The following is a 288,358-nucleotide window of genomic DNA, read 5'->3' on the forward strand; positions in this document are numbered from 1 at the left end:
GACAGAATGGCAGCTAAAATGAACGAAATGAATTGTGAATATTTTGCGACAGGGGTTCCGAACGTATTGCAACATATTTTACTCTGGAAGCAGATTGGTTTTATTCAACAGTTCAATACATCCTGTTATTATATATGAAGCTAGTATCTGTTCCCGAAAGAACAGATACCATTGATGACCGTGAAGCTCCTCTAGAATGAAATGATAACTAAATCGACACCACAGCTGCAAACAGGCGTTGTTATACACCATTGGGGACATGTTAAAAATGTGTGCCGCGACCAGGACTGGAACCTGGGACATCCTGCTTACACGGCAGACGCTCTATCCTTATATTTTTTAAGTTCGTTGTTGATCGATTAACTCGTTTTTTTTTTATTATTACGTTAGCCAGCTAAGACATCCTGGCGAGCCATCGAGGGCACAGACGGTAGTGTGCCTGCAGGGACTTATCCCTTGCACGCTCCCAGTGAGATCCACATTCCCAACATGCCCACACCACTACATTCGTAGTGCGCCTAATAGATGTTTGCCCATCACACTCATTATTCGTGGCTATCCGGCCATTGACCTTCTTGTGCGAACGCACACGTTATGCCCCAAGTCGTAAGGGACTTGGTAGATTAATCTGCAGGCACACTACCCTCTGTGCCCTCGGTGGCTCAGATGGACAGAGCGTCTGCATGTAAGCAGGAGATCCCAGGTCCGAGTCCCAGTCGGGGCACGCATTTCAACATGGCCCCAATGATGTATAACAATGCCTGTTGGCAGCTGGGGTGTCGATTTAATTGTCATTTTACTCTATTATTCCCCAATCTTTTCGCTACAAAACCCTATTTTTCAATATACTCCCTCTTCAATGCAGCGGCCTTACACCACCTTACTGTGAGGGCCTGTATGCCCACATGGCATTACTCTGTTGGTCGATGTCGGAGCCCACGGCTTGCTGCGTGAGTAACCTCTCCATCATCCAGGTATTGCTTCCCTTGGAGTGCTTCTTTCACTCGGCCAAACAGAAGTAGCTCAGAAGGTACGAGATCCCTTCTGTAGGGTGGATGGGGAAGAACAGTCCAATGAAGTTTTATGAGCTCCAGCCGGGTGGGCAGACTTGTGTGAGGCCTTGCGTTGTCATGGAGGAGGAGAAGTTGGTTTGCATTTGTGTGGTGACGAACATACTGAAGTCAAGTCTTCGATATCCTGAGGGTAACACAATATACTTCAGTGTTGTTTGTTGCACTGTGAGGGAGAACATAGACAGTTTAGAGTCCCAGAAGTCGGTCGCCATGACTTTACCAGCTGAGGGGGCAGCATTCAACTTTTTCTTCAGAGGAGAGGTTGTGTGGCACCACAGCATGGATTGCCGTTTCGTTTCCGGTTCGAAGTGATGAATGCATGTTTCATCACATGTGATGATGCTGGACAATAGGTTGTCGCGAACAGCCTCGTAATGCTTAAACAATTGCGCACAGTGGTCTGTTGTTGCTGTTAACGGACTTCTGTTAGTCGGTGTGAACCTAGCGTGCACACACTATTGCGTTCCCCCACTGGTGAAAGAATGTTTCAGCAGTACCAACTGAGATGTCCATTTGGGCAGCGAGGAATTTGGTTGCGGTCCCTCAATCACCTCGACTGAAGTGTACGCATATTCTAATATTGCAGGAATCACAGCTGAGTGAGGCCAGCAGCACGCAGGGGACTGGACAGATTTGAACGACGTTGTTGCGATGATGACAGACGCCTCGCCAAAAGAGTCAGCGAGCTTTTCATTACTTCCAGCTCTTTGTATACATTCTACAGGCGCCTTAATATTTCCGATGCTCTAGTTTTCAGGCAAGAAGGTCACTGTCATTTCTCTACGTGGAAAGCGCCTCAGTTGCAGATGCCATTTTGAAGGCTACATGAAGCACCGCCACCTATGGGGACGTCACGTAACTATAGGAACTGAAACAGGAATATTCCACGATGTCCCAAAACAAATTCCACATTCTTTCAACAAATATCGGTGTAGAAAGATATTTTACTTGTGAGCACTCCTCGCGTATTTTCAACAGACTCTACAAACCTCATACATGAAAACCAAGAAAACCAGAAAAATCGTGACTATGAGACGAGCTTATTAGAGTTTCAAGCATCATTTCAGGGTAATATTATGAACGTTACTGTTTGTCAGCTGTGCCTTCACCATTGTGTCCCCCCTACCATCCAACTCTACACCCTTCATCTCCTTTCCCAAGGTGGCTTCTATTGACACCCCCTCCTGGATGGTGCCCTATCAATCCTATCAACTCTGATCTTCTTCTCCCCCTCCCTTCCTCTGTCCTTTTCCCAGACTGCCTCTTCCCCCCCCCCCCCCCAACCCATCCTATTTTTCCCCTTTTCCCCACCTACACTCTCTTTGATTCCCTCCTCTCCCCAGAGTCCTTTTGCATTCCCCTCCTCTGCCTTTCCCCACCCCCTCTCGCCTCTGCCCTGCCCCCCTTTATGAATCCTCTCCCTTCCTAAGCTCCTCCCCCCACTTCACTTTTCCTCTCCTCCCCACGTTTTTTTTTTCCCTTCACCTGTCCAGGTCGCACCCATCTGCCCTTGGCTGTGGTGTGTCATCTTCGTGCCAACTTTTTTGTGCAGTGTCTTAAGTGAGTGTTACGTGTTGTGCGTCTTTTCCGAAGTGTTGCTTACAGAAATCCGACTGTCGCGTGTTTTTTTCATTGTCTGTCTACTATTTTACCTGTCTGCTTCCTGTGTATTTTATTAGCATCGTCAACATTTTGTTTTATGTTTTAACTTCCAGAATTTTCAGCCATTTTACAACTTAAGTCACCGTTTTTATCGCCTGCTTTTATTGTTTACTATCTTCTTCTTATGTTTTAAAACTTCGGTAGGCTGAAGAGTGGTGTACTAAGCTGCTGCCAGAAACTCAATAAAGGAAAAAAAACTGTTGTCTTAATTGTGACAGATTATAAAACTACAAACTAAACTACTGGGGCAACGTAATCATACGATGCGTCTGACAAAGAGTTGCAGAAGTCAGTAAAAACCACAACAAGCTACCGATCAGGTTATGCATGTATCTATAGAATTACAGACAATGTGATATGCTGACGTGCAAGCACCATAAATCAACGATAGTTACACTTATTATGAAGGCTTCATGAAATTCCAGATCCTTTCCTAAGATTCTGAATGAAAACTAAGCACAATTTATTGTTTCGTATGTATTTATAAATTTTTGTAGGTATTGTCAGACTGTTGTTTTGTGTAACTGTGGAATACTTAACTTTAATCCATAAATGGTGAACATCACTCTTGACGGTACATGTTTTACAGCATCAATAGTAACTGGTAATGACGCCTTGCTAGGTCGTAGCAAATGACGTAGCTGAAGGCTATGCTAACTATCGTCTCGGCAAATGAGAGCGTATTTTGTCCGTGAACCATCGCTAGCAAAGTCGGCTGTACAACTGGGGCGAGTGCTAGGAAGTCTCTCTAGACCTGCCGTGTGGCGGCGCTCGGTCTGCAATCACTGATAGTGGCGACACGCTGGTCCGACGTAGACTGACGGACCGCGGCCGATTTAAAGGCTACCACCTAGCAAGTGTGGTGTCTGGCGGTGACACCACACTTAGAACTACTTAAACGTAACTAACCTAAGGACAACACACACATCCTTGCCCGAGGCATGATTCGAACCTGCGACCGTAGCGGTAGCGCGGTTCCAGACTCTAGCGCCCAGAACCGCTCGGCCACTCCGGCCGGCCGAGAATGTATGACACGATAATCTATATTCTTGCTTTGCAAAATACGAGTACTAGGTGATACATTTTTCATTTATAGTTTATGAATGGGCGTGTTAGTCTGATAGTGAAGTGTATTTGTTTGTAAAATCCCAATATTGCAATTTCGATCGTGTGGCTTTTATCAAGTAAAATTATGCACCTGATCACGACCTTCTTGTATGTGTTGCACTCTTTGGATTACATTGTAAATACGTTGTTCGTATTCTGCTTAAATCACAATGTTAGGTGAGGTAAATGATCAAATGGTTCAAATGGCTCTGAGCACTATGGGACTTAACATCTGTGGTCATCAGTCCCCTTGAACTTAGAACTACTTAAATCTAACTAACCTAAGGACATCACACATATCCATGCCCGAGGCAGGATTCGAACCTGCGACCGTAGCAGTCGCGCGGTTCCGGACTGCACGCCTAGAACCGCTAGACCACCGCGGCCGGTTGGTAAATGATCCAACATTTGTTCCTGTTTCATATGAAAGTGAAGTTGGTTTAGTAGGATGGCAGTCTGTCGATTTACGTCCGTGTGTTATTGCTTATGAATTCATTTACGAATTCCTCGATGTAAGTGCATTGTAAATATACTGCTCGTATTCCACGTTAGTTTTCTTCCTATCTGTTTTTCATACTCTCGCATCTAGTGGAGACCACCGAAATTTCATTGGACTTCTGGTGAATTGTACTGTTTACAGTATCTATTAATAATGTGTCAAAACAATTGCAATACTACTGCCGCATTTTTAGCAACTGCAAGAAGAGTGCTCCCGTCACTACGACTACAAAGCATACTCATCTGCATCAACATCCAAATTCCGTAAGCCACTGTGAAATACATGCGGCTCAGTGGTAAGAAGGAACACCATCCAATTCATAATTACATATGGTAGTCATTCCATGACAGAATGTAATAAAACTGAATAACGATACTGTCAAAACCTGCTAACACGGTGTTCTCCGTTAAACCCGAGAAACTACGGAAAACAGATGCAAACAGAAATAAAGTAGAATAAAAACAATACACTTCAAAAAATGGTTCAAATGGCTCTGAGCACTATGGGACTTAACATCTATGGTTATCAGTCCCCTAGAACTTACAACTACTTAAACCTAACTAACCTCAGGACAGCACACAACACCCAGCCATCACGAGGCAGAGAAAATCCCTGACCCCGCCGGGAATCGAACCCGGGGACTCGGGCGTGGGAAGCGAGAACGCTACCGCACGACCACGAGATGCGGGCACAATACACTTAATATGCATTTAAAACGAGTAGTGGACAGACAGATTCGTAACCAGTAGTAAATTCACAGAAGTCCACAGAACATCTTGTGACGAAAGCAGATGTTTTACTCCACTTAATGTAAGACAGATGCAAGTAGAACTCAATCAGAATAAGAGGAACACATTTACAATGCAACTAAAAGACTGTAGGACACACGAGAAGCCGCAATCAGAAGCACATTGTGGTGAAACCATCTTCTATTAATTACGAAAAGAAAGTAATCTATGAACATTCAAAAACAAGACAATAAGAAAGCGAGATGATGGACTAATAAGCTTGCAGTGCTCCAAGCGTCCTGACAGCTAAACAACGTCATGTTATCGGTAGTCCCTATATGACTTTCACCCTCGTGGAGCCATATACCGCAGACAGTCACAGAAGAAACGCAAGTGAACACGTCGTGAATATAAAAGTGAGATAGAGAGATATCGAAGATAGATGATGCATAATGATGCCGGGTATCCCGGAAATTCATATCTTGCCATGAACAGAAAGCTAAAGCAATGCTGTAATTTAAGTCGATAAATAATTACACAGGCTAAATATGGTCAGCAAAGTTTGTGAAGAACTTATTTGTGTCACCAGTAAGCTGTTCATTCAACGTATTATGCTTTCCCACGCTACACAGAGTAATCTCCCAGCGGTCCAGTATGTCCAGTTTCGTGCTTTCATCTCGTATACGAAAAGTTGCAAGATCCTCATCAGTTCATAACAGGGGCTGGCCAGTTTCATGGATATGGCTACAGCTGATTCCTCGAAATCGTTCAGCCTAGAAGCGTCCTGTGTTCTTTATACCGGTTTTAATATCTTCAGTTGTTTAGTAATTGCAATTACTGTATACCTTTAGTTTTCTGTTCATGACAGAATTTGAATTCCCTGGCTACCCAGCATTTTTATGCATCAGCTTTTTTTCTTCAGCATCTCTTTGATTTACCGGTTACACTCACGAAATACCCATTCGTATTAATGCTGTTTTTGTGGTATGTGGCTTGCAGGAAAATACACCTGCCATGCACGCGCGTGGTTGTTAATGTCTCAATACCAAAGACAACATGCGCCATTCCATATTAGTTTACTTAATCAGCTGCGGTGATGTGGACGGAAAAGTTCCGTATGCAGTGGAAGTAGCAAAGGTATTTGATTTTTAATGTCCTTGTTTACTTTTTATATTGGTCGATTACAGACGTTATTGAACAGTAATTCTGAAGGGAAGTAGCAACGTTATTCCATTTTTATTGCCCTTGCTTACTTTTTATAATCTTCGATTATAGAGGCTCCTATATACTAATTCTGAAGGGAAGTAGCGACGTTGTTTCATTTTTATTGTCCTTGTTTAATTATTATTAAAATAGTTCTCATCCCCCCCCCCCCCCCCCGATTATCAGAAAGGTTTGCGGGAGGTATTCCTCTTTTGTAAAGCATATGCCTGAACTGGAAATTCCCTGCCAAATGTTTCTAATTCGGATTTCCTCCGTCCCACAACCGGCTCGCCTGATATTTAACTAAATAGTCCCTCGCTCTTCAATGGGTCATTACTGGCACGGTTTGCTGTGCCTTAGAGATACGGAATTAATCATAATAATAAAAATGGTTCAAATGGCTCATAGCACTGTGGGACTTAACATCTTACGTCATCAGTCCCCTAGAACTTAGCACTACGTATACATAACTAACCTAAGGACATCACACACATCCATGCCCGAGGCAAGATTAGAGCCTGCGACCGTAGCGTTCGCGTGGTTCCAGACTGAAGCGCCTAGAACCGCTCGGCCACACCGGCCGGCTAATAATAAAGAGAGAGAGTTTATTATACAAAGTTACAATCCATGGGCGACAAAAACTGACTGCTTGTTTGTTGTTAGCTGTTGGTCAGCAATAAACTCATTTTCGACATGTGTGTCACATACATTCCACTTGCAGAAAATTATCAAAACTATGAAAATTCTACAAGTGCAATTGTTGTCTATTTGAATGCTGTTTTCAACACATTTCACTGACTGTATCCACATATGCCACTGAATGTACTTGTACAAATACATCACTGCAATACACATCCTTCACGGGATATGACGTCATAAATACTGAGATACTTGAAAAAATTCCGTATGATGTATGAAGTTTTAATAGTTTTTCTGAACCATTAAGACAGTCGTGTAGTCACGTCAGATTAAGGATGTACCTCAAATCTGACAGCGATTTGCACACATTTCAACTACGAAGCGCAAATGGTTGTAGGCGAAAACGCTAGCCGTCTATAGCGCTATGAAGAGGCGTTGCCATAGACGTTTACAAAATAGCGTCGTAGACCCGAGAAGTATGTGTGTCCATCTTAAGGAAACTGTCTCGGATAATGCTTCTTAATCCATATTTTGCAGTTGCACTTTTGCACATTATGCATTTATTTCATTATGACTGTTTCATAATTTCAAAGGAGGTTCCACGAATACGTAAAAACAGAATTTTCTCGACCCTTCACTAGACACACAATTCCTTTTCTTTCGTTCCAGTAGAAACGACTGCCCGGGCTAAGCTGGATTTGTCGGTTAGTACTCTAAAATAATATATGTATTATCACTCGTGCTTGATAATTCATTTAAACAGAGCTCGACAGTATACAGATATCAACCAGCTGCAACCCGTTATTTTCGTAGCATTAATTCACGAAACGGTCTGCCAAAGCGCTAGATACCATGTACTGATTAACAGAGCAATAAACGAACTATGTGAAGTGTAAAACAGCCATTACTCTCACGAAAAAGCTTTATACGGAACGTTGATGACGAACAACGCATTTCCAGTGGGCGTTGAACAATATCGAACTTTTGTTTGCTACGTTATTCCCATCAACTGCGTTTAATGACAGGCCAAATGGCCACAATTCGAATACAATTACATTTTACTACCAACAATTTTTCTGAGTTCACATTGATGTTCAGAGGTATATTTAGGTATTTTTCCTGTTCAGAATGCCTCCGAGTTTTCGTGTTGTCTTCAGAGCATAAAGGCTGCACTTTAGACGGTTCTTAAACAAGCGCCGGCCGATGTGGCCGAGCGGTTCTAGGCGCTTCAATCTTGAACGGCGCGACCGCTACGGTCGCAGGTTCGAATCCTGCCTCAAGCATGGATGTGTGTGATGTCCTTATGGATGTGTGTGATGTCCTTAGGTTAGTCAGGTTTAAGTAGTTCTAATTTCTACTGATGACCTCAGATGTTAAGTCCAATTGTGCTCAGTGCCATTTGAACCATTTTTATCTTAAACAAGCCTTGGTTTGTTATGACAGTGTCTATCCGCAAAAGAAATAACAGTCTTTACTCTAATATGTGTGTGGAAAAGTGTATCGGATGATACACTGGAATTTGAGATACAATACACACCTCCGTAATCGGGCTCTTAACACTGCATGCATGCCGCGCGGGATTAGCCGAGCGGTCTGAGGCGCTGCAGACGTGCACTGTGCGGCTGGTCCCGGCGGAGGTTCGAGTCCTCCCTCGGGCATGGGTGTGTGTGTTTGTCCTTAGGGTAATTTAGGTTAAGTAGTGTGTAAGCCTAGGGACTGAAGACCTTAGCAGTTAAGTCCCATAAGATTTCACACACATTTGAACATTTTTGAACACTGTTTGGTAAGGTCCCCCCTAGCCCAATGCAGTAATCATTACACTGACATATATCAACGACTCTACTGTAACGGCGTTGACATCTACATATTTACCTCGCAATCCACTGTAGAGAACATGAGAATTAATAATAAGATCTTGCGATTTTCTGACCTAATCAGTTCACGTATTGAGCGAGGAAACATTATTGTGCTTCTCTGTAAGCACCTTACTTTTTTCTCATGGTTGGTTCAAATGGCTCTGAGCACTATGCGACTTAACTTCTGAGGTCATCAGTCGCCTAGAACTAATTAAACCTAACTAACCTAAGGACATCACACACATCCATACTGGAGGCAGGATTCGAACCTGCGACCGTAGCAGTCCCGCGGTTCCGGACTGCGCGCCTAGAACCACTAGACCACCGCGGCCGGCTTTTCTCATGGTCTCTACATGAGATACACAATGGTGGCAGCATTACTTTTAATAACCGATAGGTATTCGGATTCCCTGGGAAATTAAAATGGGGTAAAGGTCAGAGATACTCGGGCTTCATACCATAGACGCTGCTCACTCCCACGGAGGGCTCCGCTGCGGTTCTCTCATGTCTCTTGAGACCGTCCTCTGGCACTTCAGTGTCTGTAAACACAATGGCTCCGAGCTCATCAGGCGGTTCTTACTATTCTCTGATGTCTTTGGCAAACGCCATTGGTAATAAGCTAACTGAAATTGCCTGTGTTTCCATTTTTCAATGTGAATCGAGCCCTGAACTGTTTGCGCATGTTTATGAAGACTTTTGCTGTGCTGTACACTTACCTTCCAGCTTACCATTCAGTTTTGTGAATTCGTTAAACGCCACCGTCACCGAACACACAGATACCTACTTGTTACACCGGTCTCTGACAGTGTAAGTGATCAAAAACTGTGTTCTACCTACGCTGGGTTGGAGAGAAAAAAAATTTGGCCAGCAGTATTTCGTGAGAACTGCATCATTCTTCTTCCGAGTGCAGAGATAGTTCTGGGAAACTGATATAAATCTGTTTCTTCTTTATCCTCTTTTCATTAATTTTAGTAACATATTTGAAAACTTCCTTGGAGATGAAATCTGAAATCACTGGTTTAAAACTGATTTATTACCGGTTTTCATTGCATCAATGTCTGTCATCGGTAGCTGAGTGGTCAGCGCGACAGACTGTCAATCCAAAGGGCACGGGTTCGATTCCCTGCTTGGTCGGAGATTTTCTCCGCTCAGGGACTGGGTTTTGTATTGTCCTAATCATCATAATTTCATCCCCATCGACGCGCAAGTCGCCGAAGTGGCGTCAAATCAAAAGACTTGCACCAGGCGAACAGTCTACCCGACGGGAGGCCCTCGTCACACGACATTTCATTTTATTTCATTGCATCAATGTTGCTTTACTGAGCAGTTTTATTTCAACATGAACCTTCCTTATATCTGACTGTATCGGTTACTAGAGTAACTAAAACTATCAGCATAACTTCTACGTCACTTAACAAAATCTGCTGATAGCTGAATGGGTTACCATTGCATCAGATACTGTCAGATATGAAATGGTTCTTGTCGAACTAAAACGTACATTTAAAAAAAAAGTATTCAGTGTAGACACATAACAAAATCTTTTTTAAATTTGAATTTATTCAAATACTACAAATATATTGTTCTGACATAAATGTTTCACTGTATGTTTATGATATTTGTTACAAAAGTGCCTGTTTTGAGTATCGAAACTTAACAATCGAGAACTAGGGTCAGCTGTGAGGGAGATGAAGGGCTGATTCAGAGTGTGACTGGTAGCTTGACTTTGGTAGATGAGGACATGGACAGTTATGTTTGAATTAAGATGTGCACTGTATCAGCGTGAACTGCCGAAAGACAGTGTTTACTTTTGGGTAAACTATATGCTGTACTTTTATTCCCGGATGAACTAAAACGTTTCCCGTGAGTGCTATGGGTGGAAGTATATGGATCCCTGGTGAGTCAACAATTGTGCGTAATATAAGTTGAACATTATGAAGATATGCTTTGTTGTGAATAATACCTGAACTGTATTACGGCACTCAATGAACTTCAACGGCTGAGCGAGTGAAACGGAGTAGAACTTCGTATAGACAAGTATGCTATGTAAACATGGAAAGTGGTGGTGGTGGAGGGGTGGATGTTTAATAAAATTATATAAGCTTGCTATTACAAAAGGAGCGTTGCCCAAGAATGCAGTATGACGTAAACGTTGAACGACAGGTAATGCGTATTCACACCAAGCTCTCTGCGTATCAGGGAGCTTGGTTCAAGTGGGTAAGCAAAGCATTTGAACCTACATCAGTTTCATTCGGCCACTGATGTTATGAACATTATCACACGAACTCAAAAATACGAGATTGTGTACGGGGTAATTTTCTATCCATCTCAACAATCAGTTACAAGAATACGAGGTCGTGTATGGAGGAATTTTATCTGCATCTCACTAATTAATTTCAGCTGCCTTTTTAGTATTCGTTACGTTATGGAAGTCTGCGGGAAGCAGTCATAAAAGTGCCCTGTTCTGACTGATCTAGTACTGCAGCAAGCGCTGCGTTCAATTCCGACAGCTGGTGTTTGAGGCCTGAGACAGTGCACTTCTGGATACAAACATACTTATCTTTGAACAACGTTGATACTATATTCTTGATGTTGTGGGTTGGCAGGAGAGCCAACACCGGTATACTAGAGGAAGCCGAAAGGCACGCGTTTTAGCTCACGCAGGCTGGCGTGAGGTCTGGAACAGGCCAAGGAATTTGTACTTTAGAAAAACGAACGCAGCTGGTGGAATACTTAACTTTAATCCATAACTGGTGAACGTCGCTCTTGACTGTACATGACTCAGTATCAATAGTAACTGGTAATGGCGCCTTGCTAGGTCGTAGCAAATGTATCTGAAGGCTATGCTAACTATCGTCTCGGCAAATGAGAGCGTATTTTGTCAGTGAACCATCGCTAGCAAAATCGGTTGTACAACTGGGGCGAGTGCTAGGAAGTCTCTCTAGACCTGCCGTGTGGCGGCGCTCGGTCTGCAATCACTGATAGTGGCGACACGCGGGTCCGACGTATACTAACGGATCGCGGCCGATTTAAAGGCTACCACCTAGCAAGTGTGGTGTCTGGCGGTGACACCACACTTGAGGCAATTTTGATACCAGAGGACAATGTTTATTCAGTTTTATTTCATTTCTCTCTTGTCATGCTGGAGTAAAGGTACAGCCGGCCGCTGTGGCGTAGCAGTTCTACGGGTTTCAGTGCGGGACCGCGCTGCTGTTACGGTCGCAGGTTCGAATCCTGCCTCGGGTATGGGTGTGTGTAATGTCCTTATGTTAGTTAGGTTTAAGTAGTTCTAAGTCCAGAGGACTGATGACCTCAGATGTTAAGTCCCATAGTGCTTAGAGCCATTAGAACCATTTTTTAGTAAAGGTACAAGATGATTATTCAGTACATCTCTCCGGGGCCATGTGTAGGAAACGGTATCAATGGTCGCCATGCTGACAATCGTGCTACAGTTGTCCTCATCCAGTCGATATGGATACTGGTCTTGGTGAAGGCAAGCTCTTTTCCCGACGCATGCGACGCGATGTAACGAGGGTATTCCATACGTGGCGTTCTATTGCAAGACGGGCGCGTCTTAAGTACCAATCATTCTTTTATTACTGTCATTACTATTTGAATTTAATTCCAGTCACATCATAAAATACTTCGCGACTGTAATGAATGCTGTCAATGTCTGCCAGAAGAACCCATCTACCATTATATTAATCCCTTTTTTAGCAGTAGTTTTGCTAGTAAATTTTCCTGTAGTTCAGTAGAGTGTGTGATGAACCAACACGGACGGGTCTACCTTCCTCAGAGCTGTGAGTCTAGCTTTTCAGTGGATAACGGAAATCAGCAGCGACCACTAGAGGCAGGCTACGGAACGCCAACACCGCGACTGTCAGGGCTGGCGACATCCAGGTGTCTTCCTGCCGGTTTTAGATAATGTTTCGCATGACGTCGGTCAAGAACTGCTTTCACAGAAAAGTGCGGGGCACTCAGTAAGTAATGCAACACTTTTTTTCGGCGAGTTCTTTTGAAAAAATGCTGTGTCTGTAACTGAGGTGTGTTCCAGGCAGTGAACTAACATTGAGCTTTTTGTGGCGGAAAACAAGATCATTGCATATATTCGAAGGCGCTTGCAGAATGCCTATGGAGATCTGGCAGTGAACAAAATCACGTTGAGTCGTTGGGCGAGACGTCTGTCGCCATCGCCACAACGTCGGCAAACTCGTCTTACTTCCAGCGTGCCGGCCGGCCGCACACAACTGTGGCTCCTGCAGTGTTGGAACACGCAGACACTCTCATTCGAGGTGACCGACGGATTACAATCAAAAACCTCGGTTCACAACTGGACGTCCCTGTTGGTAGTGCTGACACAATCGTCCACTATCTGGAGGACTCAAAGGTGTGTGCCTCCTGTGTTTCTCGCCGCCTAACACAATACCGTAAGGAGAAACGAAGGACTATCCTTCGACTTCGATCTGTTTGCCCAGTGAACGATCGACACAGCAGGGAGCAGTACGTGGATGATAGGGAAGTTATTGACGCAGCAAGATGTTGGATCCGAGGTCGACCAGAAGAGTGGTACCATGCGAGTATAGAGTCCCTCCAAGTAAGTTAGCGCAAGGCCGTCGCACTGAACGAGGGTTATGTTGAATAATGATGTTTTGTAGCCAGAAGTGTGGGAAATAGTATGGCGTACTGGGATCCTGAATGAAACCAAACTGTTTTCAGAAAAAGTGCGTATTGAACGTCCCTTGTAGCTAACATGTCGTGACAAACGACTGCACTCGCACGGAACGCGATTTTTACAAACTGGGAGATCCAGGCAAAACAAACTTTAAAGGAACTTCGTTTTGCACCGTGTCTTAGCCTTACAGAAAAGCAATGTGAGGGGCAGACAATGATAGACATTTTGACGCGCCTTGAGACGCGGCTCGCCTGTTCTGTGAACGGAAATTCCTTTCTCTATGAAGAGGACAAGCCGAACTCCCTTTCAGTATTTTACATAAGGTAGGTAAGATCTAGCCGAAAAAGTTTTAAAAGGCCTCCTCATTTGCTAACCTAAACAAATAGCAGAGTGGGAGGGATAGGAGTCCAGTACATAAAAAAATGGTTCAAATGCTCTAAGCACTATTGGACTTCTGAGGTCATCAGTCCCCTAGACTTAGAACTATTGGAGCCTAACTAACCTAAGGACATGACACACATTCATGCCCGAGGCAGGATTCAAACCTGCGACCGTAGCAGCAGTGCGGTTTCGGACTGAAGCGCCTAGAACCGCTCGACCACAACGGCCGGCTCCAGTACATAGAACTGGCTGAAGTACTGGAGAGTAATTCAGTACTGTTTAAGAACTGCAAGCCTGAGCATGTAATAATTGCTTGATGTTACAAAACTTTAACATAGACTGGAGATTGTTGGCTTGCTAACAAATATAGCAGAGCATTTTGCAGAGACATTTTCTATGGGGCCTGGAAATGCTCCAGATTTGCATAGTGGAGAGCGAACTTTCCTCTTGGCATAGGATACATGTGTTCGAGGTACAGTGGAGATCACTTAGGTTACAGGAGTGGTAGAGCAGACCTCGGCTTGGGACGGTTAGGGAGACTTACGGCTAGATCTTACCTACCTTATGTAAAATACTGAAAGGGAGTCCGGCCAGTCCTCTTCATAGAAAAAGGAATTTCCGTTCACAGAACAGGGAAGAATGCTCTTGACTTATAGACTGCATCTGGGAAGCTGCGACAGAGTTGATATTCTGCAGTTTACAAAGAGATCCCGGTGCCCACTACGACTGACGTATCTGAGGGCTGAACATCACTGGAGCTTGGGTAGCAGGGCGCGACAATTAATGTGCGTCTGTAAGTGCGACAATGCAACTGTCCTGACTCCAGAATCAATGCGTTTGTGAGGCTCATTAAGACTCATTCGAAAATACAAGTCGTATGTGTAGTTCTTTCATTCTTCTTGCGATTTCTCGCATTCTCTGCGATCACCACAGAATTACGTTCCCGTAAGTCATATACAGGTTACGCTCGTGTCCCATTCAGCCAAATTATGCAATCTTTGCGAAAGTACTCATGTACTGAATTCCTATTGACCAATGTTAACACCTAACAGTTCTCTTATTCTCAGAATAGCTTGAACTGATCAAAAATTTATTATTCATGTATATCATTAGGGAACTTTATAATGAACAAGGGCTAATGGGATCACTGTTTCATTTCATAGATTGGTGAATAACCTGTTTGTTATCTTGTTTGCTACAGCACAGAGGTTTCGTGTTTGCTGGGGCCATTCCTCTTCTGATAGTTACTCGCTGGACGACACTTACTTCATTAACATGGGGAGTGATCCGAATATCAGTCAGTCCAAACGATGAAAATCATTCTGAAGTACACATGGTTATGTATAAAGCTCAGCAGTAACCTCACGTGAAGAACTGACGACGCTTGCGCACGATTTTTGGTTAACTTGATCGGCAGTTAAAATGTATAGCATGAAATTTAAAATCCAGTGTAGATTCACTGATTGAAAATACAGCCTTGAAATCTGCGTTACAGTTTTGGAGGGGCAAGTGTTTCAGTAATTACTGATATTTTTGACGTCATTTTTGTTCGTGGAGGTAACGAAATTATAGAGGCATAGATTTTTCATATTTTTTTATTTGAATGTAGTCTTCCCAATGTTAAAATTTTGTGAAATTAACAGGGATGCCCAGGTTGGCATGAGCATGAGTAAGTAATTAGTTAGAATGAGGGCAAATGAACGAGATTCTGATAAAATGGAGAGTATAAATGGTAGGTTCAGAATGGAAAGCTGACAGTTTTAACTACCTGCAGGAAGATAACTTGTGGAACGTTGGTAGCGTACAGGCTCGTATGACAGGAACACAGGGGACAGTTTAGGACCCAACTCAGTAATTAATGAGGACCGTGGGACAGTGCTACAAGAGACGGCAGAATACGCTACTATAGTACATGGGAGAACGGCATCCAGCGTGACACGTCATAACGCGGTTTCACTTGTGCCCATTCAATCTTATTTGTAAGCAACTTTAGTGGATACAACCAAACAGAAGGCAGAATGTCTCCTAAAACTTACTAAATAGAGTGATGCACTGACTACAGAAAGTAAGGAGCAATTCAAAAAGAATAATGAGTGAGACAAAAAGAATGGTGAGTGAGCCAAAGTGGTTGATGAAGGGGACCTGGGCGTTGATTAAGAGACTGATATGAAAAGTAAACCAATTCAAGGTAATGTAACTAAGAAAACTGATGAGGAGGCACGAGAAGTTAATAATAAACTCGAATTATTTGCGCTAGAAACCCATGGAACTGCAGAAGAGTAAAAAAAACTCAGTGATGTGTGGGTGAACCTTACATTAGCTGGTATGTGTCAGGACGGAGTAGCTGGACGGATTAAAACCATCAACAGGAGAACAACTTGGACAGGGAGTGTCCTCATTGGAAGAAGAAGCCACAATACGACGTGATGAGGCTATGAAGGAGGCAGAGGAGGTCAGAATATTAACAACCGTGGTGGAACAACTACTGCTGCTTTGTGATTCATAATCTTATTCAACTCTTCCAAGCAGTGTAAGAGATGTTAGGAGATAAACGCATTACTACAATTAAATTCAGATAAGTATTAATCAACAGAATGGAGCAGACTGCTTCAGCTGCAGTGCGATAAGGATTGTAGCAGTGTTTCAAGTGACAATGTGAATGACGCAGAGCCAAGCATAGGTAAAGTAGAGAATAGATAGGAGGAATTGTGCCATTTGACTGACAGATTGTCATATCAGAGGCACACCAGTTCAGTCATCTGTGCACCCTGTGATGAACTACCAGTACTGCAAGGAAGGTGAGATCTGCAGAACTTTATCTCCGTCCAGAAATACTCATTCTTCCGAGACTATCTAAAACCCTTCATCCAAAAAACTGGACTGATCAGTTCCAGGAGATACAACCATTAACTTGGTCTCATACACTGAAGAGTAATTTTGTTTCTACACACCTCAGCAAAGAAGCAACAGTGCGCAAAACTCACGATGTTCTTGGCCTTGCGTTTTTTAAATAAATAGTGGGCTATGGTGAACAAGGATCAAGTAAAATTGGGAATACAAATATGTGTGACAGAGTTACCATATCAACTCCAGTGTAAAATCACTGTAACAGGAAGAAGAAAGCAGAACATAAAAATGTTTCAAAATGTACTACAGGAATTACAAGAACTAGGTTATAACTCCAGTGCAGAGGCAGGAGAACCTGTGCACTTTTCAGAGAATAATTTTTCACCAGATGAGCAAGAACGGCAGTCACAGTTGGAGGGCCCGGCATCAACTGGGGCTAAATACAACAAGATGGAATAGGCAGATGCTACGGGGCCATTAGTCACTACATTACAGGCCAGATGAGTGGCGATACCAAACATAACCAGCATAACGACGACATGATTATGCATTGCGGGGAAACATTTCTGCTGGGAAAGTTTGTGAACGAGGAAGTGAGTTTGAGGTTCGATGATTATGCAGTGAGAGATAGTGGGCTTGAATTGTTTGCCCTGAGACTCATCTGGGTGCGCGGTAAAGAGGCTAGTGTTGTCAGTAGTGAGAACGAGATGAAACTCCAGGACACTGAATCAGAAGATGCTAGAGAGGGATTAGGTAATGTTTTAAAGTCAAATTTGTATGTATTTTCGGACGCACCCGAGACGACAGGGTTACGAAAGATAAGAATTTTATTCGTTTGACCCTATTCCATACTCCACATTTACTAAGAGAGGGTCCAGCACGGAGTAAAGTCAATGTTGAGGGAATGCATAATTTAAGAAGTAGTCAGCTCTTTCCAAAATCCCTTGCTATGTGTTACGAAAAAGGACGTATCTATCAGGCTGGTACTTGATTCTCGACATGTCAACACCGTCATTGTACTGGTAACTAATAGACTGAAGACGCTGGAAGAATCACAGCAACGATTTCATGCAGTGCATATTTTCACTCCTGAGGACTTCTGATCCAGCTATTGTGAGGTCAAGCTACATGGTCCAAGTCAATAGCACGTGACATTATTGTGCTACTATTGGTGCTATCAATTTAAAAATCTGCCATTCAGGCTACATTTGTCATCAACTGTCTTCATGGGGTCCTTGACTCCAGAAGTACTGAGAGATAGCGTGACATTTGTCGATGACATGCACTCCACCAAAATGGTGTTCGTAATGGCCAAATAACGGATATTTTTTGCACAAGCGTTTTTGCCTAGCTCTGTATAATTTTTGATGGTGCTGAATCAGATTTACCAAAGTCCCGGCAAAATTTCGGTCAGGAAATGGGCCAAAAAAGGAAAAAAACTACGAAAAATGGGACTTTTTGGGTTTTTCTCTTGTAAATTTAAAACGACGCAATTTTCACCGTAGTTCACTATCTAAGAAAATAAAGAGGATAAAATTTCTCGAAGAAAAATGTGCAAAATTTGTTTCAACAGACCAATCATATAACTCGATTTCCAAGATGAGGAGATTCGCTAGCTCAGGACCTTACCCCACGGCCTTATCGTACATTGTCGCCCATCTACTAGCAAATTTTATTCACCAATAGTGTCACGATGTTATTGGTGTGGTTGGTAGTCGACACTTGGCACTGTGGAAGGATAACATGTTTGTTAGATGGCTCTGAGCTTGCGATCCTGACATGGTGAAGACCGATTCGTTGTGTTGGTCCTCAATGCCGGCAGTAATTTGGGTTAGTTAAATTCTGCTTAAATGTATCATGTAGTAATATATAATGAGTTCAAGTGAAAGGTGTGTTGATTGACATGGTCAAAAAGAAAATAATAAGAGGTGGGATGGGACTGCTACCTCTTGCAGCGCAAAACTGTGGTTAATGTGTTAGAGTACACTTACGAAAAATTAAATGCTGTGGAACTTACAAAGATTGCCGATGGCTTCTTCAAGGGAACCAAACAAACTTTTCGTCGTCTCCCGGAATCGGAGACAAAGAAGTCCCTGCTTAACAGTAACTTGGACTTGGACATGAATTTTTCAGAGGATGACGGTGATGCAGAAGACAGTTCTGTTATAAGACCAGGAGAAGTCACAGTTTCAATACTCCACGGAAAAGTTAGAAGTTCGATTCACCTTTACCTATTTAATGTGGCTCATTGTTTGAGCCATGGATACGATGGAGTTTTGTTTACAAGTGTCTCCCTTAAACTTTGAGATTTCAGGAAGACGACGAAGATTGCTTCGAAAATAAAGGCATCTACAAAGGCCTATCAAAGCCAGTTTATAAATGCTCTGGAAGGTTTGCCAGTACTATTAGCTAGGCAGAAGATCTATCCACCTTACCAGTTTGCTAAAAGTGCCGTTAAGATGTAATTTTGAGCAACTAACTTCTATTCTTTCTACTTTCCCCATTTATATTTGTGATAAAGTTTCTTAATTTCAGAATGGCTCTTTTCTGTTGATTTCTGTTGTTGCGTTATGGTAGTTTGCGTTTTGTTTCCTTGTCTTCACCAGTTAAATCAGTATACAGAGTTAGAGCCAGTGACTCGCCAGTCAACTAGTTTTAGTCTGTAACACTGCAATACATAAAAGTCAGTTATTAATTATAAAATATTTACGTTTATGTAATTTTTTAAATGTGGAGGCCCTCATTTGTTTTCCCATGTATTTGTAATTTTCTTTATCTCTACAGCTGGCGGTAATTGAACGCTAGGTGTACTGTTGCCGCAGAACCGCAGAGACTTGCACCACAGCATAAGCAAGAGCACGCAAAAATTTTTAGGGAAACTTTAACTACTCCTCTAATAATAACTGCTTGAAAATGAAACTGCAGGCGTAGGCCAGTATTTTACATTTCAGTTGTCACACTGTTCGAGGTAGTATGAGAACGCACATGAAGAAACACGACTGAAAACTGTCCTATTGGTGTGACACTGCTCAGGACCAGCTGTCGATCTGGAAGGGTCCGTTCATTTTCACTGCACTGCAGAATCCAAGCAGCCCTCTGATGTTCCACCAGGGCGACTAAAGACACTCAGCAAACCATTCCACGTCATGTGGCATGCACTCCAACCGGGACTGCCCAATGGAGACGTCTATACCTGTGGCCATACTACAAAACTGGAAATTTGTGGTAAGGTCTTACGGGACCAAACTGGTGAGGTCATCGACCCCTAAGCTTACAAACACTACTTAATTTAACTTAAACTAACTTACTCTAAGGACAACACACACCTCAATGACCGAGGGAGGAATCGAACCACCGACGGGAGGAATAAGCGGGAAGCGTGACAAGACGCCACTGACCACACGGCTACCCCGCGCGGCACCATGGTAGCAGCCTGGGACTCACCAGCCAAGGCCAAACCCCACGTGAACACAGAGAAAGGAGCTTTCTGGAGTGCGATAACCTGCCCGTTCACCTGTTCTGCTAAGGTGAAACCAACAAACAGATGCGAAACAAGTTCAGACAGAACTTGCTGTTGTTACGATGTGTACGTGGCTTTTTATTAGGACAACTGACATTTTTGAGGCCATATGACACAATAAATGGAATGTACATTCCTTCTGTATACATAATCCAGGACAGACTTAATACACTTCATGCACAAGGATAGGGTGCTTACCACAATATATTTAACCAATGAGCAGGCAGCTTATACACAGCTGACGTTTTGAAACTAAGCAACTCAGGTCTATCACGTGAGATGAGATTTCCTATAAACTACGTCAGACACCTCATAATGAATTAATAATGGAGGTGTCCTTCTCAAGCAAGGGAAAAGACACACTGTCCTGCTGGACCTGTTGGCATGTTTACACATTCAGAGGACACGTTAGAGACGAGCGATACTAGAAACAAGTGAAGATTGTGGACAAATAGTTACTGGTCTGGTCTCCTTCACATTGTTATAGTGTTGTGGAGCCTAAACAGTGAGGATTAGGTACTCACTGACTAAATAGTGGTCTCTGGTATGGTGAAGTAGAGAATTTATGAGCTGAGCTGAGTCTCATAGAGATCGTCTCAAAGTTCGCATTATTCATTAGGCACTAAAAGTGAATTTAAACCTCCTCCAGTGGACACGAAGTGTGCATCATTGTCTTGTAAAGACGAAGTGAGGCCGGCCGGTGTGGCCGAGCGGTTCTAGGCGCTTCAGTTTCGAACTGCGCGACCGCTACGGTCGCAGGTTCGAATCCTGCCTAGCGCATGGATGTGTGTGATGTCCTTAGGTTAGTTAGGTTTACGCAGTTCTAAGTTCTAGGGGACTGATGACTTCAGATGTTAAGTCCCGGTGCTTAAGAGAAACCTATGTAACTGAGGGGTATGTAAGCATGTTAGTGCTCAGAGCCATTTGAACCATTTGAAAAGACGAAGTGAAACGTGATAAACCAAGTGCGTGCGACAAAGAGCTGAGTTTTAGTGCATGTTGTTATCTTATATTTCAGCGGCTGACGCCCAGTTTATGGTAATTAATAGTGACACTTGTATATGTATATTATTTGCTTTGTGGTTGTAATACATGGTACAACTGCCGCTGTGGCGGCACATTCTCGCCAGAACCATAACGGGTATGATTTTAGTCCTGATATCATTCTTGTATGAGACATGTAATAATTTAAAGTTTGTTACTTTACTGCGTACTGGATGAAATGCTGGGTTTCACTGTGGAGAGTACAGAATTCATGTTGCATAGTTTTTAAATATCTGACGTCACCAGAGGTAAGGGGATGCTGGAATGGAGCACATATTTTACGAATGCGCCTCTACAAACCACTCACTAAAACTCACTAGGCTAGCGCCAGTGACCTGGTTTCGACCATGGTATGCGGTAAGAGCTACTCTCACTCCTTCTGAGCACGCCATTTCGGCGCTCCTTGCGCCCATTTCAGACCGACATACTTTGCTACGTCACTCTGCACAAATCTATTACCAACAAGCCCGCGCCTGACTTACGTGTACAGCTGCAATCCACACTAAAACTAGTTTTTGCGGTGACGTCGCTACATTATTTTCCGCCGTGGGAAGACCCGGTCATCAGGTGGACCTCAAACTGCCGTTACATACTCCTCAGTTACATGGGTTTCTCTAAAGCACAATTTAATGTCTTTTTCTCAAGTGTTCATAATAACATATATTATTTTGCGGTACTCCAGGCGTTTTGCTTCATCCGCTTCATCCGCATGCGCATGAATCCTAATCGTACTCTGTTACGTAAGCAATTGGCATCAAGAATATTATTCTGGAATTCCCTTCTACTCTCATGCTCTTGGTATCCAGTCCACTGGCATTTGTACCAGTGATGGTTCCTTTAGCCTGCCTGCGTTCCACCTTACAAGAGTGAAAGCAACACATAAAAGGGCCACTATGGCGCTCTGTACGGTGGTGCTCACAAGGACTGGTAACCGCTGCTGCCCTTCTCTGTAGCGCGTGACACACTGCATCAGCTGCTCGGATTAGATACATCCCTATTTCTCGGTGATGAATTGACTACTCACAGATTGCATAAGGTCCGCCTCCAAAGTCTGATTCAGAAAGTTTATATTTCGCTCAGGCGAAAATTTAAACGTTGTTCCAGCGGGTACAACTGTGACTGGGTGACGGTCAGTTGTGTGACCCCTTAAATTGACAATGGTAGATGAAAAGTTGGTCCTATTATCTTGCATGCAGTCCCTTTTAATCAGTACTCAACTTCCTCCAGGTTCTATGCATTTATCTTCGTTGAATCCGACCCCTCATAGAAGCTTGGTACTACCACCAGACTTTCGTAGGTGGAGTAAACCCAGTGCAACAAAACTCACTGTAGATTCAGCTTGGGTTTCACTATAACCCTTAGGCAATCAATCTCCTTCTGCCTGACTGGAAACAATTGCACCGCACTTGCATTCTCATTGACGTGTATCACCCTGAATGAGCACACGATTATACCTCCACTGTAACAATTCTTCCCTTGAAATTTCGGCGTACCTGCCTCTGTCCGTCGAGATTAGCAACATATTTCAATCCTCACTTTCAAGAACTTCCTAAGAGGCCCCCACTTTACTGGGTATGGGTGGACGGTGTAGCAGTGGAATCTCGCATGCTTCTCCATTACTGGAAAACGAATAAATGTATACTTGTCTTCGGTCGGTCTTTACCTCCACTAATGCAACATGAGAGTTAAATAGTAGGCATTGCCTGCTAGGTCGCATTACCAAACTTAACCTGGTGGCAGTTATTACTGCACTTTACGTAATCCCAGCACGCACCGGGCTGACGGTAGTACTCAGCCGCTCGTGTAAGATGTGATCCAAAGCTTCCTACAGGCCCGTCGCTACTCCCTGCACATCCCACACACCGTCCGCTCCCGGTAGCTGAGTGGTCAGCGCGAGAGAATTTCAATCCTAAGGGCTCGGGTTCGATTCCCAGCTGCGTCGGAGATTTTTCTCCGCTCAGGCACTGAGTGTTGTGTTGTCCTAATCATCATCATATCATCCCCATTGCCGCGCAAGTCGCCGAAGTGGCGTCATATCGAAAGAATTGCACCCGGCGAACGGTCTACCCGACGGGAGGCCCTAGTCACACGACATTTATTTTTCCCACACACTGTCAGCTGCTCTTTGCAAAAGCTTCGTCTACACAATCCTGGTATGCTGCACTTCCAAGCGTCGCTGTAGGGCTTCTATATCTTTGTTCACGACATCTTCCGATGTGCTAGCATACTCCAACGCCTTTTGCGTCAAGTAACTGGGCGTTTTCCAAATCTTTCCCTTCCAAACTCTCTATGTTATGTGCCACGCCTCCGTTACTTTATTCTTCTCAGCTAATTTCTATACGGTTTCCACCGTGCTGTTCAGTTGTTTAACCTTGCTTTCGTCTACCATTTCAAACACTCTCTTCAAAATTTTCCCACCTGCGTTCAGCCAACCCCTCTTTCGCCTTTCATGCCATATAGTCTCCACCATTAGTCCCATACGTTCTTGTAGCATGCCATGTATGTGATGCAATTTCTCATATTCCCTGCTACTTGTCCAAGCACTCCTCTGTTTTCTGCATCACGTTTAAGCTTATCAAAAATCTCCTCCAATCTCCTCATTGTATTCCGCACCTCCCATGTATTCGATCCTAACCTTAAGGCTCACTGGTGACTCGTCGCCAACACATCGTCCTGCTTCAAGCACAGTACTCCTTCGTCCAAGTGCCGGAGCTGCAAGGCTTCCACCCTGACGAGAATGACGAGATGCACCACCGTCAGTAATATCATTTTATTTAACCTGAGGACAGGGGATCACCATTACCCTTCTTCTCTTTTCAAAAGACTGTTGCCCGTAGCAGGTTCTGTAATACATACAAAATCAAACAACACACCTAAATTACAACAAAATGAAACAGTTATTCGCTGACAACTAACAGAAATAATTACACATACTTCCTACTACTTCCTAGATCGAAACATACACTTCTGGAAATGGAAAAAAGAACACATTGACACCGGTGTGTCAGACCCACCATACTTGCTCCGGACACTGCGAGAGGGCTGTACAAGCAATGATCACACGCACGGCACAGCGGACACACCAGGAACCGCGGTGTTGGCCGTCGAATGGCGCTAGCTGCGCAGCATTTGTGCACCGCCGCCGTCAGTGTCAGCCAGTTTGCCGTGGCATACGGAGCTCCATCGCAGTCTTTAACACTGGTAGCATGCCGCGACAGCGTGGACGTGAACCGTATGTGCAGCTGACGGACTTTGAGCGAGGGCGTATAGTGGGCATGCGGGAGGCCGGGTGGACGTACCGCCGAATTGCTCAACACGTGGGGCGTGAGGTCTCCACAGTACATCGATGTTGTCGCCAGTGGTCGGCGGAAGGTGCACGTGCCCGTCGACCTGGGACCGAACCGCAGCGACGCACGGATGCACGCCAAGACCGTAGGATCCTACGCAGTGCCGTAGGGGACCGCACCGCCACTTCCCAGCAAATTAGGGACACTGTTGCTCCTGGGGTATCGGCGAGGACCATTCGCAACCGTCTCCATGACGCTGGGCTACGGTCCCGCACACCGTTAGGCCGTCTTCCGCTCACGCCCCAACATCGTGCAGCCCGCCTCCAGTGGTGTCGCGACAGGCGTGAATGGAGGGACGAATGGAGACGTGTCGTCTTCAGCGATGAGAGTCGCTTCTGCCTTGGTGCCAATGATGGTCGTATGCGTGTTTGGCGCCGTGCAGGTGAGCGCCACAATCAGGACTGCATACGACCGAGGCACAAAGGGCCAAGACCCGGCATCATGGTGTGGGGAGCGATCTCCTACACTGGCCGTACACCACTGGTGATCGTCGAGGAGACACTGAATAGTGCACGGTACATCCAAACCGTCATCGAACCCATCGTTCTACCATTCCTAGACCGGCAAGGGAACTTGCTGTTCCAACAGGACAATGCAAGTCCGCATGTATCCCGTGCCACCCAACGTGCTGTAGAAGGTGTAAGTCAACTACCCTGGCCAGCAAGATCTCCGGATCTGTCCCCCATTGAGCATGTTTGGGACTGGATGAAGCGTCGTCTCACGCGGTCTGCACGTCCAGCACGAACGCTGGTCCAACTGAGGCGCCAGGTGGAAATGGCATGGCAAGCCGTTCCACAGGACTACATCCAGCATCTCTACGATCGTCTCCATGGGAGAATAGCAGCCTGCATTGCTGCGAAAGGTGGATATACACTGTACTAGTGCCGACATTTTGCATGCTCTGTTGCCTGTGTCTATGTGCCTGTGGTTCTGTCAGTGTGATCATGTGATGTACCCCACTCCATATCGCGACAAGCTCGCCGTTCGTCTCACTTCCTCTTCCAGTTTTTTCAAAGCTCTTACATTTGCGATTTTCACTCGTTTCCATATGTCCCGAGCCATTCTCGCGAACTCTAGAACTGATGTGTCAATAAAGTTTCCCCTTCCTGGGACAATGAATTCACGGTGTTCGTATTTCAATTTCCAGGAGTGTATATGGCATCTAATGCTCTGGCCAAAACACATCTTTCTGTTTCTCCCTTCGCTCGATCTCTTCCTCCTTCCCTTGTAGTATAGCTGAAATTAAATCTGGACCAACTTTAAACCGCGGCAGACGAACAACGTGCACAATTATGGTTGCCGTGGGCAACTAAAGTTCAGTGTTGACAGGTTTAGTGATTTCTACTATTTTACATGGCCCTTGATACTTAGTGATGAATTTCTTGATCTTCCCTTTCGGCATATGTGGACTGGACAGCATCAGCCAGTACCCCACTCTATATCGCGACAAGCTCGCCGTTCGTCTCACTTCCTCTTCCAGTTTTTTCAAAGCTCTTACATTTGCGATTTTCACTCGTTTCCATATGTCCCGAGCCATTCTCGCGAACTCTAGAACTGATTGCCCATTTCTTTCCTTTCCTACCTTTATTACGACAAATGGAAATAGCATTTTCTGTCCGTATACTACCTCATATGGAGACAACCCAGTATGTGTGTGGCCTTTTGAGCTATATGCACAGATGACATATTCCAGATATTCGTCCCAGTGCTGTTGATGTAAGTTTACAAAGTAACCCAGCATCTTACCAATAGTTCTGTGCCTCTCATTTGCCTGCGGGGGCAGCACGCTCGCGTCTTCAACATCCTTACGTTCTGCAACCGACAAAGTTCTTTCAGTACGTGTGACATAAAATTTGTGCCCTGGTCCGTAATTATCATTTCAGGTACACCAAACTTCAAAACCCAGTTGCTCAGCAATACCTGGGTCATTGTCGCCTGCTGATTCGGCTAGGCTGACATTTCTGCGTACCACAAAATATAGTCTTCCATCATCAGAACGAATCTGTTAACTACTGGTGTTCCAATGAACAGTTCCATGACGCCAGTCTCCTACAAAGAAAATGGGTCTACGATTCTGGATATCTCTTTAATTGTATCTGCTTCCGACTCAAATCGGTCCTTCGTCAAATGGTTCAAATAGCTCTGAGCACTATGCGACTTAACTTCTGAGGTCATCAGTCGCCTAGAACTTAGAACTAATTAAACCTAACTAACCTAAGGACATCACACACATCCATGCCCGAGGCAGGATTTGAACCTGCGACCGTAGCGGTCGCTCGGCTCCAGACTGTAGCGCCTAGAACCGCACGGCCACTCCGGCCGGCGGCCCTCCGTCCACACCGTGTAAAACTGCTCTCGTACTTGTGTATGTGCTCGTCCTTCCCTTCCACCAGTACCTCTCCGTCGCTGTCGTATTCGTGGACCTACATCCACCATGACCGAATAATATATGACCATGTACTTCCCTTAATATTTCCTCCTTCAACTTTGCTGGCACCCCCTCGTGGACATCATAGTCGAACTCACTAAGCATTAAAGCCCACCTTGTAAGTCTATTAGATGGATCTTTTAGTCTCAGTAACCATTTTAAAGCAGCGTCGCCTGTTACCACAAGAAATTTTTCCCGTGCCAATAACGATTAAAATATGTAACCCCATAAACTACATTGAGCGTATCTTTGTCTGTCATCGAGTAATCCCTCTCTGCTACATTCAGTTGTCTTGATGCATAAGCTACAGGATGTTTCTTCCCACAAACTTCCTGGCTAAGAACATACCCCAGTACTCTATTAGATACATTGCCTGCCAGAATAAACTCCTTACCAAAATCTGGACAAACAAGAACCAGACTCGATGTCAATCCTTCCTTTAATTTGTTCCATGGTTCCTCACTCTCCTGCAAACACTTAATCTTCATGCCTTTTCGTAACAACCATATCAACGGCCGTGCTATGTTCGCAAATCCTTTCACAAATTTTCTGTACAAATTTGAGATCCTGAGGAAGGACTGAATTTCACTAATTATTTTTGGTTCTGAAAAATCCCACACTACCTGTACGACCCTCGGATCTCTCTGCACTCCATCCTTACTAATAATAAGGCCCAAATATATCAACTCCTCCAATACAAAATGACACGTTCCCAGGCACAGCATCAAACGTGCCACTCTGAACCTCTTAAATACTTCCCCTAGACTCTGCCTATGCTGCTGCATGCTACTCCAAAACTATAATGTTGTCCAGGTACAAGAGACACTGCTGTGGTTTCAAACGACTCAACACAATGCTCAGCAATCCCTAAAACTTTGCGGGAGCATTTCTGAGACCAAGTGGCTTACTGGTAGTGGCCTCTGGGAACGGACAATGCAGTTTTCGAAGGATCCCCCAGGGCCACTTCTAGCTGATGATAACCCCTCGTCAGATCCATGTTCGAAAATTACTGGCACTGCCTCAAGTGATCCAACGTCTCAGATGTATTTGGAATGGGGTACATATCTATTATTATCTTGGATAACGATAATGACAGCAGAACTTGTATTTTGGCAAATACCATGGTATATGGTAAGGTTTGAGGTAAACTGGTGGTTTGTTCCCCGTTGGTATTCTGTGCTGAACTATCAGATTTGCTGGCGAAGGCCCTTACAGAGAAAACAAATCAATTTCTCATCTTCTCCACTCAATTCAAATGCTGTATTTTATTACATAATGCAGTTCTATCTGGGGCTCACAGTTGTTTGCTGTGGGCGTCACTCGTGCACCAATCATCCTCATCTAAATTTGTCATGAAAACCCCTTTCCTCATACTGAACCTTCCATATTGAAAAATTCATGTACACTGACCCCAACGATGTGACCTCCCCATTCCTTACTTCATACGACGTATAACGTGATGGGTTCAATTTCCTTTGATTCATTAGGCTCTTACTAGCAACAGACACATGCCAACAAAATTGAAATTTCATGGTTCCTAGAAATCCTACCACTGAACAGTCCACCTCTGCATGGGTAATATTAACACTGAAATTAGATGGGATCTGCTTTATGGGGGGCTTGGACTCTCTTTGCCGTTTAACGACTGCTTAACATTATCACGTCCACTCCTCCAGCCTGTAAGTTACTGTTTACCACTTCTACACCTATTCCCTGCTGGCTGGTAACACTGATTCTCCACATTTCCTGTACTACCACACTTATAACAACTTATGCTATACGAAAAAGCCGGCCGCTGTGACCGAGCGGTTCCAGGCACTTCAGTCCGGAACCGTGCTGCTGCTACGATCGCAGGTTCGAATCCTGCCTCGGGCATGGATGTGTGTGATGTCCTGAGGTTAGTTAGGTTTACGTAGTTCTACGTCTAGGAGACTGATGACCTCAGATGTTAAGTCCCATAGTGCTTAGAGCCATATGAACCATTTTTTTTAGACAAAAACAGTGTCCGCTTATCATGTATCTCTGTTGCTATATCCTCATACTGAATCGCCAACTGTATAGCAGAATACAAATCACTCGGCGTCCCTTCACTCACCTTTCTAGACATATTCGCCAGCAACATCCTCAAAGAGACTTCTAGTGCTCTCTGCTCTGCACTTGTACCAGAACCTTATTTGCTTCATCGCTCTGTCCCATTTCATAAGTGTGCTCGGTCACCTCTGTTAGCCTTTCTGCGAATTTCTACATCGTACTCAACATCTCCCAAAAATACCATGCGCTATTCTGTTTCTTATATCTCGGCAACAACTCTTCCTTCCACTGTCCAATCTCCGACGCCTTTGTCAACTCCTCAGAAAACATTAACTACGTCTTAGCTTCTCCTGCGAACCGCAACTTAATCACGAGCTATAACTGATTATCTGGCCAGTCGTTCGTCACAGCCGACATCTTTGGATCCTCTAAAAAATAACGCACACCTTCAGATGCTCTACCCAAAACTGGAGTCAATAAAGTAGGCGGCAGCGGGATAAATCTCCTGTTGTAGCGCTTGAGGCAACGACCAATTATCAGACCGATTGTGTAATTGGATTGAAGAGTTCCTAGATAACAGAACGCAGCATGTCGTTCTCAACGGAGAGAAGTCTTCCGAAGTAAGAGTGATTTCACGTGTGCCGCAGGGAAGTGTCATAGGACCGTTGCTATTCACAATTACGTAAATGACCTTTTGGATGACATCGGAAGTTCACTGAGGCTTTTTGCAGATGATGCTGTGGTGTATCGAGAGGTTGTAACAATGGAAAATTGTACTGAAATGCAGGAGGGTCTGCAGCGAATTGACGCATGGTGCAGGGAATGGCAATTGAATCTCAATCTAGACAAGTGTAACGTGCTGCGAATACATAGGAAGATAGATCCCCTATCATTTAGCTATAAAATAGCAGGTTAGCAACTGGAACCACTTAATTCCATTAATTATCTGGGAGTACGCATTAGGAGTGATTTAAAATGGAATGATCTTATAAAGTTGATCGTCGGTAAAGCAGATGCCAGACTGAGATTCATTGGAAGAATCCTAAGAAAATGCAATCCGAAAACAAAGGAAGTAGGTTACAGTACGCTTGTTCACCCACTGCTTGAATACTGCTCAGCAGTGTGGGATCCGTACCAGATAGGGTTGATAGAAGAGATAGAGAAGATCCAACGGAGAGCAGCGCACTTCGTTACAGGATCATTTAGTAATCGCGAAAGCGTTACGGAGATGATAGATAAACTCCAGTGGAAGACTCTGCAGTAGAGACGCTCAGTAGCTCGGTACGGGCTTTTGTTAAAGTTTCAAGAACATACCTTCACTGAAAAGTCAAGCAGTATATTGCTCCCTCCTACGTATATCTCGCGAAGAGACCATGAAGATAAAATCAGAGAGATTAGAGCCCACACAGAAGCATACCGACAATCCTTCTTTCCACGAACAATACGAGACTGGAATAGAAGGGAGAACCGATAGAGGTACTCAAGGTACCCTCCGCCACACACCGTCAGATGGCTTGCGGAGTATGGATGTAGACGTAGATGTAGAACGACTTCTGCTCGCCCCTGGCTGGTAACAGATTACTTAAATGCGTATTACCGGCTGTTAATTGAGCTACCTATTCCAGTAAACTCCGCACCGCCTCGGGTTCTGACACGCCATGCGTTCCTGACTGTGCCTCTCTGCTACTTTCATCCTTCAATATCCCACTTCTGACACCAGATGAAATCGCCAGCGGTACATGGACGTTGTAGTGGAGACTGTGCAGTGGGGCGCCGGGAATCTCACTGTTACGGACAGAGGCTGCACCAAATCTGCTAACATTTAGTTTTCCTGTGCCTCAGACGGTCCAGGTGTCCGTCGTCCCGCTCACTTGGAATTGCGACAGCCACGACGAGACACGCTACCTCACCAGCGAATTCTTAGATGACGGCAACGCGCCGGTCTCCGGTGACAAGTGGCAGTCGTGCCACACCGACCCACTCCCCACAACGATAGAAGGTGGGTGCATGTTGGTGGGTGGATGTCCTCTGCAACAGCCGGGATGCGAACCCCTTGCCTCCAGGCAGGAGACAGCCCTGCTGCTGGAAGACCTGGTGTGGCCTCTGCCCTACTGCTGGCTGCCTCCGCGTCCCTTGTGAACTCAAAGGGACGAACTATGGCCCCATCACAGACTGGAACTGTGGTCTTCCTTCAGGAGCTTCATATGGCCGCCCGTGCTGCACACGCACGGGCAACGGGCTGCGTCGTCAGCAAAGCAGAGTGACCAAACCGCAAAATGAGCGGAATTCCAAATGAGCGGGACGAAGGACATCTGTACCGCCTGAGGCATAGGAAAATAAAACGTTTGCAGATTGCCGCAGCTTCTGTCTGGCGCCTCACTCCGCAGCCTCCAGTACAGCATCCACGTACGGCTGGCGACTCCATCTGGTGTCAGAAGTGGGATATTGATGGGTGAAAGCAGCGGAATGAAAGAGTCGAGGACGCATGGCGTGCCAGAACCTGAGGCAATGCGGAGTTTATTGCAATAGGTAGGTCTAAGAGAGCTGTGACACTAAAGACACTACTATTATTTGACTGCCCCCTTTTTATACTCAGAAGCGGGCTTACGTTCTACAGAAACTCTTCTTCAAGCCACATACTGACACATACACCACTGGCCATTAAAATTTCTACACCACGAAGATGACGTGCTAAAGATGCGAAATTTAACCGACAGGAAGAAGATGCTCGGATATGCAAATGCTTAGCTTTTCAGATCATTCAAACAAGATTGGCGCCGGTGGCGAAACCTGCAATATGCTGACGTAAGGAAAGTTTCCAGCCGATTTCTCATATACAAACAGCAGTTGACCGGCGTTGCCTGGTGAAACTTTATTGTGATGCCTCGTGTAAGGAGGAGAAATGCGTAACATCACGTTTCCGACTTTGATAAAAGTCGAATTGTAGCCTATTGCGATTGCGGTTTATTGTATCGCGACATTGCTGCTCGTGTTTGTCGAGATCCAATGACTCTTAGCAGAATATGGAATCGGTGGGTGCAGGAGGGTAATGCGGAACGCCGTGCTGGATCCCAATGACTAGCAATCGAGATGACAGGCATCTAATCCGCATTGCTGTAACGGATCATGCAGCCACGTCTCGATCCCTGAGTCAACAGTTGGGGACGTTTGCAAGACAACAACCATCTGCACGAACAGTTCGATGACGTCTGCAGCAGCATGGACTATCAGCTCGGAGACCATGGCTGCGGTTACCCTTCACGCTGCATCACAGACAGGAGCACGTGCGATGGTTTACTCAACGACGAAACTGGGTGCACGAATGGCAAAACGTCATTTTTTCGGATTAATCCAGGTTCTGTTTACAGCATCATGATGGTCGTATCCGTGTTTGGCGATATCGCGGTGAACGCACATTGGAGGCGTGTATTCTTCAACGCCATACTGGCGTATCACGTGGCGTGATGGTATGGGGTGGCATTGGTTAGACGTGTCGGTCACCTCTTGTTCGCATTGACGGCACTTTGAACAGTGGACATTACATTTCAGATGTGTTACGACCCGTGGGTCTACCCTTCATTCGATCCCTGTGAAACTCTACATTTCAGCAGGATAATACACGATCGCGTGTTGCAGATCCTGTACGGGCCTTTCTGGATACAGAAAATGTTCGACTGCTGCCCTGGCCAGCACATTCTCCAGATCTCTCACCAATTGAAAACGTCTGGTCAATGGTGGCCGAGCAACTGGCTCATCACAGTACGCCACTCACTACTCTTGATGAACCGTGGTATCGTGTTGAAGCTGCATGGGCAGCTGTACCTGTACACGCCGTCCAAGCTCTGTTTGACTCAATGCCCAGGCGTATCGAGGCCTTTATTACGGCCAGAAGTGGTTGTTCTGGGTACTGATTTGTCAGGATCTATGCACCCAAACTGCGTGAAAATGTAATCACATGTCAGTTCTGGGATAATATATTTGTCCAATGAATACCTGTTTACCATCTGCATTTCCTCTTGTTGTAGCAATTTTAATGGCCAGTAGTGTATGTATTAGGTTAGCGCCAGTGCTTTGGTTTCGATGGTGGTTTTCGGCAAGAGTTATTCGCAATCCCAGTGAGCACGTCGTTTCGGCAAGTCCTGCACCCATGTCAACCAAACATACTTCGCTACTTCACGGTGCACAAAGGTATTTTCAACAAGCACGCGTCTGTCTTACTGATATGGTTGCTATCCACAGCCGGAAATGCACACTAAAACTAGCTTATGCTGTGACGCTGTTACATGTTTTGGGTTAATTCTTACGTGTTTAATTTACCACTCGTAATTAATTTACCAATATGTACCATTATTTTTTGTGCACGGTAACCACGTAACTAAGTACCTTGGTTTCACTAAATATTTTAGTAGCCTACTTAATTAAGTTCGTGTTTATTATTTCTGTCTTTTTGATGATATCATTTGATGTTTATTGATGAAGTTGTTAAAATGGTTCTAATGGATCTGAGCATTATGGTACTTAACTTCTGAGGTCATCAGTCCCCTAGAACTTAGAACTACTTAAATCTAACTAACCTAAGGACATCAACACATCCATGCCCGAGGCAGGAATCGAACCTGCGTTCGTGGCAGTCGCGAGGTTCCAGACTGAAGCGCCTAGAACCTCTTGGGCACCCCTGCGGCTGAAGTTGTTATTTTCTATCATTTTGTACTTAAGTTTTATGGAGTGAACGGTATTTCTAGAGTGATGCAAAGAAATAATGCGTTGATAATTATTCGTTTTAATTGAATTTCAGAATTCTGTACCTAAAGAACTTGGTATGTCCTTTTTATTTTCATGTGCGGCAAGGAATATTGATATAGGTAGTTAGATAGTTCAAATGAGGAGCAATGTGACTTGTCAGTAATCGTTTTAATACCAAATGAATGTGAGTAGTTAGGTAAGCCATCGTTAGATTGGGACGGAGAATGGGAGAGTCAGAAATATATGCAAATTTGTAAGATTATACGGGGATATATGTGGAGTATGACTACAGAACAACTATTGTAAGGTTTTATAAAGAGGATGAATGAAGCTTCTAAGCTGGTGCATTCCATATTGTGCTGTATTTCCGAAAATAGTTTTCAAGCCGTTTACACTAGCATGTGGAGTGAATAGAAATGATGGCGTTCAGAATGAGTAATTGTTGTCAGTATTAAAAGGTTTCCTCGGAAAAGAACTCTTTTTCCAGTCATTCCGACTAACCACTTTCATTAAGGGTAGGAGATCCCATTCATATAAGTTTCCTTAACGCTCTTACACTACGGCAAATCTCAATGCAGCTACACCTACTCAAATTCTTCCCTAGAGACATGAGTGATGTGGTGTCACCGCCAGACACCACACTTGCTAGGTGGTAGCCTTTAAATCGGCCGCGGTCCGCTAGTATACGTCGGACCCGCGTGTCACCACTGTCAGTAATTGCAGACCGAGCGCCGCCACACGGCAGGTCTAGTGAGACGTCCTAGCACTCGTCCCAGTTGTACAGCAGACTTTGCTAGCGATGCTACACTGACAACTACGCTCTCATTTGCCGAGACGATAGTTAGCATAGCCTTCAGCTACGTCATTTGCTACGACCTAGCAAGGCGCCATGACCAGTTTATATTGAGATTATATAATGTATCAACATGAGCGATGTTCTTCAATTATGGATTAAAGTTAAGTATTGCAGCAGCAACGTACCTTATTGGCTATATTAATTACATTGTCATTTTCCAGACCTCACGCCAGCCTGCGTGAGCTTAAAGGTGTGCATTTCGGCCTCCTCTAGCAACACGGTGTTGGCTCTTCTGCCAACACAATAAGTGATAACGTGCAGTAGTCTACTGCAAGATTGGTATGTCTCATCTAACATGCACTATTTGATTCATAATCGTTATTATCTTAAATTAATTTCCGCCGCTTAGCAAAACACTTAGTGATTGTAAAGGATAACGCCGTCGGTAGAAGAAGGCGTGGAACAGTATAGTAATTCCTTCTTGTACCGCAGGAGGTTTTGCTTGTAATTTTCTCTGTAGCTCAGTTAACTGTATGAAGTAACGTTTCGCGTATGTAGGCGAGCCTTTGGCCGGCTGGAGTTGGTTCGACGTGAAGTGAATTTGCTTGTGCGGCTGTGGACAAAGCGAGCGGCCCCAGGGACGATGGCACGTGGTGGCCAGAACCGGGCAAGCTACGTGCAGCTGTGGCCAGGTGTGGGCAAATCCTAAAGCTGGAAATTTCGACGACGCTCACCTCGCTTAGCGGAATGTGGAACGACCAGCAATGGCGGGCTTTAAGGCAAAAGGTCAAATATTACAGAAATCTGAAAAAAAACTGGCAATCTCAGAAAAATGAAGTTCGTCCAATCACAAACTAATAATTTCCATATCATTAAAACTAAACTACAGAAGTTAAGATTTGACAGAGAGTGAAAATATTCCCAATAATCCTCTGAATTAACAACTTTTAAAGGCTTCATGCTATTTCAACAAACTAAATCTTAGATGATAACATTGCACTATAGCTATCTTCTCTCAAACCTGTCTACCAGTATCTACTTTATTTCTTGATTTATAGCGTTTTTATATCTTTTTCGTTACGCAAATGTTTACCAGAACATCGTATGGTCGATCGTTAAACAGCAGATGAATACAGAATAAATACATTTTGTCTTACTTCGTCAGTAACTTTATTTAAATGTTAATTACATCTGATAATAAAAATCATGGTACTTTAAGAAATGGTCAGTCACATGTGTTAGCTGATGAATATGAAAAGGCTTTTCTGACAAGCAGGTGTAAATAACTGTTAAGCAATATTTAACGACAGTCTTTTACGTATATCATGAACGCCAATGCTCAAGAATACTGAACTAAGTATTTATGGACAAACCATTATTTACATTTATTGTGAATGGTTTCAGTGAGACCGAATGCTTATACCACTTTTTTATTTGATATTGTAATATATTAATTTAGTCTGGGAAGTGGTCAAGTTGAGTCAGGTGATGTCTGTAGAACGTATGATCGAAATATTTTTGTGAGGACAGCCTTCAGCCAATGGCAAAGCAGCCAGTAACGGAATATTAGGGGAGTCAAGTGGAGACTGAGACTTTTCGAAAGTATAGCTCAAGCGAGCGATTCTGGACACTTTTACGCGAGTTCTGGAAGGAGGCAGACTGCCTGTGGTAGCGAGTGGTATCCACTCGTGGAGATATTTGATTCAGGTCGGTGAACAGCGACTGCTATACTTTAACATCTGAAGGGATTTTATGTTTTGAGAGGTCTGAATGTGCTCCAGGCTCTGAGCACTATGGGACTCAACTTCTCATGTCATCAGTCCCCTAGAGCTTAGAACTACTTAAACCTAACTAACCTAAGGACATCACACACCTCCATGCCCGTGGTAGGATTCGAACCTGCGACCGTAGCGGTCTCGCAGTTCCAGACTGCAGCGCCTAGAACCGCACGGCCACTTCGGCCTATGTGCTCCAGAGTAGCACTCATTTTCCGCTTGTATTACTGAACTGAGGACAGACAGACTATGAGTTCCTACTCTTCGTATTACGTTTTTAAAGTCTGAAGCTAGCAGTGATAAGACGTAGAGAGTGTAATGTTATCCACTACTTCTACAAAAATAAAACAGCAGTTATAATAGTCAATGAGCCATAAAAGGAAAGCAGTAGTTGAGAAGAAAGCGCGAAGGACTGTATCGTATCTCCGAAATTACTCCGCCTATACACTGGGAAAACCGTTCATAAAACCATGGAGATATTTGGAACCGCAGCTCAAGGAGATAAAAATTCTGATGACCTTGTTGTAATTGTGTCAGAGATGGTAAATTATCAGCAATATCAGTTAAATGGATGGATAGGGTCTTGAAAAGAGGTTAGAAGATGAACGTGCACAGAAGTAAACGCTGGTAATAAAATATAGTCGAGCTAAGACAGAGCAGTCTGGGGGAATTTCATTCGGAAATGAGACTCTTGAAGTAGCAGGAGAGCTTTGCTATTTGTGCAGCAAAATAAATGACGACGGCCGAAGTAACAGTATAAAATGCAGGAAGGCTATTATCATCTTTCCACGTGTATCCGGGATGTTATTAACTCTGTTCCCGATATTTTGTCTGACATTCTTACCACCGTCTTGCAAGTATTTAAAATCACTTTACACAATATGTGGTGTAAACGGGCATGAATCAGTGTTATCTGTGACGCATGCTCGTTCACCCGTAGTATCGTGATTTTAAAATCTTGCAAGCGACTAACCTTGAGAACGGGTATACAGTTGTCATCCAGAAAGATGACGGAATATTCGATAAGCCGGGAAAAGTCCAGGAAACAAAATCAGATGAAGCTTTCTGTAAAAGATAAATTTCTTAACGTCAAATATAAATATAATTGTCTGGAAGTTTTTTGAAGATCTGAATGTAGCCTTCTAAGGCACTGAAACGTAGACAATGAACAGTTCAGACAAAAAGGAATCGAAGCCATTAAAATGTGACGTTAGTGAAGATTATTGAATATCATTTTGGTAGTTCAGGTAGGTATTGAGGAGCTACTGAGCCGAACTGGGAGGTAAGAATATTACGGTACAACGTGAGTAATAGAACGGATAGATTAGGATACATTCTGAGGAGTCAAGGAATCGTCAGTTTGGTAAAAATAGGAAGTGGGCGGGGTTAAAATTGTAGAGAGGGACGGAGGTTTGTCTGCAGTTAGCAGGCTGAAACGGGTGTAGGTTTCTCAGAGATGGAAAGACTTAAACAGGACAGACTGACGTGCAGAGCTGCATTAAACTCGCCTTCAGATTGAAGGCCACGACAGTGCTATAATTTTCTGTAATTCCATCTTCTGCAAACAGAAGATTGAGGTTGCGGCTACTCGATGATTTGTAGAAAAACACATATCCTACAGCCGTAAATCTATGGAATAATTTTATTACTACACCAGGTTCAGTGTCTCCACCATCTGCAGACCCCTATTCAGGGAACGAGATAAGCCATCCATTCGTTTGTGCATACTAAAGAAACCACTGTATCAAACTGGTTTCCCTAGATATCTTCACAATAGACATGGATACTTCGTTAGGCTACAACCACTGTGAAGATATCTACGGAACCCTATTTGATACAGTGGTTCCTTGAGTATGCACAAAGAAATGGATGGCTTATCTTGTGTCCTTTAAAGGGTTCGAAGGCTGTTGGAAATCTCTTTCCTGAAAAACATTTCAATTTATCTCTAACTATATTGAGCATTGCATTATTAGACCTAAGAATTTAAATAGAAGCACCATTATGCGGACAATATTCGCCGTATTTAATTTGTTGTAAGACCTTTTTTATGCACATGAGACACTGGGCTTCAGCTAGTAGTTAAAAATAGGTTAGTAGTCGTACACTTGCTACGTGAATCCAAATTCCTCTAATATTGGAAACGATGGCATTATGTGAAGTACGTAATGTAGAAAGTAGTAAATTTCTTAACTGATTTTCGAACTGATATAAGAACTTAGGCTTCCGCGGCCGGTGTCATAGTGATTAAAATTCGACTGGGTATTATGCCGGGTCATTGCTAAAAACTAACAACAATAATAAACTAAAACCGACGTTTCGGCCGAATTGCAACGGCCTTTCCCAGGGCACGACTGGCTTTGCATGGCGATAGGTGCTTCTATTTATTACAGACTATCAATGTCTGACGTTACTGTTGTAAAACTTTTAATTGGCCCTCTAATATGATTGGGTAGTCATGACGTAAGGGATTATGGAAGGAAAGAGGCTATTCATGGATGTTCATGTCGTCAACGATTGGTAGCTGTCCGCCAATCAGCGTTCGGCTTCTGGTCGGCAAGTTTTCCTCCTGGTGTGCGCGGAAGTGGTCTGACAGTTGCTCTACAGCTGTTTGTGCAGATACGTCCGTGTCCTGTGTAGCTTCTGTCCCGCGACGCCGGGAGTTTGTAGCCATCTTCTCTGTTGATGTTGTCAGGCTGCTTCGTAAATTCGATCGCCTCCCGTATTTTGCGTTCTCGCATCCACGATTCTTTCGCCAGTACTTTGGCTTCCTGGAACTTACGGACATCTTCGTGGAAGCCTTTGAGCAAACGGCCTTAGCTTCTGCTCCGTTACGTCCCAGCTTCCTGGAACCTGCGGACATCTTCATGGAAGCCTCTGAGCAAACGGCCATAGCTTCTGCTCCGTTACGTCCCAGTTGTTGGCTATGATATGTGGACGACACATTCGTTATATGGCCTCAGGGTGAAGCGGAATTGGGAAACTTCCTCCAGCACTTAAATAGCCTGCTCAAAAAAATAAAGTTCACACTTGAGACTGAAAACAATGGTACCTTTCCATTTCTGGATGTGGAAGTATACAGAGCTGCCGAAGGTAAACTGGGACACAAAGTGTACCGAAAACCAATGCACACTAATCGATACCTGCACGCGGAGAGCCACCACCACCCAGCTCAAAAGTATTCGGTTCTGCATACATTAACTGCACGAGCCTACCGGATAAGAGGTGAAAATAACATCAAAGGAGGATTAAAGGAGCTACAACACATGTTTCGTGCCAACGGCTATGATGACATCATCATAAGAAAGGTAGCTAAAACCAAAGGGAGCAGACCACGAGATGAAGGCAAAGAAGAGAAGCTTCCACTGGTACACTTACCATATGTAAAATGCGTTGGTGAACAGCTAGGCAACGTCCTCCGCCGACGAGATTTCTAACCGATTTTTTGAAGCAGTCACAGGATCCACGAAATGATAGGTTGCAGTTGTTTACGAACTACTGTGTGAGTGGGGAGCTACCTACATAGGAGAAACAGGGAGTCCTGTCAGCTTACGAGTAGCAGAAAACGTACGCTATGTACGATTACAACAACATAATAAATCGGCGGTAGCGGAACACCACCGTGACTGTGGACAACCTATCAGGTTCCAGGAAGCCCGAGTACTGGCGAAAGAATCGTGGATGCGAGAACGCAAAATACAGGAGGCGATCGAAATTATTAAGCAGCCTGACACCATCAACAGAGAAGATAGCTACAAACTCCCGGCGTCGCGGGGCAGAAGCTACACGGGACACGGACGTATCTGCACAAACAGCTGTAGAGCAACTGTCACACCACTTCCGCGCACACCAGGAGGAAAATTTGCCGACCAGAAGCCGAACGCTGATTGGCGGACAGCTACCAATCGTTGACGACATGGACATCCACGAATAGCCTCTTTCCTTCCATATTCCCTTACGTCATGACTAACCAATCATATTAGAGGGCCAATTAAAAGTTTTACAACAGTGACGTCAGACATCGATAGTCTGTAATAAATAGAAGCACCTATCGCCGTGCAAAACCAGTCGTGCGCTGAGGAAGGCCGTTGCAATTCGGCCGAAACGTCGGTTTTAGTTTATTATTGTTGTTAGGTTTTAGCAATGACGCGGCATAATACCCAGAAGAATTTTAATCACTGTGATTTTCGAACCTGAGCTCCTGGTAGTCTATAATGCTCTCCGCAGTGCCCGAAGTCTTTCTTGTACTCCCACGTCAGTTCACTGAGTGCCCACAGTACTCTCTCATGTTGCCTAAGCAAATCCGAGACGGAATGTTCACGTCGGTCTCGAATTAATCAAACAAGCTGTGTCTCTGAGACCGACGGACTACACATGAAGTTCATGGAAGAAGTATTCTCCTAGAATCAGTTGCAATATTAATATAACCAAATGTGTAACACCGACGTTGACATCGGAAGAGGAAGAAATATTTGCTACAATGGAACGACAATATTATAGTCATGCTCTTAGCACTTTGCCTTCATTTACATTACGTAGCAATGACACGTTTTTAATATCACACGCGATAATTTTTAATTATCATCAACCAAACACACAGGAGATACGTAGAGGTCTGCAACGTACAGCTCACTTTAATAATACAACGGATTAAGTTAATTGTTGGTAGGATAGCAGTCAATAACACCAAGTGACGCACCAAACCGTAATTTGTAACAATGATCTGCATAAAATCAACCCATCAGCTTTCTTGCTTTTAGTGATGTATGACAAAGGATTCGTTAGTAGCAAGTAAAATATCCCTTCATAAAACAGACTTTTTTCTGATTGACAGGATGCTTTTAACCTGGTGATGTTAAGGGCATTGTTTTTCTCTAATATAACGTTGAAATTATTTCAGTGTGATATAAACTGCAATAAGATGTGCTACACAATGAAACAGAGAGATCATTAACGATATCACATTACAAAACGATGATGTTCATTTATGGAGGATGTGAAGGTCGTTAAACCTACCAGAATTTTATAGGACTATAGATTTGTAAAATGCGGAATACAAACGGATAAATGGCTCAAAACAAACAAAAAATCATCCAGGAAAACATACTATATGTCTTTCTCTAAGACGCTGAAGATCTACTGAATTAAATTAAGTAATGCTTTAACCATCTTAGAAAACTAAGATTACGCACACATTAACAATAGTAGCTGTTATTTAAGAGAAGTACCTAGAGAAACAGCATGTATAATGTAGTAAATGACAAGGAAAGTCTCGTACTATCTAAATAATCAAAACAGTCATGCAGGAAATCATATTATAAGGCTTTATCTGAAGGTGTTCTAAATTAAATTAAGCAACACGTTAAACATAACAGAAAACGAAGTTTGCACACAGAATAACGATAGGCTTTATCTGAAGGTGTACTAAATTAAATTAAGCAACACGTTAAACATTCTAGAAAACGAAGATTGCGTATACAATAACGATAGTAGCTGATATTTAAGGAAAGTACTTAGGCAAACAGTATATATAATGTAGCAAGCGAGAAAACAGGTTTAAATGGATCGAAACAAATTTAAAGAAATACTGATTATCTATATACACTGTAAATGTAGATTACACATTTTTGGCATCTTTAGAAATTCCATTTTCGACTTTGTTATGTTATTTTGAAATGGGTCTCGGCCTGAAACTAGTCATAGCACGAAAAGTAAAATATTTTCAACTTGGACTCGTTTTTCGTTCTATTGATTAACAGAAGTTACTGACCCAAGTTACTACAGCATGCTGGAAGTTCGTAATGATTTTCATTCTATTGTTATATGATCGATATTGCGGCCTTAGGCCAGTTTCAAGCACAAATTTATTTACATATCAAAAGACATGAGACTGCTATCGGATAAGAATCTTCTGGTCATATAGACCACATCTGCCATTAGTAAAAGCGACATCATCTCTAAAATGACAAAATATAATGGGGATTTTTATTTGTGGACCCTATAGAACAGCTAACCAATAAACAAGTATGCGCAATACTATTGTTCAGGCTATTGTGGGGCTACCCGTTTACTGGTTAGCAGTTTCATATAAGAGCTGTGCTATAGGCTCGAGAAATGGTTGCCTGCAATATATTTAGGCTTTTTAGAGATTTTCTCACTTTTACAAATAGCAGATATAGCCTAAATGACCAGCTATGCCTTTTCGACAGGTACTTGAATTTCATAGCAATCACATGTCTTTTGATATACACTCCTGGAAATGGAAAAAAGAACACATTGACACCGGTGTGTCAGACCCACCATACTTGCTCCGGACACTGCGAGAGGGCTGTACAAGCAATGATCACACGCACGGCACAGCGGACACACCAGGAACCGCGGTGTTGGCCGTCGAATGGCGCTAGCTGCGCAGCATTTGTGCACCGCCGCCGTCAGTGTCAGCCAGTTTGCCGTGGCATACGGAGCTCCATCGCAGTCTTTAACACTGGTAGCATGCCGCGACAGCGTGGACGTGAACCGTATGTGCAGCTGACGGACTTTGAGCGAGGGCGTATAGTGGGCATGCGGGAGGCCGGGTGGACGTACCGCCGAATTGCTCAACACGTGGGGCGTGAGGTCTCCACAGTACATCGATGTTGTCGCCAGTGGTCGGCGGAAGGTGCACGTGCCCGTCGACCTGGGACCGGACCGCAGCGACGCACGGATGCACGCCAAGATCGTAGGATCCTACGCAGTGCCGTAGGGGACCGCACCGCCACTTCCCAGCAAATTAGGGACACTGTTGCTCCTGGGGTATCGGCGAGGACCATTCGCAACCGTCTCCATGAAGCTGGGCTACGGTCCCGCACACCGTTAGGCCGTCTTCCGCTCACGCCCCAACATCGTGCAGCCCGCCTCCAGTGGTGTCGCGACAGGCGTGAATGGAGGGACGAATGGAGACGTGTCGTCTTCAGCGATGAGAGTCGCTTCTGCCTTGGTGCCAATGATGGTCGTATGCGTGTTTGGCGCCGTGAAGGTGAGCGCCACAATCAGGACTGCATACGACCGAGGCACACAGGGCCAACACCCGGCATCATGGTGTGGGGAGCGATCTCCTATACTGGCCGTACACCACTGGTGATCGTCGAGGGGACACTGAATAGTGCACGGTACATCCAAACCGTCATCGAACCCATCGTTCTACCATTCCTAGACCGGCAAGGGAACTTGCTGTTCCAACAGGACAATGCAAGTCCGCATGTACCCCATGCCACCCAACGTGCTCTAGAAGGTGTAAGTCAACTACCCTGGCCAGAAGATCTCCGGATCTGTCCCCCATTGAGCATGTTTGGGACTGGATGAAGCGTCGTCTCACGCGGTCTGCACGTCCAGCACGAACGCTGGTCCAACTGAGGCGCCAGGTGTAAATGGCATGACAAGCCGTTCCACAGGACTACATCCAGCATCTCTACGATCGTCTCCATGGGAGAATAGCAGCCAGCGTTGCTGCGAAATGTGGATATACACTGTACTAGTGCCGACATTGTGCATGCTCTGTTGCCTGTGTCTATGTGCCTGTGGTTCTGTCAGTGTGATCATGTGATGTATCTGACCCCAGGAATGTGTCAATAAAGTTTCCCCTTCCTGGGACAATGAATTCACGGTGTTCTTATTTCAATTTCCAGGAGTGTATAAATAGGTTTTTGTATTTTAAAATGGTCTAAGGCCGAAATCTGAATCGTATAACAACAAAATAAATATTGTTGTATTCAAATGGCGGAGGCATCACTTTAAAAATAACAATGACGGCTGCTCCAGCCAAAGTTCTGGTACCACGCGCCGCGGAATTTGAATCCGCGCCAGACGTCATGGACGCCGAAGACCCATAGAGGTCTCTGCACTGTAAGCTGTGGCGGCGCGCGCCTCCTGGCCCGCTTTTAGTGTGGGGGCACCACAGTGGAACACGTGGTCCCAGCGGGCAATAGCGGCGCCCTCGAGAGCGTACTTAAGCGCCGGCCACTCGCTCATCCAGTCCACACTACGACGCCACCGGCAACTCCAGAGACACATCCGTAACTTGCTCGCGGCTGAGAAACGCCGGGACTGGCGACAGACATGCACCCGTTCAAACGCTACACTTCCTATAAACTCGACCAATTTCTGGTCAGCCTTCCGCCGCCTTACCGGATCTAAACCGCAGCCCCCCCCCCCCGCCCCGTCCCTACTATCCTCGCCTTCATGATAACCAACCCTTCCCTGACACCCTTAGTAAGGCCAATCACTTTGCCACCTACCTCTCCGATGTCTTTACCATCCCCGACGATCCCCAGTTCGATTACTCCCTCTTCCCGGTTATCCGCGATCGAACTGACACCTCTGTCCCTCCCCTCGCACCTGGTTTCCAGTACTTAGACAACATTGCACACACCGAACTCAATGTCCCTATCACTGCATCGGATCTCATTGCTACACTCCTTGAGCCGGCCGTTGTGGCCGTGCGGTTCTAGGCGCTTCAGTCTGGAACCACGTGACCGCTACGGTCGCAGGTTCGAATCCTGCCTCGGGCATGGATGTGTGTGATGTCCTTAGGTTAGTTAGGTTTAAGTAGTTCTAAGTTCTAGGGGACTGATGACCTTCGAAGTTAAGTCCCATAGTGTTCAGAGCCATTTGAACCATTTGCTACACTCCGCACGAAACGCAACACCGCTCCTGGTCACGATCGTGTCACCTATCGCCACTTTCGTGAAGCTCGTGCCACTTTCCTCTCCATCGTGGCCCGGCTCTACATTGTAGTCCTGTCCACCGGCTACTACCCCGACCTGTGGAAAAACTCCCGTATCCTGATGTTCCCTAAACCCGGTAAACCGCCGTCCGCTGTCTCCTCCTACCGTCCCATCAGCCTTACCTCGGTCTTCAACAAGGTCCTGGAATCCATCCTAACCCGACGCATCCACCAGCATCTCTGCCAGCACCACCTCCTTCCCGTTACCCAGTGTGGCTTTCGTGCATCTTTCTCTTTCGATTACCTTCTCCTTCACCTCACTCATCTCCTCTCCGAACAGCTTAATGCCCGTCGCTCCGCTATCTTCCTCTCCACTGATCTTGAACGAGCCTATGACCGCATGTGGCATTCCGGTCTCCTCTTCAAGCTCCAAACCTTCGCCCTTCCTCTTAGCCACGTCCGTCTGAACGGCTCCTTTCTTTCCCAACGTCCTTCCTACATCACCATCCACAACACGGATTCCTACACCTTTTTCCCCTCCACCGGTGTGCCCCAAGTTTCCATCCTCTCCCCTCTTCTGTATCTTTTGTATACGGCGGACCTGCCGCCGCCTTCAACCCCCATCCACCTTCTCCAGTATGCCGATGACACCGCCTTCCTCGCCCTTGCCCCCACCCTGCAGCGCTAGCAACACCTTCTCCAATCCCATCTTGACCGGTTCGCCACTTGGTGTCACCAGTGGTTGCTAAAGGTCAATCCTTCCAAAACCCAGGCGATCATTGTAGGCAAAACCACCCCTTCCTTCCGCCTTCTCGATTTCTACATTACAATCTATGGCGTCCTATCGCCCTCACCCCCACCCTTGTGTATTTTGGTGTCACCCTCGACCGTCACCTCTCCTGTACCCCCCCCCCCCCCTCCGTACGATCCAAGCCAAGACACGCTCCCAACTCTGTCTCCTCAAGCTCCTTTCCAGCCGTACCTAGGGTCTGGACCCCACCACCATCCTCCATAACTATAACTCCCTCATTCATCCTATCCTTTGCTACGTTCACCCTGCCTGAATCTCCGCTCCCCCTACCTTCTACAAATCCCTTCACATCCCATAACACAATGCTCTTCGCCTTGCCTATCGCATCCATCTCACCTCCCCCACGCGGATCCTGTGTGACCTTATTCCATTCCCTCCTCCTTTTCCTCAAATGGATACAGATTCTCTACTCCTCCTGTGAACTCGATCCTCCTCACCCGCTGGTCTCTCCCATCCTTACCCGCCCCCGTCTGCTGCCACGCCTGTATTTCCACGTCCCACCTGCTCTCCATCTTTCCACTCTCCATACCCTCTCCCAAGGTGGCTTTCGCCAGCTCCCCCTCTCTGATGATGCCCTCCTCTCCTCCAACTACCCCTCCTACCAACTTTGATCCTCCCCCCCCTCTTCCTGTGTTTGTTCCTATGGGCACTCTCTCTCACTTCTCGCCCCCTTCCCTCCGTCCTCCCTTTCTCCCTGCTCCTCCCCCGGGCTTCCCCTATCCCCATACCTCCATTCCTCCTACCGTCTCCTCTGCCACTGGCATCTTTGCTCTCCCCTCTCCCTCCCCCTCCCCCTTTCATCCCCTCTTGGCAGGTCCCCAGACTCGCACAAGCTACGTGGACATTCTCTCGCCGGAGATCATCGCTATCAGTTTCTCGGGTGTGTGCCATCGTGTTTGTGTTTAGTGTTCGCCGTCACGCTCCTATGTTCACCTGTGCCGTTGAAGTCGTCATTTTTTGTGCGCTGTGCCAACAGTTTCTAGTGTGTTTCTCGTCGAGTGTGAACGACTTCGTGGTTTTTTCCCGCCACTTTCTTCAGTCTTTTATGTGCCTTCTTCATATTTTCTCATTGTCAAACCTGAGGCTGAAGAGCAGCGTAGGATGCTGCTGCCAGCCCACCTTGTACAGGTGTTAAAATAACAATAAAAGAAAAAAAAAACAAAGGTCATCCAGTCAGTCTAATTTCGCTTACGTTGGTTTACACCTCGCTTGCGCTAGACTGCTTTCTTCCTGGTCCGTGTACGAGTTTGTTTCCTTGTGACTCTGTTGTTCGGTCTTGTCGTATTCGTTCTATCCTACGTTGGTCGTGTCCCTCCTTTTCCGTTGTGTTGTTGTTCGCGGGCCTCTCCGCGGGTCCCACCGCGCCTTCCGTCAGTGCTACCCCGCGACCGTACTGGTCGCAGTTACAACAATAATAAAAATTATGTACTTCTACAACTTCGTCGAGGAAAAATAAATATTATTAACACACACCATTCCCTATTCTGTTTCCATGCACATATATTTACATGATACTCGATTTTAGATCAAAATGGTTAGCCTTCAGGCATCTTTCAAGTATGCGGAAATCAATCTAAATGAATCTATTCCTTGTCATAGAGAGCGTAACAGAGTGTCTGCTCAACAGCTTTTGAACTTCGATTTTTGTGTGGTTGTGTCAACAATTCTTACATATGTAGTGAATTTATATTGATAACGGCATTGAGCTGTGGTAAAAAATTTGCTGTTTTGTAGAGCGCGCAGCGGCGCGTAGTGTGAAGCAGTCGCCCTCCCTTTCTGGCGATGGCGCTACTGTGGCAATCGCAGCTTTGGTGTCTCCCTCTGTTGGGAAAGCGGAAAGGTTGCCTGTTCACGTGCATTTAATGGGCGCTGTCAGCTCGGCAGGTAGTCAGTCGGAGGCAGTTGGTCAGCCAGGGCAGTCTGTCTGTCTGAACGAGTTTGTTCAGTTGGTCAGCAAAGTTAGTCTGTGTCTGTCTCTCGTCCGCATCGGTGAGGCGGTTAGTGTCGGTCGGTCGTCCGGAGTGCTAGTATGTGTTAAGCCGCCAGTCTGCTCGAGTTTGCTCAGGCAATGGGCATTGGCGGTTGGATCGATCGGTTGGTCGGTCGCGCCCTGGGACACAAGGTGACTTGTCCGCCTGGAGCGTCGGCGCATATGAGGTCGCCACGCGAGTCCAGTGGCCGCGACGTATAGCCAGGCGTAGTGGCTCCGTGGCCAACACGAGAGCAACGGGGGTCAACCCACGACATCGGTCTGGCCGGGGCGAGCTGCGGCGCCGTGAAACGGGAGATCGGCGCGCCTTCCTGAGTCCGTTAAAGCGGCTGGCAGCGGACGGTTCGGGAGAGCGTTTTGGGGGTGCTGCGCCAGGTCATTGCCAGAAATCGCAGTTATTAGAAGTGATTAGTGATATGTTGTTTCAGTTACTTGTTAAATTCTACTTGTGTCCTTGGTCAGTCTCTCGTCCCCAGCTTGCTGTCTGTCGTCCGCATTTGTTAGGCAGTTAGCGTCTGTCTGTCTGTCTGTCTGTCTGTCGGTCTGCCGTATGTTAATAGCTGCCTCTGTCATGTTTGTCGGATTCGGTGTCGACGAATTTATTGCTTAAAGCCAGAATTCTTGAAATATGTTTCTGTCTTGCTTGTCATCTTGCGAGGTAATCTATGTGTAATGTAGAGCATGTTGTAAATTTTGTGTAGGTCTGCGTGTTATGGGTTTTATTTAAATAGTTGTTTTAGGTTATAAGCTTGCCACCCTTTCACCGTAAGAGTCCTTTGAAAAAGAAAAAAGAAAAAACAAATTGCACTTTCGGTGGCAAATTTGAGGGTTGTACGATTTCCATCCCTCTTACGGGGTGCATAGTTTACATGTTTGTGTGAGTTGTTAAAAAATTTTTGTTGAAAGTAATCTGGTGTGTTGTAGATTTGCACCAGTATACTCTTTCAGAGGTTGTTTTGAGCGGTCATGACTACGGCCGTGTTGAAAGGGAGCAGGCATGTTTCTCAGCCCGAAGGCTCCTATTGTTAATATTGTTCTTTGCCTCTAAATAAAACTGTAACATGATATATCGAGGGTGCTTTTCTGCTTATAATTTTAAATCTTTTTTGAAAAGGCTTTTAGGAATAAAATTCACATTTCTTAATTGTGACTTGATATTTCGAGGGTGCTTTTCTGCTTATAATTTTAAATCTGTTTTGAAAAAGCTTTTAGGAATAAATTCACATTCGTTAAAAGTAATTTCCATCAGGCACTTCCTGGCAACTACTTCCACACTCACCTAGTGAGATTAAATGTATCAATGTTATTGATGAATCGCCAGTAAATAAAATAAAGTCTAAAAAAATTTTTTTAAGTAAATTCACGGTTCAGGCATAATAGTGAGGCGCTCTGATATCGATAGCTTGTGAATCTGACTTTAGTTAATGTAGCTTAGATGAAAGAGTACTAGACATAGAGGAGAATAAAAATACACACAGATCGAAAAAATCGTAACACCAAGAAGGATTTGTGCGGCATAAACGAATGTCGGCGGGTGCTTTTCTGCATCTAAAAGATGATGTCTATTCAGATTTCGTGCTCGTGGCATAAGAGTAGCACTAGTAGCGTCACTATCAGGATGCAAATCAGGCTTGCTTTAAGTACACGCTGTAACAGTCGTGAACATTCGTTACCTTTGAGACTGAACGCGGTGAGTTGATGTTAGTCAAGAATGCCTGTAAGGAGACAGACACGCCTTTGTCAACAACACCACTGACTGTGAGTTCGAACGAGATCTTGTAGCAGGGCTACGAGGAGCTGGATGTTCCTTCTGCGATATTGCAGAAAAGCTTGGCAGAAATGCAGCCACTGTACATGACTGCTAGCAGCAGTTATCACAATAATGTACGATTGCAAGAAGAACTGGCTCCAGACGGCCATGTGGAACTACCGAGAGGAAAGACCGTCGTGATCGGCGTATGGATCTGGCACATCGTACTGCATCTGCATAGCAACAGTTGCATCACAGTGACACAACGAACTGTTACAAATTGGTTATTTCAAGGGCAGTTCCGAGTCAGTCACTCTGCAGGGTGCGTGTCAAGCGTGATCTCATTGGAGGGCAGGGTGGAGGACTGTTGTGTTTTCCGAGGAAATCTGGTACTGCTTCGGTACCAGTGATAGCCGTGTCTTGGTTAGAACGTGGCCAATCGAGGACATGTAACCAACCCGTCTTTATGTTTTACGCACTGCGCCTGCACCTGACGGGGCGATTTCGTATGACAGGAGGAGTACTCACGTGGTTATTTCACGCACCCTAGCTACCAAAACTGTACGTCATTCTGGTGGTTCGACATGGTGTGCTGCAATTCAGAATTCAAGGGGATGTTTTCCAACAGGATAACGCTCGCCCCCATACAGCTATTGTAACCCAAAATGCACAATAGAGTGACGACATGCTGTCATGGTCTGCTCGATCTACAGATCTGTCTGCAACCGAGCACATATGGGATATCATCGGACGACAACTCCAGCGTTATCTAGAATCGGCATTAACGGTCCCTGAATTGACCGACAGGCGCAACAGGCATGGAACTCCATCCCACAAACTGAGTTTCGGCCCCTGTACATCCCAATGCATGCATGTCTGTATGCACGAATTCTACGTTCTGCATCAGTATTTCACATTTGCAACGGCGTATCTAGCACTTACAGTAACCTATGATCTTGCAGTGTTAATCACTTGCATATGTTAAATAGACAAATGGAGCCCTGAAATTTCATAACTCTACATTAATTATTTTTTAGGCGTTGTGACTTTTTCCACCAGATTAACTATTTCTCCTGCTTGATATTTTTACCAGTTGACATCTCCATTATCTCAGCAATCATGGAAAACCAAATTTTCGAAGGATTTCTGATGATTAATAGTGCTAGATAGTGGACCATTGCATGCGTGTGGTACTATAGATTTTATGTTCATGTATTCTTTGTAAATGCATTAACTGATTGTTTCTTTTTTTGAATGAATGTTGAAATGATCCTACTCGGAGGAATGGGGAGGGGGGGGGGGTTGTGAGCTCTCTTGCCATGGGTAAATAAACTTCGGTCTCACTGAGGCGAGTGATGTTCCGTAATTTTGTTTGCCAGTCAGCAGCCTTTAAGGAATGCAAACTCCATAAATGTTCTAACTGAATCAGTTAATAAAATGGATATAAGTCCGTAGCGGAACGTATAACGACATTATGTCTCAGTCTAACACACGATCGGCGTACATGTATATGGGAAGGTAGACGTCATGAGCAGTGCAACTGCAACTCCGTAGGCTACATTTTCTTTGGTGCTTTTAGAGCTCACATTGGTATTGTTCTCTTTGCTTAATTCCAAAAGTGACTAGCGGATGAAGGTTGTAGTGAAATGGTGGGGACGATTGTTAATTTCAATGTAAAGTAGTTATAAGGTTCATTTATTACATAACGTTACTGACAGAAAACTTCCTGATATTGCTTAGTTACATGGTACAAAGTACAATATAGATCTAACATTCATTAGGGAACTCATCCACTAATTTAAAGGACCCATGATAAAACAATGACATTTGAGACTGAAATAGATTCTGCCTATTTACGATGCTCTGGCACTAGAGTCAGTCACACGTGCGACAGATTGAGCTATGAAACTTGCGTCTATCCATCTACTGGAATCCAGCAAACTAAGCGTTTGGCAGGACCTAGAGAGCACTCGGCGGTACCAAGGAAGTGTGCTTCAGTGGCACGCACAAATTATTCATCCCCCCCCCCCCCCTCCATACACACAGAAGAAGTAAAACTCATTGACTGGCTGGAACTTCCCACAAAAGTAGGTGACCTTATTTATCTCAATGTGTTCAAAGTACCATTCGAACACGATTCTGGTAGCAAAAGGCACTCAGAACATTAAACGTGCTAATGGCCACGAAATCAGTCAGTTACATAAAATTCAACTCAAAAAGAAAATAACTCAGAAGACGGACAAACGTGCAAGTATTCATTTGAATCGGAGTATTGTTCGCTGAACACAGGAACAGGGCAACTGGAGAACACGTGCTGGGTGATGGCTACAGCATCAGACGGTTAATGCAAAGGAAGCACCTCTAGTATCTGGTGAAAACATACAGATAAAACACACTTCAGGAAGAGAAACTATATCGTAACTCTATATAAGTAATGTGGCCTAGTTTTACACTGCAGATACTATTACAACAACACGAATTTAAATGTCGTTTCCTAGAGCACTGAAAGCCCCATGAAGGCCCACAAAACAGGTGAATATATCGGACCACTAACGTAGACTATTCGAAAGTAACGAAGGTAGTGTCTCATTGAAATGATTATCTGTTCCAGATTAGTTACAAAACCAAACCGACACGATTTAACAAAGTTCTTTGTCCATGGCATATGAACAGATCGAGGTTAATGTATGCGACACTCACCAGACCGCAGTGGACAGTGCCTCAAACATCGTTCTCTGGGGTGCAGCATGGACTCCGCGAGCAACGAGTTTGAAACTGAGTGGCTAACATCCCCATTTGATGGGGATGTTTGTTTCCTTAAACAAATAACTAGGAGAAGAACAGTGTGAGGGCAGGTCTTTTCTCGTGATGTCAGCTCGGTGCTAGCGGGAAAACAATAGTGTGTGTAAAGTACTTTGCTCGTAGCAACAGCACATGGCGAACAGACATATACCGTCTCCTGATATTTCCAAAAGCCGTTCGACACTGTACTGGATCGTCGAGTACTAGCGAAAATACCATCATACGAAACATCTAAGCAGATCTGTTATTATCTCGGTCGATTTTCGACTGACGGAACTCAGTATGTTACATGAGACAGAAAATATTGGACAGAAACGAAAGCCAAATCTGAAGTCTATCAAGTATCTCATTAGACAGAAACGATTTATCATAGAGCATTCCCTATACTGTCAGAGTATTCGCAGTCGACCCTGCTGTGTACACTCACAAAAGTGCCGTACGAGAATGCAGGGAGGGACTGGACAAATATTCCAACTGGTGCAACGAACGGTAGTTGTTTTTTAATGCGCATAAATGTCACGTAAGTCCTAAAACAAGATGAAAGCACACCTTGAGAGCGCCGCATCGTACAAGTATTTAGTGTGTTAAAGGAAAGCGATCTGTAATGCAGCGCGCACGTAAAATCAGTATTACGGAAGATGAATGAAGACTTACATTGGGTGGAAGTGTTCTCTGAACGTCTATTGTACTCGTACAGGCAACTGCATACAAGACGCTAGTGCCAACAGTTATAGCGTGTTGTTCCAGTAGTTTGAGTCCTTCTGATGTAAGCACGATAACAAACATCGAACGTATTCTGACACGCGCTACTAGAGTCGTAACAGCTCGGAATAGCCCTTATGAAAATTCAGCAGAGAGCTTGAGAAACGTAAATAGATATCGTTGTAAGAAAGGTAATGCAGTTCTCGCGACACCATGTTCGGTAAATTTAGATAACTTCTATTCGAAGATGCCAGTGATAACAGTCTTTTACTCGCACTGTAGAGATCATGAGAATAAGATAGACGACGGCGCTTACAAACACATGCACAGTCATTCTCCCCTCGCCCAGTGAGATAATGGATTAGCATGGGAGACCATATTTAACACTACGATGTACCCTTCGCAGCGCACTATACAGTGGTGTGATGAATACGCATGTAGACGTAGATATTTCAGCAAAGAGGTTCCGTATCCTAGTGGAGGGTCCATTCAAACTTTAAATTACTTAGAGACACGAAAATCATTTATTGTAGGGAAATTTGCAAAAAATAATTTGTTCTCACTTCCAGCATGATGGGTGTTACGGGACAACAACTGTAATGCAAAAATACAGCAGAGATGCGAATAAAATAGATGTGTACGTTGTAGGTAATCGGTTTCGAGTTAATATCTGTTTTCGTACCAAACTATATACGAAAAGTCAATAATACAATATATCAAAATATATGTTTACATTAAGTAGGATGTAAATCATAAAAAATGGTTCAAATGGCTCTGAGCACTATGGGACTCAACTGCTGAGGTCATTAGTCCCCTAGAACGTAGAACTAGTTAAACCTAACTAACCTAAGGACATCACAAACATCCATGCCCGAGGCTGGATTCGAACCTGCGACCGTAGTGGTCTTGCGGTTCCAGACTGTAAATCATAAATGGATTGCATATCGCAGACGGTACATACCAAAGCTTGCAGGGTCAAACGTACGTCCAAAATTTCTGTTAACAGTAAATAAAGCCGATACATAATGTCCGGTCACAAGTGAACTTTACTGAAGTTCGTAAACGAATGATACAGGTAAAGCTAGGGGCTACTAAGAACTCTAGGGCAGATAGCGCCTTCATCGGGCCGTGATTCTTTTTCTTTCGGGAACGATTGTTGCCATAGTAATCCACAATCTTAAACGTAAGATTATGGATTCCTATGGAAACAATCTCACTCGAAAACAAAAGCATCACGGCGTACTGAGGGTGTCACATTCCCTAGCGTTTCTAATAGCTCCTAACTTGACCTGTAGCTTTCGTTAACAATTTTTGTGACATATACATTAGGTATCCTTACCGAAATGTCCTGGAGAACAGACAGCACATACGTAAATAATTAAGGCAAGACGGCCAATGATCTCTTCAATGCAAATGCACACCAGGGTAGAACTCCTACAGGAATCGGCGAACTGCTGCGAGTAATGAGGATCATGGGCAAGGGGCACTACATTAGTGGCGTTTGGGTAAGCTGAAAACTTGGGTCTGATGGGAGGCGTCCTAGAGTATATTGTGAAGTTGCAGTGACCACTGTGTCCACATAGATTAGTGGTGGGCAGCTCATTAAGGTACAGTACAACACGCTTACCCTCCTAGCGCGAGAAGGGTGCGTTAGTTTAGTCAATCTGCACGAGAAGGCGCGTGCCATATACTAATATCATGCTAAAACGGTGACGCAACAGAAATCACTTCCTTACGGGGTCGATCATCGAAGACATAGTGCCATCATCGCATCTTCCTCCGTCAGTGTCGGCCATATATCGCCCCTGTTAACTTACTTGGGCACGTTCATCGTCGAACACAGTTACGTTCGGGCGCATTTACCGACTTCCCGACAGACGACATCGAAGGACGTGTTTCATATGCTTCTTCGACAGATCGCCCGGAACAAGGTGGAACGTAAACATCCAGCCGTTAATTGGCAAGTGGTGTGGCACACGGTACACCACCCCGGCCTACCGAAAACAGTTCAGGTCAACATGGTGCATTGTAAGAACCGGAAATACCCAACGAATGATAAAAATTACGCAATACATTTGGTGGATTCGCCCATGTGTCAGCAATGCGTCATGCTCGGTAAGGACGACCACCGGCTGGTCTGTGGCGAGACGTTGGCTGGCTAGACTCTGGTAACGAAGATCATAGCGTCCGTGCACCGCACGATAGGATGGTCCATTGATCGTGACCGCGCCAAATATCTCACGGTATAAGCGTCAAACGAAAAAACTACAAAGAACGAAACTTGTCTAGCTTGAAGGGGGAACCAGATGGCACTATGGTTGGCCCGCTAGATGGCGCTGCCATAGGTCAATCGAATATCAACTATGTTTTTTTTTTTAATAGGAACCCCATTTTTTATTACATATTCGTGCAGTACGTAAAGAAATATGAAAGTGTTAGTTGGACCACTTTTTTCGCTTTGTGATGGATGGCGCTGTAATAGTGACAAACATATGGCTCACAATTTTAGACGAACAGATGGTAACAGGTAGGCTTTTTAAATTAAAATACAGAACGGACGTTTGAACATTTTATTTCGGTTGTTCCAATGAGATACATGTACCTTTAGGAACTTATCATTTCTGAGAACGCATTCTGTTACAGCGTGAATACCTGTAAATACCACATTGATGCAATAAATATTCAAAATGATGTCCCTCAACCTCGATGCATTTGGCAATACGTTTAACGACATTCCTCTCAACAGCGAGTAGTTCGCCTTCTGTAATGTTCGCATATGCATTGGCAGTGCACTGACGCATGTTGTCAGGCGTTGTTGGTGGATCACGATAGCAACCATCCTTCAACTTTCCCCACAGAAACGAATCCGGGGACGTCAGATCCGGTGAACGTGCGGGCCATGGTATGGTGCTTCGACGACCAATCCACCTGTCATGAAATATGCTATTCAATACCGCTTCAACCGCACGCGAGCTATGTGCCGGACATCCAACATGTTGGAAGTACATCGCCATTCTGTCATGCAGTGAAACGTCTTGTAGGAACATCGGTAGAACAGTACGTAGGAAATCAGCATACATAGCACCATTTAGATTGCCATCGATAAAATGGGGGCCAATTCTCTTTCCTCCCACAATGCCGTACCATACATTAACCCGCCAAGGTCACTGATGTTCCACTTATCGCAGCTTTTCCGTTGCCGAATAGTACACATTATGCTGGTTTACGTTACCGCTGTTGGTGAGTGACGCTACGTGGCTAAATAGAACGCGTGCACAAAATCTGTCATCGTCCCGTAGTTTCTCTTGTGCCCAGTGGAAGAATTGCACACGACGTTCAGAGTCGTCGCCATGCAATTCCTGGGGCATAGAAATATGATACGGGTGCAATCGATGTTGATGTAGCATTCTCAACAGCGACGTTTTTGAGTTTCACGATTCTCGGGCAGTTTGTCTGTTACAGATGTGCGGATTAGCCGCGACAGCAGTTAAAACACCTACTTGGGCATCATCATTTGTTGCAGGTCGTGGATGACGTTTCGCATGTGGCTGAACACTTTCTGTTTCCTTAAATAACGTAATTTTCTGGCGAACGGTCCGGACATTTGTATGATGTCGTCCAGGATACCGACCAGCATACATAGCACACGCCCGTTGGGCATTTTGATCACAATAGCCATACATCAACACGGTATCGACCTTTGCCGTAATTGGTAAACGGTCTATTTTAAAACGGGTATTGTATCACGAAGAAAATATCGTCCGCACTGGCGGAATGTTAAGTGATACCACGTACTTATACGTTTGTGACTATTACAGTGCCATCAATCACAAAGCGAAAAAAAGTGGTCCAACTAAAACATTCATATTCGTGTACGTACTACACGAATATGTAATAAAATATGGGGGTTCCTATTTTAAAAAAAACGCTGTTGATATCCGTTTGTCCTATGGCAGCGCCATCTAGCGGACCAACCATAGCGCCATCTGGTTTCCCCCTTCAAGCTAGACGAGTTTCTTTCATTGTAGTATTTTTCGTTTGACGCTTATTTCGTGAGATATTTGGTCTGGTCACGCTCAATGGACCACCCTATTTTAATAATAGGGCAACAATGTTGTCAGAAAAGTTTTCCCCCTCCCCCCCCCCTCTCTCTCTCTCTCTCTCTCTCTCTCTCTCTCTCTATATATATATATATATATATATATATATATATATATATATACACTCCTGGAAATTGAAATAAGAACACCGTGAATTCATTGTCCCAGGAAGGGGAAACTTTATTGACACATTCCTGGGGTCAGATACATCACATGATCACACTGACAGAGCCACAGGCACATAGACACAGGCAACAGAGCATGCACAATGTCGGCACTAGTACAGTGTATATCCACCTTTCGCAGCAATGCAGGCTGCTATTCTCCCATGGAGACGATCGTAGAGATGCTGGATGTAGTCCTGTGGAACGGCATGCCATGCCATTTCCACCTGGCGCCTCAGTTGGACCAGCGTTCGTGCTGGACGTGCAGACCGCGTGAGACGACGCTTCATCCAGTCCCAAACATGCTCAATGGGGGACAGATCCGGAGATCTTGCTGGCCAGGGTAGTTGACTTACACCTTCTAGAGCACGTTGGGTGGCACGGGAAACATGCGGACGTGCATTGTCCTGTTGGAACAGCAAGTTCCCTTGCCGGTCTAGGAATGGTAGAACGATGGGTTCGATGACGGTTTGGATGTACCGTGCACTATTCAGTGTCCCCTCGACGATCACCAGTGGTGTACGGCCAGTGTAGGAGATCGCTCCCCACACCATGATGCCGGGTGTTGGCCCTGTGTGCCTCGGTCGTATGCAGTCCTGATTGTGGCGCTCACCTGCACGGCGCCAAACACGCATACGACCATCATTGGCACCAAGGCAGAAGCGACTCTCATCGCTGAAGACGACACGTCTCCATTCGTCCCTCCATTCACGCCTGTCGCGACACCACTGGAGGCGGGCTGCACGATGTTGGGGCGTGAGCGGAAGACGGCCTAACGGTGTGCGGGACCGTAGCCCAGCTTCATGGAGACGGTTGCGAATGGTCCTCGCCGATACCCCAGGAGCAACAGTGTCCCTAATTTGCTGGGAAGTGGCGGTGCGGTCCCCTACGGCACTGCGTAGGATCCTACGGTCTTGGCGTGCATCCGTGCGTCGCTGCGGTCCGGTCCCAGGTCGACGGGCACGTGCACCTTCCGCCGACCACTGGCGACAACATCGATGTACTGTGGAGACCTCACGCCCCACGTGTTGAGCAATTCGGCGGTACGTCCACCCGGCCTCCCGCATGCCCACTATACGCCCTCGCTCAAAGTCCGTCAACTGCACATACGGTTCACGTCCACGCTGTCGCGGCATGCTACCAGTGTTAAAGACTGCGATGGAGCTCCGTATGCCACGGCAAACTGGCTGACACTGACGGCGGCGGTGCACAAATGCTGCGCAGCTAGCGCCATTCGACGGCCAACACCGCGGTTCCTGGTGTGTCCGCTGTGCCGTGCGTGTGATCATTGCTTGTACAGCCCTCTCGCAGTGTCCGGAGCAAGTATGGTGGGTCTGACACACCGGTGTCAATGTGTTCTTTTTTCCATTTCCAGGAGTGTATATATATATATATATATATATATATATATATATATATATATATATATATATATATATATATATATATATATATACTACTGACTATAAAAATTCCTACACCAAGAAGAAATGCAGATGATAAACGGGTTTTCATTGGACAAATATGTTATACTAGAACTGACATATGATCGCATTTTTACACAATTTCGGTGCATAGATCCTGAGAAATCATTACCCAGAACAACCACCTCTGGCCGTAATAACGGCCTTGATACGCCTGGGCATTGATTGAAACAGAGCTTGGATGGGGTCAATGCGAACAAGACGTGTAAACAGTAGCACCCCATACCATTACGCCGGGTGATACGACAGTATGGCGATGACGAATACACGCTTCCAATGTGCGTTCACCACGATGTCGCCAAACACGGATGCGACCATCATGAAGCTGTAAACAGAACCTGGATTCATCCTAAAAAATGACGTTTTGCCATTCGTGCACCCAGGTTCGTCGTTGAGTACACCATCGCAAGCGCTCCTGTCTGTGATCCATTGTCAAGGGTAACCGGAGCCATGGTCTCCGAGCTGATAGTCCATGCTGCTGCAAACGTTGTCGAACTGTTCGTGCAGATGCTTGTTGTTTTGCAAACGTCCCCATGTCTTGACTCATTTTGGGATCCAGCACAGCGTTCCGTATTACCCTCCTGAACCCACCGATTCGATATTCTGCTAAAAGTCATTGGATCTTGATCACCGCAAGCAGGAATGTCGCGATACGACACACCGCAATCGCGATAGGCTATAATCCGAACTTTATCAAAATGGGAAACGTGATGGTACGCATTTCTCCTCCTTACGAGAGGCATCACAATAAAGTTTCACCAGGCAACGCCGGTCAACTGCTGTTTGTGTATGAGAAATCGCTTAGAAACTTTCCTCATGTCAGCACCTTGTAGGTGTCGCCACCGGCGCCAACCTTGTGTGAATGCTCTGAAAAGCTAATCGTTTGCATATTACAGCATCTTCTTCCTGTCGGTTAAATTTCGCGTCTGTAGCGTCATCTTCGTGGTGTAGCAATTTTAATGGCCAATAGTATATGCCGGGTGATTAAAAAGTCAGTATAAAATTGAAAACTTAATAAACCACGGAATAATGTAGATAGAGAGGTAAAAATTGACACGCATGCTTGGAATGAAATGGGATTTTATAATAATAAAAAAAATTCACAAAATGTCCAACAGATGGCGCTGGCAAGCAAAACGTCATTGACTGCACATGACAATCGTGTATAAAAGGAACTGTAATGAGAGAGAGAGAATCAGACGCCGCCGCCGCCCGCCGGTTCTCGCCGCCTGGTCGCCGTCTCTCGGTGCTCGCTGCTACTGCTGCCGCCGCCGCCGCCGCTGCCGCCGTCTCCCTGTGCTCGCCGCTGCCCAGTGCACGTCGCCGCCCCCCGTTTTAGTACCTTTTGTACTTCGGCGACTCCTGTCGCCCGTGGGCACTGCCTGCAATCATGGACACCCCAACTACCACCATCATGCACACCTCCCCTTCACCTGCCCCCACTGTAACATCATGGAGTGCTTCCTCTGGGATTAACCCGTCTCATCCACCTCCCCTACTCACAGTTTCCTCCCCATCTATCTCCTCCCCATCACTGTATCCCCACCTGTATGTCACTCCTTCTCCTACCCCTGCTCCTGCACTTGCTCCTGCTCCTGCCCCTGCCACTGCTCCCACCCCCCCTTCCGCTCCTGTCGCCCGCCGAGACGACTCTCCCCCCTCCACCCTGCAACTACCACTGCTTCCCCGGCCCGAATCACCGCCCGCCGCGCCACAGTCGCCGCCACAGAACGCCCTACCCTCTCACCCAGTGCTACTGCCTCACAGGAGAGCCCTGCCTCCCACCACCTCCCCATCTATCCAGTCCCTCATCCCTCCTCCCAGGCAACAGCCACAAAAAAATCTTCCAGACGGCCCAGTGACATCTCCTCTACTCCGTCATCCAAAAAGCAACTGCCCGCCCCACCTCCCTCTGACCCTGCCATGGATACCACCCCCTTCCCTGCATACCTTCGTCCTAGCCAAGCCTGATCTGAAAATCCTGGATGCTCGCTCCCTCACCCTTGAAATCCGGAAGTACATCCCCAGTTCATCCATCACCCAACTTATCCCTCGCAGAGACTGTTATTACCAAGTCTCCCTCTACCTCTTTCCATACTGATCTCCTCTGGTGCCTTCCCCACATCACCTTTGGGCCCCATGCATCCCTCAACCCATTCGTTACATCCTCCTCTCCTCGTCAGCCCTAACCCCTCATCATCCGCCGACCCTCATCATAGTCATCACAAAACTCAGCCCAGTGGTTATGGAGGCTGAGGTGTACGTGGAACTGAACGCCCACCCCGCCCTGGATGTCTGATCGGCCCGCCCTATTTACAACTCCTCTGGCCCTACTTTCCTCATGCTTATATTTACAGAGTCCCCCTCCTCCATCAACAACATCCTCACGCAGGGAGCCCTGATTTTCAACCGCCGCCACCTTGTTGATTCGTCCCATTCCCCTCCTCAATCCTACCGCTGCCAGTGCTGTCACCTGTACAATGACCACCTCACCCAAAACTGCAAGAACCCCCCCCCCCACCTGCCCCCATTGTAAAGCCTCCCACTTCCTTAAACAGTGTCCCAACCTCGCCTCCCCTCCCCCTTTTGCAACACCTGCAATGAACCTCACCCCACCTATTCCTCCAAATGCAAAGCCAAACCCCCTCCCACCAACCCTGAACTCACTGTCTCCATTCGCCCCATCGACCCACCCATCCACCCTAACAATTCCCTCTGCCCTCCCCCTACAGCAGAAGACATCATCCAGTTCCACGCCATCATCCTGCAGAACATCCACCTCTTCCAGTGCCCCCACACACACCACAGATTTCCCTTGCCGCCTGCTCTGTTTTCCACTTAAACACCTATGCCACCTACTCCCACAACTAGGCCCACCTTACCTTCACCCACCTCAACACCGTCGTTTAAGCCCCTCTCTCCTCTTTCTGCACCCTTCCAACCTCCACCCTCCTGGTGCATCACCAGTATTGTCTCCTTTATCTCAACAGTCGCTCCCTCCCTGCAAACAAATAGCTCTTCATGCATACCCTCTCCCAGCACCAGGTTGACTCCTTCATCCTTAATGAAACCTTCCTCCAACCCCACCATGTTGTCCGCACCTCCCCCTGTCTCCTTCACTGCACTGACAATTCGATCCGCTTCCCCTAGCCCAAGGTGGGGTCGCTATAGGCCACCTCAAGCATCTCCCTGTCCCCCCCACAACCCCTCCTCAATGACCCGATGGAACACCTTCTCCTCAGCCTATTTTTTCACTCCCTCACCATCACCTGTGCCACTATCTATATCTGCCCCATCGCTCCTCTCCCCTTTGACTTCATTTCCGATGCTGACCATACCTTCTCAACCTACGTGATAGCCACTGACCTCAACATCCACAGCTGTAGCCCTGCCACCCTTCGGCGGTGGCATCAGTTCCTTGCCACCCTCCATGGCGACCTTGTTCCTCTACCACAGCACACCCGTCCTGAAAGTAACTCCACCCCCAATGTTATCACTTCCCCCAAACTCCTTGGTCACATCGCCATTGATGTCCTCAATCCCATTGGTATTGACCATCTCCCTGTCCTTCTCACCATCTCCTGTACTCATCCCGCGCCTGCAGCCACCTGCCCAGCTGCCCCTCCAAAGTCTGTCCATGACTACCACTGTGCCATTTGGGATGCCTACTGGGAATCAATTGCCTTATAGGTCGAAAGCCACCCCCTCACCTTTCATCACCCTACTGACATCACCCATGCCTCTTCCTTCCTTCAGAAGACCATCACTGACGCTGTGGAGGCTCATGTCCCTGCCAAACTCATCCACCCTCACTGCCATACGCTTCCCCCACAGGCCGTCCTTCTTCTGCGTGAATCCCGCAGGCTCTACCGCTCCTTCCTCTGCACCTGTGATTGGGATACTCTCACCCACCACCAGCAATTACAGCAACGCATCCAGAACCTCCTTACAGCAAGGAAACGCTGGGACTGGCGCCAGACATGCACACGCCTCAACTCCACCCTCACTGTCAACTCCTCCAAGTACTGGTCAGCCTTCCACCGCCTTACTGGTAGCCATCCGACCCTTTCCTGACAAACTCAGTATGGCTAACCATTTTGCTTCCCACCTATCCGAGTTCTTCTCCATTCCTGATGATCCACATTTTGATTACTCCTTCTTCCCGACTGTCCGTGACCGCACTGACATCTCTGTCACCCCACTCATCCGTAGCTTCCAGTACTTGGATTGTTACCCCTCTGAGACATCAACACTCCCATCACCGCACAAGACATCACACTCGTCCTCCGCTTCGAACACCGCCCCTGGTCTTGACGGCATCACCTACCGCCACCTCAATGAATCCCCCCCATCCTTCCTCTTTGTCCTTGCTACCCTGTACTGTGTCCTCCTCTCCACCAGATTTTACCTTGACCTGTGGAAGACCTCCCGTGTCCTGCTGTTCCCTAAACCTTACAAACCCCCCCTCTGATACCTCTTCCTATCGTCCCATCTGCCTCACTGTGTTCAGTAAGGTCTTCGAGGCCATCTTAACCAGCACCATCTCCTTCCCCTTACCAAATGTGGCTTCCGGCCTTCCTTCTCCACCGACGACCAGCTCCTTAACCTTACCAATCTTCTTTCCCTCCAACTACACTCCCATCGTTCCATTATCTTTGTTTCCCTTGATCTCCAGAGTGTCTATGACCGTGTCTGGCATCCTGGGCTCCTCTTCAAACTCCAGACCTATGCTCTCCCCATCAACTTCGTCCATCTCATTGCTTCGTTCCTCTCCCATCGTCCCTCTTATGTGACTATCCACAATTCCTATGTGACTATCCACAATTCCAACTCCCGTACTTTCTATCCCTCTGCCGGCCCACCCCAAGGTTCCGTCCCTTCCCCTCTCTCTATCTCCTGTACACTGCTGATATGCCCAAACCTCCCCCATCTGTTCATCTCCTCCAGTTTGCTGATGACACCACCTTCCTAGCCCTTTATCCTACCCTTCAACGATTCCAGCGAACCCTACAAACCCACCTTGACCAATTCACTGCTTGGTGCAACCAGTGGTTCCTCCGTATCAATCCCTCCAAGACCCAAGCGATAATCACAGGCCACACCACCCACTCCTTCTGCCTCCTTGATTTCTACCTAACCATTTATGGCCGTCCTACCCACCTCACTCCTACCTCAAATACCTTGGCCTCACACTCAACTGTCACCTCACGTGGACTCCCCATCTCCTTACCATCCAAAACAAAGCTCACATCCGCCTCTGCCTCCTGAAACTCCTGTCCGGCCGGACGTGCGGTCTGCATCCTTTCACCATCCTTCACACCTACAAATCCTTGATCCACCCCATCCTCTGTTATGCCAGCATAGCTGGGATTTCCGCCCCTCCTCAGTTCTATAAAGCCCTCCAAAATCCTCGAACGCCATACGCTTTGCCTCACCTTCCGCATCCGCCTTCCATCCCCAGTTCTATAAAGCCCTCCAAAATCCTCGAACGCCATATGCTTTGCCTCACCTTCCGCATCCGCCTTCCATCCCCCATGTGCATCCTCTACAACCTGATCTCCTTCCCCCAACTTCTCCTTTTCCTTCAACACATCTGCACACTATATATTGCCCACCGCCTTGATCCCCCTCACCCCCTGGTGTCTCCCTTTTCTGCACCCCCAACCAGTTACCGTGCCTTTACCATTGTGTCCCACCCTCTCTCCATCTCCACAACCTCCAACTCCTTTTCCAATGCAACTTCCATCTACCCTTCCCAGATGATGAGCTTCGCCCTGACATCTACCCTTCCTACCAACTCTAACCCCATCTTCCTGTCTCTTTAGGGCTCCCTCTTCTCCCCCTCCCTCCTCGTGAGCGGCTTCCCCCTCCTACTCCCCCCTCCCTCTCTTGTGCTACCTTTCTGTGTCTCTGCACTCCCCCCTGCATTGTCTTCCCTCTTCATCTCCCACCTCATGCGTCTCCTGCCTCTTAGTGTCCACGCTGATACCCCTACTCTCTTCATCCCGCCACTTCTCCTGCTGCCCCTTGCTCTCCCCTCCATTTCCATCCTCTCTGACCTTTCCCTCGGCAGGTCAGACCTGGCAGTTTTATTCTTTGTCGTGTGAGCTCCGAGTGGGTTTTAAGTGTGTTTTTCTGGAGTGTTTTTAATACTGAGACTGACTTTCAACCTGTGCATGTGCATTCAGTGTCTTCTCTGTGTTTTAAGAATCACCAACTGTGTTTTTTAACTTTTCTGTGGAATTTTTTAACTGTTCCCCATGACCGTCTCCATGTCAGTGTACTTTTTACCTCCATTTTCTCCCATGTTTTATGTTCAACTTTTTATTGCCTTATGAATGTAACATTTTATTCTTGTATTAATTGTCGTGTCACTCGGCTGAAGAGCGGCGGATTGTGCCACTGACAGCCCTCCCCTACCCATATGGGGCAGGGGAATGATATCACAATAAAGAAAAAAAAACAGAGATTCAGACGCGCCAGCAGTCACAGCATGTTGACGTTACCTGAAAAGGCGCTTTTAGTGAAGCTGTATTACCAGAATGGGAAATGTGCTAGTTCAGCGTTACGATCCTATCGACATAGGAAGGGGATTCGAACGGGTAAAGGTCCGTTGACAAATGCGGCTGTGGCGAGAATGATTACGAAGTTCGACGCCACGGGTTGTTCAGATGATAGACCCCATGATGGCCGACCGAGCACAAGGCGTAAAGCTGCTGAGACATGTCAGGAAGAAATGGAGACTGCAGCGGGTTCGTCTAGGCACGGGGAAGTCAGCGCTCGTGCAGTCGCAAGTCGCACTGGCATTCCATACACTACTGTTTGGTTGGCACTTAGGCGTGATCTCCGATGCTATCTGTACAAAATCCATCGGCATCATGAACTGTTACCTGGCGATATAGTGAAGCGGAGGGCATTTGCTGTGTGAGCGTTTCAAAAGATGGCGGAAGATGAAGATTAATTGAGTAGCGTGTTGTTGACCAACGAAGCTCATTTCACGCTCCGATTGTCTGTCAATGCCCACAAATGCAGAATTTGGGCTACCGAAAATCCTAGAACTGTCGTGGAATCTCCATTGCACGACGAGAAAGTCATGGTATGGGTTGGATTTACTACATCTACCGTTGTCGGGACTTTTTTCTTCGAGTAAATGCGTGATTCTGGTTTTGTAACAGCTACCGTGACGGGTGACAGGTACGCCGATATGTTACAGAATCGCATCATTCCCAGCCTGGCTGATAAACACCTGCTGGAATGTACGATGTTTATGCAGGATGGCACTCCACCCCATATTGCTATACGCGTGAAAGAGATATTGCGCGCGTCGTTTGGTGATGATCGTGTGCTCAGCCGCCACTTTCGTCACGCGTGGCCTCCCAGGCCCCCAGACCTCGGTCCGTGCGATTATTGGCTTTGGGGTTACCTGAAGTCGCAAGTGTATCGTGATCGACCGTTAACTCTAGGGATGCTGAAAGACAACATCCGACGCCAATGCCTCACCATAACTCCGGACATGCTGTACAGTGCTGTTCACAACATTATTCCTCGACTACAGCTATTGTTGAGGAATGATGGTGGACATATTGAGCATTTCCTGTAAAGAACGTCATCTTTACTCTGTCTTACTTTGTTACGCTAATTATTGCAGTTCTGATCAGATGAAGCGCCATCTGTCGGACATTTTTTAACTTTTGTGTTTTTTTTTTCGTTCTAATAAAAGCCCATGTCATTCCAAGCACCTCTCTATCTACATTATTCCGTGATTTTTTCAGGATTTATTCGGTTTTCAAAATTATACTGACTTTTTGATATATATATATATATATATATATATATATATATATATATATATATAGGGTGGTCACAAAATGTGTGAAATGTTTGTAGGGATGTTACAGGGCAGGTTGTACTGAGACATAAATGTTAAGAAAGAAATTCGATATGTTGCTCCGTTTCCGAGTTATTTAGCATTGAAGTTAGCCAATCGGGGCGTCGCGCGCTCACATTCAAGCGGCCTGCCAGAGGCGGTGTTGCCCAACGAGTGCTTTGTCTCGTTAGCTGAAACTTGAATTTACGCGCGCGACGATCTGATTGGCTAACTTCAATGCTAAATAACTCGGAAACGGCGCAACGTATCGAATTTCTTTCTTAACATTTATGTCTCAGTACAAGCTGCCCTGAAACATCCCAACAAGCATTTCACACATTTTCTGACCACCCGTTACACAAAGGTACGGCCAAACTTTCAGGAAACATTCCTCACACACAAAGATAGAAAATATGTTATGTGGACATGTGTCCGGAAACGCTTACTTTCCATGTTAGAAGTCATTTTATTACTTCTCTTCAAATCACATTAATCATGGAATGGAGACACACAGCAACAGAACGTACCAGCGTGACTTCAAACACTTTGTTACAGGAAATGTTCAAAATGTCCTCCGTTAGCGAGGATACATGCATCCACCCTCCGTCGCATGGAATCCCTGATGCGCTGATGCAGCCCTGGAGAGTGGCGTATTGTATCACAGCCGTCCACAATACGAGCACGAAGAGTCTCTACATTTGGTACCGGGGTTGCGTAGACAAGAGCTTTCAAATGCCCCCATAAATGAAAGTCAAGAGGGTTGAGGTCAGGAGAGCGTGAAGGCCATGGAATTGGTCCGCCTCTACCAATCCATCGATCACCGAATCTGTTGTTGAGAAGCGTACGAACACTTCGACTGAAATGTGCAGGAGCTCCATCGTGCATGAACCATATGTTGTGTCGCACTTGTAAAGGCACATGTTCTAGTAGCACAGGTAGAGTATCCCGTATGAAATAATGATAACGTGCTCCATTGAGCGTAGGTGGAAGAACATGGGGCCCAATCAAGACTTCACAAACAAAGCCTGCCAAAACGTTCATAGAAAATCTGTGTTGATGACGTTATTGCACAATTGCGTGCGGATTCTCGTCAGCCCACACATTTTGATTGTGAAAATTTACAATTTGATCACGTTGGAATGAAGGCTCATCCGTAAAGAGAACATTTGCACTGAAATGAGGATTGACACATTGTTGGATGAACCATCTGCAGAAATGTACCCGTGGAGGCCAATCAGCTGCTGATAGTGCCTGCACACGCTGTACATGGTACGGAAACAACTGGTTCTCCCGTAGCACTCTCCATACAGTGACGTGGTCAACGTTACCTTGTACAGCTGCAACTTCTCTTACGCTGACATTCGGGTTATCGTCAACTGCACGAAGAATTGCCTCGTCGATTGCAGGTGTCCTCGTCGTACTAGGCCTTCCCCAGTCGCCAGTCATAGGCTGGAATATCCCGTGCTCCCTAAGACGCCGATCGATTGCTTCGAACGTCTTCCTATCCGGACACCTTCGTTCTGGAAATCTGTCTCGATACAAACATACCGCACCACGGCTATTGCCCCGTGTTAATCCATACATCAAATGGGGATCTGCCAACTCCGCATTTGTTAACACTGCACTGACTGCAAAACAACGTTCGTTACAAACACTAACCTGTTGCTACGATCTAATGTGCTTGATGCTAGTACCGAAGAGCAATGAGTCGCATGTCAACACAAGCACCGAAGTCAACATTACGTTCCTTCAATTGGGCCAACTGGCGGTGAATAGAGGAAGTACAGTACATACTGACGAAACTAAAATGAGCTGTAACATGGAAACTAAGCGTTTCCGGACACATTTCCACATAACATCTTTTCTTTATTTTTGTGTGATGAATGTTTCCTGAAAGTTTGGCCGTACCTTTTTGTAACACCCTATATATATATAGGGTGTTACAATATATATATATATATATATATATATATATATATATATATATATATAGGGTATATATAACACGCCTGCATTAGAATGGAAGTTGAGTCACAATTTCAAGGCAATCGGTCAAGAACTTTCGGAGGTACTTGATTTTGAACAAAAGATATTTACATTTTTATTTACATTTTGGTGTGCGATAGCTGTCTGCAAAGCATATTTGCTACTTAATAGCGCATATACTCGTACATTACTGGCCATTAAAATTGCTACACCACGAAGATGATGTTCTACAGATGCGAAATTTAACCAACAGGAAGAAGAGCTGTGATATGCAAATGATTAGCTCTTCAGGGCATTCACACAAGGTTGGCGCCGGTGGTGACACTTACAACGTGGTGACATGAGGAAAGTTTCCAACCGATTTCTCATACACAAACAGCAGTTGACCGGCGTTATCTGGTGAACTTTGTTGTAATGCCTCGTGTAAGGAGACGAAATGTGTACCATCACGTTTCCGACTTAGATGATGGTGGCATTGTAGCCTATCGCGATTGCAGTTTGTCGTATCGCGACATTGCTGCTGGCGATGGTCGAGATCCAATGAATGTTAGCAGAAGATGGAATCGGTGGGTTCAGGAGGGTAATACGAAAGGCCGTGCTTGATCCGAACGGCCTCGTATCATTAGCAGTCGAGATGACAGGCATCTTATCCGCATGGCTGTTAGGGATAGTGCAGCCACGTCTCGATCCCAGAGTCAACAGATGGGGACGTTTGCAAGACAACAGCCATCTGCTCGAACAGTTCGACGATGTTTGCAGCAGCATGGACTATCAGCTCGGAGACCGTGGCTGCGGTTACCCTTGACGCTGCATCACAGACAGGAGTGCCTGAGATGGCGTACTCAACGATAAACCTGGGTGAAAGAATGGCAAATCGTCATTTTCTCGGATGAATCCATGATCTGTTTACAGTATTATGGTGGTCGCATCCGTGTTTGGCGACATCGCAGTGAACGCACATTGGAAGCGTGTATTCGTCATCGGCATACTGGCGTATCACCCGGCGTGATGGTATGGGGTGCCATTGGTTACACGTCTCGGTCACCTCTTGTTCGCATTGACAGCAGTTTGAAGAGTGGACGTTACGTTTCAGATGTGTTACTACCCGTGGCTCTACCCTTCATTCGATCTCTGTGGAACCCTACATTTCAGCAGGATAAAGCACGACCGCATGTTGCAGGTCCTTTACGGGCCTTCCTGGATACAAAAAATGCTCGACTGCTGTCCTGGCCAGCACATTCTCCAAATCTCTCAACAACTGAAAACGCCGGCCGAAGTGGCCGAGCGGTTAAAGGCGCTACAGTCTGGAACCGCACGACCGCTACGGTCGCAGGTTCGAATTCTGCCTCGGGCATGGATGTGTGTGATGTCCTTAGGTTAGTTAGGTTTACGTAGTTCTAAGTTCTAGGGGACTTATGACCACAGGAGTTGAGTCCCATAGTGCTCAGAGCCATTTTTTGAACCAACTGAAAACGTCTGCTCAATGGTGGCCGAGCAACTGGCTCGTCACAATACGCCAGTCACTACTCGTGGCCCGCATCTCGTGGTCGTGCGGTAGCGTTCTCGCTTCCCACGCCCGGGTTCCCGGGTCGATTCCCGGCGGAGTCAGGGATTTTCTCTGCCTCGTGATGGCTGGGTGTTGTGTGCTGTCCTTAGGTTAGTTAGGTTTAAGTAGTTCTAAGTTCTAGGGGACTGATGACCATAGATGTTAAGTCCCATAGTGCTCAGAGCCATTTGAACCACTACTCGTGATGAACTGTGGTATCGTGTTGAAGCTGCATGGGCAGCTGTACCTGTTCACGCCATCCAAGCTCTGTTTGACTCAATGCCCAGGCGCATCAAGGCCGTTATTATGGTCAGAGGTGGTTGTTCTGGGTACCGATTTCTCAGGATCTATGCACCCAAATTGCGTGAAAATGTAATCGTATGTCAATTCTGGTATAATATATTTGTCCAATGAATACCCGTCTAGCATCTGTATTTCTCCTTGGTGTGGCAATTTTAATGGCCAGTAGTGTATTTGCAACCTAGTAGCGCATACATTGGCAGTGTATATCGGGTCGCCGCCCTCTCAGCGATGACACAGTGTGTCGTGGTGACGCGGCCCGGCTGTGGCACGCGGTCGCCGGAGCTGGGCCAGAGCGGCGGGTGGCAGCGGCAGCGCGCATGCGCAGACGGCGCGGCCGCGGCGCCGGCCTCCGGGGCGGCCAGTGTGCGCCGGGCAGCCGCCGCGTCCGCGTCACACAGCGCCGCGACGCGACCCGACCGCGCGAACGTGAGCGAGCGAGCGCGCGCGTACCTGCCGGGCAGCGCAGCGCGACGGCCGGCCGCCGACGGCGCGGCCACCCGCTTGCCGGACGGCTAGCTACTTAGTTCCACTACAGGCGTCCGCCACCGGACTCGCGCGCGTGCTTCGTTATTCCTTTTTTTTTTTTTTTTTTCTCGTGTGACGCAGGTGACAGCCGGGTAGATCAGTCAGTGATGACAATTTCTTCCACTACCGGCCGTCTGACAACTCGCCCTGTTACGGATACCACCCTTTCTTTTCCTCGACGGTCGAAGATCCTAAGAATGGCCCGAGACTACCAAAGAGGACGGTTATACAAGGCCGAAATATGTCTATAATATATTGTCGGTTATCAGGTAATCTCTTGCAGTGTCTTTCGAATTATTTCGCCTGCCCCACGTATTTTGAATGTGTTGCTGCCATTTCATTGACGTCTACAAAGTAGCAAGTTATGACGTTTGGGTGATAGCAGTATCAATATACACTGTGCCAAGATATTGTGAAAACAAAGTCAGAATAATGTGATGGTTAATTTGGTAAACGCTACATCCACCTACAACAGCTTCGAACTCTGCCGCTTAAAATTACCCAGTATTATTGCCTACAAATCCTGTCACGAGAAACGTACTCAATAATCAGTTCACAAAGGAAATCTGTGTTCATTAAGGTCCAGTCAAGATCGGTGTTTTCGTCCTACAGCCTGTCAATTCGAGTGATAGAAAGATTAAAAAAAGCCTCTCCTAAACACTATAAAACACTTCTCTTTCCAGGAGCGCCTTTCTGGAGCTACTCAATGCTCTTCATCAACTTTCTAGACCTTTCGCAGCCCTGTAGGTTGATACTCGACTCCTGTAAACATTAACTACAGCGAGAGACTGATCTATCGTCGAGAAGCAAAACAAAAGGGATACTTTCAGTTCGATAAACGCTTTGCAAACTCAACCACTATCATGCTTGGCATGTAGTCTCCTTCGATGCTCGTACGCTACTAGAAGTTCTTCCCGGGCCAGTGAGACTCGAGCAAAGAGAATACCGTGGCTTGTGAAGCGACAGGCACCAGACACTTCAATTTCCACCGAAGGACAGAGTGCGTACCTAGGACTTCCCTAAGGGTCGTTCCTTGACGTGCAGCGACGACAGAGACAAAGAATAGACAAGAAAGGTCGGAGTCGAGCTCAGCAATAAACGGCCGTGACGAGGCATATCTCAGCCGCGACGTCATCATCGAGACAGGCGAGCTCTTAGCATTTTTTGCGACCCGCCCATCCTGTAGGCACTTTTGAAGGCACGCTTGCGCAGGCAAGCAGATAGCGATGTCCCGGAATGTACTGATTGCCACCGGTGGTGCCGTACCCACGCCCAGCTATAGTGCCACAACGTAGACAATATTGCGACAGCAGTCGTGACAAGTCACGATCCAAAACCGTTATCTTGAGAGCTACAGACGTCCAAACAGGCATCCACCTATACGTCGTTGCGATAAGGAACACCATACAAACACTACTACAGTGGAGAAGTCAGGAGTTACAGTATAGGTAACTCATTTGCGGAAACGATAGAGAGGTGACTTTTTGGCAGTGCTGTCAAGATTCCCACTGAATCCTTACTGCGTGTGTAAATAATATCGTTGACTAAAATATTTTATTATCAAAAGCAAGTACATTGCTACAAATTTACGCTTACTGGGCCAAATATTTTTTCAATTACTATTAGAGATTTATAGTAATTCTGTCATGCTTGTTCGTTTCTGCCGAACACGTCTGATAGCCTTCCAAAGCGTAACATTTCTAAATCTGTTTAGCATTGTTAGACAACTACATCGTTAAAAAAACTCAGTGCGCTGTACTGACTCAGACGCGAAACTTCACTGATTAATGAACGGATCCGTTAGCGGCCTCCATTGTGCTCTGAAAAAGAGGTTTGTGTATACATGAAACACACACCAAGCGTATACTAGTATGATACTGAAGATACACATACATACTAATATTAATTGTCTTATACAACTGTTAAATATCAACAGAGAGACCTAAGAGTGTGATATATTATGAAATATCAAGAGACGTACGTGAAATGGTGCCGAGGAATAATCTTGAGGAATGAAATAGTACACCACATTTAAATCACGTCGTGCTGGCGCCTTATGAAATGCCAGTTCAGTTATCCGTAACATAGTTTGGATATTTTGAAGTATTCTTCTCTGTGTAAGATACTGTGAAAACAAATTCGACTGTAGAGTTATTACTGAACAAATTTAAGTTTAAAATCGTCAGGAACCTGTAAATAACACAGTTCACTACGAATTTGGTTGTGCTTGTGTATAACAAACATCACGCGGTAAAGTCTCTTCTCTTGACGAGTCTGTGGCAAATAGGTAAGACTGATATCGTTCACATTGGGAGTGAACATGACGTATGTGATAAATATGCAGCTGCTACGTTGAGCGACAGTGTTGGTGCAATTACTGTGCGTCTTATATAGTGAAACAAGTGCTATAGGGAACACATTAGTAAGGTAGACTGGTAGTTTCTGTCCGTATTAAAGAAAACACTTTCGTTTCCACAGAAGCAGAAGAAGGAAGCGGATGAGTTCTGAAATATGAAGAAGTAGCTTTTCAGCCCGAAAGGTGAGACATTTGTAGATAAGCAGTAGACAACAGTTTTGTAAACAGTTGGTAACGGTTATTTTTGAGTCTATTGGAGAGATGAGAGGAATGATGGATGCTGTTAGGAGCATCGATTAGAGTTCTAACCAGTTCAGTCCCACAGAAGAAATCCACTGTTGTAGCGGAAAGACATCTAAGAACTGAAAGACGTCCTCCTTATCAAAGCTGTTTAGTTTTGACAATAAATAGTGGACAATAAGTTTGCTACACTGTGTAAGACTATTGGAGACAACTGTTGGCCGACGTTTAGTGTACAAAATTATGTAGAACAATAGGAAACAATTCATCGATCACAATATACACGTACATTGCTGTAAACAGGACCGAAATAACTTGAGTATGAATTCAGGATCGAGTGAACGACGTCCGCACAGTAAAAACAGTGAAGATTAACATTTAAATAACACCGTTGGACAGTGTAGTGACTGAAGGTTCCACTGGATAGCAGTGAGACAATCAGTAATTTTGCTTATCACTGGTGCCGGATAAGAGAGATACATACGGCAATATTGCAACCGTTAAATGGGTGTGGTTTCTTTTGAGCGGCAGTGGTGGTACAAACGGCGATAAATCACATAAAACGTGCCGGAAAAGATACGGACTGTGAGGCTATTGTGGTCATTTGGTCGCTGAAGATGCGTCTATAAGATAGTTAACAGACAATCGGCGATTTCGCGAGTGATCCAAAGTGTAAGACTACTGGAACCATTTGGTGCCCAAAGACACTTGTGGAGGATAGCTGCACAGCGATTTAGCTTACGAGAAGTTTCGGGTAGTGATACAAAGTGTGAGGCCCGGAACTTAGTGGCGATTGAGGATCTATCTGAGAGATAGCTGTTGCAGAATCGCCGATTTCGCGTACGAGAGCAGTGAAGGTGTGAAAAGCAGTGGAAGGCTGTCGGAACTAATCAGTAATTTTGCTTATGAATAGTGCCGGATACGAGTGATATGGCAATATTGTAACTATTAAGTGGGTGTGATTTTTTTTGAGCGGCAGTGGTGGTACAAACGGCGATATATCATACAAAACGTGCCGGAAAAGATACGGACTGTGAGGCTATTGTGGTCATTTGTTCGCTGAAGATGCTTCTATGTGGTAGTTAACAGAGAATCGGTGATTTCCCGAGTGCGCCATAGTGTAAGACTACTGGAACGATTTTGTGCTCAAAGATACTTGTGGAGGATAAGTGGACGGCGGTTTAGCTTGCGAGAAGTTTCGGGTAGTGATACAAAGTGTGAGGCCCGGAACATAGTGGTGATTGAGAGCTAGCTGTTGGAGAATCGTCGATTTCGCGTACGAGAGCAGTGTAGGGTGTGATAAGCAGTGGAAGGCTGTCGGAACCTAGCAGCGTCTGACGTCTCATCTGTGACCATAGACGAGGGGAGCGGGTCTCGGGGGCATGGTGAGGGAGGCCCGGCGGCGCGAGTGAGCGCGGTCGCATGGAGGCGCCCGCCGGCGTGGCCGCCGCTACAGCAGCCGCCGCCGCCGCCGCCGCCGCCGCAGCAGCAGCAGCAGCCGCCTCTGGCGCCGGCGCCGCCTCCAGCAACTCGAGCGCCAACGCGAGCAGCGCGGGCGGCGGCGGCGGCGGCCCGCCGCCCGACGAGTGGTGGTTCCCGGGCCCGCGCTCGCCCTACACGCCTGCCGAGGCGGTGCTCATCGCGCTCGTGCTGCTCTGCGTCATCGTCGGCACCGTCGTGGGCAACGTGCTCGTCTGCGTGGCCGTGTGCCTGGTGCGCAAGCTGCGCCGGCCCTGCAACTACCTGCTGGTCTCGCTGGCCGTCTCCGACCTGTGCGTCGCGCTGCTCGTGATGCCGATGGCGCTGCTGTCGGAGATCTTCGGCGTGTGGAGCTTCGGCCCCGTCGCCTGCGACCTGTGGGTTTCGTTCGACGTGCTCTCGTGCACCGCGTCCATCCTCAACCTGTGCATGATCAGCGTGGACCGCTACTACGCCATCACGAAGCCGCTCGAGTACGGCGTGCGGCGGACGCCGCGCCGCATGGTGGCGAGCGTGGCGCTGGTGTGGCTGGGCGCCGCGTGCATCAGCCTGCCGCCGCTGCTCATCCTCGGCAACGAGCACGAGGACCCGCACGGCCTGCCGCAGTGCCAGGTGTGCCAGAACTTCGCCTACCAGATCTACGCCACGCTCGGCTCGTTCTACATCCCGCTCAGCGTCATGATCGTCGTCTACTACAAGATATTCCGCGCGGCGCGCAAGATCGTGCTGGAGGAGCGGCGCGCCCAGTCGCACCTGCGGGCGCACTCCTACCTCGAGATCAGCGTCGGCAACGGCGGCGGCCCGCCGGAGACGCGGCTCGCCGCCTCCGCCGCGACGGCGGAGGCGGACGCGGCGGCGGCGGTGGACGGTGCCGCCAACGGCAACGGCGCCACCCCCGCCGCCGACGAGCAGTCGTCGTCGTCGCCCGCGGTGAGGGCGCAGCACCAGCAGCAGCAGCACCGGCCCAGCACCACCAGCACCAATACCACCGTGAGTACCAACAGGTGGTCCTCGGACACCTGCCCGCGCCCAGTCTGTCCACAGCTGCACCGCGCCGTTTGAAACAACATTGATGCCCCCACCACAGGGTTCATTATGCACTAGTCGTCTAAAATGTGTGATTTATTTAACACCACCCTCAATGGCAAGTGTCACAGTCAATAAACATGGCAAACCTTATGTGAGTTTCCATAAGATTTTATGGTGGCAGTAAAGCGGCCATCTTGGAACAACAAGAATGTGATTCTTCATTTTCTCCAGGCCTATTTTATGACGAAATAAATCTCGGGTGAACAGCCTGGTATGATTGTGTATTTGACACAACATTTCGGCAATCGACCACGTTGCCATCATGAGGTGCACTGATGTCGTCGGTGGGCCCACCACCGGTCAGTATACGAAACGTCCCCTTAGAAAAATTAATGAATCACTGTGCTGATAAACCCCTACGTTATTTTATTTTCAAACAGCTGAACAAAACTGAGCGTAGTCAGACTTTACTCTATTTACTTATTCTGATAAACACGAAACTGACACACAATATTTTTAGCGCAACGCAATCTGACTTTTAATAATCCCTACAAAAGAACGGCCCTGACTAACAATAACCTATACCTTTCATGAATCACTTACCTCACAGAAATCTTCATTAATCGAACTATTGCAATACAGCGAGCGCCAATACTGCCTGTTAAATAAAAGGGTCAAACTACTGAAATCACCAACTACTTATAAGCAGAGTTAGCAAATGAAAGATTTTGATAAAGAACAAACAATGTATTTACCTTAATATTGTTCAAAAGTCATAATATATATAGCAGTTCATGACATCCAGTCTTACAAATTTACTGTCTCTGATGCACACACGTCCAGATCATCCGCTCTCAGAACTCCGCCATCTCTCTCCCCACATCCACCACTGTGGTGGCTCACCTCCAACTGCGCAACGCTACGCGCTGTTAACAGCCAACTACATAACACTACAATAACGACTACTTCAACAACGCCCACCAGCCACAGACTGCACACAGCACAGCCAGTGATTTTCATACAGAGCGCTACGTGGCGTTACCAACATAAAAACCTAAACAGCCTACTTACAAGTACATCAGTGCACCTGATGATGGCAACGTGGTCGATTGCCGAAATATTGTGTCCTACGCACACTCATACCAGGCTGTTCACCCGAGATCTATTACGTAACAACAAAAGTGTCTACATTGCGACCGTGGTGCACAGTGTGTTCATTCACAGTCAACAAAACACTTCTGAGTCTGTGACCGCATTGTCAGTGCGTAAAATTTCCGGCGTTTCGGCCACTAATTTAAGCGGCCTTCCTCGGGTTCTGGACGTCTAACAGCCCCCTCCTCCTCGTCCTCAATAGTTTGTTAGAATTCGTCAACAGCCTCTGCCGCCAGTGTATAAGAACTAAACTTTTCTTGCCCACTTGCAGTAGTGGCCGGAACGTCGGAAGTTTTGCATATTGACAGTGCTGTCACCGACTCAGAAGAGTATTATTGACTGTGAATGAGCGCACTTTGTGCACCAGAACAATTGTATTAACTTACCACAAACTGTTTTAGGACTACATGACCGTATTATCAACTCCTATAAAGCAAGAAATCAAAAATTATTCTTTCACACTGCAACACAAACATACACTAATATACATGTGTGTTTTGTACCGCATACTGAATTCAACAGCCATCAACCGCTAAAAACTGTACGATGTTGTTCTGTAGACAGAGTAATTCATCTGTCCCTACTGATGTCATTTTCTGCGACCAGCAACGTGATACCTTGCCTTTAAGAACCATGAGGGAGATTTTCATATTGACTCCCCCGCTACGCTACCTACAAAAATCAACACGACGTTTTTCTAAGAAATTTAATGTAGTTAAATTTCGTGCTGGGATACGTTACCGCCGGCCGCAGTGATCGAGCGGTTCTAGGCGCTTTAGTGTGGAACCGCGCGACAGCTGAGGTCGCAGGTTCGAATCCTGCCTCGGGCATAGATGTGTGTGATGTCCTTAGGTTAGTTAGGTTTAAGTTGTTCTAAGTTCTAGGGGACTGATGACATCAGATGTTAAGTCCCATAGTCCTAAGAGCCATTTGAACCATTTTCGATACGTTTCCGCTAGAGACAGTGGTTTTCGAGTATCCGACAAAAACATACAAGTCACCTTCAAATGCACCTCCACGCCCACACTCAGACCCCAGACGTCAGGATTTCTAGTATATTGTTCACAGCATACCTTCCTACCACCGTACAGAAATTTACGAATTCACCAGTTGTTTTCCACGTTCGACCTTGTTTGGTTTTCGTCAACTGACCTTATTACGCTATCGGCTTAGTCGAGCACTTACAAACTGGAAAACTAATGTTCGTGCAGATTTTACATAAACGTTTAGTCAATTTTAACGGCATAAAATAAGGAATTATACTGTTGTCCCCGTCAGGCCTTCGGACTCCAAAATTACTGTTCTTGTAAGGGTTAAGTTTTGATAGAACTGTCAACGTAATTAGTTTTAGCATAATGTCTACAAAGTCGTTTATTTTTCATTACCTTCAAGAGCACGTTTAAATTAATAACGTTAACAAATTAGCCAACTATGTTGTTTACTTAACAGCCCAATTAATACAGACTAAAAAAGGTCAAACATTGGGGATAGTTCGTGTTGTCGGCAATTTTTGTACAGTGATAGGAAGAAATGCCACGAGAAACATACTAGAAATCCTGACTGGGAAGGGATGAATGTGGAGGGAGAGGTGCATTGAAGTTTACTTTGGTTCGTTTCTCTTGAACAAATCGAAAACCGTGACCTCCAACGAAAACGTATCCCAGTAAGATATGAAAACTACGTTAAATTTCCTACAAAATTTGTCGCGTTCATGTTTCCTGTAGGACTAACAGCTTTCGCGTAGCGAGCAAGAGAATATTAAAATCTTGCGCACTGTTTTTGAAGGCCAGATTAAACTTTGCTGGTTGCATAAACAACATCGGTAGGGGCAGCTGAAATACTCTGAATACGGAAACAACATCGTATGTATTTTGCTACGTGAGCGCAGTTGACTTCAGTAGGCAGAACAAAAGACAGGTTAGCAATACTTGCGTGCTATTTTATGTAGCAGTACGAAGTAATGATTTGTTATCTTGACACAGTCCTTTACGGTGCCATTCCGTACACGTTGTACGATGGCTCACAACAGCTAATGATGCTTTCGTCCATGTTTGCCTTGTTACTTGTGGCAAGTATCAGCCATAGGGACGTATCCAGTGTGGGTCAGGTGTGGGAGAGGAGACGGGGGTGAGCGAGGGGAGGCAGCAGCTACACTCTTAGCAAAATCATCTTCCCGAACCGAACTCGTATTCTGTTCCGATACGTAGTGGTATACAGTTTTAAATCACTAGCAACTTTACCCATAAACTTCTGTTGTGAAATCTCAAATTATGTCGCGATTCACCACAAAATTAACATGAGTTGCTCCCCGCTAGCTCAGACGTTTGCTACGCTCCTGAGCAACGAACATATTTCGTTTAATAATAACGTTGATTTCAGTAAAATATTTGCGTAAGGTGTTGTATTGCCTGAATCTATTTCTTCTTATCAGTAGCCGGTAGTCAATAGGTGGGATCCACACACAAATAAAGACAACATCTTTTGACGCAACCTTATGCCACCAATTATCTATGTGCTATTGAAAATGAAATCATTTAGATTGTAGCATCGTTTCTACCACATTGTTTCGAGCTTGAAACTGGGCGGTAGTGATTAATAAAGTACCAATACTTATTTAAGCGGCCACTTGGCAACATAGCAGTTCTTTATCGGGGCAGAAGTCGAAGCCAGTTTGGTCACCGAAATATTTTACGAATTTAACTTCAGCAATCTCTAATGTTATCAAGAATGCATTGTTCACATTTTTCCGATAAGCAGTAGCTATTTTTGGCTACAATAACGAAAGCGCCTTTATTATGTAGCTAATAAATCAGTATTGCTAAACCTCTGTCAATAAATATGTGCACATTCGAAACATTCTCCTTATAGATAGTAAAGTACACTTCCGTCTTGACGCATGGAGTCCCAAGTTTCATAAAATTCACAGTCCGAACATAAAACGTCCGCCTCGCTGCACTGTAAATGTACCTCTACATTTAGCACTAATACCGTTGTTAATACTCGTCAATAGACGTTTCTTAAACAACTGCTCCAGCTTCTACTGTACTGCTCGTATCATTTCCTTCTTACACAACACAATGCATTTTTCAGACAGGTAAATTACGCGACAGATATTTAGAAGTTTATGATAGATACAAAAGACGAGAAGATCTTTAACGTCTTTTACGTCCTATAAACTGATTCTGTCAGATTGCCACAGTCAACATTTCCAGCGTTTCGTATTAAGTGGATGTATTTAATGCACTACCAGCTTCTTCCTATAACACTACAACACGCCACAATACTTCATGTTTGCGCATATGCATAGGCCTAACGTATTCTCTCGATAGTGAAAATTCTGTCTCAGGTTCATACTAAGAAAAAAAATTGCTCAAATCTAAGTCGCTGAAATTCTACATAAAAATATAATTACTTCTTAACATTAAGCGTGATGTCACTAAACAGCTTGATTTGAAAAGCCGAATCCACAGTAAAGTTTCCCTTTAAAATAGCGTGGCATAATGTTACGAAATACAACGTCTAAACAACAGCATTGTTTCTCGTCTACATTGCAGTATAGTGCACTGACCTGAACAAGATTTTGTATACACATAAAGCTATAATTTCCATTGCAAGAAATGAAAAATTCGACCGCCAGACGAATTATAAAAGAGCGATAGATATCTTGATATTTGCCCCCGACACATCTGTGTTCCTGCAAAACTTTGGAATGTGACCAGCACAGACGTACATCTGCTTTGCAGCTGCCTGAAAAACGTGTCGTCAAACGAACAATAGTTAAAAACAATGAGAAAAACAAAAAGAAGCCTAACATCCATCTCACAAGTTTCGGAACATTGTCCATTACAACAATAACATCGTCCTGCGTTTATTACACAACAGATACATAAACAAATAAAATTTCGCTGTAATGAAATATGTTGGGATAACTATATCACTGTCTTTCTAGAGACATAACGCCGATGATAATATTTTTTTCCAAGCACGGGTATGACTTTTAATAATCCAAAATGGCTGAAGTTTTACATTCCTAGGTACTGAAGCAAATTTACGCATTTCACACCAAAGGTCATGATTTCACAGTTACATATAACGACCGAAAACGTATATTGATCGTTGAGAAACTCGGAACATTGTGGATCTAACGTAGGCAGCTCACTCGACAACAACGCTTTAAACGTGAAGCTGATACTCCCATCTCGGGAAATGAGAAATTGATCCTCATAAATTACACTATAACATTTTGTATATTTTGACAAACCGAAGGTAGAACAGCTGTTCACTGCGTTTAAGAGTGCGGTGTAACTAATCTGCCACTGTAAAAATTTTGACAACGCAGTAACACACACGAACTAGTGTGAAACTAATATTTTCTTTTCAAGAGTTGGTAAATGGTAGTGGATTCATGTATCGGTGTTACAGAGTTAAACGCTAAGAAGACGAATAACAGGGCCGCTCTCCTGATTTCACATAACACTATTACGGTTTTGTAGCGGAAGGCTGAACAAACAATCATTCGTCATTTCTATTAAATTCTGTGTATGACACTTATTTAAAAACAAGGAAACAATTGCTCCGTGTGAATATTTAAATGAGCAGATATAGAAGCGAGGTCGCATGAGAAACATATATTGTTAACGGAAAATATACGGTATGGCATCGGTATTACTGTATGTTTCTTTCCTACCTGCTACTGAAAATATGGAATGGCTCACCATTCTTTCACCAAGTAATCAAAGTAACTTATCTGTGATGTGTAAGTGATCTAGACAAGCTGTTTGTAATCTGTTCATCATATCTGTCAACGTTCTCCGTCTGTTATTGCTTGTACGAGGCACTAACGGAAATAAAAGGAGGAACGACACTCTGAATTTATTACAACTACCGTCGCTAAAGAAATTCTGAAGCAATGACATTCTGTCTTTGTGTGTAGTGCTGAGACTGAATTCAATGTAGCAGAGTGTATAGAACAGGACATCTTTTTTTCTGAGATACAATAGGAAGTATTCAGCATACGCAACCACATGCAGGGGGACAGTTATTGAACTATATGAAATAAAATCGTCATGACTTCTGAACGGTTTGCGTTAGGAAGTTCAAACTGCACCGTTGGCCGCGGGATATGATGGGAATTAGTATTCGCACGTATGGTTTGGTTCAGCGACGAAGTCCACTCTCATTTGGATGGGTTCGTCAATGAGCAAAACTGGAGAATTCGGGGGACTGAGAATCCGCATTTCGCTATCGAGAAGTCTCTTCATCCTCAACGGGTGGCTGTATGGTGTGCAATATTACTTCATGGCACAGTGACTATCGAACGGTTCTCGAAGGTTTTAGAAGATGATTTCATCTCCATTAGACAAAGCGACCCTGATTTCGATAAGATGTAGTTCATACAAGGCGGAGCTCGACTCCATCGAAGCAGGACAGTATTTGATGTCCTGGAGGAGCACTCTCAGAACTGCTTTCTGGCTCTGGCGTAATAGGCCAGTGGCATGGGTCTCGATTGGCCGCCATATTTTACGCATCCGAACGCATCGACTCCTCTTAGAGGAATTACATTAAGGGGGGTAGGACCTCAAACGGCCGTCTTGAAGCAGGAGAGACACCACAGGACATTTTAATTTCTACTGTCTATACTTTTACGAATCAATTCATAAAAATTTGACATCATGACCAGGAACGATTCAGGATTCACAATCACAGTAGAGGAAGTTCAAAAACATAACAAAATATTTTTTTTACATGTGAAAGTTCATCATTTTTTAACTTCTATTGGCTGCGTTTGTTGCTAAAGGTACACGTTTCTTCATAAGTAAGAGAGATTCTTCAATGAATTTGGCATAGCATACAAACCATACTTACAGGTGTATGAAACTCTAGTAATTATTTAATTTATGATAAAATGAATGTGGTGTTATATTTTAGAAAAAACTCAAATTTTATAGTTAATTATCTCAATTTTTACCACAGTTTTTAGTAGATTTGGAAAATTCTAGAGTTTCTTAACCTGTAAGTATGGTGTGTATGCTGTGCAAAATTCATCGAACAATCTCCCTTAGATATGAAGAAAAGTGTACCTATAGCAACAAATGCAGCCAATGGTAAGTGAAAAAAAGGTGAAATACAAATGTCAAAAAACTAAATTATTTTCTTTTATTTTTGAACTTCCACCACTATAAGTGTAAATCCTGAATCCTTTCTGGTCATTCTGACAATTTTTTATGAATTTATTTTTAAATGTGTATACAGTGGAAATTAAAACGTCCTGTGGTCTCTCTCCTGCTCCAGGTCGTCCCGTTTGACGTCCTACCCCCCTTAAAGACAAGGTGTACAGCAAAAACGCCAAAACCACTGCTGAGCTGAAAAGAGCCATTCAGGAAGTCACCGACAGCACAGATGTTCCGCAAGCTCAGCGGCTCATCCATAATTTTGCTATTCGCCTGCGCCACATAAATGATTGCAGGCATACCGAACATGTCATAACTTAAATCGGAATACTTGTAGCGTCGTTTACATACTGAATGATGTGTGTGCACGTCGTAGTTTGTAACTAATTTACGTTCTTTTTTCATATAGTTCAATAATTGTCACTCTGAAACAGCAAACGTATCAGCGCCCTATCACACATTAAAAGAAACGAAGAAAAAAACTTCCGGCGCAGAGTGCGGTAATTTGTGATTATGAATTAATTAAACGCTCTGTTAATACCTTCAAAAATCCACACGCCGGAGATAATAAGTTAAGACGACGGAAATCCTTTAATCTTCAGTGATATGCCTTCACCTGTCACAACTGTCATGATGTAATTCCTCTTAAGCGTTCTCGATGAAACTTAAGCTGTTACGAAGCAGTGTGAATGAGATCTATTTTGACTGCCAGAAGAGGTTCTCGTTTGTTGCTTGATTTTCAGAAACACCTTTCATCATTCGCACTTGGAAATGACCGAAAAATAATACTTCTACCCTTTCATGTTCCAAAGTCATAAGCACAAGATTGTTGCATTTATGCATTTAGGCTAAAAAGAAAGTTCGTAGAACACGCATTAGAGAAGAGTGTAAATGTAATTTGTTGTGCACTTACAACATCTTGTTCATGTTAATATATATATTCAAGAAGTTGATGGGAGAATAACCACAGTCTATTCAGTGCCATTATTCGGTAAAATGCGATGAGGATTTACGTCTTACTACACGATGTGTACTTACGACACTGTCACTTTGGAGGTGTTCGTTGCTAGGTCTCTTGTTTAGAAATTAAACTCTGCCTTCTTACTGTATCTTCATTTATTCAGTACAGCGTGCACACATAATAAAAGACCTAATTCTTGAAGAAGGTCGCTCTTTGTCAAACATCTTACCTTCTTTTGTAGAAACGGTACGTTATGAGAAATTCAAGTAAACAGAAAATATTGCATTGTTTTCTTAGTTATGTAGTGGTTAATGCAATGTACAAAACTCCTTATGGTCGAAGTAAGGCAGGGGAACGCTGTGTGCATTCACATTAGACTTCAGAAATCTTCCAGAGTGTTTTAAATGTCTACGGAATAAAGAAAGTTGTGTTTGGAGTCGAGGTACATTTTTAAAAATTTATTTGGAATAAAATATGGTGTCTTTTCGCCTCTCCTCCTCATTACTAGGTGTAAAAGAAAGTCCTTGCTCTACAGCAGGATACACTTCCGAAACTACGACAACTGTTTGACCCATACTGGACTGGTCCTTTGCAATACACCCTCCCCCATGTGTGAACTTAGAAATGGTTAAACGAGTCAAAGGAGTCAGAGGCCATCTAGACTCCAGTTCACCCCTTAGGACCTAATGCTGACACCTAACACAATGAAAACACGCTGTCTCAAATTTGGACCTAACCTGAGATCCTAAAGTGAGGAACAGCTATAAAATTAATTAGTAGCTGTAGTTCTAAAGCAACTGATAAGGAAAATGCGATGAAGGGACTAATTCTTTCAAAATAAGCTAATGATTTATTAGAGAAGTTCGTCCTGATACACAAGACAACCAACAGATTGACACTACGATTCTAACATGAGAGAGACTTAACCAGCAGAAGTATGATGTCCAGGGTGGGATAATGGATTCAAACTGCACATTCCCTCAATGATGCGAATAATTTTATTATGTGGTGGCTGGTTGTTCGAACTAAAATGAAAAGAACTCATTTTAGTAACTAGAATCAAACGGCACTTCGGCGTCGGTGCTCGGCAATGTCTTGTCTTTTCGGCGGACGTGAAGATGTGGGTCAGCCCGAGATCTGCACCAGCCCAGAATCTGTGGATCGCGCTATGTTGCCGGTGCGATGGTCCAGTGCAGAACAGCAGATTGATCTCTCCAGAGCTATCACCTCTGAGACGACCGATTCAAGTGTGTTTAATCATGTGTCCCTGCACCAGACTTCCCCGTTTACCCCGGCACTGCAGCAAACACCAATCACGTTAAATGGTGTTTACCTCTCTCCAGAGGCATAAAAGTGCAGTGTTAAATACAATGTTAAATAACTTCACAGCACGGAATATGTCATATGTCAAGAAAAGGTGCAATCAGGACACTCTCTCCTCTCATAGTTCGTTTCAGAAATTCCCGTCTGATACCAAGAGTGACAGGTGAATCAGAGTATTGTTTATGCAAGTTGGAATTTCCAACACGCCAAGCGAACGAGGCGGGAACTCCACCAAGTCCCGCTGCCACAGCAGCAGGCCTGGCCTCTTCAAGAACAGTGAGTTCTCTCCAGATGGTACCAGGTGGCGGACTAGCCCTTGAGGCTCAAATCCTCTATCCGAGCAACGGACACTATCGTATGCCAGAACACAGAAAATTCCGCCCTTCTTTGAGTGACACGAGGGTACAAGTGAGCCAAGGACTTTATGCTGTGAGTGGCGAGCGGACTGCCCCGTTATTCCCAGTGTTGTGCCCCTCAGCCGTTCCCCATCTTCTGGGGAAACAGATTGCAAGGATCCCATGAATTCCTTTGGCCAAAGCGAATAACCCCTGACCTGCTGACAAATGCAATACTCAGAATCAAGTACGATAATTAGAGTTAAATTGAGTGACGAGAATCCTGCGTCCCACTTATCTCCAGTCATAACAAGGAGAGGGTAGTGTTAGCTTATCATTTGAAGAAAGCAAGCTAGACGTCTTGTAACCTTTCAGGTTAAGCATTCACTCACGTATCGAAGAATTCGTAATGACAGATCTGGAAAAGTAGCAAGCTGGTCAATATTTCCAGAGGGTAAAGTTGATTATGTTGGCTCATTAGGAGATATTAGTGTTTGGAGATACTGATTGATTCCGTGTTCATAGACTGAAGTAGCGAATGAAAATTTGTATCAAGGCCAGGAATCGAACCCGGGTCTCCTATCTACTAGGAAGGTACGCTGGCCACTAAGCCACCTTTGCACAGTGGTCCACATTACTGCACGAATTACCCTGGCACGCTTCCCTCTTCGATCTAGATTCTCACTGCCATCCCAGTCTAATTTAAATCCCACTTTACACACGAACAATGTGACACAGCGGTGAGAATTTGGGTCGAGGAGGGAGGCATACCAGGGTAATCCGTGGAGGTATGCGGACCACTGTGCAAAGGTGGCTTAGTGGCCAGCGTCCTTTCCTAGTAAGCAGGAGACCCGGGTTCGATTCCAGGCCTTGGTACAAATTTTCACTCGCCGCTTCAGTCTATACACATCAAATCATATCTATAGGAGACCAGTAAAGTCTCTGAAATTGTGTCATTTCATCTGATTGTTTCCCCCTGAGCAAAAATGCAGCATAACGTCTCAAAGCTTCCCTTAAATTTCCCAGGAAAACTTATGATGAATGCTCCTTGATTATTTGAGGACTTTATGGTTTCATTATATCCCTATTTCGAGCCATTTACCTCAGTGTGAATTCATTCACATTATGTCTTGACACATCAACATTATTATTTCGCATAAGCTAAAATTATATGAAAATTCGTTATGTTATGCCTACAAAATATTTCCCAATGCACCCAAAGCTTAACGCGATGGTAGAACTCTCATCACTCTAGATCAGAGAATGATCACTCTTTTGAGGGCTGTTTACGTCCAAGTAAGAAGTAGCAGCTTTGTGAGGAATTAGCTCACTTAACCTAGAGCAACTGAAAAATTGATTTTGTTATTGACACTTGCTGTGCCTCCGGCTACTTCAAACTTATGTTTACGTGCAGCGGCAGTCGTGGTAGTAGGCCTACATTAAGTGGAGAAAGAAAAACTACGAAAGACATATCTACCAGGTCATAACCACGCGTGTTGTTCCCATGCCGATTTTCAATGTTGTATGGATTAAGTACTATTCTTTGTCGTTTCTGGTTTTGCATAACTCGAAAATACTTGATCAGTGTAACTGCTCAGTCCACACTTTCATTTACAAAAGGTACTTAAGAAAACCAGTTTTCAGATTTGGTAAAAGACGCCTCGTTATGCATAACAAAATTTGTCCGCACGTACAGTGAAACACATTTAACTCGAAACTGAATGGTGCGAAATATTTGTTTTTGTGTTTAAAGGTAATATGGAAATGATCGTATGGCATTGTTGACCGGGAGGCCCCACGTGGGGGAGTTCGGCCACAGTATTACAGGTCATTTTTAGTTGACGCCACTTCGGCGACTTGCGGGTCAATGACGATGAAAATGATGATGAGGGACACACAACGCCCAGTTCCCTGCCGAGAATCAATCCCGGGTCTCCTGCCTGACAGGCGGAAACGCTACCGCTACGCTACGGAGGCGGACTGTTTAAAGGTAATTGTGATAGACAATGAAGCGAGAAAAATGTTTCAAAAGGGTTTTTTTCTGTTTAGTAAAATTTTACTTGTGTAAAGCAACTCAGTTTGTACTACAATGTTTATTCTTGTAAGTACATATTTTACACGGAAAGTTTGCTGCACTGTATTATTGTTACATTAGAAAAAAAGTATGTGATGGTTTTAAACAGTGCTCTTTTCAGCACATATTCCCGCTTTCTCTGTTATCGAGGGTAGATAAATAAGTTACAGTGCCTTCAGTTATAAATAAAAAGAACGAACCATTCTGACACTAAATCTACACCATCACTTTAACGTACGGGCGCATATGTGAACATCTTTTTCGATACACAGTTCGCCGACTTCGAGACACCTATCTCGAGACTCGAAAACTTACTAAAGTGACAGTGGCAGTATCCAAACAAAAGAGGTAACTTGGAAACAGTCCCGAGTAGTGTTTACAGTGATCGATACAACGAAAAAAGAAAGCCAATACAGCTGGATGGTGTCGCGGCTGTTCGTATGCGAAGTGCATTTTCCATGTTAAACGATTTTTGTTTCTTCTACAAAAGAAGTGCTAGATTAATTAGTAATTACTCTGGGCTGCAGTGATATTTTGTATCAACGAATTTTTTGTGCTGAACGTTTTCAACTGTAAGTTACCGTCAACAGTTGAACTATCGAACGGAAAAATGTTATGAGCATAATATGCAACTACCATTTGTTCCTCATACGCCTTAAAAAGTTTCTGGCTGCTTTGTCTGAGATGGCGGCGCATTAGGCCAGCAGCGAGAAGCTGTGGGGCCCGCGAACTATCCTGCCAGGATCCTCTTGTGAGAGCAGCAAGTGCACCGGCAAAAACACCGGCTTTAGAATTCTCATAGTCACGAAATGACTGCTGAGTTGGGTAACACGCAAAGTGGTGTGTTGCCAGTGGTTCTGTGTCCTCACCGGAAGGGCATTTCGTTCCTCACGATGAATGCACTGGTTGGAAATCGATGACAGTAACGGAAATAACTCGTTTGGGAGTGACAATGCGTTTCTCTTTGTGCGAAGTCTCAATAAATTACTTAGTAGGTCAAATATATTTATACGTTACTCATGGCGTTATCTTAATTGCTTGTTGGCACGATATAATGGTAGCACAAAAGCTCGGAATTTCGTAGAACACGTCTCACTTGAAGTTGTTAGTCTTATAATTTCCTTCTGTGTACATATATTTTCCCTTCTGCGTACTACATACAACATTGTGGATGCTCTTTCTCACCTGTGATAATACTTGACTACAATGCATCATGTTCCCCTTTTGATGCATCTCCCATTACCGAGTTAACAAACCCTGAATCCGTTGTCATATGTTCCACTAACCGTCTCATCTATTGTGAGACGTTTTCATTGTTTTATTTCACCCGACAGCTTCTTTAACTATTCATCAGTTCAAACGTTACCAGTTCTCTTAATTTTCATATCTCTTATAAGTACAGCATTTACAATGCATTACATTAATTTATGGTTTTATCACAATTTCACGATTCAGATCGAAATAATATCGTTCCCTAACTGCTGTGTTTCAAAAACATTTTTTTCGTTAGCAGATTTCTATTGAGGGAAGTGTCTTTTCTCTCACTATTCAGTATGAGATATTTCCTTCTTCATTGCCTTTCCGACTTTAAAAATAAATAATTGTGTCGCTAAGCTACGAGCTTACCTTTAAGTCTTCTTAACACCAAATACGGTACCTTGTCCTTTATAGTCTTTCAGATAATGACCTGCGAAACATGTCAACACGAAACCTGCGTACTTCCGTACTACATCTAAGTAATAGATAATTACGTCAGTTTCAAAAAATTTTACTAATAAGATTTTATCTTCAGTAAATCTACTACACACAAAATTATTATAAAAATAAATTGATACTTGGAAAAATATTGCATATTTCTGAGTCATTCACCAAATTTTGAGAAAGTCTGACGGAGATGTTGTTACAGTTAGGGTACCTCCTTTCGAACTTCCGCGCGCTCACGGGATATGCTGGTTTCGTACATTGTAAATATGTAATTCGGGCTTGTAAGGAGTATCTATAAAGCGGCTACTTAATATGATTTGTGGTGCGAAGCATTAGGAACTGCTCAGTTCCTTGAACTTGTCTATAGTTAGCCATTTTATCTGTACCCCTTACAGAATTTTCTTTCTAATGAAACACTCGCAGCCTAGATTGCTGAGTATTTTTATATTATTTCACTATTACCGCTTTCGACAGAATCTTGCTTTCATCATCGGACCTTCGGAAAATTCTTATGAACGCACATGCATGCCACCAGCACAACTAGAACAGTTTCCACTCATAGAAAACTACACCACGTTGTCCTGTCAAACTCATAAAAAAGGACATACAAAACATATATTGAACGACCTGTATGCCCAGGAATGGAGCCGAGCAAACAGAAAGTGCAAGCGTACCCCAAGCACATCACAGGAAAAGCTCACTTATATGTGTATCGTTTTCAGTACGTACCACTATCGAGCTGACGATAAAATCATCTTGAAACTACTGCTGCAACTTTAGCCTTTCAGGAAAACTGTACTTTGAAGCTCTAATTTTGGATTTGAAGATATTGCATCAATCAGATTGAAACCAATGTCTGATCCAGACGACATTTCTTTCATTTACTAGGAAGGCCACGGTTTTCCTAAGACGCCACGTCTTCAGTTGTAAAAAGGAGCGTATCTTGACAACGGCAGCTAAAAAATTGACACCAACATCCAAGCTATCTATGAGTTCGATTCCCGGCTGAATCGGAGATTTTATCAGCTCAGAGACTGGGTGTTGTGTTGTCCTTCTCATCATCATTTCATCCCTATCGACACGTAAGTAGCCAAGGTGGCGTCAAATCGATAGACTTGCGCCTGGCGAACGGTCTACCCGACGGGAGGCCCTAACCACATGGTATTTTCCTTGTATTGGGAGCATTACATTCTTCTTTAGAATATGAGAGTATTTAGCCTGTCTCACTTGCGCTATCTGAACACCTCTTAGTGGACACTGATGTGTTATGACATCTTGAACTCTGGTGGGGACACTTTCGATGAGATATCTGAATGGCTGTGGATGAATGACCGACCATTCTTCCTCAAGCGGCGAAACTAGAGAAGGTAGTGACGTTGGACGCTGGGATCTGGATAGAAGCTGACGTTCTAACTCACACTAAAGTGTACCATCGGGTTGATATCGGGAATGGGCAGGAAATTTCATTTCAGGAATGTTTTTTTGCACGAACCGTAACCTCGCAGATGCCCTTTATGACAGATACTAATACAGTCATGGTCTCCAAACCGTTTCTCCTCTGTACGCAGTACACACACTAACCACCAAAAACACCCCGATACCATAACACCACACATCGTTGTCGGCGCAGCACATGGTGTCAGGTAACAAGCTCCAGGCACTCCCCAATTCCGAACACTTTCATCGTATTGCCGCAGGGTATAGCGTCATTTACCGCACCGAATCACTCGTTCCCAGTTATGTGCTGTACAGCGACTCCGCTATTTGCACCACCTTAAGTTTCGGTTAGCACTGACTACATAACTGTACTACAGAACTGTTTGGTTTATCTATACCTGCTCGACCACTGCACCACATTAATTTTTCAGGTTTGATTTCGTGGGGTTGGGGTTGGGTTGTTTGGGGAAGGAGGCCAGACAGCGAGGTCATCAGTCTCATTGGATTAGGGACGGACGGGGAAGGATGTCGGCCGCGCCCTTTCAAAGGAACCATCCCGGCATTTGCCTGGAACGATTTAGGGAAATGACGGAAAACCTAAATCAGGATGGCCGGACGCGAGATTGAACAGTCGTCCTCCCGAATGCGAGTCCAGTGTCTAACCACTGCGCCACCTCGCTCGGTTGATTTCGTGGGAAAGTAATTGCGCCCAGCGACAGAATTTGTTTCCGGTAATAAAGGATACCACAATCAGTCGCAATATAATGTTTACAACACATCCACATTTCCGTTACTGTGTGGCAATGTTCAGTGCAATAAGTGTCTCAAATAGACTGTTCGTGTAATTCCTCTATATAAGTAGACCAGTTGGGAATACGAGCGTGCGTAAGTGGTCTTGACGTTTTAACTTCCATTTACAGCATTTACGATGGCGACACAGAAATAGAAATCTGGACGTGAAATAAACATTATTTGCGACTGACTTCTGTACCCCTTTCTACTCGACGTTACTTGTAACTCGCTGCGCAAAGAAACTGTGCTGGCTAGATTTCTCGTAGGGCTTTGGAACTCACGAGTGTTTCCTTCCGATGACTGAACGCGATTTTTTACAGCCACCCTACACAATACTTGACGGTTCCCATCAATCAGTAAAAGAGGTCTACTAGGTCACACGTGCAGCCATTACTTCGTTTTTTCACATCACAGTCATATCGCCAGTAGCCACACAGGGCAGTTTCAACAGGTTGAAACGTCTCTGATTGATTTGTTAGGTGACACCCAGTGACTAGTCCAAGTTCGAAGACACTTAGCTCTTCCGACTGGCACATTCTTCTGTTACTCATTCTCTACTGGCATTATCCTTTTCGCGTCCATTTATTCTGGCGGGACCGTCTCTGGTGATATCTACAGGAAATTATCCATTACACACTGGGGTCAACATACAATGAGGTGACAAAAATCATGGGATGGCGATATGCACATATAGAGTTGGTGGTGGTAACGTGTACACAGGGTATAAGAGGGTAGTGTACTGGAGTTGTCATTTATAGTCAGATGATACATATTACAAGTTTCCGGCGTGAATCTGGCCGCCGGCCAGTGTGGCCGAGCGGTTCTAGGCGTTTCAGTCTGGAACCGCGCGACAGCTATGGTCGCAGGTTCGAATACTGCCTCGGGCTTGGATGTGTATGATGTCCTTAGGTCATTTAGGTTTAAGTAGTTCTAAGTTATAGGGGACTGATGACCGCAGATGTTAAGTCCCATAGTGCTCAGAGCAATTTGAAATATGAATCTGGTAACACGACGGGAATTAACAGACTTCGAATGCAGAATGATAGTTGGAGCTAGGCGCATGGGACATCTCATTCCAGAAATCGCTACGGAATTCAGTATTCACAGATCCACATGTGTAAAGAGTGTGCCGAGAACACCAAATTTCAGGCACTGCGTCTCACCACGGATAACGAAGTGGCCGACGGCCTTCACAAAACGACCGAGAGGAGAGCGGCATTTGCTTGAAGTTGTAAGTGCTATCAGACCAGCAACATCGCGTGATATAACCATAGAAATCAGACTACGACGTACGACTAACGTATCCGTCAGAACAGTGCGACGATATCTGGTGTTAATGAGACGTGGCAGCAGACGACCGACGCGAGTACGTTCCTTAACAGCACGACATCGCCTGCAGTGACTCCCCTGTACGGTTCGACACTAGACGACTGGAAAACCGTGGCCTAGTGAGATGTGTCTCGATTTCAGTTGGTAAAAGCCGATGGTAGGGCCCGAGCGTGGTGCAGATCCCATGAAGCCATGGACCCAGGTTGTCAACAAGGCGCTGTGAATGCTAGTGGGGGCTCCATAATGGTGTGGGTCGTGTTTAAGTGGAATGGACCGGTCGTTGACTGGGAATGATTATGTTTAGACACTTGGAGACCATTTGCAGCCATTCATGGACTTCATGCCCCTAAACAACGATGGCATTTTAATGGATGACAGTGCTTCATGTCACCGGGCTACAGTTGTTCGTGATTGCCTTGGAGAACATCCTGGACATCTGGAGCAAATGATATGGCCGCCCAGATCGGCCGACACTAATCCCGTCGAACATTTATGGGACATGGTCGAGAGGTCAATTCCTGCTCCGGCAACACTTTTGCAATTATGGACGGCCATGGAGGCAGCGTGGCCCAATATTTCTGCAGGGGCCTACAAACGACTTGTTAAGTCCATGCCACGTCGAATTCCTGCACTACGCCGAGCAGAAGGAGATTCGACACCATATTAAGGCACATACAACGACTTTTGAACAGACAGAGTATCCCGTATACAAACTGGAACAGCTTGGTGATAGTTGGTTGCACTGAAGCATGTCAATGATTATGAAGCAATGTCGTTTACGCCAGGTGCCTTGTGTCAACTTAGGTATTTCATCGATATGTCTAGTCTTGTATCGATATAACACCCAGCCTTCATTCACTTGCTCTTTCCTTTCCATAGCGATATCTTTACGTTTCTTTCATACATAGAGCCATTACTGACTTACGAAAATCGAATTGCATCTCTTCTAAAAAATAATAGAAAGCTTGTATCTGGACAATTAGTAACGAAGGCAATGTTAGATATTGGTGACTCAGACTGTAACTAGTGACTAAAACAGTAATTCACTAACTCATTGGATGTCGCCATGTTCTCAAACAGCACAAATGTTTTTACAATTGTAAGATAAAACATAATAATAGTGGTTAAGTTTGCTAGATACCTTTCAAGTAAATTTTATGTAGTGATTACTCTCATCAGCGTCTTTTTTATTAATTTATTTATAGGTGGCTTGCCTAGAAAGAAAATCAGTAGGATTCGAAAAATAGCAAGTAGCTGCTATTTTTTACGATATGTTGGTAAACTGAAAGTCATCTTCATATGAAAAGTGAAGATATTAACATCGGTATCTAGGATTTATAGCTTATGTATATCCGTCGAGTAAAGTCTCCGTTGTACATGAGTTTCCAGGAAGATTTTCGTCAAAAAGCAAAGATTTCGGTGACCCAACTCTTGAACTTCTACATCTACAATTATCGTTGACGTGACTCTTCTCCACGTATAGCTTTCCTGTTACATTGGCCTCTTGTAGCTAAAGTGGTGCAAACAAATCACTCACACAAAATATAACTTTCTTAAAATGATATTTATATCACAGAACGAACGTAATTAAATGGAATAGAACCTTACAAAGGTGCAGCATTTATTGGCTTCCAAATATTACGTAAGGAACCTTTGGTACGCGCAATTTTATTATATACCACTAGTCCACGTATAGCTTCCTGTTGTACTCACATTGGCCTCATGTAGCTAAAATGGTGTAAACAAACCGCTCACACAAAATATAACTTTCTTACAAATGATATTTATACCACAGAACGAACGTAAATAAATGGAATAAAACCGTACATAGGTGCAGCATTTATTGGCTTCCAAATATTACGTAAGGAGCCTTTGATACGTGCAATTTTATTATATACCACTACTTTCCTACGAGCTACCTTCGCCAGAGTTCTCCTTGCAAAACGTATGCGTTAGTGGACTTTAAACATTTACCGACGGAAGACAAGGCGCCAACCCGAAAAGATGTCCGATTCTATTGAACTACCTAACCAGCCCTAACAATAACTGTATTGTGTGCACTGTCTTCGTGCAAAAAACTGAACTGATCCTGCCAAGAGGTGATAAAGTGATCAGTGACCCATAATTGCCACAGTAAAATTTGGATATAATACCTGAATTGCAGTAGCAGAATAGGGTAATAATTCCACGTTATTTTATAGTCCTCATTCCACCAGTCGAAGTATAAATAAAGCGATCATTTGATATTCGGGAAGAAACCTCATTACTCATTGTCCATGAACTTGGAACTTAGAAAGTTCTTCGATCAATAGCTATTAGCGCTCTCGAATTTAACTTTCCATCCCTGTTGTCTCCTTCGAGGCTCCCAGCGCTTATAAAGTTCTCTTGCTTTCATTTCAGTGCTGTGCGGAAGCGTGATCCATCCACTCGTCATGAAGTGCACTAATCATGTTTTAACGTAATTATTTATCTCTGCATATAAAAAGAAATATCCTGACTGACTGAGTCGCTAAATAATCGTCAACCGGTCCAAAGTGCTAATGGGAGGGTGCTGATCTTAGTGTGCACGCATCGTTTAAGAAGGAAGTTATAAAAAATTCGCCCCTGAAGTAGAGGGGGAAAAGTTTTCTGAAAATAATACGCTACTATGGGAATTTTGAAGCTATCATGCTGATAATTGGTATTTGGTTTCTGGGTCAGAAATAAATACATACGACTTTCAGCAGTTAAGGAAATTTAATACCTATAGGGGGGAAATAGTAGGTGATTTTTTTTAATATATCGTTATTAAATAACCACTGAAACTTTTTTACAACTACGTCTTTGAAAGTTGGTATTTGACTTCTCGGTTATAAATAGAAAAAGTGTTACACAGTTTTTGGAAAATCAACTTCTAACGGGAGGAAATTATTTCATTATGAAAAAGTTTTGAAGCCAAATAGATGAAAATTTGTATTTGGCTTCTCGGTTGGAAGTAAAGAACTACGTGTTTCACTGTTTCTAAAAATTCTACCCCTAAGTGGGTGAAGTAGAGTCTGAATGACTTATCATCGCCCAGCCCAAACCACTAAGGACAGAAACTTAAAATTTGGAGAGGGTGTTCATCTTATGCCGTAGGTATCGTTTAATAAAGAATTTTTCGATATTCCACCATAAAGGGGATGAAGTAGGGGGCGAATGTCTTTTTGAAAATATGTCGCTATTAAGGCAGTTTTGAAGCTACACCTACAAAAATTCGTAATTGGTTCCTCGGTCAAAAATAACAAAAACATGTATCAGCGTTTTTATAAATTCATTTCCTAAGAGGGCAAACAGGAGTTCAACAATTTTTTAGAAAAATGTGATTATGAATGCATTTTTAAATGTAAACCTAAGAAAATTTGTAATTGTCTTCTCCGTCAGAAATTAAAAAAATATGTGTTTCAACGTTAACGGAATTTCGTCCTCTGGATGAGTGGAAAAGGCATTGAAAATGTTTCATTATGAAGTCATTTTGCAGCTAAGGCTCTGAAAATTTGTATTTCAGCTTCTCAGTACGAAATAGGAAAAACACTTGTTTCACAGTTCTTGGATATTCAGCCCCTAGGGAAGTGAAATTGTGGACGAAAAGTTCAATGGAAATATTTCATTATGAAAACATTTTCGAAGCTAAATGTATAAAAATTTATATTTGGCTTTTCTGCTGGTCCATATTTTTGTAAATTCAGTCCCTAAGACGTTAATACAGATGATGAAAATTTTTATCAAAATATGCCATTATGAAAGCATTTTTACATCTAAAGCTAGAAATATTTGTATTTATCTTCTGGGTTATAAATTAAAAAACCTAAGAAGACGTGTTTCAGTGTTTCTCGGAATTCAAATCCTAAATGTATGAAATAGAGGATAAGAAATTTTAAGAAAATATTTCGTTACATTAAAACATTTTTGAAGGTAGTTCTGTGACGAATGTTATTTCACTTCTGGGTTATAAATAAAGAAACATAGCTTAGGGGATGAATATTATACGGAAATATCATCAGAAGAGTTCAAAAGGAAAGATTAACAAAAACCTCCAACTCTAGATACTAAAATCGCTTTTTGGGCGGGCGTACATTCGGAAAAGATCGTGCTTGTATGTCCTTAACTACCGTAAAAAGTTCAGAAGCTATTGAGATTTGTCGACAACATAAAAATTCGATTAAAGAAAGCAAAATAAAAAAAAAAATCGATGCAGATTATACGCTATACGTGAGCGAAGCAGCTGGCGCTAAGCCAGTTACACACAAAATTTGAAACAAAGACGCGAGGCACGTTCAAAAATTTCTCATTAGCATCAAATGAGCAGTCACGCATGAAGTTACTGCTCATTACCTACGTGGCGGTTGTTCTCTTTTGTCCCGATGGAATTTGCAATCAAATGTACTGTGGTCCCACCCGCACGCTTTTCTCGGTAGCGACATCAGTGCGGGCGATTTGATTGTGTTCCATACTTTAAGTGGCTTCCTGCAATGCCCGAATTTCATCATCAGAAATTGAGTCTACAATTCCACCTCATCTTGAAACAATATGAAACGAATAACGCCAAAAATGGAAACGCCCTCGGTGGAATTTATTTCTATTTCAGGTCAGGTTCACTTGGCGACAATGACGCGCGTTTGCAAACGCAGGCTCAGATATACCAATGTTGTGTTGTGACTGTTGACGTTAGCGTGTGCTAAGGCACGTGGTCGCGCGGAAGTACACAAAAATAAGATTTCAAGACTTCGAGCTTGGGAGATATTAGTTGAGATATTTAATGGAGGAAATTATTCCATTGAAAGTGAATAATATTGGTAAGTTATTTTTTGTTGTGAAGTGAAGATCCGCATCATTCTGCCATCTCACACATATCTCTGACGTGATCAAATACATTCGTATTGCCACTGCAATACTTTCGTTGTTTTTTTTAATATTTTTAAAATCTGTGATTCAGTGAGAGGGTTTTTTCATGTTCAAATAATGCCAGTTGAACACACTTTCGTCCAAAAAACAGTCAGTAAACTATGAACAAACACCATCGGAGGTGATGTGGCTCGTTCATTGTAGATATATTGTATGTTTCTTAGATTTTGTTTTAACGTGTCTTATTGATTATATCAGTCTCTCAACCTCACATAGCAGTGAAGTACTGTAAAAGTATTAATAACAGTTTCGGCGAAATTCACATTCACATCTCGCAGACGATTTAGTATTTTACACATGTTACATGCTACAAGAAAAGGGCATTCAACATACATGCGTGTTGAAATTAGTCTGTAATTAGAGAAAATTTTTCTTTCGCTAGCCATAATTGTGCCTTGATAGGATCTCATTACATTTTCCATCAATCCCAACGGTTCCTCGCCTATGATCATCACGCAAGGCGGTGTAGTTCCATCTTAAGGGTTTCGGATCTGGTATACCTAAAGTCTTTTCAGTGAATTTTTATACTGTGCAGAATTTTTAAAATTTCCGAAATTACCGTGGTTTTCGTAAGAGCCAAAATCCACACAAATAAAGTGAAAAATTGAGTCAATAGTAGGAGAGAGTGTTGTAAGTAAAGTGTAGTGTACCTAAGAACACATGATGGCTTAAGTACGTATTTTAGTTAACTCACTAACTGATTTTAAAACCACATGACGAAATGCGCCCAGGAGTCGCCGTAAGCAGTTTCCTCCCCATACTTACGGTTTTTCTTATTGTTAGGTATGACGTTGATGCTGTGTGCAGAATTTGTAAATATTTCGATTACAACATTTTTAAGCGCTGTATAATATATCATAGTTGCCTGGAATATATTGTTATTTCTTCAGTTACAAAATTTCGTGGCAACTAGATATTACTATATATTTTTGTAACAAGTTGTATTACGTGCTGACAGTTAAGATCAACTTCGTCGTTCCATAACATTGTGTACCTCGAAACGCAAGCTGTTTTACCATGGAACATGTGATATTAGGAGATAACTGAGCTTCCTTAATGTCTTAACATTTTTACCTGTCTTCCAGATGGAAATATGTGTAATTTCCAGTAATTTTGCTTTGAAAATATATTTAACTTGTGAGCAGTTTTTGGTAAATCTTATGCTTAATTTGATTTCACTAGCTGATTATTGGTGCGTAGTAAGGTAATAATGTACCAGACCACCGATTAAATACATTAGTGGAAAGATTTTCTCGACTGCAAGGCTTTTAAATTTAAATAGAATACGTTTCTGTAGAGTATTTACTCCTTGGTATATGACAATGTTGTACCTTGGAAAATATTTTCACATTTGGAAAAACTTTAATTTTCCGGAGTAATTCTTGTAAATTCAGAAAAATGCTATGGCACATGAAAAGTGAATACCATTTTTAAAAAAGGAATATGAAAGTAGATGAAGCTTCTATTACAGGGCTAGCTAGGGACGGGCGTATGAAATGTGTTCCAACATATAACAGTCTTCTCTAGTACAGAGAAATGTGCTTGTAGCTGTAGTACAAGTTTTCTGAATGTTCTGGTTTCAGTAGTCTGACGTGCTTACCGACGTCGTTGCAACGAGGAAACATTACTTGCTGCTCAAATCGTTGTGTAATTTGTATCCATTTTCCTCTTTCTGGTACTGGCATTGCATTGTTTTCATATCTATCCAGTAAATAGAAGAACGGAATTCCTTTTGCGATACATTTTCGAGAAAGTTAAGCAACTGAATAAAGGACTACATTTTATCACAAGGGCTGTGTTATATAATATTACTTTTGCCAAATGGAAAAATTATGTTTAAAATTTCTTCACATGTGTTACGTGTCTCCTAGAATATAATCTCTGTGTAATCTTTAATAATTTGTATTGATCTTTGAAGCAATATCTTTAAAAATTCTTGACACCAAAGGACACTCATACATTGTAAATAATATGAGGTACAAACCAAGTGAAGAAGTCAGAGACAAAGTAACCCCAATATTCAAAAGTACAACATAATTTTAAGACTACCTTACATATTCTCGCACCATATAGGAAATCCCCTGGTACCTACTATAGGTATACGCTTCCGTAACGTTTCCATCATGTTAATGCAGTCGGTTTAAGTTCCAAATAAAAAGTAAACATTGGAAATATCAGTGATTGATAAAATTGTATTTTAAGTGAATAAATGGATTTGAAAATTCAACTTTCCACTTATTTCACTGCATCAGTTTGGCGAGAAAGTTCATTATGTCCGCCATAGAATACTGCCCACTTTCGCCTTCGATCTTAGTTTTCTCATATGTATTAGCTTGCTGTGCACTGCGATCAGCGAGGCTGCTAACTTGCTTTCAGTCGTAACGGGAATATCGTCTGTCATTCATTCCATTGGTATCTGTCATGCTTCCACATATATTCCTGTCCTGCAAATTTTTTTCCGATTCTTTTTTTTTTAATTCTTTGTTTTGTACGCAATTTGATCAATATGGTTTGCAAACTACCGTACTGCACTAAACAATTCCTTAACGCGACGTTTTTCTCATTATTCCGGTTGTACTATTCCAGTTTTCGTTCATTCATCACATCAATTAGCATAAAAAGATGCTATTTGGCAATTGATCAGAAAATCATTTAGGCTTTATGTAGTAGTATATGCATCAATTTTTTCAGTATTTTATCTACGAGACTATGAAAGAATCGCATCAGAATTTTTTTATTAATGCAGAAGAGCCTTTTTTGTGTGATCAGTTGTTCTTGCTCTATGAAGTTCACATAAACCGATCATAAAAATATGGAGCCCGCCAGCTGACAGAATGCTACACATCTCACCCAACATCACACTTTCCGCCACACATCCAAGATGAAGATACTACAGTGAAGTAAGAGACACGTATTGATTTAGTGTGAAGTATCACAGCGATGGTCAGCTGTTTACGACAAACGAATCTTCCACAGAGAATTAATCGCCCAGAGGTATCACATTTCTTCATACGCAGATGCAAGACTCCATCTCCGTGTTTTGCCAGTACGTCCTTCGGTCCAAAGAAATGATGCAGATTGAAGGCCATATATATTTAGGCGCACGAGACGGCCGCTTTGAAATAGTGTACTGAAATGCGACAGTGTTACGGGATTCGTGTACTGGTCTCCGTCCTCCGTTCCTATTTCAGAGCCTGGCGATTAAACACGGACTTTCTCGAGATGGTGCGAGCGCTCGTTGTGGGTAGCCTCTGCAAATATGCGGACAAATTTCTCGATCCCCGAGGAGCCGTTAAGAGCCTGGTATATGTATTTCCGCTGGCTACTTGAGGCATGTGTTTGCAGGCGTCCTTGGTGAATAATGAAACGTACATATGTGTTCTGGTGTTGTGCGTGTGGCGACGGCGCGCACGCGCGCACTCGTGAGTCTGTGTGTGTGTGTGTGTGTGTGTGTGTGTGTGTGTGTGTGTGTGTGTGTGTGTTTGAGTGAGTATATTTGTAATGCTAAGCTGACATACTGCTACAGTGGAGAAATGTCTCAGTTCATTAAATGTGACTGGGTGCTTAGCTGACGCAGTAATTTCTGTTAAATTCAATTACGTATGTTTGCAAGTGGGGACACTCACCCACCAAATAGTTGTTAAAATTCATTGTGAAGCCGTCAGCTGTCATTTGTTGTTGTTGTTGTTGTTGTGGTCTTCAGTCCTGAGACTGGTTTGATGCAGCTCTCCATGCTACTCTATCCTGTGCAAGCTGCTTCATCTCCCAGTAACTACTGCAACCTACATCCTTCTGAATCTGCTTAGTGTATTCATCTCTTGGTCTCCCTCTACGATTTTTACCCTCCACGCTGCCCTCCAATACTAAATAGGTGATCCCTTGATGCCTCAGAACATGTACTACCAACCAATCCCTTCTACTAGTCAAGTTGTGCCACAAATTTCTCTTCTCCCCAATCCTATTCAATACCTCCTCATTAGTTATGTGATCTACCCATCTAATCTTCAGCATTCTTCTGTAGCACCACATTTCCAAAGCTTCTATTCTCTTCTTGTCCAAACTATTTACCGTCCATGTTTCACTTCCATACATGGCTACACTCCATAAAAATACTTTCAGAAACGACTTCCTGACATTTAAAACTATACTTGATGTTAACAAATTTCTCTTCTTCAGGAACGCTTTCCTTGCCATTGCTAGTCTACATTTTGTATCCTCTCTACTTCGACCATCATCAGTTATTTTGTTCCCCAAACAGCAAAACTCCTTTACTACTTGAAGTGTCTCATTTCCTAATCTAATTCCCTCAGCATCACCCGACTTAATTCGACTACATTCCATTATCCTCGGGGACCGATGACCGTCGCAGTCTGGTCCCTTTAATCCCACAAACCAACCAACCATTATCCTCGTTTTACTTTTGTTGAAGTTCACCTTATATCCTCCTTTCAAGACACTATCCATTCCGTTCAACCGCTCTTCCAAGTCCTTTGCTGTCTCTGACAGAATTACAATGTCATCGGCAAACCTCAAAGTTTTTATTTCTTCTCCATGGATTTTAATACCTACTCCGAATTTTTCTTTTGTTTCCTTCACTGCTTGCTCAGTATACAGATTGAATAACATTGAGGAGAGGCTACAACCCTGTCTCACTCCCTTCCCAATCACTGCTTACCTTTCATGTCCCTCGACTCTTATAACTGGCATCTGGTTTCTGTACATGTTGTAAATAGCCTTTCGCTTTCTATATTTTACCCCTGCCACATTCAGAATTTGAAAGAGAGTATTCCAGTCAACTTTGTCAAAAGCTTTCTCTAAGTCTACAAGTGGTAGAAACGTAAGGTTTGCCTTTCCTTAATCTAGCTTCTAAGATAAGTCGTAGCGTCAATATTGCCTCACGTGTTCCTATATTTCTACGGAATCCAAACTGATCTTCCCCAAGGTCGGCTTCTACTAGTTTTTCCATTCGTCTGTAAAGAATTCGTGTTAGTATTTTGCAGCCGTGACTTATTAAACTGATAGTTCGGTAACTTTCACATCTGACAACACCTGCTTTCTTTGGGAGTGGAATTATTATATTCTTCTTGAAGTCTGAGGATATTTCGCCTGTCTCATATATCTTGCTCACCAGATGGTAGAGTTTTGTCAGGCCTGGCTCTCCCGAGGCTGTCAGTAGTTCTAATGGAATGTTGTCTACTCCAGGGGCCTTGTTTCGACTCAGGTCTCTCAGTGCTATGTCAAACTCTTCACTCAGTATCATATCTCCCATTTCATCTTCATCTACATCCACTTCCATTTCCATAATATTGTCTTCAAACACGTCGCCCTTGTATAGACCCTCTATACACTCCTTCCACCTTTCTGCTTTCCCTTCTTTGCTTAGAACTGGGTTTCCATCTGAGCTCTTGATATTCATACAAGTGGTTCTCTTTTCTCCAAAGGTCTCTTTAATTTTCCTGTAGGCAGTAGCTATCTTACCCCTGGTGAGACAAGCCTCTACATCCTTACATTTGTCCTCTAGCCATCCCTGCTTAGCCATTTTGCACTTCCTGTCGGTCTCATTTTTTAGAAGTTTGTATTCCTTTTTGCCTGCTTCATTTACTGCATTTTTATATTTTCTTCTTTGATCAATTAAGTTCAATATTTCTTCTGTTACCCAAGGATATCTACTAGCCCTCGTCTCTTTACCTACTTTATCCTCTGCTGCCTTCACTACTTCATCCCACAAAGCTACCCATTCTTCTTCTACTGTATTTCCTTCCCCCATTCCTGTCATTTGTTCCCTTATGCCCTCCTTGAAACTCTGTGCAACTTCTGGTTCTTTCAGTTTATCCAGGTCCCATCTCCTTAAATTCCCAACTTTTTGCAGTTTCTTCAGTTTTAATCTACAGTTCATAACCAATAGATTATCGTCAGATTCCACATCTGCCCCTCGAAATGTCTTACAATTTAAAACCTGGTTCCTAAATCTCTGTCTTACCATTATATAATCTACCTGAATCCTGTCAGTATCCCCAGGCTTCTTCCATGTATACAACCTTCTTTTAAGATTCTTGAACCAAGTGTTAGCTATCATTAAGTTGTGCTCTGTGCAAAATTCTACCTGTTCCTCTTTCATTTCTTCCCCCCAATCCATATCCACTTACTACGTTTCCTTCTCTTCCTTTTCCTACTACCGATTTCCAGTCACCGATGACTATTAAATTTTCGTCTCCCTTCACTATCTGAATAATTTCTTTTATTTCATCATACATTTCTTCAATTTCTTCGTCATCTGCAGAGCTAGTTGGCATATAAACTTGTACTAATGTGGTAGGCGTGGGCTTCGTGTGTATCTTGGCCACAATAATGCGTTCACTAAGCTGTTTGTAGTAGCTTACCCGCATTCCTATTTTCCTATTCATTATTAAACCTACTCCTGCATTCCCCCGTTTTGATTTTGTATTTATAAATTGTATTCACCTGACCAAAAGTCTTGTTCCTCCTGCCACCGAACTTCACTAATTCCCACTATATCCAACTTTAACCTATCCATTTCCCTTTTTAAATTTTCTAACCTACCTGCCCGATTAAGAGATCTGACATCCACGCTCCGATCCGTAGAACGCCAGTTTTCTTTCTCCTGATAACGACGTCCTCCTGGGTAGTCCCCGCCCGGAGATCCGAATGGGGGACTATTTTACCTGCGGAATATTTTATCCAAGAGGACGCCATCATCATTTAGCCATACAGTAAAGCTGCATGCCCTCGGGAAAAATTACGGCCGTAGTTTCCCGTTGCTTTCAGCCGTTCGCGGTACCAGCACAGCAAGGCCGTTTTAGTTAGTGTTACAAGGCCAGACCAGTCAATCATCCAGGCTGTTGCCCCTGCAACTACTAACACACGTTTGTCTGGCCTCTCAACAGATACCCCTCCGTTGTGGTTGCATTTATTTTGCACAAATCGCTGCTAGTTTCGGTCAATGTTTATTATCATTAACCAAAACCGGTAGCGAATTGTGCGAAATAAACGACAGCGTCATTTCACCAAGACTTTTAACAAATACAACAAACTTGGTTCGACTTCCAGCATGTCGCAGATTGTAATGTGCACCACTGCAAAGCAATTGCTACTGGTTTGCTTAATTTATTAGCAAATTCTAAAGCGCAATTTACTTTTTATGTTTACAACAATAGACAGTAAGTTGACAATACTTTGGTATGGGAATTAAGTCTTGTGTTCCTGAAAATCTGCTGTCATCGCTCACTGACATACAATTCATACAAGTTTAATTCAAATGCGTTTAGATAAACACAGAAAATATATTAAAAATGGTTGAAATGGCTCTGAGCTGTATGGGACTTAACATCGGTGGTCATCAGACCCCTAGAACTTAGAACTACTTAAACCTACCTAACCTAAGGCCATTACACACATCCATGCCCGAGGCAGGATTCGAACCTGCGACCGTAGCTGTGGGGCGCTTCCGGACTGGTGCGCCTAGAACCACTCGGCTACAACGGCCGTAGGATATATATAAAAAAGAAGACTCCAAAGATCCCATTTTCTCGTGTACGAATGGCAGCACCTCCAGAATGTTTGCTGTACTTACGCTGTCATACAGTAGTTACGGATATGTTCAGCTTACAATGGATGATTATTTTTTCTCTTCAATTTCTGGATGAAATCGTCTTAAAAAATATCATACTTCTTCACCAATTCCAAATTTACACCAATAAATTTTCCCGGATACTGAGACGTGAATAAGGGCAGAGTTAAAAGTGTGTACTTACAGATGTGACGGTGCATTACTTCTCGAGTGTCACACAGTGAAAAATGAGACAGTTTAGCACGTACTTAACAGAGCACTCACATTCATCAGTTCGTACTGTAGGAGAAAGAAAATCAGATCAAACGTCACCGTGTTGCGCCGATCTGTACTTTGTAGTGCAAACTGTCTGCGTTATTTAACTGCTGATATCTGACTGTTGATAATGGCTTTATTCAGGGGAAAGGTTCATGTGTTGTTAATTCATTTTTACTTTATTGTCATTTCCATTCCTCATCAGGGGCGGGCTGGCAGCAGCATAAGCGCTGCTCTTCAGCCAAGAGACGTAAGTAGACAGGAAGCCATTTATAAGCAATATAAAAGAGATAACATGGCGGAATATAGAAAAAAAGGCGGAACAGAAGCAGATAAGACATACAAAGCGGTGACTGTAAATTGAAGATAAAAATCTAAAAAAGTATGTTACACTAATAAAAAAACACATACACACTACATTAAAAGGCACCAGGCAAAGTACGGCCAGAGCATAAAAGTCCGTAGAACGAGTAAAACAGCCGCATGACGGGTGACGTTGCAAGGAACTGTCATGGACAATAAACAACTCGAGCACACAATTAAAACCCACATCACTAGATGACACCGTAGAGCGGCACCGAAACACAACACTAACGTAGCACACTGATACCGAATAAAAACCTATGAGGATCTGCATGGGAGGGGGGGGACAAGGGAAATGGGAGGAAGGGGAAGGAGGTTATGAGGAGGGGAGAAAAAGGGGGATAGGTAGGGGAGCGCTGAAGGAGTGCTGGGAAGGGAAGGGACGGGAGAGGAAGCCAGCGGAGGAGGAGGTTCAGGGACTCAGGGAGGGAAGTAGGAAAATCTTCTCTGGGAGAAGGAGGGGTGAAGAAAAAGGGGGCGCTGGGGAGGGTTGGGGAACAAGGCCAAGTTATAGTTGGAAGGAACGGTATATGTCATGGCGAAGTTCATCATCCGGGAGGGGGAGGCGCTGGAAATTGCCCTGACGAAGGACATGGAGGGTGTCGAGATGGAGAGAGGGAGGGATAAACCGATAGAGGTGCGGCAACAGGCGAGGGTGGTGAGGAAGGAGGAAACCAGGGGGTGGGGGGGGGGATCAATCCTGCAGACAGTGTAAAAGATGTAGAGATGTTGGAGGAAAAGGAGGAGGTGGGGAAAGGGAATGAGTTCATACAGGAGCCATGTGGGGGAAGGAAGGCAGATATGGAACGCAAGGCGGAGCACATGGCATTCGAGGATTTGGAGGGCTTTCTAAGAGCGGGTGGGTGCAGAGGTACAGGCAATGCTCGCATAACGGAGGATAGGACAGATGAAGGATTTGTAGGTGGAGTTTAAAGAGGAGACCAGGATGCCATACACAGTCATAGGCATTTTGCAGGTCGAGGAAATCAAAGATGGTGGAGCGACGGGAGTTAAGCTGGAGGGAGAGAGCGTGAAGGAGGTTAAGGAGTTGGACTTCAGCGGAGGAGGAGGGTCGGAAGCCACACTGTGTAAGTGGTAGGAGGTGGTGTTGATTAAGGTGCTCATGGATACGGTGGGAGAGGATGGATTCGAAGACCTTACTGAAGAGGTGAAGCAGATGGGGCGATAGGAAGAGGCGATGGGAGGGGTTTTGTTAGGTTTGAGGAATAAGAGGATGTGGGAAGTCTTCCACAGGTCAGGATAGAAGCTGGTAGAGAGGATAACGTTATAGAGATGGGCAAGGACAGTGAAGAAGGAAAGGGAGTTTCTCTAAGCTGGCAGTAGGTGACACAGTCATGACCAGGGGCCATGTTGCGTTTGGACCGGAGGATAAATTTAGTGTCTTGTGCTGTGATTGGAGTGTTGATGTCAGAGAGGGGGCAACTGCCCCATGTACTGGAGACTAGGAGCAAGTGGAGCAACCGAGGTATCGGCACGTTCCATGGTGGTGGGGAAAAAGAGAATAATCAAAGTGGGTATCATCTTGGATGGAGAAGACCTAGGAAATGTGAGAAGCAAAGTGGTTGGCCTTACTGAGGTTGTCAGGAAAGGGGCAGTCATTGTGGAGAAGCGGGTAGTGGGGAGTGGAATGGGAACCAGTAAGGCGATGGAAGGTGAACTAGTAGTTGGAGTTGATAGGGAGGGTGGCGTTGAGTCATGTGCAGGTGTGGCGTCAGTCCCAGCGTTTCTTTGCTGCAGTAAGGTTCCGTATGTGTCACCGTAATTGCAGTGCCGTTGGAGTGTATCCCTGTCAAGACTGTGGAGGAAGGAGCAATAGAGGCGGCAGGTTTCGCGGAGGAGGAGGACAGCTGGGGGAGGGAGAGTGGGATGGTGGGGGTGGATGGTTTTAGCAGGGACATGGGCCTCCACAGCATCAGTAATTACCTTCTGAAGGAAGGACGAGGTGTGGATGATGTCATGATGATGGTGATAGGTAAGAGGGTGGCTTCCGACCTGGGTGGAAATGGATTCCCAGTAGGCATCCCAGTTGGCAATGCGGTAGTCTTGGATGACCTTGAGTGGGAGTGCAGGGTGGGGAGCTGGAGGGGGTTGGTGAGCAGACGTGATGGTGAACAGGACAGGGAGGTGGTCGCTACCTGTGGGGTCAAGGATGGCGACAGCGATACTCCCAAAGTAGGTTGGTGGAGGCAATGACAACATCAGGGGTGGAGTCACTTTCAGGACAGGTGTGCTGGGGAAGGGGAACAAGGTCACCTTGGATCATGGAGAGGAACTGATACCACCACCGAAGGGTGGCATGGGAGTAGCTATGGATGTTGAGGTCGGCAGCAATCACATAGGTCGAGAGGGTGCAGTCATTGTGGGAGATGAAGACATAAGGAAGAGGAGCAGTGTAGCGTACATAGATGGTGGCACAGGGAATGTTGAGGGAGGGGAAGAAGACACTGAGGATAAGGCGTACTGTGGGGTCATTGAGAAGAGGTTGCGGCCGGACAGGGATATGCTCAAGGTGGCCAATCATGACTCCACCCTGCACATGAGGACCAGGAGCATCAGTGAGGTTGAAGATACAGGCAAAGTTGCGGATAGAGTGGTGGGGCTGGAGAAAGGTTTCATTCAATAGGAAGGTGTCGACCTGGTGGTGGGAGAGGGTGTGCATGAGTAGGTATTTGTTGGTGAGGAAGGAGCAAATGTTCTGGAAGAGAATGCAACACTCGTGCCATACCAAGACGGGAAGAGAGGGGGGGGGGAAAGATAGGGAAGGTAGAGGCTTAAATTAGGGTGTCGAGGTGGGTGAGGTGGGCTTGGTTGTGGGGGTAAGTGGCAAAGGTGTTCAGGTGGAGAATGGAGTGGGTGGCAAGGGAGATTTTAGGAAGGTGTGGGTAAGCTGAAAAGGGTGAATGTTTTGGAGGACAGTGGTATGGAACAGGATGATGTCCGCTGCCGTGGGGTGTGGACGGAGGGAATTGTTGGGGTGGACAGGGCGATCAACGGGACAGATAAGGACTGTAAGCTCAGGGGTGGTAGGTGGGATGGGGGCCCTTGCAGGTGTTACAGGAAGGAGGAACAGCGAGGATGGGGCAGTTTTTAAGAAATCGGGAGGCCTTGCAATGGTGACAGGTGGGGGGGGGGGGGTTTGCAGTTGGGGGTCAGGTGATCGTTGTACATGAGGATTCGCTGGCAGCGGTAGGATTGGGGAGGGTATTTGGAGGATTCAACAAGGTGGCGACAGTGGTAAATCAGGGTACCCTGGGTGAGCAGATGGTCAATGGAGGGGGCAGACTCTGAGAAGACCTGCATGAGGTAGGTGGGACCCGAGGCATTGTGGATATGGCGGGCAGAGCGGATTTCCAGGTATGGGTGGGAGTTTAGTTCCGACACCTAATCCTCCATGATCACTGGGCTGAGCTTGGTAGGGTGTGTAGGTTCGGGTGGGGGGGCACAGGGAGGCTGGGGCTGATGAAGAGAAGAAGAGGAGAGGAAGGGTGTCAGAAACGCATAGAGGCCAAACATAACACATGGTAGTTTACAGAGGAGGTCCATGTGAAAGGAGGTTGATGGGCACTTGATAAGGACTGAGTCCCTGCGGGGAATGAGTTGGGAGATGGGAGCACCAGGTAAATACTTTTGTATCTCCATGGTCAGGGTACGGGCATCAAGGAACTTAGGATTGGTATTTGACAGGACAAAGGTGTGGAGGGTGGGGGCTGGGGTATGGGTGGCTGGAGGACAGGTGGCTGGAGGACGGGTGCTGTCCACGGAGACGATGGGAGGAGGGGGAGGAGGTGGTGACTTTTTGTAGGAAGTGGCGTGAGCAGTGTCAGTAATGACGCGCTTTTGGGTTTTTTTGGAGACTTTAGGCTGGGATGAGGGGAGAGGGACGGGGAGGAGAGGGAGGTGGCAGGTGGCAACTCCCAGTGGCGTAGTGGAGGTGACGTGAGAAGCAGCTGTTTCATTGGTGGCGATGATGGCTCGGCGTGACGTGATGTGTGCGGGGGATGCAGATGATGAAGTGACAGGAGGGGGGGGGGGGTGAGAGAGGGGAAGCTGACCACCTGAGGGGTGGCAGCAGAGGTGGCAACATAGTTATATGTGAGGGTGGGGTGAGTAGTGGGAGCTTTTGAGGGTGTGGAAGATGGAGGAAGTGTGTAGAGGTGGGGCTACAGAGCAGGGAGGAGATAGAGGTATGGGTAAGTGTGGGAAGGGGAGGTGAGGTTTAAGTAGGGAGGCCAGGGGCGGCACTCCATAAAGTGACTGTGGAAGAGGGGCAGGAGGAGGGGGAGATGTAGATGACAGTGGAGGTGTGAGTACTCATGGTGGACGAACGGCGACGGACGGACAGCAGGCTACTGCGGCGATCAACGGTGGCGAACGCATGGCGATATACGGACAGCAGGCAGTGGCGACGACGATGGACGGCGCCGGATAGCCAGCAGTCGGGCGCGAGCCCCGAACGGTGGCGAGTAGGCAGGCAGGCAGACGGATGGACAGACGACAACAGCAGCAGCAGGCAGCGGCGGCAGGCAGACAGACAGACAGACAGACAGCAAACGTAACAGCAACAGCAACTAGCGCTTGGAAGATCATACCATGAGGGTAGCACAGCTCTGGAATCTTGTGCCTTCGAAGGCGGGAATTCTACCCTCTAGATAATGTTGTTGATTTTTTTTTACTTTATTGTTATTTTGACACCTGAGCAAGCAGGTAGGCTGGCAGCAGCACAATACGCCGCTCTTCAGCCGAAGAGAGTACAAGGAAATAAACAGAGAAGAGACATCACTTAGAAAATCGGCGGGAAAAAACAGTAGACTCATGAACATAAAAACACAAGAAGCCGTTCACACTCGATGACAAGCCACACTACGAACTGTTGACACGACGCACAAACACTGAAGAAGACAATGGCACTGGTGAACAATGGAGTGTGACGGCGAAACTCAACACTAAATACGACGGCACACACGATACACTGATGGCGATGATCTCCGGAATGTTGTTGAAACATTGGTGTACTTATATGGTGTTCGTAAAGCTGATACCATGCAAGAAATATTTGTATGAATTATATGAATGCGTAGTGTCTGTTGTTTTGGACATGGCCAGAGGAACAGACGGTCCGCATTCATGTAACTGATTCTTCTCGACGAGCAATTAATGTACAACATTCAGTGCAGATGCACACTTCGCTCAACCTCTATCAGGAATCTCAAAGTAGCGAACAAGGAGAACATTAACTAGAACTGCCGGTAGATGGCGCTGGGTGGGAATGTGGATCGCCCGGGGAGCGTGCCGAAATAGTGGACGCGCTGCGTCCTGATGGCAGTGGTTAACCCCTATTAAGCAGCAGATCCTGTGTTCAAGTTCCGGTCTGGCACACATTTTCACTCTTCGCCGCTGATTCTGCACAAAGTCTTGATGCAGCTGATATCGTAAGTTCCTTTGCTTTCCTTTACTTTCCACCCTCCGAATTCAGTTACAAGAAATGTTGGTTGCTTGCAAACCCTGGTGCCCAGAAATCGCTTCCATCAAAGTTTGACCTCAAATAAAATTCTGTACGAGTGACGCATAGAACACGAAGTGATACTTGAATTGTTGTTAATGGATTAAAATCTGGGAAGCGTCCATTATCAAAGACCTCTTTGCCCGAAGAGGTTTAACTTAATGAAATCTGTAAAACTCGTAGATGAGCCCAAAATGGCCGCAAACCCTGTGTAACTCTTCTTCTTCTTAGTCTTCAGTCTTCTGGTACGTCTGACGCGGCTTGTCACGAATTCCTCTCTTTCCGTAACCTCTTCATCTCAGAGTAGCTCTTGCACCTCAACTGGTAATTAGCAGCGCTTGTAGCAGCCAGTTCAGTAAAATCATCAGAAGATCAAAACGAAATGCAAAATGATTTATATGACATATCAGCAAGATTTGTAAAGTTGCGTTTGAACCATTCGGGCAAGTCTGACTTTGCTGCATAGTGAAGAAGTACATTTTGGTAAAGCCATATCTCGCCGCAACATTCCTCCCATGAGTACTATTCAACGAAGTACTTAGGAGAATACCTTTCATGTTTCCATGGAAAGTATAAAACAATCGGCCAGTTTAATTGTTACTCGTCCTCCGCCAATGATGAGTGCTTAAACGCCTACGGGAGTACATATTTGTCCACCAACAGTAAGGATCGTTATTCAGATCTCAGTGCGTGAAACTGTGGCTACTAGGTTTCTTTAATGCATGGTCACTGCCTGTGGCTCGGTTACTTCCCTGTAAGTAGACACTCCGCGTCCATATTGACTTAGTCATTGTTGAACTATTGAGTGGTTTCGATAGGAGAACTTGGGTCGGTTATATATTCCTATATTTTAGAAGGCTCTGGGCAATGTTCCTCAGAAGTGGCTTCTAATCGAATTGCGTGCCTACGGAGTATCCTACAGTTGTGCGACTGGATTCGTGATATGCTGTCAGAAGGGTCACAATTCGTAGTAATTGATGGGAAGTCATTTAAGTGTTACTGGCTCTCTTTCGTTCTCAATGTACGAGGGTAGGAACGTTAATAGTGGCAATTATTTAATTACTGCTCGTACAAAATAGATACGTGTATCTACTTTGTACGAGGTGTAAATAAATAGTTGCCACTCTTAAAGTTCCAACCCTCGCATAAACAATATATGTGACAATCATCCATTTGAAGATTCCTACCATCTACTCCTTGTGTAGTCCTTCTGTCCTTTACCATCCAGTAAAAACATCAGAAGATCAAAACGAATTGCAAAATTATTTATACTGTATAACACATAATCATGATGCATAAAGTGAAAACTGAGGCTAGACATTAAAAAGTTTGAGATCTTCCATATCGGTAATAAAAAATGTCGTTAAATTCTGTTACATAGTAAATAGCACAAGTTAAAACGATGTAGATTCAAATAACTATATGGGCATTACAAATGTGTACAACTTAAACTGCAACCATCGTTTACAACTCACTGTGGAGAAGGCGAACCAAAGACTGCGTTATACCGGTCGAACACTGAAAATATGCAACAAATCTTTTAAACAGTGTGTACTCTACGCTTATCCGACGGTATGGAATATTTAGTAGAGAGGAGGGGTCTGAGAAGTGTAGCTCATTTTGTAATATTAAAAAATAGGGGTGAGAGTCCTAGGTGATAACTGGAGTGCCGATCTGTTCACCAAACTTCTCTCACTAGCTTCTTCATATTCTACTGATTGTTACTTAGGCGATATTACACTATCATATTTCTTTAAAAAGAAACATGATCAAATATTCGTCAAATTTCTTTGGCAAAGTGACGTGGCGCTAAAAAGGAGTAGTACACTGTCTTCATATTTCTCGTCAAATTTCAAGATGGCGGACGACAACTTCTTATTATGCGCTGCAGTTGTTAGTACCACAACTGCATTGTGTGTGTGTGTGTGTGTGTGTGTGTGTGTGTGTGTGTGTGTATTTGGAAGAAAAGCGTTAGAGAAAAAAGGAAACATACCTGGATGAAGCCCTAGGTGTATCATCGAGATAATAATAGCATTCAGCAAAATTTGGAAAGATAGCTGCAAGTGGAGGAAGTAAAGTCTCTTGTATAAATTACTTACGAATGGCTGAGAGTGTATTTCAGTATTTGCTGAGTAAAGTGGCTTCTCATATTACAAAACAGAATACTCTCTTGAGAAATGCTATATGTGCTGCACACAGGCACTGCGATTTCTTGATAGAGAAGAGAGATACTCTAGTTTACAATACAGCACTCGAACACCACATTGTACGTTAGCCAAAATAATTCCAGAATCGTGTGAAGCTATTCATAAAGCCCTGAAGGGGGACTACGTGAAGGTAAATTAATGTTTAGTAAACTATACGGGCAATAAAAATTACTTTTAATTTTGAAAAATTGGGAACATGACACTTGCATTAAGAAGCTTTCAGTTCCCATGGGTTTCGCTCTAAAATTTAAAGTTACTTTGCTCTTTACTGACTAGGGGTCCGCCATGGATTTTATACTGAAGTACGGTGATTGACCCGGATAGCGACCACGCACCCTTCTCTCAAAAGTAGACAAAAAATGCCCAACAACAGTGAAATCTGCTGACTTTGTCTATCAGGAGACAGACATAAAACACGTCCTGGACGATACCAGCTTTGTGAGCAGGGGTCCAGTCGTCATGGAGCACAGCTTCATCACTGTAACAAAGGTTCGACCTTATCAGCCAAAATGGTCACGTAATCCTTGGCAGGTGCGGCGGAGGTTCGAATCCTCCCTCGGGCATGGGTGTGTGTGTTTGTCCTTAGGATAAATTAGCGTAAGTAGTGTGTAAGCTTAGGGACTGATGGCCTTAGCAGTTAAGTCTTGTAAGATTTCACACACATTTGAACATTTTTTTAAACCCTTGGCAGTGTTGTGATCTTGCAGAGTTCCCATGGGGCCCATGGAATACGATGACTAGGCTGCTCTAAACAGCACCGAACCCCTGTCATGATTTTCACTTGCGACGTAAAATAGGCCACAAGTTTTAAACAGTGAGAAACAATGAAACAAGATTCACCCGACCAAACGACTCTCTTCCATTGCTCGACAGTCGAGTTGTTATAGCTTCGGCACCAAGTTCTCCTGTTACGGGTACTTGCAGTACTAATGAGTGGTTTTGTAATTCCGCCCCGCCCTGCAATTCCCTGCTTGCGGAGCTTCCTTCGCGTTGTTTTCGTGTTGATAGGGTATGCAAGTTACACATTTAGTCTCCAGTAACTAATTTTACATCACAATCCTCTTCAATGACCTTTTTCACAATCACTCAATAGACTGTTTCGTTCGCATTTTGTGCATTATAAACCGTCGATACGTTGCCTCTTGGAACGTCAAACACGTCGGCAGCACTCATCACAGGAGCACCAACAATTTGCTCAAACATAATGAACTCAGTACTACATAGAACACTGTTCTGCCCACGGCTGACACTTGCAACATATTGAGGACGTCTCGTCCGTGATCAAATACAAGAGCACCACTTGTCGCTTCAGCTGGTATCTGCATTTGCTTCAAGCGTACATTTCTCACAGTATTTTCCTATTTAGGTCCATCTCCTTTGCACTGCATAGAGCGTAGCGTCGAGTGCTTTGTGTCACATTAGCGATTTTCTGCCCGTGCATTCGAATACTGAGCTTAGGAAGACAACCGTGCACTGGCTCATCTCCATAGAGAAGTACTGGAATCTGAAATTTTGAGTTTGACGGTGGAGCGTTCATTAACATCACTAGAAAATCAGAGATACGAGTTTATCTGGAACACAATATCTTGATGTTGTAACATACAATCACGAAACAACTACAATTCCAAATGAAAACAAGGTGCGGGAATGAACTGTATCTGCGGCGAAGTTCTCTATAATTACTGTCAGTCAGTAATGCATTGGTACTATCAAGGCAGTGAAGTAGGCTGGGAAGCTGAGGACATTTTAGCATTTCACTTTTCTTTCATGGCTACATTTTAACGTCTGGCTCTTCACTATGACTAAACATGTAAGAGCCAGCAAGAACATCGTGGGAATTTTCACACCAGGTGCTCATGGGAACCAGAATTAAGACGCCAAGAACCCACCTGGTTGGAACTAATGTTATGATGTGAGAAATGTTTAATTACAGGCAATCCGTTAATAAATGCAACGTCAGCATCCGACGATGTATATTCTTGCACGACATTCTGTTTATTAGGACAGACACACACTGAAATGCGCTAGAACTGTAAACTAACATATACGTGATATTCCATGCCTATTTGTCTGATATCGACTGCAACATAAAATTGCTGATTACTTAAATATACGGACAAGCCAAGCAATTATGACCACTGTCCACCGTGAGATTGAGTAGTCTGATGGTGTTGCGGGAACGTCACTTGGTAACAAAAGCGTTTCAGCAGAACAGGGACGATTTGAGAATCATTCCGGCGACGATGGAGGCTGCAAGTGGAGTCGCCAATTGACATAAGCAACTCTGACAAAGGGCAGATCGTAACTGATGGTGCCTCGAAATGAGCGTGTCGGAAACGACGAAGTTGGTCGCCTATTCGCGTACTACCGCAGTGAGCTTCTATAAAAAGTGGCTGAAGGACGGAGAAAACACGAATAGGCGACAAGCCGAACACACCTCATCACAAAACATGGAGGTCAAGGGTAGTCCTTTGTCTGAAGAAAGATAGACAGCGATCTGTTGCAGATCTGATAATAGAAACAATGCTGGTGCATGTGCAAGTGTTTTTTGAACACACCGTTCAGCGCACATTTTTGAACACGGCGCTCCACCGCGTACGACCGCCACATCTACCTACGGCATCGTCTTTTACCATGGAAAAGGGCACGATCATGGAGATTAGACCGTGGATCAACGTAAACATGTCGTGTGATTGGCTGAACCAGTTTCTCAGATATACCAGGTAGATGGTCGTGCCTGAATTCACCGTCATACAGGCTAGTGGCTGCTGGAAACATTTAACACATCACGGACGCAGGCCACTGCGAGCAGTGTTATGCTACGGGGGGCATTCACATGAACTTATATGTGAGCTGTGGTAATGATCTATGGCACAGTGACAGCTTTGGACTACGTGAACATTATTCCGGACCACCTAAATGCCTTCATACGTGATGTCTTTCCGGACAGCGATGGCGTCTTCCAGCAGGTAACTGTCAGACTCGCAAGGCCAGAATTTTCCTCCAGTGGCTTGAGGTGTATTATACTGAACTCACGTTGATTTCTTGGTTGCCAAATTCGTCTGCTCTGGACCCGAAGGATACATATGGGTCGATATGGGGCGCCAGCTCAGCATCAAGAACCCACACGTCGGCAATTTATAGGAATAGCGTGTCCTGTGCGGAAACCTGCCGAGGACATATCGAATATATTCCGCGCAGAATGACTCCTGTGTTCTGAAGTTGGACCAGTGTTCATAATACCTTGGTTCACCAGAGTCGTGGACGTGAATATGAAAAATGGAATTAACAATTTAATTAATATTTTTCTCTCCCTGATAACTTTTTATGCGATTGAATGTAGTTAATTAGTAGCAGTAAAACTTTTCTTTAATTAATTTAAGAGCGAACATTTTCAGGGTTCGGAAAAGTAGCTGAGAATGTCTGTCTTGATGTGCTGATCGTATTGCATCTCAGTTAGGTCTTTTCAATAAATTAATAGAAAGACAGATAACCTAACTATAAAATAAGCTATTGCTCTATCAAATACCTGTATTTTACCTTAAATTTGTGTTAGGGTTAGAGTGGTTCACAGTTATTATTATGGGCTTCTAGGGGGACTTATTAGAGGGGACTTTATGTATAAAATACCGATAAGGGATCCATGTCCGGAAAGTGACCTTATACATGTAAAATAAGTATGGATATCGGATGTCTTTCAGATCTCGGGCTTTACGACACGCATACAAGGGATGCGAGTTGCCTACCACAGCCCATGGCCAGTGCAATGTTTCGAATATTCGCCGTCGTGTTCCGTTCTACGTGGCGGAGGATCTCTTCTGCAAATTCAAGAGTTCATCGCGATAGTGGGGCACCATAGTCAATCCTCCTACATACATAATAACTGCGAATGTACTAAATTCTCTCAGCCATTGTTGGAGCCAGACGAAAACGGTGTGTGATGTCATATGACAACCGGAACTGAAGACGGCCCCCTCTTCCCAGTTGATGTACGTTTTCTATAGCGCTAGATTTGAAAGTGATCAGAATTTCAAGTTTCCGCACATATGCTGGTTATCAGAACTATCTACTAAGTCCCCTCTATAGCCCCTAGAAGCCTGTAATTGTTAAATGTCCTACGGATGCCTTCTCCGCTTGTCAGTACAGACTCCTTGAGGTAAACTTCAATTACATTACTAAACCCTGAAGATATATCTTGCACTCTGATTAACATCTACGTCAATATAAACCCAAAAAATGACAGTTTAAGGAGTTCATTTTGCTTTTTGCCACGTGTTATCAATTTCGCACGACAGCCGATGAATTCACAGTAAACCAGAGAGACTATAACTATCGATTGCAAGAGAACAACGAACTTAATGCCGGTGATCTGCTTTTAAGGAAAACTAATATTTCATTATTTCGTCAAGTTCTCTAAGACCATGTAAATCAAAGCTATTTCGTCATCAAACTAGTCATTACATATCTGATGAGCAGCTAATAAGTAAACTTACAAACCAAAATAAATACTATAAAACAGGAAATGAAGAAAATTACAATGATGTATGCAATAAATAACAGCTTTTTCTTAAAAAAAGTGACATTCCGTTATCTGAGACAGGGGCTAACTTGTTATAAGTTATTGTTTATTATTTTTGACACAATCACTTTCATATCTTATAATCATAATAGATTTCGGCCTACAGTGGCAATATCACGTGCTACGGGAGGAATTTGGTGCACAAATTTTCATACGTTGAATATTTGTCCACCGAATTCCGCCCATACTACCTGAATATGGCCATAGTAGGCCAACACCGGTTATGATCAGTAAAAACTAATTCTGTCAAACGTAATACCTTATAGTAACAATTTCTTCTAAGACTTTTAAATAAAATCCAGCTGTTAAGTCTAGGCGATGGCTTACCTACATTTCTCTTCAATGATATATTTGAAAAAATATTAGGAATATGGCATTAAAATTGTAAGAGCATCAAATTGAAAACAAAGAAATGATGTTGAAATAGTCTGCTGTAATGACAGAAAATTATGTTATTTTATCTCACAATGTAGTAGATGCAGAAGTGCAAATCGTTCTCTTGCAACAGGATGTTATATCACCAATAAAAGTGTATACAACGGAACAGTGTATTGAAATAAATTGGCTAGCTATTGAAGACGATTTTGCTGTTTTATCTTCAAATCCAGTATTCGTAGAAATGCAAGTCAGTCTCTTGGAGCAGAGTGTCGTATAATAGTAATAAAACTGGATATAAAGAAACAGTGTATGGAAATAAAGTGGCTAGCTATTGGAGACGATTCTGCTGCATCATCTGCAGATCTAGTATACGCACATATGTAAGATAGTCTCATAGAACAGAATGTCGTATATCACCAGAAAAACTGGAAATAAAGGAACATTATATTGAAGTAATTGCAGAACTGCAATTCAGTCTCTTGAAACAGACTGTCACTAGAGCTGATTCAAGACCTTCTTCCGCGTGGATCTGCTGAACAGAATAAGGGTCGTGTGCGACAACTATACCTCTCAACTCATATTTGAACTATATTACTGAAATTTCTGAAACACTATCGCTAACGAAACCTGCAAAATAGTGCCCCCCCCCCCCCCCCATATACACAAATGTAAAAGAACCGTTATCCAAGTACATACCGTTTTCGCGTCTATAGTTCACTGAATTAACTTAGCAGGTCCTTTTTAATTATTCCACATTATTAACAATACTTCCCTTGAGGGAGTATATTCGTAGGGATGCCATGAAATTTCCACACGCTCGAAAAAAGAAATCCACGGCGTTCGCGAACTGACACAACTGCAGATTTCTAGGCTAAAAGTATTATTTGTGAACACTCCGTTTTCCCCAAAATGAGTTGTTATAGGATGTAAGTCGTTAATAGGGGCGGTATTCTTATAGCAAAGATAAGAGGTTCTTTTTTACTCCAGAAGCCCTAGATTTGATCACATTTATTTGACGACAGGTGAAATCTGACGAAGTTCCCTATTACACCATCAAATTTTTTTGACATAAATATTTGACATATCAGCTTTCACAAAGAAATATGACAGTGTAACACGGGCACGCCTTCCTTCCCTGCGCTACCCTTTTCATCTCAGAGTAGCAGTTGCACCCTACGTCCTCAATAGTGTGTTGGCTGGATGTATTCCAGTCTCTCCCTTCCCCTACAGTTCTGATGGGACGGTATCCATGCCGCCTAATTTGATCTGAAGTCTGTAAAGCTCTTTTCAATTCGGACTCTAATATATCTTCCATATCACCTTCAGTTCCTTCTTCTGTCAGGTCATCAGACAATTCCTCCCCCTCATAGAGGACGTTATACTGTTTTCACCTATCCACTTCCTCCTGTGCGTTTAACAGTGGAATTACCACTGCAGCTTGGATTTGAACATCTAGCTCTATTACTGAAATTTCTGGAACACCTAACGTTAACATCTTTGCTTTTAATTTCATCGAAGTTTGTTTTTACTTCTCTATATGCTGAGTCAGTCTTCCCAGCGACCCTTTCGTTTTCGATTTCTTCACATGTTTCCTGCAGCCATTTCTCGTTGACTGCCTCGCACTTCCCATTTATTTCATTCCTTAGAAATTTAATTTGCTATTTTCCTGTCTCTTCCTTGACATTTTTCTTCTTCTGTTACCTATATTTCTTCGCAGTGACGTTCCTTGTACATTTGTTTGTCTGTACAAGATGTTTGATTGCTTGAGATGTCCACTCCCTTTCATCAGATTTGGCTACTGTTGTATTCCTTATCGCAGTATCCACTTAAAACGCGTCTCATAATTCGTAAGTACTTCAGTATCCAACTTTCTTCCCTAATGATTATTCCTGACGATTCTCTTAACCTCCTGTCTACTCTTCATCATTACTGAATTGTGGTCTTTGTCTACATCTGCTCCTGGGTATGCCTTATAGTCCCGTATCCGATTTCGGTATCTCTGTCTGACCATGATGTAATCCAGATGGAATATTCCGGTGTCTCCAGGTCGTTTTCAAGTATACCTTCTCCTCTTACGATTCTTGAACGGAGAATTCGCTATCACCATCTGAAATTTATTGTGGACCTCACTTGGTCTTTTCTCTGCCAAGCCCAAATTCCCTTGCAACCTTTTCTTATATCCCTCCCCACACCCGTGTTCCAATATCCCACGATTATTAGTTTTTCATTCCCCATTAAATACTGAGTTACCCGTTCGATATCCTCTTATACTTTCTCTACCTTCCCATCTTCTGCTTGCAGTGTTGGCGTGTGTACTTGAACTATCGTTGTTGGCGCTGATTTTCTGTTGAATCCGATGAGCACTGTTTACAGTTGCTCACTTCTTTACCGTATTTTGCTATTCATAACAAATCCTGCCTCCATCGTAACATTTTCTGCTGCTGTCAATATTGCCCAATATTCTCTGACGAGATATCCTTATCTCCTTTCCATTTCACATCACTGACACACTCTACATTCAGACTGAGCCTTTTCATTTTGTTGAAGTGAACTGCCAATCTGATTTATGTAAGCCACAATGTTATACAGCTTCCTATTATCTAAATTGTTTATATTCCTTGTCTTTCACAATGACACTTACAACATCTGCAATCAGAAAAGTTTTTAATCACGCTGTTCAAATTCGGTGGTTCATATTTTACGCATGTATTAAGAAAAACAAAGGACAAAGAACAGTCCTTTGGCCATCCAGTCACAAGCCGCTTTTTGCAGAAACACAGTCAGAATCAAATCTTGCATACCTACCCCGTCAGTTGCCATGCCTGGCGGAGTTACGCATTCGTAGTTTTATTTATACTGTACAACTTCGGAGAGAAAAGTACACTGTAAGTGACAAAGTGTTTTAGGTATCCTGAAGACATCTAATAGACTACTCGAAGATTTTGCCAGTAAAAAGCGCAGAAAGAAACAATATTTTCCGTATGTTTATTTTCACGGCTGAACCGATAACACTACACAATTCTAGAGGAACACTGGTCTGTTCCGAAAGCGTAGATAACAACAGAATATGTGTAAAAAGTCAAACCTCTTGCTGCATTATGTATTGGAGCTTTTCTTACATTAACGAAACATCTGAATTACTTGAGCCGTGCAGTATCACACAGTGTGCATTGCGAACGGAATATAAGCCGCATATAAGTGGCATGTGAACGTGTTAATTAGTGCAGGTACCTTTACTACAAGCCACCAGAAGTTAATTGAAGGCCCCGCAACTTTAACAGAACACAACGTAATTAGGTTAATAGCAAGCGGTGGTCTCGATTTGCAGAAGCCAACCCTACGTTGTTAGAAGTCACATCGCAATATTTGAGGCACGTGCCACAACTGACAAATAAAACGAGGAGTTCTTTACTCTCCGAACCAATACTCCATAATATGGTAGAGTGTACTTTGTGGGAGAGTTTTGTTTATTTATACAATCTCAGTGCAACCTCACTAGTTAGAAGGTTCTCAAATCGCTCTACGTCCATTCTGATTTGCGTTGTGCTTCGTTTTCATGTATCATAAAAAGGAAATGTTAGTACTGTTCCTTGGAGGTTTTTCTCCTAGCTTACATAAACCACGTACGTGCTAAGTACCTCCTCATTTATTATTCGATCTGCTCATGTAATTTTCAATAGTCTTTTAAATGATGCAATAGAGAAATGCTGAAACTTAAATGAATAGATCGAATAACAAATAAGGAGTTACTGAATGTGACTGAGGTAAAATGAAATTTATGGTTCAACTTAATCTAAAGCAAGGAAGTGATTTTGCGTCTACATCTACATAGATACTCCACAAATCACAGTACGGCGCGTAGCGGAGGGTACCATGTACCACACTACCAGTCATTTCCTACCCTGTTCCACTCCGTTAACCCTAATTTCTCGAATGTTATGTTAGATTTCTAAATTTCCTCAGTAGTGTTCCTCGAAAATAACGTCGCCCTCCCTCGAGGGTTTCCCATTTGAGTTCCCGAAGCATCTGCGTCTCACTTACGTATTGTTTGAACCCTCCGCCAACAAATCGAGCAGCCCGCCTCTGAACTGAGTCGATGTCTTCCTTCAATGCAACGTGATACGGATCCCAGACACTTGAGCAGTAGTCAAGAATATGTCCCGCCAGAGTCCTATATGCGGGCTCCTTTACATGTGAATCATCCTTTCCTAAAATTCTCCAATAAGCTGAAGTCGACGATTCGCCTTCCCTACCACAGTTCTCACATGCTCCTTGCATAACTTCACGCCCAGATATTTAAACGACTTGACTATGTCAAGCAGGGGAACACTCATACCGTTTCCGAACATTAAGTTTGTGCTTCCACGCATTCGCATTAACTTACTCTTTTCCACATTTAGAGCTAGCTGCCATTGATCACACCAATTAAAAATTTTGTCTGTTGTTGTGTTGTTGTGGTCTTCAGTCCTGAGACTGGTTTGATGCAGCTCTCCATGCTACTCTATCCTGTGCAAGCTTCTTCATCTCCCAGTACCTACTGCAGACTACATCCTTCTGAATCTGCTTAGTGTATTCATCTCTTGGTCTCCCTCTACGATTTTCACCCTCCACGCTGCCCTCCAATACTAAATTGGTGATCCCTCGATGTCTCAGAACATGTCCTACCAACCGATCCCTTCTTCTAGTCAAGTTGTGCCACAAGCTCCTCTTCTCCCCAATTCTATTCAATACCTCCTCATTAGTTATGTGATCTACCCATCTAATCTCCAGCATTCTTCAGTAGCACCACATTTCGAAAGCTTCTATTCTCTTCTTGTCTAAACTATTTATCGTCCACGTTTCACTTCCATACATGGCTACACTCCATACAAATACTTTCAGAAACGACTTCCTGACATTTAAATCTATACTCGATGTTAACAAATTTCTGTTCTTCAGAAACGCTTTCCTTGCCATTGCCAGTCTACATTTTATATCCTCTCTACTTCGACCATCATCAGTTATTTTGCTCCCCAAATAGCAAAACTCCTTTACTACTTTAAGTGTCTCATTCCCTAATCTAATTCCCTCAGCATCACCCGACTTAAATCGATTACATTCCATTATCTTCGTTTTGCTTTTGTTGATGATCATCTTATACCCTCTTTTCAAGACACTGTCCATTCCGTTCAACTGCTCTTCCAAGTCCTTTGCTGTTTCTGACAGAATTACAATGTCATCGGCGAACCGCAATGTTTTTATTTCTTCTCCATGGATTTTAATACCTACTCCGAACTTTTCTTTTGTTTCCTTTGTTGCTTGCTCAATATACAGATTTAATAACATCGGGGATAGGCTACAACCCTGTCTCAATCCATTCCGAACGACCCTAATTTCTCGAATTTTATGCCAGATTTCTAAATTTCCTCAGAAGTGTTCCTCGAAAATAACGTCGCCCTCCCTCGAGGGTTTCCCATTTGAGTTCCCGAAGCATCTCCGTCTCACGTATTGTTTCATGATTCTTGAACCAAGTGTTAGCCATTATTAAGTTATGCTCTGCACAAAATTCTACCAGGCGGCTTCCTCTTTCATTTCTGTCCCCAAATCCATGTTCACCTACTATGCTTCCTTCTCTCCCTTTTCCTACTCTCGAATTCCAGTCACCGATGACTGTTAAATTTTCGTCTCCCTTCACTACCTGAATAATTTCTTTTATCTCATCATACATTTCATCAATTTATTCATCATCTGCAGAGCTAGTTGGCATATAAACTTGTACTACTGTAGTAGGAGTGGGCTTCGTGTCTATCTTGGCCACAATAATGCGTTCACTATGCTGTTTGTAGTAGCTTACCCCTACTCCTATTTTTTTGTTCATTATTGAACCTACTCCTGCATTACCCCTATTTGATTTTGTATTTATAACCCTGTATTCACCTGACCAAACGTCTTGTTCCTCCTGCCACCGAACTTCACTAATTCCCACTATATCTAACTTTAAACTATCCATTTCCCTTTTTAAATTTTCTAACCTAACTGCCCGATTAAGGGATCTGACATTCCACGCTCCGGTCCGTAGAACACCAGTTTTCTTTCTCCTGATGACGACGTCCTCTTGAGTAGTCCCCGCCCGGAGATCCGAATGGGGGACTATTTTACCTCCAGAATATTTTACCCAAGAGGACGCCATCATCATTTAATCATACAGTAAAGCTGGATGTCCTCGGGAAAAATTACGGCTGTAGTTTCCCCTTGCTTTCAGCCGTTCGCAGTACCAGAACAGCAAGGCCATTTTGGTTAGTGTTACAAGGCCAGATCAGTCGATCATCCAGACTGTTGCCCCTGCAACTACTGAAAAGGCTGCTGCCCCTCTTCAGGAACCACACGTTTGTCTGGCCTCTCAACAGATACCCCTCCGTTGTGGTTGCAGCTACGGTACGGCTATCTGTATCGTTGAGGCACGCAAGCCTCCCCACCAACGGCAAGGTCCATGGTTCATTTTGTCTGAGTCGTCTTATATCTTGCTACAGTCACTAAACTTCGACACCTTACGGTACACCACGGCATCATCCGCAAACAACTGCAGACTGCAGCCCACCCTGTCCACCAAATCATTTATGTAAACATACAAAGAACAGCAGCGGTGCCATCACACTTCCCTGGGGCTCTCCTGACTATACCCTTGTCTCTGGTGTACTCTCGCCGTCGAGGACAACATAATACGTTCTATTACTTAAGAAGTCTTCGAGCCCCTCACTTATCTATGAACTTACTCCATAAGCTGGTACCTTCGTTAATAGTCCGTAATGGGACACCGTTTCAAATGATTTCCGGAAATCAAGAAATGTGGGATCAGTCGGTTGCCATTCATCCATAGCTGGCAGTATATTTCGCATGCGCGATGCTTTCTAAAATCATGCTGATTCATCAACATAAGGTTCTCAGTCTAAAGAAAGCTTATTATATTTTAACTGAGAATATGTTCAAGGATTCTGCAGCAAACGGAAGTTAGGGATAATGGTGGGTAGAATTGATGAAGAAGATCAAGGCCTCAGTATAGGAAAGAAATTCAAACTGATGTAGGTGGCAATAGTTATTCGAAGATTAAACGGCTTGCACAAGACAAATTATCTTCAAGAGATGCATCGAACCAATGTTTGGAGTGAATATCACAACGACAACAATGTACCTGCTGCTTTCTTAACATTTTCGACGATTCATAGCCACCAGGTTTCGGGGCAATTTATAAGCTTCATCTGATATCGTGCTGTAAATATCAGACTGAAGCGTCGACAAGCGCAGTGGTGTGTACGCGGGCTCGCTTACAGCTAACGCGACAGAGATCGGCACAATAAATCTAGAAACAAGCGTTATCCGTTTTTCTAAACCAATGCCAGTAGAAGAAATAACGCTGCTGAACAACAGCAAGCAATTATTAACAGCCATGTATCAACCGGAGCTACCCGGAATCGTCATCTAGACGATAGTTTCCAAGGTGTGTGTACCATAAGCTGCATGGCAGTGTATACAAAAGCATGGAGGTGAAAAACATTGTAAACGGGAACACGTCAAATTCTGCACATGCTTTCCTACCTTGAGAAGTTTCCATTTAACGCCGAAACTGGCAATCGAGACTGCGAACTACCTAACTTCTACTGGCAAGAATATCTGGCCTTTGGTAATGGAAAGATATGAGTAGGCAAACCGTTGACATACCTGGATTCACCTATCTTTTAAATATTTCGGGTCGCTAGCTCTTACAGAGGTAGATCAACGGAGTCGTTTCCTTGCCAAGTTGCCAGTGAAATTTTTTTTATTATTTTGCGTATTATGTGTGTTTATTTCTCACAACCCAGCAAACTGACGATAACATTGACGGTGTGTGAAAAATGTCGCCACCATGAAACATGAGCAGTGAACACTGTGTCTGAATAGATAAGTGACATGTATGGCATACTTGTGTCCATTATTGTGTTGTAAACACAGCCTTCTTTGTGTTCGAGCAACCGCTTTTCAACTAGCGACTCATAGTATCATTCCTAGTTGACCTCGTCATTTCGATCTAACATTTATTTCAACTTTTTGTACGTCGTTACTTTTATCCGAAATTCAGTTTACTGCATCTGAAAATTGCATGGGAAACTTTACTTTCTGCTGTATCACATAACAGGGGATACCCGCTTTCCACTTGAATGTAGCGCTAGATTTACTTCTGATTACATGCTTCAGATAGCGCTGTAATTAGTTTAATCTTAGATTTTTTGTGTTACAAAGAGGGCTCTACTATCTTTCTTGTTTCCTGACTTGATACTGGTTTTTGGGACTTGGGGACAGTAATCTGCTGGGATAAACAGCCAAATCATTGATATCGATTTGCAGTAGTAACGTTTTAGAGCGTATACTGTGTTTGAACAACATGAAGAGTATAGAACAAAACGATGTATTGACATATAACCAGGACGGATTCAAAAAGTACCCTTCTTGTGAAACTCTACCGACTCTTTGAACCTTCCTGCCGATTAAAACGGTACGCAGTACAGGACCTCTGCCTTTTACGAGCAAGTGGTACGCATATTGCTTTCCTGAAACGCTTGCCACGAATTATATAAATGATATATCCGTTCAGTTTTCAAGAAGAAAAATTTTTGCACATTCATTTATACTGCGCAATGCGCCTACGTTTAGGCGCATGGGTAACGGATTTCACCCACCTAGCATCTAACTCATGGAAATCATTTGCATATTATGATTCGTTCGTTTATTTAACCAAATGTTAATCACAGGTTATACTTTTGAAACTTCCTGGCACATTAAAACTGTGTGCCGGACTGAGACTCGAACTCGGGACCTTTTCCTTTCGCGGGCAAGTGCAACTGAGCTACCCAAGCGCGACTCACGCCCCGTCCTCACAGCTTTGCGTCTGCCAGTACCTCGTCTCCTACCTTCCAAACTTTACAGAAGCTCTCCTGCGAGCCTCTACCGCGAGGACGGGGCGTGAGTAGTGCTTGGGTAGCTCAGTTGATAGAGCACTTGCCCGCGAATGGCAAAGGTTCCGAGTTCGAGTCTCGGTCCGGTACACAGTTTTAATCTTTTAGGAAGTTTCATATCAGCGCACACTCCGCTGCAGAGTGAATACCTCATTCAGGTTGCACTTTTGATTGTACACATCGTTTTACTGATTGTGATAGACTTCTAGGCTGACTCTATGCATGTCACATAAATGAGTTGGAGCTGTTCTCCAAGCATCATTCCTTGTTGTTTTGTCTCTTTGTATTTCATAAATATGACAACGTTCTTTGAAATCTGATGCCTTCTCAAGGTGAACCGTTCCCCCGTCCTTAACGATTAACAGTTGGCCCCGCTTCCTTATTTCAACGGGGGCTTGGGGAGAAGAGCATTGGCGCAGCATCTCAGGTTTAATCATTTCCAAGGTGACACCTTATAAAATGTGAAAATTTCAGGTTTCTATTAATCACCACTACCTTTATTAATGGCGTCATCATAATGCATGGTTCATATATCGAATACAGTTTTTATTTTTCTCTGGGCAGTATGACACAGTTCATTTGTTACTGAAGTCAGAGCCCGAGGAGTACCCTCCTCTGTTCTTACTAAGTATTTCCTTGGGAATTTCTCTTCTTGGTCTTCTAATGTCTGATCCAATTTCACGCTACTGAACAAGCTGTCACATGTACATTGTTGTCCGACAGATGGTTACATATCAATTGTATAGCCATTGTTAGCATCAACAAGAGAGCAGCGCACATATTTAAAAAATATTTTGTTAATTTATCGTGTATGTACTGCCTAATGGATCAATTCCCCCTGAAAGATAGAAACTGCTCGTCGATAGTTACGTGCTCACTTGGAGATAAAAGATTGCTAAACGCCGGCCGAAGTGGCCAAGTGGTTAAAGGCGCTACAGTCTGGAACCGCGCGACTGCTACGGTCGCAGGTTCGAATCCTGCCTCGGGCATGGATGTGTGTGTTGTCCTTCGGTTAGTTAGGTTTAAGTAGTTCTAAGTTCTAGGGGACTGATGACCTTAGAAGTTAAGTCCCATAGTGCTCAGAGCCATTTGAACCATTTGATCGCTAAACATTCTAGTTCAAAGGACTCAAAGCACTATGGGTCTTAACATCTGAGGTCATCAGTCCCCTAGACTTAGAACTACTTAAACCTAACTAACCTAAGGACATCACACACATCCATGCCCGAGGCAGGATTCGAACCTACGACCGTAGCAGCAGCGCAATTTCAGACTGAAGCGCCTAGAACCGCTCGGCCACAACGGCCGGCTAAACATACTTGTAAGAAGTTCAAATAATTCTCTGAAAGAACCATGTTTATCTTCCACCTTCAAGAATAACGCGTATCTACATTACCGAAATGTAAACATCGGGAAAACTATATCACTTCTCACTCGTAGTAAGAAACCAATACTCCAATACGTCGCTTTCAGACTTTAACAGTTATCCCACAATTGCTTCATTTTATTTTGTCAACAAGTTATCGGACCACTGACATAAACAATGCCGAAGGAAGATCGCATTTTTGTACTCTGTGTCAATCTTGCATCTCTTTCTCTGGTAAATCTTGAACGATCGTTTTGAGTGTATATCTCAGTACAAGAAACAGTAATTTGCACGTTGTCATCAGCATATAAATTCACTGCTTCTGTTGGAGTACTGACAGAATGAACCCCACCTTCGCTTCCAGGAAGATGAATAACTGCGTTACTTGCTGGAGTATGCACATTTTTTTCGAGAAAATTGTCTGCCACGTCTTTTCCAATATCCTTTCCATAAAGAAATTCACACCGGATGCACACTTACTATTCATTTGAGCCGAACTGGATTTATTATCTTCACCACTCATTTCTGGTACCATTTCAGTGACGTGGTCACTTGGAGTCAGGTGATCAGTTTCATGATTATTTTCAACGGAGCACATTACACACGTTCGACGCCACCTCTTCCTCCTCAAGCCACTGCAGAACAACATCCATATCATGTCATCTCCATCTTCTGGCGTTTTGACATTTTACTTGTTATGTTTGTAGCTGCTCGATTGGCAGCTGTCACCCAAAGATGTTTCTGCAGAGGATATTTATTTCGTACAAGCTGTGGACAGGAAGCAGAAGTGTGTTCTAGCCGCCACAAAAAACACCAAAAATAAACTTCCAGCGACAGAAATATCACGGTGGGAGCTGTCTTCCAGGAGCTTAATCTAGGATTAAGTAAAGTCTGACTGCTCTGATAATTTTTTATCTACTGATAGCTTCTAACCATTTATCTCCGATCCACCAAGCTGCAGACACACTTCATTCCTCAAAACTAGCCTTTTACTGAAACTATGAAACAAATTTTGTAATATTAACTGCGGAGTTTAATACAAATCCTACAACCAAGGATTGTGTACCAATGACCATAGGGCCTAAAATAGCGTGGAGTTCATACTGTACACTCATCTCGTAGTTTCCAGCTGTTTCCTTGTGGCATATTCTGAAAGTTGATTATTACGTTCCTTCCCTAGTCTCGTATATTTTGATACCACTACTGACATTTGTAGATGAATCTTTTGGTCTCAGATATGTAGATCTCTCGTCAGCTCTCCTTTAGCGCAATTGTAGAAATACTTCGTCCTTTTCCCCTCTTTCCTTTAGCGGTACACTTTCGCGCCACGCACTTCATGCCCTGATATACAGGTTTCTTCTTTCCTAGTCGCGATGTAGTACCATTGTCATATTTTCTTAATTTTGTTTCCTTTTTTAAGCTTTGATTTTCGCATTTTTCCCACAGTCACATCACGCGTACTGTTGTTTTGTTGCCGTATAGTTGTCACATCACATCAAAGTCATTTGTCCGTTCTTCCCATCAAAAATTTCGCAACTGCAAATGAAGAATGCGTATGTTCGGCAGCGGACTGTAATAGTATTAAGAATATCAATTAGAATTTTTCTTTATCGAATTTTTAATGACTATCGTTCTTAGTGCAACACAATATCAGCGATAAGTAAGGAAAGGTAGAAGAAAACTTAAGTCAGTGTCAGAAGGCATCTGCTCTTATAATGTCATATTGTACTCTTCATTAATGACTTGAAGAGGATTTCGAAACAAGTGCCGTAAACATTTGTTTACTATATTCATCTAAGCTCTGCCCCGACTCGGGAATAGAATAGATCGCCAGAAAAATTCTTCATTATATTATCGTTTGGTTTCTAAACTCTAGCAGCTGCTGTGTTAAGAGATTTTAGTATCGGAGTTCAGTTCCGCTTATTATGAAAACAACTGTTCTTTTTAATGGCTACTGGTAACGGCACAAAAGGTGCTGAAATATATATGAGCCTTAAATAAAATAGTTGATCACATAACACGCTGAAGTGAATTCGCTTAATGATTGTTATTTATCACAATAGAAAGAAAATATTTCGATTTCATTTGGCAGTTCAGTAGATATCTTAGAGATATCGATAGTACCAACTCAGTTCTGTTGTCTGTTATTTAAATAACAAGTTTCACAAGTGTTATTGTTACATAAGAGTAAGTATATTTTCCTCATTTTAAGTTTGTAAAAGTCGCAATCATTACGCAGGAAAAAAATCCCCACAGGACGTTAGGGTACATAACTACAGCTGTTTTATCGAACAACCGCTTTAATGGTTTCTCAAGAAGAGCGGTTAAAGCGAAGTGCGTCGTTATCAAAGTTTTGAAGCACTGTTCTCAAACAAGAGCAGTTTGTAAATTTAATGGTGCGGTTTTCGCAATCGTTCTATTCTTCCTGTTTTTTGGCCTACAAGGGAGCAGGAAAATGGAAGATGACCTAGAAGTGCTTTTAGAAAGTACGTCCTGCATTAAATAACAAGTCAGAATGAAACATGCTACTTGCCAACTACGATGTGGTTCCATCCACGCAACCGCTTTAGACGTAGCACTCTTTCCTAGAACTCTCCCTGCAAATCGGTTTTCCTTTCACCCTCCGCACTACAGTGTTACAGTCTCGTTACGTGTCATATTGAAGCGCTGTATTACGCTCAGTATTATTGGAACGGTGTGACATGCTCCACAAGTTTACCACAAATCTTGTAACAGGGCACTCCCGGTTTTTTCTGCTTTTTGCGGGTCCATAGGGTAAGTGCTTTAATGTTGTTTAGTTGCCATATTATTTTACGCGTTACACCACATCAAAAATTTCGCATTTGCAATTGAAGAAGACGTATCCTCGGCAGTTCATTCTAATAGTATAAAGCATTAATTTCCATTTGTCTTTAACCACTTGTTAAACACCAACATTCTGACTGCACCCCAATAATAACATAAGAAAGGAAAGGTAGAAGAAAATAAATGTATTGAGTGAGACGTATTTAATACATATTGTCGGTGGTGTGTTATCCTTCCAGTAATTCATAATTCGAGCATGTTATCGTCATCGAAAACGGCATATACTAAACAAACTGATTGTGCGAATAAAATTGTAATCTCTATCCAATACAGAGTTTTAGTCTGTCGAAACAGTCTTTACACCGAAAGATTAGCTACATTGTAGTCACGTCTTACGTGCTGTATTTTTACGACAGATGTACACACGTCTTCTTTTATATATTTTCGATAAATTAGGGAAAATACTTATTTCCTTGATTTACGGAAGCAAGCTCTCACCATCTACTATGACGTAGTCGTTCTGCTATTGAGAATGAGGCAAATTCCTCTCGTTGTCTTCGTACCTTTAGAAACAGTACAGCGAGTCAGAGAAGTCACAGTTCGTAGTAATTGACGGAAAGTCATCGAGTAAAACAGAAGTGATTTCAGACGTTCCCCAAGGTAGTGTTACAGGCCCTTTGCTGTTCCTTATCTATATAAACGATTTGGGAAACAATCTGAGGAACCGGGTTCGGTTGTTCGCAGATGACGCTGTCGTTTAGCGACTAATTAAGTCATAAGAAGATCAAAACAAACTGCGAAACGATTTAGAATAAATATTGGAATGGTGCGAAAAATAGCAGTTGATCTTAAATAACGGAAAGTGTGAGGTCATCCACATGAGTGCTAAAAGGAACGCGTTAAACCTCGGTTACACGATAAATCAGTCTAATCTAAAAGCCGTAAATTCAACTAAATACCTAGGTTTTACAATTACGAACCATTTAAATTCGAAGGAACACATAGAAAATGTTGTGAGGAAGGGTAACCAAAGACGGCGTTTTATTGGCAGGACACTTAGAAAATGTAACAGACCTACTAAGAAGACTGCCTACACTACGCTTATCCGTCCTCTTTTAGAATACTGCTGCGCGGTGTGGGATCCTTCCAGATAGGACTCATTGAGTACATCGAAAAAGTTTAAAGAAAGGTAGGACGTTTTGTATTATTGTTGAATATGGGAGAGAGTCTCACAGAAATGATACAGGATTTGGGATGGACATCATTAAAAGAAAGGCGTTTTTCGTTGCGACGGAATCTTCTCATGAAATTCCAATCACCAACTTTCTCCTCCGAATTCGAAAATATTTTTTTGACACCGACCTACATAGGGAGAAACGATCACCACGATAAAATAAGGGAGCTCGTACGGAAAGATATAGGTGTTCATTCTTTCCGCGCTGAACGAGATTGGAATAACAAATAATTGTGAAGGTGGTTCGATGAAAACCTCTGCCAGGCACTTGAATGTGAATTACAGAGTATCCATATAGATGTGGATGTAGAAATAGTACATCCATGCCTAGACATGTAAATTTACCACAATTTACACGAGATGCGTCAGGGCCGTATTTTCATCGATTGGTTTGCCGGTGTGCTATTCTCTCTCGCTGTTCAGCTAACCTTTTCCCTTTTACGTACCTATCCTATTCTAGCCACGGTCTAGGGGTAAAGTCTTAGAGAAGTAGTCGAAAAGTCCTCAGTACCGGGTACATCGCCACTGCTTATATTTTGAATTAAAATCATCAGTAATGGCGGATGAAGATTTCCGGCTCGATAAGTCACCCTCGTTTTGTCAACGTCCTTGTGAAAGTGGACGCAGGAGCGGACATAGGTTGAGGGTATTCTCTTGCCCTTGGGTGGGAAACTGCCCCTAAATGTGAAAGAATCTGCAAGACCAATGGAATGAGGAAGCAGAAGGCAATGGAAAACACTGCATTAAAGATATATGCTGTGTATGAAGAGGACATGTGGCCTGTAAATGAAAAAGTGTCGTGATTATTTCTCCATTGGTAAGAGATTCCGGAATAGTCTCCAATTCGGATCTTTAGGACGGGACTGCCAAGGGGAAGGTGAACATGAGAAAAAGAGTGAATAACCAAAGAAAGGACAGCGTTCTACGAGTCGGGGAGTGGAATGCAAAAAGTTTGAACGTGGTAAGGATGCTAGGAAATATGAAAAGGGAAATCTAAGGCTTAATCTATATATAGTCAGGATCAGTGAAAGATTTACGATCGGATAAATATAGGGTAATATCAACAGCAGCGCAAAATGGTATAACGAGCGCAGGACTCGTTACGAATAGGAAGATAGGGTCCCTAAGCTTAAACACTACTCAATCTAATTTAAACTAACTTACGCTAAGGACGACACACACACCCAAGCCCGAGGGAAGATTCGAACCTCTGACGAGGGGAGCCGCGCGGACAGTGACAAGACACCATAGACCGCTCGGTTACACCGCGCGGCACCGCAAACGGAAGATGAAGAGGCAGGGAAAGTATATGAGGATATCTAACGGGTTATTAAATACGGGAGACGAAAAGCTAATTGTCATGGGAGAGTGGAATGCGGTTGTAGGGAAAGGAGTAGAAGAAAGGGTTACAGGACAATAAGGGCTTGGTACTAGAAATCAGAGAGGAGAGTGACTAATTGAAAGCCGGCCGAAGTGGCCGTGCGGTTAAAGGCGCTGCAGTCTGGAACCGCAAGACCGCTACGGTCGCAGGTTCGAATCCTGCCTCGGGCATGGATGTTTGTGATGTCCTTAGGTTAGTTAGGTTTAACTAGTTCTAAGTTCTAGGGGACTAATGACCTCAAAAGTTGAGTCCCATAGTGCTCAGAGCCATTTGACCCATTTGACTAATTGAATTCTACAATTAATTTAATCCAATAACAGCTAATACCCCGTTCAAGTACCAAAACAGGAGAAGGGATATTTGGAAAGTGCTTGGAAATACGGGAAGATTTCACTTAGATTACATTATGGTCAGGCAGAAATTCTGAAATCAGATACTGGGTTGCAAGGCGTACGCAAGAGCAGATAGAGATTCAAATCACAGTTAGTACGCTGAAGTTTAAGAGACTAGTCAGGAAGAATCAATGTGCAAGTGTGCAAGGAAGTGGGAGACGGAAGTACTAAGGAATGAATGTTTCTATGACGGGGAAAACTTGTCTGTTGACGTGATAGAAGAAGAAATACGAGTCGTTATAGAAGAGAGAGGGTATCCAGTATTAGAATCATAATTTAAAAGAGCTTTGGTAGATTTAAGATCAAATAAGGATGAAGGCATAGATATCATTCCATCAGAATTTATAAAATCGTTGGGGAAAGTGGCAAAAAAAGACTATTCACGCTGGTGTGTAAAAAATATGAGTCTGACGATATACAATCAGACTTTCGGAAAAACATCATCCACACAATTCCGAAGATAGCAAGAGCTGACATTTGCGAGAATTATCGCACAATCCGCTAAAAATAAAATGTCTCTGAGCAATATGGGACTTAACATCTGAGGTCATCAGTCGCCTAGAACTTAGAACTACTTAAACCTAACTAACCTAAGGACATCACACACATCCATGCCCGAGGCAGGATTCGAACCTGCGACCGTAGCGGTCGTGCGGTTCCAGACTGAAGCGCCTTTAACCGCGTGGCCACACTGGCCGGCAATCCGCTAACAGCTCTTACTGACAAGAATAATGTAAAGAAGAACGGAAAAATAAATTGAGAACGTTTCAGATGACGATCGGTTTGACTTTAGGAAAGTTAAAGGCACCAGAGTTACGGCTGAAAATGGTTATAAACAAAGTCAGGACACTTTCATAGGACTATTCGCCAGCCCGCATCTCGTGGTCGTGCGGTAGCGTTCTCACTTCCCACGCCCGGGTTCCCGGGTTCGATTCCCGGCGGGGTCAGGGATTTTCTCTGCCTCGTGATGGCTGGGTGTTGTGTGCTGTCCTTAGGTTAGTTAGGTTTAAGTAGTTCTAAGTTCTAGGGGACTGATGACCATAGATGTTAAGTCCCATAGTGCTCAGAGCCATTTGAACCATTTGACTATTCGCCGTCGAAAAAGCGGTTGAGAACGTAAAATGGCACATGATATTCGGAATTCTGAGAAAAATAGTGGTAAGCTATAGGGAAAGACGGGTAATATACGATATGTACAATAACCAAGAGAGGACAATAAGAGTGTAAGGTCAAGGACGAATCGTTCGGATTAAAAAGAGCGTAAGACATGGATGTAGTCTTTCGCCTCTTCTGTTCCGTCTTTACACTACGGAAATAGAAGAAAGATTCAAGACTGGATTTAAAATTGAAGGTAAAAAGATTCGCTGAAAACATTGATAACTTGAGGATAGGTCGAAGAAAGATGATAGTGACGATAAATAACAGAAATGAGAACAGCGAAACACTTGACATTAGGATTGGTGAAGTGGAAGTAGACGAATTTAAGAAATTCTGTTACCTCGGTAGCAAAATAACGAATGTCGGACGGAACAAGGAGGATATAAAAAGCAGACTAGCATTACCAAAAAGGGCGTTCCTGGCCAAATAATGTCTACTAGTATCTAAATAGGCCGTAACTTGAGAAAGTAACTTCTGAGAATGTACGTCTGAGTCACAGCATTGTATGGTAGTGAAACACAGACGGTGGGAAAATCGGAACAGAAGAGAATGGAAGCATTTGAGATGTGGTGGTATAGAATAATATTGAAAATTAGCTGGACCGATAAGGTATGCAATGAGGAGGTTCTCCGTAAAATCAGTGACGGAAAGAATGTATAGAAAACACAAAGAGAAGGGACAGGATGGTAGCACAACTGTGAAGACATCACGAAATAGCTTCCATGTTACTACAGAGAGCTGTAGAGGGCAAAAACTGTAGAGGAAGGCAGAGGTTGGAATACATCCAGAAAATAACTAAGGACACGGATTGCAAGTGATACTCTGAGATTAACAGTTTGGCACAGGAGAGAGATTCGTAGCGGGCAGCATCAAACCAATTGATCACTGATGACTGAAAAAAAAAATACCAAATGTTCTCGATAGTAAGTTTTACACATTTCAAGCATTGCCTGGCTTGATCATTGGTAATGACTGGACGCTCATCACTTTCCTCTGCCATGTTCTTAATCTGATAGTACCTGTATACATTTCTGATCTTATACAGCATTCTAAGTCTTCTTCTTCCTATGTCTTTTTCTATCTTGTAATATTCCCTTAGACCACTGTTGGTTGCAGGCAATGCCTTCAAAATATATGTAACTGGTTACATCTTTCCTTTACCACTGGTTTCTTACTCTGACCTTATACAGCAAACTTTGCAAACTTTCAAACCAATCTGCCATCACAACTAAGTCATCCGCATATGCGAGACTGCTTATTTTGTGTTCACGTATCTTAATCTCACCCAGCCCTATTGTTTTCAATATATGATCCATAAATAATATGAACAATAGTGGAGACAGGCTGCAGCCTTGTCTTACCCCTGAAACTACTCTGAAGCATGAACTCAATTTACCGTCAACTCTAACTGCTGCCTGACTATCTATGTAAAGACCTTTAATTGCTTGAAAAGTTTGCCTCCTATTCCATAATCTCGTAGAACAGACAATAACTTTCTCCTAGAAAGCCTTTTCTAGATCTATAAGGCATAGATAAAATTCCCTGTTCCACTCGTAACACTTCTCCATTACTTGCCGTTAGCTAAAGATCTGGTCCTGATTTTCACCCAATTTCTCCTCGACTAATACTCGCACTTTCTTTTGAAATCTATAGTTGAATTAATTTTCAGTACTAATTTAAAAACTATTTTAAACAGTCATTTGCACCAGAAGATGCCACATAAAAGTTACGATCTCGGTTGTGTGGGTTTGTAAGTGACTTGAACAAATGCAGCTACAACGGACCATTGGACATTTCATTCAGTTTCATCTTAATAGTCTCAACAATTGTATTTTACAAAACTCTTCACTATGTGAGCTGCCACGCAATCATGTATGACTATTTCCAATTGTCTTGAGGCTTCTCAATTAGGCAAATGGAAGGCGCACGCTAGCGATTATTGTTGATTAGGTCGCACGTGATTTTCTTCATAATAGACCCAAAAGGTATACAAAGCCTCTTTCAGTTTTATTTCTATCTCTTCAAATCTTATTCCACGAGCAGGTGTCCCGTTACTTTTTATCAGATAGTGTATTCATGGCATAGTTGTTCAGTACCGGTATATTATTTTGCACAGTAATTCACAAGAGTGACCTGTAAGACCAGTCATCTGAAAAAAAAAAAAGTTTTAACTATAGTGACAGGTTCACGTAGTCGCGTAATCGGCTGCACGGGAACCTTCGGGCCTAATACTGTGGAATGGCAGGTGAGTAATTTCGCGCCGCATATCTCAGCAGCGACGCACCTGGCCTGTGCAAAGTCGCGACCGTGACGATAACGCAGAGGTCGCACACTCTATGACAGCTTAACAACAAGGCAAGTGCGGCGCGGCGTGGCACGCAACCCGTTCCGGTGCACCGCACTCCCTGCCGTAAGTCCTTGGCCCAGTTACCTTTCTATGCCTCCCACCGTTCCCAGAAGTCGACCGGCAAACAGCTCTGTCCCAACCCGCCGATACTGCGGCCGGGTCTGGTCGGCTTCCGGAGACTGTTTGTTACAGGTGGCGCGTACTGACAGCGAAACAAAGACGCCCACACGAGCAGCGGGCGCAATTGTAGGATGCACTGGTTGGTTTGGATGAGTAGAGGGGGAGGGGGAGGGAGGAGGGCGTTGCCCGGACAGTTGGTTGTGCAACGGAGAAACACGCGGAAGGCATGCATATCCCGGCCTATCTCCCGCTCCCGCTTTGTAGCGCGTTAAGCCGTGCCTATCTCACGCTGCCGGCCCTCAAATGCGCTTTATCACTGAGCTTTACGCACGCCTTAAGACAGCGAGATTGGGAATATCCGCCTTGCTGCTGGGCTGGGAAGGAGCAGGTAATCACGTGTCGTACACACTGTGACTAGACAGCCGCCAGCATTATCAGTGTGTCTAAGCCAACGGAGGTACTTTTTTTTCCTCCGTAACATCACCGTCGCTGAGAAGCTGATCGGGCTTTCAAGCTCCGATCTATCAAGCGCAAGCCTTAATCCTGAAAAAAGGGACACTAATGTCGTGTCGTGTCGACAAAGTCATAAAGATGAATCTGGGGAAGGACGCTGATCGTGCCCAGCTTGATGGAACCAGTACCGAATCCATACATATAAAAATTAATGTACTGGGTGATCAAAAAGTCAGTATAAATCTGAAAACTGAATAAATCACGGAATACTGTAGATAGAGAGGTACAAATTGACATACATGCTTAGAATGACATGGGGTTTTAAGAGAACCAATAAAATACAAAAGTTCAAAAAATGTCCGACAGATGGCGCTTCATCTGATCAGAAGAGCAATAATTACCATAACAAAGTAAGACAAAGCAAAGATGATGCTCTTTACAGGAAAAGCTCAATATGTCCACCTTCATTCCTCAACAATAGCTGCAGTCGAGGAATAATGTTGTTAACAGCAGTGTAAAGCATGTGAGTTATGGTGAGGCATTGGCGTCGGATGTTGTCTTTCAGCATCCCCAGAGATGTCGGTCGATCACGATACACTTGCGACTTCAGGTAACCCCAAAGCCAATAATCTCCCGGACTGAGGTCTGGGGACCTGGGAGGCCAAGCATGACGAAAAGTGGCGGCTGAGCACACGATCATCATCAAACGAAGCGCGCAAGAGCTCTTTCACGCGTCAAGCAATATCTGGTGGAGCGCCATCCTGCATAAACATCGTACGTTCCAGCAGGTGTTTATCTGCCAGGCTGGGGATGATGCGATTCTGTAACATATCGGCATACCTCTCACCCGTCACAGTAGCAGTTACAAGACCAGAATCACGCATTTCCTCGAAGAAAAAAGGCCCGATAACGGTAGATGTGGTAAATCCAACCCATACCGTGACTTTCTCGTCGTGCAATGCAGCTTCCACGATAGTTCTAGGATTTTCGGTAGCCCAAATTCTGCAGTTGTGAGCGTTGACAGACCCTCGGAATGTGAAATGAGCTTCGTCGGTCCACAACACGTTACTCAACCATTCGTTATCTTCCGCCATCTTTTGAAACGACCGCACCGCAAATGCCCTCCGCTTCACTAAATCGCAAGGTAACAGTTTATGATGCCGATGGATTTTGTACGGATAGCATCGGAGGGTAAGCCTCAGTGCCAACCATACAGTAGTGTATGGAATGCCGGTGCGACGTGCGACTGCACGAGCGCTGACTTCCCCGTGCATAGACGAACCCGCTACATTCTCAATTTCTTCCTGAACTGTCTTAGCAGCATTACGCCTTGTGCTCGGTCGGCCACTACGGGGTCTATCGCGTAAAGCCGTGTCTTCGAACTTCGAAATCATTCTCGTCACAGTTGCATTTGTCAACGGACCTTTACCCGTTGGAACCCCCTTCCTACGGCGACAGGATCGTAACGCTGACCTAGCACATTCCCCATTCTGATAATACAGCTTCACTAAAAGTGCCTTTTCAGGTAACGTCAACATGCTGCGACTGCTGGCGCATCTGATTCTCTCTCTCATTACAGCTCCTTTTATACACGATTGTCATGCGCAGTCACTGACGTTTTGCTGTCCAGCGCCATCTGTCGGACATTTTGTGAACATTTTTTTTGTTCTAATAAAACCTCATGTCATTCCAAGCATGTGAGTCAATTTGTACCTCTCTATCTACATTATTCCGTGATTTATTCATTTTTCAAATTTATACTGACGTTTTGATTACCCGTTATGTTGCACATCTCCTCTTAAACCGCTGATTCGCCGGCCGCTGTGGCCGAGCGGTTCTAGGCGCTTAAGTCCGGAACTGCGCTGCTGCTCCGGTGGGAGGTTCGAATCCTGCCTCGGGCATGGATGTGTGTGATGTTCTTAGATTAGTTAGTTTAAGTACTTCTAAGTCTAGGTGACTGATGACCTTAGATGTTAAGTCCCATAGTACTTAGACTCATTTAAACGATTTAAACCGTTGGATCTATTTCTGTCAAACTTGATACACATTTATATTGTCTGCAAAGAAACGCAGTGGGTTAATACCGCTCAAAGAGGTTGGGGTGGAAAACAAGCGTAGTTCATGACGCGCAAACAGCCAGATTACCTTCATCCAGTACTCACGAGCGAGAGCACTTCATGACTTGCAACCAACTTGACGTAAAAATTTCAAACTCTTACGAGAATTTTTCTTTCTGACACCGCCCAATAAATGATGACAGGAAGAAAACTTTATCGCTTAGTACATTTTCTCTTTTCACGCAGAAAAAATGCTGCATCAGTTAATTTATTACTTCTTTACTATTAACTTTGTTTTTAACAAATTTTGTACACAGTATTCAAGTAAACCACTGAATGTAGTTACACAATTATATCATTGCACGACACTTGGTTCAAAAGATACGACGTCATAAACATTTAGTTGTGTAAAAACAAATCTACAGATCGAAATTGGATAGAGATATAGGTGAAATATGTATACACATACATGTGAAATACGTTAAATATATATGAAGCATATGGGACTTATGCGTAACTTGGAAAACCCACAGGTAAAACCGACCTCATAAACTTCTGGCTCGATATCAGTGAATTACGTATTACATATTCCTTACTACTTGCAAAGAAATACTGTTGGGATAAAAACCGGGAAGCTCCTATGGGGATGGGGTTGGACAGGTAAGGGATGAGAAGGAGATAGACAGACACATAAGGGGATGAGGAGATAGGGAAGCGGAAAGGAAAATATGGATAGAGGAGGTGAGCGCAGACGGACACAGAGAGATTGTAGCAGATGGGCAGATAGATGGTGTAGCACAGGTCGACAGAGGGACAGGAGGATATGAACAGAGAGTGGTGGGTGGAGGAGGTGGACAGAGAGAGACAGAGAGAGAGAGAGAGAGAGAGAGAGAGGGGGGGGGGAGAGGGGGCTGGAGAGATCGACAGAGGAGGTGTAAGGAGGAGATTGTCTGATACAAGAGTGGAGTAAATACGTTCCCATTCAACGCTGGATACTCGCCAAGATTTTTAATATTATTTACTGCTTTCAGGCCAAGCGCATTGTACCAGACACACCTATTTGAGATGTTTTAAAGAACGACACCAAATCAACAGAAACTGCTGGTCTTGTGGAAAACTAGTTTCGGTCAAGCAGACATCTTCTGGTCACATATATTATTACATCAGGTTAAGTGAAGGTTCCTTTCGGTCAGTTGTATACATATTATCAGTTGCAACCTCTTTCCCTTACACTCCAATTGATTAATTACGTACTTGCCTCTATTCATATATGTTTCTACAGCGTTGCATTTGCCCTTTATTCAATCCTGCTTAGACGTTTTCCATTCTCTGTCAATATCATTTGCCTGCTTCACTTGCTGCATTTCCGCAATTTCTCCTTTCGCCATGTAAATACAATAACTTCTGTGCTATCCAAGGATTTCTGTTAGCCCTTGCCTTTTTATGTATTTGATTCTGTGTTGCTTTCTCTGCGTCATCTCTCAGAACTCCCTATTCGTCTTGTGTTATCTTCCTTTGCGCTACTGCAGTCAATTGTTACCTGATATTCCCTCTAAAAGTCACAAAATCACATTTTTTTAAAAAATTTATTCTGGTTCCAACATCTTAATTCCCTAAAGGTAAGAAACTTAGGGTATGTGAATGTATATCGATTTTATGTAAAACTTTATACGTTCCATACTTTGTAATGAAGCGAGCTAAGTGTCCTATTTGTATAACTGTCACATAATTGTATCAGGTCAAACGGGCTAAAACGAATGGTATTATTAAAAATGACAATGTTTCCTCCAAAGTGGGCATGATCGGCCTCCCTTTGCTGACTCGCCAAGGGAAACTGCCACAATGGTCACCTGATGCTGCTGAAGTCCGCACTGTAAGTACGGAAACTGCAGGCTGCAAAGAAGTCCATTTAATAACTCGAGGCAGGTGACGTATTAGTACGATCCTGCCACGCAGAACAAACATTATGTCACCCTTCTCGTGTGCTAGGCGCCAGCGGACGCCCAGATTCTGAGCGCCGTTCACTACTGTGCTCCTCATCCTATCGATTCTATATTCACACGACAGTCGCATAAAGATAAACAGCTTTCTAGATGGGTGACAGTGCTGTCGCTATCGAGTTCCTACACCTGCTGGTACATGTTACCTTTCTTACTCGGTCTCACAAATGACCAACACAAACGCGATTTCTAAATGAGAAAACCACTCCAAAAATCTTTCCCTATAGTCATAATGTAAACAGGATTAGTAGTATCTACTTTGTGAGGCTTACGCTGAAATTATAATCCTTTCCATATCCTAGCATGAGGTAAACTTCATTTCCATTTGACATTTGTGCCGTCTAGTTTTAATTACTAGCAGTGTACTTTCAAACTTGAAATTTTGCATGATACAAGGCGCAGAATTTGCCTTAGAGGTACGAATGACGAATTGTTGTCTGTTAATGCAGGAAGACTTTTGAATGTGACTATACGTCATAGTCACTTGTCGTGGTCAACATCAAATGTTGTTGAGCTCCAATTATTCTAAATTTAAAGATAGTAAAACTGGAGATTATTGCTTTCTGGCATTGCCAACTACAGAGTGGCTTGAACTAATTAACTACTTTTGTCGGCATGGATAATGGACAAGATTTAACTGTCGGTATTGGTAAAACTGTAATTGTGAATAACTTAATCGAGCAAATAGTGGGAGATAATTAAAGATGAAACATAATTAAAACACATATTTAATGTTGTGCCATAAAAGCGGAGATTAAAATTTCATTGTAATCATCAACACAGTATAGGAGAGATAAACAGTGATTTTTAATTGCAGCGTGAATAGCCTGCTGATATGCTTGTCACTTTACTATTGTTCTTCATGTTCTTTTGCTGATATGATGAGACTGGTTTATCACTGTCGGAAAGCGCAATGTGTAATTTCCTGTTTTAAAGACATGTGTGACGGCGAGTGTAGCTTTTACGATGCTTCTTGTCTCTCCTGGGCACAGCTGGTAATATAAGACAACATTGCTACAATGTATCAAGGAACGTTGAGATGTAGCTGCGCCAGTTCTGATTCGGCTGACAGTGTTTCGAGGTTTGTGTCATTGTATCCGGGAGGAATACAGTTGGTAATACTGTCAAGTATATTTTATTACGTGTACGCAGAGACTATCGCGAATGTACCATCACCTCACTATTTCCAATACTATACGTTCTATTTTCGCATATTCGGCGGCCGAAGTGGCCGTGCGGTTCTAGGCGCTGCAGTTTGGAACCGCAGGACCACTACGGTCGCCGGTTCGAATCCTGCCTCGGGCATGGATGTGTGTGATGTCCTTAGGTTAGTTAGGTTTAACAAGTGCTAAGTTCTACCGAACTATCAGTTTAATAAGTCACAGCTGCAAAATACTAACGCGAATTCTTTACAGACGAATGGAAAAACTGGTAGAAGCCGACCTCGGGGAAGATCAGTTTGGATTCAGTAGAAATGTTGGAACACGTGAGGCAATACTGACCTTACGACTTATCTTAGAAGAAAGATCAAGAAAAGGCAAACCTACGTTTCTAGCATTTGTAGACTTAGAGAAAGCTTTTGACAATGTTGACTGGAATATTCTCTTTCAAATTCTGAAGGTGGCAGGGGTAAAATACAGGGAGCGAAAGGCTATTTACAGTTTGTACAGAAACCAGATGGCAGTTATAAGAGTCGAGGGGCATGAAAGGGAAGCAGTGGTTGGGAAAGGAGTAAGACAGGGTTGTAGCCTCTCCCCGATGTTATTCAATCTGTATATTGAGCAAGCAGTGAAGGAAACAAAAGAAAAATTCGGAGTAGGTATTAAAATTCATGGAGAAGAAGTAAAAACTTTGAGGTTGGCCGATGACATTGTAATTCTGTCAGAGACAGCAAATGACTTGGAAGAGCAGTTGAACGGAATGGACAGTGTCTTGAAAGGAGGATATAAGATGAACATCAACATCAACAAAAGCAAAACGAGGATAACGGAAGGTAGTCAAATTAAGTCGGGTGATGCTGAGGGAATTAGATTAGGAAATGAGACACTTAAAGTAGTAAAGGAGTTTTGCTATTTAGGGAGTAAAATAACCGATGATGGTCGAAGTAGAGAGGATATAAAATGTAGACTGGCAATGGCAAGGAAAGCGTTTCTCAAGAAGAGGAATTTGTTAACATCGAGTATAGATTTAAGTGTCAGGAAGTCGTTTCTGAAAGTATTTGTATGGAGTGTAGCCATGTATGGAAGTGAAACATGGACAATAACTAGTTTGGACAAGAAGAGAATAGAAGCTTTGGAAATGTGGTGCTACAGAAGAATGCTGAAGATAACGTGGGTAGATCACGTAACTAATGAGGAGGTATTGAATAGGATTGGGGAGAAGAGAAGTTTGTGGCACAACTTGACTAGAAGAAGGGATCGGTTGGTAGGACATGTTTTGAGGCATCAAGGGATCACAAATTTAGCATTGGAGGGCAGTGTGGAGGGTAAAAATCGTAGAGGGATACCAAGAGATGAATACACTAAGCAGATTCAGAAGGATGTAGGTTGCAGTAGATACTGGGAGATGAAGAAGCTTGCACAGGATAGAGTAGCATGGAGAGCTGCATCAAACCAGTCTCAGGACTGAAGACCACAACAACAACAAGTTCTAGGGGACTAATGACCTCAGAAGTTGAGTCCCATAGTGCTTAGAGCCATGTGAACCATTTTTTGCATATTCATTTAACAAACAAATATAATTTCAATGAACGAATAACGCATTTTCTTAATAAGTGTAATTTCTGGCATATAATTTTGTAAATAACACTCTAAGTCAGTGTTTTCTTACCCAACGTTTCATCCGTTAACACAATAATGTTTTTAATACACCACCTTAACAAAGTTGTTCTTCAGTATAGGAGGCGATACTTCCTATGATATCCTTTCCACCTTACAACCGCTTCCAGGCACACTTGTAATTCACCAATTATTTCTGCTTTGTACTCAGCTAATAAGTTACGATTCTTCTTTCATAAGGGCTCTCATTTCGCAGTCTCACAACCATGTTGATTGTAACATCATAAGATCTTAAAGATGCGTTAAATACCCGGAGTATAGCTATTATTTTATATATCCTTCTTTGAGATTCTTTTCCATATTGTCTTTCAGGGTGAGTGATGATTTCCTTACCCTTCTAACAACTGCGTCCTAAATTCCCTATGCGCTTATCGTTTGGCCACTGAGGTAGAATCTCAATAACTTTCTGAGAGTCATAAAGTAGCCCAGAAGTCATTCTATATCAAGGAAGAGTTGCAATGCAGATGTTAACACCAAACTTTCCTGCACTTTTGTGCAAAATTTGTCCAGGTTTTTAATGTGACTTCAGCGAATGTTATCTCAGCTAAACCAGATGATACAATATATTCCCATTACAACACACTCACGTCCCACCTACCTTCCTCCAACCATGTTTTACCGTAGGTTGCAACCGTTTTGCCTGCTGCTCATCATAGCTTTCTGCACATCATTCTGACACTTCGTTGATGTTGTCCCATGGGAACAGGAGTCTTCCGTGTTGCAACATTTCCTTCTCATATCACTTTTCCCTCGTATATATCTTTTCTGACAAGCCTCCGGGCAGTTAGTTTACTTACATCTGACCACAATTTTGAAACGGTCAGATTGCAGTTTTAGGTGCACTTAACGCAGGTTTAGTCTTAGTCTTTTTATTATTGGATTGCCGGCCGGTGTGGCCTTGCGGTTGTAGGCGCTTCAGTCTGGAACCGTGTGACCGTTCCGGTCGCAGGTTCGAATCCTGCCTGGGGCATGGATGTGTGTGATGTCGTTAGGTTAGTTAGGTTTCATTAGTTCTAAGTTCTAGGCGACTAATGACCTCTGAAGTTAAGTCGCATAGTGCTCAGAGCCATTTGAACCATTATTGTATTAGTCGTATTTCTCTTTCCTTTAGCTACCGTGGCTGCCCCTTTTGAGAAACAGATTGTATGCGACCCTTCTCGTTAAATCGTCTTATAACATATCCAGCTATAATTCTGTATGTGTCCGGGAACCTTGCCACATCGCTGTGGCTGAAACTCTTCGCACGGAGAAAGATGAAAAGTTTCTTCTCTTAGAATCTCGCGTTAGTTCCATTGTTTCCCACTGTTTCCTTGTAGAACACCTGATAGGGCAGATTTTTGCCAGAGAGCGGACAGAGGGAAACAGATCGTAGCATACCAAACTCAGCCCGCATTAACTCAAGGGAACTCAAGTATTGCTCCTACACGACAGAGTTCATACCTTTACGACCTTTCAAATTAATTATTTCATAAAATAACATTACTAACATCTTACGGTGATTCACTGGCACTTTCTGAAGCAATATCCAGCTCTCTCTACTGTTTCGAAAAATTTTTGTGTATGTCTGATACAACTTCAATGCGTGATCCTTTTAATAATTTCCACAAGGAATGTCTGTCTCGAAATCCCACAGATAATTCAGAGAGGTTATGGTCGTAAGCAAAGCACGCCAGCGTCAACACGCGATCAGTACCTTCACCACGTGATATCAATAGTAATGTTACTAATGGCAGCGCCGCTAAAGCGGAGTTACTGAACAAGATTTTCAGAAATTCTTTCCCCAGACAAGATGTAAATACTTCAGAATTCGGATCAAGAATAGTTACCAACATGGATAAATTATAAGTGGTTATCTCCGGTATATTTAAGCAGCTTAAATTACTTAAAGGTAAATTTTCTGGTTCAGATTGTACACCAATCAGTTTTATTTCGGAGTACGATGGTATAATTGCTCTCTACCTAGCAGTCACAATAATACAATCACTCGCTCGACAAAAGGTCCATTCCTAAGGACTAGAAGGCTGCACAGGCCACACCGATGTTCAAGAAAGGTAGTAAGAGTAAACCGCTGAATTAGAGACCCACATCACGTAGTCGATTTGCTTTAGGATTCTGGGACATATACAGTTTTAAAACTTTACGACTAACATCGAATATAACAATCTATTGACACGTAATCGGCATCTATTCAGAAAAAATCGTTTTTGTGAAACACAAGTAGCTCTTTGTTCACACGAAGTAATTAGCGCTATTGGGAGGGGACCTCAAGTTGATTTTATATTTATTGGCTTGGGTTTTAATACCGTTCCTCACAAGCACTGCTAATCAAATTGTGTATCTCAGTTATAGACTGTAATCGTGATTTCCTCTCAGAAAAGTCACAATTGTTGACGAAAAGCCGTCGAGTAGAACAGATGTGGTATCTGGCGTTTCCCAACGAACTGTAATAGGCCCTCTGCTGTTACTTGTGTATATAAAGGAATTAGGAAACAATCTGATTACCTCTCTTAAATTGCAGATGGTGCTGTCATTTATAGCCTAATAAATATCGGAAGAACAAAACCATTACAAAATCATCCGGAGCAGATATCTGTATGGTGCTAAACGTGGCAATTGACCCTAAGTAATGAAAAGTGTGACCTTCATCCATAGGAGTACTACAAGGAACCTGTTAAATTTCGGTTACACAATGAACCACATAAATATAAAGGCTGTGAACTGAACCAAATATGTATGGATTACAGTTACAAGTAACTTAAATTGTAGCGGTGACGTAGATAATGTTGTGAGAAAGATAAACCAAAGATGTGATTCACTGGCAGAACACTTACGAGATGAAACGGTATACTACAGAGTGCTACACTACGCTTGTCCGCATTCCTGTGGAGTACTGCTGCGCGTTATAGGATCCTTACCAGATAGGACTGACGGAGGACTTCTAAAAAGTTCATATTATGAAACATCCCCTTAGGAATTCATATTACGAAACATCCCCTTAGAAAAAATTTATAAATGACAGTGCTGGAAAACCTCTACGTTATTTGATTTTCAATCAGCTGAGCAAAACTGAACGTACTCAGACATTTCTCTCTATACTTATTCTGATCAACACTAAACTGACACACAATATTTTTAGCGCAACGCAATCTGACTTTCAGTAATCCGTACAAAAGAATGGCCATGTCCAACAATAACTTATACCTTCCATGAATCAATTACCTCACAAAAATCTTCGTTACTCGGACTACTGCAATACAGCGAGCGCCAATACTGCCAACTAAATGAAAGATTCTAACTACTGAAGGCACTAACTAGGGATAGGCATAGTTAACAAATGAAAGATTTTGATGGAGAACAAACAATGTATTTACCTTAACAGTGTTCAAAAGTCATTATATATACAGTCTTACAAATTTCCTTTTTCTGGCGGGCACACGTCCAGATCGTCCACTTTCAAAACTCTGCCATCTCTCTCCCTACATCCACCACTGCTGTGCAACGCTACGCGCTGTTCACATCCAACTGCCCAACACTACAGTAGCAAATACTCCAACAATGCAAACCAGCCACAGACTGCACACAGCACAGTCAGTGATTTTCATACAGAGCGCTACGTGGCGTTACCAACATAAAAACCTAAACAGGCTGTTTACAATTTGCCTGGACGGTTTATAATTGTATTAAGTAATGTATAATGGTATTGTTTAGTGTGACTGGTGTTCCAATTCAGCTTTCAGAAAATGTAATAACTTCGAAAAATTTGACGTGTTCAGTATTATCTGTCCTTCCCCTGCACTGCTTTTGCATCTATCTGACGGTTGTAAGTACTAACGCGTCAACACTCAGCTTGGTACGTACATCTGGAGGAACATGAGGGACCATACGCAGTAACAAAAAATTAATAAACACCGTAACAAATTGATGGCTTTGTGGTATGGATTATAGATTTTTCGTCTGTGCTTTCTTATAAAGCTACATCCGGTGGTAACAGTGGCAGCTACTTTCAGTGAACGTTCTGTAAGCTGTAGTTAAATGAAACTGTGGTCTGCCGCGTGGTGTAGCCGAGCGGTCTAGGACGTGTAGTCACTGTCCGCCCGGCATCCCCAGTCGGGGGTTCGAATCTTCCCTCGGGCATGGGCGTGAGTCGTCCTTACCTTAAGTTAGTTTAAGTTAGATTAATTAGTGTGTAGCTTAGGGACCGATTACCACAGCAGTTTATTCCCATGAGACCTTACCACAATTTTCCAAATTTCCACACTGTGATCTGACCATGTTCAATTCAGTTAGCGCATGTTGTTGTGGTCTTCAGTCCTGAGACTGGTTTGATGCAGCTCTCCATGCTACTCTATCCTGTGCAAGCTTCTTCATCTCCCAGTCTCTACTGCAACTTACATCCTTCTGAATCTGCTTAGTGTATTCATCTCTTGGTCTCCCTCTACGATTTTTACCCTCCACACTGCCCTCCAATGCTAAATTTGTGATCCCTTGATGCCTCAAAACATGTCCTACCAACCGATCCCTTCTTCTAGTCAAGTTGTGCCACAAACTTCTCTTCTCCCCAATCCTATTCAATACCTCCTCATTAGTTACGTGATCTACCCACCTTATCTTCAGCATTCTTCTGTAGCACCACATTTCGAAAGCTTCTATTCTCTTCTTGTCCAAACTAGTTATCGTCCATGTTTCACTTCCATACATGGCTACACTCCATACAAATACTTTCAGAAACGACTTCCTGACACTTAAATCTATACTCGATGTTAACAAATTCCTCTTCTTGAGAAACGCTTTCCTTGCCATTGCCAGTCTACATTTTATATCCTCTCTACTTCGACCATCATCGGTTATTTTACTCCCCAAATAGCAAAACTCCTTTACTACTTTAAGTGTCTCATTTCCTAATCTAATTCCCTCAGCATCACCCGACTTAATTTGACTACATTCCATTATCCTCGTTTTGCTTTTGTTGATGTTCATCTTATATCCTCCCTTCAAGACACTGTCCATTCCGCTCAACTGCTCTTCCAAGTCCCTTGCTGTCTCTGACAGAATTACAATGTCATCGGCCAACCTCAAAGTTTTTACTTCTTCTCCATGAATTTTAATACCTACTCCGAATTTTTCTTTTGTTTCCTTTACTGCTTGCTCAATATACAGATTGAATAACATCGGGGAGAGGCTACAACCCTGTCTTACTCCTTTCCCAACCACTGCTTCCCTTTCATGCCCCTCGACTCATATAATTGCCATCTGGTTTCAGTACAAACTGTAAATAGCCTTTCGCTCCCTGTATTTTACCCCTGCCACCTTCAGAATTTGAAAGAGAGTATTCCAGTTAACATTGTCAAAAGCTTTCTCTAAGTCTACAAATGCTAGAAACGTAGGTTTCCCTTTTCTTAATCTTTCTTCTAAGATAAGTCGTAAAGTCAGTATTGCCTCACGTGTTCCAACATTTCTACGGAATCCAAACTGATCTTCCCCGAGGTCGGCTTCTACCAGTTTTTCCATTCGTCTGTAAAGAATTCGCGTTAGTATTTTGCAGCTGTGACTTATTAAACTGATAGTTCGGTAATTTTCACATCTGTCAACACCTGCTTTCTTTGGGATTGGAATTATTATATTCTACTTGAAGTCTGAGGGTATTTCGCCCGTCTCATACATCGTGCTCACCAGATGGTAGAGTTTTGTCATGACTGGCTCTCCCGAGGCCATCAGTAGTTCAAATGGAATGTTGTCTACTCCCGGGGCCTTGTTTCGACTCAGGTCTTTCAGTGCTCTGTCAAACTCTTCACGCAGTATCTTATCTCCCATTTCGTCTTCATCTACATCCTCTTCCATTTCCATAATATTGTCCTCAAGTACATCGCCCTTGTATAAACCCTCTATATACTCCTTCCACCTTTCTGCCTTCCCTTCTTTGCTTAGAACTGGGTTGCCATCTGAGCTCTTGATATTCATACAAGTGGTTCTCTTCTCTCCAAAGGTCTCTTTAATTTTCCTGTAGGCAGTATCTATCTTACCCCTAGTGAGACAAGCCTCCACATCCTTACATTTGTGCTCTAGCCATCCCTGCTTAGCCATTTTGCACTTCCTGTCGATATCATTTTTGAGACGCTTGTACTCCTTTTTGCCTGCTTCATTTACTGCATTTTTATATTTTCTCCTTTCATCAATTAAATTCAATATTTCTTCTGTTACCCAAGGATTTCTATTAGCCCTCGTCTTTTTACCTACTTGATCCTCTGCTGCCTTCACTACTTCATCCCTCAAAGCTACCCATTCTTCTTCTACTGTATTTCTTTCCCCCATTCCTGTCAATTGTTCCCTTATGCTCTCCCTGAAACTCTGTACAACCTCTGGTTCTTTCAGTTTATCCAGGTCCCATCTCCTTAAATTCCCACCTTTTTGCAGTTTCTTCAGTTTTAATCTACAGGTCATAATCAATAGATTGTGGTCAGAGTCCACATCTGCCCCTGGAAATGTCTTACAATTTAAAACCTGGTTCCTAAATCTCTGTCTTTCCATTATATAATCTATCTGATACCTTTTAGTATCTCCAGGATTCTTCCAGGTATACAACCTTCCTTTATGATTCTAGCACATTAAGAATACAAATTAAAGTTACTTGGTTGGGGTCTGAATTTAGCATAATTTACCCTCTTTAAGAATTCATATTAAAAAAAAACAAGAGGGATTTAACTCAACGTCCGAGCAGTTTGCAGAGATACTTTTTTAAAGACAGGTCACATTACCTTCATGTCCATGTCACACTACCATCTAAATAACCTTGCATAGACGAATATTGTTCTGGTGCGTAAGTTTTGTTTATCATAGCCCCCAGTACACGTGACCGAACCATCAATAAATTTTAGCGCTAATTGAAATTGTTGGGCGTTATCAAATTATTAGCAAAGCGGACAACGACTGTTAGCTACGGCTATGGGATCGCCATCTATGGCAAACAGGGAAACACATATGCAGCAGAAATTTAGAATATTTCACACTTTTAAGGACAACGTACTGTTTGTAATAATTTAAAAAGTTCTCTGTACATTCTGAACAAACTGTCTTCCTTATTGCATTGTAGCACAGTTCGAAGGAGTTCCACTTTGACGGTTCACGCAACAATACAAAACAGACCACGACAGAGTATCTATATTCTGAAAAACAACTCCATTACTCGTTACAACAGCGTACTCAATACAATGGACTGTCATTCTTCATGAACTTCCAAAACTAATCAGATAGCTCGTTTTCTCTCTAGCGCAGCCAAAAGTCAGTCAATAGACACACTATCCAATTGTTCTTGCACTTGGTCTACTTACGCTTACAAACTGTTGCATGCGGAACATAATACTGATAAACTATACTAAGTACTTATACCACCAGAAATATAGTCTTAGCAGTTGTTAAAGTACACAAGTACTACGACCTTCCGAGCAAACCATGGGTTAATGGAGTATATGCTTGAATTTATGTTAGAACACAAAATAATACAAGGAATTAGTTAATGTTATGTATTGTCTCATTACAAGCTCCATTGAATAACACACTCTCTGCAGCAGTATGTTGCGATAGCGGAGATTTCGCCTAGACTGAAATAACAAACAAGGAGCGGTGTTGATTCAATAACTAACAACATAAAATATACACATCCGCCTTGGTACAGCTTTTACATCACTGTTGGCTTAAGTGTACGTCATGAGACGAGTATGGGCCTAGAAACAGCAATAGAAACCCTAGTAATCATGTTTAGAGTGCGTCCTCTTTTTTTCCTTGTCAACGACTTGAGTACTTTTGAAGGACCAAGTTAAGTGACTCAGCGCGTAATGACTTAAGCGTTCCCACGCTGTCATGTTACCAACTGCGCCTTCTCCGCAAGACCTTCGTTCAGAAGAACTGTTGCAGTCAACAACGTACTACAGGGAAGTTAAAAAAACTGTAGACTTGCATCCGATATTACAGAAAAGGGCGCGAAAACTGGAACTTTGGAACCAAAATTATGAATCGTTTGTACCGTAGCGCAGAGAGTTAACGAAAATATGAAGTACACTTTAAGTGGCCTAAAACGCATATGTCTGGGTCTCCAACGCAAAAAATATGCTTATGGTATGTTACAGCCCACCTGGTGCAAGACTTTTTATATTTGAGGCCACCTGGGCGACTTTCGCGTCGATGAAGATGAAATAAAGATGAGGGCGACGTTTCACCCAGTCCCCCAGCGAGGAAAATCTTCCACTCGGAACCCTTAGCTACGGAGGCGGACCTGCTTAGCACGAAACGCACACGCTAACTAGTTCTTGAAAAAAAGTATTCCATATTCTGACAAGTGAGAGTAAGGACCACAGTGAAACAAAAATGTCCAGCAAAGTTGCATACCTTAAGAGCTTTTAGCACTTGCTCAACTTTACTACTCTAAAACGCGTCTCATCTACTGAACAAGGGGTTATAGCACTTAAGGTGTGCATTTTAGCACCCATGTTCACTGGGCGTTTATCTTGTTTTGGTCCCGACCACCTTCTCTCAAAATGTGGACACACTGTATAGCTAAGGGACGTGTTGGCCATGTTGTCATCTTAGAATGGGCGATAATGGAAGAAAAGATAAAGAAGTGCTCTCCTCGCTAGGAAACACGTTTGCCGACCTCTTCTACAGAGTTATTTCACTTTAAAACCTTTTCTTCTCACATGTACATAGTAGTACGTCCTGATATTGACTCATTTCCTCTTATAAATGTATCATAGTGCAAAAAGTTAAACAAAATATGAAATGCCTTGTAAGTGGTCTAAAACGCATAAAGATAGGTCTTCAGTGGAAAAATGTGATTGTGGCGTATTAAAGCCTGGAGTCCCCTTTCGTGTGTATGTGTGTGTGTGTGTGTGTGTGTGTGTGTGTGTGTGTGTGTGAGTGAGTAAGTGAGTGTGTGTGTAAGAGAGAGGGAGAGCAAAGAGACAGAGACAGCGAAGTTGCAAAGTTGTGGCAGAAATTATACTGAAAAATAAGACAGTTCCGACCAAATAATGAAACAAGTTGGGAAGAGATGCAAAGCAAATATTTTACGGAGAAGTATCATCGATTTTGATAAGGATTTCTTATCTGTATGACGAAGTCACCCGAGGAAAATAAAATTATGTTAGTAGCTTCTTTAGTTAGTGGTACGTGTCGGCAACAATCCTGGTACACAATGAAATCACTGTGCCACACTATAGCAGCTCATTGTTAGAGTAAAGAAGACTAATGGCACAATCTACTGATAAACTGCTGTTTCTAGCGGTAATTCGTTTTCTGCATTTCGAGGGGAACAAGTGTAGTGATGTCTTAACACACGTCCTACCATTCTGTCCTTGTAAGTGTTCTCCACATAATCCGTTCTTCACCTATATTGCAGAGAAGCTCCTCATTTCTTATCTCAATCTGTCCAGCTAATCACCATTCTTCTCTGGCGCCACATCTCAAATATTTCCATTATCTGCCCCTCTGGTTTCCCTACACTTCATGAATTTCTTTCATAAAATGATGAGCACGAATCGTACATTCTCAAAAAATTTATTCCTCATGTTGAGGACTATGTTTGATATCACGAATTGTGGCCTCTTACAGCCTCCTTCCTTCGTCCACCGTGTGCACTTTTTCTTCCAAGCTACAAGAATTCTTTACTTCGTCTACTTCGTGGTTTCCAATTTTAATTCAAATGTTCAAATGTGTGTGAAATCTTATGACACTTAACTGCTAAGGTCAATCAGTCCCTAAGCTTACACACTACTTAACCTAAATTATCCTAAGGACAAACACACACACCCATGCCCGAGGGAGGACTCGAACTTCCGCCGGGACCAGCCGCACAGTCCATGACTGCAGAGCCCAAGACCGCTCGGCTAATCGCGCGCGGCCCAATTTTAATGTTTAGTTTCTTGCTAATATCATTATTGCTACTTGCCTTTACTTTCGTCTGTCAATCAATATATACTCTTCTCAGCAGATTGCCCTTTGCGCTCAACCATTTCTGTAATTCTTCCTCTATTTCACTGAGGATTGGAATGTCATCGGCAAATCTTATTATTGACACCCTTCCGCTATGTATTTTAATTCTACTTCTGAAGTTTTTTTTATTTCCTTCTCTGCATCTTCGATACATTGACTGAACAGTATGGGACGTCTTACGCCCTATTTAATCCGAGCACATCTATCTGGGTCTCTCATTCTCATTATTTCCTCTTGATTCTGGTGGATACTGTGTGTGACCCGTTTTTTCCTGTAGTTTATCCCTAACTTTCTCAAGATGTTAAACTTCTTTCACCGTTTTCCTTTGTCAAACACTATTTCTACTCCAACAAGTCCTGTGAAATGTTGATGATGTTTCTTATCTGTTGCTTTTAGTATCAAGTGCAACGTCAGAATCAGCTAAGCTCATAGTCAGCTAACATGTTTTCAATTTTCTAGCACATTCTGCAATATATTAATCTTGTCAGCAAGTAGATTACCCGATGTGCTGTATTTTTTTCTTGTCAATATTTTTTATATGTTCCTTTCTTCGCCGATTCCACCCAATTTTCAACCTTTACCGTAGCACCACATGTGAGACATTTCGATTCCGTTCTTTTTACGTTGTCTCACAGCCCCTGTTTCACTACGAGACAATGCTGTGTTCCAAACATCCTTTCTCAGAAATTTCTTCCTCAGATCAAGGACAATGTTTGATACCAGCAGCCTTCTCTTGGTTAGGAATGCCCTCTTTGCGTGTGCTAATGTGATTCTTATCTCTTCCTTGCTTCGTTCGCTGTGGGTTGTTTTGCTTCCAAGACGGCAGAACTCCTTAACCGCGTTTATTTATTTATCCCCAGTTTTGACGTTAACTTTATCACTAATCTCATTTCTGTTACAGTCGTTATTTTCTTCAGTTTACTCTCAGTTTATTTTCTGTACTCATTGGACTACATTACATTCAGCACGTCTTGTAATTCTTCTTCACTTTCACTGAGGATAGCAATTCTCATCATTATTTCTTCGATGCATCGATTGAACAATAGGGACGAAAGACTGCATCACCGTCTTACACCCTTTTTAATCCGAACGTTTCGTTCTTGCTCTTGCATTCTTAATGTTCCGACTTCGCGCTTCTGCAAACTGTGTATTATCACGCTTTCACTGTAGCTTAGTCTTATTTTTCTCTGAATTTCGAGAATATTGTACCATTTTACATTTTCTGGCGCTTTTCCCTGGTCGAATCTTGGTTTTTCTTAAGTTCGATTGCATTAACAATCGCAACATCAAAACTGCCTCTCTGATTCACTTAATTTTCCATGAGTCAATGAATGATGTTTTTTTCGAAAGTCTGATGGCGTATCTGCATCCTCGCCGATTGAACACATCAGCTTGGACAGTTGTTTGTGTTTATAATTCCGAAAGAACTCACCTCATGTGGTCGCAGATCATCAAAATATTTGTCAAACTATGACTTTAGTCTAGGATCCCCCCCTGTCTTCCAAATTGTCTCCCAATGCTTCTCTCGCGTGCTAAGTGTGCGGTAATCGCTACAGCCACGAATAGCTCATTCGTGTCGCAGGCCACTCGCAGCCAGCCGCGCCACCTCAGGCCGGACGAGGTCGTTAGGTGCCCCCCCCCTCCCACACACACACTACCCCCTCCTCCCCACTCCCGCCATCACCCAGACTAGCGCTAGCGCAGCCAACGCTCACACCAGAATAGCCCTCCGCAGCCACCATCGGTCATCATCAATCGCTGCAGCATGTGACACGCTCGACGCCGATCACCCATACGCCCAAGTTGGCGTCACTGCTTCCATGTCAGCGCGGCAATGTCGTCAGTGGCTGAACATTCTAGTCCCTGCCGTACCAAGCTTTTAGCATACAGTGTCCTGGTTACGCCTCGTCCTTGCGGCCATTGCTGCAACCACTGTTATTATTATTAAATATCGTCTGTGCAGTAAGCGTTCGCCTTATTCAACTTTCATTTTACTGCTTTAGCCGATAAAAATGCTTAGGGGTTGTAATGGTACTTGAATTACGTAACCATTACGGCACCTCACCTGAACCTCTCGATACCAGTAATATTCTACTGTGTTTCTGTTAACAACTTAACATATTTCTGAGACAACATTAAGATTTGATTTCATTTGTGATACATCGATATGTTTATATTGCAATGGTATTATTCTTATGTGTATTCTTTCTTTTGTCACTATGATCTTCGACGTACTTGTAACTCTGATTTTTGGGTTCAAAATGGCTCTGAGCACTATGGGACTCAACTGCTGTGGTCATCAGTCCCCTAGAACTTAGAACTACGTAAAGCTAACTAACCTAAGGACATCACACACATCCGTGCAAGGCAGGATTCGAACCTGCAATAGTAGCGGTCGCGCGATTCCAGACTGTAGCGCCTATAACCGATCGGCCACCCCGACCGGCACACTACTGGCCATTAAAACTGCAACACCAAGAAGAAGTGCAGATGATAAAATGGTATTCATTGGAGAAATATATTATACTAGAACTGACATATTGTTATATTTTCACGCAATTTGGGTGCATAGATCCTGATAAATCACTTCCCAGAACAACCACCTCTCGCAGTGATAACGGCCGTGGTACGCTGGGGATTGAGTCAAACAGAGCTTGGATGGCGTGTACAGGTACAGCTGCCCATGCAGCTTCAACACGATACCACAGTTCATCAAGAGTAGTGACTGACGTATTGTGACGAGCCAGTTGCTCGGCCGCCATTGACCAGATGTTTTCAGTTGGTGAGAGATCTGGAGAATATGCTGGCCAGGGCAGAAGTCGAACATTTTTGCATCCAGAAAGCCCCGTACAGGACCTGCAGCATGCGGTCGTGCATTATCCTGCTAAAATGTAGGGTTTCGCAGGGATCGAATGAAGGGTAGAGCCATGGGTCGTAACACTTTTGAAATGTAACGTCCACTGTTCAAAGTGCCGTCAATGCGAACAAGAGGTGACCGAGACGTGTAACCAATGGCACCCATACCCTCACGCCGGGTGATACGCCAGTATGGCGATGACCAATACACGCTTCCAATGTGCGTTCACCGCGATGTCGCCAAACACGGATGCGTCCATCATGATGCTGTAAACAGAACGTGGATTCATCTGAAAAAATGACGTTTTGCCATTCGTGCACCCAGGTTCGTCGTTGAGTGCACCATCGCAGGCGCTCCTGTCTGTGATGCAGCGTCAAGGGTAACCGCAGACCTGGCCTCCGAGCTGACAGTCCATGCTGCTGCAAACGTCGTCGAACTGTTCGTGCTGATGGTTGTTGTCTTGCAAACGTCCCCATCTGTTGACTCAGGGATCGAGACGTGGCTACACGATCCGTTACAGCCTTGCGGATAAGATGCCTGTCATCTCGACTGCTAGTGATACGAGGCAGTTGGGATCCAGCACGGCGTTCCGTATTACCCTCTTGAACCCACCGATTCCATATTCTGCTAACAGTCATTGCATCTCGACCAACGCGAGCAGCTATGCCGCGATACAATAAACCGCAATCGCGATAGGCTACAATCCGACCTTTATCAAAGTCGGAAACGTGATGGTATGCATTTCTCCTCCTTACACGAGGCATCACAACAACTTTTCACCAGGCAACGCCGGTCAACTGCTGTTTGTGTATGAGAAATCGGTTGGAAACTTTCCTCATGCCAACCTTGTGTGAATGCTCTGAAAAGCTAATCATTTTCATATCACAGCATCTTCTTCCTGTCGGTTAAATTTCGCGTCTGCAGCACGTCTTCTTCGTGGTGTAGTAATTTTAATGACCAGTAGTGTAATTCATTTCCCATTATTGAAAATACGTCGCAACAGCTAGGTCTCTTCCCTCGGAACGTGTATCATAAAAAGGTAATAAACAACATAATAATCACTATAATCCTGCATGAACCCAACATTTCCGTTAAACTTTGTAACTAGTTTTCTTTTCGTTCACCATGGAGCAGTACTGAGTGTGATTTCATTGTAACCCTTTGCCGCAATAGTTTTACTTGCCTTAGAAGGCTCTAGATGCACTTATCTCATTTTTGTGGAAAATGTCACTTGGATCCCTCTGCTTCTGATCACTGAAACACGTATGTAACATAGCAGCGATGGTGAGGCACGTTAAAATCTTTGACCAGAGAGCCTATAATCGTGGTTAGTCTGCGCTTGACCGCGCGAGTGTTGCGAGCTGTTCAGTTGTAGTTGTTATGTAGTGGAGTACGCTAGTAGTCGTCGTTGGGTACGCTAGTAGTCGTCATGCAGAGCAGTCGGTCAGTAGTAGCAGCCCAGTGCGGTTGTGTGATGTAGTCTGTCGGCAACACTGGTCAAGATGCTGAATGAGGTATATTGTTAATTAAGGTAATCATCAGATAATGTAAAGTTTATTTATTGTAATTAATTTCCAACAAGTGCCCCAATAATAATTTTGATTTAAAAGCAATTTTACAAAAAAAAATTCTATTTAATTGAATTAACGATTTCGTTCCACTTCCCTTAAAAGAAAAGTTTCAGTTAAATTACAAAAAAAACGAATAATATTATTTGCAATGCAGTTCCTCCAAGCTATGCAGAAGAATAAGAGCAGAAATTTGACTAACAGTTACAATGAGGTAAGAATTTAATTCTGATTTGCACAGGGCCAAAGACCGATATTTCGGTTTAATTGAATTATCATTATCACTGACATTTTTTTAGCACTGAATCGACTTTCATTTTTTGTGAGTAGCTTATACTTGGGTCAGATTGCTAATTTTTGTTTAATTGTCATTGTCAGTAAATTTATTTGCTGGGAGATTACGTTAGGTTGTATTCTTGTTAACATTCAAATTATTCTCCGGTCAACATTCTTGTGGGAAGGTTTCACTTGGCTCCATTTTTATTAAATATTGTCTTTCCTGTAAAATTTTTCTGGGGAGGTTACATCACCTCATATTAGTTCTTCGACTAACACTGGTACCGATACATAATAAGTTCACACACACACACACACACACACCTTAACTATTATTATTATTATTATTATATTAAAAAGCGATATAGAGCAGGTCTGAAGAAAGAAAGAAAATAAATAAGTAAAATAAGTTAATAAGTGCAACAGCCGGCTTCGAGTATAAGGGAAGGGGGCTATCCACGATCTGAAAACGGGGTCATTGTTTGTCTAGTCCTTCCAAACGGGCTGTGGTGAGGCTTACACCGCTGGTTCCAGGAGGGAGTGATTTCTTCGGATAGAATTTGTTTCCCAACAATTGTTAGAAAGCGAAATTCTCAAAGTTCTCGCGGGAAGCAACCCTTAATGGCAATTGTAATTAGCGTTAGAGGGAAACGACCTATAGAAATCCCTGAATTACGTGTGGACGTGGGAGCCGACTCAGCCCACTGCCTGTTTCCCTGGCGGTTGTTACTCATTGCCGGGCCTACACGTACTCCGCACCGAGCGGCCGCGTAGCGGAGCGTGGAGGCACGCAAGCAACAGGTAGTGTTTAACGAACGAGGTTAATCAATAGGTAAATAATTAGGTTTGTTAGTAACGGAGTATATATTGCCACGGAAGATGCCACAGTTGTATAATTTTTTAAAATATTTGTCGTAACTGTCTCATCTGAAATCAGTCACCCTTGAAAACCTCCGTCTGTGCATTCACTAGACGCAGATGTACAGGCTTGAATGAAATAAAAATAGGCTAGTATACACTTCTAGTTCAAAAAACTGTTAATTATTTGATCTTTGGAATAGATCAGAAACTTCCATGCAGCTCATGTGTTAGCAGAGTAACACAATAATGCGAAAGAGTAATAAATGTCCTACGATCAGTTAGGGCTATTATCTCGAGGGCCGACCCCAGTGTCACTCTAAGCATTTACAGAGCACTTATTCGTCACTGTCTGTACTATGCATGCGTCTGCAAACAAGTCCACAATATTTAGAATACGGTATAAAGCGCCCCACATTTGTGTCGGTGCGATGAAATCGACGCCATCCAATGCACTGTTACGTTGGACATTAGAAGCACAACTGCATCTCGCATCGACGTTTATGCTAAAACTGAGTCAGTTTACTAGATCGTTGGTTATGAACAATATCCGGAGCGTGGCTATCGATTATTTCACCGGACGCTGTTGGATGAACAAAGAAGCACCCATATACACTCCTGGAAATTGAAATAAGAACACCGTGAATTCATTGTCCCAGGAAGGGGAAACTTTATTGACACATTCCTGGGGTCAGATATATCACATGATCACACTGACAGAACCACAGGCACATAGACACAGGCAACAGAGCATGCACAATGTCGGCACTAGTACAGTGTATATCCACCTTTCGCAGCAATGCAGGCTGCTATTCTCCCATGGAGACGATCGTAGAGATGCTGGATGTAGTCCTGTGGAACGGCTTGCCATGCCATTTCCACCTGGCGCCTCAGTTGGACCAGCGTTCGTGCTGGACGTGCAGACCCCGTGAGACGACGCTTCATCCAGTCCCAAACATGCTCAATGGGGGACAGATCCGGAGATCTTGCTGGCCAGGGTAGTTGACTTACACCTTCTAGAGCACGTTGGGTGGCACGGGATACATGCGGATGTGCATTGTCCTGTTGGAACAGCAAGTTCCCTTGCCGGTCTACGAATGGTAGAACAATGGGTTCGATGACGGTTTGGATGTACCGTGCACTATTCAGTGTCCCCTCGACGATCACCAGTGGTGTACGGCCAGTGTAGGAGATCGCTCCCCACACCATGATGCTGGGTGTTGGCCCTGTGTGCCTCGGTCGTATGCAGTCCTGATTGTGGCGCTCACCTGCACGGCGCCAAACACGCATACGACCATCATTGGCACCAAGGCAGAAGCGACTCTCATCGCTGAAGACGACACGTCTCCATTCGTCCCTCCATTCACGCCTGTCGCGACACCACTGGAGGCGGGCTGCACGATGTTGGGGCGTGAGCGGAAGACGGCCTAACGGTGTGCGGGACCGTAGCCCAGCTTCATGGAGACGGTTGCGAATGGTCCTCGCCGATACCCCAGGAGCAACAGTGTCCCTAATTTGCTGGGAAGTGGCGGTGCGGTCCCCTACGGCACTGCGTAGGATCCTACGGTCTTGGCGTGCATCCGTGTGTCGCTGCGGTCGAGGGAAAATTCATTATCTTAATCGACTCCGGAGATGCAGCAATGATTCTGAAAAATCTTTTTACGCAGCGACAAAACAACCCAATATCAACAAAACGAAGTAGGGGAAAGTCGTGGGAGGACGACGGCTCAATCCCGCGTCCGGACATACTGATTTAGGTTTTCAGTGATTTCCCTAAATCGCTCCAGGCAAATGCCGGGATGGTTTATGTGAAAGGGCACGGCCGACTTCCTTCCCCATCCGTCCCTAATCCGATGAGACCGATGACCTCGCTGTCTGGTCTCCTTCCCCAAACAACCCAACCCCGGGGAAAGTCGTAAGCGGGTACCCACTTAGTATTTAACCGTTGAGCTCTACTAGATAACAAGATTTTTCTTGTAACAACTTATTGCTGGTTCATTCGGAAGAACATACATCAGCTACAGCTCCATAACTTTTAACATGAACCTTAATGTAAACGTATGTAACATATTAAAACGAAGGACATAGTGCATTTTATCGTGATTTTTGTTGGTGCCTACTCTTTGACTACGATGCGAATGAGGTTAGATGAGGAATGGAGCTGACGTACCAACGGCAAACGGAACAACATAAAGCGATACACCCTGTGATCTCGTCTGGTAAGAGTACCCGACGTGTAGTCAAAGAGTACGCGCTAACAAAAATCACGAGAAAATGTACTATGTCCTTCGTAGCCTGTGCATTCTTTATGCCGCCATTGGGCGCAGTTGTCACACTTAATCCAGTCTGCCGTGACAGGCTCCTTGTAAATTTCACCGCACCATGGGTAGTTCAAAATGCTAGATCCTCCTCGGATTTGGACCTGGTGGTTCCTGAAGATGATGGCGCGATTGAGTCCAAATTAGTCGTAGAGATACTGCGTTGATGGTACTTATATTTTGTCTCTTCTTGGTTTTGTCTGGTTTAGCTTATTCGTCTAAGACTGCATTTTTCTCGTATTTTTTTGACTTTATCTTCTTCGTTGTGGGTCGATCATATTTTGGCAGTGGATAAATACTGGACATGCCTACGCTTGTTCGTACATCATTCCTCTGAACGTCATTTGCGTAAAGTTCTTGTTTTTTTTCTGGTGATTGCACAGACAAATAATATGTCACTGAGGAGCATCATTAGCTCGTGGGCTCCTGTTAAACTCATTTGCGTTCTTGAGTTATTCGAAATTCGGATGTCTCACTGATTTCTGATGGAACAAAGTCTTCTGCCATGAAGATATTCCAATTGAATGGGAATGTTCCCGTTCAATCGAAGGACTTCTCGGCTGTATGAATTGCAGCTACTCTAGAGTATGCAGCTCGGAACAAAGCACTCACATCTGTGTGCCTAATGGGCCTTCCTGGGTTAGTAATCGCTAGAAACGAAAAGTGATGGTGGAAGTGGGGGGGGGGGGGTTAGAGTACGCTCATAGTCTTTCCCGCTATCTAACAGCGTAGGCGCCACACAGTTCAAAAACATATCACAAATGGCAGTCTCTGCTTGGTTCCTCTGTTTGTCTTGCCGTGGTTTGTTCCTCCTAGTGTATGTTTACTGCTTACGATATACAATTTAAAGATTACATAACTTGAAACAGGAACTTATATTTACCCGCTACAACAAATGAATCCCGTGGAGCTCTTCGAGGTTACATGTGATGGCGTCATTATAGAACGAACAGCTGAATGTAGTTTTTCGTTGTCCGTCACTGTTGCCGACGTAGGGACAATGCCACTGCGAACTCTTACCACACTCGTAATCTTACCCGACCTTACCCTAACACTAACCTGTGTCAAAGACCACAGCGGAATGCGCGTCAGCGAACAGGTACCCAAAGATACTACATACAAACTTCATACAACGACTTAAATGGACGATGCGAATGATGTGAGGTGAGGAATGGAGCTGACGTACCAACGACAGAGGGAAACATCATAAAGCGATACACCCTGAGATCCCTTCAACGCAATGGTATATAAATCACCCGCTGTCAAAATGTTTTACAACCACTACACGAATAAAATTAAAACAATTGCGTCGTCGGTCGCGAAAATGAAGTTCAGATGGTTCAAATGGCTTTGAGCACTATGGGACGTAACATCTGAGGTCATCAGTCCCCTAGAACTTACAACTACTTAAACCTAACTAACCTAAGGACATCACAAACATCCATACCCGAGGCAGGATTAGAACCTGCTACCGTAACGATCACAAGGTTCCCGACTGAAGCGCCTAGAACCGCTCGGCCACAGCGGCCGGCGAAAATTAAGTCTTTTTGGCCTATATTCGGCCACTTCTAAGACGCCTTCATCAGAAATAAAACGTTTAAAACTGGCGTGTCACGTATAAAATACATATGAAGTGATAACGCTTTAGTCACAAAATATTGAAATAGAAAACATAGAGGCAGGCCACTAAGGGCTGCACCACATGTCGAGCTGCGGCAGTATCAGACTGAAGCGCTCACGTTAGCAACTGCGGGCAGGTTAACGTTACAGCAAAAGTGCCATCTAGTAGTCGCAAATACAAACCGGCTACTTAACAGTCTAAATATACACAGGTGAAATGTGTAATACATGAACCCGCCAGATTATCCGAGAGCGCTAATGCGTTCCGGACTCTGGTAGGTGCGCTGGCCCCGGATCGAATCCGCACGGCGGCTTAACGACGGAGGCCGGTGTGCCAGCCAGCCTGGATGTGGGTTTTTGGCGGTTTTCCACATCCCCCTAGGTGAGTATTGGGCTCGTCCCCACGTCCTGCCTCAGTTACACGGCTCGCAGACATCTGAACACATTCGCAGTATTTACACTAGCCACAGGCAGTTGGGCTACACTCATTCCATCACGGGTGGTAAGGGGTGGCGGCAGGAAGGGCATCCGGCCACCCCTTAAATTAACCTGGCGAACTCCGATTAACCATGCCGACCATGCGTCATTGCCGGAAAAGGCACAAGCAAAAGAAAGAAAGAAAAGAAATGTGTAACACATGATGTAAGAGGCAATATTTTATTTGACAGCAGCAGACATGGTTACAATTTGTCTACATAAGAGCTTCTAAGTACAGTTTATAGGCTGAAAAACGCCATTACAGAATTACAAACAGAGCTGAATAGCCCAGCGAATGGAAAAACGGTATAACATGAAATGTATTTCATATAAGCCATTTAATGAAGAAACAGTTATGCATCAACTTAGGTAGAAGAAATATTTCGGTAACTGCACGAGGGAACACGAAATCAAATATCAAGTAACGGCTTTATACCGCTGAACATGCTTTTATTACGTAATTGTAGCTGCTCATTAAGAATAAGGCCATCATTTCGAGAGAGATGTTTAAAATTTCTAATTCTTCGAGAACATTTAATTTACGCCCTTCCTTCTCAGTGCGTAAAATATTGATATCGTGAACAGTTTTAGGCGCATGACACGTAATTAGAAGGTGGTCAGCAAAAGACGAATTTTGGGTGTTAGTGCCAATTTTTCTTAAAAGATGTTCTTTGTATCTGACTGTAAAGGCACGTCCTGTATGTCCTGTGTTGTAATAAGAGCAGGTATCGAAAAGAATCTTATAGACACCACAGTTTTTCAAAAGGGAACGGGTCCACTTTAAATTATCAATAAAATTTTTTTCAAACTATTATTCGTTTAAAAGACGACATTACAGTTGTATTTATTACGATGAAGGTGTTGGAGCTGATAGGAGAAGAGGCCCAAGAAAGGAATAGAGAAAAACTTCTTCTTTAGGCTGGAGTCAATAATAGAGGTGCCGAGTGTAATAACTTTTTTTACAGTTTTCTTTTTAAGAATGTTATCTTATCCACTATGGCAGGTTCGTATTCGTAATTAACTGCTATCGTTTTGATTATATTAATTTCTTCCTCGAATTTTTCTTTCGAGAGTGCAATAGAAGTAGCTCTGTGAATAGCAGAGTGAGAGAAAGAGTTCTTATGAGATTGTGGGTGCATAGAAAAAACATTAAATGAGATTTTATTTTCTTCTCCTGTAAGCGTCAAATAAAGAAAATTCAATTGACGGGCCTCGTTTTCGAGTTCGTTGGTGTAGGATATTTACTCGTGAAGTTCACTGAAGAGATTGAAAGTACGGTCAATACCGTCGACAGGTCCTTTGTAGATGACTAGAATATTATCGACACATCTAAAATAGGTGAGATGCCTAGCGCTGCTGCTGAGAAACAGTTGAAGAAATTTTCTTCTAGAGAGTTAATCAAAATGTCAGCAAGGATACGATCTAACCGATTTCCCATAGCGAGACCGCTGGGTTGCTGATACAGTTGTTAAATTCAGAATAGTTGTATCTGACTACGATTGTAATTAGATTCATAAATTCAGTTATTTGTTCGTCTCCAGTTTATTTTTTGAAATGACGTAGATTTTTTTCCATAAATGTGTTTCTTGTACGGGAACATTTGTATTAAGATTGTTGATGTCTAGTGAAAGCAACTTGGTATCTGGGCTGTATTCTAAATCTTATATTTTATGGACTGAGGCGCGACTATTGCGGATGGAATAATTGTTCTCGAAAACAAACGATTTTTTCAGAGTTTCGTGAAGAAATTTGGCTAAATCATGGTACGTACTACCCATACTATTAGAAATCAGGCGTATTGGATGGTTAGGTATTGCCTCTAGCTCGCTGGAGTAATGACGTCTACTAAATAGAAAATGCGCAGGTGGCACTTGTTTTCAAGGAAGGTGTAGAACAGACGGAAACATCGCACAGGTCGATATCTTTGACTTCAGTCTACTGTAGAACTTTGAAACATGTTGTATGCTCCCATGCTATGATCTCTGAGGAGACCGAAAATTGTAGGAATCAACGTGGATTTCGTAAACAACGATCGTTTCAAACCAACTCGCTCTGTTTGTCCGCGAAAATCAGAAGCTGATACTGCCGGCTTTCAGGTTCTTGACATGTTCCTTGACGTGCGGAAAGAGTTTGACACCCGCGCTGAAAGTCTTATAAATAAAACACGAGCGTACGGATTACCTGATCAGTTTGTGATTTGTGTTAGACTGGTGCGTAAGTTCGTAGCATTTTTGTTTTGCATGTTGGTATTGCGGCTGCTACAGATTTATTTATCGACCGTCATTTTTTTAACTGTAGCTCACCGTTGACATATATAAAGCCATATGGAGATCATTTGGAGGTAGATTGTCATTTGGAGATAGTGAATGAAACTCTGGACGCTCGAAAACGGAGTGCCAAGTGTCGAAAACGGAACATGTCCGACATATTCTTCTGTTGGGGTTCAGTGGAGGGGTTACAGCAGCGAAGGCAGACAGAAACGTTTGCACAGTGTGCGGGGGTAATGCCAGTGGATAGAGCACGGCAGGAATGTGGTTTTATGGTATTAAGGAGGATCATTTTGACATTAGTGACTCTCCATGTTCAGGCGTACGTTCGGGGTTTTATGAAGCTCGTTGAAACGGCTTAATCCATAATTATCCACGTTAGTGTATACGAGAACTGGCAAATGTACTGGCAAATGTGATGAACTGTGATCATTCCACCACGGTGCAACGTTTGGATGCAATGGGGAAAGTTCACAAGTCGGGTGTATGCGTACCACGTGCTTTAAGCCAAAGTCACAAAAGTCAGCGGGTGGTCATAACTGCCACTCTGCTTGCTCGTTCAAATGGCTATGAGCACTGTGATCTGGGGTCATCAGTCCCCTAGAACTTAGAACTACTTAAACCTAACTAACCTAAGGACATCGCACACATCCATGCCCGAGGCAGGATTCGAACCTGCGAAGGTCTTAGAACCGCACGGCCACACCGGCAGGCTGCTTGCTCGTCATCAATTGGCTCGTGCATATCACCGACCACTCGTATCCTCTATCGTTACTGGTGACAATAAATGGTGTCTATATGCTGAAGGAACAGAAAGGAATGGCTGAGCCCAAACAAAGCAGCAGCAAAAGAAAGTGTTGGATGTATCTTGTGAAACAGCGACGGTGTTGTCTACTATGAATTCCTTCCTCGAGGTGTAATCATCACTGCGGACATTTATTGTCAACGACTGAGACGTCTTGCAGAAGTAATCCAAGAACAACAACCAGGAAGACCATGTGAATTAATGCCACTTCACGATAACGCCTGCCCATATTCTGCTAGCCTGACAAAGAAACACCATACAGAAATTTGGTTGAGGCGTCGTTCTGCACCCATCTTATTCACCTGATCTTGCGCTCTCAGAATTTCAACTTCTCCGATCTCTGCTGAACAACCTTAAACTTACTTTACGGATGAAAATGCGCTCCAGACATGGCTCGACGAGATCTTCGCCTCAAAAACACGTGTTTTGTACAGTAGCGGTATCGAAAAGTTACCCCAGGGTTTTCAGACTGTTGTAAATAGTGAAGGAAAATATGTTATTGATGACTAAAGTCTCTGTTATGTGTATATATTGTCTTTATTAAAATGAGAAAAAAACTCTACGAATTTACTCACCAACCTAATAGCTGAATCTTTAGAAAAAAATGTAACTTCTAGCCTACCTCACGCGATTGATATAGAATCGTTATTGTTCAAGATGTGTAAGATTTATAAATGACATATTAAAGCTTCATTTCCATTATTGGCTCTTATCTTATTTCCTGGAGGAGTGACCGTGTCCAGAATTTTGGAAACCACTGCTCCAACAACTGAAACCCAATGATGGAGATTCCACGTCACGTAACCTCGAAAGCGTGGAATCCGATCTTGCTTAGAGGCGTGTACCATGTTCTGAATTTATACATTGATCGATGAAGATTAATCGTACGGACGTGTGTGAATACGAAGGAACGTACCAAACTCATAACGCCAAAATTTGACTCGTCGAATAAAATATATAGCGCACCAAAAAATTTACTTTTCCTCAGTCAAAATATATTGTAGATTGAAAGCAGAGGGAATTAGAATTTATGGAATTTAAACCACTGCAATTAACATCAAGATTGAAGTAGCAATGGATCGTAATCGTAAGCGTAGCTCGACAAGATTATAGCAGGTGTTGTTTACAGAATTATTCATTGGGGCCGCGCGGGATTAGCCGAGCGGTCTGGGGCGCTGCAGTCATGGACTGTGCGGCTGGTCCCGGCGGAGGTACGAGTCCTCCCTCGGGCATGGGTGTGTGTGTTTGTCCTTAGGATAATTTAGGTTAAGTAAGTGTAAGCTTAGGGACTGATGACCTTAGCAGCTAAGTCACATATGATTTCACACACATTTGAACATTTTTTTGTTCATTGGGCATCGTGGTACCACAAGACTAGTATTGGAGGACCGCAAAAAAGATGGATTGAAGACATGAAGAAGATGGCTGAAACGGGACTGTACTAGATGACCCAAAATCGAAGACAATGGGAACATATGTTAGAGAGTAATATCCAACAGAGGACTGAAATGGACTGAGGAAGAAGAAGAAGAAGGAGGTGGAGGAGGAGGAGGAGAAGAAGAAGAAGTGGAGCGAAGTACATTCTTACTTACATCGATTATCAGGTTTCACTAGCTAAGATTAACATGGATCTAGAAAAAAAAAATATAGGCCGGCCGGAGTGGCCCAGCGGTTAAAGGCGCTACAGTCTGGAACCGCGCGACTGCTACGGTCGCAGGTTCGAATCCTGCCTCGGGCATGGATGTGTGTGATGTCCTTAGGTTAGTTAGGTTTAAGTACTTCTAAGTTCTAGAGGACTGATGACCTTAGAAGTTAAGTCCCATAGTGCTCAGAGCCATTTGAACCATTTTTTAGAGAAAAATAACAAAACCAATCTCTTCTGATATTTAAAGGAAACTAAAGGGTTTAGGCAAGTTAGGGAGAAAGCTGTAAGCAATGAATGGAGCATAACAGCATGAAACAAAGCTAACTTACGGCTCGCGAAAGATAAACATCACGATGTACCACAGATTCCTACTGCTCCCCTGGGTGCAGGATACATTGAGATATCCGCCAACATAGCACACACTGTGAGGTGTGTTATGGTGGATATTGACCTATCCAAAGCGGACGTCTCGGCTGCTCGAAAAAGGAGAATTTGAGACTTGATACTGTGTAAAGATTCTGCTCCCGCAAGGAAGCATCATATTGTCATAACCTGAATTGTTCTTTTGTTCACCCTAACCGTATTTTCCTAAAAAGCTTCGCCCCTTTCATAAGCGAGTTCTGAGGGAGAATATCTGACAAGGTTCTATTACCTGGTTGCTAATAGCTGTCAACTACACCTCGCTAACGCATCGTTGATGTCATGGGATTCCCGTTCATATCAAGGGCCCCATGAAACAATTACCTCCATGCAGATGAAAATTAATAATTACAGGCTGAGAGGAGTCACACAAAAATTAAAATCAACCAATAATTCCATGGTCCTTAGGAATAATATCTAATATCGCCCCCGCCACCTCACTCTCTCTCTCTCTCTCTCTCTTGTCTCGTTACGTAAATTTAAGTACTTATTTATTAATAGCTTAAATAAAGTCCCTGTACTTTTTGTTACTTCATTATATTTAAATAACATTAGTCTTTGTGTTCGGCTGCAGCGGCACCTTTCGCGATGCTTGAGCTTATACAAATAGGTATTTCAGCAAAGTAAAATCAGAGAGACAGTACGTGTTTGCTTAAAAATATATGCGATATTAAGGCACATAGAGAAGCACTGAATCATTTTTCCCTAGTTCAACAAGCGAATGGAAGAGGACAAAGAATTTGTATGGACACAGAATGAACATAACTTGCAGCGAGCAAGGGAGTAGTTGTTGAGTGAAACATATAAAGCGGGGCAATTTTTTATAGTAGTAGTTATTAACAAGAAAAATAGATTTCATTTATGGATGTACAAAAACTATAAAATTAAAATAACAGCTTTTAAATAAATAATTAGCATAATTTAACATGACTTGTTTTCATCATTTAGTCAAATAAGAAATCGTGACAAGCAAGCCTAAGTTTACGAAGAAACACACTCAAGCCAGGATTGCAATAGAAACTACCACTAGATACAGTGCGCAAAGGAATTAAAGGAAACTCTGTAACTGTCTACAATACCAGCGTATAAGACAAAGGTGCCTACAACATTCCCCTGTAACGGCGCAGCCGGCCGCGGTGGCCGAGCGGGTCTAGGAGCTTCAGTCCGGAACCGCGCTGCTGCTAAGGTCGCAGATTCGAATCCTGCCTCGGGCATGGATGTGTGTGGTGTTCTTAGGTTAGTTAGGTTTAAGTAGTTCTAAGTCTAGGCGACTGACGGCCTCAGATGTTAAGTCCCATAGTGCTTAGAGCCATTTGTTCCGTAACGGTGCAAAGGCGTGGTACCCCGTGACGTCACGCGCGGGCTCGGCGACTCTTCAAACAGCGAAGTGTCGGCAAATGCGGAAAAAGGCCACAGCTCGAATGTCCGTGTGACTTTAAAGTGGATAGTGATATCACATTGGCATTAAATTTCTGTCCAACGCCACCGTGTGCTCGCCACACGATGGAGAGGTCGTCACAACCCCTCTTACGCACATTTCACTCCTTTTGGCGTCTCTGCGATGGAGGTCAAAACCGCGACACCCAGAGTTGAAATTACGTGGTTTTCAGATGAGTGGCCAAAAAAACGTTTGAGACACATAGTCACTCAGAACTGCAATGAAAAAGCCTCAGGAGATGGCAGAAAGGACGTCAATGAAACCACCATGGTATGTTGATTTGCACACATTTCGCTGTTGAGTAGCAGCACGTCTCGTTTGTAAGAAATTTCAAGTGCTGATTTTTAAAGAAGGTTTTAATTAGATATGAGATCTAATTAGTCCTCACTGTTTATTCAGCGACGCTTTCGACGTCTTGTAGATGAATCTGTAAATGCTATGTCGGCTTTTCCTGTGTTAAAAACGAGCTCTGAATAGAGTTAATTTTAGAAAAAAATTTCGTGCATGTGAGTAGGTCGTAATTTCTGTAAGTAGAGGAAATACTGAAAAGCTGCACAAATATGATAGTAATTAAAATTAATAGCTGTAACTGTAAGTAGTGGAATTTCACAAGAAACTTTTAATGTTTTGTACAAAGAACATACAAACCGTTGAAGATTGGTGTGCCCGCTGCTCATAATACGAGTACAAGAAATCGATGTTTACATCAGAATAAGCAGACTTTACAGTACCTTCCAAAACGCCCAAAGAAAAGCATGTTCACACTCCAGGAAGAGTATTTGTCACAGATCGCCATACTGCTCCATGAAAAGGAGCTGCTTTAATATACTGAATGACCTGCGTCCTTAAATCTGACCGTTGTTTGGCATGTTTCTAGGACTGTACCTGTTTCACGAGATTTGTTTTACTAACTTCTGAACAACACTTTCCACTGATGCTTCCATTTCATATTTCCCCGTGAACTTTAGCCGACACACATCATGAGGTTTCATCACAAAGTAAATCCGCGTACCCTACAGGGATTGAAGACAAACCTTACGAAAGCCACCAACGAAATGTGCAGGGTGAAGCTAAATAGAGTAGCCAGGGAGATGGTCAAACGTGTCGACAAATGCTTAGAAATTGATAGGCAATATTTCTAACATCTGCTGTAATGTATAATAGCTTACGATGTAATTGTGTACAGGGTGCTTCGCAAATCATGTTACACGCAGTTGTAGAGGTTGGCTCAAATGGTTCTGAGCACTATGGGACTCAACATCTGAGGTCATCAGTCCAACAGAACTTAGAGCTACTTAAACCTAACTAACCTAAGGACATCACACACATCCATGCCCGAGGCACGATTCGAACCTGCGACCGTAGCAATCGCGCGGTTCCCGACTGAAGTGCCTAGAACCGCTAAGCCACTACGGCCGGCTGTAGAGGTTGTAGAGGGCACTTAGCAGAACAAGGTTTACATGAGAACATGTGGCCGGAAACGGTTCGTTTTCATGTTAACGGCAAACGAGATTTCTTGAATCGCGCGCTAGATCTTTCTTACGCAACTCTTTTGTTATGGTAGGCTACCCACATTCATGAATGGAACGACGATGCCATGTCACGTGATGTTCTCTGTTTCCTTCTGCCTTTCTTTTAGTGCTTCCTGATGATGGAGTAATCCACTAAATTACAGGCCCATATCGTTAACGTCGATATGCAGCAGGATTTTAGAACATATATTGTGTTCGAATATTATGAATTACCAAGAAGAAAACAGTCTATTCGAACACAGTCAACATGGGTTTAGAAAACATCGTTCCTGTGAAACACAACTAGCTCTTTATTCGCATGAAGTGTTAAGTGCTATTGACACCCGCCAGGATGTCAATAGCGATAACGCGCTGCTTCCTGGACTCGGGTAGGCGCGCCGGCCCCGGATCGAATCCGCCCAGCGGATTAACGACGAGGGCCAGTGTGCCGGCCAGCCTGGATGTGATTTTTAGGCGGTTTTCCGCATTCCGCTAGGTGAATACCGGATTGGTCCCCACGTTCCGCCTCAGTTACACGACTCGCCGACATCTGAACACGTTCGCACTGTCCCATGAATTACACTAGACGCAGACAGCTTGGGTACACAAGTTCCATCCAGGGTGGTACGGGGTGGCGGCAGGAAGGGCATCCGGCCTCCCCTTCATCCTAACCTTACCAAATCCGTTCCTAACAATGCCGACCCTGCGTCAATGCGGGACATGGCACCAGTGAAAGAAAGACAGTTAAATGCTATTGACAAGGGATTTCAGATCGATTCCGTAGTTGTGGATTTCCGGAAGGCTTTTGACACCATACCACACAAGCGGCTCCTAGTGAAATAGCTTGCTTACGGAATGTTGTCTCAGTTATGTGACTGGATTTGTGATTTCCTGTCAGATAGGCCACAGTTCGTAGTAATTGACGGAAAGTCACCGAGTAGGACAGAAGTGACTTCTGGCGTCCCCCAGGGTAGTGTTATAGGCCATTTGCTGTTCTTTATCTATATAAACGATTTGGGAGATAATCTGAGCAGTCGTCTTCGGTTGTTTGCAGATGACGCCGTCGTTTATCGACTAATAAAATCATCAGAAGATCAAAATAAACTGCAAAATGATTTAGAAGAAATTTAGGGATGGTTCAAAAAGTTGTAGTTGACACTAAATAACGAAAAGAGTGAGGTCATCCACATGAGTGCTAAAATGAACTCGTTAGAGTTCGGTTACACGACAAATCAGTCTAATCTAAAAGCCCTAAATTCAACTAAATACCTAGGTATTACAATTACGAACAACTTAAATTGGAAGGAACACATCGACAATGTTGTGGGGAAGGCTAACCAAAGACTTCGTTTTATTGGCAGGACACTTAGAAAATGTAACAGACCTACTATGGAGACTGCCAACACTACGCTTGTCCGTCCTGTTTTAGAATACTGCTGCACGTTGTGGGATCCTCACCAGATAGGACTGACGGAGTACATCGAAAAAGTTCAGAGGTAGGCAGCACGTTTTGTATTATCGCGAAATATGGAAGAGAGTGTCACAGAAATGATACAGGATTTGGAATGGACATCATTGAAAGAAAGGCGTTTTTCGTTGCGACGAAATCATTTCACGAAATTCCAATCACCAACTTTCTGCTCCGAATGCGAAAATATTTTGTTGATACCGACCTACATAGGGAGGAACGGTCACTACGATAAAAGAAGGGAAATCAGAGCCCGCTCGGAAAGATATAGGTGTTCATTCTTTCCGCTCGCTATACGAGAATGGAATAATAGAAAATTGTTAAGGTGATTCGATGAATCCTCCGCCGGGCACTTAAATGTGATTTGCAGAGTATCCATGTAGATGTAGATGTAGATGTAGATGTAGATGATGCGTCAGCTGACATAATGGCTACTAGCATATCCGTAATGGAAGAGAAATTCACCGTCAGTAGAACGAGTACTTTCTAAACCGTGTGACTCCTTCCCATACCATGTTTGCCAGAGTACAACAATGGCTACCGAAAACTGGAAATTTCACAATCGGCAGAGAAAATTGTGATGCTTCAAGAAGCCGTCGTTTTGTCGTATTTTATGAGGAAGTGCTTTATCAAGTTGTAGAGGATCCATTGACGAATACTCGAGCCATTGTACGTGACTTGCACGTATCCCATTTGTGTGTCTGTTGTGTTCTGCATGAACAGCAACGCTGCCCATATCGTTCTCATGAGATTCCCAGATTTTGTGTCACTTGCCAATTTCTGCACTTGTTTCCTGCACCTTTGTGTGGCTTTTCTTCCATTTCCATGGCGAATTTAGTTCACTGACAAAAGGAATTTAAACAGGGAAGATGTTTTGAACGCTCGATATAGCCTCACTTGGGGTCAAGAAAAGCCCAAACCACGTAGGCCTACATGAAGATTTCAGTATATCTTTGGCATCAATGTCAGTCCAGGCATCTGCGATGTTCGTGTGATTGGGCCACACATCCTTCCTCTCCACCTAACGGCTGCCAGGTGCTTGATATGCCTGCAACAGTACTGGCGGAGTTTTTGGCAAATGTGCCACTGAACTTTAGGCACGAACTGCGCTTGCAGCATGGTGACGCGGCAGGGTTTTTTGCCGTTCCCGTCTGAAACCGTTTGAACGAAATGTAAGGGGACAGGTAGGTCGTTCGAGGTGGACCACATGCTTGGCCATCGAGATTCCCAGATTTCGCCCCTTTGGACTTTTTCTTATGGGCCCCTGTGAGGTCTTATTTACGAGACTCCTGTCTAGTCTGTGGAAGATCTGGTTGCACGGATCCTGTCTGCGGCAGCAGTGATAAACCATACACCACGTACGTACGGCAGAGTTTATGCGAAGTTCCTGCGCAGACTCCCTGCGCGCATCGAAATTGGTGGTCGGCAAATTTAACAGCTGTTGTAAAATCACAATAAATAGAAGTGATATATGTACATCTTGTTTTCCTGGTAACATGGAAATGAAACGTTTCCGGACGTGGGTTACTACGCAAAACTTGACCTACTAAGTCCCTTCTAAAGCCTCTAGAAGCGGCTAAAATGAATTTTGAGACACCCTGTAGAATAAACAGTTAACTTGAACATTCTGTACAATAGTACTGCAAAAAAATAAAAGACTACGGCTGTTGATGAAATATCGATATCGATATATCGATATGTTTCCTAAAAATGTTGCTGTACATAAGCGTTGTTTTTCCCCCAGACGTACTGATATGTCATCATCAAAATGGTAATATCGAGTGCCCATATTTTTATTACACATTACAGTCTTTTTACAATTTTCGGTACGTGTCAGAAGCTGTTCTTTTCAAATTGTAGTAGAACATAATCTTACTTTCATTGCGTTTAAGAGCCTTAGCACTTTTTTAGTTATCAATAAGTCCAATATTTCCGTTATTTTTTATTTTATTTTTATTTTTTTTTTTTTGTTTTTGTGCGAAGCAAGTATATATGGCACAAAAGAAGAAGTCCGATTGCACTGGTGGGTGACGGTGTGAATGGCATAACAAGATTTCCGATGTGAAGAAATAGCACACGAGTCTTTGTTCCCGCCGGCCTCTGTGGCCAAGCGGTTCTAGGCGCTTCAGTTCGGAACCGCGCTGCTGCTACGGTCGCAGTTTCGAATCCTGCTTCGGGCATGGATGTGTGTAATGTCCTTAGGTTAGTTAGGTTTCAGTAGTTCTAAGTCTAGGGGACTGATGACCTCAGATGTTAAGTCCCATAGTGGTTAGAGCCATTTGAACCATCTTTCTTCGCATCGGCAGTTGCTGAAAATGATCAACAAAAATCTAAGCGACCAGATTGGTCTTTGCGGTGACTGAAATGGCTCTAAGCACTATGGGACTTAACATCTGAGTTCATGAGTCCCCTAGACTTAGAACTACTGAAACATAACTAACCTAAGGACATCACACACACCCATGCCCGAGGCAGGATTCGAACATGCGAACGTAGCAGCAGCGCGGTTCGGGACTGAAACGCCTAGAACAGCTCGGTCACAGCGGCCGGCTTACAGTCGCCTGAGAGGTGGCGCTACCAATAGAAACTGCAACGTTTAGCTTCACCACGCAGTTTTTACACTACAAGTCAATATGAGGAGTTCCGGGCAAAATCCGATATGTGACGAAACCGAGCGATGGAACCATCGGGCAGGTTTTATTGTGCCACGAAGGAGGGATAGTCAGGCAGCTAGCTCGTTGAAGTACAGTATATCTAATAATAAATTAATACTTAAACGTACAGCTCTGAGACTGGCAGTATATTTACAATGTGAAGCCAATATTTTTATTGGGCGGTACGTCGGTATTTTTTCCGTGGGTATATCGGTCCTTTTCTTGATATATCGAAAGCCGATACTGATTTTTTTTTAAATATCAATATATCGGATTCCCGATATTTTTAAAAATATCAGTAGTCTTAGTAAGAACTACGAGAACGATGGAATCAAAAAGACAGTCAATAATATTGCTGTCTAACACGTCTTCGGCGTAGCAGCGAGTTCCAGCGACCACTTCACAATTATTCCTGCTGCGCGCATCTACACTACTGGCCATTAAAATTGCTACACCAAGAAGAAATGCTGATGATAAACGGGTATTCATTGGACAAATATATTATACTAACACTGACATGTGATTACATTTTCACGCAATTTGGGTGTATAGATAATGAGAAATCAGTACTCAGAACCACCACCTCTGGCCGTAATAACGTCCTTGATACGCCTGGGTAATGAGTCAAACAGAGCTTGGATGGCGTGTACAGTTACAGCTCCCCATGCAGCTTCAATACGATACCACAGTTCATCAAGAGTAGTGACTGGCGTATTGTGACGAGCCAGTTGCTCGGCCACCATTGAACAGACGTTTTCAATTGGTGAGAGATCTGGAGAATGTGCTGGCCAGGGCAGCAGTCGAATATTTTCTGTGTCTAGAAAGGCCCGTGCAGGACCTGCAACATGCGATCGTGCATATACCTGCTAAAATGTAGGGTTTCGCAAGGATCGAATGAAGGGTAGAGCCACCGGTCGTAACCCATCTGAAATATAACGTCCACTGTTCAAAGTGCCGTCAGTGCGAACAAGACGTGACCGAGACGTGTAACCAATCGCACCCCATACCATCAGTATGGCGATGACGAATACACGCTTCCAATGTGCGTTCACCGCGGTGTCGCCAAACACGAACCTGGATTCATCCGAAAAAATGACGTTTTGCCATTCGTGCACCCAGGTTCATCGTTGAGTACACCATCGCAGGCGCTCCTGTCTGTGATGCAGCGTCAAGAGTAACCGCAGCCATAGTCTTCGAGCTGATAGTCCATGCTGCTGCAAACGTCGTCGAACTGTTCGCGCAGATGGTTGTTGTCTCGCAAGCGTCCCCATCTGTTGACTCAGGGATCGAGACGTGGCTGCACGATCCGTTACAGTCATGCGGATAAGATGCCTGTCATCTCGACTGCTAGTGATACGAGGCCGTTGTGATCCAGCACGGCGTTCCGTATTACCCTCATGAACCCACTGATTCCATATTCTGCTAACAGTCATTGGATCTCGACCAACGCGGGCAGCAATGTCGCGATACGATAAACCGCAATCGCGACAGGCTACAATCCGACCTTTATCAAAGTCGGTAACGTGACAGTACGCATTTCTGCTCCTTACACGAGACATCACAACAACTTTTCACCTGGCAACGCCGGTCAACTGCTGTTTGTGTATGAGAAATCGGTTGGAAACTTATGTCAGCACGTTGTAGGTGCCGCCACCGGCGCCAACCTTGTGTGAATGCTCTGAAAAGCTAATCATTTTCATATCACAGCTTCTTCTTCCTGTCGGTTAAATTTCGCGTCTGTAGCACGTCATCTTCGTGGTGTAGCAATTTTAATGGCCAGTAGTGTATTGACATGCGTGACTCGTGTCGCACCACGCAGAACCCGTTTGTCAAGCCGAGATGACGCGCAGGCGTCAGCGTCGCGTGCGAGCTGTGCGGAAGTACTCCTAAACGCGCTGATGGCGGCCAGCCTGCACACTGCTGCCTACCTGCTCTCTCTCTCTCTCTCTCTCCGCTGCCGGTCGTTATCTCTGCCCGCCGTTCCTCTCGCACGGCCTTTGTTTTTCCGCGTTTCCAGCGGCGTACGTGACCAGAAATGCTCCCACTGGAGAACAGCCGGCTGACGGTGGCACAAAATTGCGGACATATGTACTGTCTCTCCATTAATTACTCGTAATTAAAAAGAGCGCTTGTTCCGCGAATATGCTACTAGACGATAATTTCTCTGTTTATTAATCACGCCGGGAAGTTTCATGCTGCCGTCTCATTCCGCGATTTGTGTGTGTGTGTGTGTGTGTGTGTGTGTGTGTCTGTGTGTATTCATAAATGTGTACATGCATGTGTGTGAGTGTGCGTGTGAACTGGCAACCGTGTAGATGTGCATGCTTGGTGGGACACATGAGCTTCGCGCGCTAAGTGGGGGCCTACTGGTTTAATTTAGTGCGTGACCGCAGGCATTCCGGCGGAAATACTTCTGCGGACACTACGAGGAATTATTTTCAGCCTCTGGAAGTTACGCAACGCCGTCAGAGGCCACGACTGCGACGTCTGTATCGCAGGAGTACCTGTCCAAACGTAGTTTGTACTCTCTGTTCAGGACCAAACCAGTAATTACCGTGCATAAAAGAACTACAGAGACCTCGTAACTTTATAAGTAGGTTAATGTGTCAAATGTTAGATATTAAGTATGTATGCAGTAAAGGGTCAGAAGAGGTTAAATTATGTTTAAACTTCGGCGGAACTGCTAACTGCTATCATTATCGTACACTGGATGAGTATAGTTTTTGTAATTTGCACTTCGTGTCAAGCAAGTGCTAGTGTTTCATGCATCTCAATGCTTATGATATCATATCCCATGAACTACGTTTCCTACAAAGATATAATTTTGCAGGTACGCGTGGCTGTTGCGTCAAAACCGTGTTACGAACATATTTTGTAGGAAAAATTGCAACGTCATACCTGAAACGGCAGTTTTACTGCATGTACAGCGTAAATATAGTAAACGATAAGCGTTTTTTCCTTTCCCTGTTCTCTGCCAGTTGTCAGCGAGGCCGGCCGCTATGGCCGAATGGTTCTAGGCGCTTCAGTCCGGAATCGCACTGCTGCTGCGGTCGCAGGTTCGAAACCTGCCCCGCGCATGGATGTGTGTGATGTCTTCAGGTTAGTTAGGATTAAGTAGTTCTAAGTCTAGGGGACTGATGACCTCAGATGTTAATTCCCATAGTGCTTAGAGCCATTTGAACCATGGTAAAGGTTTGAAATTGTGCGTATACTGGATGAATATAGCATGGGTATTTGCACGCCATGAGTTACACTGTCTCAAAACGTACACACAATATTTGACTGTAATACTTGTCTTATTGCATTAAACCTTCAACGGAACATTATACATCTTAATGAGTAGATCATGACAGCAGTTTAAAATTTTAAATTAGGACAGCAACTACATGAAATAGAGAAAATAAAAATTGTGTTTGCCCTGGAAGTCGTTAGACAACCTTCAAATTTGGACGTGACCCATGCACCATGAACCATAAACTATGAGCCGAGTTAACCGTTCAGTAATATATATGGCTTACCCAAGAAACGATTTGCTTTTGCGCTGTTAATACGGCTTCACAGCACAAGTCTTAAAAACGAATACCTGCAGCTTTGTGTAAAAATGATTTATCAGACAAAGGTACATGTTTTTCACGTACACAGGTAAGGCTTCTCTTGTATTCGTCAGACATGGAAATCCAGTTTGTATGCAGTTGCTGCCTGTTCATGTACTAGTCACTCTTGCAGTTCAGTAATATAAGGGACGATCAAAATGTTTCTTTTCGAAGGCCGCAATAGCTCCTTGCCCACATGTCAGTGCTTATAGACCCGCATCGGGGTCGAGCTGGGTTGCATTTCTAGTGGAAGCTTGTTGCTCGCCCATTATACTAAAAGACCAAGCATACGTCTATATATAAGCAATGCATTCGAGTTTGAGATCGTGTCATTCTGTATAAATATGTGAAACACATATTCTGCCATATTTCACTCGTCACTGAGTGGCTATAAAAATTCAGCTCGCGAGAAGAAAGTGAGTATACATTACAAACCACATAGTCTCGTATTTATGTTGTGAAAACGGGAGGAGTCTTGTTAAAGCAACATGTGTGTTACTAATTAAAGTGCCCTTTTTGTACTGTTGGACCAAAGAAAGTAAGAAGTAGATTACAAAAGACGAGTTCTGTTAGCCAGTGTAGATGGAGGAACTATTTTTGTTGCGCTTACGTTGTACTTATTCACTACACGAGTCGTGATGGCGCTGCAGTGCGGTATTAGCTGTTAAGGCTTTAATCCTCTTTACTTACAGTTTCTGGCGTTCATCTAGGAAAAAGACAACTAAAAGAAATTTCCTCCCGCAATGGATTAGAGCAGACACAGGCTTCACTGATGAAAAGAGTAGCTGTTCCGTGCCTAGCCTGCAACAAACCGGCCACCCCAAACATTAAACCAGTAATTTGAGTCGATAATTAGTTTTCCACTCTGTAGAGCCGTCTCCGCTGCATAGCGAATGACGAATTCTTGACACAGTGTTGTAGGCTGTAACTAATCCATTTGTCTGCAGGAATTTCTAGATCAGATGACATGGAGGCAAGCTTCACAGACATAATTAAATTGTTTTAGATTGCAAAATGGTTCAAATGGCTCTGAGCACTATGGGACTTAACATCTGAGGTCCTCAGTCCCCTAGAACGTAGAAATACTTTAACCTAACTAACCTAAGGACATCACACACTCCCATGCGCGAGATAGGATTCGAACATGCGACCGTAGCGGTCGCGCGGTTCCAGTCTGAAGCACCTAGAACAGCTTTTAGATTGCAGATTGGTCACTGTCATGGTTGTCGATTTTATGCAAGAAGTGGCATGGCCGCATGGAAAGGACAGAAACATTGTTGAGAGTAATATTAAAGTAAACGCACAAGGCGTGGTTTAAGGCAGACATCAGAAAGTGGGCCAGAGTTCCGTATGAATTCAGACTTGTTGAGAACCTGCTGAGGAAGCTTTGGTGCTTTGTTTTGTGGACTGACAAGAGCAGCCAGTCCATAATGAAGTAGCCGATAGGGCACGCGTCAACTCACGCCGTCTTGCGTTAAGTCTGAAACAGGATACTTCATAAATGCTATAAAGAAAAGAACGGAGCGTCTCATATACTTAACTTTATTCTCTTGTGTGGTACATCTCTATGGTGAATACAAGTAAGACTCTCTCCAGATATGGTTAACTGCCTTGCTAGGTCATAGCTATGGACTTAGCTGAAGGCTATTCTAACTGTCTCTCGGCAAATGAGAGGAAGGCTTCGTACGTCTAGTCGCTAGCAATGTCGTCCGTACAACTGGGGCGAGTGCTAGTCCGTCTTTCTAGACTTGCCATGTGGTGGCGCTAGGTCTGCAAGTACTGACAGTGGCGACACGCGGGTCCGACATGTACTAATGGACCGCGGCCGATTTAAGCTACCACCTAGCAAGTGTGGTGTCTGGCGGTGACACCACACTTTGACAGCTAGGGAAGGACAACACCCTTGGCACGAAGGCGACAAGCGGATGCTGGCATCCAGCCCGAACGTTCGAGAACCTTTCGTAAGGTTCTGGAAGAATCCTTAGCAAGACCTTTGCAAGAGCACAGAAAACATTTCTACAGCAGAAACTCGCACAGTAGTCCCTGAGAAAGCAGTATATTAATGGCCAATGCAGTCATTACCAGGAAGCATAAGAAGCCGTACTACAATCTTGCCTCGGAGTCTCTGTTCAGTGACATTTCAATGCTGCAGCTGTAAGAACTACTAGAAGTCTTTACCCTTTCGAGGGAATACAACTTAGTTTCCAGTAAATATCCTGCAGGAGTTATTATCTTCAGTGTTCTGCCTGTTAGCAAAGAACAAGCTCTGTGGAGTTATCTGTTGTGGTAGCTACGAGTAACAAATCATTCTTCTGCGTGACAGAATACAAACAGGACCAATTGCTGCCTCTTACTTAGTTCCCTTCGTGAACGATTTTTTATAGCCATAATAATAGTTGATATTTTCCGTGTGACAGAATATAAAGAGAAATAAGTGCTGACTCGCACTTGTCTCCCGCTGTTATTAAATTATTTGATTGTGCATTGTCGGAATGAATTGCAAGCAAAGTGCTCGTCTTTGGTAGTCAGTAGGTAGAACTCAGGAGCCGGGAGTTGCGAGAAAAGACTAACATGTACGAGGTGTGATAGAAAAATACGGGGAATAATTTTACCACAAAAAAGTAGTAACCTTACATGGACTATGATTTCATCTCCTTCCAAGTACTGTCCCTGGCTAAGAAAGCACTTATCCCAATGTTGAATCCATGACTGGAAGCATTTCTGGAAGGCTTCTCTCGAAGGACATTCAGCTGCTCTGTCATCGCCCTCTCATTCTCAGAAGAAGGGACGAGACGTTTTGATTTAAGCACGGCTTTAACTTCTGGGAAGATATAGAAGTCGCATAGTGCTCAATTTGTTAAGCGAGGAGGATATGGATAGGCAGAAAAACTTTTTCCGGCCAAAACCTCACGAATCAAAAGCGAGGTGTGGAATGACGCATTGTTATGATGAAGAAAGAAGCCATTTTCCCATTTTCTAGCTATCTTTCTTCATACATCGTTTCGAAAACTTTCCAGTGCTCTCTTTCAAAATTCGGCGTTTGCAGTCGTGTCCTTTGGAACGAACTCTTAAACTCACTATGCGCTCAGAATTGAAAAATGCAATGAGCATGAATTTGTTATTCGATTTTTACTGACGTGCCTGTTTAGGGCGAGATGATTCACTTATTTTCCTTTGGGAACTTTGAATTTTTGTCTCAGGGTCATACCCATAGACTTAAGTTACATCTCCAGTTACAATTTTGAAAAAGAACTCCGTATCTGAATGAAGATCCTGTGTCAACTCTGTGCAAATTGACACATTTTTTTCCTTCTGTTCATCATTCAAAAGTTGGAAACAAATTTTGCTCTCACTCGTCTCATTTGCAAACATTCGGTTAAAATACTTTGCACGGACCATTATGAGGTGGTCAGTTCTTCAGTAAGCTTTCAAATAGTTATTAGCCTATTTTACCGAACAACGTTGGCCACTTTTTGCATGTTTACTTTTACTTTAGTGGTTAATGCACTTCCAGAACGTTGCTCGTCTTGTACCAACTCATTTCGGCTTTTAAATCGCTCATACCATTTGTAACGAGTCTTCAGAGTTACATCAGTTTCAATATTTCACTTGTTACCTTGGCACTTTTTGCAACTTGAAACAGAACTTTACTCACTCTAGCGGCTCTGGCCGCTGACTGACAGGGCAGAACGTGGTATAACATGACGCAGCCTATCAGCCTATCGGACAAATTACAGCAAATGATTGCAGTATGAGCAGTTGCTGCTAAAAAGATTCATTCACCGCATTTTCGATCCCACCTAGTATATTGGTATGTTATTTGCACATATATAAAGCTACTGCAAGACACCTCTCCTAATTAAGGTTGAACTATTGGGAAATAAATTGTTCTTAAATTGAATCCTTGAATTTTATCAACCGTATTCACTTCCAATGAAGCAAACAACTCCGTTCCAAGATCACCCTTGTAACATCTTGGGAGACTTTCTCACTCTCACTCCGTTAAAGGTAACTTACTAGACTTCAGTCCATATTGTCAACATCGTGATTGCGTCACACAGGCTACACTTTGGCCCAGAGCTCGTGGTAGGATATGTGCGCGGACACGACGCCACTTCGTACATAATATAGCTAAAGATGACAACGCAACTGCAGATGGAGTGCAGGAAGGGAAATAAGTTGATAAAATTCAACGCCTTTTATGCATAACTCTCATGAGTGTAGGAGAGTAACTTGGTGCAGGAATGTAAGAAGACTCAGCCAGGAGGTAGAAGGTTTTTTTCTAATTAATTTAACTGAGCGATTTCCTAACAGTTCAGGATCATTTAACAAATCCAAGAACTGTGCCACTTTCCTCCAACTACTCTTGCTTCCATCAATATACATGTGAACTGGAACTCGCTTTTGGAGAAGTTCTCTAATATTTACCTCATGCCCATTAAATAATAGTAATCATTTCAATAATGTAAGCCGCCCGTTGTGGCCAAGAGGTCCTAGGCGCTTCACTCCGGAACCGCGCTTCTGCTATGGTCGCAGGTTCGAATCCTGCCTCGGGCATGGATGTGTGTGGTGTCCTTAGGTTAGTTAGGTTTAAGTAGTTCTAAGTTCCAGGGGACTGACGACCTCATATGTTAAGTCCCATGGTGCCATAGTGTGTAGAGCCATTTGAACCATTTTTCAAGAAAGTATAATTTTAACTTTTTCGAATCCGAAGGAAACCTTTTTATTTCATGATTATAGCATGCACCATTTGTAGAGGAGCCACTACAGATGTTCGTTTAACTATATGCATTATACTTTCGATAATGGAGAACATTTCTTCAAGAATACAAATTCTTTTAATTTTTTAGAGTGAAGATCTTAATTTTAAAGAATGAACATTTTATTATCTTTATGGAAGAACAACCATTTAGTTAGGAAGAAGGATTATTTCTTTAATTTTGATGAACACACAGTTTGTTGTGTTCAGAATGGTGATAGAATAATTTCAGGGAAAAAAAACTCAGACAGAAGAAAAAGTATATATACACTATATAATGAAATGTATCCGGACACACCCAAAAACATACTTTTTACATATTAGGTGCATCGTGCTGCCACCTACTGCCAGGCACTCCATATCAGCGACCCCAGTAGTCATTAGACACTGTGAGAGAGCACAGTGGGGCGCTCCACGGAAATCACGGACGTCGAACGTGGTCAGGTGATTGGGTGTCACTTGTGTCACACGTCTGTACGCAAGATTTACACACTCCTACGAAACATCCCTAGGTCCACTGTTTCCAAGGTGATAGTGAAGTGGAATCGTGAAGGGACACGTACAGCACAAAAGTGTACAGGCCGATCTCGTCTGTTGACTGACAGAGACCGCCAAAAGTTGAAGAGGGTTGTAATGCGCAATAATCAGACATCTATCCAGACCACCATACAGGAACTCCTAACTGCATCAGGATCCACTGCAAGTACTATGACAGTTAGGTGGGAGGTGAGAAACTTAGATATCATGGTCGAGCGGCTGCTCATAAGCCACACATCGTGCCGGTAAATGCCAAACGACGACTCGCTTGGTGTAAGGAGCGTAAACACAGGACGATTGAACAGCGGAAAAACATTGTGTGGAGTGACGAATCACGATACACAATGTTACGATCCGATGACGTGGTGTGGTTATGGCCAATGCCCGGTGAACGTCATTTGCCAACGTGTGTAGTGCCAACAGTAACATTCGGAGGCGGTGGTGTTTTGGTGTGGTCGTGTTTCTCATGGAGGGGGGCTTGCTCCCCTTGTTGTTTTGCGTGGAACTATCACAGCACAAGCCTACACTGATGTTTTAAGCACATTCTTGCTTCCCACTGTTGAAGAGAAATTCGAGGATGGCGATTGCTTCTTTCAACACTGTCGAGCATATGTTCATAATGCACGGCCTGTGGCGGAGTGATTACTCGACAATGACATCCCTGTAATGGACTGGCCTGAATCGTACAGAGCACCTTTGGGATGTTTTGGAACGCCAACTTCGTGTCAGGCCTCACCGACCGACATCGATACCTCTCCTCAGTGCAAATAAGGATAAAGCTAATAAAACCTAAACCCCAAGCAGTGACAGAGAAGCCAGTTACATGGCTAAAAAGACAAAATTTAGACATATGCGTGGCTGAAGGTGCACGCTCACTACAAACTGTAGTTTTTAAATTGTTTACTGTTAAATATTTTCTGTGTAAAACGACATTTAAAAAAATGGGCTGCCATTCCCAAAGACACCTTCCAGCACCTGATTGAAAGTATGCCTGCGAGAGTGGAAGCCGTCATCATGGCTAAGGGTGGGCCAACACCATACTGAATTCCAGCATTAGCGATGGAGGGCGCCACGAACTTGTAAATCATTATCAGCCAGGTGTCCGGATACTTATGATCACATAGTGTAGCTCAGTCAGTAAGAGTATTGTCTGCGAAAGATAGGGTCGCTTCATCGAGTTCCACTACGGTTTAAACTTCGAGGAGGTTCTTTAATAATTTTACAATACCTGCATTTTACCTGGGAGATGCTACGTTTCCTGGTTAATCAATGAACGCTTTGGTCTAAATAGCAGATAGTTTTCAGAAAGCTACTCCATGTTACTTATGACACCCGGTTTTGCTGTATTCTGAAAGGAAGTAGAGATTTCTTGTCTAGTCCCCATCTTACCTCAGGGAATAAAATAATTATTTGAGGTACTGGAGAAAACAATATACTCTCCAAACATTATGTGCAAGGATCCTGGTACTGCACATGCTTTGGTGTCAGATGTAGAAGTATTTTATTCCGCTTAGCAGGAGTAGCGATCTGGTCATACTTAACGATTTTAAATTAAAATTTCTGTTAAAGTAAATGAGCACTAGAAATGTAGAATTAGGTATTACACGTGATGTCAACTTACAAGAGAAATACTCTTGCACTAATGGCTATAATCGAATAAAAATAGTTTTAAAATACCCAACTGTGCCTCGTTATACTACACGTCAAGTTCGTTTATCTGCAAAACTCTACATTTGTGCATAGTAGATTGATATTTGAAGGTGAAAAATATAAACATTACAGAAACACAATCGCTGTAGAAACAATAGCATGCAAAAGGAGGTTACGACCGGCAGATTGTGATGGAACATCCTGGAAATGGTTACAAGAAACTTCAAAAACAGACGTTCCCTTGCATTCACGCCCTCTTGTAACGTTAGTAGCCGAATTGGCGATTGTTGTGACAGGCAAGAGGACGTGTTTCGACAGTTGTGGAGGCCGAACTGGGCCGCACTAACTTCGTCAATAGGTGGCGGCGCCCTTTGAGGTGCGTTGATTGGCAGAGCTCTGAGTATGAGAAATCTAGAACACACAGCCCAGCTAGCCGGAGTCTCAGGTCGCTTGGTGCGAAAAACCCAGCACTTAGTGTGGGCTTGGAAGGGTATCCACTATGGCTGACTTCACTGAATAGTGAAAATATCAAATAAGGGTACAACTAATAAAAACTAAACCGAAGCGGTGACGGAGAACCAAGTTAAATGGCTAAAAAGACAACATTTAGACGTATGCGTGGGTGAAGGTGCACGCACACTACATAGTGTAGTTTTTAAGTTGTCTACTGTTACATATTTTCTGTGTAAAACGACATTTAAAAAATTAGTATCTCAATAAGCCCTTAAACGATTCTTACAAACATAGTATCTATGGATAGGTCCCAGTGAGAGCTATCGAATTCTTATATTATTTTTATGAATATTACATATATTGAGTGTACGTTCTTAGCTTAAAATCCTGAATTATCTAGTAAATAAGATACGAAGTATTGAAAGTAACAGTAAACAGATATTAAAAGGGATTTATGAAGCCTAAATGGCTGTAATAGTACACTTTTATTGATACCATAAGGATGCAAAGTGGTGTCTGCATCGACAAACGTCATTATCTGTGAACAAATCATTTAAGTTTCAAAAAAACGATAATCAGCATTATAAAAGTGATGAAATTTGCCTGTAAACTGATATAAGATCTAAACTGATATAATACATGCATACAGCACTAAATTTGGCTATAAATTTAAGTATGTTTCGTGAGGTCGGAAGTGTGCGAGGTTGACTTGCGTCAGTGCCAGGATAAGAATAATAGCAGACATTTTCGCATATTTCTGAAATCTGAAAGAGATTATGTTTATGAGTAGCAGTAAATTGCCTCGTTAATGTATCGTAAATATTTCTAGTATTTGGTTGTGAACTTGTGATTTTCGCATGTTTCGTGAATGAATACTCTGAAACATTTTCATTGGTTTTTCGCGTGTTTCGATAGTGAATAACTTGAAATATTTTAATTGTGTGTGGTCTAAAGATTTTACATTAAGCGAACTGGTTGCATTAGAGACATTTGATAATCTCATGTGTTGATCTAGAATACTTCCATATCTTTTCGATGTGTGATCTACATTGATTGTTAGAACTTGGTTAGTTGGTGATTACTGAATTTTAACTTTAGACTTGTGGTAAAGGAAATTTAATTATTTTTCGTGGGTGTTCAGAAGTTTATTTACACTCTTCCACAGAGTAATCAATGTAGCTATGAACCAGTGTTAATTGTGGAAAATGGTATTTTATTATTTTGAAAACGCAATAAGTCGCGACTCTTACTTCACCAAAACTTCCCGCCTGCATATTTTGAACTTGTCGTGGGATTTATTTAGCGTAATGCAACAGATGGGTTGGTTGGCCCCTGGACAGTATTTTAACCAACTTCTTATAAATCCAACCATGCATTAAGCAGACCCTATGATCAGTGTTTTTTTTTTCTTGCTATCGAAATTTTTTATTCATGCTGATGCACGTTGGGTCTCATGAGTCAGTAACTGGTGGAAGCTACAGTGTTTAGCTTCTCCTTAATCCATACATAATAATTAATTTAACCATACCCTTGCATAGGCTGGTTGCATCCAAGTCATCAACAGAACATTCTACATTACACAACATCAATCCTAACGTCGTAAGATTCACAGAAGCCATAAAAGAGGTATTATTTGAAATAATATATCGATGGTAGACAATGAAAACGGGGTAACTCCATTTTGTTAAATTATATAGGAGAAGCAAATACAGTTTCTTAAGAATAATATGAAGTGAGACAGATAAAGTTGCTACATGTGTAACTATTTAGTAAAAGCATAGTTATTGACAAATTAGATAAATAAATGCTTTTTAAAAATCTTTCTTTGATAATGAGTTACTGTTTACAGGAATTACGAGGTTTTCAAAGAGAGATGAAGTTACGAGGTTTTCATTGCCTACCATCAATATGTTAACAAATGTATTACTGCTCAAAAGCGGAGCTTCAGTGTAGTGGTTATAACACCACGAAGCTTAGTAGTATACAAACTTGAGAAGGAGGAAGTTTGGACATGCAACATCATTGTCGGTGTAGGCCTATCTGCACTGGAATAGCCTAGAAGCCAAAACCAAAATGCCTACTGCTTTTGCATGAAATATAATTCGTGGTAAGACATCGCCTGCTAAGGATATTTATCACTTAATTCAGTTCAACAGGGACTGAAATTCCTTCTCATTTTCACAAAGGATTGCTGTTTCTACAACGGATCTTATCGCTGATATAATATTAACTTGAATTTTAATCGCGCTGCTCGTTCCTTTATTTACTTCATTGTTGAGATGAAACGATACATCCGTGCATTACGCCCGTTTTAACCAAGCAAATGTCTTGTGGTCACATCCCCTTCACTGTTATTGAATATATTGTACATTTTCCAGGTTTTCCTATGCCGTATATTTTTCTGGGTAATTCAAACATCATTGACCACTTTAAAATGTCCAACGCTGTACTACGTCCACAATTCCTGTGATTGATTTATCTTAAGCTTCGTTTCCAGTATGAAGTACAATGTGAGAGGTGTCCTTTTCCTGTCCCTTCAAGCCAAAATGATCACATTCAGAAGAAGATAGTGACAGAGACACCTCCCGTCAAATTGTTCAGTCCTAGTAACACAGTTACAGGATGGATCTTACAAATCTTCCTCGAAAGCGGAATCGAATTAAAATCGCAGAGTAAGAACTCGAGGCCGGTGGGGGTGTGTTTGCAGACTGGCCCCTTCCTACCCCCCACCCCCCACCCCCCACCCCCCACCCCGCACCCCCTTTATTCCCTTACCATCGGTCACCACTTGACTTTCTGAGATCAGTCGGTAGTCCATGGAGCTCACTGATTGTTTCGACCGATTCAACGAGACATTTATTGCTAGCTGAAATAAATTTTGGTGTTAATCAAAGATCCATCCTAAACAGTAACCGCTCACATTAACCGAAATAATAATCACAGAATCAAGATCAAATAGCTTAGAACACATCCTACCTGCAGGGTAAAACAGAAATACTGTCACTGTGAAATTACTCCAGACCTTTAATGGGTAGGGATAGCAACACATGATCTATTATTTGGACCGAGCATGTGTATGAATTTGCGAACGCAAGCTTCCTGAGAGAAACAGCATTTACTGTTAATGAGCTTTAGTACACCAACTGTAATGGTAGAAACACATAGAAATATCTTGAATATGGGAGAAATGACGGTACGATTTAGCGAGAGTGTTTAACTGCGTACTGGAACATGATTTTCTACTGATACAGTGACCTCAGTGCTGAGTGGATCTGGCACCAAAAGCAGAGGTTCATCTTTCTCGGAGACGATTGCAAGACACATCTTTTCCGTACACTGGCCATTTAGGAGTGACCTCTTGCTAGACTACAAAAAATTTGGCTTTTCTTCGAGGGTTAGCTTCAGAGAGCGCCCTCCGATGGCTACACTCCACTCTATTTTGACGACCAAATCGAGCTTTTAGGGCTCGGGTTATAAAGGATTTAAGATATATGGTCTCTCGGCCCTAATATTGCACCTATACACCGAAGAAGCAATGGCGAAAATAAAAGAAAAGATTAGGATTAAAATTCAGAATGAAAGGACATCAGTGATGAGATCGCTGATGACATTGCTGCCCAGAATGAAAGTGTGGAAGACACACACGGTGAACTGAGAGTAATACGAAGAATGACTGTTATAATGAGGTGTAGCAGAAATGAGATTAGTGAGAAACATATAAAAATTCTGGACAATGAAGTAGTCGAAGAGAATGAAATCTGCTACCTCAGAATCGAAGTAACAAATAACGGACGAAGCAAGGAGGACGTAAAAAGCAGAATGTCATCGGCAAAGAAGGCATCCCTGGGAGAGATAAGCTTACAACTGGACTTTATTTGAAGGAGGAGGCCGGCCGCGGTGGTCTAGCGGTTCTGGCGCTGCAGTCCTGAACCGCGGGACTGCTACGGTCGCAGGTTCGAATCCTGCCTCGGGCATGGGTGTGTGTGATGTCCTTAGGTTAGTTAGGTTTAAGTAGTTCTAAGTTCTAGGGGACTTATGACCTAAGATGTTGAGTCCCATAATGATCAGAGCCATTTGAACCATTTTTTGAAGGAGGAGTTTCTGAGTTTGTACATGCATTGGGAGCACTGTGTGGAAGTGAATCACAGACTGTCAGAAAAGAGAATCTCAGCGTTTGAAATGTAGGGCTATGGTAGGATGATGAAAGTTATGCCTCAGTTCGGTCCCAAAAGCCACTGTGCAAAGTTGCTCTGACAAGCAACCAATGGCCTTGGATGCCAAATGTGAGCCATGTTGTTCCTTTATTATCATTGTCATCCACGTCACTGAATTTGTTTAAATTGTATATATAAATATACACACACCACAATGGGTTTGCATCACCTCGGTTCCGAGAGTTCAGGAACCTGTAAAGGAAATTGGAATAGAGATCAACATACACATCATTTCGGCCATTTTTTTTGCTCATGAAAACCACACATTGCTTGTTGTACCACCATAATGAGTGAACTTCAGAGGTGGTGTTACAGATTGCTGTACCAAACGGTACCTCTAATACCCAGTAGCACGTCCTTCTGCATTGACGCATGCCTCTATTCGTCGTGGCATACTATCCATAATTTCATAAGTTCATCAAGGCACCGTTGGTCCAGATTGTCCCTCCCTCGACGGCGATTCGGCATGGTTTCCTTAGAGTGGTTGGTGGTTCACGTCGTCCATAATCAGCCCAGGCATGCCCGATAGGGTTCATGTCTGGAGAACATGCTGGCCACTCTAGTCGAGCGATGTCGTCATCCTAAAGGACGTCATTCAGAAGATGTGTACGATGGGGGCGCGAATTGTCATCCATGAAGACGAATGCTTCGCCAATATGCTGCCGATATTATTGCACTATGGGTTGGACGATGGTATTCATGTATCTTACGCCTTCCATGACCACCAGCGGCTTACGTCGGCCCCACATAATGCCCCCAAAACATCAGGCAACCTCCACCATGCTGCACTCGCAGGACAGCGTGTCTAGGGCGTTCAGCCTGACCGGGTTGCCTCCAAACACGTCTCCGACGATAGTCTGGTTGAAGGCACACGCGACACTCATCGGTGAAGAGAACGTGATGCCAATCCTGAGCGGTCCATTCGGCATGTTGTTGGGCCCATCTGCACTGTGCTGCTTGGTATCGTGGTTGCAAAGATCGACCTCGCCATGGACGTCGGGAGTGAAGTTGCGTATCATGCAGCCTATTGCGCACCGTTTGAGACGTAACACGACGTCCTGTGGCTGCACTAAAAGCATTATTAAACATGGTGGCTTTGCTGTCAGGCTTCTTCCGAGCCATAATCCGTGGGTAGTGGTTATCCACTGCAGAAGTAGCCCTTGAGCGGCTTGGGCGAGGCTTTTCATCGACAGCTCCTGTCTTCCTGTATCTCCTCCATGTGCGAACAACATCGCTTTGGTTCACTCCGAAACGCCTGGACACTTCCCTTGTTGAGGACCCTTGCTGGCACAAAGTAACAATGCGGACGCAATCGAACCGCGAAATTGACCGTATAGGTATGGTTGAACTACAGACAACACGAGCCGTGTCACTCCTTCTTGGTGGAATGACTGTAACTAATCGGTTGTCGGACCCCTCCGTCTAATACGCGCTGCTCATGGGCGGTTGTTTACATCTTTGGGCGGTTTTAGTGACATCTCTGAACTGTCAAAGGGACTGTGACTATGATACAATATCCACAGTCAAAGTCTATCTTCAGGAGTTCAGGGAACCTCGGTGATGCAAAACTCTTTTTGTTGTGTGTATATTGCCTCGTTAGTACACATTTGGGTATGTTATATAGGGTAAAAATGCTTGGAGAACTAGAAATGGATAAGCTAACCGAAGAGCACTCCTCGTGGCCATTGGCCATTCGGTTGGGAAGGCGGTCGTATGACGTATAGAAAGGCCGGCCATTACACAATGTTTGCGCGGCTTGCCTGTGCACACAGATGCACCACTCCCCTGCTGCTACGATATCAGCAGATTGCAGTCCATTAGGCGGCGAGGCCAGTAGTCGGTGTTTTGGCTGGCTGTCTGTATGTTTGTTGCGCATCATCAATGGAGTGAGCAATCGGCACCGACTTTCTTCCTCTTGGCCACGTTTCAACGAATACGCCGTCCGCTAAACTGTTTGCGTATCGCCCGTTGAAGACAGAGAAAGATCTGTATTCACTGTACGTAGGCATAGACGAAGATTCACTCTTTTAAGTATACGGTTGCTGAATTTAGTCCACTGAGAATACTATTTTGTCTGGAAACAGTGTTGAGAAATGTTTTTCCCATTGGGGAATAAGCTAAATGAAAAATACATTTGTCATTTCGTTTGGCCATCAGTAACGTAAAAATACTACATTTGCTTGCATTTCGCAATGTCCCACGCGACCTGTGTAATGAAAGTATTAACTGAGATTATGGACAAAACAATATGTCTGTAACTGACAGATTTCTAGATCACAAGACCTTATTCTCACTAACAATTGTAGATGAGCCATAACAAAAAAAAAAAGGAAAACAATCAGTTCATTATATTTCAGTTTGAGTCACAACTGGGGGGAACAGAAGCAAAGGGGTACAAGTGAGATTCCCCATAAAAATTAGATAAATGTGTCTATAGCATGATAAATCATGTAAACCTGTTGTGGCTAAGGGACACAAGTGAAATCCCACACTTCACTGCTTCATGGTGAACCAAAAGGGAAGTAGTTGCAGGACATCAAAACTTCACGAAACAGCTGGCACCAAAGAGATGCATGTGCACTTGTACATATATGAGTTTCTCACGTATGATCTGACAAATCTGGGCGAAAAAAGCAAAACTTCCAAGAATGTCATTTTGTCGTATCTATGCAACCAGTCTCTAAAGATCGAGCTTCCTAATTAATTAGACTACTTTCCATTTATGCCGCCAATCCATTATAGATTCTTCATCTGCTTCTGCATGAAGAACAACAACGAAGAACAAAAACCAGGATTGACCCGTTTGAGGCACTTGAATCAAATTATGAGAAACACTTTCTGCAATCATATTATGAATATAGGGTTTCTTAATTTCTAGCAGTATGTTATATCCTGTATCTACAAAATGCATTATGTTCGTGTAGGGTTGTACTGACTTTTTACGTTTTATATTATCTTGACAACCTTTTTATGATACATGAGAAGAGGGAAGTGATGCCTGTGGTGCGAAATATTTTCGGTAATGGGATGATGTGTTGAACAGCATTCATTCTTATTCCGTTTTTACTGTTTTTTCGTTATTACTGTAAGCACAAAAGGTATGCTTTTCATCTAGGATTACATAAATATTTTATACCTACTTTACGATAGCTGAATTGTTAATAACCAATAATAAAACCTTATATAGAAAACATAAATCACATTCTTCTTAATTCAAACTATTCTCGAGGCAAAGGCATACAAGTACATATATACTTTTACGATTTGTGATATAAAACTGATCATTTACATAAACCTGTTATTCCAACATGAAAATCGAGAAATCTGCAAATTATGTTTATCTCAAATATAACCAGAAAATATTTGAAATTCCATTTTGCAGCCTCAAGACAATTCTGAACCCTTGTGAACTTAAACTTCAGTTTTCTCAAAACTGCAAGAAGTGCAGTGATGCCCCTTTGCTTTTGATCTCTCCCGCTACTAGCGAAAACAGACACGTATGAAGCTATACGATAATAAAAGCAAAAATGTTCCAGTAATAATTGGTCCGGTAATGGAACGTCTAAGAGATATAAGCTGTAACAAGTCGCCATTGACATCACTATGAGATATTGTCTAGTTAGTAGAACTATATTTGACAAGTGGACTTTTTCTTTACGCCCTCATTTAATAGGGCTGAAATTTCACCCATGCACTGCCTTAACAAGAAATACAATCCTGCAGCTCAGTAGTACTGGTCCCTACTACGCACGCGTTATATATCTCCCACGTGTTTGTATGGAATGCTGTACTCGTTACAACAGGTAGCTACGAATTCTTTCACAAACCTCCTGACAATCTAGCGAGGTTTGACAAGACAGTACAGTTCGCTGCACCACTTTTCCATCCTTCTCAACTGAAGTGCCGTACACTTCACATTTGAGATGTTACCAGACACAAAAGTCCAAAGGAACGAGGTCAGATGATCTGGGAACGCAAAGTACGTGTCCTGCTCGACCTAGCTGACGTCACATTAGCCCCTTGCACTTCAACGGAAAAGTGTGTCGCTGCTCCATCATACATGTAACACATTCCCCAAAGGCGGACGAAGTGGCCGTGCGGTTCTAGGCGCTGCAGTCTGGAACCGCGAGACCGCTACGGTCGCAGGTTCGAATCCTGCCTCAGGCATGGATATGTGTGATGTCCTTAGGTTAGTTAGGTTTAAGTAGTTCTAAGTTCTAGCGGACTAATGACCTCAGAAGTTGAGTCCCATAGTGCTCAGAGCCATTTGAACCACATTCCCCAATCTCGCGCGTGAGTGAAGTTTGAGACACGTTAAATGGGGATTTAATCAAAAAGTTTATATTTCAGATACATTTCTACATCATAAGGCAATATTTCATACAGAAGCCAATGGTGGCTAACGACCATGACGCCATGGTTATAAGACCCGTTTTCGGACCTATATTTACTGGAATATTTAGCTTCAATTATCGTACAATTTCAACTGCGCCAATTTTCGCTGCTAATTACGACACACTGGGTTGTCGTAATTAAAGTTCAGCTATTCATGAATTTCCAGTGTGGACTGTAATTATCGTGTAGCACTAAAATTTGGTGGATATGCTAATGCGTTAATGCAAAACCGATTTCCGATGAAAATAAGTGTTCCAATTTTGGCCACCAGGTGCATATCTGGCGCTGCATAGCGTCTCCAGTGCTCGTACTCAACAAACTGTATAAGCGCCGGTTAATAATAATATGAACTAAGCCTTTTTCATTTGTCTGACTATTGCTGCGTAAGTCCCGTTCCTGATGCATTGCATATGGAAACATTCCTATTCCTCTTTATTGCCTTCACAGCGCTAGATTTACCCCTGGTGGTCAGAATTGGAACTAATTTATTTCCAGCGTAAATCGATTTCTCATAAATGCGTTATAATATCTACCATGTTTCGCTACTATACGATAATTACAGTCTACATTGGACTACTATGAGTAGCTGTATTTTAATTATAACCACATCACCTTTCCAGCAGTATGATATTCAGACAGTACCCTAGCTTGTCAATATGTGACAATGCAGTAAAATAGGATACATATACAAGAGTTATTGCGAATACAAACAGAGCCGTGACCGAACAGTACAGTTCCCATAACGCAGAATTACCTGTGGGTGGTCGCCGGGCACAGAGACTTTAATGGCTCTCTTGGCGAACAGGTGATAATGCATCATACTCTGAGAGATGGTGCTCCACCTCATTCGGTTCCCGTAACATAGAATTACCTGCAGGTGGTCTCCCGGCAGAGAGACTTTTCATGATTCTCCTAGCGGACATGTAATGGGACACTGGACCCTGAGACATGGGCTTCCCCTCATTCGTAAGTAATACATTAAAAAGAGCCGGAGCTTAAAGAATGATAACTACCAGTTGTTGAACTAGAAAGTATGATTATCCGTTACTAATTCATTTTGGGTCTTTCAAAGTTTCTCTTAAAAATTATCGAATAAAATATCCAAAGGGGCATTCCTTTTTTCCACCTTAACTGATACAACAACAATCACTTCATTGCTTTCAGTAAGAGACAGCAAACAATCATTAATGAGAATCAAATAATATTGTGTTTATCGATAAAAAATATTGGTGTAAGCCGTACACAGTAAAATGCACCATAAAAATTGTCTTCAATGAGACTACGTTCTAATCTGACGAGCTGAATTGTAGTGCGTAAACACTCAGTTACCTGCAAAGAAAAAAAAAGTTACTGCCATCCTCATGCAACAAACCGAAAAGCTGCGGTTTAACGAGTGGGTATGAAAGATGTTTTAGAGCAGTATCACTTATTGGATAAGTGGATTCCAACTAGAAGCTGATTTTTTGTTTATATGCAACTAATCTCAGTAAATTGAGGAGCTCTAACGCTGTGTGTTATATCTTTTTATACCTTTGCAGTCCATCTTCATAGTGACAAAATGCCGCGCAAGGGGCTCAGATCCCATTCCTGGCCGAGTCGGAGATTTTTCTCCGCTCGACAAGTGGGTGTTGCGGTGTCTTCAACCTTTTTTCCTCGTTGACACGCAAGTCACCGAAGTGGCGTCAGCTAAAGAGACTTGCACCAGGCGACCGGTCTACTCTAGGAGAGGCCCTAGCCGCATGCACACAATTCACGATATTGCATCGCACACCTGAAAAGCACAAGGACTGCAATATCGTAGCTATGCGCCGACACCGCACAAGAGATATTGAATTAAAATGTCTTGCCTGTACGGGAATATACATAATGGATGTACGAGTGCAGACTATAGACATGTGGTTTACGACATATGATAATTTGGCTCTGGCCTTGAAGGGCGCTCGGATAGCCTAAATGTAGAGCGGCCGCTAAGTGGAAAATAGGTATCCAGCCCTCGACCGGCTCAAATTTTCATAGTCGTCATTCCATTATACAGTTGATAGTTGTCCACATTCGCAACTGCGAATACGTATCATATATTACACTTTTCGGTTAGTAATGAAAGATATTGGTTGCCTGAAAAATCTATTATGCTACTTTCTCATACAATTAACATTATGAGTATTGCAATCGAAGAAGTATCATCCTTCTCCAACACAACCGAGCTTCTAGAAATACATTGCTTTTTTTGCATATTCCGTAAAGTGCTTTCCTTCCTTTCTTTCTCAGACAAATTAAATCGGAACATGTTAAACAGATTAAAACTGTGTGTCGGACCGAGACTCGAACTCGGGACCTTTGCCTTTCGCGGGCAAGAGCTCTACCATGTGAGCTACCCAAGCACGAATCACGCCCCTTCCTCACAGCTTTACTTTTGCCAGTATCGCATCTCCTACCTAGTGGTAGAGCACTTGCCCGCGAAAGGCAAAGGTCCCGAGTTCGAGTCTCGGTCCGGCACAAGGTTTTAATCTGCCAGGAAGCTTCATATCAGCGCACACTCCGCTGCAGAGTGAAAATCTTATTCTGGAAACATCCCCTAGGCTTCGGCTAAGCCACGTCTCCGCAATATCCTTTCTTTCAGGAGTGCTAGTTCTGCAAGGTTCGCAGGAGAGCTTCTGTAACAAATCTTTAACATATTACAGCGTGTCAGCAACTGTGAAATGTACAGAAAATAAACATTTTTTTCAGCCTTCAGTTGCAAGGTAATTTTACTCGTTTACCTAGGTTTCGATTCCAGTAATGGAATCTTCTTCAGAACCTATAAATTAAACCACATACGGACATATATTTTTCACTAAAATGCATTATCAGTCTAATGATTGAATAATGAAGAAATTGTGATACTTACAAAAATTGAAATTATTTTGTGAGCCAAACACTGGCCATGTCACAGATTAAAAATTAAAACATTAAAGACGCATAATCATAAGATTATGTCAGTCAAAATTAAAACCATTATGGCGAACGTAGACGGAGCTGCGCCGGCCATAAATCAGGACCACCCGTAAGCGGCTCGAAAACTAGGCGTCGTGAGCAGTTACACGGCGAGGCTCGGCCGCGGCCAAGCGCATGCGCAAGCGCAAGCGCAAGCGCAGGGGCGAGAGACAAACTGTCTCAAAATTACTTAGAGCAAATATACATATAAACAAAATGTGACAAAGTTGTCCTACAATTGGACAAACCTATCTATTGGTATGGCAACATTAAACAATTTACCTGAGAACAAACTACAAAGCCAAGGTATAATTTTTTTTCTTTAAATATTATAGTAAGAGGGCGTAGCCCCGCTACAGTAACTAAAAATTAGTGTCAAAACCATGCGTGCTCAGCATAAAATGTCTTAACATAAAAAGGCCTTAGCAACTATGTGTCATTAACAAGCATATAACGAAATACAAAGACACATGTACAATCACATTATAATAAAGGGACAAAGCAGATAGGGAAACAGCATCGGCCATTCGAGGCGGACTGTGGGTCAACTCCACTGAAGTAAAGGTTGAAATCCTTCGAAATAACTTCTATTTTTTAATTGCAGCTGATCATTAAGTAAGTTGTCCCTATCAATACTAAGATGTTTAAAAATTTGCAATTCTTCGAGGGTGTCTAGCCTACATCCCTTTACTTCATTATGCAAAAGCTCTGCGTCTTTTAGAGGCTTGGGAGCATGCGCCTTTTGGACCAGATGTTCAGCAAATGTAGATCCTCGAGTTCCATCACCGCTTTTTGTAGTCAGGTGCTCTTTAAACCTAACAGACAGGGCCCTTCCTGTCTGTCCAATGTAATAAGAAGGACATTCAGCACACGTAATTTTATATACACCTGAAAGCGATGATTTATCATTACCTTTATCCAGAGAATGAACTAGGTTCTTTTTGAGGTTGTTGGTGGTAGAGTATGAAACTTTACACCCTAGGTTTTTTAATAAACGACCTACCTTATAGGATATGTTACCTATAAAGGGAACTGATATGTATTTCGTTGCCTGGTGTTGATTGTGAGTATGTGAACTGGAAAGGGTTGTAGTCTTCTTTCGTGTTTTTTTATTGAACAACTGTCTCACTATACTGGGATTATATCCATTATTTTGAGCGATGTTTTCGAGGACTTTTAATTCGTTCTGTAAGTTGATTGGCGAAAGCGGAATGGAAAGAGCTCGATGGATACTCGAGTGAAAAAAGGCCATTTTTTGGGCCTGAGGATGGGTGGAATCAGCTGGGATGATGATGTCGGAATAGGTTGCTTTCCGAAAAATTTTGAAATCTATTTTGTTGCCAATAATGGATAGAGTCAGATCGAGATAGTCTAAGGTCCTATCAGCTGTCTGATTTTCTTGCGTGAAACTGATTTTTTCATGTAGGTTATTGAAAGTGGTAAATAACAGTTCTAGCTCTTCATGGGAACCTTCAAACACAAACAGCAAGTCATCTACATATCTCGCATAGAATATTATGTTATTTGCCAAATCTGGATAATTCCGAAAAAACATCTGCTCCATTGAGTTTATAAAAATATCTGACATGATACCAGCTAACGGGCTGCCTATAGCTAGACCACAGGGTTGCGAATATATTTTATTATTGTACTTGAGGGTGGTGCGTAACAGAACCATTAGTTCATCGATCTCAGGGGCCGATAATTTTTTATGGTATCGCAAATTGGTTTCTATAATGTCCATCGTCTGTTCAACAGGTACATTAGTGTATAAATTTTTAATATCAAATGATACGAGTTTTGTGATTCCATTACTGGAATCGAAACCTAGGTAAACGAGTAAAATTACCTTGCAACTGAAGGCTGAAAAAATTGTTTATTAGCTTCTGTAAAGTTTGGAAGGTAGGAGACGGGGTACTGGCAGAAGTAAAGCTGTGGGGACCGTGCGTGATTCGTGCTTGGGTAGCTCAGATGGTAGAGCACTAGCCCGCGAAAGGCAAAGGTCCCGAGTTCCAGTCTCGGTCCGGCACACAGTTTTAATCTGCCAGGAAGTTTCATATCAGAGCACATTCCACTGCAGAGTGAAAATCTCGTTGTGGCATGTTAGACAGGCAAGCAACAAAGTCTCCAGAAATGAAAAGACAGGTAAATGGGCAAACATTTCTTATAATGATTACCTGCATGGTGATCAACAATATGATGTCAAACTGTTGAGGCATCTCATCAAAAATGAAGAAGAAGTGGTAAAGTGAAGTACAAATCTAGGAGCACGTATGCGATGATATCCCAGTTTCCATTATTATTTCAAGTGCAGTTCCACAAATATATGGCGAAATTTCAAGACTTTTCCTAATATAATTAGTCCACTTGAGTGACACAGAGCAGATACTTCAGTAGTTGTACAATGAATCGAAGCCACATGACAGTACCGAAGTAGATGAACACTGAAAATTATTCTTTATCTAACGCCTATATCATCAATTTAATGTACGCAATACGATCGTTTAAAAATACTTTACAGTAGACACCTTTCATTCTGGATAGAATCTAGTTTAGTATTAGTTCACGGATTTTACGTGCTTATAACGGAGTTTACAAGGCCATACTACGTTGAAGCACACAGAGTTATTAATGGTTCAGCATAACTTTTTACTACAGCAAGTAGATAAATATTTGCTCTCAAATAATACTTTGTTGCTAATACCGTTTTCGATTGTTTGAGGAAACCCTTGTTGATTCTAGCATTCAAAATGAGTCCTCCTTCATGATCAAACAGGAAATCTTTCTTTTATGAATTCTAATTAACGTTCCTCATCCAAGGTTGAACAGGCATTGAATGTACCACCGTATTGACACAAAATATCACAGAGTGTTTGCAAAATATTATGTGTCAACTTTTTGTGAGGTGAAACGTTTGTTTTCGTTTAGTCGATGACATATTTGCTTTTCTGCACTTCCTCATCGATGATAATGTATTTTTTTGTTCTGCTAGACATGTGGTAACACTGTGTAGCAGGAAAACGGCAACCAAACTGTTACGTCGAGCAAATAAAACAGTACTCACAACAGCGTATACAATAACAAAACTGTAGTGTTTCCGTATTGCAAATGATGCTGAGCCTATCCACAGAAATCATTCGATATTGCAGCGGCTATTAAATTATCTGCTGTGACATCTCTCCCCTTAATGGTTTCATTACTGTGTATTTGCAAATTGGTATGAAAGCGAGTATTTTTAATCTTTGGTAGAGGTACACGTGCAACACAAATGCGCCTCTCAGAAAACTGCAATCTTTCGCGCGGTAATGATAGCTTTGTAAGTACTCATATTTGCCATAATTGTTTCAGTTGGATGCAGTATTCATAAAACACGCGACTGCTATTCAATGTTTGGCAGCGCTGATGCTGAAGCAATAAAATTTGATACACATGTGTACTATAAAAACAGAAAGGATGAGGGAGCGCGCTACATCTGTATTAGTCTTTATCTCTATTTTATTCCCTGACCCGAGGAATAAGCGTTCTGTAATACTCGTTTGTGATCGTTATCTGTGCAGAAGGTAATACTCAAAGGGCAGTTGAGTATGCAGGCAAATTAATGATGTCATTCAGAGAGCAAGTTTATGGATGATTTGATTCACCTCATGTGGTGTACTGCTGTGGGAAAAAATACTTATTCGTGTACAAATTATTGTTCTTCGTGAGTAAAGGGGCCAATCTATTAAATAAAGTGCCTGTAGACAGAAAAATAAATCTTCAATGTGATGCCTACCTGGCTCGCACACTTTAAAATTACTTTTGTTTCGTACAGAACTTTGTCTGGACATAAAATTTGATTTCATCAGTGAATTATCTCTGGGATGACCCAGGAACTGCAGCAGAAGCTGAACAATCTGTGAGAGGTGCAAAATCTCCGGCACAAGAACCCTAACCGACAGAATTAGCGAAATATGGGCTGACTATGTCGGGGAATGTTGTTTAATGCATGCATGTTATAGGAAAGGAAAGTGCCCAAGGGATGGAACATTCATCCCATCCATGCCAGTTTGGCATATCTACGTCTATTTTACGAGAAGGGTGGTGATAAGGTAGATTCATTGTCACAAAGTCTATTGGTAGGTTGTATGATCGGGTGCTAAAAGACAGTATAGAGGGGATACTGATGGACGCTGGAGAGCAAAGTGGACTTCGGAAGGGAAATTTATGTAATGACCATATTTTTACTGATAACTAATGGTAGAGACTGGAAGGAATACGAGTAGCCATTTAGCGTTTATAGATCTCAAGAAAGCGTATGACACAGAGCCGCTAAAGATTAGTGTCCGTAGCTGCTTTACAATTCTTGGGGGTATTTTTGTTCTGTCGTTGCTACTACAAAAATGTGTCATTTTTACACCAGACGCGTTTGCTTTATTTAAGTAAAAGTCTGTAATTAAATTATTTACATTTTGATTTGCTTTTAGATCGAAAAACAGTTCGTTAAGAATACGTTGATTTGTACTTAGGGAAATTGTCGCTTGATTTCTAGGTTACATCGGAAAATGCGGTCTGCTAGCACATCGTTGTTTTTCTGCGACAGACATATTTTAAGGAAAGGCATAAAAATTGCTTAAAAAACAAACAACTCAATACAAAATCCCATCCCAAAACTTAAATCAAAACCTACAGATACCAACAATCTGGTATATGTTAGCTCAGTTGCAGAGACTGTGAAAAAATATACATAGAAAAGATTGGCTGGACATTCGACACAAGATGTAAACAACACATCAGAGCATTTAAATACGGTACAAAGCATTCTACATCAGCAGATCATCTAAAACAACACCATAGACCAAGACATATTGAGAAAGATATGAATATCATAAAAATCAGTAAAGACAGACAGCTCATCCCTTTCCAAGAAAATTTCCATATACAGAAAGAATTAACAAAAAATAAACAGTTGCTCAATGGCCAAATTAATATTGGAAACTAGACTCTATTATAAAATAACTGATAAAATTGCGTGAATATGAAACGAGCTTTTCCCATCCCTTACCCCCTCCCACTCTGCCACAACACCCACGCCCCACACTCACAATTTCATTTCACTTCTTGCTCCTCACCTTCTCCTCTAACTCACACTCCATCACACTGCTATACACTTATGTCCACCTATCACGATTTATCCCTCCCCTCTAAACAAAAAAATTCCTCCAGAAATTCCTCCATCACTATTCCTTCCCTACTCTTACACAGTATATAAATACACAAAGACATAATTAAATAGAATTACAGATAAAATAATCGAATACTAAAATAAAAGAAAAAAATTGTTTCAGGTCAAAGACAAAGGAGTGGAAAGGCTATGTTGGCAACACTACAAAACACAAACCACAACACATACATAGAAGTACAAAAACAAAGAGAAAACAGTGGTGCGCAAAAAAGTGTGTTGTGAAAAACACAAGAAATGCGTAATGGTAAAGAACAAGTAAAAAATGCACCAAAATTATCAGAAAAGCAACGATGTGCTGGCAGGCTTCATTTCCCGATGTAAGCGAGAAATCAAACGAAAATCTAAAAGCAAATCACCGTAAGGGGAATTAGAAAGGAATTTTTTTCACATTTTCGGATTTTTATCTCGTTATAAAATTTGCAATTTTCCGAACAACATGATGTATATATCACTTATAAATTCACGTAGGAAGTATTTTATTTTATTTTTAAACAAAATCTGCACCGGTTGAAAATGTTAAAATTTTGATGTGGATTACTTCAAGATCTAATAAAATCGGTAATTTTTTATATAGAAGCCTGTAGATAGCTTGCTGTGTTATAAAGGTCATGTCCAGAAGAGGATGGGCACCACGATCAGGAAGTTTGAGAGACAAGAAACGTAAAAAACGTCGTTTGGGGATATCCAAGACTAATTCGATGTTGTTCGCCTCTTTCGACAGCAAGAGGTTGACCCTACATGAATTTTTTAGGCGAGGAAGGTGGAGAAGACGATTAACACCATGCTACTGACTGTCGCTTGGTCTCCGGATCGTATTGGCAACACCATGCTCATCTACTATAATCAAGCGGACATCGAACAACGCATGACCAGACTGCTTCGAACGATTCCACAAGAGTAGTAGCTAATAATGATTACTTTGAAGGCTAGTCAAGGAGTTTGGTTAGTAGCTCTTTCCCGACTTACTTGTACAGGGTATTGCATTGTATTGTAATCGGGGACCTAGAATCGACGGAGAGGCTGCGTTCCCGCCACAGCCGCAGTGGTCCAGAACCGCACGACGACTACCGCAGTCCACTTCACCCCTACGCCGACCCACACCGAACCCAGGGTTACTGTGCGGTTCGGCCCCCGGTGGACCCCCCAGGGAACGTCTCTCACCAGACGAGTGTAGCCCCTATGTTTGCGTGGTAGAGTAATCGTGGTGTACGAGTACGTGGAGAACCTGTTTGCGCAACAATCGCCAATATAGTGTAACTGAGGCGGAATAAGGGGAACCAGCCAGCATTCGCCGTCGCAGATGGAAAACCGCCTAAAATCCATCCACAGACTGGCCGGTTCACCGGACCTCGACACAAATCCGCCGGGCGGATTCGTGCCGGGGACCAGGCGCTCCTTCCCGCTCGGAAAGCCATGCGTTAGACCGCACAGCCAACCGGGCGTGCTTGTGCAGGGTAACTAAAAGAATGCGAAATTTTGGAAGGTGTAGCAACGCTGGGACGTAGGTGCTGCTCGCACTTTTTTGCCATTTAGCAAATAGTAACCATCGAGAGCGGGACGATGTGCAGCGTTCGTTTTCGGTAATAGCCTATTACATGAACAGAAGTGTGGAGGCTGCGCGTCGAGAATTTCGGAGCCATTTCGCTGGACGGCCTGGTCGTGTTCCCTCAGCACATGGGCTTAACTCCTGGGTCCCCAATTTTGAAGCAACGGATTCTGCGCTGAAGAAGCAGTCTGCAGGTTTACACTGAACTGCTCGTACGGGAGGCAATATTGAGGCTGTGTGAACTGTTTATATAAGAAGGCAACAGCTCTCTGTTCGACGACGCGCAGAGTCTCTACAGTTCCGTCGTTCGAGGGTTTAACGAAAATTTAATGTTCCTTCCGTAGAAACTATAGATCGTACGGCAACTTCCACCTAACGATCTTCTAATGCATAGACAATATGCTGAACGCATGTTAGCAAAAGTGCTCGATGAATTAATTTCATTAACAACTTGTGGATGTTGGACGAAGCTCAATAGTCAGAATTTTCCCTGCTGTTCTCAGTAAAATGCAAGTCAGCTACAGGAGCTTCAACTGCATAGCGGCAACGCCATGGTATGGTCCGCCTTGTCGCCGACTGGAGTTATAGGTCTGAACTCGTGCACCCATTATGTTTATTCCCGCATAGGGCACAAAAAGTCGCTTGCTCAGATTCGGCGGATAAATACGATATATGTTATGTAAGTGTTATGTAAGTCTGCAGGCTTTCGCGGCCGTTGTCACTGAAGTTAAAATCTTCTGGTTTATTAGGCCGCGTCATGTTTGTTCTAAAATGTTCGACGTTTCGGCCCCTCTGCTGGGATCATCCTCAGGATCTTTTGGTGCCCACTACTACTAGTTCTAGCAGTTCTAGCGGTTCTGAGCTATTAGGCCGCGCCATGTTTGTTCTAAAATGTTCGACGTTTCAACTCCTCTGCTGGGATCTTCCTCAGGACCTTTCGGTGTCCACTACTGATAGTTCTAGCAGTTCTAGCAGTAGTGGACACCAAAAGATCCTGAGGAAGACACCAGCAGAGGGGTCGAAACGTCAAACATTTTAGAAGAAACATGACACGGCCTAATAACCCAGAAGATTTTAACTTTAGAGCCTGTGTCCGAATTACGATGTAAAGTTTCTTCGGACATGCATGCATTTCCGATGGAACTTTACATCGTAATTCGGAATAACGCGGGCACTAAAAAAAGCGGCTATAAAGAAAGGTGCTGGTAACACAGGGGGTCTATACTTGTAATTTAGTTTTTATTGTAAGCAGTCCGTTGTTCCATTCCTTTTTTTTCAGTCTAGCCATAACAGATGATGCTTTTGCGATTCTGTCATCAATCTCACAATTATTTGGTAACTGTATCATTTCAAGGCACTGTGGCATTGCTTGGCCCCCCAAGATCGCCTGACCTCATAGCATGTGATTTTTTCTTGGGGGAGGGGGGGGGAGGGGGCTTGGAGTCACCTTAATACCACGGTTTGCCGTACTCGGCTTGCTACCACCGAAGAACTTAAAAACAAGAATACGAGAAGAACTCTCCAGGATATCTTAACATAGACAAATGTAATGTATTTTAAACATAGCTGCACAACAGCAACGGTTCCACGTAATAAAATTATAAACAGCGGACCAGTTGCAATGGATAAAGAAATCTTTACCTAGGTTTCAACAAATTTAAATTTGTCTTCTTCAGAAGGTGGCAATTTTACATTAGTATGGACTGACGTATGATCGTCGTTTTTACAAATATCTGCATAGATCCATTTGTCCAAATTAAAATATAGCCCTGAAAATAGGGGTTGTCATGTAAATGTAAATTAGTACATGGATGTTGCAGAGCTCACAAGCGAGCCCTATTTTCAGGGCTATATTTTAATTTGGACAAATGGATCTATGCAGATATTTGTAAAAACGACGATGATACATCAGTCCATACTAATGTAAAATTGCCACCTTCTGAAGAAGACAAATTTAAATTTGTTGAAACCTAGGTAAAGATTTCTTTATCCATTGCAACTGGTCGGCTGTTTATAATTTTATCAAATGTAATGTATTGCGAATACATAGAAAGAAGGATCCTTTATTGTATGATTATATGATAGCGGAAAAAACACTGGTAGCAGTTACTTCTGTAAAATATCTGGGAGCATGCGAGCGGAACGATTTGAAGTGGAATGATCATATAAAATTAATTGTTGGTAAGACGGGTACCAGGTTGACATTCATTGGGAGAGTTCTTAGAAAATGTAGTCCATCAACAAAGGAGGTGGCTTACAAAACACTCGTTCGACCTATACTTGAGTATTGCTCATCAGTTTGGCATCCGTACCAGGTCGGTTGACGGAGGAGATAAAGGAGATCCAAAGAAGAGCGGCACGTTTCGTCACAGAGTTATTTGGGAACGTGACAGCGTTACGGAGATGTTTAGCAAACTCAAGTGGCAGACTCTGCAAGAGAGGCGCTCTGCATCGCGGTGTAGCTTGCTGTCCAGGTTTCGAGAGGGTGCGTTTCTCGATGAGGTATCGAATGTATTGCTTCCCCCGACTTATACCTCCCGAGGAGATCACGAATGTAAAATTAGAGAGATTCGAGCGTGCACGGAGGCTTTCCGGTAGTCGTTCTTCCCGCGAACCATACGCGACTGGAACAGGAAAGGAAGGTAATGACAGTGCACGTCAAGTGCCCACCGCCACACACCGTTGGGTGGCTTGCGGAGTATAAATGTAGATGTAGATGTAGATGAATTGGTGTTACCAGAGCGGCAAGGCCTTTGAAAATGTAAATGAAAAAGCACGTAAAAGCTATAACCACTCAAAACCGGATCCTATGTTTCGAATAAAATTTTCATACTCCTACATGCACGTTAGAATTTAAATTAGGTTTCTGCGAGGTGCAAAGTTCGTTGAATGGTGTCAAAAAATAAATGAAATAAGCGTTACACACATAATACCTTTACTAGTTTTCAAAGTAACCACCATTAGCTACAATACACTTCTGACATCGGTTGAAAGCTATTGTAAATTGTCAGCAAACGCTTTTTGTGGAATCGGTCGAAGCACCGTAATCACTCTTTCTTAGATATCCGTAGAATTGCAGAGGAGACCTGGTGCTACCAATACGATTCGGACACCAGGCAACAGTCATTGGTGATTATCGTTTTTCCCATCTCCCTCGGCTAGAAATTGATAACGGACCACCTCTTGCTGTCGAAAGGAACGAACAACATCGTCTCTGTCTTCAACATCATCAACCGACATTTTTGGGAGCGGCCTGCGGAAGACGATGAACACCATTCACACTTGCCTGATCCCCGGATCATATTGGTAGCACCAGGTCTCTACGTCCTGCATTGCTTGGGATACCTAACAGTACGTGACCACGGTGGTTTGAGCGATTCCACAACAAGCGTCTGCTAGCAGTATACATAGGCACGACATGCAGGACTTGTGAAACAAGATACAAAGAACATATCAGATGTTGGAAGTATGAAACAAACCCTTATACATTTGCAGAGCATTTAAAACACCATAACCATCATCCTACAAACAAGGAACAAGAAATGAAAATAATGAGAATAAGCAACCATGACAAACATCTTATACAAACGTAAGAAAACTTCCACATCCAGAAAGCCATAGCAGAAAACAAACATGTGATAAATTAACAAACAAACATCAGCACCGGCTTCCTACTACACTTAATAAAGGAAATGATAACATAAAAGAAAAAAAAAACTCTTCACACACACACACACAGACAAGAAAAAAATATTTATACCGCACCAAAATACACACACACACACACACACACACATACATACACAAACGCACACACAAATGCATACACGAACAGACCACAGATACTTAAATAATTACACTCGAAAGTTTGGCAATAACATTCGATCCTTGGCAAAAACATTTGACAGTCGGCAACAGAAAGCAAAACATTGCATTGAATCAAGCGTTCAGTTCATAGTGCTGTGGAATGTGGAGAAAAAACCGCAAATTGGCATTCATAAGAAGAAGAACAATACCAAAAATGTAACAGGAGCGTAATATGTAAGAAATTGTCCACGCAACCTGTAAGTACAGTTCAAAACATTACTGCTTAATAGGAAATACCAACCATCAGAACTGTTTATAACCTATAGGCACAGTGACAAAAATATAAATTAAATAGCTAACATATGTATATATTCCAGGCCACTGATGATGCCTAGCAGAATATAAAGGCGAAACGCGTATGGCACTAAGATTGTGTTTTATTCAGTTGCTGTCAGACGGTCCATAAGTAAAAATTATCAATATACCGTAATATTACACGCAACTGAGGAAGACAGGACTGCAAGAGTTGAAGACGTCTGCTAGCAGCTTCCAGTGACAATTTACAATAGCTTTATAACCACCACAACAATTACATATGAACTCCATGGGTGGTGTCATACAGTGCTTAATTTCTAAACAACTTCTGGCTGCCGGAATCATAATATCTTATAACCAAAAACATAACACCACAAGAAAAAGAGTTGCCATCGCCTGCCGCCGTACCAGTGTCACTTTGCTCTATAGTTCCGGTTCATACGTATTGGCACAAGTCGGTAGTTTTCGTGACTATGACATCATGTTTTCAAATGCTGCCATCCGCAACGTTCGAACAGTTGCTTTGTAGCTGCTCTAAGAACGTGTGTTCAGTATTAATCAACAAGGCATTTAGCCGTTAATGACGATGAAGATATTCCTGCTCCATCTGGATCTCGTACATTTCCGATTTCCCCACGTCTTCCGTGCGCATTTTGTACCAGCACATCACGTTGGCGACCCATTGTCACGTTTACTTGTGCTGGCGCAGCGGCAAATTATAGTTTCGTTGTGATTTAATACACGTGTACTATTTCAAATCTCCGTTGCTGAACTGTTAAAGGAAAAAAGAAAGGTCTCTGGGATATGCCGGAACGCGTTCCGGGCGAAATTAAGCCCTGGTGTCAGAATCGTCTCGTGCAGGTCTCATCTACTGTAATGAAGCGGCTACCGAACAATGCGTGACCAGGGTGCTTCGAGTGATTCCGCAACATGCGTTTAGTGACACTTCCAATAGTTTTACAACCAATATCACGACCGTGTTGTAGCTAACAGTAATTAGTCTGAAGGCTAGTAAAGGTGGTTGAGCGGACGATTTGGATGGGATTTGGTTAATGAAAAGGGAACATACAATTCAAGGTTTATTTTCCCAAAACAATTAGTTAATTGTAATAAATTACACTGTGGCTTACAAACTACAGTGACACAAACAAATCAAGCTGCTTACAATATGAGGTAATAAAAATGTTATATACCATAGGTAAACAGAGAAACTTCAAAACTGTTTACAATTTGATACATTAACAACTAATCATTGTGCATTAAACTACATACTTTCACGAAATACAGTTAAATTTTTAAATGTGAACCACAAATGTATAATTTACATTTAAATTTTCAGTTGAACTTACTCTTTCCTATACCTTTTTTAAAAGAGTGATAAAATTTCCAACATGACTAAATATATGTACGGCAAAGCCCAACATCAACAGCGCAAAACACATTCAAACTCTCGCTAACATGGGCCGCTTGCCGGTCAAAACATGTTACGACTACAGCATCGGGCAAACTTACATAGGTAATAACACAGGCGACCTAGCAATCTTGCCAAAATCAGTTTACACGAAGGAGGAAGAATGGGGGGGGGGGGGGGACACAATAAATACCATACGCAAGTGCACTTGCCAAACCTACTACTAAAAATACAGTATAAGAGGCTCTCAAGTAATGACAAATCCGGGATAGGCTCGGCAATATTGCACCTGAGCGCTAGTAGCCAAAATAAGGTTGACAGATACCAAGGTCTGACATCATCTTAGGGCTAACTGGCACAACAAATAAATAAGAGCAAAAGAACAAGCAAATGCCAATGCCAAGAATTTAAATAGGATTAAGTACACACGAGGCTAAAATCAATTGCTAGCACCTTGGACATCGTCTTAGGCTTAATTGACACTACAAATACATAAAGGTACAAGAACCGACAAATGAAATGCGCATCAATTTATATAAAAATAAGTAAGCACAAGGGTAGAAGCAGTTGCTAGCAACTTAACAAGCACACATAAATATATAAGACTGCTGCCACATCACAAACGGGACAGGCGCGCGCGCAGTCTCCAGCAAGCCAGAAAACCAATAACGCACACTACAGCAACCGAGCCAGCCTGACCACAGTAATTTCAACTCAGAATCGGGGCGCGTGAGCACACACTGCCAAATAATTCCCACCTACAGATACGGCTGCCCCCGGGCGGGAAAACAGGGGCGACGACCGGGTACACACCAGCAGAAAACTCGACACCCAGACTCCGGCTAAAACGGAAGCACGCAGAAAATATAAACAACAGCTGAAGTAAGGTGAAGTAAGGTGAAACGAACCCCGCCACGCAGACCGGACAGAGCGAACACACAGAAAGCCTGCCCTGCAGTCCTTACAACTCCTGTGTGCGGAAGCCCAACCGATATCGTGGCACCCTTTTCAGAGGCGGAGAACCTCGAGCGATCGCGTGCGGGGATCCTTAAGTTGTCCACTACAGCACGTCAGCAACACGCCACAGCGCCCAAACGCCAAATCAACGAGGCCCGCCAACGAGACCACACCTCCGTGCCGGGGCGGAAGGCAGAATACCACCAGCTCGGTGCGAATCCAACTGCCGAGCCGAGCGCGCGGCCCCCCGCGAAAAACGCTCCAGAAGGCAGCAGCCGCCTCAGCGCCTGCGCAGGCCGAACCAGACGGAAACAGCAATACAAGTCGCTATCGATAGTGCCGGATACGCAGTGCGCCAGAGAAATGGCACAGTGGTTTGTTTGTAACTTTTCCGTCCAAGTTGTATCTTCATTCAGTGTACAATTTGGTGGTATCGGATGAATCTTTTTTGAAAATCTCTGTATTTCGGTAATGGATCTCGGTGATCAAGCATTCGAGGGCTAACGAGTGCGGAGGATCTCTCCGGCCGCTGGCGGGGAGTGGTGACGCGTGGCGGCTTGGGGCAGGCCAGTGGCCGCGCGTGGGCGAGCGCAAACACGCGTCCGTCAGCGGCGGCCTCTCCCGCGGCCAGGTCTAATAACGGCCGGGTCCGCGGGGCCCAGCTGCCGACTCCCAAGGCCGCCACCAGAGGCGCCGCGCCGACGCCAACTGGCCTGATCAAAGCAGCGGTCGGCCGCGCGCGGCGGGGGAGTGGCTGGCAGCCCGCGGTCCATTTACCAGCCGGACAGCACGAGCCTATAATGAGCCCGCCCCGCAATATATTTATCTCCAGCCTCACAGAGCGCTGCTCTGTCTCCGTGTTTGCGCTGTCTGCCTTCCAGGAAACGTGTCACTCCTAGAGGAATGTGAAGACCATGTGGCCGAAACGACCTAGAACTTGACCACTGAGAGAGTCCAATAAACAATGCAGTGGTTCCAGCAACAGTCACTTGCTCACAGTCTGCTCACTAATGAACAAGAGCCACATACCACCACACGATACTTCTAACCGTATTCGCGTCAGTAGAAGTTTATCCCAGATGGGGCAGAATTCTAAAATTGTCATTTTTATAAACTCTACTGGCCATTAAAATTACTACACCACGAAGATGACGTGCTACAGACGCGAAATTTAACCGACAGAAAGATGATGCTGTGATATGCAAATGATTAGCTTTTCAGAGCATTTACACAAGGCTGGCGCCGGTGGTGACACCTACAACGTGCTGACATGAGGAAAGTTTCCAACCGATTTCTCATACGCAAACAGCAGTTGACAGGCGTTGCGTGGTGAAACTTTGTTGTGATGCCTCGTGTAAGGATGAGAAATGGATACCATCACGTATCCGACTTTCATAAAGATCGGATTGTAGCCTATCGCGATTTCTGCTCGCGTTGGTCGAGATCCAATGACTGTTAGCAGAATATGGAATCGGTGGGTTGAAAAGGGTAATACGGAACGCCGTGCTGGATCCCAACGGCCTCGTATCACTAGCAGTCGAGAAGACAGGCATCTTATGCGCATGGCTGTAACGGATCGTGCAGCCACGACTCGATCCCTGAGTCAACAGATGGGGACGTTTGCAAGACAACAACCATCTGCGTAAACAGTTCGACGACTTTTGCAGCTGCACGGACTATCAGCTCGGACACCATGGCTGCGGTTACCCTTGACGCTGCATCACAGACAGGAGCGCCTGCGATGGTGTACTTAACGACGAACCTGGGTGCACGAATGGCGAAACGTCGTTTTTTCGGATGAATCCAGGTTCTGTTTACAGCATCATGATGGTCGCATCCGTGTTTGGCGACATCGCGGTGGACGCGTCATCGCCATAGTGGCGTATTGCCTGGCGTGATGGTACGGGGTGCCATTGGTTACACGTCTCGGTCACCTCTTGTTCGCATTGACGGGACTTCGAACAGTGGACGTTACATTTCAGATGTGTTACGACCCGTGGCTCTACCCTTCATTCGATCCCTGCAAAACCATACATTTCAGCAGGATAATGCACGACTGCATGTTGCAGGTCCTGTACGGGGCTTTCTGGATACAGCAGATGTTGGGCTGCTGCCCTGGCCAGCACATTCTCCAGATCTCTCACCAATTGGAAACGTCTGGTCAGTGGTGGCCGAGCAACTCACTCGTCGCAATACGCCACTCGCTACTCTTAAAGAAATGTGGTATCGTGTTAAAGCTTGCATGGGCAGCTGTACCTGCACACGCTATCCAAGCTCTGTTTGACTCGATGCCCAGATGTATTAAGGCCATTATAATCGCCAGTGGTGATGGTTCTGGGTACTGATTTCTCAGTATCTATGCACCCAAATTGCGTGAAAATGTAATTGCATGTCAGTTCTAGTATAATATATTCATCCAATGAATACCCGTTTACCATCTGCATTTCTTCTTGGTGTAGCAATTTTAATGGCCAGTAGTGTAACTGATTCGCTGATGTTGAGAACATGTCGTACTTCAATTATATCTCAAAATAAAATTAGTCCAGCCTGGTGGTCTACACCACGAAGGAAATACCTGAATTATTAAAATGTCAGAGTAATTGAATGAAACTGACTGATTCTTTCAACAGAAAGAGCTTCACAAACTGTGCAGGTCAGCAACGGACTGGTCGCCTCTGATCCTTATGTGAGTTCTTATTCCGCTCGGCATTGCTGGTGCCATTTAAGCTTGCCATATATCTTGGTGCAGAATGTCATCAACGTACCACTGTGCTGTAAGGGTGCCGCTGATGACAAAAAAAGGGGTCTTGCTATGAAAAGAACTAGTAGAGGTTCGTGCCTGTGTGCGCGAAGCATACGATAGCTACCACCGTCCTACACTGGCTATAGATCTGGCGGACAACCAGAAAAAAATTATGATCCTATGTAAAATCGCTAAGCGTGTCTAAGGCTTCCATTCAGTCGCTCGTTGACCTGCCTGGTTTGGGAGCAGAAGATAGTAAACGGAAGACCAATGTTTCAGATTCCACGTTTAAGAAATCGTTCACACAGGAAAATCGTACATACGTACCGTCGTTTGACCATCACATAGAGTCTCGTGTGGACGACATTGTAACAAGCATCCTTGGCGCAGAGAAACAACTGAAAGAGTTGACAACAAATAAGTTGCCTGTTCCAGATGGAATCACAGTTCGGTTTTACAAAGAGTACTCAACTTTTTTGCACTTGCTTAGTTTGCATGCATAGTAACCCTTTCTAGCAGAGACTGGGAAAAAGACCGGGTGATACCTGTATATAAGAAGCGTAAAACAACAGATTGCCAAAATTACAGACTAATCTCCCTAACATCGGCTTTGCTGTAGAACTGTAGAGCATATTCTGAGTTTGAAAGTAATAAACTTCCTATAGACTGAAAAACTCATGTTCAAAATCAGAACGGCTATAGAAATCACCGCTCGTACGAAACCCATCCTGCTCATTTCTGACATGTTATATTGCGAACTATGAACGAAGGGCAACAGGTTGATTCCATATTTCTAGATTTGGGAAAAGCGTTCTACACTGTACCCCACTGCAGACTGTTAACGAATGTACGTGCACACGGATTATGGTCCTAGATATGAGATTGGCTCGAAGTAATAGAATCTAGTACGTCGTCCTCGGCGGCGAGTGTTCATCGGAGACAGGGGTAATACCAGGTGTGCCTGAGGTAAGTGCTATTTTCTATATACATAAATGATTTGGTGGACACTATGGGCAGCAACATGCGATGTACAGGAAGGTATCGAAGATGAGTGACTGTAGGCTAATACAAGATGACCTAGACAAAATTTTGTTTAGGTTGGTGTGATGACTGGTAGCTGGCTCTTACTGTAGAAAAATGTATGTTAATGTTCGGATACAGCGTTAGTAGTAACACAATCATGTTTAAGTATCTGGGTGCAACGTTGCAAAACTTGTGACGACTGTGGTAGGGAAGGTGAATGGTCGAGTTGATTTACATCGAAAATTTTAGGAAAGTGTGGTTCATCTGCAAAGGAGCCGGCTTATAGGACGCTAGTGCGACCTATTCTTGAGTGTTGCTCGAGTGTTTGGGATGCGCACCAGGTCAGAATGAAAGAAGACATTGAAGGAATTCAGAGCCTCGTGTAAGGAGGAGAAATGGGTACCATCACGTTTCCGACTTTCATAAAGATCGGATTGTAGCCTATCGCGATTGCTGCTCGCGTTGGTCGAGATCCAATGACTGTTAGCAGAATATGGAATCGGTGGGTTGAAGAGGGTAATACGGAACGCCGTGCTGGATCCCAATGGTAGGTTCGATCAGCATGCAACTGTTACGGATATGCTTCGGGAGCTCAAGCGGGAATCCCTGGAGGAAATAAGACGTTCGTTTCGAAGAACACTACTGAGAAACTTCAGAAAACCAGCATTTGAAACTGATTGCAGAACGATCCTACTGCCGCGAACATACATTTCACGTAGTGACCATGAAGATAACATATGAGAAATCAGGGCTCATGCGGAGGCATATAGACAGTAGTTCCTCCCTCGCTCTATCTGCGAGTGGAATAGGGAACTACTAGGTGTGGTACAGGGCACCCTCCGCCACACATCATATGGTGGCTTGCGGAGTATGTATGTAGATGTAGATCTAGATGTAGAGGCAGAAAAGGAACGGCATCCCAGAGCATTACTGTCTTGCTAGTCGGACCGTATTGCGGTTGACAGTTAGGATCGTACCACACCTCTGCTATCTAAATCCACGGCTTGGGATAGTTCTTGTTTTGTCAATTTTATGTACGACAAGAATCGCTCAGCTTCATGGAATCTAATGTACCATCATGTGACTTAGTAAGGCCCACTCTTTCTTAGGAAGATATTTTTGGAAATATCGGGATCTAGGTCAAGGGCTGACTACTCCAACATATAGGCCCTTTGTGTAGGGCATCTAGAGCTGAAAAACTGTTTGTGGCTCGTGATGCGTAGGCTTCCCTGCAAAGCAGGTTGATAAGGCAGGCTGATAGCCATTCACAAACAACATACCAGTTGTGCAGTGAAGCCTGTCTAGGCAGGGGATGAAAAAACACCTTTTAGCACATATATCATGCTCTGTTGGTGCTAGGAGGTTATAAACATCACAGCAGTGCTGCTCATGACATTTGCTGTCTGTATGCATAATTTGGTTGAAATCGATAGGGGCGTTTGGAAGTAGAATCCATGTATAAATACATATATTTCCTGACTACAGAGATGCTTATTAGTGTACAGTTACCTCACGTTTCCATATCAGCATTGTGAATCACAAATGATCTGTTATCGAGTGGAATTATTTTGGTCAGTGGAGAAAGGAGCAGCATATGTCAATGAAGGAATGACGCAAATGATGCAGCGCAAAGCTTCAATTGGAGTGTTATATGAGCTACATCTGGAACAGAATAAAAAAGATTCACAACTACACATGATGGAGGGTGACACGGTTTCGCATTCCCCATTCATAAATTTCTGTTTAACGGCCAGTACTGAGCTCACTTCACAGGATCGCAGTGGATTTACCACATCTCTACTCACTTTAGATGAGAGGTCCAGACATTCTGTTGTGGAAACAAAATGTCACAAAACGCTACGTAAGCACCCACAATTGTCCCTCAGCTGTTTGTGGTAATTAGGATGTGAGTATCAGAGTTGTATGACATTGGTGAGGAGAGTGGAAGCTCATTCCCTGGTTCATTTTTGTCACGGTAGCTCTACTGTAAACAATTAGCTTCCAGACACTTCGTTATTCAGGACTGGGAATGGAAAAGAATAATAAGCTTACTGCTGTTTCAAAAAGCAGGTTGCTTTTGTTTACATTGCCTCTCATTTTTATTTATTTATCTAAGCCTTTGATAGGCACTGACGACAGCTGTGCACAGGATTCTTATCGAACCGAAATGTTTTCTAGATAATAAATTAACCAATATCACCAATAATTGTCTCATTAGTCTAACGATGCGCTTCTGGATATAAAGCACATTTTTATCACGAATATTTAAATTATTTTTTGCAAACGACTTAATTGCTCACGATAACAGATAAATTTTATTTCTTTCGGAATTATTTGAAATATCACAAACTTGCGTTGGAATTTCAGTCCCATTAATGAAGGAAACAATTTCTCATACTCATCAGCTTCTACCCTTTAATTATTTGTCCTGCAATCAATTACTAACTTGTGTAATTGCTTTACAATGTTTTTAGCGTTCAAAAATATTACTGCCTGCCATCGGTTAGTAACTACGTCTTGCTAATTACCTCTAAATTATTACGCAAGCTTTGTATGCCAGCTCGCTCGATGTACAAAGCGCACCGATTTACGGATGCTCAGAACGAGCAGAAACGTCTGAATTGTTACAAGGAGTCGACAGTTATCAAATACATCACGGGAAGTTTGCCACGACATATACTCTTAAGGATAACGTTTTAACCCCTGGAACCCACATGAGGAATACATGGCATTCTAATAAGGAATTTATGAAAAATTAGTGTTTCTTCCTTAAGTTTGAAAAAACTGATCAACATGAACTGGACTACGAGCAATTGCCTGAAGTGGCAAGGGTAGGTAGGGAAGGTCTTAACGCTGATTGGAAGTAGACTGAATTTATTGCACCAGTGCACAACTTCTGAACGTTATGCTCTTCCCGTATCTTATCTCATTTTTGTTCACCGTCGAACAGTATATAAATTACAACGTTCATTCAAGGATTAGGATAATGCCTAATGCAGGGAACAGAAACTTTTGAGTTAGTTAGCAATCTTTCGAGGAGTGTTAGTCACTTTTACGATTAACGTTTACGTAAACAGAACGTCAAATGTGTTAGTTACCAAGGCGTGTCAACTCGGAGAAAGTACTTTCGAAAGTATCGTTCCGTGATCGATATCTACTCGTACTTTCTGAAAATATACTACGTCATAAATAATCTCTCGAATGAACAAACAGTACGGTAATTGCATGAGCCGGGGGGTGGAAAAGTTTAAAAGTCGACGCAAACGCGCAACCGATGGTCGACATTCCGGGAGTTCGGTAGCAGCATCACTCATCCAAGAAAACAGACGACTTGAATTAGAACAAATTGCTGAAAAATGTGGAGAAAGTGTTGCAACAACTCAATCTATCTTTGACAACAAACATACCTATCGTCAGACTTGTGCAAGGTTAGTTTCCTCAGAGCTTACCGTTCATCGCAGGGATTTCGTTTTCGTATCGAAAACAAATATTGTTTCGAACGGAAAAGGCAATGAATTTTCGCACAGGAATTTTTTTTGATGAAGGATGCATCATTTTGAGCCGGAGTCCGAGCCTCGAAGCATTCAGTGGAAACCGTATGAATCGCTTCTCCGTAATATACATTAAAAACCCGACCATGAGATGGTAAGGTAATATTAACCGTAATGTGGAGTATCGATTGTCGGACTTTTCGCAGTCTTTAGGAGGAACAATGAGTTATAAAGAGAGTCTAGTACTCGGTCACGACTGAGAACAAAGGCCGCCCCGCCCTGAAGATGGAATGTCCGGGACTAAAGAGAGAAGGCGAACTTCTTTTGTAAAATATTACTCGACCTCATCAAGCACAGCTAACTCTGGAAACTATTGGTAAAGTGGATTAAGAGCTACCTTCTCCTCCGTACAGCACTGACCTTACCCCTTCGAATTTCTGTCTGTTTGGTGCGACGAAAGAAACTGTGTATCACGAAGTTTAACGACAACAAAGAGGTAAGGAAAGAAACATGAAAGTGGCTTCGAGTTGTAGGTAAGTAACACTCTACTGAATGAAGAAGGAGACTCATGAGAATATGAGACAGGTGCATAAAGATCGGTGATAATTACGTGACAAAGTTGGGAAACATTGTACAGATTTTATAAACATTTTTTCTAAACTGCTTTTTGTTTAAATACTACATTTGTGAAATTATTAAAGACATCGGGTGAATTGCACACTCATTACGAGTGTCTAGGGTTTCAGTAAATGCTTCGCAGAACATTCGGTACAATGCACCATATGGTCACCTCATTCTGTGTTGCAACGCTTACAGATCACACAGTGAAAGTTTTACACTGAGGAGCCAAAGAAACTGGTACACCTGACTAATATCGTGTAGGGTCACCACGAACACGCAGAAGTGCCGAACACGACTTGGCATGGACTCGACTAATGTCTGAAGTATTGCTGGAGGGAACTGACACCATGAATCCTGCAGTCTATCTATAAATCCGTAAGAGTACGAGGGGGTGGAGATCTCTTCTGAATAGCACGTTGAAAGGTATCCCAGACATGCTCAATAATTTTCATGTCAGGGAAGTTTGGTCGGCAGCGGAGGTGTTTAAACTCAGAAGAGTGTCGCTGGAGCAACACTGTACAAATTCGGGACGTGTGGGGTGTCGCATTGTCCTGTAGGAATTTCCCAAGTCGGTCGAAATGCACAGTGGACATAAATGGATGCAGGTGACAGACAAGATCCATCCACTCGGAACAAATGAAACGAGATTGTCCGACCAGACAACTTGTTTGCAGTCATCAACAGTCCAATTTCCGTGTTGACGGGGCACAGGCGAGGCGTAAAGCTTTGTGTCATGCAGTTATCAAGGGTACAGGACTGGGACGTCAGCTCCGAAAGCCCATATCGATGATGTTTCACTGAACAGTTCCAAGCTGACTGTTGTTGATGCCCAGCACTGAAATTTGCTGCAATTTGCGGAAGGGTAGTACATCTGTCACGCTGAACTAGTCGTTGGTCCCGTCCTTGCAGGGTCTTTTTCCGGCAGCAGCGTTGTCGGAGACTTGATGTTTTACCGGATTCCTGATATTCACGGTACACTCGTGAAATGATCGTACGAGAGATGCTGTGTCCCACCGTTCATGCGCCGACTATAACATCACGTTCAGTCTCACTTAAATCTTGATAACCTTCCACTGTAACAGCAGTAACCGATGTAACAACAGCGCGGGACGCTTTTCGTATATAGGCGTTGCCGACCGTAGGGCAGTATTCTGCCTGTTTACATATCTCTGTATTTGAATACGCTTGCCTACACCAGTTTCCTTGGCGTTTCAGTGTAGTTAAAAGCTAACGAAGAATTTAAACCAAGAGTGGCCGGGGCCCAGAGGACTGCCATATTTGTTCCCTATAGGAAGACTTACGATACAGTTCTGAACTGCCGGACGTGCTTTGTGCCTGGACTTAGGACTTTCTCTTGGGTAAACACGGTTTCAAACGCAAACGTTAAGTCGGGAGCACATCTGTGTTGCAAGGGCATCTCGGATACGGGCGTAGTTAGGCAGCTACGACAGGGGGTTACAGATACACCCAAAACGAGCTAGTATACTAAAGGGTGACTCTCGCAAGGTTATAACGGAAATCGGTATAGCTGCGGAATTATGATACTGCATTTTTTTTTGTTTTCATGGAACTTCCGGGTTGTTATAATTAAACTGCGATGTTCCGAATGCTTCAGTGCGGGCTGTATACATGACAAGGCGCCAAGACATCGTAGGTGTGTTCATTAATCGGTGTCATCGCGGAGTATTCTTCTCTTTGAGAAAGCACTCCGTCTTCAGGCCACGAGTGGCCTACCAGGACCATCGACCGCCGTGTCATCCTACATCTACATCTACATCTACATTTATACTCCGCAAGCCACCCAACGGTGTGTGGCGGAGGGCACTTTACGTGCCACTGTCATTATCTCCCTTTCCTGTTCCAGTCGCGTATGGTTCGCGGGAAGAACGACTGTCTGAAAGCCTCTGTGCGCGCTCTAATCTCTCTAATTTTACATTCGTGATCTCCTCGGGAGGTATAAGTAGGGGGAAGCAATATATTCGATACCTCATCCAGAAACGCACCCTCTCGAAACCTGGCGAGCAAGCTACACCGCGATGCAGAGCGCCTCTCTTGCAGAGTCTGCCACTTGAGTTTGTTAAACATCTCCGTAACGCTATCACGGTTACCAAATAACCCTGTGACGAAACGCGCCGCTCCTCAGATGAGGAGCCGGATAGGAGGGGCATGGGGTCAGCACACCGCTCTCACGGTCATTATGATGGTATTCTTGACCGAAGCCGCTAATATTCGGTCGGGTAGCTCCTCAATTGGGATCACGAGGCTGAGTGCTCCCCGAAAAACGGCAACAGCGCATGGCGGCTGGATGGTCACCCATCCAAATGCCGGCCACGCCCAACAGCGCTTAACTTCGGTGATCTCACGGGAACCGGTGTATCAGAGTATCGATGACTTCGCGACAGGCCGCTTATATCTTTTTTCTAACGCCATTGTCCTTATCTTCCTGTTCAGCACTAAGCTAAAGAGATAGGTTGTAAAGTAATAGCGCCTAGGACTTTGCAAATTCCTTTTCACACACATTCGTATCCGACAGACCAACAATTTCAATTGGTGACCTAAGACATTGACTGACTCAGTCTATAAGAAGCGGATAATGCAGTTTATCTATAATTCCATGTGTGTTTCCAAAGATGCCATCTGCTTAATGTGTCCTTGTGTACTACAAGGACAGGTTAGGCAGATGACAAAAGGAGTGAAATGTATCACCTCCTGGTTTCTACATCAACTGCACACCTGCCAACATAACCAACTAGTGATTTTACGCTACCTACTTTCTGTCTGTAGCGACCCATCGGGCTTTAAATTGTAACTCTGTTTCTACAAGTTGTGTTATTAGTAGCTTTATTCATCCGTGGATCACCTTTGCAGGAATACTATAGCCCTAGCCTTGAGTAAGTAAGTTTCACATCATTATAGCATGTCAAGTAACCCTTATTGAATGTTGCTCTATACTTCAAGATGACATAGATCTATGATGGTATTTTTCAATATACTCACCACGTCTCATTGTCAGTAAACAATGAACTGAACCTTCTACGAACCCTTCAATTGGTCGGCATAGGAATCGGCTCCCTTGTCACATAGTCATTCGAGAATTGTTGCGGGAACGTCCACATCGTTGGAAAAAATCTCTTTCGTCCTGGATATTCTTCCAGCTTGCCGTGAGGTCGATGCCGATGGCCTTCCTTCCCGTTCAGCATCACTCAAGTTTGCGCGCTCTTTTTCACATTCTTAGCACCATTTTACTACTGGAAGACGCGATATTGCATTTTGTCCATATACCACCAGAATTTCACGGCGAGTCTGTGTGCAGTTTAGAACGTTTTGCCCACAAGACTAGCATTATCCCGCATACTTTGTAAGTAGGCTGTTTAGGTTTTTATACTGGTAACGCCACGTAGCGCTCTGTATGAAAATCAGTTAATGTGCTGTGTGCAGTCTGTAGCTAGTTGGCATTGTTGTTCGCTATTATAGTGTTGGGCAGTTGGCTGTTAAACAGCGCGTAGCGTTGCGCAGTTGGAGGTGAGCCGCCAGCGGTGGTGGATGTGGGGAGAGAGATGGCGGAATTTTGAGAGCGGACGATCTGGACGTGTGTCCATCAGAAAGAGTAAATTTGTAATATTGGATATCATGGACTGATATATATATTATGACTTTTGAACTCAATTAAGGTAAATACATTGTTTGTTCTCTATCAAAATCTTTCTTTTGCTAACTGTGCCTATCAGTAGTTAGTGCCTTCAGTAGTTTGAATCTTTTATTTAGCTGGCAGTAGTGGCGCTCGCTGTATTGAAGTAGTTTGAGTAACGAAGATTTTTGTGAGGTAAGTGATTTGTGAAACGTATAGGTTAATTTAGTCAGGGCCATTCTCTTGTAGGGCTTATTAAAAGTCAGATTGCGTTGCGCTAAGAAATATTGTGTGTCAGTTTAAGCACAGTCATGTATAATTTTTCTAAGGGGACGTTTCAACTTCAACTGTGAAGTACACTTCCGGCTGTCGCGCTATTTTACTCGCAAACCGTGATGCACCTGTTATGCGCACCGCAGAAGGAATGTGTCTCCTAAAAACGGTGAACATGTGCTCTCTGCCGACAATGCCCCTCTCTTGATGAGCTCTGGTATTAGCGTGGGGCAACAGGTATAAACTATTTTCTCAAGCCCTAGCGTAGTTAAAGGTGATTATGTTCTTTAACGGGGTTGAGACAGGTAGTCAGAAGTGGACTTATACTACGAACCATCCTGAAACTTATCTGAAATAAATTACGGGTAGCACAGATACTCCAAATCGCGATAGCCGGATGGTGAATTAGACCTTCAATTATTCCATTCAAGACCAGTCAGTTAAAAAAGATTTAATTCGTTCGGTCTGTATACAGTATATAGTATTCTTCGTGTCTGTCATTTTATAAGATCAGATTCGAAGGAAGTATTACTTGTTGGTACACACTGTTTGATGACGAGCAGTGTGAATAGTGCCAGTGCGTCGTAAAGACTTCTACGGATGGTTTAAAGATTCTGTATACTTTCGTACGATGCTTGGGTAATCTCGAACAGATTATGAACTGCGTCCGAACTTGCCTTTTTGCCTAGATCCTCACATCTCACAGGGATTACCCGCCCCACAACTTCATATTCGCCAACGCCTCGATGTTCTGACATAGAACAAGAATCTATAATGTACCGTTGACAAGCCGCATCAAAATTGAAACTAGAGCAGAAGTAATCGAATTACACGCAGTGATGAAGTTTTCAACACCGTTTTACACCCCGTTAATTAACGGATATTCTCGTGAAAGCCGCTTCGAAATTTCTAATTTAATACGGAGGAAGTGCTGCTAAAAGCTTCTTATGAACAGGAAGAAAAAGGATCTTTAAGAAAATACAGCGTACATGTGGCAATGTATTACAGGAATACGAGGAATGGTCAGTACAGATATTCAGGGATAGCTCTTTCTTGGTCATACACTGTTGTCTTTGGTTTCTGTTAGCTGTATACAGTCGCATTTAAACAGCTGCTCACATGGAAAATGGAAATGGAAATGCCGTGTGTGGGTAGGGCCTCCCGTCGGATAGACCGTTCGCCTGGTGCAAGCCTTTCGAGTTGACACCACTTCGGCGATTTGCATGTCGATGGGGATGAAATGATGATGATTAGGACAACACAACACCCAGTCTCTGAACAGGGAAAAAATCTCCGACCCAGCCGGGAATCGAACCCGGTCCGTTAGGTAGGACGTTCCGTCACGCTGACCACTCAGCCACCAGGGGCGGTCAGCTGCTCCTAGCTACAATCAGTCAACCTTCTACCGTTCGTACATTTGTTACATACAGTTATTTTTTAAACTTTTTTACGCAGATATTTATTAAGTTGATGATCTATAGATACATGTTATTAGCCATTTACTGTTCTAGGCAGTGAAGTTATTTCAGTTCTATGTTTTTATCCACTTACTTTGTCGGTTAAATATTCATTATTGTAGATACTAAATCATCCATAACCTACTGGTGATTTATTTTTTCTACATGTGGTTAGTTACATGCAAGTAATGGCGCACATCCTTTCTATTCTTTATATTACAGGTGCTCTAATTTATAGTTACAAGTAGTGTTTACAATTAATAAGCTGTTTTAGCCATTCACTGTCAGATAGACAAACCTATTGTACCTATTTCAGACATCTTATGACAATGCCGCTAGTTAAATTTACTTCAAGAATTGTATTTAGGACTTGGTATATGTTTCTGAGCTAGTTGTTCCACTGTAACAACAGTATACAACGGTGCACACGTTTCCTATCTCCTATAGTTATTTTTGACTCTTCCTTTTAGTTACTGATAAGGAATTGTTTCTCCATTTACTCCCGTTAATGGTTCTTGCCCCTTAGCACGTATCGCCCGGTGTTTTGCGCGGTTGTATTTCCTGCTCCCACTCTACTGACAACTCTAAACTGTTTAGCGATGTTTTCTAAGACTTACAGTGCCACACAGTTGGTGTAAATGCTTCTAGTTACGATTCTGTCACGAAACGTACTTGTTACCTTTACATATTCCAGTGCTAGTTGAGCCGGTCGGTGTGGCCGAGCGGTTCTAAGCGCTCCAGTCTGGAACCGTGCGACCACTACGGTCGCAGGTTCGAATCCTGCCTCGGGCATGGATGTGTGTGATGTCCTTAGGTTAGTTAGGTTTAAGTAGATCTGAGTTCTAGGGGACTGATGACCTAAGATGTTAAGTCCCATATGCTAAGAGCCATCTGAACCAGTGGTAGTTGTTGCCATATAATATACTTGTACCCAAGCTTCCTTTACTCTAAAGTAACTTTCCGGAATTTGATATTAGCCAATGACTGATAACTGTTCCTTTACTTACTCCATTTGCAGGTTACAGTCCCATGATGCGCTACGCACTTTGTTTACGCTGACAGGTTCCCTGCTAGCATGCTACTGACCTAACTACAGCTGTCTGGAGATTAGTTCCCAAATTTCCCATTCATTGCGCCACTTGTTGTGGGTATTTCATTTATCATTAGGATATTATGTACTGTTATTACCCTGGTCATGTGCACTTATATTTTTCGTTTATGCCTTATGACTACTATAGTTGAGTAAAATTTTAGTACATTCCTGGTTGATTTCTGCGGTTATTTCACGCAGTGCTGCTTGTCTGTTAGCACTGACGACTCAGCGCAAATGCCGCTGCTCTCGGTCGTTAAGTGAAGGCCGTCGGTCAATGTGTTGTCTGTGGTGAGAGGTACTGTCTGACATTTGGTGTTCTTGACGCATTCTTGACACCACGGATCTCGCAATATTGAATTTCCTAACGAGTTCCGAAACGGAGTATCGCACGCGTCTACCTTCCTCGTTCAGAGTCTGTTAATTCCCGTCATATGGCCTTAGTCACGCTGGAGAGGTTTTCACATTACTCATCTGAATACAAATGACGGCTCCGCCTACGTACTGCCCTTTTAGAAATCGTGTACGCGATGCTGCCGCCACCTGTACACGTGCATATTCCTATTTTAGCCGTGATTTACTTTCAAAGAATATACTTACGAACATTTTTTTACTAGCGATTCATTAAGAACATTAACATATTTAACCAAACTATGTGAGCGTGCAAGTAGTTGCCAGGGAGTAACCGATGAAATCATAAGCAATTCCTTTTTAACAAATGGTAATTTATTCACTTTAATGGTGCCTAATACACTTTTTAAAAGAAACAGATTTAAAATTATAATATCAAGTTACAATTCATTCAGAGGCAGAAAGAAACAAATTTTTCAATGTATCAGCTTTCGGGCTGAGAACCTTGCCGCTCCCTTTTGACACGGCCGTAATTACTACTGCTCACAACATCCTCTGAAAAACTACCCTGGTGCAAATCTGCAACACACCAGATTACTTTAAACTAAAAGTTTTAACACTTCACACAAGCACACAAACTATGCACTCCGTAGGAGTGATGGAAATGGTACAAAACACTAAAATTAAAAATTAACTTTCCCACCGAAAGTGCAACTTGATTTCAACTTCTAAGAAAAGTCTTACGGTGGAAGGGTGGCAACTTTATATACTAAAATGACCATTTAAATAAAAGCCCATGAAATGCAATTTAATATAAAATTATAAAAGGTTGGCCAAACAAGTTAATATGCTCTACAGTACACAGATACCGCCTCTCCAGATGATAGGCAAGATCAAAACATATTTCAGGGATTAGGCTGTTACACTCCAAACAATACATTCGTTAACACACCAAAACCGACAAACATGACACAGGCAGCTCCGATCGACAGACAGACAGTAACTGCCTAACAAATGCGGACGAGACAGACAAGCAAGCTGGGGACGAGAGACTGACCAAGAAAACAAGTACAATTTAACAAGAGTAAATCACACAACATATCACCAAACACATAACTTCTAATAAACTGCGATTTCACGGAAAGACCTGGCGCAGCACCCCAAACCGCTCACCCTAACCGTCTGCTGCCAGCCGCTTCAACGGACGCAGGAAGGCGCACCGATCTCCCGTCTTTCCTGGTCCGCACCAACCGACCGACTGCCCGCTTGGCTCAGTCCGCGACTGCACTGCTGGTGCGTCTCCCACTCACTTCCAGACACACGACGGCGGAAATACTGGCTCGGACCCAACGATGCAGAGGAAACACGCCCACTGGCAAAACGACACCCCTGCACCAGGAAAGGACCGAGCCAAGCTCCACAAATTGGTAACTGAAGGTGCCCAGAAGCGCTCAGAGAACCAGTTACACCACGGCGTCGCAGCTCGCACCGGCCAGACAGACGTTGGGGGTTGACTCCTGTTGCTCTCGTGTCGACCGCGAAGCCACTATCCCTCTCTATAAGCCGCGGCCCACTGGACTCACGTGGCGTCCTCACATGCACCGACGCTCAAGACGGACAAGTGCGCGACCGACCAACCGATCGATCCAACCGCCAATGACCATTGCCTGAGCAAACTCGAGCAGTCTGGTGGCCTACCGCGCAGACTCAGATACAGGAACTAAGCCCCGATCGGGCGACCACTCGCTGAGTTATCTCACTGGCGGAGTGGAAAGACTCTCATTTATCCGACTTTAAAGATTGATCCGAACGAAAGACACACTAACACTCCGAACGACAGACAGACACTAGCTCCCTCAAAACTGCGGGCGAGAGACAGACTAGCAAGCTGGAGACGAGAGACTGACCCCAGACTCACTACGACTGACCAACTGGCGAGCTCATAGTGCCCTTTAAATGCACGTGAACAGGCAGCCTTTCTCCTTTCCCACCAGAGAGAGACACCAAAGCTGCGATTGCCACAGCGGTGCCACCGCCAGTAACGGGCGACTGCTTCACACTACGCTCTGCGGCGCACTCTTCAAAACAACAATTTTTACCACGGCTCACTATTCCCTGACTTTTATCACCTCAGTGTGTCAGCGATAGACGGTTACATGACCGGCAGGTACCTGTTGCACACCTTCTACAGCATTTTAACATCATTGTTTTAACAGGCTGACCAGTATTTTGTCCAGTACGATTACGAACCTTGGTGCTATCGAAAGAACTGACGACCTAATCCGGCAGTCGGCCATCATCCGGCTGCCACGATTTAAAGATACCGGAGCAAACGTAAACCAGAGCTGTGCAGCCCACGAGAGGTGAGAGCGGGCTGACCGGCGGGGCGTCCTTCATTAGAGCTGGGCTATTATTAGCCGGGCTGACTGACGGCCCGACTGACGGCGCCTAACGAGCTGGCGGCTGGCTGTGAGGAGCGGCAGAGGTGCGGTACGGTGCGGTGCTGGCCGCGGGTCGAAGACGGCGAGCCGGGCGCGCTGCCCGCTGGACGCTCCGGGGCAGAGCGTACGTACCTACCTACACTACTGGCCATTAAAACTGATACACCACGAGGATGACGTGCTACGGACGTGAAATTTGACCGACAGGAAGAAGATGCTGTGATATGCAAGTGATTAGCTTTTCAGAGCGTTCACACAAGGCTGGCGCCGGTGGCGACACCTGCAACGTGCTGACATGAGGAAAGTTTCCAACCGATTTCTCATACACAAACAGCAGTTGACCGGCGTTGCTTGGTGAAACGTTGCTGTGATGCCTTGTGTAAGGAGGAGAAATGGATACCATCACGTTTCCGACTTTGAAAAAGATCGGATTGTAGTCTATCGCGATTGCGGTTTATCGTATCGCGACATTGATGCCCGCGTTGGTCGAGATCCAATGACTGTTAGCAGAACAAGGAATCGGTGGGTTCAGGAGGGTAATACGGAACGCCGTGCTGCATCCTAACGGCCTCATATCACTAGCAGTCGAGATGACAGGCATCTTATCCGCATGGCTGTAACGGATCGTGCAGCATCGTCTCGATCCCTGAGTCAACAGATGGGGGCGTTTGGAAGACAACAACCATCTGCACGACCACTTCGACGACGTTTGCAGCAGCATGGACTATCACCTCGGAGACCACGAATGCGGCTACTCTTGACGCTGCATCACTGACAGGAGCACGACGAATCTGGGTGCACGAATTGCAAAACGTCATTTTTTCGGTTGAATCCAGGCTCTGTTTACAGCATCATGATGCTGTTTGGCGACATCGCGGTGAACGCACATGCAAGCGTGTATTCGTCATAGCCATACTGGCGTATCACCCGACTTGGTGGTATGGGGTGCCATTGGTTACACGTCTCGGTCACCTCTTGTTCGCATTGATGGCACTTTGAACAGTGGACGTTACATTTTAGATGTGTTACGACCCGTGGCTCTACCCTTCATTCGATCCCTGCGAAACCCTACATTTCAGTAGGATAATGGACAACCGCATGTTGCAGGTCCTGTACGGGCCTTCCTGGATACAGAAAATGTTCGATTCCTGCCCTGGCCAGCACATTCTCCAGATCTCTCAACAACTGAAAACGTCTGGTCAGTGGTGGCCAAACAACTGGCTCGTCACAATACGCCAGTCACTACACTTCATGAACTGTGGTATCATGTTGAAGCTGCGTGGGCTGCTGTACTTCTACACGCCATCCCAGCTCTGTTTGACTCAATGCCCAGGCATATCAAGGCCGTTATTACGGCCAGACATGGTTGTTCTGGGTACTGATTTCTCGGGATCTATGCACCCAAATTGCGTGCAAACGTAATGAAATGGCTCTGAGCACTATGCGACTTAACTTCTGTGGTCATCAGTCGCCTAGAACTTAGAACTAATTAAACCTAACTAACCTATTGAACATCACACACATTCATGCCCCAGGCAGGATTCGAACCCGACCGCAGCGGTCGCTCGGCTCCAGACTGTAGCGCCCAGAACCGCACGGCCACTCCGACCGGTGCAAATGTAATCACATGTCAGTTCTAGTATAATATAACTGTCCAATGAATACCCATTTATCATCTGCATATCTTGTTGGTTAAGCAATTTTAATGGCCAGTAGTGTATGTGCGCTGTAATCTGCGCCGTGCAAAGGGAGGCAGAAGTCCTCATCTACAGACACACAAACTGTCGGAATTTATAACAGATACTTATATTCAACAATTGAAGCTGCAAGGACTCCTGTAGTGAGAGAGACTCCCGGATCCAGACCGAATTTACGCGGCAGCTTAGCGACGAGGGCCGGTCACACTGGATGCGGTTTTTAAGCGGTTCCCCACACAAGGTTAGGTGAATATCGTGTTGGTGCCCCACCAGGCGCCAAAGTTACACTATTCGCAATCATTTCGAAAACGTTCATACTCTTTTACATACGGGTGACACAAGACAGAGACAGATGAGTACACAAATTTCGAACCGGGGTGGGGACAGGGGGACAGGGGTGGCGACAGGAAGTCCATCCGGCCACACTCAACAGGATGTGGTTTTTAGGCGGTTCCCTACACAAGGCTAGGTGAATGTCGGGTTGGTACACAACCAGGCTCCAAAGTTACCCCATTTGCAAACATTTCGAAAACGTTCACACACATTTTCACGTAGGGATGACACAAGACAGAGACAGATGAGTACACAAATTACGAACCGGGGATGGGACAGGGGGACAGGGGTTGCGACGGGAAGACCATCCGGCCACACTCGAAAGGATGTCCCCCGAGCTCGATACGATGTTTCGATACGGCAGGAACGATCAATCAAACCAAAAAAAAGTAAACACTGGCTCTAACATGCATACCTGAACAGCTATGTCCACTTCTTCATCTATTCTACTGCAAGCTCTTTGTTTTCCATATTTCTGGAGGAGGTATTATGGTCCAAAAGAAGAACACAATTGTCTAGCAAACATGGGCTCTAAATTGCGTACCTTAACAGTATGAGCATTTGTTTAGTAGAAGAGAGGTGTTTCACAGCAGCGAATATGAACAAGTACTCATGGCTCTTTAGAGCCCATACTTAGTAGACACATTTTTTCTTGTTTTGGTCCATAATACCATCTCCTAAAACATGGAAAAAAGAGCTCGCAGTAGAAGAGATTTATTTCAGAGTATCGATGACAAGAATGCATGATAGAGCCCAAGTTCACTAGACATTTTTCCTTAGAAGCACTTTCTTCAGTAGATGAGTTTGACAGTAACGAAGATGAACAATTATCCATAGCACTTAAGGTATGCACTGTAGAACCCATGTTTACTGAACATTACTTTTTTGTTTTGATACATGCTACCATTTTTCAAAGTATGGAAGGCAAAGAGCGTGCAGTGGGCGAGGTTTGTTACACAGTATCGAAGTTGAGATAGTGCTCATAGATCTTAAGGAATTCATTTTACAGCCCATGATTGCTAGATTTTTTGCTTCGAATAATCTTTTCTGCCATATCCCTGAACACTGACCATTTCTTCTAGGAAATCCTGTATAGCAATGCCAAATGTTCAAATGTGTGTGAAATCTTATGGGACTTAAATGCGAAGGTCATCAGTCCCTAAGCTTACACACTACTTAACCTAAATTATCCTAAGGACAAACACACACACCCATGCCCGAGGGAGGACTCGAACCTCCGCCAGGACCAGCCGCACAGTCCATGACTGCAGCGTCTGAGACCGCTCGGCTAATCCCGCACCACTGCCAAATATAGACTACTGTATGTATCTTGTAAATACACAGAAACAGGTCAGGAAAAAGATGAAAGATTTCGTTACATCAGTTATTATCAGCTTCTTAAGTAATGCTTGCAAGATACTGAAAATGAACCAGCCGAATCCCATCCCTAACCCTCCTCCAAACCGAGCTTTTCTTCTGTCCCTGATGACCTCATCATCCTATATCCATTTTGGCTGCTGGGTCGTAGAAAATTTAGTTATTTATTTTGTATTTAATCTCGATTGATTTCCAGTCGTCTCTCACATCATGAATCTTATGCAAACTTCACTGTGGACGCATGTGTCCACAACTGCTCTCGTGAGTAATTAATTTGACTCTCAGTTATTCCTTATTTTTATCTCTATAACTTATTTCGTTGCTTAGAATCAGATTTATTGATATATATTCCCGTAACAGTTTCCTGTAATCGGTGGAATATCATTATGTAATTATTGCATTATATTTACTTGAAGTTATCTTATAAGGTTGGTTAAGGAAAGGAAAAATTACATTTACGGCACTTGAATAGTTAGAGAAAGCTTCTAACCATGATGATTGGCATACAGTCTTCATAATTATAAGCTAGCAGTGATAAAATATTCCGAACAAAAAAAAAAGATCAGATAGTAAAGGAAGCCAAGAAGATTTTTGGAAATGGAATTAAAACTCAGACAGAAGAAATAAAAACTGTAGCGTTTACGAAAGACACTGAAACTCTCTAAGATTGCGGAGGAGTTGGAAGAGCAACTGTACTGGATGACAAGCGCGTCTTTTCGAAATTTAGGCAATTATTTGTCACTGTACTCTTAATACATACACTATATGCAGTTTAGCTCTTGCAAAAGCTTTCCTCCCAGTACCTAAACAATGATGACGAATTGATCGAAGCTGTTAAATTCCTTCTATTACAACTTGACAATAAATTTAGTTGGCAGGAATATGTTACAGATATAGTAGCAATAGCATTCCACATTCACCATCAGATAATGTGGTTCCGACACTCCTTAACACCGAGCAGGAGTCGAACTGTGAACTCATCACAGCCGTCAAACTGATCTCATATGCATAATGGGGATACATATGGTCATACGAAAGGAAAACAGCTAGCATACTACGTTTACTGTCATTCTGTAGAGTCATACGGAATCATTTTGTAGGTCAAATTCAAAAGCGTGTAATACGGATTGTTTCTCGTGTTAACTCCAAACCACTCAGAAGTGGATTTTACAGAGAACTGGTGTACCAAATACTGCATCCCAATTTATTTAACCCTTAAAGAAGTTCGTCATAAATAAAACATTTCTTTTTAATATCAACTGCTCAGGTCATGGAATCAGTACTAGAAATAAGAATGGTTTTCATAGAGATCTAAAATTTCTTACTTTGTTCTAGGAAGATATCCACTATTCATCAACATGCATTTTTTATAATCCATAAGAAGGGGCAATAATAATAAAGTTTAGTTTAATAGTAGCGTAAGGGACTCATTGAGTATCAGCTTTTCTCGATGATGAATTTCTTAGAAGAAAGGACTGATATACATTCAATTCTAATAATTAATACCATTAGCATTTAAATTATGACTGATTTACGTATAGTTTAAATCTTGACTTCTGTACATCTTCGTTGCAGTAATGTGATTAACGTAAATAAGTGCTGTAAAATGATTTTCTGTTTGATGAAACGTGGCTAAACCAGTCGGAGGATTACCATATGCACCTCATTATGTTGCAAAACAAGCTGTTCCCGGTCTTGCTTTGCTGAAAACACACGTTTGGGAACTGGATATACGTCCTAATCTCCTTCTGCCCCCCCCCCACTGACCTTGATTAGATTAGACCAGATTAATACTAGTTCCATGGATCATGAATACGATATTTCGTAATGATGTGGAACGAGTCAAATTTTCCAATACATGACATTGATAAGTTAATTTAACAACGTAATTAAGTTAATATAATAAACGTTTTTATTTTTGTGTTTTTTATTTTTTATTTCTTTTATATATTTTTTGTTTGTTTTTCTCTTTTTTTCTTAATTTATATCTAAAAACTTGTTTATATCTAAAAATCTCCTCTCCCCTCTTTGTGTTCATCTACTCCCCCATCCTGTCTCTCCATCTCCTCCTGCCCCCTCTCTCTATCTGTCGCTTCCACCACCTTCCTGTATCCATCTTCTCCTCTCCGTCTCTCTCCATCTCCTCCTCTCTCCATCTTCTCCTTCCCGCTTTCTATCTCCAGTTCCTCCCACCATAATGTCCATTTCTTCTTACTCCCTCTCTCTGGCCTTGAGCCAAGCTTCTTGTTATTGGATATTCAGATTACGTAGAAGCATTCTAATCATAAGCTTTCCTTTCTCCTAACATCATTTTTTTTATATATATATATATATATATATATATATATATATATATATATATGTGTGTGTGTGTGTGTGTGTGTGTGTGTGTGTGTGTGTGCAGCCTGTTTCCATCTGAAAGCTCATTTGAGTACTGTGTAAAAACATTTCGAAGCCTTTGGTGGTAACATTTACCCTTTGTGTATTACATATTTTTTATGTATTATATAATTTTAAATAATAATAAAAATATAATTATTACATATATATTCGTGTATTATATGTAGGTGCATACTCTAGTAGGAACACGAAAATGTGTGCATATTTGAATCCAACGGTGTGTCAAAATTTTGAAGCAATCTGTGAAAAAATTGCGAAAGTTTTAAGATTTTGAACACATGAACATTAACATTTTTATTTAAGAATAAGTCAACGTTCATATGTACAAAGTCGTAAATCTCCAAAAGCTTGATATGACTATGGGAACAGCTATTATTGACACTGTGGTAATAGTAAAATAGGCACTGGTATTTTTATGACCACCTTTCGAAAATATCATCTTTAGATTGTGAAAAGAGATTTTTACAAAACCGATGTCAAGTTTAGAACACAGTTTACAAATATGGTGTAGCTAGAAACTACACATACCAATTAAGGGAACAGACACTATACAATCTACTGAGTCAACTTAAGTGCCCCACAATTAATAGGAACTGAACATCTGTGATCACGTGGCTGGAAAGCCATGCAAGGAGACTAAAGTGGCAGCAAGGTGGCAGCAAATCATACAAAAGTGACGACAACAAATGCTAAAAAAACCGCCTACAGAAGTGCAGTAATCATTAGTATAATGGTAAAAAACATCATATACATACAGTTTTGAGTCATGAGGTAAATATTATAGTTAACATTATAAAAAGTCATAAAGTGCGCAGACAGGCGTAAGGCCAATCACAAACGGTTATTTAGATTGGCAGACTATGTCTTGGGAAAGCGCGAAACATAATGACAAGGATATTGTATGTACATATAGTTATATAACCGAAAAATGACACCGAACCATAATACGTGTATGAGGAATACCACAGTGTATAGAAAAAAGTAAATGAACTTTTAAGTTTTGGGCAAAATGGGCAATGTGAGGCCTTGCACTGTATGTGCTGGTTATGAAGTACAATTTGTAGCAATATCTATTTTTTTAACAAGAACAATATATATATATATATATATATATATATATATATATGAAAATGTAATACATTGTTACACTGTAAGAAAAATGTATTCCCATATATATATATATATATATATATATATATATATATATATATATATATGTGTGTGTGTGTGTGTGTGTGTGTGTGTGTGTGTGTGTGTGATACATTGTCAACAAAAATATCATGTTCTTTGAAATTTTGCCACAAAGTTGCATTAGAATATGTGCGTGATTTTGTATAGCTACTGGAGTGCCTTATACATACTTATTGGAGTGCCATAAGGTATAGACATATATAAAGTAAATTAAAACGTGATTATGTTTATAGTGGAAATTAAAACATAATTATCTTTATAGTAAGTATAAATATATGTATATATAGTAAGTATACAGTCAATTAAAACATAATTATGTTTTAATTTACTTTATATATGTCTATACCATATGGCACTCCAATAATTATACAAAAAGACTCGCATATTCGAATTGAACGCTATGTCAAAATTTCAACCCAGTCGGTGAAGAACTTTCAGAGATTTACGATTTTGTAGAAAGGAACGTTTACATTTTAATCACATAGATTACAATTTTTTGTGACAAGTTTGTAATCACCTCTTAAACGGAAACTTCCGTGAGGAAAATTTCACTTCGGATCAGTGGGAGGTACATTAGCACTTCTCTTTCTATGTAAATTCTTCTTGTTTTTCATACATTATTTACAGGGTGTCCATAACGTCTGGGTACATTGTTAATTCTGATAAAAAGCACATTTTAGTCTTTTTAATATTAATTAATAATAATTTCAACATGATGTTCGTGCTTTCCAATACATAATTCGATACGATCAGCAAGATTAAGGCGAACTCGATGGAATAGGTTTGAATTGCCGTCGGTTTTAGTACACTGACTTGTAATGCGCTCTGTCAAGTGGCATATTTGTGTAATCTTCATGGAGTAAAATTTCTCTTTCAGTATACCCTAGAAAAATAAGCCAATGAGAGAGAGGTCTGGCGAACGATGGAACTACTACACATGAGCTCAGTCCAGTGATGAATGATGTCATTCAACCAATCCTTAACAGCTGAAGCAAAATGGGCAAAGACCTAATCCTGCTGAAACCTGTCCCTCACCCAGACGCTCAGTTTGAGGCATCAGTTTGTCTTTGAGCATGTTCAGATACGTCTCACGAATAATATGTTCTTCAAAGAAGATAAGTTGTAGCACATGAGCTTTACAAAAATCACACCACATCATCACATTTACGCATCCTGCTGCTTCGATGGACTCATCGACAGTGGATTACGTTGAGACCAGTATCGAAGATTTTGTCTGTTGACCTCGCCATTGACATAAAGCACGGCAACATCACTGAACAACAGACAGTCTTTGGTAAAATTGAAGTTTTCATTCGATTTATCTGCAAACCATTCTCACATCTGCATGCGTCTATCGGGTTAATCTTAATTTACGTGAAGCAATATCAGTAACTTGTAAGTATCAAACCTCTCCCCTAGCAGGATTTTGTGGATGATTGATTTTGGAACACCCAATTCCATGGATGTCCGTCGAAGCGATATCTGCTTCTCTGGACGAACGGGCGGGGTTTGTCCAACACACTGCCTGTTTCTTTAAACTTGTTGATTAGTTTCCCGGTGGTAGTGAAACAAATAGGTTGACGATAAAGGCTTCGAAGATTAAATTCTTCCGCAATTTTGCGATACGATAATCCTTCTCGTCGACTTAAGAATACCAACTCCACTAGTTCTTCTTTAGAGCGAGCCACCATAAATCTGGAAAAAACAAAATTGGTTAGAATTATTAGCATTCATTTCATTATTATTTACTTATGTATTAACATTTATAGAATATAAAATATTTGTTAGAATTCGCTATGTACCCAGATTATGGACATGTTAATGTTGTTGTGGTCTTCAGGCCTGAGACTGGCTTGATGCAGCTTTCCATGCTACTCTATCCTGTGCAAGCTTCTTCATCTCCCAGTACCTACTGCAACCTACATCCTTCTGAATCCGCTTTGCGTATTCATCTCTTGGTCTCCCTCTACGATTTTTACCCTCCACGCTGAGCTCCAATACTAAACTGGTGAACCCTTGATGCCTCAGAACATGTCCTACCAACCGATCCCTTCTTCTTGTCAAGTTGTGCCACAAACTCATATTCTCCCCAATTCTGTTCAATACCTCCTCATTAGTTATGTGATCTACCCATCTAATCTTCATCATTCTTCTGTAGCAGCACATTTCGAAAGCTTCTATTCTCTTCTTGTCCAAATTATTTATCGTACACGTTTCACTTCCTTACATGGCTACACTCCATACAAGAACTTTAAGAAACGACTTCCTGACACTTAAATCTATACTCGATGTTAACAAATTTCTCTTCTTCAGAAATGCTTTCCTTGCCATTGCCAGTCTACATTTTATATCATCTCTACTTCGACCATCATGTTATTTTGCTCCCCAAATAGCAAAACTCATTTACTACTTTAAGCGTCTCAGTTCCAAATCTAATTCCCGCAGCATCGTCCGATTTAATTCGACTACATTCCATTATTCTCGTTTTGCTTTTGTTGATGTTCATCTGATATCCTCCTTTCAAGACACTGTCCATTCCGTTCAACTGCTCTTCCAAGTCCTTCACTGTCTCTGATAGAATTACAATGTCATCGGCAAACCTCAAAGTTTTTATTTCTTCTCCATGGATTTTAATACCTATTCCGAATTTTTCTTTAGTTTCCTTTACTGCTTGCTCAGTATACAGACTGAACAACATCGGGGAGGGGCTACAAACCGGTCTCACTCCCTGCCCAACCACTGCTTCCCTTTCATGCCCATCGAGTCTTACGGACATAATATATGTTATCTGGCTTTCCCTATAGATTACATTAGTTTTATGGGAGAATTTGGAACATATTCCGCCCTCTTGCATCGTCAAACACGTTTACCACGGTCTATAAAGATCTATAAAGGTGTCTTCGTTTTTCTTAAGTCTTGCTTCCATCATCTGTGACAACGACAGAACTGCCGCTCTGGTGTCTTCGCCTTTCCTAACGTCAAACTGATCGTCCTTAAGAGATTCTCAGGTTTATTTTCCATTCTTCTGCATACACAATGTACTGTGCTCCAAAGTGACCAATGTGCTCGTGTAAGGCGAGTGATTAATACTTTGTGTGGCTGCCTTCCTACGTCTGCGAGTTGAAATATCTTCCTAGTATTTTAATGATATGAAAATTTATTGGAAGTTCGGAAGAGATAGAAGAAGGCAGAAATTTTGTCTGCAATGTTTCAGGGAGATCTTGATAGCTCTTTTACAGCGGGAGTATGCTGGGGTTCAAAGGGTGCGAGGGCAGGAAAATACCCAACGGTACAACATTGGAGCGGTGAGAAATCTTCCGGAATATTCCGGTCGCTCGGAAGGCGGCAGTTCTCTTTTTTATCGCCTAGGCGATGCCTTGCAGCGGTCTCTGGATATTCAGGGCCGACTTGCAGAGACGTTTTCCGGTGCGCAGGTCCTGCAGCTGACGGAAATAGCACGCCCGTCATCAGCGGAGAAGACGCAGGTGAGCGGCGCAAGCCGACAGTCGTCATAACGCCGGCGGCGGCGCGCTGCCATGTCTCACCGCCGCCAAGACACTGCCCAGCTCAGCTAGGCAACCCAGCAGAACAGCGCTCAAGGCCCACGAGCGCCTTCCACGACACATGTACTATTCACTGCCTCACCTAGACGCTCCCAATATTCTGAGTAAATGTAATCACAAATGAGGTCCGGTTCCGGCAGTTGACTTGGGACCGTGATGAAACGAACCGCCGGCTTTACGAGATGGTCCGAGATATTCACGGAACATAGAAACTGCAGTATATGAAACCGAGGAGTTGCAAGTCATGTTTCATCGCGAAACGTGGGCTCGGCACTACCTGTCTTGCTTAAATCGGCCAAAGGGAATGTGAAAAGGCCAGTATACCACACTACGTTTTAATCTCCTCTAAACTGTGCTGTAGATCCTATGCATCAGTATACTTTTCCTTGGGTAGCTGAAAATTATACATACGATTATGTATCCTGTGTTGAGTGGTACTTAAGTAAATAAATTAGTGAAATCAAAGTGAAGTGGAAATTAGAATTTAAATGAAAAACTTAGTTTAGTTTAGAAGAATTACACACTGGCAAACAGCAGGCAGAACAGCAGAGCAGAAGAGACAATGACTGTGAAGTCAGCAAGTTCCACATAAGCGGACGCTGTCGATTCAGCCGTCAGGGCATCGCCCGACCGGCTCACGTGTTTCTCAGTTGTCACATGTGAGCAAAGGCCCTCGCCTATATTCCAAGAGCCAATGACCGACGTTAAGAAGATTCTTCGAGAAGCTTTTCAACGTGACAGAAAGGCAATGACCGTGAAGTCGTTCACCTCCAGTAAACTGACGTGAATAAATATGTGAGATGCAGTGGGCCCGACAGAGAGACGAAGGAATAAGAGAAGAGTAGCAGTAGTTTTCAGTCAGTTTCGGTGCCGAAGACCGTCATGCAAAAAGAGACTACATGATGCACAGACGCACCAAGTCCGCCGCTGTAATGGAATAGCAAGCAGCAGCCTCATCGCCAGAAGACAGAAGTTAAAAGGTATTTGAAGTCTGATTTTTACGTACCCGGGTGACTCGTGAGGACGGGAAGGAGACGGCCTCACATCAGCAGTCACCTGTGAGCTGGGATGAAGATCTGACAGCCGAAGACTGGCAAGCGGGAGTCCGTTGTTCGAGTCCGGGACACTGGCCTTCCTCCGCCGCGCCGCTCCGCTGGTCGACGCACAACACACGCGGCCGCTTAGAGAAGAGAAACACTGGGACGCCACATCCAAGGTATCACCATCCGATGCACGACTTCGCTCGCAATAATTAAATGGGCCACCTCGCGCCACCTCGCGCTGCGCGCTGGGCGAGACGGCGACACGAGAAACACACTGCCACGCGTAATCAGACGCCGCCGCTGCTGCAGCAGAAGGCTTCGCAAACGACACAGCTGCCGCTCTCAGAGCCAGGACATTGAGTAAGGAAACAGTTGTACAAATCTTCAATAAAAGTTATGTTATGTAAAAATGCTGTTTCATTCTGCCTCATACCCGAGCCAAGGAAGAAACCACCCTGCCCACATGTTGTTAAGAGAGAAAGATTAATTTATTTAGTGTTTTCACCCTGATATAATGCTTTAGAATTAAATGGCCATTGCAGTGATGCTCATCCTGACAATTGACTAGCATCAAAAGAGAAAACCCAGTTACATTTAGTATCAGAACTGTTACACCTGCAAGAAATTGCTATGGTTCTTCAAGCAAAAGTTTTGAGACAGATTAAGTGTAAAATACAGTGACGGGAAAAAATCGCAAAACAAAGAAGGAGTTGTGCGACATAAACGAAAGCTGACAGGCGTATTCATATATTTGGAAGCTGATGTCTACTCAAATTTTGCGCCACTCGCTAAAGGGGAGGCCGCTGTGAGGAAGCGAATCAGGATTCCTTTAAATGCACGCTGTAAGGATCGAGAGCGTTAGTTACATTTGAGATTAGACGTCGTGAGTTGATGCTAATCAAGAACGATTTTAAGGCCACAAAGACGCCATTATCAGTACCTCATTAAGTTTGAACGACGCCGTGTCATAGGACTACGAGAAGCTGGAGGTTCCTTCAGCAATACTTCAGAAAGACTTCTCAGGAATATAGCCACTGTACATGAATGCTGGCAGCGGGTGTCACGAGAGTGTATGGTCACAAGAAGACCGGGCTCAAAGAGGAAAGACCATTGTGTTCAGTATATGGCTCTGGCATATCGTACTGCATCTGCAGTAGTAATCTGAGAAGCAGCTGGCACCAACATGACAAAAAGAACAGTTGCAAATCGGTTACTTCAAGGACTGCTCAGACCCAAACACCCTGTAATCTCATTTCACAACCATTTACGACTTTTTGTTTATCTGGCATGTTCCACAACCCGGAGGATCCGCTCTTTTGTGGGTCTATGGAATGAATAATTAATCTAATCTAATCTAATCTTCAATCGTGTCAAGCAAGACCTCATTTGAGTGCAGGATGGAGATCTGTCGCGGCCTCTGATGAAAGCCGATTCTGCCTCGCTGCCAGTGATGGCAGCGTGTTGCTTACAAGGAGGTCAGCTGTAGACCTGAAACCAACCTGTCAGCGAGCTACACACATTGAAGCGAGAAAACTGAAGATATGGTGCGGCATGACAGCAGGAGCGCACTCGTGGTTACCTTACGCATTCTGATTTCTAATTTGTACATCAATCTGATGATTCGGCCTGTTGTGCTACCATTCATGAACATCATTGCAGGAGGTGTTTTCCAACAGGTAATTTCGAACTTTCCGACTCGTAACGATCATGAAAGCCATTAATTTTAGATAATGACATGTTAAGGGCAGAACTCGAAGCAACAAGGAACTGTCAATCACTCTTAACCACCATTGGCGACCACCCAAGAACATTTCAGCAGATTTGTTAATTACGCAGAGGAGGTGTGTCGGTCCCACAACTTGTTGCTTCTGCAACACAGTACAGAAGCATTTTGTGATCGCCTGATCACTGGAGATGAAAATGGGTACTTTGTCATAATCCGAAAGGCAAGAGAATGAATTTTCACGAAGTTCATCGAAGGTCAGGTTCCCACTCCTAAAACGCGCTTTTATGTATTTGGTGGAATACTGAAGTGCTGCACCTGGACAGACTATGAATGCACACCTGTACTGTGAACACCTGGATCGAGTAAAGGATCTTTAATTGAAAATGTCAAGCAGTCGACCATATAAGAGGAGTTATTCTCAGCACGATAACGCAAGACCGCACTGCGCAAGAAGAACCGTGGAAAAAATTAATGAATTGGGGTGGAAGGCCACGCGGGATTAGCCGAGCGGTCTAGGTGCGGTAGTCATGGACTGTGCGGCTGTTCCCGGTGGAGGTTCGAGTCCTCCCTCGGGTATGGGTGTGTGTGTTTGTCCTTAGGATAATTTAGGTTAAGTAGTGTGTAAGCTTAGGGACTGATGACCTTAGCAGTTAAGTACCATAAGATTTCACACACATTTGAACATCACCCACCGTGCTCGTCAGATAATGCGTCGTCGGATTTCCAGGTATGTCTATCGCTACATTTTCTACGAGGCAAGAAAGTGGAAATTTTAGAAAATGTCCAAAATGCCACCTCCAGATATTTTGCTTACAAATCAACTGATATTTACCGATATTGCATTGAAAATTTGCACACCGTTTGGCAAAAGGTTGTTAACAACGAAGGTGATAACATCAATGATAACAAAAAAAATTGAAAATTTATCTGTTTGAACTTAAAGGGAAAGAAAACGACATTTCTTTCCGGTCTTCTTAATAAAAAGTCGGTCATGATCCTGACTGCATCCCCAGTAAGACCTGCGAATCCGAAATTAGAAGAAGCGAAACTAGCTACCCCAAAACGAAGCAACTACGGTGGTACGATGAGGAACAGCAGAGGTGCCGCCAGCACAAGTACCTGAGTGCAAACCTAGGACAGAGGAATGTGTCGGCGGGCGGAGTTAGGAAGGAGATGCTGTGCGTGAATGGCGGAAAGAGCGACAGATCGGCGGGACGGGGAACAAAAGACAGTGAAAAAGCGTCGCACCTGCCCCCTTCCCCCCCCCCCCCCTCCCCCCGCCAAAGCAACGTAGACGCTTGCCGAGACATTGTGCACGTTAGACACTGACATCCGCCTATCACCTGTGAACTATTTCGTGAATTAAAAATGGTTCAGATGGCTCTGAGCACTATGGGACTTAACGTCTGAGGTCATCAGATTCCTAGAACTTAGAACTGCTTAAACCTAACTAACCTATGGACATCACACACATCCACGCCGGAGGCAGGATTCGAACCAGCGACCGCAGCGCTCGCGCGGCTCCAGACTTTAGCGCCTAGAACCCCTCGGCCACTCCGGCCGGCTGTGAATTAAAACCCCGAAGATATGAAATACTGCAGCTTTTATCTTCAGGGCGCCTAACTGTTGAATTCTGGTGATGATCTTCCGCATGCAGTGTTTTATTTCGGTTGTCACGTGGCTACCGACGTCACATTCTGGGTTAACGTTGAATAAAGCGAAGTTTGCTATGGAGGGGTGGCCTTACGATATGCTAGTGCCTCGTAACAGTGAATCGGCAGCTTGGCGGTTTTTCCTGTAGTCAGACGCCGATGCCGCGCAGCACTTCTCGCAAGACAACTCTCGTGCGGCCTCAACGCCTCGCTGCAGGAAAATACTACCCCTGGATACAAGCTACCGATTCGCTGTGGCATACCAATCAACACCAAGAGGCGCACAGAAAATAACCTTAAGTACAGCAACCTCTCCATAGCAATCTTTACTTCGATACGTGCTTTGGCAGCTCGGGATGTGACGTCGGTAGCCACCCTTTAACCGAAGTGAGCCAGAATATAGCGAAGACCATTACAGCAATCGGTCGCCCTGAAGAGCCCCCTTGCAGAGTCTGTCGAAACATCGGCGTTTTATCCGTTTGATAGTGATACGGCTACACACCCGAAATGATTTGATTCAAATTCTCGGTTTTCTTTCTTCATCAAATCTGCGTAGAACCTCAGGCTTTCAACGATCTCGTCAATCACCTTCAGATCAAAGATGGCGAGAAAATCGGGAATGTTTTCTACAAGAATGTCGCAGTGAGAAGCTTCTGAAATTAGTTTGGCTATATTTCAGACATTATTAAATATAATTGTTGTTCTTAATGTATTGGACACGTATATAGTGAACAGTTGCTTACACTGTTCCCTGTCTTCGACAAAAGACATTTGGACAGCTGGATGAAATTTGACTTCCTGTATGATGGAATAGATAAACTTTCAAAATGCGAAACGGATTTTTAAAACAAGAAACAGCCTCTTATTTACGATGCCAGTTAGATGAAGAAGGAAGATGCAACAAACATATAGCAAACGTTGCACAATGTGAAATGGTTTCCAATAATATCAAACCCGCTACTAATATTTGAAATACACTCCTGGAAATGAAAAAAAAGAACACATTGACACCGGTGTGTCAGACCCACCATACTTGCTCCGGACACTGCGAGAGGGCTGTACAAGCAATGATCACACGCACGGCACAGCGGACACACCAGGAACCGCGGTGTTGGCCGTCGAATGGCGCTAGCTGCGCAGCATTTGTGCACCGCCGCCGTCAGTGTCAGCCAGTTTGCCGTGGCATACGGAGCTCCATCGCAGTCTTTAACACTGGTAGCATGCCGCGACAGCGTGGACGTGAACCGTATGTGCAGTTGACGGACTTTGAGCGAGGGCGTATAGTGGGCATGCGGGAGGCCGGGTGGACGTACCGCCGAATTGCTCAACACGTGGGGCGTGAGGTCTCCACAGTACATCGATGTTGTCGCCAGTGGTCGGCGGAAGGTGCACGTGCCCGTCGACCTGGGACCGGACTGCAGCGACGCACGGATGCACGCCAAGACCGTAGGATCCTACGCAGTGCCGTAGGGGACCGCACTGCCACTTCCCAGCAAATTAGGGACACTGTTGCTCCTGGGGTATCTGCGAGGACCATTCGCAACCGTCTCCATGAAGCTGGGCTACGGTCCCGCACACCGTTAGGCCGTCTTCCGCTCACGCCCCAACATCGTGCAGCCCGCCTCCAGTGGTGTCGCGACAGGCGTGAATGGAGGGACGAATGGAGACGTGTCGTCTTCAGCGATGAGAGTCGCTTCTGCCTTGGTGCCAATGATGGTCGTATGCGTGTTTGGCGCCGTGCAGGTGAGCGCCACAATCAGGACTGCATACGACCGAGGCAAACAGGGCCAACACCCGGCATCATGGTGTGGGGAGCGATCTCCTACACTGGCCGTACACCACTGGTGATCGTCGAGGGGACACTGAATAGTGCACGGTACATCCAAACCGTCATCGAACCCATCGTTCTACCATTCCTAGACCGGCAAGGTAACTTGCTGTTCCAACAGGACAATGCACGTCCGCATGTATCCCGTGCCACCCAACGTGCTCTAGAAGGTGTAAGTCAACTACCCTGGCCAGCAAGATCTCCGGATCTGTCCCCCATTGAGCATGTTTGGGACTGGATGAAGCGTCGTCTCACGCGGTCTGCACGTCCAGCACGAACGCTGGTCCAACTGAGGCGCCAGGTGGAAATGGCATGGCAAGCCGTTCCACAGGACTACATCCAGCATCTCTACGATCGTCTCCATGGGAGAATAGCAGCCTGCATTGCTGCGAAAGGTGGATATACACTGTACTAGTGCCGACATTGTGCATGCTCTGTTGCCTGTGTCTATGTGCCTGTGGTTCTGTCAGTGTGATCATGTGATGTATCTGACCCCAGGAATGTGTCAATAAAGTTTCCCCTTCCTGGGACAATGAATTCACGGTGTTCTTATTTCAATTTCCAGGAGTGTATATACCTTGACACCTGAACAATATTAATGAAAAGCTATTTATTGGGCACAGCCGTGTATGACTGCGAAACGTGGGCAATGGGGATACAGAAATGAAACAAATAGAATTATGGGAAATGTGGTGTTCCAGGGTACGGAGACCAGATGGATTGTGGAGTTAATAGGGAAGACATTCTTCAACGATTTGACCACAAAAAATGTCTAGTGAATAATGTAATGAACCGAAAAGATGCAATGATTGGACACGTGTTACGATGTCATTGCTAAACACTGTAGTTGAAGAGGGAAATAGTCAAAGGGGTGGGCCTAGCTTTACATATAGACCTATTTGGTATGTGGGCTATATTCTCGAGTGGGTCTCATTGGTTTTAACAAACATTCTCGTTTGCAGACCGCATTTTCCCAGAATCCTGCCACTGAATCAAAATCTCAAGCTTATAATAAGTACGACTGAGACTATATGGTCATTCCACTTCATATCCCTACAAACTGTTATGCTCAGGTATTTGTATGAGATGACCTCTTGCAACTGTGACTTACTGCTATTGCAGTCATACGCTACTGAGTTTTTCTAGATTTGCCAAGGGCACAGTTTTACCTTTCTGTACATTTAAAACAATTGTCGATCTCTGCATCAGTTTGAAATCTTATCAATATCTGACAAAAGTTGTGCACCGCGACATTACATCATTTCAGATGATTTCATCGTTTCGAAAACAGTCCGAGGTTACTAATACTTCCAGAATGAGATTTTCACTCTGCAGCGGAGTGTGCGCTGATATGAAACTTCCTGGCAGATTAAAACTATGTGGCGGACCGAGACTCGAACTTGGGACCTTTGCCTTTCGCGGGCAAAGTTCGCAAGAGAGCTTCTGTAAAGTTTGGAAGGTAGGGGACGAGGTACTGGCAGAACTAAAGCTGTGAGAACGGGGCGTGAGTCGTGCTTGGGTAGCTCTCTTGGTAGAGCACTTGCCCGCGAAAGGCAAAGGTCTCGAGTTCGATTGTCGGTCCGGCACAGAGTTACTAATACTGTCTGTAAAGTCGTTAACATACTTAAAGAATAGAAAGGGCTCCAACATACTTATTTAGGGATACTAAGAAGTACCGCATCTACCTGACTGCCTTAATCCATGACTTTGATGATGTTATATGAGGGAAGTGTATGATTATGTTTCTGGGAAGCCCTGCTTCCCGATCGTAAACAAGTCGATACTGCCAAACTGTCCCAGTCGACCGGCGTACTCACTATTAATAATTGTAAACAACCATACGGTTTTGTAAATAATGGACGCCGCCAGTGTACCGAACTTCACAGCCATGTTGCTGACGGTACTTGTAGTATGCAACAAGAATGGGAGGAGAGACAGGTGATGACGAGCTGTTGCCCTGATTCGACGTCCCTGCATACAGGTTTCGCTCAACCTTCCACTTGGCCATGAGTCCCCAAAGCGGCGAAGTCCGGACTTAAGCCACGGCTTACCTCCAGAGAAGTTCTCCCTCCCCCCCTCCCCCCAACCAGGAGAGCGCCGCTGGCCGCGGATATTAAACTTCCGCCTCCCCACCCCAGCACCCTGAGGCACGACTCACCCCCACCTCGGAGGGCGCCCGCGTCGTGACCGCCCCGTCTCCACCCACCCACCCACCCACCCACCCCCACCACCGCCGAGACGCAGAGCAAACCTGCGCCTTCTCTTTTCTCACCGCCCCCGCGAAACAGCAGACGCTCCGCCGCTGAAATCTGGCCGCTCGAACACTCACGCAGAAAAATAAGCACGTTACTGCCTTCATGAGGTGCTTCTCCAGGGGCCAATAAAGCGAGAGAGATCAAGGGATGCGCACACGTGCTGAATCTTGTGGTTACGGTCTGAGGACAAGCGGTTTGTGAGTGCGATGTCAGCAGATACTTCTCTACTCCTCTCATTGCATTGCTGTATTTTCACCAACTGTTATCAAGGACTAGCTGACAAACTCGGCATTTCCAGGGTATTCATTTTGACAGTTATCTATTAGAAACAATAACAATCTATGTTTTCAGAGAAAAAAAATTCATTTCTGTGGCATTCGTGGAAACGCATTTGAAGTTCTGAAACAGTCGTACAGAGAAACCGCCATAATGTTTAAATGTATATGTAAGTAACTAAATTAAGAAACATCATACCGGGCAGTTTCTGCACGCTGGGCGCAGGTACTTTGCGTGTCTACAACGCGATTTTGTAAACGTCTCTTTGGCAGCATCTTTTTGTGACTCTAGACTGATACCGCCTTCGCCTATAATCATTTGCACTTCACAGTTGATAGCTGTCAAAAGCGCTGCCAGGTGCCAGCAATTTCCTTAAATTGACTGGACAGTAGCAGTGACTTAGTAGTAAAGAACAAAAGCATTAAAACTTCATGTACGATGCGGCATTTTTTCATGTCATATCTCTTGAACTATTGGCCGCACAATGATATACTTGTGTGGGTACATTCCGCGGCATATTTGGATACTGTCTGCCAAACGCATTCCAAACAGAGTTAGCAGAAAAGAAGTATTAAATTTAAACGTCACGCACAATACGGCAGTTTTTCAAGCATCTCATTGTTTATGACGTAATGTCTCCTTTAACTATGGTAGCAACTATGGGAGCAATTATTGTGTGAAAATAAGAGATATGTGTACCAAGTATGGTTCAAATTCGTCTAGTGCTTTAGGAGACAATGCGGAACATACACACATAAAGACATACATAAATTTATTGACACTGGACTCGCATTCGGGAGGACGACGGTTCAATCCCGCGTCCGGCCATCCTGATTTATGTTTTCCGTGATTTCTCTAAATCACTCCAGGCAAATGCTGGGATGGTTCCTCTGAAAGGGACTTCCTTCCCAATCCTTCCCTAATCCGATGAGACCGATGACCCCGCTGTCTGGTCTCTTTACTCAAACCAACCAACCAACCATAAATTTATTTTTATAATATGAATGTTCACTGGAAGCTGTGTAGGTCGACATCTGTCACTTGCTTAACGAGCACAGTATTCCTACCATGTAGTGGACTGGTTAGGTGTAAGTACATTGTCTTTCAAAGAAGAGATCCCCGATTCGAATGCTGCCGCAGACAAGGCTGCAGTTTACGTTGCTGTACGTGTATCATCTAGGACCAATGAGAAGAATAGTCACAGGTGTGCCATCCAATGTTTACACTGAAAAACGAAAACACTACGATAACTGAATGAGATTTTCACTCTGCAGCTGACTGTACGCTGATATGAAACCTCCCGGCCGATTGAAACTGTTTGCCGGACCGAGACTCGAGCTCGGGACCTTTGCCTTTCGCGGGAAAGTGCTCTACCATCTGAGCTACCCAAGCACGACTCACGACCCGTCCTCACAGCTTAAATTGTGCCAGTACCTCGTCTCCTACATTTCAAACCTTACAGAAGCTCTTCTGCGACTTATCAGAACTAGCACTCCTGGAAGAAAGGATACTGAAGGGACACGGCTTAGCCACAGCCTAGGGGATGTTTCCAGAACATCCTTTTTTCCAGGAGTGCTTGTTCTGCTAGGTTCGCAGGAGAGTTTCTGTGAAGTTTGGAATGTAGGAGACGAGATACTGGCAGAATTGAAGCTGTGAGGATGGATCGTGAGTTGCGCTTGGGTAGCTTACATTTTAGAGCACTTACCCGCGAAAGACAAAGGTCGGGTCTCGGTGCGGCACACATTCTTAATGTGCCAGGAAGTTTCACTAAGATAACACAGCGAAATAGAATGCTGCCTGGTGACACTGTAGACACGTGGTGCTGTAAGGTACTTATATAAGAGGAGAAAAGATGAATTCCAGTGACGATACGGGTCACAAATGGAGAAAGTTATTGAAAAAAGCGACTTTGGCAAAGGACGGACTGTTATGGCACGGCGCCAGAGAACAAGCATCTCCTAAACACTGAAACTGGCCAACTATTAGCGTGCTACATTCAAAGACAGCAACTTCGCGTGTATCAACAAAGCTGATACCGAGCGACCGTCACATACGGGGGCTCACAACGGAAGACCACGTCTCGCCACTGCTGGCTTCCCAGCAAGGCTCGGCTCCCAACCCCCTCGTAATTCCGAAAAGGAATCATATTCGCGAATATTCTCCCTCTCTAAACATTCTTCCGAACGCCGACCAACCATATTTTAGTGTTTTGTTATCCAGCGTCGAAAGTTTGCGAGGAAATACCTACACTCGTACAATGGTACGTTTCTGAGTAAAAATCTGCGGAAGTTTCGCAGCCTGCGTGATTTCCAAGGTGACGCTTACTCCTTCCTCTCAGCTGCGTCCAAGATTTTCGTAGTTTCCGAATTATAATCCTTCCCATCCGGAGTTTCCTCATTCCTCTGAGCTGCGTCCAAGATTTTCGTAGTTTCCAAAGTATAATGCTTCCCATCCAGCTACATCACCGCCCAGTAGCGACTCTATGGTGCTCCAGTGCTAAGGTGTCCCTACGTCTGTCTTGCTACTTCCTGTGTTTAAGCAGGACCAACACACCTGTGTGGGCCTTCCGCCCAGGGCTTCAGTTCCGCCTGCCGTTTCGTTTCCACTGTCGTTCCAACCACTACTACTATAGGCAATCATTCAGTACGCCGTTCTGATAATAAAGACACTCCGTCAACTTTCATGCAATAAGTGTTAACAATAATTTACAAGGGTTACGTGACAATGTCAGTCTCCCTTATATATGTCCCATATACGATGTACAACCTATCACATGATACCTAACTGAATTTTTAGATCATGGCAAAGAATGTGGATGAGTGCTTGTAAGGTGCGAAATTATAGCCACTTTACAAGGGATAGAGATTGGAGTGCGGATCAGTCGAAAAGTGTCACCTAGTCGGATAAAACACGTTTCTTTTTACACCAGCTCAATAGTCGCTTCCATATACGCCATCTTCCTGGTGAACAACTACTCGTGATACGGACGCTGGCCGGTAGGAGGCACATTCACCTGGTCATTCGTGGGGTCTATGGTACCAGTCGATGGTACCATGGCGACTGTGGACTACGTTAACATTCATACGGACTACTTACATCCCTTCATGACTTTCCCGACGGCAATGGCATCTCCCGGTACAACAACTGTATATGTCTCAAAGTCAGAGGCGTGCTACACTTGTCTAAGAAGGTTTATAGTGACTTAACGTTGATATCTTATGCACCAGATTCACCTGATCTGAACCCTTTGGAGCTTGTCGACGACGATATAAGTCACCCACTAACCACCGGACCCTAATTTAAGCAAACTGAGTGACATACGCGTAGGCGTTTGGTGCCAGATACCAGTGGAAAACTATCGAGAACTTCTCGAATACGTTCCACGCAGAATTCTAGTTGTACTGAGTACGAAAGGTGAATCAAGAGGGTGGTCATTATGTTTTGAAGGAAAACGACCGAAATCAACCGCCATAAATAGGATCATAGATCGAATGTAATTTATAAGAACTTCTCTGTTTCAGAAGCTAGAGCGCAAGAGTTGAGTTGTGTTTTAAGATACCTTAGATTCCTGTCGCTGGGAGCTTTATATTTTTCTGCCTGTAGCAGTCGTGTGGGAACGATGCGCCAGAGAGCAGTTAAACGAGCTATTAAATTCTCATATCCATTCCTTTCCTTCCATTATCTCAGTGGTCGGCTTCGATCAGGTTTACCCATGCATTCTTTAACAGAAAGCGATATTCGGCGACTATTTCCCAATAAAAAGTGATTTATTTTATTTCACGTATGGAAGAAGATATCAATTCTCACGAAGGGACTGGAAGGTCATAGAACTCTATAAAAAGGGTAGGAAATCGGATGCACATAATTACCGGCCAATTTCACTGACGTCGATTTGTTGTAGAATCATGGAACATATTTTGTGTTCAGACGTAATGACCTTTCTAGACTCTGAGAAGCTCATCTGCAGAAACCAGCAAGGTTTTAGGAAACAGCAGTCATGCGAGACACATGCATGTGCATGTATATGATATACAACAGGTGTAAGTAGGCTGTTTAGATTTTTATATGGGTAATGCCACGTAGCGCTCTGTATGAAAATCACTGGCTGTGCTGTGTGCAGTCTGTGGCTAGTTTGCATTGTTGTCTGCCATTGTAGAGGGGCAGCTGGATGTGAACAGCGCATAGCGTTGGGCAGTTGGAGGTGAGCCGCCAGCAGTGGTGGACGTGTGGAGAGAGATGGCGGAGTTTTGATAATCTGTAAGACTGAATGTCAATTATGAATATTAAGGTAAATACATTGTTTGTTCTCTATTAATATCTTTCATTTGCTAACTATCCCTATCAGTAGTTAGTACCTTCAGTAGTTTGAATCTTTTATTTAGCTGGCAGTAGTGGCGCTCGCTGTTTTGCAGTAGCTTGAGTAGCGAAGATTTTTGTGAGGTAAGTGATTTGTAAAAGGTATAGGTTAAAGTTAGTCAGGGCCATTGTTTTGTAGGGGTTATTGAAAGTCAGATTGCGTTGCGCTAAATAATATTGTGTGTCAGGTTAAGCACAGGCTTGTATAATTGTTCTAAGTGGACGTTTCATATGTATAAGTTGCTCTAAGGGGACGTTTCACAGGCTCTCGATACCGGCTCCTAGTTGATGCCATATTTCCCGACTTTCGAAAGGCGTTTGACTCAGTTCTGCATTGTCGCTTGCTTTGAAAACTGCGCGCTTACGGTCTATCCGATGACATACGCGGTTGGATAGAAAGTTTTCTAACAGACAGGGAACAGTATATAGTCCTGAACGGGGTGACTTCAACAGAAACAAGCGTAACTTCAGGTGTGCAGCGTAATAGGTCCGATTTTTCGATTTTTATGATTTACATAAACGATCTGGTTGATGGTATTGTCAGCGACATTAGACTGTTTGCCGATGATTCTGTAGTCTACAGGAAAGTAGTATCACACGAAAGCTGTGAATAAATCAATGAGGATGTGCAGAAGGTAAATGCGTGGTGTAATGCCTGACAGTTACCTCTCAATATTAGTAAGTGTAACCTACTGCGTATAACAAGGCGAAAATCCCCATTAATGTACGAGTACAAAATAAATGCCAAGTCTTTGGAAGCGGTAACATCCGTCAAGTATCCGGTTGGGACTGTTCGAAATGATCTCAAATGGAATGATCAGATTAGACAAGTAACGGGTAAGGCAAACTCTAGATTGTGGTTTATTGGTAGAATTATGAAGCGATGCAGTCCTTCAACAATACGTTAGTTCGTCCAGTCTTAGAGTATTTTTCGTCTGTATGGGACCCTTACCAGTTGGGTCTGATTCAAGAGATTGAGAAGGTCCAAAGAAGAGCGGCAACATTCGCGACTGGTACATTTAGCCATCGCGAGAGCGTTACAGATTTCATAGAAAGTTTGAAGTGGGACACACATGCAGATAGACGGCGCTCTCAACGGAAGGGGCTGCTCACTAAATTCCGAACTCCGATCTTCACCGAGGATGTAGAGCAATTATTATTACCACCAGCTTTCAAAGCGCGCAATGACCACCATTCAAAAGTAAGGGAAATTAGATCTCGTACTGAGGCGTTCAGACACTCGTTTTTCCCTCGCGCGATCTGCGAGTGGAACAGAAGGGGGGAAATATGACTTTGGCGCGAATTGTGCCCTCCGCCACACACCGCTTGGTGGCTAGCGGAGTATATATATGTAGATGTAGATGAAGTAGATTTTTATTTTTTAAGGAAACATTGGGATGAGAACAGATGCGGTCCTAAAAATATCTTTTAGTTCCCTAGAAAATTTATTTCTCACCAGATCTGATCCTTTCTTTACAAAAGGATGTTAGATATCAAGTAGAATTTTCTTTTCTTCAATTGCTACGAAAACAGAAGTAATTACCTGAAAGACGACTGATCGCTTTAAGCAGAAGAAGGGGTTGAGAATTCTGAGCAGCACAAAATAAAACAGAAAGTAGTCTCGTGATAAGCTTCACTTACTACTAGTTTTTTCTGGGTGCGAAAGTCTTCGTCGGTGTCCACTCAGCCTTGTTAAGTCAAATGACAAAGTCCTTGATAAAATACACAGCAAAACTGACTCACAAGCTGCCAAAGTCTCGGTAATTCAGAAAGATTGAGACAAAACCAGAACTACCAATTAAAGAAGAATTCTCACAACTGCGACACACTCGATTGAAATCAAGAAAGCCACCCATACGCACAGCTGAGCAGCTTCAAAATAATAACTATGACCACATGAAACAATGGAGACTAGATTGGAACCAAAAGACAAATGACCAACTACAGAGCTGGTTTGAGAGCTATAATTGCAACATCTCTGGAATGGAACTAACACGGAAAATATGGTCCGCATTAAATCGAATATGTACTGGACATGGCAGGTGTGCGGATTCACTACACAAATGGGGAAGAGCGATGTCACCAGAATGCGACTGCGGTGCCCCTAGACCAGGCTGTTCCAACCGAGCTCCAGGGAGCCGGAGCGCTCCGGAGCGCTCACTGCGGCAGCTTGAGCCCGCGTGGAGGGGGAAAGCGAACTCACTGCCCCCTGGCCGCATGCAGTCGCAACTGAAGCAATAATCCGTGTTCAATGACAGCTATGAGTAGCCGCGGGATCCCTGTACCTCTATTGGAGGATACCTTTCTATTCATTGAGAGGGATGGTCATCCGCAGTGTCTTGTATGTCATAAAGTAATTAATTCTGCGAAGAGGTACAATATACAACGACATTATACACGTCTTCACGCAGCGCACTACGATCAGGCAGAAGACGCTGCACACTGATAATTGGTAGCCAGGCTTAAGAACGACATACCGGAAGACGTAAGTTTAAAAACGGTTTCGTAATACGAAGGGTATCAAAACATGCAACATAGTTCGTGTTCTGTAATGCGTTTATAACTTTCAGGTGAATTAGAGCGGAGAAAACACTACTGAATCTGCAATGCGAGCAAGCTACAGGGTCGCTCACATGATTGCGTCGAGTGACAAGCTGTTTTCGGTGGGACCACTCGTAAAATCGTGCATGGTAGCAGTTGCAGAATGTTTGTTTCCAAGGGAGGTGTAGGCAATTGAAGGGGTTCGCCTGTCGAAGCAAACAATGTCTCGTCGAATCCTGGACATGGCAGCGGATTTAGAGACACAGCTCAGGAAAAAGGCGGAGGGCTTTGTTGCATTTTCGCTAGCGCTTGACGAAAGCGCCGACATATCGGACTGGGCTCAGCTTGCAGTTTTTGTGCGTGGTGTCGACATGGAGCTGCAAGTAACTGAAGAACTCTTGGATGTGGTACCACTCGATTACACCGCAACAGGACGTGACATTTTTGAACATTTTTGTGAATCAGTGGACAATATGAATTTTCCGTGGGATAAGCTCCATTCTGTGGCGACAGACGGTGCACAACAAATGATCGGGCGTTACCAAGGTTTTGCTTCTCGTTTGAAAAATAAGCCCAGGGACGAATTCGGGAAAGACATTTTGACTCTTCATTGTTTTATTCACCAAGAGCCACTGTGTGCTGAAACAGAGAGCTAGGTGGCGTAATGAAAGACGTCGTGAAGTGTGTGAATTTTATGCGGCGCCACGGTATGAATCATCGCCAATTCAAAGGATTCCTGAAAGATATGGAAGCGGAGTATGGGGATATACCTTACCACAGTACAGTTCCTTGGCTGAGTCAGGGAAAAGTTCTTGATGTTTTCTTTTCCATTCGTTGTGCAATATCCCCTTCTCTTGAAATGAAAGGGGAAGAAATGCATTGTATGAAAAACATAAAATGGATATCAGACCTGGCGTTCCTAGCTGACATAACTATGCATCTGAATAATTTAAATCTGTCATTGCAGGGCAAAGTGCAGCTAATCGTTGACATGCACGACCAAAGCGTTCATGGAAAAGTTACGCTTATTTGAGAGGCAGACGAGTAATGGACATTTAACGTTCTTCAGTCGTCTTGCTTCTTTAAAACTACCTCAAGGTACTACTTTCGGCGATTACCAAGCAAAGTTAAAGCGTCGTTTGAAACGCGATTCCGAGACCTCACTAGTTTGGAAATTGAACTTAAGGTGTTCAGCACTCCTTTTTCAGTTTCCCCCGATAACTTGTCATCGTCACTTCAATTGGAGATTATTGATTTGCAAAATTCAACTTTGTTGAAAGAGAGGTACTACAACACGTTGGATTTGTCACGATGGTATCGTTCATTACAGCAAAAAACATTTCCCAAGGTTCACAACAATGTCGCTCAGATGTGCATGTTTGGTTCTACGTATTGTTGTGAGCAGTTTTTCTCAGCAATGAAAAGAGTAAATAGTAAGGAAACATCGTTTCTTCAGGATGCAATAATGAAGGCCATCCTCCGTATTAAAGCTGCGAACACTGTGACACCTGAGATTTCCGATCTTGTACTGAAAAGAAAATGTCAAGGTACAGAGGCCCAATAAATTTAGTATGCAATTTCTTGTAAAACAGTTGTTTCTTATTTATTTCCTGAACATCGTATTTCCTGGTGTAGCATGTCGCCACGTCTTAGCAGCTAAGAGTATGAGGTTGTCGATCTTGTAAGACGCAGCTGGCACATCAAAACGCTTGCCTTGCCGCCTGCCATGCCACGCGCTGGCCCACTCGAGTGGTCACAGCGAGCGACACGGCTCCCTGGAGAAGGGAGCGCTCCGCGGCTCACAGCGGAGCCGACGAGCTGGAACAGCCTGCCCTAGACAGACGATCCAACACATCCATGGTGAATGCTCCTTGCGAGCATATGCAGGGAACTGGTCCGACTTCCTGGAGGCATCCCCATCGGCGCTAGAATGGATCTCAAACCTCGATATAACCTTTTAACTGACCTTTTTATACATAAATTATATTCATGTTTGTTATAAGATTTTAATGTCTAACACTTGATGTATTAATGTTGCATGTATAGCCATACGCTAAATAAATAAATAAATACGGATACGTCCTTCTTCTTCCATTGTCTCTCACTCCACATTTTATGCGTGTTCTCTTCATTCTAAGCATGGTTCAGTATTGATACGTTCCTACTGCTTCCAGTTACTTCCACAATCCATATCTCAGTTACATATCGTTTATTACTTCAGATCAGAAATAATAAAAATGTCTATCATTATTAGGAAAATAAATGATACCAGTCTGATCTTTACATTAATATCTTTGTAGAATATTTTTTTTTAATTCATATTCAGCGCTATATGTTCAGTTACTACAACCTCTACTCGTAATTGGCTGTAATACTAGTTTCTTGTAATTTTCGTTGTTTTCACATCTGTTACATTACTAGGCATAAGAGCTAGTATTTCGTTTAGTATAGGTAGTAGTACTAATGTTTTGATTCCTTACCAGAAAGCTGGACGTGAGACACATAAACCAAGTTAAATATTTACGGATGCAAAGATTTAAATTATCACCGACATGACCTAGGGTTATAGCAGAAGAACGAGATGGCACATACGTAGCTACATGTTGCTCTTGTTTGCGTATTTGGGAGAATTTTGTACAATGGCCTTTTCTTGACTAGGGACCGAAGAAGACAAAGACATTAATAGTCCTAGGCTTCGTACAAAACCAGTATTTTAAGAAAACGTCACAGAGGCAGTTAATCTTTCGTTCCTGTGGAAGGAAAAAACTTAAAACACTAATTGTTGTAGCAGCCTAGGAGGGGCCAGTGAAGTGCATTCTCTGAAATCAGGAGCCTAAAAAAAGGCCAACGGTTTTCTATATTGCGAATCCTTGGCGCAATCGTTTCTCTGCTTTTTCCCACTCTCATTGGGCTTCTGTATATTTTTATCATTACAACTTGTGCACTGAAATGCATTAAGGATACATGCAGTTTTCACCAGGCTTCCTGTGTTTTTATAAAATCTTTTAAATGACTTGACCAAATAATTTGTGTACTGCAGCTCCCACATATTTTGCAGGCCTGGACTCGCTCCGCGGTCAGAAAAACGCGCTTTTGATGCATGCCCCTTAATCATGAAACCAATATATTAGTTTAGAAAGAAGTATGTTTCAAGTAAATTACTCTCGAAAGGACAGTATTTTATAGACATGGTGTTTCCTGTACAATGTACCGCAGCAGCCTAGCTGGTGCTCGTATTGATTTTTAAGTACACTTACAACGGAAATTGTCATGTTGGCTAGAAATATCACCTGTTCTAACAACAAGTTTGCGGTAAATTTCACATGTTATTACACAGTACTTATGAACAGTCAGTGTTTGTTGCAGATTTCTCTGTGTCATTGTATATTAACTGAGGTATCCATATGATAGCAAAGGTTCTCCAAACGTTTTAAAGCTAAAAATTAGGTACCATGCTTGTTTACATATGGAAATGAGACACGTGCGATATTAGTTTGGTTAATAATAGTTCGTGCAGATATTAATAAGTTTCTCTCACACTATTAAAAAAATACACACACACACACACACACACACACACATACACACACACACACACACGCACGCTCCACGCCCGGAAAGAGAGACAGAGATAGAGACAGAATACACCAGAACAACAAAACGAAAGACGATCGCATCTCCTAACACCACAGAAAGTACACCAATTGTAAATGGATTGAGACAACACGAAAACAATAATATTTTCAGAGCCACTAAATTGCAGATAACTAAAACCGAACACCTATGTGTGGAAAAACGTTAGGAACGACGTAGGGAATAATAAATCACGGATAAATATTTTAATTCAATACTGTTTACCAGCAGCAATTTTAAACATCAAAACTATTTACTGCCGTTCTCAACAGATTTTTAAAACATATCAGGCAGTCTCACTGGCTCCTGAAAATGCTCGGAAATACGCCTATGATCTAAGTAAGGCGTTTATTACAGTCGCAAGGTACTCTATATAACTAAAATCTAGAGGCGGGTTCCAGATGGCCATGTGACACTAGCACTCAGCAAGCACTCTGTCTTCAGACAACAAGTGGCCCATCAGGACCTTCCAACCGCCGTGTCATCCTCAACTGAGGATGCAGGTACGAGGGGCATGTGGTCAGCTCACCGCTCTCCCGGTCATTGCGATGGTTTTCACTGACCGGAGCCGCTACTATTCGGTCGAGTAGCTCCTCCATTGGCATCACGAGGCTGAGTGCACCCGGAAAATGGCAACAGCACATGGTGGACTGGAGGGTCACCCATCCAAGTGCTGGCCACATCCGGCAGCGCTTAACTTCGGTGATGTGAGGGGAACCGGTATATGACCGTTGCCACCATGTGGCACTACTGAGAGAGAAAACCGTCAAATTCGGCGTATGGCTGCGGTGCAACTTTATGTCCCTGCTGCACCAGTTCAATCAGCATCTGGCACCACTTTGATACAACGAACTGTTATAAATCAGTTGCTTCGAGAATAGCATCGAGCCAGCCGTCCTGTAGAAGTGTATACCATCTAAAGGCAATTCTTTTGAAGGCGATGAAGTAGATGTACACGAAAAAATAAAATGCTTGGCAAAAATCTTTTTTAATGCACTTCATAGATATAAGAATCTTGTATTTATCATCATCATTAATATCATCGTCATCTTATTCCCAGTATTAGGCCCCTTGAGATGTTATGGTCTCATACAGAAGTTCTCCTTCAGGCTTTTCATTGATAAACGTAGCAATCTTCCACCTTTGGGATGGTAGTATAGAATGGATTTTCAGATGCTCTTTGTTACTTTCGGTGTAACTGTTTTCTCCATTTGTGTCGGTGGTTATGAATATTACGTGTGATGGATTCCACTTTAAGTTCCTTAAAAAAAATGTTCAAATGTGTGTGAAATCTTATGGGACTTAACTGCTAAGGTCATCAGTCCCTAAGCTTACATACCACTTAACCTAAATTATCTTAAGGACAAACACACACACCCATGCCCGAGGAAGCACTCGAACCTCCGCCAGCCGGCCGGAGTGGCCGAATGGTTCTAGCCGCTACAGTCTGGAACCGCGCGACCGTTACGGTCGCAGGTTCGAGTCCTGCCATGGGCATGGATGTGTGTGATGTCCTTAGGTTAGTTAGGTTTAAGTAGTTCTAAGTTCTAGGGACCGATGACGTCAGAAGTTAAGTCCCACAGTGCTCAGGGCCATTTGATTTGAACCTCCGCTGGGACCAGCTGAACAGACCATGACTGCAGCGCCTTAAGTTCCTTCATCACCTCGTCATTCTTATTGTGATGCCATTTAGTGTATCAAGCAGTTCGTCTCAAGAATCTCATTTAACGACCTACTTGTCTTTTCGCATCTTTTTCTTCAAACTATACTGCATATTTTACGCAGAAGGTCATAGTTTTTATGTCTTTGGTGTTGTTTTTCAGGTTCTATTTTTTTATATAATCTGTAATTGTGTGTAGAACGATGCTACAAGGGCAGACGAACGGTGGTCCCCTTCGAGGACTTCAAACATAGCATGTGATTCAGTAGACCGATTTACACTGTTTGATATTATGGAAGTGTACAGAAAGACAAGATAGTTGATTACACATACATTAACAGTATCCAGCTCCAAAACTAAACTCCAGAGCTTAATGTCTGAACCATTTGATATAAAAAAATGAGTTCATCATCGAGATGGACTGTTCCCCTTTGTGTTCATTCTTGCACTAGAGAAAAGTAGTTACGACATGGGAAAAAAAGTGAAAGGAATAACCATTGACAGACTATGTGAAACCAAAATTCCTTCATGATGTTTAGCTTATGCAGAGGATCTAGTGATCTTTACAAACAACAGAGAAGAGGCCATTAATTCCCTTGAAAACCAATATGAAGTAGCTGGTAAAACAGTATTGAAATTTTCTAATGTAAACACCCAGTGGATGGAAGGTTCACCTCGATATTTAGACTGACAATGCATGTTTACACATTTTGATAAAATCTCACTAGTATCCAAATTTAAATACCAAGGAAAAATCATCCAGCCCTCTGGATTAAATCGTGAAGCAAAAGTAGAGAGAATCCTTAAATTGTGAATAAAATGTATATAATTACGTCGAAGAGGTACAATAAAAGAAACTCAGTATCTCGTAATGCAGAATTAAAACATGACATCATAATAGCCAAAATTGAAGCGTTATATGCACTAGAGACTGTAAGTCATTGGAGGTACACCACTAACTAAAGACATAGGAAAAGAAGAAAGAAAATTACTAAGGAAAGTTTTTCAGAATCTGCATGAGGCGGAATTCTAGCGTATTATATGAAACTACAGAGAAAATCTCGGAAACTTTCAAGAAAAGAAGACTGAAATTTTATTGCCACATTCTCCGAATGACGATAACTGAGCTACCGAAAACATCCTTTACTCCGCCCTCTCAAAGAAAATTAAAAACAGTTCGTTACTTGAAACTGAAAAGATCTACGGGAACTAGACATTACAAACGAAATTCTGCAGGAAAAAGATCCATTCACTATTTTCATTGGTTAGTGTGAGTTCAGACCAAATAAAGTATTACATCTAAGAAAACATGGACAAATGAACACAAGAAAAACCACAGTGAGAAGGAGATTTTTGGAGAAGAAAAAGCAAATAAATCAGCGAAATAAGTCCTATAGCGCTCCAGAACTCGGGTTATTTATATGCCCAGCTGTGGAGCGCGACTGGACTTATTTCGGTTATTTGTTACTTTCTTATCCTCCCAGAACCTCCTTCTTCTTCTCACTCCATGTTTTCCTAGATGTAGTATTGGTTTAGTTTTGAACTCACGCTAGCCAACGTATATACAAACCAAGAGTACGTCTTTGTCGGACTCCTGCACGAACTCTATCTCACTCTTATAATTTGTTCTCTTTCTTGACATTTATTAAATTTGTTCCGTAAATTTTGTATATAGTAACAATAAGTTACTGGGGAACATGGTTATCTGCCACCACTTGTAATAATTGGTTTCTATGTTTCGCTGAGTGTGGGCATTGATTGTGTAATACGATACCAAAGGGGTATGTTGTAATACAGTCTGTAAAACTGCTCACGCATAATGTTATGCGAAATACAGGCTATTCTACTTTCTTTGCATTACAGTATCCATTCTTTTCTTTCATATTTACCATCGATTTCTAAGCCACTAAGCATTCATCTCAAGGCACTTGAGAACTTTATAAAAAGGGAGACAGGGATAATGTCGACAACTATAGACCTATTTCTATGCCATCGGTGTTTGCTAAAGATATCAAGAGGGTTGTATATACAAGGTTACTGGAGCATTTAAATCAACATCATTTGCTGTCAAATGTACAGTTTGGTTTTAGAAATGGCTTAACAACTGAAAATGCTATATTCCCTTTTCTCTGTGAGGTTTTGGACGGATTAAATAAAAGGTTACGAACGCTAGGTGTTTTCTTTGATTTAACGAAGGCTTTAGACTGTGTTGACCACAAAATATTACTGCAGAAGTTGGACCATTATGGAGTAAGCGGAGTAGCTTACAATTGGTTCGCCTCTTACTTTAAGAACAGAAAGCAGAGGGTAATTCTCCGCAATATTGAGAGTGGTAGTGATGTTCAGTCCCCATGGGGCACTGTTAAGTGGGGCGTTCCCCAAGGGTCGGTGCTGGGGCCACTGCTGTTTCTTATTTATATAAATGATATGCCTTCTAGTATTATAAATAATTCAAAAATATGTCTGTTTGCTTATGACACCAGCTTGACAGTGAAGGATCTTGTGTGTAATATTGAAACAGTAACAAATAATGTAGTTCATGAAATAATTTCGTGGCTTGTGGAAAATAATTTGATGCTAAATCACAGTAAGACTCAGTTTTTACAGTTTCTAACTCACAATTCAACAAGAACCGATATTTTGATCAGACGGAATGGGCATATTATAAGCGAGACGGAACAGTTCAAGTTACTAGGCGTTCGGATAGATAGTAGGCTGTTGTGAAAAGCCCATGTGCAGGATCTTGTTCAGAAACTAAATGCTGCTTTATTTGCCATTAGAACAGTATCCGAAATAAGTGACAGTTCAACACGAAAAGTAGTCTACTTCGCATATTTTCTTACGCTTATGTCATATGGTATTATTTTTTGGGGTAATTCTTCTGATTCAAAAAGGGTATTTTTGGCTCAAAAACGGGCTGTTCGAGCTATGTGTGGTGTAAGTTCGAGAACCTCTTGTCGACCCCTATTCAATAGTCTGGGAATTGTGACATTGCCCTCACAGTATATATTTTCTTTAATGTCGTTTGTTGTTAGCAATATTAGCTTATTCCCAAGAGTTAGCAGCTTTCAATCAGTTAACACTAGACAGAAATCAAATCTGCATGTGGAATGCACTTGCTTGACTCTTGTGCAGAAAGGAGTGCTGTATTCTGCTGCATCCATTTTCAATAAGCTACCACAAGAACTCAAAAATATTAGCAGTAGCCCAAACACTTTTAAGTCTAAACTGAAGAGTTTCCTCATGGCTCACTCCTTCTATTCTGTCGAGTAACTCCTGGAAGAGCTGGAAAATTGAGCAAATTCCAGTGTTACGTTGTTGATTTTCTTTATTTAAACTTACGAATTGTCGCCTGAATATGTTTCTTATATTTCATTTTATCTGTTTCCACCATCGTGTTATAATTTCATGTATTGACTCGTTCCATGACCATGCAGACTTCTCCTTAATGTGGTCCCACGGAACAATAAATAAATAAAAAACTATGTTACATACGACCGCAAGCTTAACCGGTCAGTGCGCTCTGGCTCCAGCGAGAAATTTATAGTTACACCACATTAGAGCAAGTAAGAAAATTTGCTTAAGCATCTCCTTAGTGCAAGAGACGCACCTGCGGCCAACAAGCAGGCTTGGTAGTTTCGCGGTAGACTGCACAGTTGGCCACCTGCTCCCTGCTTGGCGGCCGCTCTGTGTCCTCCCTGAGAGGCCGGGGCGTCCTCGGGGCGGTTAAGTGCGCAAGTCGCGGCGCGGCGGCAGCAGCAGCAGCACCAGCTGCACAAACACTGTGTCACCTGCGGCGCCCTGCGAGGCTGTCTCTGTTTTGCTACGCCACGCCGCCGCCGGACTGACGTGCCGGCTTCCGTCGCAACACACCCACCTGCTCCGCACTGACCCTGGCCTCACTGTACGTTGTTAGCTCGACAAACTCGCCACCGTTATGTCTTCCCAATTTCCTGGTGCACCGGTTTGCTGCATTGTAAATAGGTGCCTGACCTAGTGGATAATAAGAAAACACTAAACCTATAGAAGGGAACAAAAATCTTAAGGATAATGTTATGGGAAAAAAATAGAAACTAACTGAAGATGAGAAGGGAGACATGATCGTGCAAGAAAAAACTGATAGAGCTCTCAAATATAAAAGTCGAAACAAGGGGAGTAGACAACATTCCGCCGGAAGTACTGAGATCCTTGAAAGAGAGATCAGTTCCACTCCGTGTACAATATACACGACTGGCCATTAAAATTGCTACACCACGAACATGACGTGTTAAAGACAGGAAATGTAAGCAACAGGAAGAAGATGCTGTGATATGCAAATGATTAGCTTTTCAGAGCATTCACACAAGGTTGGCGCCCGTGGCGACACCTACAACGTACTGACATGAGGAAAGTTTTCAACCGATTTCTCATACACAACAGCAGTTGACCGTCGTTGCCTAGTGAAACGTTGTTGTGATGCCTCGTGTAAGAAGCAGAAATGCGTACCATTACGTTTCCGACTTTGATAAAGGTCGGATTGTAGCCTATCGCGATTGCGGTTTATCGTATCGCGACATAGTTGCTCGCGTTGGGCGAGATCCAATGACTGTTAGCAGAATGTGGAATCGGTGGGTTCAGGAGGGTAATACGGAACGCCGTGCTGGATCACAACGGCCTCGTATCACTAGCAGTCGAGATGACAGGCATCTTATCCGCATGGCTGTAACGGATCGCGCAGCCACGTCTCGATCCCTGAGTCAACAGATGGGGACGTTTCCAAGACAACAACCAACCTGCACGACCCCTTCGACGACGTTTGCAGCAGCATGGACTATCACCTCGGAGACCGTGAATGCGGCTATCCTTGACGCTGCATCACAGACAGGAGCGCCTGCGTTGGTGTACTCAACAACGAACCTGGGTGCACCAATGGCAAAACGTCAGTTTTTCGGATTAATCCAGGTTCTGTTTACAGCATCATGATCGTCGCATCCGTGTTTGGCGACATCGCGGTAGACGCACATTGGAAGCGTGTATTCGTCATCGCCATACTGGCGTATCACCCGGCGTGATGGTATGGGGTGCCACTGGTTACACGTCTCGGTCACCTCTTGTTCGCATTGACGGCACTTTGAGCAGTGGACTTTACATTTCAGATGTGTTACGACTAGTGACTCTACCCTTAATTCGATCCCTGCGAAACCCTACATTTCAGCAGGATAATGCTCGACCGCATGTTGCAGGTCCTGTAAGGGGCTTTCTGGATACAGAATATGTTCGACTGCTGCACTGGACAGCACATTCTTCAGATCTCTCACCAACTGAAAACGTCTGGTCAATGGTGGACGGGCAACTGGCTCGTCACAATACACCAGTCAGTACTCTAGATGAACTGCGTGGTATCGTGTTGAAGCTGCATGGCAGCTGTACCTGTAAACGCCATCCAAACCCTGTTTGACTCAATGCCCAGGCGTATCAAGGCTTTGATTACGGCCTCAGGTGGTTGTTCTGGGTACTGATTTCACAGGATCTATGCACCCAAATAACGTGAAAATGTAATCACATGTCAGTTCTATTATAATATATCTGCCCAATGAATACCCGTTATCATCTGCATTTCTTCTTGGTGTAGCAATTTTAGTGGCTAGTAGTGTATGTAAGCTTTCAGTAAGTAGTGCGACACTTTTTTTCGGGGCCAGTTTCGGCCGAAAAAACACGGAATTTGTTGTAGGACAGCTTGGGATATTCCCGGTTCAGATCTTATAGTTCAAGAAGATTTGATATGTGGCGACCTATACATTAATGCAAAATGGCGTCTGTAGCAGAGGTACGTTCCAAGCAGAGAGCTCTCATTATGTTTCTTTTGGCGTAAAACCAGAGAATACAATATATCCTTAGGCGCTTGCACAATCTCTACGAAAATACAGCAGCGAAGAAAAGCGCGGTGTGTCATTGGGCGAGGCGTCTGTCTTCATCGTAACAACTTCGCGCAAACCTGCCCGACCTGCCACTTGCCCGTCGGCTGCACACAACTGTGACTCCTGCAGTGTTGAAATGTGCGGACACTCTAAAATGGTCCAAATGGCTCTGAGCACTATGGGACTTAACATCTGAGGTCATCTGCCCCCTAGAACTTAGAACTACTTATACGTAACTAACCTAAGGACATCACACAGAACCATGCCCGAGGCAGGACTCGAATCTGCGACCGTAGCGGTTCCGCGGTTCAAGACTGAATCTCCTAGAACCGCTCGGCCACGCCGGCCGGCGCGGACACTCTTTTTTCGAGGTGATCGACTGATCAAAATCAAACATTTCGCTCCTCAATTGGACATCTCTGTTGGTAGTGCTGACACACTCGTCCACTAGTTGCAGTACTCTGCGCTGTGTGGCCACTGGTTTTCTCGCCACCTAACAGAGGACCATAAAAAGCAAGGAAGTACCATCTGTGTGGAATTTCTTCTGCATTAAATGGTTTATAGCGAAATTATTTGTTGAACATCGTCACAGGTGAACCGGAAACAAAACGACAATACTTGGAATGGTGTCACACCAACTCTCCTCGAAGAAAAAGTTCAAAGAAATCAAAGAAGAATTTTGGAAAGGTAATTATACACTCCTGGAAATTGAAATAAGAACACCGTGAATTCATTGTCCCAGGAAGGGGAAACTTTATTGACACATTCCTGGGGTCAGATACATCACATGATCACACTGACAGAACCACAGGCACATAGACACAGGCAACAGAGCATGCACAATGTCGGCATTAGTACAGTGTATATCCACCTTTCGCAGCAATGCAGGCAGCTATTCTCCCATTGAGACGATCGTAGAGATGCTGGATGTAGTCCTGTGGAACGGCTTGCCATGCCATTTCCACCTGGCGCCTCAGTTGGACCAGCGTTCGTGCTGGACGTGCAGACCGCGTGAGACGACGCTTCATCCAGTCCCAAACATGCTCAATGGGGGACAGATCCGGAGATCTTACTGGCCAGGGTAGTTGACTTACACCTTCTAGAGCACGTTGGGTGGCACGGGATACATGCGGACGTGCATTGTCCTGTTGGAACAGCAAGTTCCCTTGCCGGTCTAGGAATGGTAGAACGATGGGTTCGATTACGGTTTGGATGTACCGTGCACTATTCAGTGTCCCCTCGACGATCACCAGTGGTGTACGGCCAGCGTAGGAGACCGCTCCCCACACCATGATGCCGGGTGTTGGCCCTGTGTGCCTCGGTCGTATGCAGTCCTGATTGTGGCGCTCACCTGCACGGCGCCAAACACGCATACGACCATCATTGGCACCAAGGCAGAAGCGACTCTCATCGCTGAAGACGACACGTCTCCATTCGTCCCTCCATTCACGCCTGTCGCGACACCACTGGAGGCGGGCTGCACGATGTTGGGGCGTGAGCGGAAGACGGCCTAACGGTGTGCGGGACCGTAGCCCAGCTTCATGGAGACGGTTGCGAATGGTCCTCGCCGATACCCCAGGAGCAACAGTGTCCCTAATTTGCTGGGAAGTGGCGGTGCGGTCCCCTACGGCACTGCGTAGGATCCTACGGTCTTGGCGTGCATCCGTGCGTCGCTGCGGTCCGGTCCCAGGTCGACGGGCACGTGCACCTTCCGCCGACCACTGGCGACAACATCGATGTACTGTGGAGACCTCACGCCCCACGTGTTGAGCAATTCGGCGGTACGTCCACCCGGCCTCCCGCATGCCCACTATACGCCCTCGCTCAAAGTCCGTCAACTGCACATACGGTTCACGTCCACGCTGTCGCGGCATGCTACCAGTGTTAAAGACCGTGATGGAGCTCCGTATGCCACGGCAAACTGGCTGACACTGACGGCGGCGGTGCACAAATGCTGCGCAGCTAGCGCTATTCGACGGCCAACACCGCGGTTCCTGGTGTGTCCGCTGTGCCGTGCGTGTGATCATTGCTTGTACAGCCCTCTCGCAGTGTCCGGAGCAAGTATGGTGGGTCTGACACACCGGTGTCAATGTGTTCTTTTTTCCATTTCCAGGAGTGTAGTTCAGTGAGAGGAAGTAAAGAAAATTTTGGATTGATTATGACAATATAATTCTTCCAGAGACGGCAATCAAGTTGCAGTATCCCATTACGAACAGTATTGTAAGGTACTTGAAAATGATTTTAGGAAGGCAAAGAGTGTGTGGTATCGAAATACAGAATAGCTAATTCACAGGATAAAATTAAAACCATATGGTCAGTGGTGAAGGAAGTGTCTGGTCAACATCACAAGGTTGACGGTATAAAGTCACTTCGTAGTAAAAATATTACTGTAACTGTAAATCAGATATATGTACAATATTTAACAATCATTTTCCGAGCATTGATGGTGAATTAAATAAAAATTTAGTTTCAACAGGGAAACACAGAACTTTCTTCGCAAATACCTTTCAGAGATTGATGTCTGAAACGCTCCTCTGTGATACAGACAAAAGGGAGATTAAGTCAATAATTAAATCACTGAAGACCAAGGACTCTCATGGTTATGATGGAGTGCCTAGCTGAATATTAAAGTACTGTGCTGCACATGTTAGTCCTGCATTTATCCATATTCGTAATTTTTCCTTTAGGAATGGTCTGTTTCCTGAACGATTACAGTACTCAGTAGTAAAGCCGCTTTATAAAAAGGGAGAAAGGGATAATATAGACAATTTTAGACCTATCTCAAAATATTACTCTATAAATTGGACCATTACGGAATATAGGGAGTAACTCACAATTTGTTCACATTATGCACGATGTTCAGAATGGCTGTGATTTGGAGTCTGAGTGAAGTACGGTCAAGTGGGGGGTGCCCCAGGGATCAGTGTTTGGGCCACTCCTGTTCCTTATTTATATAAATGATATGCCCTCTAGTATTATGGGTAAGTCTAAAATATTTCTGTTTGTTGATGACACTAACTTGGTAGTAAAGGATGTTGTGTGCAACGTTGGCTCGATTTCAAATAGTGCACTTCATGACCCAAGTTCATGGCTTATAGAAAATAAACTAACACAGACTCACAGTAAGACGCAGTTTTTACAGTTTCTAACACACAATTTAACAAAACCTGACGTTTTAATTCCACAGAATGGTGTTATGATTAGTGAAACTGAACAGTTCATATTTCTAGGTGTTCAGATAGACAGTAAACTGTCGTGGAAAGCACACCTTCAGGATCTTGTTCAAAGATTTAATGCTGCCATGTTTACTATTCCAACGGTATCTGTAGTGAGTGAGCGTTCGACACGAAAATTAGTCAACTTTGCTTATTTTCATTCACTTATGTCGTATGGTATTATATTCTGGGGCAACTCTTCCCATTCTAAAAGGATATTTTTGGCTCAAAAACGGGTGGTTTGTGCAATAAGTTGACAAACCTCTTGTCGACCCCTATTCACGAATTTAGTTATTTTTACATTGGCCTCTCAATATATTTATTCCTTACTGTCAATTCTTGTGAACAATATTAGCTTATTCCCGAGAACAAGCAGCTTTCACTCAGTTAATCCTCGGCAGAAATCAAATCTGCATTTGGATCGGAATTCCTTAAATCTTGTGCAGAAAGGTGTGTAGTACACTGCTCCATCAATTTACAATAAGATACTATTCGAATTCTACCTCTACATCTACGTCTAAATCCATACTCCGCAAACCACCTGAAGGTGTATGGCGGAGGGTACCTTGAGTACCTCTATCGGTTCTCCCTTCAAAAATATTAGGCAGTAATCCACGCGCTTTCAGATCGAAACTGAAAGAGTTTCCTCATGGGTCACTAGGTCTATTCTGTGGAGCAGTTGTTTGAAAAAGGAAGCTGATTCTTGTTGTATTGTTGGTTACGTTTACTTAAACTTATGGACTGACTTTTTTCAGGTTCATAAAAATTCTATTTTTATTTGTTATTACTTTTATGTTGTAATTTCATGTACTGACACCTTCCATGACCTTGGAGATTTGCTCCTCCATTTTGGAAAAAATATGTCAGTAAGGTTTAAGCATGTCTTGTAACATTTCTTATGTAGTTTTTTAATAGTTTAAGAAATGCATTTTTTAACCAGCTTGGAAAATCTCCGTGTGCCAGTGATGCTTTCCGTGTATACTTAAGTACTTTACTTATAAAGCTGGGACAAATTTTCAAAACTCTCTTTGAAATTCCATCAAATCCACAAAAGGTTTTGTTCTTTAGAATTTGTAGAACTGTATTAATATATATGCGAGGGAACTTGGTGCTACATTTGGTTGCTTTATGTTTTGTGGAATGACATTTTTAATATATTCTCTTTCTTCTTCAAAAGAACGATTTAATCCTACATTTTCTGTTACATTTAGAAAGTGGTAGTAAAAAGTATTTGCAACTTGTGAATTATCAGTCGCAACATTGTCATTTAGTTTAACTGTAATGGAATAGTTCACACTGACAGGCTGTTCTGTCTCCCGTTCGACAGTATCCCAAATAGTTTCAATCTTATTTTCTGTACTATTTTTTTCTGTCAGGACATGTGTATTTCTGGACACTTTAATGACTTTCTTTAAAATACTAAGGTATTTTTTGTAGTACGCACCTAATGTCGGATCTTGACTTACTTTGGTCTTTTCATAAGTTTCCCTCCTCCTCTAACATGATGTTTCAATTGCATTAGTTATCCATGGTGTACATGTTTTTATAATGGATCTTTTGTATAACTGTTCAGGGAAGCAGTTTTCACGTGACGGTCGTGAGATTCCGAACAGCAATACCGCACTACAGTAAATCATAGTCTCGAAAGGCGACAAAACTGCCATGTCGAATTCCGACATGGGGTGGTAATCGTTCCTTCTCCATATAAATAAAAATATTTTCAATAGTCCAGTCTGGCCAATGTTTTCGGGAGGTATCCCTTAGTTATCAGGCGATAACCCGAAATGAAAAACTCCTCCTAGAGATGTTCAGTTGGGTTTCTCTCTGCCCCATTCTCAGCCTGTTTGAGTTGTTCGCCGTGATAGTACATAATCTTTCGTTGTACATGATGCCCCGGAGGAATGGTCAATACTCAAGGATCAGACAGGAAGAACCATTGGAAACAAAAATGTCTTGAAAACATGAGCACTTGTTCAGCAGAAGAGATGTGTTTCACAATAGCGAAGATAAACAAGTGCTCATAGCTCTTAAGGTACGTGCTTTGGAGCCCATATTTACTGGACACTTTTTTCTTGTTTTGGTCCGTGCTACCACTTCTCAGTATATGGATATCAAAGTGCTTGCAGTGCAATTGATGTGTTTCACAGTATCATATGCATTTTAGAGTCCATGTTTTCGTGATGGACAATTAAAGCATTGCAACGGTCATATTAATAAAAGTTGTATAAATGAATTTGGGTGGTATATGCTGTTCTTATATGGTGTCTTGACTCAGAGTTTGTCTTGGTGTGAAATTTTTGCTTTTTTAAATAAAGTGATTTGTCTAAATCTTAATAGACTAATTCTGGTTCGGAACCTGAACACTCGCCAGTTCCCTAGAGCTTTCAGTGATATCAATTGTGAAGTGCTGATAACTCTTAAGTTGGTATCGGGAGCTCTTGTTAACTTCGCTTTGTTGCTATGAATGATCGTTCATATAATATTCCTGAATATTGACCATTGTTCCTGAGACTACCAGTATATAGATCGTGGGAGTGTGTTGAACTGCTATTAATTTGTAAATCCAATCATATAATACACCCCGTGTCTCTGTAATGGTTGTTTATTATCGCCAAGGCGTTGTTGCATTTTTAATAGTCAGCAATATAATCACTACTATAATGTAAAATCTTATGTGGTCCTCGCCCTTCGTCCGCACGCTCTGCTGCTTGCTTCAAAATCAAATAGATCGGCTCTCCTTATGCAACACACCAAAAACTTTCCTGTCTTCATCTATCTTCTACCATCACTAGAAAGGCTTACATGTCATGAGGAGTGGCAGTTTTGTTTGGAATGTTTGCCGTTTTGAATGTCTATGTTATGCCTGAAAACAGGAATGATATGTTACTCTTTGGCCACCAGAGTTTGTGTTAGGAGTAAATGACAGGTTGACGGATTCTTCTGTGAGAGAGCGTACTGTGTGGTCGGTAGAGTGAGGCGCTGTGATCGCGGACGTGCTGAACATAGAATGACTTATTTGTGGTGCTCCCTGCTGTGACTGATCACAGAGGATTATACTGAGTTTATAGATAGACAACACATTTCGTAAAAGGTTACGCAAAAAGTTCTTATTTGCTGCAACCACTATCCGTGTAATTACTTCAGTGCAAAGATTCAATTTTGTTCAACAATATCTAAGTTTGGGTCTCCAGGGCGAATTATCGGTCATGTGTTCAGAATCTGAATTATTATTCGTCACCCTCCACTTTTAGTTAAAAGCATATTGAGGAAAAAATTAAGATAAAACTTGTAAACTAAGCGCTGTGTATCAGGAGCAGTGCTCATTGTTTTATATAATGCGAAGGAAGATCATATTTCCATTTTAGTACAATCCACTTCTGTGTCATAAAGATCTTAATACATTCTCGAGTTAAACCAAACTTCTTAGTCATTTACCAACAATTTCAACAATTTACTAAATTTATCCCCACAGTCTGAAGACAATTCGCAACTTTAATGCTTTGTCATGCTTTGCACAATTGCGTGAAGTGCATTTATGGAAAGGTAACAAAATTTTGATTTGGCAAAGCAGCTTAAGATAAATACTAAGGCAGTTAGCCGCGCAGTAATTTATTTTAGGTATAAGCAGTTCAACAATTCATATTACGCGGCTAAGTAGACAGAGCGGAGCTGAGTTACCCTTTGCAAGTAAGAAACAACTGTAGGATCTAGAGGAACTTTCGGAGATGGAGTTAGGAGGAAGCCCTTCTATGGACGGTTGATAGCCATTCTTTGTATTGACCTCCGTTTAAAGATAGATTCAGTTTACAATAATTGGCATCCGTCACACTGAAAGCAATTTACACAATTAATGCTCGTGTTCAAAAGGAGGGCAAGAAAGGCCGTTCTAGATCATAGTACTTGGGAGACACTGTAATTGGACTTTAGAACACATGCTTTCACATTACTTCAGGACATCGAGACACTGTATTCTTGTAGAAACACAAAGATAATAGTTCATACAACTGCTAAAGTGCACAAACTGCAGAGTAATGCTAATAATAAACATTCTTAAGTGGTTTTGTCACACGCTTAGATGTCTAACGTTCGTTATCACACCGGGGTAGTAACCAGAAGGCTCTCATTAAGCAGCAAAGCGTAGTGCATTCTGCGCTAGATTAAGATTGGTGAATCACACATACCTATTATAAAAGGTTATTTCTGTATCTGTTAGATCTTATTACAGCGTGATAGCCAAGGTACAACTTATTATTTTAACTTTCTAGTGCGCTATGGCCGAAAGAAATGGTTTCATCTTGTACTTGCATGGACCTTATGCTACATTCATCTAAGCCTCGCTGGATCCCTTGATATAACACTCGGCTGAAACGTCAGAGCAAGCAAAGCGTTTTCGATTTGTACTATTTCTTATTTTCGGTGTTATAGAATGTAAAAAAAGTCGATTGATGCTACAATTTCTCGCAGGTAGATACTCTTCCATACCCTACATTTCAGATATGTGTTACGTAGGTCTTCAGTTCATACATGCGTGTCAGAATAATGCCCTCTTTAGACCCATTAATGATCGTGCAACTAAAATATTTAAAGGATCAGTTTGACAATGCTTGTCTAACATGACGATTTGAAATACGAAGGTTATGGTGATAACCGAGGAGCTTCACGTAATAGCCTTTGTAATGAAAATGTACTGTTTCTGCAAATTATGCATTAAGTGATCCAGCAGATAGTGGTTTACTGTAGTACACTGTGCATTTCGGCTGCTGGCGTATCAGTATAATTTGCTCTCTGTATTAATTTTCCTCCTCTCTAGCGCGCTGAAATCTTGGAAAGAAATCACGTAAATACTAAATTCACGTTAAAATAGACCTTTATTGTCCGAAATGCATAGTCTAATATGAAAAAAAGAAAATCCACAATTATTTGGAACTCAAAAAATGCTTCAAATGGCTCTGAGTGCTGTGGGACTTAACATCTGAGGTCATCAGTCCCATAGAACGTCGAACTACTTAAACCTAACTAACCTAAGGACATCACACACATCCATGCCCGAGGCAGGATTCGAACCTGCGACCGTAGTAGGGGCGCGGTTCCAGATTGAAGCGCCTAGAACCACTCGGCCACATCGGCCGGCATTTGTAAAGTGGTATTTATTGTATATCTGTGTATTCAGCACACACACGTGCGCAACTATGAATTACGAGAAAATATGAGCTAATACAGATATGTTAAGTTTGTAGAGATGTATGATGTTTAGGGAAAAAAACAGCTTCTCGGACTCAATTAACAGCCTTTCTCAACTTATTTTTGGCATTTTCATCTGAACTCAATTTTATATTTGAAGAGTCATCTTCTCCAGATGTCACGAACACCTCTAAACCAATCACTTCCAGTTCCTGAGGATGAAAATAGATTCGTCCGTCATGGTGGACATTTAGAATTATATATGTTACGTACCAGGCCGAGTAGATCACAGGAATTTAATTTAGCAAATCAAGTATAGACAAAACTTGAAGTATGTGTTCACTGCAGCCGGCCGAAGTGGCCGTGCGGTTCTACGCGCTGCAGTCTGGAATCGTGAGACCGCTACGGTCGCAGGTTCGAATCCTGCCTCGGGCATGGATGTGTGTGATGTTCTTAGGTTAGTTAGGTTTAACTAGTTCTAAGTTCTAGGGGACTAATGACCTCAGAAGTTGAGTCCCATAGTGCTGAGAGCTATTTTTTTGTTCACTGCATGTGCTGTGTAAGAGGCCCTCAAACGAAAATGGAGCACAAGGAAAAAAGTAGGTACACAGTTTGTTATTTCAAAACCAATCGCCTTAACTATTATTTATTACACTGTGAGGTAAGACGGTCAGTGCCTTCATGCCGTTATTGTACAAAGGCGTACTCCTCTTTGTCGGAAGCAAATAGACGGTCACGGATATTTCTTTTCAGAGCTCCATAAACATGAAAATCATATGGGAAAGAGGTGAAGAGGTGCACAACCGAGTATAATAATGGTTTCGTAGGCAACATTTTTCCGTGAATGCACTGGCCCTCTTGTGCCACATTGGAATAAATGTATTAACTGTTATGGCCACCCCTTTTGAAATAATAAACACTTTACTTATTTTTCTTCCAGCTCCTTCTTTTTCATTTGACTGCCACTTATACTGTCACATAATTTTTTTGTTTTGTTTTCGTCGGTTTAGGTCTCTTTGCTCATGCACAGTTTTACAGTTATCAGCGTTTCTCAGCAGCGGGCCAGAAGTGGCAGTAGCAATTACGGACGCGACTTTCCTTTGGTGAAAATCGGTTTTCTTGTAATGAAACGAAACTTGTTTTCTACGACTATCATATTATGCGTAGAAAGTTGTGCCTTTCTCGTAAATAGTCCTCTAACAAATGCATTAATTACTACGTCCATTTCACTGAGCTGTCTCATTTAGTGCGTAGAGAGCGGTGTGGGTTGGTTGTTGGTGAATGACAAGACTTCAAGCATACATCTATACCACCATCTACATCTACGTGATTACTGCGCAATTCACGGCTACGTGCCTGCAGCGGGTTTATCGAACCACCTTCAAGCTATTTTTCTTCCTTTCAACTTTCGAACAGCGCGTGCGAAAAATCTTTCCACATGAGCTCTGATTTCTCTTATTTTGTTATGATGATGATTTCTGCCTATGTTGGTGATAGCCAACAAAATGTTTGTTCTTACAGTGGAGAAAGTTTAAAAAGTCATGTGAAGACACTGCCGTAACGAATCACGTCTTTGTTTTAATAATTGCCACCCCAATTGATGTATCACGTCTGTGGCACTCTCTCCTTATCTCGCGATAGTACAAAACGAGTTGCCCTTCTTTGAACCTTTTCGACCGTCTTCGTCAATGCTATCTGATGCGTCTCTCTTACCGGGTGGTGAAGACAGTCTCTTTAGTAGATCTCACGTATTTTCTAAGTATTCTGAGAATAAATTGCAGTCTTTGGTTCGCTTTCCCCACAACATTATCTATGTGATCATTCCAATATGAGTAATTCGTAATTGTAATCCCTAAGTAGTTAATTGAATTTTCAGCGTTTAGATTTGAGTGATTTATGATGTAATCGAATTTTAGCGGATTCCTTTTATTGCTTATGTGGATGACTTCACCCTTTCATTATTTATAGTCAGTTGCCGCTTCAATCACCAAACAAACATCTTGTCTAAAGAGTGTTGCAACTGACACATGTTTCTCTTAATGGGACATCCACAATTGCTGATATTCAACGTCAGTGATAAGATCTGCTACTGATGCGACTTTTTTATTTTATAAAACGCAAGCACAATCTGATTTCGGGACCTGTGCCCCATCTTCAGTTGCATATTGATTGGGAGTCCATTAAAGTCGAATAACACAGGTTAAATTAGGTTAAAATTTAGCATCCTTGGTACGTGAGAGTATGGTCTCCTATTCCCTTTAACTTATGATACTCGGCTTTTATGGACTCACATTTTGTATGTACCTGAAGATGGGACACAGGTCTCGAAAACGGGTTGTGATTTTCCCTCAACAAATAAAAAACTTAAGCCTTAGGGGATTTTATGATTGACGATTTTTCAATTTTGTTTTGATCATCTGACGACTTGACAAGGCGACTTTATGCCATCTCTTTCCACCAATTACTACGAAATATAATGTCTCACGAATCCAGTTGCACAACTGAAACACACTCCATAGGCAGGCCATTTTTATTACAGGTAGCTTCTGAGAAACATTGTCAAAAGCCGTCTGGAAATCTAAAAATATGGAAACAGTTTGAGGTTCTTTGTCGATAACACCCACTACTTCGTGAGCGTAAAGGACTGTTTGTGTCTCCCAAGAACGATATTTTCGGATTTTCTCAATAAATCGTTATCTTCTAGGTACCTCACAATGTTCGAAAACAGTATTCGTTTCACAGTACTACTGCAAATCAACTTTTGTGATATGCAGATTATTCCTCTTTCTATTCTTGAGTATTGGTGTGATCTGTGCAACTTTCCATGCTTCAACTACGGATTTTCCGACGAGCTAGAAGCTGTATATACTTGATAAGTATGCACCTAATGTATGAGCGTACTATGAAAGGACCCTAACTGACATACAATCTGCACCGGTGTCCTTGCCTTTATTGAGGAATTTAAGCTGCTTCGCAACACCGCAACACCGAGGATATGTTGGCAGTTGTTCTCGATTCGAATACTGGAATTTTATGTTAGTCTTCTTTGGTGAAAGAGTTTGAGAAAACCGTGCCCCACGGGGTACCGCCTTGCCTTGCCACGGTTCGAGCGGTTCCCTCTGTCGGAGGTTCGAGTCCCTCCTTGGGCATGGGTGTGTGTGTCGTTCTTAGCGTAAGTTAGTTTCAGTTAGATTAAGTAGTCTGTAAGCCTAGGGGCCGATGACCTCAGCAATTTGGTCCCATAGGAACTTACCACAGATATCCAAAATTTCAGAAAACCGTGTTTACTATCTCTGCTTTAGAGGCAATGCTAACAGCAAAATTACAATTACTATCGCACAGTGAAGGTATTGATTGCGTCTTACGGTTGGTGCACTTCACATACGACCAGAATCTCTTAGGGTTTTCTGTCAGATTTCGAGGCAGAGCTTCTTTGTGGAAACTGTTAAAAGCGTCTCCCGTTGAAGGTCAATTTTGGAGCTTTTGTAAAAGCTTCTGGGGGATTTTACATTATTTTTAAATTTGGCATGCTTCTTACGTGGTTCCTACAATAGTGTTGTGACCTGTTTTGTGTACCATAGCAGTTCACAACCAGCTATTATTAATTTAGTTGGTATATATATCTCGCAATTGCCGTCGATATTTCTTTGTATATAGATCACATCTGGTCTACGCTTACATAGTCAGATTGGAGAGAAGACTGTCTGTTAGGAAGGCGTCAAGCGAATTTTAGTCTGCTTCTTTCAACAGATTTACTTTACGTTTATTTTTGGTGTATTTGGATGTCATGCTACAACTACCTTGTGGTCACTAACGCCTGTATCCATCATGATGTTCCGCATTTGCTCAGGATTATTAGTACATGAAAATGGAAACTGATATGAATAGAAAGATGGTCTCTGCCTGTTACGATACATATATCGCCGCGAGAAACGTTTGAATATAAGGCCGTGGATGGGAGAAGCTTTAATGGGCCAGTACCCACACATAAACTGTCTGCCAGTGGTACGCCCTGAAATTCAGTTTTCAGAGATGAGTTGCAGCGGTATTATGACGTCGAGATTGCTGTGAGCAGTAGCCAGATAATCCGGCATCAGCGCTGCACGTCCGCAGCTTTTCGCTGTGTTTATCTACATTTTGCAGGCTTGCAGTAGCAGTAAGCAACGATTGGCAGATGAATGTGTCTGTAACGATGGTTACAGACACCGAAGCTCTTCGCTGTGCCTACTGATCCGAATTACCGTGTAATGAGGCACATTGATAGAACACTGTATTTGCATTTTGGAGGAATGGACCGGAACCTACGAAATAGCCAGTTGACCTAACATTCACCGTTTTCCAAAGGATCTAACGTGATAATTGGAACGATTATTTCAGGAAGGATAAAGCAGACTCGTCTTTCATCAAGGTGAAACAATGCTACCGTTTTATCTCTCATGTAGCTGTCTGCATTTTAACACGATTGATACGTCGCTTACCTTGCAGTCGATATGCAGCGAGCTGAAAACAAAGAAAACTGAATTAGCACGATATTTTACGCGGCTCAGCTTCTGTGGTCAAACGGTAAAAATACAGGGTTATTACAAATTATTGAAGCGATTTCACAGCTCTATAATAACTTTATTATTTGAGTTATTTTCACAATGCTTTGCACACACATACAAAAACTCAAAAAGTTTTTTTAGGCATTCACAAATGTTCGATATGTGCCCCTTTAGTGATTCGGCAGACATCAAGCCGATAATCAAGTTCCTCCCACACTCGGCGCAGCATGTCCCCATCATTGAGTTCGAAAGCATAGTTGATGCGAGCTCGCAGTTCTGGCACGTTTCTTGGTAGAGGGATTTAAACACTGAATCTTTCACGTAACTCCACAGAAAGAAATCGAATGGGGTAAGTCGGGTGAGCGTGGAGGCCATGACATGAATTGCTGATCATGATCTCCACCACGACCGATCCATCGGCTTTCCAGTCTCCTGTTTAAGAAATGCCGAACATCATGATGGAAGTGCGGTGGAGCACCATCCTGTTGACCGTCGGCTGTGGTACGCTCCCTGCTTGCTTTATTCGTCGACTTCCGCGGGCTACGCGTGAAACTTGCCTGCACGCGTTCAACCGTTTCCTCGCTCATTGCAGGCCGACCCGTTGATTTCCCCTTACAGAGGCATCCAGAAGCTTTAAACTGTGCATACCATCGCCAAATGGAGTTAGCAGTTGGTGGATCTTTGTTGAACTTCGTCCTGAAGTGTCGTTGCACTGTTATGACTGACTGATGTGAGTGCATTTCAAGCACGAAATACGCTTTCTCGGCTCCTGTCGCCATTTTGTCTCACTGCGCTCTCGAGCGCTCTGGCGGCAGAAACCTGAAGTGCAGCTTCAGCCGAACAAAACTTTATGAGTTTTTCTACGTATCTGTAGTGTGTCGTGACCATATGTCAATGAATGGAGCTACAGTGAATTTATGAAATCGCTTCAATCATTTGTAATAGCCCTGTATATATCTGAATGTTTACCTGAAGTTTTTTCAGCGTTTAGATGGAATAAAAACTAGTCGGATTTTTAACCTCGCTGTGTCTACAGCGTACCGGCAAACATATCATTCGTCGCACCTTTCTGACTTGGTCAGAAGATCAGATGAGAGATTTGCTTCACCTAACTTCGCGGACACCTTCCGGACACGCATTTTTAAACCGATAAAGACGCATTTTTAAACTGAGGAACATGTACTGTTGTTTCTTCGTGCTTGGACGCTGCGTATGAAGAGCGTATTATATATCCTGTCCACCCAAATGAAAAATCTTGGTTTGTTTTGGTTCTTACACCTATTTAAGCTGCAGTAATTTTTATGTACGAAAGACAGCAACGAGGGATTGCTTAATGATGAATTTACTGTGATAAACAAGCCCATCGTCGTTAGCGTATGCTGCTTATCTCTCAATCTCAGCGACTTGAAAAAGTACTGTCGCTATTTGGAGTGGAAATCTTGAGGATCCACTTTGGAAGGAAATATCTTATACATGTTATATTCTGCACATTACTTGGAGAGTACTGGAAAGTACACAGCTAATGCCACGTTTGAGCTGGAATCTTGATTCAGTTGTACACTGAACATGTGCTTTTGTACGTAACATCTTTTCTCTTGAAATAAATGTGTAAAATAAATCTGTTTCATGGTCCTGGAAAACAAAAAAATTGTTCAAATGGCTCTGAGCACTATGGGACTTAACTGCTGAGGTCTTCAGTCCCCTACAACTAAGAACTACTTAAACCTAACTAACCTAAGGACATCACAGACATCCATGCCCGAGGCACGATTCGAACCTGCGACCATAGCGGTCGCGCGGTTACAGACTGTAGCGCCTAGAACCGCTCGGCCACGCCAGCCGGCGTACTGGAAAACACAATTCTTGTTTACAGTATAGTAAGTGTGTAGTGAATTTCAAATCTGATTTCTTGTGGCATCTTTACAAGTCGCTACGAATGTGAAATAACATTGCAAGCACTAATGGGGGATGGTACGCTCGGAATGACTGACTTTTTACTGCATAACGTATCCCAGAAACTGGTATGGAAATTAAACGGTTTATATACAGGGTGGAGAGAAATGGTGTCACGAAATTTTAACCCTGGATAGTTGATGCCAGTCCAGTGGTGTGAGGTCTGTTGATCACGGGGGCCATGTCCTACGAGCACCTCTGCCAATTACCCGGCCATCAAAGTGTTAATTTAAATACCTGCACACAGCAAGACTGTCACTTGCGGGCACCCCATCATGCTGCAACCACAAGCATAGCCCTATGTCCAGGGGAACATCTTCCAGCAGGCCAGGTAGAGTTTCTTGCAAAAAGTGAAGGTAATTTGCCCCAGTAAGGTAAGGAGATAGACAGACCAGCCTAATCAGATAGTCACGCACAAAGCATGCCCAAATGTTGAGCGAAAATCGTTCCTGGTGTCCGTGGACGTACGTGACGTCATGATTTCCCTTGGTCAGTAATGAACGTTTCGAGTGTTGTAAAAGCCATCCCGAAAAAAGGTGCACTCGTCGTTAACAACACAATGGCGGGGAAGTCGGGATCTCGTGCAACACATCGCAGAAACCACTGGCAAAACCCTAGCATGTGTTCATATTCCGCCACAGGAGTTAGGTCTTGCAGAGGATGGAAACCAAGCGGATGCTGGCCGCCATCCTTCAAAACCTCCCAGACTAAGCCATGAGTGACCCCCATGTTGTGTCCAACCGTTCGAGTATTTGTCGTAAGTTCTTCCTCGAAGCGCTCGAGAACAGTCTCTTCAAATGCAGCATCGTGTCCGAGGCCTTCCAGCATCACCGTGATATCCCGCTAACGAGTCTGTTTCGCCAAGTCGCCGCTGAATCGCTGTAAACGTTTGCGGGAGTGGGTGTGTGGGGCCGCGGGTGAAATATTAATTAATGCAAAAAAAAAAAAAATGGTTGAAATGGCTCTGAGCACTATGGGACCTAACATCTGAGGCCATCAGTCCCCTAGAACTTAGAACTACTTAAACCTAACTAACCTAAGGACATCACACACATCCATGCCCGAGGCAGGATTCGAACCTGCGACCGTAGCAGTCGCGCGGTTCCGGACTGAAGCGCCTAGAACCGCTCGGCCACCACGGCTGGCTCTAATTAATGCAGTCTTATTCAAGCGAGCCTGGGAACTAATTTAGTAGTCAGCCAGAAAGGGAAGAGAAACATACCGACCTTAGTTTACAGTCTACATGGCCACATTCTGCTCCAGCCCACTGAAAGAAAGTCTCTGTTCCCCTATTTATTTGCGGAATCAGGACTATGATTTAAATAAAAGTATATAGTTTCAGTTAAAAATTATATTACATAAAGTTCCTTACATACAACACTTCGAAATTCACTATTTTCGATTTAGAGCAAGTCTATCTATTGTAACAGCACATTTCGCAGTTCAGAGGGACCTCCTACCAGGTTGTCTTTCGCTCTGAATAAAATTACTCAAATGAAAGTTTGCAATAAGTGTTCTAAATTAATGCTCGCCATAAGAGTGGAAATAAAGTCACCACTTTCCACGCGGAATTGTAATTCACACGGGCGGCACACTAACAGTTACTTTGGCGAATTCTAACCGATCCAGGACGGTGTACAGTCCTCGCGTGTTCACTATCCGTTTTTTACCGCAAAATATGCGCTTTGACACAGTTCGGTTCTGACGTCAGCGGAGTCAGAGCGCGATCCGGCGTATCAGAGGCGTGGATCTTACCGTAGCTGAGTGTGAAGTGAACTTTCCCACTGCCTCTCGGGCTGTGTTTTTATAGGTGCCAGAGCGGACGGCCGAGGGAACATCTGTTGTCTACGGCTATCTGCATACTGCGGCAGCCTCCGAACGACCGCTTTCTCGGGCACATAAACTTTAATAATATAGTTACGAATTACTTCAGAAACCTCTTAATTTTTTTGTATGCAGTTAAGTTGTTTGAAAACAAAGAAAAAGTTTCATCTCGCTAGAATGAAAACTTTGCCTTCCAGAACTTTTATAGCGGAGATCGTTACCTCTGAACCACATCTTTACTAGAACTTTTGCCGGCAGTTATTAATACTACAACTCTCAAATTTGGTATAGTTCCATCACTTGGTATGTTTTATCATCCACTTTAACCAAAATTCCCTATCATTAAACTTATAGGTACTTAATCTACAACAATTGGCTAGATTTTAGTTACAAAATTGGTTTTTACTTAATTACTCAAAAATTATATTAGGTAGCTTAATGTGGTCTCTCTGTAATTATTTGTGGGTTGAACTGAGGCATAAGACAAAGTTTGATGTTTCTAAGTCCATTATTTAGGGCTTTTGATTTTTCCTAAATACGAGGATTCCGGCGTTACTTATTGTTTTATGGTTTTGGAAACCTGCACCACTATCTTATGAGTTCAAAAGACACTTTCTGACCAGATTCGGGCTTTCTAGCTTTATTATTTAGCGCCACTTATTTTTCTCTTAAAACGGAATTTTTACGTAAACTGTTGAGTCTACAACATTAAGACTTGATATTTGAAAAAAAAATGTTCAAATGTGTGTGAAATCTTTATGGGACTTAGCTGCTAAGGTCATCAGTCCCTAAGCTTACACACCACGTAACCTAAATTATCCTATGGACAAACACACACACCCATGCCCGAGGGAGGACTCGAACCTCCTCCAGGACCAGCCGCACAGCCCATGACTGCAGCGCCCCAGACCGCTCGGCTAATCCCGCGCGGCTTGATGTTTGAAACATTATAACACTAAACTATATTTTAAGAAAGTTTTAAACATAAATATTGATTTTTAATTTCATGCCTAATTGTGGTGCAATACTTGCGCGCTACGCGCAGACGCGTTAGGTAACTTGGAGCTACTAGCAGTGAACTGGGCTAAGTCCCGGCACACTCGCTCGCCTCTGTATCTCACACTAACGATACAGCGCTTGGTTTGCTTTAGGTGGCGTCTTGCTGGATACCGTTCCTCATACAACCGTCGAGCTTCATGCGCATTACCGTCGGCTAGTCCATAAACAAAAACCAGATTTCGTTGTTCTTCAAACGAATACTGTGCCGCCATGCTTACTGTATGATTAATCGCAGGTGACGTGTGTGTGCTCCGAAGCGAATCTCATGTGTGAATGTCTCTGATGTGAGGTGGAGACAAGCAGCAAGACCTATTCGACACGTGTGCCTATCACGTTGGGGCAGTGACGAGGCGAGGGACGTTTGCATGTGTGAACCTCCAACCATAGCGCTGCCTGTCAATGGACGAACAGGCCACAGGGCAATCCCACGGTCAATCGGGGCGCGTGGCTTCAAGTTTCCGTAAAGAAAAATGGTGCGTTGTCGACCTACACAACATTAGTAATTTTGGTTCCTACTGGCACCAGCTATCCAGGTTTAAAATATTTGTTTTATTTTTATTTTCACGTCAAGTTCCGTAGGACCAAATTGAGGAGCAAATCTCCAAGGTCATTGAACGTGTCTGTACATGAAATTACAACATAAAAGCAATAACAGATAAAAATAAATGTTCGTGAACCCGAAGAACGTCTGTCCGTAGGTTTAAGTAAACGCAGTCAACAGTACAATAAGAATCAGCTTAATTTTTAAAGGAACTCCTCCACAGAATAGGCGGAGTGACCCATGAGGAAACTCTTCAATTTGGATTTGAAATAGCGTGTATTACTGCTAAGATTTTAGAATTCGAATGGTAGCTTACTGAAAATGGAAGTAGCAGTTAGATTAGATTAGATTAGATTAGATTGGTACTTGTTCCATAGATAATGAATACGACACTTAGTAATGATGTGGAACGTGTCAGGTTAATGAAAGGTATCTATACAGGATATTACATTACATAAAATATTACATGACACTTAAAATTTTTAATTAATTTATGTTTTTTTGGGGGGTTGGGGAAATTGCCCACTTACTATATCCAAAAATTCATCTAATGAGTAGAAGGTATTGCCATTAAGAAATTCTTTAAATTTCTTTTAAATGCTATATGGCTGTCTGTCAGACTTTTGATGCTATTAGGTAAGTGACCAAAGACTTTCGTGGCAGCATAATTTACCCCCTTCTGAGCCAAAGTTAGATTTAACCTTGAGCAGTAAGATCTTCCTTTCTCCTAGTGTTGTAGCCATGTACACTGCTATCACTTTTGAATGCGTTCGGATTGTTAATAACAAATGTCATAAGTGAATATATATATTGTGAGGCTACAATGAAAATCTGTAGCTCTTTAAGTAAGTGTCTGCAGGATGATCTTGGATGAGCTCCAGCAAATATTCTGATTACACGCTTTTGTGCAATGAACACTCTTTTACCCAATGGTGAGTTACCCCAGAATATGACGCCATACGAAAGCAGAGATTGAAAATAGGTGTGGTAAGCTAATTTACTCAGATGTATATCGCCAAAATTTGCAATGACCTTAATAGCATAAGCAGCTGAACTCAAACGTTTCAGCAGATCCTCAGTGTGTTTTTTCCAGTTCAACCCTTCATCAACGCAT

The 288,358-nt window shown here is 43.4% G+C and overlaps 1 protein-coding gene across 1 annotated transcript; it reads left to right on the forward strand.

Moving 5' to 3' along the window:
• The first annotated feature begins 75,094 nt into the window (after positions 1–75,094).
• On the forward strand, positions 75,095–242,146 carry LOC126176295 (5-hydroxytryptamine receptor 1-like). The gene is made up of 3 exons (XM_049923446.1): positions 75,095–76,113; positions 235,103–235,167; positions 241,932–242,146. The coding sequence occupies exons 1-3, from the start codon at positions 75,095–75,097 to the stop codon at positions 242,144–242,146; spliced, it is 1,299 nt and encodes a 432-aa protein (XP_049779403.1).
• Positions 242,147–288,358: the final 46,212 nt, after the last annotated feature.

Source organism: Schistocerca cancellata, chromosome 3, assembly GCF_023864275.1.
Source record: "Schistocerca cancellata isolate TAMUIC-IGC-003103 chromosome 3, iqSchCanc2.1, whole genome shotgun sequence".
In the NCBI taxonomy this organism is placed as follows: domain Eukaryota; kingdom Metazoa; phylum Arthropoda; class Insecta; order Orthoptera; family Acrididae; genus Schistocerca; species Schistocerca cancellata.

What these genes read in the sequence shown, in the direction of transcription:
- LOC126176295 (XM_049923446.1), top strand. Translation starts at nt 75,095, where the DNA reads ATGGAGGCGCCCGCCGGCGTGGCCGCCGCTACAGCAGCCGCCGCCGCC. An exon ending in CACCAGCAGCAGCAGCACCG is followed by an intron (nt 76,114 to 235,102) that starts GCCCAGCACCAC and finishes ATTGATTTCCAG; the next exon opens with TCGTCTCTCACATCATGAAT. An exon ending in ATGTGTCCACAACTGCTCTC is followed by an intron (nt 235,168 to 241,931) that starts GTGAGTAATTAA and finishes TCCGGTGCGCAG; the next exon opens with GTCCTGCAGCTGACGGAAAT.